At 49.9% G+C, this 280,074-nt stretch overlaps 13 protein-coding genes and 2 long non-coding RNA genes across 29 annotated transcripts; 8 read left to right on the top strand and 7 right to left on the bottom strand.

Annotated features, from left to right (window-relative positions):
• The first annotated feature begins 25,542 nt into the window (after window positions 1-25,542).
• On the top strand, window positions 25,543-35,607 carry CYP2S1 (cytochrome P450 family 2 subfamily S member 1). Of its 4 annotated transcripts, none has more exons than XM_073225580.1 (9): window positions 25,543-25,895; window positions 27,014-27,179; window positions 28,639-28,788; window positions 29,123-29,307; window positions 29,400-29,579; window positions 30,871-31,012; window positions 32,167-32,354; window positions 34,107-34,248; window positions 34,413-35,607. In XM_073225580.1, the coding sequence occupies exons 1-9, from the start codon at window positions 25,719-25,721 to the stop codon at window positions 34,685-34,687; spliced, it is 1,605 nt and encodes a 534-aa protein (XP_073081681.1). In that variant the 5' UTR covers window positions 25,543-25,718; the 3' UTR covers window positions 34,688-35,607. The 4 variants fall into 4 exon arrangements, with proteins under 4 accessions (XP_073081681.1, XP_073081682.1, XP_017495950.3 ...); XM_073225581.1 differs by having other exon boundaries at window positions 25,551-25,895; window positions 34,342-35,607; XM_017640461.3 differs by having other exon boundaries at window positions 25,552-25,895; window positions 29,147-29,307.
• A 4,052-nt stretch (window positions 35,608-39,659) lies between these two features.
• On the bottom strand, window positions 39,660-44,249 carry LOC140847048 (uncharacterized). The gene is made up of 2 exons (XR_012126647.1): window positions 44,189-44,249; window positions 39,660-40,848 (listed from the first exon to the last, which is right to left on the bottom strand). It is a non-coding gene; the product is annotated as an uncharacterized lncRNA (long non-coding RNA).
• AXL (AXL receptor tyrosine kinase) lies at window positions 42,229-68,855 on the top strand. 3 transcript variants are annotated; one of them, XM_073225866.1, is made up of 20 exons: window positions 42,229-42,487; window positions 43,684-43,906; window positions 44,197-44,297; window positions 44,864-45,040; window positions 49,707-49,787; window positions 49,918-50,033; window positions 53,287-53,497; window positions 53,801-53,940; window positions 54,578-54,728; window positions 54,941-54,967; window positions 56,611-56,743; window positions 57,028-57,119; window positions 58,967-59,062; window positions 59,192-59,269; window positions 60,698-60,790; window positions 61,168-61,289; window positions 61,880-61,989; window positions 64,469-64,628; window positions 65,168-65,304; window positions 66,987-68,855. In XM_073225866.1, exons 1-20 carry the CDS (start codon window positions 42,424-42,426, stop codon window positions 67,336-67,338), a joined length of 2,664 nt encoding a protein of 887 aa, XP_073081967.1. In that variant the 5' UTR covers window positions 42,229-42,423; the 3' UTR covers window positions 67,339-68,855. The 3 variants fall into 3 exon arrangements, with proteins under 3 accessions (XP_073081967.1, XP_073081968.1, XP_017495921.3); XM_073225867.1 differs by lacking the exons at window positions 42,229-42,487; window positions 43,684-43,906; window positions 44,197-44,297; window positions 44,864-45,040 and adding an exon at window positions 48,257-48,401; XM_017640432.3 differs by lacking the exons at window positions 42,229-42,487; window positions 43,684-43,906; window positions 44,197-44,297; window positions 44,864-45,040 and adding an exon at window positions 49,164-49,593.
• Window positions 68,856-71,058: 2,203 nt separating this feature from the next.
• Window positions 71,059-104,109, top strand: HNRNPUL1 (heterogeneous nuclear ribonucleoprotein U like 1). 4 transcript variants are annotated; one of them, XM_017640388.3, is made up of 15 exons: window positions 71,059-71,504; window positions 74,984-75,109; window positions 77,135-77,288; window positions 79,523-79,596; window positions 81,169-81,308; window positions 82,968-83,067; window positions 84,811-84,923; window positions 89,330-89,596; window positions 90,790-90,912; window positions 91,010-91,138; window positions 98,190-98,358; window positions 98,969-99,253; window positions 100,384-100,670; window positions 102,001-102,192; window positions 102,756-104,109. In XM_017640388.3, exons 1-15 carry the CDS (start codon window positions 71,210-71,212, stop codon window positions 102,870-102,872), a joined length of 2,571 nt encoding a protein of 856 aa, XP_017495877.1. In that variant the 5' UTR covers window positions 71,059-71,209; the 3' UTR covers window positions 102,873-104,109. The 4 variants fall into 4 exon arrangements, with proteins under 4 accessions (XP_017495877.1, XP_073081965.1, XP_017495893.1 ...); XM_073225864.1 differs by having other exon boundaries at window positions 77,132-77,288; XM_017640404.3 differs by having other exon boundaries at window positions 71,209-71,398.
• A 2,110-nt stretch (window positions 104,110-106,219) lies between these two features.
• CCDC97 (coiled-coil domain containing 97) lies at window positions 106,220-115,797 on the top strand. The gene is made up of 5 exons (XM_017640366.3): window positions 106,220-106,429; window positions 109,071-109,526; window positions 111,053-111,331; window positions 111,731-111,860; window positions 113,617-115,797. Exons 1-5 carry the CDS (start codon window positions 106,222-106,224, stop codon window positions 113,735-113,737), a joined length of 1,194 nt encoding a protein of 397 aa, XP_017495855.1. The 5' UTR covers window positions 106,220-106,221; the 3' UTR covers window positions 113,738-115,797.
• A 4,685-nt stretch (window positions 115,798-120,482) lies between these two features.
• Window positions 120,483-132,318, bottom strand: TGFB1 (transforming growth factor beta 1). Of its 2 annotated transcripts, none has more exons than XM_017640330.3 (7): window positions 131,964-132,318; window positions 129,026-129,186; window positions 127,765-127,882; window positions 126,122-126,199; window positions 125,742-125,892; window positions 121,254-121,407; window positions 120,483-120,773 (listed from the first exon to the last, which is right to left on the bottom strand). In XM_017640330.3, the coding sequence occupies exons 1-7, from the start codon at window positions 132,316-132,318 to the stop codon at window positions 120,615-120,617; spliced, it is 1,176 nt and encodes a 391-aa protein (XP_017495819.1). In that variant the 3' UTR covers window positions 120,483-120,614. The 2 variants fall into 2 exon arrangements, with proteins under 2 accessions (XP_017495819.1, XP_017495828.1); XM_017640339.3 differs by having other exon boundaries at window positions 125,742-125,889.
• A 1,432-nt stretch (window positions 132,319-133,750) lies between these two features.
• On the bottom strand, window positions 133,751-146,738 carry B9D2 (B9 domain containing 2). The gene is made up of 5 exons (XM_073225252.1): window positions 146,358-146,738; window positions 146,043-146,148; window positions 139,365-139,456; window positions 136,597-136,722; window positions 133,751-134,328 (listed from the first exon to the last, which is right to left on the bottom strand). The coding sequence occupies exons 2-5, from the start codon at window positions 146,045-146,047 to the stop codon at window positions 134,015-134,017; spliced, it is 537 nt and encodes a 178-aa protein (XP_073081353.1). The 5' UTR covers window positions 146,048-146,148; window positions 146,358-146,738; the 3' UTR covers window positions 133,751-134,014.
• Window positions 146,739-153,661: 6,923 nt separating this feature from the next.
• Window positions 153,662-162,609, bottom strand: EXOSC5 (exosome component 5). Of its 4 annotated transcripts, XM_037013983.2 has the most exons (7): window positions 162,388-162,605; window positions 157,667-157,780; window positions 157,043-157,164; window positions 155,623-155,763; window positions 154,910-154,997; window positions 154,453-154,542; window positions 153,662-153,838 (listed from the first exon to the last, which is right to left on the bottom strand). In XM_037013983.2, exons 1-6 carry the CDS (start codon window positions 162,521-162,523, stop codon window positions 154,460-154,462), a joined length of 684 nt encoding a protein of 227 aa, XP_036869878.2. In that variant the 5' UTR covers window positions 162,524-162,605; the 3' UTR covers window positions 153,662-153,838; window positions 154,453-154,459. The 4 variants fall into 4 exon arrangements, with proteins under 4 accessions (XP_036869878.2, XP_036869879.2, XP_073081733.1 ...); XM_037013984.2 differs by lacking the exon at window positions 154,910-154,997 and having other exon boundaries at window positions 157,667-157,759; window positions 162,388-162,609; XM_073225632.1 differs by lacking the exon at window positions 154,910-154,997 and having other exon boundaries at window positions 162,388-162,604.
• A 384-nt stretch (window positions 162,610-162,993) lies between these two features.
• On the top strand, window positions 162,994-181,138 carry BCKDHA (branched chain keto acid dehydrogenase E1 subunit alpha). 2 transcript variants are annotated; one of them, XM_017640292.3, is made up of 9 exons: window positions 162,994-163,151; window positions 170,169-170,348; window positions 170,449-170,535; window positions 174,263-174,371; window positions 177,588-177,749; window positions 179,247-179,453; window positions 179,582-179,723; window positions 179,885-180,056; window positions 180,635-181,138. In XM_017640292.3, exons 1-9 carry the CDS (start codon window positions 163,044-163,046, stop codon window positions 180,803-180,805), a joined length of 1,338 nt encoding a protein of 445 aa, XP_017495781.2. In that variant the 5' UTR covers window positions 162,994-163,043; the 3' UTR covers window positions 180,806-181,138. The 2 variants fall into 2 exon arrangements, with proteins under 2 accessions (XP_017495781.2, XP_073082562.1); XM_073226461.1 differs by lacking the exon at window positions 162,994-163,151 and adding an exon at window positions 163,833-163,923.
• Window positions 181,139-181,490: 352 nt separating this feature from the next.
• Window positions 181,491-182,908, bottom strand: B3GNT8 (UDP-GlcNAc:betaGal beta-1,3-N-acetylglucosaminyltransferase 8). The gene has a single exon (XM_017640228.3). The coding sequence runs from the start codon at window positions 182,906-182,908 to the stop codon at window positions 181,715-181,717; it is 1,194 nt and encodes a 397-aa protein (XP_017495717.1). The 3' UTR covers window positions 181,491-181,714.
• Window positions 182,909-183,524: 616 nt separating this feature from the next.
• Window positions 183,525-197,654, top strand: ERICH4 (glutamate rich 4). Of its 2 annotated transcripts, XR_005060154.2 has the most exons (3): window positions 183,525-183,598; window positions 185,771-186,106; window positions 194,676-194,812. XR_005060154.2 is itself a non-coding variant. In XM_017640283.3 (2 exons), the coding sequence occupies exons 1-2, from the start codon at window positions 193,369-193,371 to the stop codon at window positions 194,895-194,897; spliced, it is 546 nt and encodes a 181-aa protein (XP_017495772.3). In that variant the 5' UTR covers window positions 193,259-193,368; the 3' UTR covers window positions 194,898-197,654. The 2 variants fall into 2 exon arrangements, 1 of the variants encoding a protein (XP_017495772.3); XM_017640283.3 differs by lacking the exons at window positions 183,525-183,598; window positions 185,771-186,106 and adding an exon at window positions 193,259-193,692 and having other exon boundaries at window positions 194,676-197,654.
• On the bottom strand, window positions 186,182-191,165 carry DMAC2 (distal membrane arm assembly component 2). Its single transcript, XM_017640274.3, has 6 exons — window positions 191,070-191,165; window positions 189,835-190,031; window positions 188,607-188,687; window positions 187,796-187,932; window positions 187,534-187,696; window positions 186,182-187,184 (listed from the first exon to the last, which is right to left on the bottom strand). Exons 1-6 carry the CDS (start codon window positions 191,085-191,087, stop codon window positions 187,001-187,003), a joined length of 780 nt encoding a protein of 259 aa, XP_017495763.2. The 5' UTR covers window positions 191,088-191,165; the 3' UTR covers window positions 186,182-187,000.
• LOC140847163 (uncharacterized) lies at window positions 195,198-274,945 on the bottom strand. Its single transcript, XR_012126849.1, has 3 exons — window positions 272,448-274,945; window positions 259,950-260,066; window positions 195,198-195,290 (listed from the first exon to the last, which is right to left on the bottom strand). It is a non-coding gene; the product is annotated as an uncharacterized lncRNA (long non-coding RNA).
• Window positions 206,278-215,011, top strand: LOC108383623 (cell adhesion molecule CEACAM7-like). The gene is given in 6 exon segments (XM_073226462.1): window positions 206,278-208,388; window positions 209,233-209,376; window positions 209,379-209,480; window positions 209,483-209,575; window positions 210,992-211,291; window positions 214,301-215,011. Coding segments are annotated over 6 exon segments (939 nt in total). The 5' UTR covers window positions 206,278-208,114; the 3' UTR covers window positions 214,327-215,011.
• On the top strand, window positions 236,473-250,923 carry LOC108408830 (CEA cell adhesion molecule 1; the record flags this gene model as incomplete). Its single annotated transcript, XM_037013906.2, has 9 exons — window positions 236,473-236,599; window positions 237,465-237,821; window positions 241,411-241,689; window positions 242,072-242,326; window positions 243,514-243,792; window positions 246,116-246,242; window positions 246,959-247,011; window positions 247,680-247,711; window positions 248,987-250,923. Coding segments are annotated over 9 exons (1,650 nt in total), but the record flags the coding sequence as incomplete, so codon positions are not given.
• Window positions 274,946-280,074: the final 5,129 nt, after the last annotated feature.

Genomic DNA, 280,074 nt, shown 5'->3' with positions numbered 1-280,074 from the left:
ATTAACAGAAGGCAGTGATGAGTCGCATCAAGGCAGCTAGGGAGGGGATGTGCTGAGGATAAGGCCGCAGTGGGGTTCTGGCTGGGACGCAAGCTGGCTGGGAAGTTCCTGAGCACGCAAAGGCTGGAGTTGCCCTGGGCTTGCTACTGCTCTAGATGAGCAGATTGGGGCCTGAGCACCCTTGTTGGGGAAAAGGGGAGGCCCTCCAGGGCAGGTGCCCCACCTGGCAGGGCAGGGGCTGTTGGAGGTGTCCCCCCTTGCAGACTGAATCTTGGAATGAATTTTTTTATCTTAAAATTACAGTCTCTTACTGGTAAGATTCCTCAAGGGAGGAACAACCTAAGACAGGCACAGTCACAGGGGGGCCATCAGGTGAGAAATTGGGAATCAACAGAGGTGAGGCTTAGAACCTCACCCCCCCCTGTTTTGAGAGAAATCTTCTGCATCCATGGATGTTTTGTTGCCCTTGTCTAGCTTGGATTAATACTTAGTCTATAGGTACACACCTGATCATCTACATTTGCCCTCTAACAGCACTAAACTATGTTTTCTACCTTTATCTTGCATCTACCTACCACTTCAGCATTTTATTAAAAATAATAATAATAATAATAATAATAATAAGGGAGAAATGTGGGATCCACATATAAATCAAGTATAAAAATCAAATGAATATTCATATTTAACCTGATCGTTTATAGTTCATAATGCATGAGCAAAACCGAAAGTTTCTGTGATGACTGCCCTTGCACTGTTCACCATGTAAGAACTTATTCACTATGTAAGAATTCGTTCACCATGTAAGAACTTGTTCATTATGCTTCAGAAGATTGGAGACTGTTGAGAATTAGGTTTGGGGTTGATTAATGATTGTGCATTGAGTCCCCTATACAGAATTTTATTGTTGTTAACAACCATTTGATCAATAAATATGAGAGATGCCCTCTCAAAAAAAAAAAATTACAGTCTCTTAGAACTCCAGGATCTTAGAATCATAGGCTAATAAGAACTGATGTTGACAGAGCCCTTAGTCTGAGCATTGCACTGAGCAATTTACACTCATGACCACGGTGACCTCTCCCGTTGGTGTCTGAATCAGCTGGGGTGGTCTCTGGCCAGGGTTGGAATGTGGCAGAGACAGATTTGATTCCAGGTTGGCCGGACTCCAAGACCCTTAAACAATAAGCTTTCCTCACACTACTGCCAATGTTAACTTAACCAGATGGTCATGACAACAAGAATGTTCTCCTTACAGCGCCTGCTGTGAGTCAGCACTTCCTGGTTGCTTAACAGACCTGTATTATTTAACCCCCACTCCTCATGGAGGGAGAAACCAAGGCTCAGAGATGCTAAGGTCACCTGTGAGCAGGTGGCAGAGGTGTGCTTGGACCCAGGCTGTGTCTGCCTCCAAAGGCCACCTTAGAACCATGGAGGGGAACCCCTCCCCCACCCTGAACTTGAAAATGAAGGGACAGAGGGCCAGGGAAGAAAGGATCCTGTGTAAGTTCCCCCAGCAAGCTGCAGCCCTGGGGAGGACCACACTGGCAGAGAGGAGGCACAAGTCTTGGATCAGAACCCAGTGTTTGTAGACATCCTGTGCATTTTTCTTTCATGCCCTTCTTGAGGACACCATGAACACTGTGGACAAAGCGGGCATTGGCCCTTAATCCCTTTTTCTGGAACTGTGTTCTGATGTCTCGCCCACTCTATGTACTCTTCCTGCTGAGAAGTGCCTCCACCCGGTTGGCCCCAGAATCCAGCAGGTACTTCTTTGTGCCTTTGAAAGAGGAATACACTAGCCCTTCCCGTATGATCCTGATGAAGCCCATTCCCCTCACTGTGCCTCAGTTTCCTGGCTGCAAAATGGGGAGTGTATGGGGGTGCAGACCTGAAGTAACTGGTCTAAATTTGAAATCTGGACCAGCCACTTTCTAGCTGTGTGAGCTTGGAAAATGTCTTGACTTCTCTGTGCTTCAGTTTCCTTACCTATAAATGAGGGTAAAATTGTACTCCTCTCATAGGGTTATTTGAAGACTCATTGAGGACGTGAGTGTACTAAGCTTAGCAGATACCGTGCTTAAAAAACTTTACCTCTCACTCATTCTAATAAACCAAATGCATTCATGGGGGGATCTGAGCCCCTGGCCTAGTGGGACAAGGAGGGGGCTCTGGGGCTCCAGGGACAGGCTGGGGGCCAATGTGCTCTACTCTGATACAGAGTCCCACAACCCCAGCTGTTGAACTTTCTTTGGCACCTGATGGGCCAGGGCTCAGATATCTCAAAGTATCAGCTGACAACAGATCTGTAAATATTCTGAGAAAATTAAAAATTAGCAATCTGAAGCCCAAACCCTGCATCACCCAGGACACTGATCTGGCTCCTGGTCACTCAGTGAATGCTGACCCTGGTCATCCATCAGGACCTGTCCAAACTGCTTACTCCACACGATCCTGAACATAGCCTGGCTCGTGATGGGCACTGCAAGGAGAAGGGCTGGCAGGAGCAGGGACCAGGAGCCATGAGACTGTGTGTTGTGTTTGCTTAGAGGTAAGAAGGGAAGTGCTTAGGCCAGAGGGCCCATGAAGGAAGGTTTTTGGAAACAGGATCCAGAGAGTTCCCTTGAACTGTTAGAAAAATCTTTGAATGTCCCTCTGAGGAATTTTGACTTTTTCTTAGGGCCTTGGAGAATCATGAAGGATTTGAAGCAAAGGTCACAGATTTGTGCTTTAGAAAATGCACTCTGGTTTGGAGACTGGATCTAAGGGGGTGAGACAGACTGTGGGGGTGGGAGAGGGAGGAGGTTAGTATGACTCTGAGGTGTAATAGTCAGGAGAAGTTAACTGTTGTAACAAAGAACCCCCAAATCTCAGTGGCTTAACACAAGTGTATTTCTCATTCGCACCTCATTTGGGTGATGGTTTGGTGGATCGCCCCCCTAGTGGTGACTTGAGGAGACTGGTGGGGTTCACCCATTTTGTGGCTCTTCTATCTTGCCGACCGGAGGTAAGAGTAGAGAGGATAGCACCCAGATGCACGGTCTCATTAACGTAACACTCACTACACAGCCACTTCCCAGCAACAACTCTGGAAGGCCAGGCACAAATTTGGGAGGTCAGCTCATTAGGGCCGCACAAAAGGGTTCTGGTCATGGAAACAGAATAGTCAGAACTGGTTGATTAACCCAACGAATATTTATTGAGCTCCTATTTTGCACCAGGCACTGTTCTAAGAACTTGGAATTCAGCCAGAAACCAAAGTTTCTGCCCTCGTGGAACATGGATGTTTGTGGAAAAGACTGATAATCAATACATAAACGGCGTTTCTCTTCCAGCTGCAGAAACTGCTCAAACCAGTTTCTGAAAAGCAAAAAGGAACAGAGGGGCAGTGTTCATTAGCTCCTATCATTGGTTAATTGGGATTGTGTAACTGTACTGGCTTCAGTAACACCTCCTCTCTCCACGCCCAACCTCCTTTGCCCCTGCCCTCCCCCGCCTGGTGTTAAGGCTTCATTCTGCTGTCACCCTCACATCTTTTGGTAAGAATGGTCACTGACAGCCCCAGTTTCCCATTAACTCAGGAGAGACTCTGATTGGCTCTGCCTGGGTCACATGCCCATCCTTGGGCCAATCACCAAGAATTTATGATGGTAGCCACTGGGGCACCCTTGAGGATGGTCGGGGTGGGAGGGGCAGGAAAAGTGAATGACAGCTGCCTAGGGCCAGGTGTTGCAGAGGAAGTTCCCCAAATCAAGGGGTTACCAGGCCAGGCAGGAATTGAGGGTATGCTTGGGTGACAGTAAACAGTACATCCCTCAGTCCTAGTCCACGTTTTAGAGACCAGCATTGAGACACACCCACCTGCTCATACATGCAGCTCAAAAATGCCGTACCCCACACAAAAGCAACTCTCCCACACATGACCGAAAATTCATCTACCTTCCTCCCCAACAGAAAGTCTAATTGCTGTGCCAATGTCTAATCAAGGAACTCTGAGTGAGGTGTGAAGTGTCAGTCAGATGTCCAAAATCTACAACCAAGTGACGATTGAAACCATGCTCTGTCTCCCTGCAGTGGAGCCTGTGGGTTACCTACACCACAGCCACTCCCATCCTCTTTCTTCAAATTGCAAAGGTCCGTGTCCCACAGAAGAGTTTGGAAATACTCATTTTACCAGCATTCCTTGTGGCTAGGAGTATCCATGTGACAAAGAGTGGTCTATGAGCTATTAGGGGGATTCCTGGGACAGTGTTTCCAGAAAAAGATTATTCCCCTTTAATAAAAAGAGAGCAGAATGTGAGGCAAGCCCTCTTGAAGTTCAGGCTGCCCTTTGCTTGCTTGTTTTGGAGAAGGTCACACAAGGCCTAAAAGTCAACAAACAAGATTATGGAGCAAAAGAACAGAGTAAACAGTGTGTTTTATTCCCTCGTTGAGTTATTGCTTCAGCTCTGGCACTGCTTACTCCTTCAGACTCCTTGCTTTGTGAGATAAATTAAGCATCTTTGTTGTGAAATCCGCTGTTGATTCAAGATTCTTGTTTCACCAGTTCACTGGGTGATCAGGCTGTGGGGCCAAGGATAAAAGGCAAATAAATGCAACCCAGAGCAGTGAACAGTGCATGACTCGAGGTGGCGGGACACAGACCACATGCCCATCAGGCAAAAGTGGCACAGCCTTTACATGTAGCAGGAGAGAGATGGAGGGCACCAGACCCTGCCCCTTGCAAGGCGTCAGTCCGCCGGCCAGTGGATCCACTCCACAGCCAGCACCGACGATGCGACCACACACCCCTAACTTGGTGCTGCAGTGAAGTTCCTGTCCAACCCCGCCCCATGTAGTCTGAAATTCAGAAAGCTGGGGGTGTGTCTGAGAGCCACTGACACATGCGCTTAAGCAGAACAAGACTATATGCCTGGAGTCTGAGACAGGGAAAGATATTTCTTCAAGAGGTTATAAGACTGAACAGGCTATGTGGGCTCCTTATGTCTTGGTAAAGAAGTGTTCCAGGACCAAGGCCTGCTCTTATGCAGCTGAGCTGGGGTCAAAAGACAGTACACATGAGACTGCCTTTCTCAACAATTCGGCCACATGGCACTAAAAACATTCTGACTGCCAACAGCTTGGCAGTGGGGTGACTCCCGTTGACAACCGACATACCTCTAGTCCTCTTCTCTGAAGTTCTCCACTTTGTCCTCCCAGTCCAGCCTGGAGGGGGTTTCAAGGAGGATTTTCCTTCCAGGGTTCTTCCTGTTCCAGGGTCTTACCATGGCCTTGATCAACCACAGGCCCCTAATTGCCAGATTTGGTCTATTTGGACAATTCCCTCAAACCAGTATCAGGGAGATGCTTCAGTTCTGGGGGATGCCTGGAACTTGCCTATAACACCAGAAATCTTGACAACTCTTGATTCTTGAATCTGAACTAAGAGCCAGCTGGGTGTCTTTGTGTTAATTAGAAAAAGATATCCTTCTAGGTGGATAATTTTTAAAAAAGGATCTCATCTGGACAGCTCCATTCCTCAAAGTTTGATGAATGTCACTTTCTTAAGTAAAAAGTATTTTCCTGTGTACCAAGGTGCATGATTTGGCAGGTGAAATGTGAGTAGGATGTGTGCTCATTCCTTGTGCAGTGAACAACCTGTACCACTGTACAGCCACTCACTGTTTGGTCACCCTTGAGAGCTGGCCTCTCAGCCACAGTCACTAGGCCCCTGAGGGGAGTCAGCTGAACTTGCTGGCAGATGTTGGCCAAGTTACTGATGACTGGTGGGACCAAGGCTTTCCATTAGGGCATTTCCAAGAAAAAAAGGCCTGGAGAATGTCTGTGTTAATTAATGTAAAGGCCAAGTTGCTGTAACCAATAGATCCCAAAATATAGTGGCTTAAATAAAATAGGAGGTTCTTTCTCTTGTTTGTGGCCCTCTCAAGGTAGGCAGGTTATCCACGATGGCAAGTGCTCTCCTCCACGTGGCCAATCAGGGTCTACATCTTCATCTTGGTGCTCTGCCATAATTCAGTGGCTCTCAAAGTGAAGCCTGCAGGCCAGCAGCATCACCTCGAACTTGTTAAAAATGCAAATTCTCAGGCCCCAGCCCAGATCTACCAAATCAGAAACACTGGGGGTAGGCCCAGCAATCTCTTTTTCAGCAAGGACTCTAGGTGATCATGATGGATGCTCACGATAGGGGAACACAGCCTCATGGTGTGGTCAACGGGCAGAAAGGGCTTTGTATTTCTTGAATCATCCCTTCCTGTTCAGGAGGGGGCCAGGATAGAAGTTCAAAGATCTCAGGCCCGGAAGAAACTTGAATTCTGGGCATGTAACTTGATTTAAGAGGGTGAAGGAGTCTAGTCTAGAATAACAGCTTGCAGTACAGATTCTGGAGACAGGCTGCTTGAGTTTAAATCCCCAAGTTGCCATGTACCAGCTGTGTGACTTTCGACAGGTAACCCCTCCTCCCTGAGCCTCAGTTCCCTCTCCTGTATGGTGATCAATATCTAGATCATTACTATGAGAATTCACAATGTTATATGCCCCACACATAATACGCCCACAAAATACTAGCTTATTCGTCCTAATATTTTAATGTTGCTAGGAGCAGCTCTTTGTTCCAAGCCTGTATTAAATGCTTTCCCTTATAATGTCATGTTGAACCTCATGCTGCAGGTGTGATTGGTGTATTTTATATATAGAAATGCATCTATAAATAAGGAGACTGAGGGGCATCTTAGTCACTTAAGGAAACTGGGCTTCTCCAACTTCTTGTCTTCTAGGAAGACTGCGCCATCTAGTGGCTGGAGGGCTGGCCTGTGGTAGGAATGGATGAGGCTGAGCTAGGGGAGAAAGCTTACCCACTGTGTTAGCCTCTCTCAGAATTCACAATCTCTTGGGCAGTTGAGGAATCCCCAAAAGAAAGACGGAGGAACTCTGGGTCCCCAGGCAGATCCAGCCCCAGAGGCAGGTGCCCGAAAAGGTATGCACTAGATCCTTTACGTCATTGTCTCTCAACCATCCTAACCACTTGGAAGTCGATATTCTTATTGCCCCCATTTTTTACATGATTAAATTAAAGTTCAGAGATAGTAAACGTCCCAAGTTTCAGGTAGGAAGCTGCAGAGCAGGATTCAAACTCGGGGCTGAGCATGAACCCGGATTCCGGTGGAGTTAGGAGACAGCGCCACCTGGTGGTAATTTATCTGACTGCTTCTGAGCCCAAAGGAGGAACAAGATCAATACAGCTAACACTGACAGCACTTGCCGAGTGCCAGGCACTGTGCTAAATGTTTTACTTAGATTTAATTTAGATTAATTTGTTTAATACCTCCTTATAAAAATCCTCTAAGGCATGTAATTAATAACTAATATCCACCCTCCCCACTTTTATTTTTCTTTCTTTAAAAAGAACAGTTTTATTATGGAAGGTTTCAAGCATATACAAAAGTAGATACAATGATATATCCATCATCCATTTCAACATTAAGCTATTTCATGGCCAACATAGTTTCATTTGTACTCTCAAAAAGCCCCTCGCCCTGCACCTAAAAAAAATTAGAATTATTTTAAAACAAAGCCCAGACAGTGTATCAATTCATTGTAAATATTTTCAATTAGATGTCTCTAAAGTATCCCCTTTTTACTTTTGGAGAAACTGAGGCATGAAGAGGTTGCCATAACCTGATCCATGTCACTTTGCTGATGGGGCACAAGGGCTGGATCACACACACCCCAGTGGTCTGCCTCCAGGACCTTGGCCTCTAAATTACCGTAATGCCTCCAGAGTGTGGTGTCACTCATACAGTAACACTCAGCCATTTCTTTACAAAGCTGTCAAACTGTTTCTCAAACTGACAAAACTGGGACACAAACAGTAGAGATGGAAGTGCCGTGTCATTGTTAACTTTACTGAAGTTGGTAACTGTACTGCAGCTCTATCGGAGAACATGTTTGTTCCTGGGAAATGCGCACTGAAGTATTTAGGGGTAAAGGACCATGGTGTATGTTATTTACCCTAAATGATTCAGAGAAAGTATTAGATAGATAGATGAAAGGGGTAGGGGGCAAATGATATTGGAAATGGTTAAAATGTTAACCCAATGCAAATCTTGGTAGAGTATAATGCATGTTATTTCTACCATATTTATCCTTGAAATTTCTTTGTACATTTGAAATTACCTTCCCTCCAAAGCTTTAAAATTTAGAAATAGAGTATATACTATATACTATATATAGCATATGATTCCATTTATGTGACATTTTAAAATAGGCAAAGGTGCTCTAGATAAGAAAGGTCACAATAGTGGTTCCAGTTGGGGGGGTATCAACTGGAGAAGGAGCAGGACAGAGCCATCCAGGGTACAAAAAAAATTCTGTATCTATTATTAATATGTCTCATTAAGCTGTCTGCTTAAAAGCTTTGCACTTTACTGTACATAGGCTGTATTTACATAAAAAGGAACAGGACAGATAAACTATCATATATTCATAAAACAGATTACTACTATGAAGTGAGGAAAAGAATGAACTACAGTTCTATGCAATAAACAAGATGAATCTCAGAAAAAGGATTTTGAGTAAAGGAGCCAAACACAAACCAATAGCTATTTCATGTGCCATATATGCAAAGTCCACAAAGTCAGACATTTAAGGATGCAGACTTAGGAGGTAAAATGCACACACAAGCATAAACACTAAAATGCTAAGAAAGTCAGGAAAATGTTTTCCTTTGGGAGGAGAGAGGTAGTGGTCACGGGGAGAGGAAACCTCCTGTCTCTTCACCTGGGTTTCGATTTGTAACACTTCACTGAGTGATACTCACGTGTTGTATGTACTTTTCATATGTACTGAAATAAAATATACATAATTTTCCATCACTTCTAAATTGTGAGCCCCTAAGGGATAAATTTAATAAAATATGTGTAAGACCCATACACCACAAAACATTATTGAGGAAGATTGAATAAGACAGAGAAAACAGAGAGATACACTATGTTCTAGAATTGGATGAATTAATATTGTTAAGATGTCAATTTCTTCCATTGACCTATAGACTAAATGAATCCTAAACAAAAATCAAAATCCCAGCAAGCTTTATTTCTTAAAGAATTTTTGTTTTTTTGTCAAGCAAAGACTAAAATTTATATTCAAATGTTGAGTCAGTTATAGCCAGACAATTTTGAAAAAAAAAGTTGAAGGATTTATGGTACTTGATGTCAAGATTTACTATAAAACTCTAATAATAAAGACAAAGTTTATTGGTATACAGATAGAAATACCCATGAAAGAAATGTGAAGTATCAATATGTGATCAATTAATTTTTGACAAAGGTAACTCAATGGGGAAAGGACAGTTTTCAACAAATAATGGTACACAATAACTGACTATCCATGGAAACAAAATGAATCCTACCTTTTACTTCACACCATACACAAAAATTAACTTGAACAGGATCAAAGACCTGAGAGTACAAGCTAAAACTGTAAAACTTCTAGAAAAACATCTTCATAACCTTGGGGTAGACACATTCTTTAATTCAGGACATACCAATCACTAACTATATTGATAAACTGGACTGAGTCCAAAATAGTGCTTCCGCTCATACAAAAACGCCCTTAAGAAAATAAATAGGCAAGACACAGGCTGGGGAAAAAACATTCATAACACGTATCTCATAAAAGACTTGAACCTTGAATAAGAACAATAAGAAAACAACCCAACCAAATTGACCAATAGGCATATGAAAAAGTCATTATATCATTTCTATCATCAGTCATCAGGAAAATAAAAACACACTGAGATACCAGTACACGCCCACTAGAATGGCTACACTGAAAGAGGCAGGCAGCACCAGATGCTGCAAGGATCCCAGACCCTCATGCATCTCTGGCAGGTCTATAAACTAATACAACTGTTCATAAAATTTTTTTGGTCAATTTTAAACAATGTGTAACTACGTGGATGCATTTCAAAATCATATGCTGAGTAACACAAGTCTTAAAAAAAAGAATACATGAAGTATGATTCCACTTGTTCTAAGTTCTAGAACAAACAAAACTAATTTATGTGGAGAGACACACAGAACCATCACTTCTGAGATTAACCAGGAAGGGACCTGAGACAACTTTTTGGGGAGATAGTAGTGTTCTATATAATGCATTTTATTCTATGTCAATTTTATCTCAAAAATGTAAACAGAGCTTCAGGTTTAGATAATGTGTGACACCGCAATGTACCAGGCACAGGTCTTAATCCCTCATTTCATTCTCACCTCAAACCTGTGACATAACAACTGCTATAATCATCCCATTTTGCAGGTGAGAAAACTAACACATTGAGAATTTGAGTGACTTATCCAGGGTCACACAAGTAGTTCAGTGTCAAAGCTGGAGCTGGACCCTCTTAACCATCTACTAGACGAAGCCCCAGCAAATGGAGCTACTGTAGGTGGCGCCACTATTGTTACTGTAACCAGTAAATGGGGCCGCTGTTGTTTTGTGACAGTGAGGCTGAGGATGGTACTTCTAAAATAAAGCAAATTCAATCAATAAGCATTTTGGATAAATCAGTTTGGGCTAACTAGGTTTTTAGATTATTTGATTCAGAGACAAACAGAAAGAAGTTTGATGAGTTAGTCACTTAGGATTTAGTGGCTTCAAAAAAAACTGTGAAGTGTCAAAATGGCCATCCTGCCTAAAACAACCTACTGATTCAATGCAATCCCTATCAAAACACCAACAGCATTCTTCAATGAACTAGAACAAATAGTTCTAAAACTCAAATGGAATCACAAAAGACACCCAATAGTCAAAGCAATCCTGAGAAGGAAGAACAAAATTGAGGGTATCACACTCCCTAAGTTCAAACTCTACCACAAAGCCAGAGTAATCAAAACAAGTTGGTACTGGCACCAGAGCAGACACATAGATCAATGGAACAGAGCAGAGATCCCAGATATAAACCCACACATATATGGCCAATTAATATACGACAAAAGAGCCATGTATATACAATAGGGAAAAACAGCCTCTTCAACCACTGGTGCTGGCATAACCGGAAAGCTACATATAAGAGAATGAAACTGGATTATTATCTAACTCCATACATAAAAGTAAACTCAAAATGGATCAAAGACCTGAATGTAAGATATGAATCCATAAAACTCATAGAAGAAAACATAGGCAAAAATCTCCTGAATATAAGCATGAGCAACTTCTTAATGAACACATCTCCTTGACCAAGGGAAACAAAAGCAAAAATGCACTCATGGGACTACATCAAACTAAAAAGCTTCTGTACGGCAAAGGACACCATTAACAGAACAAAAAGGCATCCTACAGTATGGGAGAATGTATTTGTAAATGACATATCTGACAAGGGGTTAACATCCAAAATATATAAAGAACTCATACGCCCCAACACCTAAAAAGCAAATAACCTGATCAAACAATGAGCAGAGGATATGAAGACACAGTTCTCCAAAGAAGAAATCAGATGGCCAACAGGCACATGAAAAGATGCTCCACATCACTAATTATCAGGGAAATGCAAATTAAAACCACAATGAGGTATCATCTTACACCAGTTAGGATGGTCAGCATCAAAAAGACTAAGAACAACAAATGCTGGCGAGGATGTGGAGAAAGGGGAACCCTCCTACATTGCTGGAGGGAATGTAAGCTAGTTCAACCATTGTGGAAAGCAATATGGAGGTTCCTCAAAAAACTAAAAATAGAAATACCATTTGACCCAGGAATCCTACTCCTTGGAATTTACCCAAAGAATACAACTTCTCAGATTCAAAAAGACATATGCACCCCTATGTTTATAGCAGCATTTTTTACAATAGCCAAGAAATGGAAGCAACCTAAGTGTCCATCAGTAGATGAATGGATAAAGAAGATGTGGTACATATACACAATGGAATACTATTCAGCCATAAAAAGAAAACAAATCCTACCATTTGCAACAACATGGATGGAGCTAGAGGGTATTATGCTCAGTGAAATAAGCCAGGAGGAGAAAGACAAGTATCAAAGGATTTCACTCATCTGTGGAGTATAAGAACAAAGAAAAAACTGAAGGAACAAAACAGCAGAAGAATCACAGAACCCAAGAATGGACTAACAGTTACCAAAGGGAAAGGGACTGGGGAGGATGGGTGGGAAGGGAGGGATAAGGGGGAAAATGGGACATTACAATTAGCACACATAATGAGGCGGTACAGCACAGAGAAGACAAGTAGTGACTCTATAGCATCTTACTATGCTGATGGACAGCGACTGTAATGGGGTTTGTTGGGGGGACTTGATAATGGGGGGAGTCTAGTAAACATAATGTTCCTCATGTAATTGTATATTAATGATACCAAAATAAAAAGTAAAAAATAAACTGTAAAGTACTATGACCTCGAAAATGGAAAGGGAGGTGAAAATATGAAGCACAGTCATTTTTACTGTACTTTGTACAGAAATTCAGTCAGGGTAATACACACTGACACACTCAGACACATGCAATAACCAGTCAGTTTGCCATGCTGACAGTGTGGTAACTGCATATGTATTTCATTTCACACTCAGAAGTGCACACACACATATTTTGTCTTAGTCCAATCAGTCTAAGATGACCAGGGATGGACCTGTAGCCTGTGCACACTAACCCACAGGCACATATTGTCACACACAGAGCTCGAGAAAGAGGGCTTCACTGCCAGAACATGTAGGTTCAAACCTGGCTCGGTTGCTTCTGAGCTGTGTGAACTTAAGCAGTTGCATCACCTCTCTGAGCCTCAGTTTTCTTATCTGTAAAGTGAGAATCATAAGCGTATCTCCCTCAAGATTTTTTGAGAATTAAATGGGACCATCTTACTATTACTATACTCTCTCCCTCCGCCTCTTGCCATCTCCTGCCCTAACCTTTTCTGACCTCCTCACCCCACTTTCCCCCTGACCGCTTCAGCTAAACCAGTCATTTGGGGCTCACAGCACCACCTGTGGTCTGGACAGTCAGACCCCTGGAGGGAACATGACACAAGAGCTGATTAAGAGGAGGTTCTGGGCTGGAGAGCATTACAGAGCCTTGGACATTTCCTGCCCTCTCTGGGAAAGACTACAGTCTGCGTGTGGGACAGAGAGTGCCCCTGTGCATGTTGTGCCGAGTGTCCGTGTCCGTGGATCTGGGCTCCATGAATGCGTGGGTTTGGCAGTGAAAAGCAGTACATGAAGGGCAGTTGAAAGTCTGAGACAGTTGGAACCAGCCTAACCTGAAGGTTCTGAGTGTATGTATGTGCATAAGTCCCTCCCAGCAGGTGTGTCAAGGGTGTGTCTGCACCCCAGCTAGGTACCTGCGCTGTTGGGACACTGTGTGAGTGTTATTATGTGAATGTGCTATTTGGACCCAGTAGCTTGACTGTACCTCCCTAAAAACAAAAAGGACCAGAAAAACATCTTAAATAGCTTTCAGTAATTATATAGTAATAATGCTGATGCTGTTATTATGAAACCATTGGACATAGCCTATGAATATGGATATATATTAGCATAGATGTATAGATACAGCTGATATTCATAGAGATGGTATAGACATAGCTATGTATAAAATAAAGATGACACAGACATATAATATAAATAAAAAGACAGGCTATATAGATGTAGATAATGTATAGGTAGATATTTGAATATAGGCGATATAAATATGGCATGAACATACAATATGGATGCATAAATACATACAGATGATAAAGCAGGTAATTATGTTAATATTTATGTAGAACCAAGACCCTACAAAGTATTATTTATATTGTGAATGTTTAATATAAGAACCAAGATCTTCAGCTTAAGAGAAAGGGGTCCTGAAATACAGTTTGTGTAGAAAAAGCAAAAGAAATGCTTGATTCTTTTCTTTTTTTTTTCATCAGTTTCAGAAAAGTGTGTTGGTCCTTAGCATCCTTCAGCAGTGACCCGGATGTTCTGTTGAGTATCAGGTTGATTCACTGATATGCTTGATCATAGTGAGAGTTTTATACTTATGTCTGTATCTCTGGATGAAATACAGACAAGTGCTTAGGAAAGTAAGCAAATAAAAAACAAGGCAGTTACTAACTTTAGGAAAAACAAAGAAATGCAATCATGGGTGTGCTGGATGGCTCAGCTGTGAACTCTACATGGTCATAATAATGTGAACATTTGGTACTGATTTAACTAGAAATGGTAATAAACTCAAGGGAAGGACCATGGGGAAGGAGGGGAGAGGATGGGCGTTGATGGGAATGCTCACCAAAGGCACTCAAGGATTCGGCTCCTGAAGGGTTTTGTCAGAGACTGAGGTCACTGGATCTGCTCTGTGCCCAGGTGGGCGGCTGACTGATATGCCCCCCTCCCACAAAGATGCCCGTGCCCTAAGCCCAGCATGTGCTCCCATACACAGTAGAGCAGGCTTTGCAGATGTGATTAAATTGAAGGATTTTAGATGCGGGGACTATCCTGGATTATCCTGGTGGCCCGATGTAATCCAAGAGACCTTATAAGAGGGGGCAGGGGGTCAGAGTCAGAGAAGCAGATGGGACAGTGGATGCAGAAGTTGGAGTGACGCAGCAGGAGCCTCTAGGTAATCAAGAGGCAGGGGATGGAGTCTCCCCCGGAGTCTCTAGAAGGAACCTGCCCTGCTGACACCTTAATTTCAGCCCCCTAAGACTCATTTCAGATGTCTGACCTCCAGAAGTGTAGGAAAATAACCTTGTGGTAAGTGATGAAGTTTGAGGCCATTTGTTACAGCGGCCATAAGCAACTAATACACCTGGATGCCAAGTTGCTCTGAAGTGGGATGAAAGGGAGACCCCATACCTGGGTGGTTCCTGGCCTCGACCTCCTCCCTTCCATACCTCTGCAGTGGCTTTTGTGGGCACAAAGATTTGGGGAGTCCCTCTGGCTTACACAGCCCAGTGCCCCCAGCAGACCACATGCATCTCACCTCCTGGTCTTTGCCAGGCTCTGCCCCTCCCTGGATCTTCTTCTGCGGTAGGATTTAGGCTTCAGAATAGATCCAGATTTAAGGTCTGATCATTAGTCACTTTGTACCTGGGGTCAGGACTCTGCTAACTTACTCTCGTGGGATGTCCACTGACAGCGTGAAATGGACCAGCCGTGCCTATTCGGGCCCTGGTAGTGAATCTGTTGGAGCATCTGGTTTGGGCTTCCCTAAAGCCATTGCAGCCATGCCCCTACCTGGAGAAATTTCTCAGAAAATTAAGCAACTCATTCCACTGGTGCCCCCAGGTGTTTATCTTCAAAAGGAACTGTGCCAAAGTCCTGGTATCTGAATGTCAACAGTGAGAGGCTCAAACCCATGCTGCCAGCACCCTCTTCACCCTTTGCACCTGTTACACCCTGGCAGGACCTTATGCAAGCAGCTCCCTGACTCTGGACCCAGCCCCTCCTTTGCAAAACAGAGGTAATAGGTGAGAGAATCTCTAAGGGGTCCCAGGTTGAAATTCCACTGTGCCGAGAGCCTAGAGGCCCCAGGCAGTATGACACAGGCTTTAGATTCAGGCAGATCTGAGTTCAAGCCCTAAGCCTGCCAGTTATTGGTTTGGGGGGGGTCTTTGGAAAATGACTGAACACTCCTGAGCCTCAGTGGCCTCACCTGTAAAATGGCGATCAAATAAGGCACTGCCTCTGAGGAACACAGCAAAATACCTAGTGCCACACATTCCACATGTCATTGCTGTTGAGTTTACAACAGCTTTTCATAACAGCCTGGGCTGGCAATGCCCAGCCACTTAGGGCTAAGCATTATTTTGTAGAATTTGCTAAGCTCATTCTAAAATGTATATGGATAGTGCACATGTACATGGAAATGCAACACATCAATCAAAGCTGAGACACTCCTGAATACCAGGTGGGAAGATTTACTCTCTCTGATATCAAAGTTATTATGAAGCTATACTAGGATGGTGTGGAGTTGCCACAAGTAGGAACAATGGAAAAAACTAGGGACCCACATTTGGTTGATGTCAGAGATGGCACTTCAGAACAATTGGGGAAAGGATGGCCTTTTCAATACTGGGATTGAGACACTTGAGTATATGGAGAAAAAGGAAATCTGACAGCTACCTGCCATTATACCAAATATCAATTCCAGATAGACTGTAGATCTAAATGGGAAAGGCAAAACAATAAGGGCTGTAGGAGATAACATAGGAGTGTATCAAGGAAGAGAACAGGTTCCTAAGTGAAGACACAGAAGAGCACTAACAATAATGGGAAAGGTCGGTAAATGGGGTTACATTCAAAGACCGTTCATCAGAAGACACCATGCAGAGTAAAGCCAAGCCACAGGGTGGAGAAGATATTTGCAATAAGTAACCGGCAAAGAGCTTATATCCAGAACAGATAAAGAATTCCTAAACAACAATTATAAAAAGAAGGCAACACAAAATAAACATGAACAAAAGTTACAAGCATTTACAAAAGAGGAAGTTTAAGGGGCCAACAATTATATTGAAAGATGCTCAACCGAATGAGCTGTCAGGACAGTCTGACTAAAACCGCGGTGCAACAGGCTCACAGATTTGCTAAAAGCACAAGGTCTGGAGCAAATGTTGGCAAAGATGGGTTACAGAAAATTTGCTGTTCGTCCAAATGGTAATTACTATGATTGTATTATCACTTCTGAAATTTGGTGGTAACTACCAAGAGGAAAGCAATGCACATCCAATGACGCATCCAAATTTTCCTCCTCAGTATTTACTCAACAGAAATGCGTTAACATATATCGAGAGACAAGTATTTTAAATGCTCATGGTACCGTCATTCACACCGGGCAGAATTCTGTTGGTAAAATTAGTAGTTTTTATTCACAGATACAATAGATAACAGAGAAAAAGCCCATAAGAAATAAGTATCAAATATAATTTTGCTTTTTATGTTTAATAATTGCAAATCAAATTATGTAATAAGTTATGTTTTGATCACTTGTATACAAATAATAGGCATAATAAAAACCCAATTCAAAAGGAAAAATGTTCATCTTTTAGAGCCTAATGGTCACAAGAAACAAATTTTGTTTGGTTTTTGTTTATTTACATATATTTTGTTGGACAAGAAGGTATAAATGATCACTGAAGGTTATTTAAGAATGAAATACACACACATGATCATCTACAATTGCTCTCTTACAACACTAAACTATGTTTTCTACCTTTATCTTGCATCTACCTACCACTTCAGTACCTTATTAAAAATAAAAAATAATAATAATAATAAAGGGAGAAATGTGGGATCCACATATATATCAAGTATAAAAATCAAACGAATATTCATATTTGACCTGATTGTTTATAGTTCATAATGCGTGATCAAAACCGAAAGTTTCTGTGATGACTGCCCTTGTACTGTTCACCATGTAAGAACTTATTCACTATGTAAGAATTCGTTGGAGACTGACGAGAATTAGGCTTGAGATGGATTAATGATTGTGCATTGAGCATTGACCCCCCCTATACAGAATTTTATTGTTGTTAACAACCATTTGATCAATAAATATGAGAGATGCCCTCTCAAAAAAAAAAAAAAAGACCGTAATTGTAGCCATATAAAAAAAAAAAGAATGAAATAACCTATTAGGATAAAATTCTGTGGTGGAAGTGAACTGAAATACAAGTTCAAAAAGCAAAAGGAAAATGTAAAATTAAAGAAAAAGGTGCATATGTCTTTCTTAAAAGAGTAATAGTCAGTTGATCTCAGGTCTCAAAGATTCCACAGGATATGTTTAAGAGAGTGGCATATCTTTCATTTTTTTAATCTCAGTATTTGCAATACACCAAAAATTGTAACAATTTAAACTTATGAACAAAGTTTACCAACCATTTAAAAATATGTGAAAATACAAAAATTTTCAAAAAATGTTTGTGTGCTACCAAAGTAAAATAGTTAGACTACTGCTCTTCAGGCAACTGAAAAGGAATTCGATCAAAATTCTGGCACTGAATTCAGGGTTCACAGAGCAGGATACCAAGCTATGATTTAAAAAAAATATTCAACTCTGGTTATGAAATTTGCAGTGCTGATGAAAACTTTCTTAGAAACATCGCCAGGGATCCGCAAGACTGGCACAAAGTCTTAAGAAGCTAAATTGTAATGCAAAATAAATATTAGTCCCACACGTCATTCTAGAATACAAATTCTGTTGGCTTAGAACCTCTACTCCTCCTGACCGGTGGGAACAGTCCTCCTGTACCCCGGGCACCCTCCCCTCAGTCATCTGGGCTCGCGGCCTCCTCAGCCCCACCTCCAAAAGCTAGGATTCCTTGCAGCTAGGACCCAGGTTCTTGCTCTCTCTCCTCGGTAAGTTCATCAATTCTCAGGCTTCAAATGCCATTTCTGTCTGCTAAGGACCCCCAGACCTATTTCCAGTGCCCAGATCTGGCATCATGTAGCCTCTGCCTGCCCCCTTCCCACTCCGGTCACAAGGACCTTGCTGATTCTCCAAGCTACCTCTCAGTTTCTCCACCTGGAATGTCTACTCCTATCTTTCCTCCCAAGCCCTGCCCCTCCTTGAGGTAAGAACCAATTCCCTACCTGCCCCCCCCACCCCCAACAACAACACTCTGTGCTGGAATCATTGTCAATAACCCTGAGCTCCTTCAATCCCGTGTGCTACCTCCAATCCTCCCAGCATGCCATTCCCTCAGCAGGGAACACTGTTCCCATGATCTTCCTCTATTCATTCTTCAGATTAGCATATGTTCTCCTAGGAAGCCCTCCTTAACACCCCACCACATCCAGGCTGGGACAGGCACTAACTCTGGGCTCCCACAGTCCCCTGTGCCTCCCCCATCCTGGCCCTGAACCCTCCATCCAGGCCTCCATTCCAACCCCAGCCCTTCTGCCTGTGCCTCCCCAAGCCCAGCCCAAGCCCTACTGGGCAGCCAGTGGTGACCGATCTGTCTCCCCCACTGGGCCATGAGCCCTAAGAGGGCAGGGCTGCCTGTCTTCACTGCAACCCCAGCATTGCCTAGCCAGGCCTGGGCACACAGCTGGCTGGCATCAGCTCTGAATGTAAGGCACTACGGCCCAGTGTCCCTGGAGCCTCCAGCACCACCAGGCACAGAGGCCTTCTGCATCCTCTCCCTCTCAGTCTCCTCCAGCCACTCCTTACTCTGGAAACTGGGGCATGTTGAAATAAAACATGAATTAAATGCAGATGGAATTTACTTTGATTTGAAGACAAGGGTGTATGACGGACAATGTGACTTCCCCCAAAGTAATACCAGGGGCCCGTGACCTCTGGATCCTGGGTGTGGCCTTTTGTCACCTCTCCAAGGGTGGGTCTCATTTGTAGAAAGGTAGAAAATAAGGGAACCAGTCCAGGCTGGTTCTGGCCATTGAACTGAGAATACCGGTGACTTTAGCAGTTCCTCAACATTGACAGGGAGAGAAGGAGTTCTTTTTGTGTAGTCTTTGAAATTTGTAACGAGCCCACAATCATATACTACTTGTGTAATTGAGTTTCTATGAAAAGCTATAATGGCAGTAAATTCCTGTGCCTTGGGGCTGTTGTGAGGTTCCCGTGTCACACCTGGCACCTGACCAGTGACCTGGGGCGGCAGGCTGACTGTCTGCTAGGATTGACCATTGATCCTGTGATGCCCATGAATCCTCCTAGGGAGGTACTAATATATCATCCCCACCTCACTGAGCAGAAACTGGAATAGACGAGGTCGCCTGCCCAGGGTCACACAGCTCATCGAGGCCAGTGCAGGATCTGAACCCAGGTAGCTCCTGGCTGCCCCTGGCAGGTGGAAGAGGAGGGGGAGGGTTATGTTCTGCCCCCATCAGCTTTTCCTCACCCCCTTGTCTAGGGTTTTCTCCTCATCCGGGAGCCTTCTCCTCATCCCCTACCCCCACTCCCAGCTAAAGCCCAAAGAGGTGACCTGTGAGGTGGGGTGACCCCCAGCACCCTCCCATGGAAGCTAGAGGGTTGGAAGGTGGGAGCAGAGACGGGTGGGCTGAGCTGGAGGCAAGGACTCCTCATTCATTCCTTCCCCATGGCCCAGAGCCAGCGGTGGGTAGGGATGGGGCAGAACAGTCCTCCCAAAATGAGAGGAGAGGGAGGTGGTGTGAGGGGCAGAAGCATGAGGGAGCAACCCAGAACAAGGGCTATTTAGACGTGCGACCTGGAGCTGAGCACAGCTTTCTTCCAGCGCATTTACTCTGCTGGAGATGGAGGTGATATAGCACGACCTTCCAAGCGTCTCTGAGCAAAAGCATGATTCACATTTACAGCTTTCGTAGGGAGGGGACCAAATGCGATTCTTTAACCCAACCTGGTGGGTGAGCGGTCAAGGCTTGCTATTTAACTGAGCCTTCCAAGCCTGGGGATTCAGAGATGCACAAAAACCCTTCACTTTTGCCGGCTTGCCAAAAGATTACGAGAGTACAGCATTGTGGCATTTCATTGCTGCTGCATCCCCAAGAGTTAGGTGCAGTTAGGAGCCCCACTGACAGAGAGGAAAACAGGTTGAATTTTTTGGCCGATGTCACAAAAGAGAATTCAGGTAACTCCTGTTCCCAAAAGTTCCTTCCAAAGCTCAAACTTGGGCCACTCCACTCCTCCCTGGGCTGCCTCCCTGAACATTTCCTGTTCCTTTTGAACACAAAACCATTCAGCTCCTTTGAGGCTCTCCACCCTTCTTTCACTCCTGCCGCCTCCACCAACCGGCTGAGCCACATATTTTCATCAACCAAGACAGCTCCTGTCCTGGGAGAATTCCAAAGCCAGCTGCTGAGACTGGTACATTTTCCTCCCACTTAATGTGTCTTCCCAGCCAGGTGCTCTAGGGGCACCCGGGGGTGAGGAAGCCCTGTCCCCACCCTTGTCCAGCTCTGGATGTGGAGGCACCAAGAGCATCAGACAAATGATCGCAGCTGTGCAGTTTAAAGACACCCCCACTCCTCGCTACAATGGAGAGTGGATGAGAAGGTGAGCCTGCAGGCCTGGAGGTCAGCAGCAGCTTGGGGAGAGACTGGCAGGGGCCAGATGCTAGGCTGGACCCAAGAGGAGAGGGTGGAAGGGGCAGAGAAGCCAAAGGTTGCAGGCCCAAGGAATCAGACCCCATGCCTCAGGCATTTGAAACAAGGAAATTCTCAACTAAGAGAGATGGAGTGCTGTCCATAAGACAAAAAAACAAAGCAACCTAGAGATGGGGCCACAGCAAAGTGGATGGAAAGATGTTGCATCAAAGCCGTTCCACAAAATACCTCCCAGGAGTTAAAACAAAGGAACCAGGGCTGTGTGTATTCATATGAACAAATCTCAGAAACTGAAGAACAAAGGCCAGTTGCAGAAAGGTGTGTAGGCTGGGTGCTGCCCAGGGTACAGTCTTTCAACCTACGAATACTTCCCCAAATATTGTGTGTGGATGCACAAATATGTAGTAAAATTTTTTAAATAAGGATCTCAGGATATTAACTCTAAGAGAGTGGTTCTCTGGAGGAGGGATATGACATCTGGGAGGGGGCAGAGGAAACCCCAACCCAGTCAGGTATATTTTATTTCTCTAAATAAACAAACGGCAAAATGTCAAGATGTACTAAAGATAGGTGTGTGTACACAATTGTGACAATTCCCCCAAACACGTCCTGTCTCTGTGTTTGCAATAATTATTTTTAAAGCAAAAGAAAGGAGGGGTGGAACCAGATGATAATTATGCAGACAGAGGTGGCGGGGAAGGAGCAAGGGCCACGGGAGAAGCTTTGCAACTGTATTTTCCGAGCCCTTGGTGGCCTTCCTGGTGGGAAATGGTGGGAGCTGTGCCAGTTTCTTTGCGCCTCCTCCCACTACAGCATGTGGCACGGAGAAGGTGGCAGGAAAGCAGAAGATGAGGTAGGGCATGTGACAGAGCTGGGGATGAGGGGGCAGTGGTATTAGACCAAAGAGCATTGCTGCTCCAGGGTCTGTGACACAGACAGTTCCCTGATGTCACTCAGCAGCTGTGGAGGCTCTTAGAATCCGGGGAAGCCCCAGGCCCACCCACGGTGGCCAGAAGGAAGCAAGACTCATCTTTGACTTCCCCTTTGCCCAGTTCCCCACCTTGGGTGGGGTGGCTCTGAAAGAGGGAAGGGAGAGGGACTGAGATAAGCAAGGCTGAGCGGAGAAAGTCAGGGGGATGGCCTGGGCCAGAGCCATTAGGCTTGGAGGATCTCAAGCAAAATAAACCCCCCAGCAATTTCCAGAATCCACCCGCCACTCAACCTGCTGGAAGCCTGGGGTTAGCAGCCTCCAGTGTGATTTTCCTATGGTAATCCAGGGTAGGAGGCTAAATTTAAAGAGGTCATTCCAGCCCCAACCAGCCCAGACCAGTGCCAGGTGATGAGAAGTAGATGGTGGGGATAGCAGGGGTCAGATGTCAGCTGCTGAACAGGATGGGTAAGCATTGGATTGAGGGGAGGTTAGTATCCACCAAAGATGACTTAGTACTATGAAATCTATGCAGAAACCTCTGAATCTTTGCTCTTTCGACTAAAGAATTTGGAAATCTTGATTGCTCTTTAGATGAATTTGAGAGACTAGCAAATTGTACTGTTCTTTCATTCAACAAAATATTTTATTGAGCACCTACTGCATGCCAGACCCTGGGAGTACATCAGTGAACCAAACAGGCAGACGTCCCTGTCCGGTGGAGAGAACATTCTGGTGGGGGATGTCAGAATAAAAATGGAAATCAACATATAAGATGCTCTCAGATGATGATAAGAGACTGTGAAGAGAAATTTGTATGCATTTAACAAACACATTCAAAATGTACTATATGTCAGGTACCATTATAAGTGCTTTGAAAATATTAACTCATTTAATATTTTTGAAATATCTTATTTAATAAATTAAAGCAGAGCCTAGAATGGGGGAGCGAGCTGCTTCAGCTTGTATGATCTGGGAAAGTCTCTCCTGGAGCAGAGTGGCCGTTGAGCTGGGAACAGAAAATGAGCCAACCCCAATCTCCAGGCCAAGCATCTCAGGCAGGGAGCTAGTATACAGGCCCTGAGGCTGGCTCGGTGCATCAGGAAACTGAAGGGCAGCCCCATGAGTGGAGTGACGTGAGCAGAGAACAGAGTGGGGCAAGATGACGTCAGACTCAGCAGCCAGCAGACAGATCTAAAGGGCCCTTATAGGCCACCAACAGGGGCTTGACTTTTGTTATCAGGGTAGGGGGAAATCTTGTCTCAGAATCTTTTAGACTCTTGGGAACTTTTTGGTTTTCTTAACTTACAGCATCTTGCAACGAAGGTCATCTTACAACATTAGACGCTTAGAACCTTTGAAATCTTCTAACTTCATTCTAGCCAGAGCCACTTCCCTCAAAACCTGACCAGACTGCTCCATTCAGTCTCTTCTGGTCTTAATTCTAGCCTCTGATATTAGAGGGGTGTGCCCTGCAACTGGGGAGGGAGAGGTGGGGAGGCTGGCCTACCTTTGCTGCCGGGAAGTAGGTGCCAGTTCTTGGTTCCTCCTTTGCCTTGTTCTGGAAATTCAGCCTCTAACCTGTCTGCCTGCAGTGGCTAATAGGCCCCTTAACCTTCATGGGCCCAGAAGAGAATTCCTGGTTCCCCTCCCTCCTGCAACACCTGTTCCCCCAGCTTCCCACCCCCACGATCCCCATACCTTCCCTTGTCTCCTTCACTTCTGTGAAAGGCATCACCGTCTTTCCATTTGCTGAGGACAAAAAATCTAGGAGTAGGGGAAAATGTATGTTTCACTAGACCATACCTCCTTCTGGGTTCTCAGATTCTGGTCTCTTCACTGTCTCTGCAAGAGTCACTTTCCTTCTATTGCAAGTCTTTGGGTAGAAAGTCTCCTTACCTAAGACCAGAATTGTTTATACTTGAGAGTGAACCTTAATTCCTTCCCTTGCTGGCAAATGCAATTAGTCAGCAAGTCTTGCTGGCTTTCCCTCCAAATACATCCCAAATGTATCTATTTCTTTCTCTCTCCACTGTGGTCACTCTACTCTAAGCTACTGTCATCCCTTGCCTGGAGCTTGCTTACACTAAGTTCCCTGTGTCTTCTTCCCCTGCTACCAGTCCTCCACAAATCATTCACCAAAGGGCAGCCAGAAAGGTCTTTTTAAAAGCAAAGAGAAAATTAATCTCTGGGGGAAAGGGCAGTGATCAGTACAGAAGTGGGAGGGGTCGTGAGATTGGCTGGGAAGGGACACAAGGAAAGTTTCTGGGTCCTAATAGGAGTTTGGGTCATGCAGATGTATTTGTTGAAATTCATCTAAAATAAACTTAAGATTTGTGCATTTTACTATAATTTACCTGGGGAAATGGCCTGTCCACAAATACTGAATTCTAGCAAATATACCTGCTGATATGTTTAGGAAGTATGCTGGTGTATGAAACTGTCCTTGAAATGAATCAAAAAATTCAGGTGTATTGATGGTGCATGAATAGGTAAGTAGCAAAGCAAGGAGAGTAAAATGCTATTGGTGGAATCTAGGTAGTGAATATACAGATATCTACATTTGAAAGTTTTCGTGATAAAATATTAAATGAAAATGCAAAGCAAACCAACTGCACCGCCAGTAACTAAAAATAAAATGCAAAGCTTTTCCAAGCCCTGCAGGAGGTCCCTGCTGACCTCCCTGACCTCAAGTCCCACATTTAATCTTTAATGCAACAAATATTTACTGAGCACGTACTATGTGCCAGGCATTGCTCTAGATGCTGGGGTTACAGCTTGGAACCAAACATTGTGGATGTGACATGATCCACCAACCATCTTCTTCCTCAGCAAGCCCATTCATTCTCTTGGCAGGCCTTCATACCACCTGAAATTATCTTAATTTATGACTTCATTTGCATGTAGATAGAGCTCAGGAGGGAAGGGCCCTTTTGCCTTTTACCTGGGTCTAGAACAAAGCCTTGTTTATGGTTAGACCTCAGTAACAATTAATTGAAAAAATATTAGCTGACGTTTATACATCCCTTGTTATCGATGTGCCAGGCCCTGTTTTCAGTTGTGCACACACGCATACCTATTTAATTCTGACAATGATCCTCATTTTTCAAAAGAGTTAGTAGAGGCCCAGAGAAGCTAGGCTGTGAATTCAAGTAGTCTAGCTTCGGACATCACTATAAACCACTGTGACTGTACTGCTAAGTGAATAAATGATTCAATCAATCTTTCAGAGTGACCTGAATTCAAATCCCAGCCCTGCCACGTGTTAGCTGTGTGGCCTAGGACCAACCGATTTACTTCTTTGAACCTCAGATTCTTTATTGCTAAAGGTGGAGTCCCTCCTCCTGGTCCGTGGTGAAGATGTTAGGATTCTGGAGACCACGCACGCCCGCACGCCCAGAGGTTACAGTGAGGCCCGGGCTAAGGGCTGGGGAAGGCGGCGCGGGGTCACCGCCAAGCACCGGGTGTGGCCTCCTGGAGGCCCCCGAAGTCTCTGGCTTCCAGGTTCGTTATGTTCGCCCACGCCCTACCTGGGGCCCAAAGCGCTGTCTCCGCCTCCCGAAAAGGGGTGACCTGGGAGACCCGAGAGCGCGTCCCCAACAGCAGGTGCTGGCGGCGGGCCGGGGAGACGCCAGACGGCGGGCGAGAGTCCTGCCTGTAGGCGGGGAGGGCCTGGCTGCCCCACCCCCTCCGCCTGATTTCGAGGGCGAGGGAGCCGCCCCCTGGACCTGGCGCGCGGAGCCGCTGGCACCGGGAGGCGCCCGCCGAGATGGAGGCGGCCGTCACCTGGGCGCTGCTGCTGGTTCTCCTCCTGGTGCTGACGCTGGCGCTGCCCAGGACCCGGACCCGGACCTCCGGCCACCTGCCTCCCGGGCCTGCACCGCTGCCGCTGCTGGGAAACCTCCTGCAGCTCCGCCCCGGGGCGCTGTACTTGGGGCTCCTGCGGGTAAGGGGCCGCGGGGACGCCCTGGCTAGGGCCAAGAGAGAGGGACCCCAAAGAAAGACACCAGAGTGCTAGGGCAGAAAGGCCTGGAGGTATCCTAGACGGGGTGGGCCAGGGTCCCAGGACAAGGGGCTCTAGCCATTCGCGGTGGGGTGGAAGTCGGGGTGCAGGGCTAAGAAGGGTGAGGGCGTGTCTGGGGTGTGGAGCCAGGACTGGGAGAGGCAGAGACCTCTGCCCACAGAAATCTGGAGAGGGTGTGAGCAGGGAAGCGGGATCCTGTGGCAGGGTCCACAGGCAGAGGGGCCCACAGAATCCTGGGAAGCTGAGAGAGACAAGCCCTCAGGTAGAAGCGAAGCTGGTCCTTGTCCCAGGGGAAGAGATTGCTTGGGAGACACAAGCAATCCCCACCGCTCCCAGGAGGCAGAGAAGCAAAGGGGGAGAGGTCCCTGGGGGACAGCAGAGACAGGGGCTGGAGGGTTCCAAGAATCTGTCTGCAGAGAACTGGGTGTGGAAGCATAGGAGGAGCTCAGCTAGGAGGGGCCTGAAGCAGAGAAGGGAAGGAGGGCAAGAAAGAAAGCAGAAGCGGCCCTAACCTTTGGTGGGGGTGGGCGTGGGGGTGGGCAGTGGGAAGAGGCCAGAGGTTCCCCATTCAAAAGGAGTCTGGCGACTTCCAAGGCATGGCAAGGGGGGTGGGGGCCTGCGGGAGAGATGTGGCAGGGGCTTGGCAGTATCTACCCCATAATCGGAGGGTTGCAGTGATAGAAAAGTATGGCTAGTTTGGAGGTAGAGGGAAGCTGAGGAATTAGGAGAGGCCAGAGCAGCAGCTGCCAGCTTTTGCTGCCATATGTCTGAGTTGAGGGGGTTAGGGATGGTTTGTGGGTTCTCCTGGGGCCAGAAGTTAGGGCTCCATGGGAGTCAGAGGATGGGGACTAAAGAGCGTGTTGAGGGAGGGGGTTTCTCAGGATAAAGCACCTGGTACAAAGGAGAGCTGAGCCTTCCAACTTGGGGAGGGGTGTCCTTGGTGGCCCATCCAGGGACAGGGCCATGATGGTGACACCTAGACTGGGAGAGGCAGCATTCTGCCCCCCAGCACCAGCCCATTTCTGCCCCTCTGCCTCCAGCTGAGTGAGAAGTATGGACCAGTATTCACCGTGTACCTGGGACCCTGGCGGCGTGTGGTGGTCCTGGTTGGACACAAGGCGGTGCAGGAGGCCCTGGGAGGTCACGCCGAGGAGTTCAGTGGGCGGGGGATGTTGGCAACACTGGACAGGACCTTTGATGGACATGGTGAGTCATGAGGCAAGCTGGAGGCTCCCTGCTCCTTCCCTCAGAGCCTGCTGCCACTTACTGGTAGATGACCTTTGTGCCCGGCTTACTGTCCTTGGGCTTCCGTGTCATTTACAAAGTGGGATGATAATAGTGCCTATTAACATCAGGTTGTACTGAGGATTGACTGAGGACTGGGTGTTGCACAAAGTGTGCGTGCCCTGGGATTACAGGCATCCGAGCAGGCACCTGATCCAGCCTGTTTGGTGGGGGATGCCTGGGAAGGCTTCCTGAAAGACAGGGTGGCTAAGCTCAGATTCAGAAGATGAGTGGGAAGGGTGTTCCAGGCAGAGAGACTGGCCATGCACAGGCATGGAGGTGACAGAAGTTTTCATTTGTCCTTTGAACACATTTTCATTATGCCTGGCTGCAAACTAGGGACTGGGAACACAGAGGTAACCAAGACAGATGTGGTGTCCTGTCATATTGCAGGAGAGATGGGCCTGTAATAAGACAGTGGGTAGGAAGAAAAGAAGTTTAAAAAGAGGTACAGCTTTGAGAGCAGGACACAAAGACCTATACTGGCCCAAGGTTGGGGAGGAGCAGGAGAATCGGAGGAATCAGGGAAGGCTTCTCAGAGGAGGTGACGTTTGAGCTGAGACCTGGAGGATGACTGAAGAGGTAAGTGATCCAGGCAGAGAGAACAGCAGGGCAAAGGCCTAGAGGAGGGATCCTAACACCTTTGAGGAAATGAGAGAAGGCCAGTGCAATTACAGTGGGCCGAGAAACAAAGCTGGAGATGTCCACAGAGCCTGGCCATACAGGCCTGAGTCCCGTCAGTGTTTGGACTTCTGGTTTTCCTGGGTGCTGCCGATTATTAGCAGTGAAGGAGTATGGTCAGAGTCAGAAAGATCCTCTGGTTGCTGTGTAGGAGCACCGGGAGGGGCCTGGGCTGGTTCAGGGCTGGGGACGTGGGGTATGGGAGGGGGTAGTTGGGAGAGGTAACCAGGGTACAGGGGCTGGAGGGCTGGGACACTCAAAGGAGGAGTCCCCCGGGGGCCCCTGGGGTGGGCATTCTACAGGTGAGAACACTGAGCTCAGAGAAGCAAAGGGTCTGTCCAGGCCCTTGGGTAAAGGCGGAAAGCAGTGCAGTTCTACTTTCCTGTTCTACTTTCCCTCCCTGTTCAGCCTCCAGACTGGGGCCTGGGCCCCAATAGTACTCTGTAATGTCGGGATGGATGGGTGGGTGGGTGGGAGAGGAGAAGGAGGCTGGATAATCCCAGGTATCAACTTCTCAGGCGACTGTCACCCTCGGACCCATGACCAGGCAGTTATTTAGCACCTACCGAGTGCTCCTCCCAGGCTGGTCAGGACCCAGGACAGGACCCAGAGAATCCCACTTGCAGCACCTCACTGGGAGGAAGGGAGCAGCTTTGGCGATGGAGAGCCGGTCCCTCCTTGAGTCTAGCCTTCTCCACAGGGGTTTTCTTCTCCAACGGGGAGCGGTGGAGGCAGCTCAGGAAGTTCACCTTGCACACTCTGCGGGACCTGGGCATGGGGAAGCGTGAAGGCGAGGAGCTGGTCCGGGAGGAGGCCCGGTGCCTGGTGGAGGCACTCCGGGGGACAGAAGGTCAGCAGGGCGGGGTCAGCCCGGCGTCCCCGGGGTCCTGCCTGAGTGGGGAAGGACCTCCCCACTATGCTTCGGGATGAGCGGGAGGGGAGGTCGCGGACTCTGGGGCCTGGCTGAGGGCTCTGCCCAGCACCCCCACCATCTCCTCCTCAACCTTGTACTGCCTGGTACTGTCACATCACTCTTACTGCCTCTCTTCTTTCTCCGTTTTTCTATTTTTCTCTCCTGTAAGTCTGCCTCCCTTTTCCTCTCTCTTTCTCTGTCTCTCTGTCTGTCTGTCTCTATGCCTATCTCCTGTGCCATGTCTGCCCCGACTCCGTCCCCATGGGACCAGCTCCCCTCTGCCCCCCCCCCTCAGGGCAGCCATTTGACCCCTCCCTGCTGCTGGCCCAGGCCACCTCCAACATCATCTGCTCCCTCACCTTCGGCCTCCGCTTTCCCTATGAGGATGAGGAATTCCAGGCAGTGGTGCAGGCGGCTGGCAGCACCCTACTGGGGATCAGCTCCCCATGGGGCCAGGTAAATGCGTGAGACGCCTCTCCAGCCGCTTCCTGCTGCTTCTTCCAAGTAAACCCCAGAGCACCCCACCCACCTGTCCCTCCTCCCCGCAGACCTATGAGATGTTCTCCTGGCTCCTGCAGCCGCTGCCGGGTCCCCACACGCAGCTCCTCGGCCACTTGGGCACCCTGGCTGCCTTCGCCATCCAGCAGGTGCAGAGGCACCAGGGGAGCCTAGACGCCTCGGGCCCGGCACGCGACATCGTGGATGCCTTCCGGCTGAAGATGGCAAAGGTGGGGGAAGGTTAGGCTGCGGGCACCCCCTGAATCGGACTGGTGGCCTGGCTGGCCCTACCCAGGTGTAGCTGGGAATCTCTGTCTCTCTCTCTCTGCATGTCCCTCGGTGCATGTGTTTCTCTGCATGTGTGTGTATCTCTTCTTTCGCCTCCCTCCAACACACCCGCCACTGCCACCCACACACGCACAGTGAAGCATAATCATTTAATTATGAAACTTTACAATATTAATTATGCTAATAAAGTCCACTCCATTAATTACATAAGAACAACTGTTTTGAATTGTACAGACTTTGGAATTATGGGAGATATTCAGAGACACATGGAGAGAGAGAAAATGTTTCTTAACCTTGTTACATTTTTTTATATTAAAAAATTGTCATTTTTTTATATTAAAATTTTTAATTGTGGTAAAATACACAACATAAAATTTGCCTCTTAACCATTTTTAAGTGGAGAGCTCAGTAGTGTTAATTATTTATACGGTTGTACAGATCTCCAAAACTCTTTCATCTTGTCAAACTGAAACTGCGCCCATTAAACACTAACTCCCCATTCCCTCCTCCCCCAGCCCCTGGCAACATCCCATTTCATGTTCTGTGTTTATGAATTTGCCTACTCTAGGGACCTCATTATAAGTGGAATTATATAGTATTTGTTCCTTCGTGACCGGCTTGTTTCACATAGCATAGTGTCCTTTAGGTTCATCCCTGTCGTAGCAGGTGGCAGGATTTCCTTCCTTCCTTTTTAAGGCCGAATTGTATTCCACTGTATGTATCCCCCACATCTGGCTCATCCATTCATCCATCAGCGGCACTTAGGTTGCTTCCACCTTTTGGCTATTGTGAGTAACCCTGCTGTGTACGTGGGTGTACAAATATCTCTTCAAGACCCTGCTTTCAGTTCCTTTGTGTATATGCCCAGGAGTGGAACTGCTAGATCATTCAGCAATTCTATTTTCATTTCTTGAGGACCCACCATACCATTTCTACAGCAGCTGCACCATTTTACATTCCCACCAGTAGTGATAAGGGTTCCAGTTCCTCCACGTCCCCACCAACACTTGACGTTTTCTGTTTGTTTTTCATAGAGGCCATTCTCTTTCATTTTAAAAAACATTTCAATCCGAGAGAACTAATATCAAGAGCCCACTCCCTAACTTTCCCAAACACTTATCTAAACTCCCTGACAAAGGTTTAACTTGCTGTGCAGCAACCCCAAGCCTGGCTATGCTCGGCCTCTGTCTCACAGCCCGTGTTCTCTGAGCCCCTCTACCTGTTTTCTCCCAGGAGGAACAAGACCCAAACACAGAATTCACTGACAAGAACCTGCTGATGACTGTCATTAATCTGCTGTTTGCTGGGACAGTGACAGTCAGCGCTACAGTCCGCTACACCCTCCTGCTCCTGCTCAAACACCCTCAGGTCCAAGGTAGGAGCCTTTTCCACCAGCCAGGCCCTGGGAACAGAGTGAGGGCCCGAGGGGAAGAGTTCAGGAGAGCAGCCAGCCAGAGCCTGGAGGCAAGAATGAGTCTGGCCACTGGGTGTCTGAGGAGTGAGAAGTTGGGGGACTGCCATTGCAGCATGAGGCAGAATGAAACAAGAAATGAGGCAGGAGATGGATGTTTCAGGTCCTTGCAGCCCTGGTGGTACACTGTATGCCTGATCCTGAGCAATAGGGAGCCACGGAGGGATGTTGAGGGGAGCGTGGGGTCAAATTCGCATTTTAGAAAAATCTATGGAGCTGCCATGGAAAGGTAGATTGTAAGGTGTGAAAAAGGTTGCCAGGAGCCCAGGAAGGATGACAGGGCTGGGCCAAGCTGTGGGGAGGGGAGGAGGGGCCAAGGGGGCAGGGGTAGAGAATGGCAGGGCCCAGGGCTCTGGCCAGGAGATTGGGGGACCATGGGGCCATGCTGAGATGGGCACAGAAGGGATGAGCAGCTGTTCCAGGGGAGATGCTGAGGCTAACTTGGAATAATCTCAATATGAGGGGCCTGGGGCCACCTGGTGGGAGGCATCCAGGGGGCCACAGACACCCAGGTCAGAACTAGAGATAAAAAACACATCAGGGGCTCCTCCCAAAAGATGGTGGCATGAGGGATTGCATATCAAGGATACCTTAAAAAAAATAAAAAATAAAAAGACACATCAGGGTCGTGAGAGCACAGGCCAGAGCTGAAGCTGCAGTGGTGAGCAAGAGTATATAGGAAAGAGCAGTGCTGGAATGAGCCCCAAGGGGCCCCCACACTGGGGGATTGGGCAGTGCAGTGGGCTGGCCTGGAAGCTGGGACCTTGGTAATTGGAGTCAGCTATGGCTTCAGCTTTCTGGGCTTCAGTTTCCTTATCTGGGAAATGGGGACTGATCATTGTACCTACCTCACAGGATTGCTGTGGGAATTAGGAGAGTTGAGCTGTAATGACCAGCACACAGGATGTGCAGGACCCAGGCTTGGCTCGGGGGACTTCTCCTGACCTGCCAGCCTCAACCTGTCCACAGCTGCTCAAGGCCATGGGGCTCCCAAGGGGAGGATCACAGGCCCCCACCTCCCCTCTGACCCCCCAGCCCTGTCCTCTTCTTGGGTGCAGAGCGCGTGCAGGAGGAGCTGACTCGGGAGCTGGGGCCAGGCCGGGCACCAGGCCTGGGGGACCAAGCCCGTCTCCCATACACGGATGCAGTTCTGCATGAGGCCCAGCGGCTGCTGGCGCTGGTGCCCATGGGAATGCCCCACACCCTCACGAAAACCACCTGCTTCCGAGGGTACACCCTGCCCCAGGTGGGTATGCGGTCCCTGCTGCCCAGCGGGTGTCCTGCCTCTGCAGAGTCTGTCGCTGTCTGTGTCTCTCTGACTTTCTGGATCTTGGTCTCTCTGTCTCTCTCAGCTCTGCATCCTCCTCCTCTTCACTCACTCTCCTCTTGATGGGTTTTCCCTATCTTCTCTTCCACTCTCTGCATCTCTCTCTGTTTCTTCTGGTATCATTTCTCCAGCCCTTTGAATCTGTCCCTGAGTCTCCCTTTCCCCTCTACACAGTGGTTATCCTAATTTTACCTACTCCCAAGGTGGCTGGGACAATTAGATGAGGTGACAGAGAAGCCATGAGACCTGAGGGCTAGAAGAGATCCCCACTTCTGCAGATGCCCGCAGTCCGCCTCTCCCCTGCCCTCTCTCTCTTTCCACCCCATTAGTGCCTGCCGCTCGGTTAGAGAGCAACTCCGAGACAGCACCACCAGGGGGCGATGTCTTCCCAGGAGCCCAAGGCACCGTCCTGCCCGCTGTTCCCTCTTTGAGCTGTAGAATCCAGTCCTGCTGTTTCCTATCTGGGACTGTGGGCAAATCACTCCATCCTCTGAACTGCATCTACCCCTCTTCTAAACTGGGAACGATAAGAGTATCACTTGGGATTGTAAGGAATCTAGGAGATAAGGCTTGTGAAACAGCAGCTCAGCCCTTGGTGTGGGGCGATGGGATGAGGTGGGGGGGCGATGGGAGTAGTCCAATGTACGTGGCAGGGGCAACTGTTGCTAAATCAGTGACTTGCAACTCCAAGGACTACTGATAATGACACTAACTGGCTTCAGTAATGGAGGGCACGCTCTGTGGCATCATTTTAAGTGCTTTACATATATATTACCTTATTTAATTTTCAGAGCAGCTCTACACCATTATCACGCCCAGTTTGCATAAGGGGAAGCTAAGGCCTTGTAAGGCTGGAAGACTTGCTGAGGTCACCCAGCCATCTATGGGGTCCAGGCAAGATTTGTACCCAGAGCCTGTGCTTTGACCACTGCTATCTGCCTTTCTCTTATTTTAATAGCAATAACATGACCCTATCTTTTCCTAGAGTCCCTCAGCTTCCCAACTCAGACCCCTGGTAGCTATAGTCCCTAGCAAAGGACATCCCTCTCCCTGTTCTTACACTCCCCAACTTCCTTCACCCTCCGCCACACAGCCCTGGGAACATTACAGCTGGTCTCAGCTGGAGGGGCTGCCACCCTCCAGGAACAGGGGGAGCCTTTGAGGACAGCCCTCACCTACCCACCTGTGCCTTCACCTCTGCAGGACTATGGTGGTAAAAAGCCAGACTTGATCCAAGTGGTTAGGACAGCCACAGATGAATCACAACATACCCTCAAAGTTTAAAAACAAAATGTAAAAGCGTAAGCTCTTCCGTATCCAGATGTTACCTTAGCCAAATTGCTTACATTCTCTGGGCCTCAGTTTTCTCATCATTAACATAGGGATCCTTTTAGTTACTGCTGCCTAGGCTTGTTAAAAAGCGTTAGTTTGTGTGTATGTTTGTTGTGTGTGTGCGCCATACACAGACTTACTGCATATGAGATAATACATATAAAATGCTCAATCCAGTGCCTGGGCTGCAATAACCACTGACACCATTGATATCGTTGTGTTTTATGAACTGGTGTCCCCAGCATTCCAGTCTCTTATGCTGTGCTCTTGGGCCTGGGAGGCAATTTTAAAAAATTAAAAAATTAAAATTTTTGTAATTTTACTATTATTCCCCCTCAGGGCACTGAGGTCTTCCCCCTGCTTGGCTCTGTCCTGCATGACCCCAAGATCTTTGAGCAGCCAGAGGAGTTCAATCCAGGCCGATTCCTGGCTGCGGACGGAAGGTTCCAGAAGCAGGAGGCATTCTTGCCCTTCTCCCTAGGTATCTGCTGGGCCCATTCCTGCCCACTCCTGGGTCCTCCCTGGGGCTGGACATGAGGGGGGCTGGCTCAGCGCATCTCCCTCTTGCCTCCAGGTAAGCGCGTCTGCCTCGGAGAGGGCCTGGCACGAGCGGAGCTTTTCCTCCTCTTCACCACCATCCTGCAGGCCTTCTCCCTAGAGAGCCCGTGCCCACCAGCTGCCCTGAGCCTCCAGCCAGCTGTCAGTGGCCTCTTCAACATCCCCCCAGCCTTCCAGCTGCAAGTACGGCCCCGCTGATCTCCGTCACACTGTGTGGACCAGATGGAGGAGGGAGCCTTGGGAGATGGTGGCCTGGACAGGGGGACACGGACGTGGCTCTGTCTCCCGAGCCACAATCTGTACCACAGGCAGCCACACATACACCTATAGCTATTTCCTGGAGTCAGTCACACAGATATTGAGCCTACATGTCCACAGGGCCACACTCACTCAGCCCACACAGCTGTCAAGATAGGTATACACGCTCATACACGAGCATGAGGGTCACGAGGCACCTTGGCCACCCCAGCTTTCTACAGATTTAAATTTTGTCTGTCTGGAATCATGACCACATGCCCAGGTAACCCACCAACAACTACACAACACAGCTCCCCTGGATCCACAGCCCACACATAGGTGTGAGGCTGCCACCTTCACAAGCCACAGAAACAGCCACAGTGCTCATGGCCACACAGCCCCTTCACCCATCAATCTTACCAGTGCCACCATTTCTGGGAGTCTGCCCCCTCCTGGGTCATGTCGTCACACAGGCCCTGTCCCTGTCCTCAGCCCCTCATGCCCTCTCACATGGCCACAGCACTATCCAGGCACAGGACCATCGCTGTCTACATACCCCCGACCTCTGAACCACACAGCCAGCCCACGCATGACACCCTCCCCTTTCCTGAATATCTCCCCACTGAGACACACCAGCCCCGGCCTCCACACCTTCAACCCTCAAGGACACCCCCTCCTTCCCAAGCACCCTGATCTCTCAGTTCTCCCAAATACAAACACACCCCCAGTGTGCAGTTGTGCACACTTGCCTGGGAACCAAGTAAACTTGGGCATACGAGAACCCTCAGACCAGAGGAACACTCCCTAGCCTCTTCCTGCTTATGTAACCATGTTGAAAGTGTCCCCTACTCCCTGTCCCACCCCCCACGCACACCTCCTCTGCCTCGGAGTCCCAGTTAGACCCAGTAGAAGGGGCTGGAGACCAAGCAGGGCCAGGTTCCAGCTCCGTGTTGAGGAAGAGGCCAGCTCTGACGTCCTTAGGACTTGAAGGTCCCCATTTTGCAATAAAAGTTCGTTTCTGGCCCGTGACAGGGCCTGGTGCATCCGTGACAGTGTCCATCAATGTGAGGAAGGGGTGGGGATGGCGGGGTCCACCCCTCCCTTGGGGCCGGGTGGAAGCTGAAAAACATGGGCCCCGCCCACACTGGCTGTTGACATCAGTACCAGATGTGGAGGTGGGGGAGGGGGCCTGTCCCAGGCCTCACTTCCGGTGAGGCTGAAAAGTGAGGGGTGGACCAGGACACGGTAAGGCAGGGACGCAAGCCTGGGGGGGGGGCGGGCGCGGGCGCGGCTGAGGGTGCCCTTCGGCCCTGGGAACTCTCCCAGTCTGAAAAAGCAAATGCAGAAACCCTACCCCCAGTCAGCCTCGTCCAGCACCCTTTGCCCGCTGCCTACTCTTCCCAAGGAGACCAGAAGCATCTTTTTCTTTGTTAATTAACTGGTAAGGAAATTTTCAGTCACACAAAAGTGGAACCGAACAAGGAATCCTGGTGCCCATCACCCATCTCATCTGATAACCATCCACTTTCTGCTAGTTTTATTTCATCTATCCCCTTTTTGCTAGTTTTTATTCTATCACTCCTACAATTATTTTAAAAGCAAAACCCAGAAAATAATTAAATATGCATTTGTAATGGTAAAGGGCATTCCCCTTCACACACATTTTATGGCATTTTGAAACAGGCAGCAGAGCTGCGGGGATTCTGTGAGAAGGCCCATGGCCTGCCGCCTCGATGCTCCCACCAGCAATTTGTCAAGTTGTTTTGGCACATTCTAGCTACCTGTCCAACAAGCTCACTTTTTTTAAAGGCATTTCGAAGTAAATGACAGACATCAGTTTATCTCGTTCTGAATGCCTCACAGCATTCCGTACGTTCTACAGAAGTAGCACAGAATGGTGATATAAAGAATTGAAAAAGAGGACATTGGATTTAGATCCTAAATTTGCCACTTTCTAGCCAGTCACACCTTGACCAGGAATTTAGCTTCTAATAGATTGACTAAATTTTAAAGGAGAAATGGGAAAAATGGAACTTGATAGGAATGAAATAACATGCTAAGCTCTTGGATTCACCTTTACTATGTTTTATACGTCAGTGTGCTATAGGAAGGAAGGAACGAGGCTGAAGGTTTTCTCCTTTTAAATTAAGGCACTGACTGCTTTTGTTTGTATTCAAAATTCACACTCAGGGAAATTTGGAATCAGAAATACCAGCAAACTCATTTAAAGAGAGACAGACCTTGCACAATTTGAAAATTGGTGTGAATTAGGATGATTTTAGCAGCAAGAGAATATATAAACTCAGAATGTCTTAAGAAGTAAAGAATGAATTGGGCCCAAAGTAAAAGTATTTAGAGTTAGGCTGATCTTCAGTTTTTTGTGTAAAATGGTATGGTAACACATAACATTTGTCATTTTAACCATTTGTAAGAGTACAATTCAGTGGCATTAAATACATTCATGCTGCGTAGCCATCCCCATTATCTATACCCCAAACTCTTCATTATCCCCAATGTACTCTATTTACTGAACAATAACTCCCCCTTTAAATTTTACTTTTTAAAAGTCACAACCAAAATACCCATTTTCATCCCTATCACAGCAGGTTGGCTGTATCAATGTCACGTTTCCCTGTCTCATATGTGGTAAAGTTTGTTCAAAAGAGGAGCTAAAAGCTCACCATGCAGTGCCTTCCTTTGAACCATCTTAAGCCTTCTGTAACCATTCCTCCGCCCTTGGTATTTCTTAAGAAACTAAGTCATTTGCCCTCCATGACTTTTCACATCCCAGATTAGGCTGCTGGAATCTTTGTGGTGCCACTCCAGGTGTCTTTCCATTCCCAGGAATTACTTGGAAACTGGGAAGTAGTAGATCAGATTGGGCTCATTCTGCGAAGAGCTCCTCCCTGGAGGTGCTGGGCCCCTGGGTGCATCACGCTGCCGCTGCCGTATCAGAGGCTCCATGTAGTGCGTCCAGGTGCCTGTGCCTTTGCTAGAAAGTTTTCCCTCAACCTTTCACTTACCAGCCTTAGCAGAGGGATCCTTTAAAACCAGATCAAATCAGATCTCTCCCCTGCTCAAAGTCCCCAGGGGGGACCCCTCGTGCATATAAATTGGTGCAGCCGTTATTGAAAACAGCACAGAGATTTCCAAAAAAATTAAAAATAGAGCTACCATATGATCCAGCAATCCCACTTCTGTATATATATTCAAAGGAAACAAAACCTATCTCGAGGTGTTACCTGCACCTCTATGTTCACAGCAGCATTAGTCACAATAGCCAAGACACAGAAACAACATAAGTGTCTCCAGCAGATGAATGGAAAAAGAAAATGTGAGATACACACACACATATATGTATGTATATAATACATATAGATGTGTGTGCGCGTGCATGTGTGTGTATATAGTGGAGTATTATTCAGCCATAACAAAGTAGGAGATCCTGCCATTTGTGACAACATGGAAGGACATTGAGGCCACTACTTTAAGTGAAATAAACCAGGAAAAGACAAATACTATATAATCTCACTTATGTATGGAATAAAAAGGCCAAACTCAGAAACAAGGAATGCAGTGTACAGCATGGTGGCTATAGTTAATAATACTACCCTGTATATTTGAAAGTTACTAAGAGAGTAGATCTTAAAAGTCCTCATTGCAAGAAAAAAAATTATTTTGTAATTATGCCTGGGGACAGATGTAAACAGACTTATTATGGTGATCATTTTACAATACATACAAAGATTGAAATATACATGTGATGTGTAGTAACAGATGTTAACTAGACTTATTGTGGCAATCATTTGGCAGTATATATAAATTTCATATTTTATGTTGTATACCTGAAGCTAATATAATGTTCTATATGTCAGTTATAGCTCAATAAAAATTAATTAACTAATTAATTAAAAAGAGAGTAAAATCGTGGTTACCAGGGGCCAGGAGCTGAGGGATAAGGGAGTCGTTGGTTAGAGGGTACAAACTTTCAGTAATAAGTTGCATCAGTCCTGGGAATCTAATGTACAGTATAATGACTATAGCTAACAATGCTGTATTGTATACTTGAAATTTACTAAGAGAGTAGATCTTAAATGTTCTCACCAGACACACAAAATAGTAGTAATTACGTGAGATGATGGATGTGTTAACTAACTTTACTGTGGTAATCATTTCACAATATATGCATGTATTAAATCACTATGTTATACACCTTAAATTTATATGGTTTTCTTTGTCAATTATATCTCAATAAAGCTGGGGGAAAGTAGCCCCTCCCCCACCCGTGGGTTCTGTCATCTTTAGAATAAAAGCCAAGTAAGTCCTCCTCCCCAGGCTGAGGCCCTCCCTGACCCCACCTCCTCTCCAATCCCCATTCCATCCACAGAAATCTCCTTGAATTCTTCACATGCCTACCTCTAGGCCTTTGCACTGGCTGTTCCCTCTGCCTGGAATGCCCTTCCCTACATGACTCTCTTGCTAATACACTTTAGATCTTGATCAAAACCTCAGAGAGGCGCTCTCTGACCACCCCTTCCAAAATGGCATTCTCCCCATTTGACATCCCCTCCCCTGCTTCATTTTTCTTCACTGTCCATGTTACCTCCTGATAAATATCTGGTTGTTGTCTCTCTTCCCCTTGGAATATGAGCTCCATGAGGGCAGAGATCTGTCTTGCCCACTGTGGAATCCCCAGGCCTGGTACAGGAAACATTTCTATCTACATGTTCATCACCGTACAATCCAATAATTCCACTTCTGGGTATTTACCCAAAGAACACAAAAACACTAATTTCGAAAGATGTGTGCACCCCTGTGTTCAGTGAGCATTATTTAAAGTAGCCAAGAAATGGAAGCAACTTAAGTATTCAATAGCTGAATGGATAAAGAAGATATGGTACATATATACATAGGAATATGACTCAGCCATAAAAAAGAATGACATGTTGCCATTTGTGACAGCACGATGGAACTAGAGGGTATCACACCAAGTGAAATAAGCCAGAGAAAGACAGATACCATGTGATTTCACTTATATGTGAAATCTAAAAAACAGAACAAATGAACAAACGAACAAAACAGAAACAGACTCATAAATAGAGAAACTGGTGTTGCCATAACGGAGGAGGGGAGTACAGGGACGGGTGAAATAGGTGAAGGGGATAAAGAGGTACAAACTTCTAATTTAAAATAGGTCATGGGGGTGAAAAGTAAAGCATAGGGAATATAGTCAATGATATTGTAATAACTTTGTATGGTGACAGATGGTAACAACACTTACCATGGTGAGCATTTCATAATGTATGTAATTGCCTGATCACTATATTGCAACCCTGAGACTAATATAATATTGTATGTTAACCATACTTCAACTTTAAAATTTTTTAATTAAAAAATAAATGCATTCAAAAGCAAATTACAAGCATATAGTAGATGATCGGCAAACAGTTCTTGAGTGAACCATCACAGGTTTAAGAGGTCATGGACAGAGCCAGGTCCACAGAGACCTAGGCGTGTTGGGCCTCCCAGTGTATTCAAACAAGTGGGCAGAAATTTGCACATATTTTCATCCAAAATAAGGCCACAATAATTAACTGACCTCTTTATGACAGACCTCTTACAGGGTGGTAGGGCTGCAGCAGCGACCAAGACATACCCAATCCCTGTCCTCCCAGAGACCACAGAGCAGCAGGAGGAGACAGGAAACATAGTCATGCTGATAAACATATCATGACAACCCAGGAAGTGGTGCAAGAAAAGGACAGAATATTGGAAGGGAACAACAGAGGGACCTAGATTAGACTGGGAAAGGCCAGGCAGTGATGTGACGGGGGCGGGGGTGTGACTGAGATGGGGCTGAGGGGTGTGTAGGAGTTGGGGACAAAGGGCTGCAGGAGGAGGCCCCCAAGCTTATGAACAAGAGAAAGAAGCCTGGGAAGGGGAGGAGACGGTCAAGGGCACCAGCGGGGACACGATGCAGTTTTATCTTGAAAGTTTTTGGGCAGGAGAAAGGTTTTGATTTAGAATGGAGAAACATTCCTCTCACTGTTCACACGTCAGGGGCAGGGAGAGTGGAGGCTGGGGAACCAGGCCAGAGCAGGGGTCCAGGTAGAAAAGGATGGGGCCGGATCAGGGTGAGGTCATGGGGAGGAGAGCAGGGTCAGGAGGGAAAGGAGTTTGTGAAACCGAATCTTCCATGGGACTTGATATCTTACTGCAGGGTAGGGGGTGTCCAAGAGCACCCTTGGGTCAGGCTTGGATGGCAGGATGGATGCTGAGGCCATGACTGAAACAGAACACAAACGGGACAGTTCAGGGAGGGAGTTGATGACCAAGAGCCCCCAGTGCCAGGCCGAGGAGCTGGGAGCTCGCCCTGAAGGCAGTGGGGAGTCAAAGTTTTAAGCAGCCAAGGGACAAGGTCAGATTTGAGTTTCAGAAACATCCCTCTGGTTGCTGAATGGGAGATGAGTTGGAGGGAGCCAGAGGGAAGGGGAGGAGGCCAGGGAGAAGGCAGGAGGGGGCTGGACTATATGGGACAGGGAGAGACACTGAGGGACTGAACAGACAGGACTTTGTGATCAGCTGTAGGGATGCCGATACACCAACAGAAGGAAGATGGACACCAGCGGCCTCCTGCATAGACACCCAGGCTTGCAGAGACTTCCATGTGCAAAGCACACAAGGGCGTGGAAATCCATGAGCAGCAGAACCAACACACAGGCAGCAGATCTGCAAGGATGAGGATGCACAGTCCCAGCAGAGGGAGTCAGCAATGGCACAGACAGACAGACAGATGAGATGCAAAGAAACAAGGGCCCCTTGTCATCTGTCACCGCCATGTGCAAAGAACCATACGTGTGCTGACCTAGGACATCCTCTCTCTAGCCTGCTAAGTGGGTTCTATTCTTATTCCCATTCTTCCAGATGGACAAACCAAGGCTCAGGGAGGCCAGTCACTTGTAAGGTCACATGATTGGTGGTAGATTCCAGCCCAGGTCTGGAGGCACCCCTGTGAGTGCCCACACACTGGGGTCCTGTTTCTGTGCCCATGTGGGTCTCCTTTGCATGAGGACCCATGTCACCCAGGGGATGCCCACCCAGCAGCATCCTCCTGTTCCTGATTTCTGAGGTTTCTCCAGGAATGGCGCTCCTGACCCAGCTTGTCTGAGTGTGCCTGTGGGCCGGCAGCGTGCCCCTGCGTGTCTCCTCCTGTCCCAGCCTCTGAGTGTCGATGACATCTGAGTGTGTGTGTGTGTGTGAGACTGTGTGTGCCCTTGTACAAGGAGCTGTGTGAGGGGGAGTGCCTGGCTGGGGCTGGGGCTGGGGCTGGGCTGGGGGTGGAGGCAGGGCAGGGGGCTGTCACGTCTGAGTGGGGAGCAGAGCTCTGCGGAATGTTTACCAGACTCTGAGACAGCCCAGAAGGACAGTGCCTGGAGCCAGGACAGAGAGACACAGAGCCTCCCCAGGATTAGGGGCGCAGCCACCAGGGGCCCCTTCGCCCTCCTCAGCCTGCCTCCAGGGCCCCTTTAAGGCAGGGCTGGCCCTCTCCTCTCTAGGTTAACCCCTGGCAGCCCAGGTGGCCCCCTGGGCTCCGGGCCGGTGGGCGGGGCAGGGGGGGTTGGCCAGGGGCGGGGAAAAGGGCTGCCCAAGGCGGGAGGGAAAGTAGGAGACAGGGGAGCAGGGAAGGCAGCCGCGGAGCAGATCTGGCAAGGGGTCCCCGCCGTGCCAGGCGGGCAGTGCCAAATCCGGGGATCCCGGAGCTGGGGGGAGGGCCGGGGACAGCCCGGCCCTGCCCCCTCCCCCGCGGGGTGCCCAGCGACTTGTGAAGAAAGTTTGGCTTCGATTGAGAGGTGCCCCGAGGATGGGCAGGGTCCCGCTGGCCTGGGGCTTGGCATTGTGCTGCTGGGGGTGCGTGGCCCCCAAGGGTAAGTGATGCTGCCGGTGGGCAAGACCACCCGGGGGGGCTGGGGTGGGAGGAGCGGGGGCGCATGGGTGGCAGGTGTCGGGAGTGAATCCTGGGCTGTCTCAGGGAGTTTCCCTGGGACAGCAGAGAGAGACAGGGAGACACAGAGAGGCCCGGGGCGAGACAGGGACTCAGAGAAACAGAAAGACGAGAAACAGAAACTGGGAGGGTCAGAGAAGGGAAGAGATGGACACAGAGAGACAGCCAGGCAGAAGCCGAAGGCAGAGTGGGGACCGGACTGGAGTTGGGGTCCTTGGGAAGAGGGGCTGAGCTGGGGGCTGCCCGGGAAGGAATCTTCTAGAAAGGAGCACCAAGTCAGGCAGCAGCATGAGGAGGGCCGCAGAGCCCTGGGGAAGCCCCCACCCAGGCCACCCCCGCCCTGGTCGCTGCTCCCCCACCTTGCACTGCCCTCCTGTCCCTCCATCTCCTCCATCTCTGGGGTGGAGGCCCCTGGCTCTGGCTCCAGTCCACCAGCTCTGTGGGTCTCCCGTTTCTAACTTTGTCTCTTGTCTTTCTCCCTATTCTCCAGGTGTCTCTATCAATGTCTCTCTGTCTGTTTCTCTCGTGTGTCTCTCCCCCAGCCTTTTCCCCTCTGGGGGTGTCTCTTCTCATCTCTCCTGCTCTCTCTCTCCAGGTCTCTGTTCCTCTCTGACTCCAACTCCCCATGCCTGATTTCTCTGGCTTCTCTCTCTGGCTCGCCTCTCTCTCTCTTTCTCTCTTTCTCTCTCTCTCTCTCTCTCTCTCTCTCTCTCTCTCTCTCTCTCTCTCTCTCTTCTCTCTCTCAATCTCTCCGTCTCCTTCCCCACCGCCTTTTCTTCCCCACCATCCACCAACCAGATCTGTCAAGTCTCTAGAGACCCTAAGGGAGGGCAATGGGGCAGGCGCTGGCCCTGCCCTGCAGTGCAGGGAGTGGGAGGCAGCCAGATACTGCTTGCCTACTTTCCAGCAGATGAGAAAACGGAGGCCGGACCCCAGCTCCCTGGGAAGGCTCCCCTCCTCCCCTCAAAGCCTCCTCCCTCCACCCCCCGCTGAGGTCACTTTACAACTATGTGGGCCTAAGGGCCTGGCAGGGTCCTGGCAGCCCTGGGCAGACCAAGGTGGGACTGAGGGGTTGGGGAAGACTGGGTGCCTAAGCTAATCTTCCCCATCTCCCTGCAGGCACACAGGCTGAGGCAGACCCCTTTGTGGGGAGCCCGGGGAACGTCACTGGTGCCCGGGGCCTCACAGGAGCCCTTCGGTGTGAGCTCCAGGTTCAGGGAGAGCCCCCCGAGGTGACCTGGCTTCGGGATGGCCAGATCCTGGAGCTGGCAGACAGCACCCAGACCCAGGTGCCCCTAGGCGAAGATGGGCAGGATGACTGGAAAGTGGTCAGCCAACTCAGGTGCCCAGCCTGCCCCTACATCCCTCCTGGTCCCTCCCCCCCAACCTCCATCACAAGGTGAAGTCATGGGCAGGAGCCCCACCTGGGTCGGAACCCCAGAGCGGCCACTCGCTAGCTGTGTGGCTTTGAGCATGTGACCTGACTGTGGGTTTCACTTTCCTCTTTTGTAAAATGAGTTAATAATAGTACCCACATAGCTTCTATGACTCCAGAACCCCCTTTCAGTTCTGATGACCCCCTCCCAGTGTCCAGCCTGACCTGAACCTCCCCAACCCCTCTTACCTTGTCAGAATCTCATCCCTGCAGCTGTCAGATGCAGGCTGGTACCAATGCGCCACAGTCCTGGGAGGAAAGACCTTCGTGTCCCAGCCCGGCTATGTCGGGCTGGAGGGTAAGCCCTGGGCTCAGAGGTCATGGGAGGGCAAGAATCCTGAGGGGTCAGAGGGTACTGGAAGATTCTGGGCGTCCCCAGGGACATGCAGCTAAGAATGTGGGAGATACTGATGATACAGGGTGTGGAAGATGGGATGGTCTATAAATTATTGGGGGCAGGCCTGGGAGGGATTATATGTTCTGAGGGAAAAGACATTTGGGGGTTGTCAGACGTCTTGGAGTCAGACATGGTTGGGGTAGGACATTCTGGGGACCAGATAAGGGGTCAAAGGCATGACTTACCCTTCTCCCCTACTCCTGGAGGCCTCACTTTCCTCGTTGGTGAAATGGGATGAGGAGTCAGACATTCTGGAAAAGAGACACAAGAGGCTCAGATGTCCTGGGGTCAGACATTGGTAGGGGAATCAGATATTGGGATCATGTGTCCTGGGGGTAGAGGCTGAAGAAAGTTCAAGTGTCCTGAGGGATCAGACAGAGGGGTCAGAGACCCTGCAGCCTGCAATAGCCCTGCTGTGAGTCAGACACCTGGGCTCGCAGGGACCCCAGCCTCTCCCCCCACCCCAGGCCTGCCTTACTTCCTGGAGGAGCCTGAGGACAGGGCTGTGACCGCCAACACCCCCTTCAACCTGAGCTGCCAGGCCCAGGGACCCCCGGAGCCTGTGGACCTACTCTGGCTCCAGGATGCGGTGCCCCTGGCTCCAGCCACGAGCCGCGGCCCCCAGCACATGCTGCGTGTTCCAGGTGAGTCTGGGAATGCGGCCAGATGGGATGGAAGTGGAGAGCAAGGGAGCCCGTCATGCCTCTGGGCACATGTCTCCTGTCCCTTTGGTCTCTGTCTCTGTCCCTGTCTCTCTCTGCTTTTTCCCTTTGTCTCTGACTCTCTGTCTCTGAATCTCTGTCCTTGTTGCCTCATTTCTCCCTGTATGTTTTCTCTATCTCTGTTTCTCTCTGTGTCTGTGTGTCTGTGTCTGTCTCCCTGCTCCTTCTCCCTCCATTCACCCCAGCCTTTCTGAATGAATTCTTTGTCCTGGGTTTCCTCTGAGATGTGCCATGGCCCAAGTGTGTGTGGGCCTGGTGCCCCTTTGTCAGCCCTTGACCCCAAGCAGGGCACTGGAATCAAAGGTGCCCTCCTCTCCTCCACCTCCCCCTTACCTGCCCACCTCTGTGCCTGATGAGCCCCAGGGTGGGGACAGAGCTGAAAGCAGAAGGGGAGGTGGAAGAGACAAGAAAGACAGCTACAGAGAGGGAGAGAGCAAGAGACAGACTGCAGCGGTAACCCATGGCGGAAAGAGAAGGGACAGGGACTGCTGAGTGGCAGGAGAAACTTCAGCACCACACTCAGGTGGGACAGGACCTAGCTTGGGGTCACACAGCAGTCTGAGGCAGGGCTGGGGTTCCCTGGGCACCAGGGGTTCCACCTCACTGAAGAAGGAGAGACAGAGGACACAGATGGGGGAGGCTCAGTGAGTCAGTCTGCACCCTGGAGGGCATCAGCGTCCCGCACCCCAGACCTGCTGCCTCCATCTGCTGGGATGGGGAGGGGACTCTGGACTGAGGGTCGTGGGGTAGAGGGAGGTGCCCACATTCCCAGCATTCCGGGGGCCCTGAGTGTGCAAGGAAGCGTGGTGAGCATGCCAGCCCCCAGAGGGGTGAGTCAGGCCCAAGTCTCTGAGGCCTGAGTCAGTCTGGCGGGACCCAGGAGAGGGGGAGGAGGGAACAGCTCCCCCACCCCATGCCAGGAGCCAGGTGGAATGGGGGGCCGAAGGTGTGAGGGGGTCTCTGTGTGCCCAGTGTGTCGCGGTACTCTCAGGGGGCGCTGTGTGTGTGTCCCGGTGTGTGCGTGTGGAGGGGTCTGGGTGTGCGGCCATGTCCCTCTCGATCTGAGTCTCAGTATGTCTGTCAGCATCATCCCCCTTGCATGAGGATGTGCCTCAGCAAGGGTCAGCCTCGGCGTGAATCTCGTGCGTGTGTGCGTCTCACTGGGTATGTTCCTGTCAGCCTTGGTGTCTGTGCCACTGTGGGTTTGGATTTTGGTTGTATGTCTCTGTAAGTCTGTCCAGGGCCACCAGTGTGTGTGTGACTGAGTATACCAGTGTCAGCCTAGTGTCTGTCCTCCTTTGTGTTTGTGGGTTCACAGCTGTGACCCACTGTGTGAAGGTAAAGTGTGTGTGTGTGTGTGTGTGTGCACGCATGCAAGTGTAGGGGTGCAGATGGCAGAGTGAGGAACAGTAGTGTGCTCTGTGGGTATTTGTCTTGTTCCCTGTATAGAGGTGACAATATCAGCTCACAGGTGTGCACCTATGGGTGTGAGGGTGTCTTAGTGTGAACTTCTGTTTCCTTGCGGAGTCAGGATGTGTCAGCAGACAACTTGGTGTGTTTCCACTAACTGGCTGTGTCCACAGATGTCTCTCTGGTGTCTATACATGTGACTGGGGAGAGTGTTTGTATGTCGCATGGCCCTGTATCTGTGTGTGAATGCCTGTTCGTGTGTGTGAGTCCCTGCAACACCACCACCTTCTGCTTCTGTCTGGTCTCCCGCTGTATCAGCCCTGCTCCAACTGCCTTTCAGTAAATAAAACTGGGTGCTTCCTAGCCCGTGTGTATATGTGTGTGTGCCCGAAGCTGCCTGTGTGCACACGGCAACGTCTCCCCGCTTATATGTCTGCTGCAGCTCTGTGCGTCTGTACAAGTGTGTGCTTTTCTATCAGTCTGCATCTCGATGAATGTCTCTGAAGTAACTTGAGTGTGTCTAGCTGTGTTGGAAGCTTGACTCTGCTTTTTCACGCTCTGGTGTGTACCTGCTGGCCCACTGCAGCCTCAATGTTATATTTGTTGCTTGGTGTGTGCATCTCAACCTACAGGGAGGTTTGTGTGTTTGTCGGTTTCAGCCTATGTGTATAATGGGTTGCAGGGTGATATGTGCACGTTTGATTCTGTTTATGTTTATGTGTGTGTCTGTGTATACGCAGCAATGTCAACCCATGTGTATACAACCCATGTGAGTCACTGAATGTATACTGTGTCACTGCACGTTTGCAACAGCACCAGCCCAGTGTGTAAGTTCGCGAGTGTCCAGTTTTCCGTTTTTGGGCCAGTAACGGCTCCTGTGTCTTCAGTGTGATTCATTGTGTGTGTGTGTGTGTGTGTGTGTGTGTGTGTGTGTGTGTGTGTGTGTGTGTGTGTGTGTGTGTGTGTGTGTGTGTGTGTGTGTGTGTGTGTGTGTGTGTGTGTGTGTTGGGGGAGGGCTGTGTAAGGAACTTCGTCAGTCTGTGAGTCTGTCCCTTGATCTCCTCCTCAGGACATGCCCCCTCTCTCCTTCCATCCCTCATTCCCTGGGGGCGGAGCGAGGGGGGAGGAGAAGAGGGTGGGGTGGAGGTGGGGTGCTGGGCGTGTGCGCAGAGGGGGCTGGGCAGTGCATCTGGAAGGCACATCTGGAGCCGGCCTGCTCCCTGCGCGGAGGGGGCGCCCGCTGGAGAGGAGGGGGCTCCAGGCCCCTGGGTCCCTGTTCTCCCCTCCCTCGGGGTCCGCAGCGGGCTGGGGAAGGGGGCTCCTCGGCCGCGCCGGGCCGGGCCGGAAGTGCGGGCGGGGGCGGGGGGCGCCCGGTGACTCACGCCCGGGCAGGAATGCTGCGGTTGGAGCACGGCCGGCTCCAGAGCCCCGTCCCGCCCGGCTGCCCTCGTGGGCAGCGCCAGCTCCGGCGCGGTGACCCCGGCGGGCCCCCACGTGCCAGGTGGCTGGGCGGCCCCCAGACTCCCCGCCCCTCCGGCAGCAGGCCCGGGGCCGTCCGTCCAGGCCCTCCCGGGCCGCGCGCAGCGGGCAGTGGGGCTGCGGCGGGCACCTGACCTTAGCCGGGAGCGCCGCCCCCCCGGGCTGGGGAGCTTCCCTGCCCGCCCGCTTCCGGCCGCGGCGGCCTTCCCTCCTTCCACTCCCTCTGCTGACGGAGGAAAGGAAACTTGTGTCTGCGCGGAGATGGTGGGAACGCAGGCACACACACGCGGAACGAACACGGGAGACACACACAGACATACAGCCTCCGCAGGCACACACACACCTGCGGGCACACGCGCAGACTTCAGACCTTACATCCTGTCACCCAGACATCGTGAGCATGTCTTTGTGTGTGTGAATCTGTGGGTGTTGTATAGCTGTGTGTGTTGTGTATCTCTGTGTTTGTGTCTGTGTCTCTGTACTGGTATGTGAGTTTGTGTGTGTGTGTGTGTGTGTGTGCCTGCCTGCGTTCCCACCACCATCACACTGGGGACGGGAGGAAATTCACTCATAGACACTCAAAAGCAGTCATTCAAGACGCTACCTTAACTCACCACAGAATCGCACATGCTCACGTTTCTACACACACACAGAAATGTTAAGTACTCAAAAGCACACACATAAATTCATTGGCACATTCAACAGACATTAATGGAGCACCTATTCTGTGCCAAGCCATTTGGTTAAGGGGGTGGATACACAGGGGACAAAACACAGGAACTCCAGCCTCCTGGAGCTGCCCTGCTAGTGGAGTTGTGAGACAGTGAGCACGACATATAGTAACATGTGAAGTATGAAAAGACCCAAAGAGAAAAAGTCAAGCAAGGAAGGGGGTGGGCATGGAGGGGAGGCTCCAGCTTGCAACACGGTGGTCAGGGACTGAGTGACTTAGAAGGAGGGGTCTGAGTAGCTAATGAGAAGGACGTGAGAGAGGGCCTCGTAGACATGTCCAGGAACACTGCTCCACGCAGAGGGGACAGAAGGGCAGAGTTGGGAGCGTTCCAGAAGTTCTGGAGGCCAGTGAGTGAGCGAGGGGGAGAGGGGTTAGTAGGGGCTAAGCTTATGAATGAACAAGCACCTCTATATTTACCCATACTCATGAGGGCCTGTTTCTTCAGTGTGTGACTATTTAGGTATACATGGCTCTGTGTGTGTCTCTGTGGTTCAGTGTGATTGTGACTGTTTGTGCCTGGATGTGAGTGTGTGTGTTTGGGGATGATTATATATGCTTCTGAGTGTGAGAGTGTGTGTACAACTGTGTGTGTCTGGTGTGTCTATGTATGAGTATGTGTATTTCTGTGTGTCTATGTGTCTGTGTATGAGTATGCGTCTCTTGGTGTGTGTGTTTCTGAGTATGCATATGCATGTTATCTGTGCATAAGCGTATGTGTGTGCCTCTGTGTGTGTGTGTGTGGTGGGGCTTTAGGGCTGAGGCCATAGGCCTGTCCTTATGTTTGGGGAAGGAGGCCTATGTTCCCCATGCATTGCCTCCCCTTCCCATACTCTGCCTTCCAGCAGGTGCCCAGGTGAGCTGGACTGACCCTGTCAGGTGGGACATGGTAGGGGGTGGCCCAGCAAGGTCCAGGAACCCCTCCTTCCCTTCTCTGACCCTGGACCCCTCCCTCATATGACTCCCCAGGTCTAAACAAGACATCTTCTTTCTCCTGTGAAGCCCTCAATGCCAAAGGGGTCACCACATCTCGCACGGCCACCATCACAGGTAACAGGAAAGGGAACTGGGTGTCAGAGGGTTGGGGGCTTGGGTCTAAGGTCAGAGCTGGGATAAAAGACAGGGTGGGGAGCTTTGGGCCACAGCCTCCTAGTCAGTCCATCCCCTCATCTGTCCACAGTGCTACCCCAGCGGCCCTGCGACCTCCACCTGGTCTCCAGCCAGCCCACAGAGCTGGAGGTGGCTTGGACTCCAGGCCTGAGTGGCATCTACCCCCTCACCCACTGCACCCTGCAGGTGAGACTTCAGTCTTTGCTCGCCTCAGTCTCTGCCCTCCTTCCATCCACACCCACAAGCTCCCAACCTTTCCCCAGGGAAACTAGCTCTTCCCAGCCGTCTGTGTGTTGAGGGGCAGTAGAGCCAGACGCTCTTAATTCAAATCCTGGCTCCACCAACTGCTGGCTCCACGAGCTTGGGCAAGTGCCTTAACCTCTCTGGGCCTCAGTTTTCTCATCTATAAAATGGGCATAATGGTAACTGACCTGATAGGCTTATTGTGAGAGTTCAATGAGTGAACAAAAGGAACAAACTTAAAATAGTATCCAGGACAAAGGAAATGCTTAATAAACTACCTGTTATTTTAATTTTTTTAGTGTTAGTAATATTGACTCTCGCTGAAATGGGGACTCTGAGACAGCAGGGCCCAGAGCCATCTCTGTCACCCCTGGGCTTCTCCCATCCCAGCCCTGCCCACTCTGGGCTATCACTGTCTGAGGGTGAGTCTGTCTGGGGAGGGCAGGACCCGGCAGCCCCAAGCACGACAGGGTGTCCATCATCGCCCAGCCCAGGCCCGGACCTAGAGTAGGGAATTGTTCGGTAGTACAACACATGACAAGTGAAATGTGCCGGATCCAGCCTTCAGCACCAAAGCTGCTGCTCTAGAGTAAGAAAACAAACAAACAGATCTCTGAATGCGATGCCCGGTTCTGGCCTGACGTTCTCTGAGTTTTGGAGTTGGAGGGAGAGTGGGACAGTGCACCTGGGACAGCCTCTGACAATTTTTGTCGAGTGTCAACTGTGTACTGAGTCTTGTGACCAAGGAGGTGTACAGCTTTACACCTCTGTACGTTTCTGAAGTAGGGCCTCTGGATACACCCGTTTTCCAGATGAAGAAACTAAGGCTCAGAGAAGGTCAGCAAGTCACCCGAGGTCACAGCCAGGAAGTGGTAGAGGTGGAATTCGAACCCTTGTCTCAAAGAACCAAACGGTGCTCCTTATCTCCTTAGAAACAAGTTAGAACCAGTGCTTGATTAAACAGAGCTGTCTTGTTATAATTATGAGCCCGGACACAACCTCATTCACTTGTCATTTTAACCCTCAAAAGCAGCGGCTGTTAATCTTCCCATTTTTAGGGTAAGGAACTGAAATTCAGAGAGGGGAACTGACCTGCCCTCCTCAATGGCTGAAAAGGATAAAACAAATTCAATCCCAGAGGCTGGGCTGATTTGGGACACCTCAAAGGCCAGATCAGGCATCAGCTGTACCCCTCAACCTACATCTATCCAGTGCCCACAGGAAAGCAGAAGGGTGTCCTCTTCCGTCTTCAGGTCTCACTTCCTGCTGTGCCCGGCCTGGGGCTGGAGGGTTCGAATGGGAGGGTCACCACTGTCCCAGGGAAAAGAGAAGTGGGAGCAGGCCTGGGGAGGCTGGCTGTCTGCACCCATGTCCCCTTTGTCCCAGCAGAGGTTCCCCTTCTCATCTGTCACTGTGGGTCAGAGAGCAGCCTTGGGGACAGCCTTTCCCCATCTGCTACCCACCATCCACCCACCTCCTCCCCAGGCCTTGTAGTGGTACCATCTGCCCATATCGGGGCTCTGTGACTTTGCACAAGCTGCCGAACCTCTTAGGGCCTCTGTTTCCTCATCCGTGAAATGGGAATCAAAAGGAATTGACCCCCATAGGGAGGCGGTAAGAAGTCAACGAGTTCATGCCAGATTGTATTTGACAGGGTGCTTGGTACATAGTTGGTACTCAAGAAATGTTAGCTGTTGATATAATGTGCAAACCAGTTTACATCATGTCATTGAACCTCGCACCCTGCCAGGTAGGGACTCTTGGATGCCTGTGTTCCAGAGACAGGAACTGAGACTCTGAAGTTAAGACACTCACTCTAGGTCACACAGCAAATAATATCCAAGCCAGGACTTGGACCCAAGCACTCTGGCTTCGGAGCCCACACCCTTAAGCAATAAACTCCTTCCCCACAGACTGTGTGGTGACGTGGTTGGGTCTCCTGGTTGCTCCCCAAGGTGAAGGCAGCACTTCTGAGGTGCGTTTGTGATTCTGTGTGGCAGGGCTGTGCAGATACATTTTCCAGCTGTGGCTGCTGCCATCCTGAGGGCGCCATTCCTGAGGACCAGGGGGTTGTGCCAGCCTGTGCCACTTTGCAGGATATGCGGGGTTTGACATTTGTTGCCAGGCAACCTCACACCCGCCAGAAATAATGACAAACACTTAATATGCAAAGGTGCACTTCTAAGTGCTTGCAAGCGCCCATTCAGAGACCCTGTGAAGGCAGGAGCATTGTTGCCATCCCATTGGACAGATGAGGGACTGAGGCGCAGAGCTGGGGAAGGGTAAAGGCTAGATTTGCACCCTGGCCCAGCATCTGTGCTCTCCAGCTGTGCTGCCTTTCTGGACAGAAAAGAAGTACTGTTACTATTATGAAAGTTCTTAAGTGGACATTCTTACTAGAAGTAGGGCAAAGGTTTGGGGGTTCAGGTCCCAGCTTCATCAGTGACAAGCTGGCAACCTTGTGCAAGTGATTCCATCTCTCTGAGCCTCAGTGTCCTCATCTGTAAATGGGGATAAACACGGTGTCCACAAGGCAGGGCAGAGGTGAGGGTCAGTGAGTTCTGATTTGTAAAGGGCTTTTCTTTTCTTATTAAGATGCAACATACATAACGTGCATCATCTTTGGTGTGCACCTAGATTGTTTAACCCACACATCCACCCATATGCCTATCTCCAAATCAAGACACACACCCTTCCCAGCCCCTAGCAGCCTCCCTCAGTCCCCAAAGATGCCTGCTCTCTGACTTGTATTGTTCTACTACTTCTATTTCTGAAAGTAGGATGTTGCTTTTGCCTGTGGTTGACCATTACTGTTATTATTGTCATTAATGTTCATGTTGATCACCTGCCATGCACTGTGCAGCTGTCCTATATTCATCTTTAAGCAGCCCTGTAAGGCATTTTTGCTCCTTTGAGCCCCCATTTTCCAGATAAGCAAACTGAGGCTCAGAGAGTCTTGAGCCAGAGGTGGCTTTTACAAGTGGTGATGGAGTCACATCATGCAGCTGGGTGATCTTCTCACTTTGCAAATGCAGGTGCCTGTGTTGCACTAGCATGGAGCTGTGACACACACACCCATGCATCTTTGCAAAGTTGTGTTGTCACACTAGGATCACTACCATTGGGAGCAGTGTGGCTGCCTTGCGTGACTGCATGGCCCTCCTGTCCTCATGCTCGCTCCCTCCCCTCTCCCTAGGCTGTGCTGTCAGACGATGGGGTGGGTATCTGGCTGAGAGAGCCAGACCCCCCAGAGGAGCCCCTCATCTTGCAAGCATCTGTTCCCCCTCACCGACTTCGGCTGGGCAGCCTACATCCTCACACCCCTTATCACATCCGGGTGGCTTGTACCAGTAGCCAAGGCCCCTCACCCTGGACCCACTGGCTTCCCGTGGAGACACCAGAGGGAGGTAAGTAGGGGCTGGCTAGGGGCTCGCTGCCCTGCTGGACCTTGTTCACATCAGTGCCAGCTTAGCTTGTCCTCCAACCCACTTACCCCATGTGGCCTCGCTGTCCCTCCGATCCAGTCCCCAACTCCTCAGCACTGCCCACTGGCATCTCGCCCAGACCTCTTCCCTGTGCTTCCGCTCACTGGAGGCCTGCACAAGTCGCCCTTGCGCATGCCCTTTGCACCGTGCCCCCACTTCCTGGGAACAGGGGAGGGGGTCAGGAAGGCATGGGGATGTCAGCTTTCTCTCTTCCCTGTCCTCCAGTGCCCCTGGGTCCCCCTGAGAATGTTAGTGCTGTGCGGAATGGGAGCCAAGCCCTCGTGCGTTGGCAGGAGCCAAGAGCACCCCTGCAGGGCACCCTGTTAGGGTACCGGCTGGCCTATCGAGGCCAGGACACCCCCGAGGTGGGTGCTGCTGGCTGGGCTGAGGCAGAGCAGCTGGGGATAAGGGAGATGGAGAGGAGAAGATGACAGGGCAGACATGGACCTTCGTGCAGGCTGGGGGGTAGGCAATGGCGTTCAGCTAGGAGAGCAGATTCTGGGAAGGTTAAAGGACCCCAGGGGAGGGTAAGAGAATGGCTCTTTATGAATCACTGTAAAAGAGTTTCGGTAGACTTTGTGTACATACTTTCACAGTTTTACAGCAGAGAACTGTATAGCATCCTGAGCAAGGAGTGCCTTTTCTAATTTGCACAAAGGTGCCATCTGAGCCAGCAGCGGTCCTGGAGTGGAGAGATGGGTGGGAAAGAGGGTGGGGAGTCAGAAGCAGGTGGAAAGTTGAGGGTGAATGATGAGAATTCAGCTCTAAGACAAAGTTACTGTGTGCGCTGTGTCAAAGGCCCAGTCCTGATGGAACTGACATTTTGGTGGAAGGACAGAGATGACAGAATGGGGGGTGAGAGGTGAGGGGTAGGAAGAGGTAGGGGTGAGAGGCTGGAGATGAACAGAGGGCTTTGGGAAAGGTGGGGAATTGAGGCCAAGGGTGTAAGCTTAGGAGTGAGGGGCCTGGGGCTCTACCCTGCTGCCACATCCGGCGTCCTAGGTGCTCATGGACGTAGGGCTCAAGCGAGAGGTGACCCTGGAGCTGCGGGGCGATGGGACTGTGTCCAACCTGACTGTATGCGTGGCAGCCTACACCGCCACCGGGGATGGACCCTGGAGCCTCCCTGTGCCCCTGGAGCCCTGGCACCCAGGTAACTCCAAAGCCACACTCAGCCCCCTCAACCTCCCCACAAGGACTTCATCTCTCCCAGGGGCCCCCGACCTGCTCCCTGAACCCTTCAGAGTCACCCCATGCCAGGCTCTGTTCCTGCCTGGAGCCTTTCTGAGAGCCTCCCTGCCTCACCCAGCCACAGCATCCCTGCCCTTTCTGAGTATGTCCTCCCTCTGTCCTTTCTCCTCACAGGACAAAGACAGCCAATCCACAAGCTGGGTAAGGGCTCTCACCCCCCCTCCCCTCCTTCCCTTCCCTCAACCCCGAGGGAAGACCCCATCACCACATAACCACATGCTCTTTGCACATCCCTTTTGTGTTTCTCAAACTCATCATTCTGTCCTTGAGTGTGGCCCTTGATGGAGGTGCCTGGAATAGCCCCATACATTGTAGGTACTCAGTGAATAGTACATGGGTAGGTGGGTGGATGGATGGGTGTGTGGATGAATGGATGGGTAGATCGGGGGATGAATGAATGGATGAGGAAGTGGGTAGATGAATGAATAAGTGGGTGGGTGGGTGGATGGATGGATGAATGGACGGACAGATGGATAGATAAATTTTCCCTCTCAAATCTATCCCCCTCAAATAATTCTCCAACAACTCTCCTACATCCACTGTACCCTCCTAGCACTATTACAGCCCACCTCTTGTAACACAACCCACTATCCTAGCTATTCTTCACATGCCTTCCTACATTTCTTTGCAAACCCTTTGCACACTGATCCCACCTTCCTTTATGGTCATCCCATTATAATCCTTCATTCCTCATACATGCCTCCCAAACCCAGCACACGCCGACACTTCTCATTCATAAACTGCACACTTTTTGCACATTCACTATACATCCATATTACAAACACTGAAAAACCTTCTGTCCACACTATCCCACACCTTACAACTTTACTTGCACACTCATCCAGTACTCCTTACACATTATCCCCTCCCCCCTAGCCAATCCCAACCCATTCTCACTGTGTGTACACACCCACACCAAACACCTGGTGCTCTTAGCACATACCCGTTCCTTTCCCCATTCCTCACACAACCACTCCCACCCTTTTTGCACACCCTTTCCATTCATTCCACGCCACTCATTTACCCTTCCCATGTGATTTACATGCTCATTGCACACTCCTCTCCCACTGAAGTTACATCTTTACAAGTCACTGCTCACTTCTTATATCTAAAACTCCTTGAATACACCTCACTCACATAGTGCAAACTCCTCCAACACCCATCCAAAATTCTTCTTTGTACACACTTCTTTGCACACCATGGCCCTTTGCACATTTATTTCACTCACATCCCTCACTTTATGAAACCATTCCAGAGTCAGTGCACACTCCTCAAAACTTCCTCTGCCCTTTGTCCCATAAGCCTGACACTCCTTGCATGTGCATTACACATACCTCGTGCACCAGTCCCACCCTGCATGCCTTCTGTCCCCACTCCCCTGCTTTTCCGTGCTCAAGTCTCTCCTCCTTGCACAGTCAGCACACATCATACATGCCCATACAACTTGAGATTTACTCACACCCACCCAGTGTGCATCCAGCCCTCCCCACACTCACACCCATTCTGCACAAGTCCTGCACTCTCCTTCCACACTCGAGTGTTCATCCCATTCCAACTCACCTCACCCACCCCACAAGTCTTGTGCTTCTACTGTAATGCACACTCCTATCTCATCCATTGTATGCAGTGCCCAGCCCAGTCTCCTCCGATACGTGAATGCACTTAATAACATGCCTCATCAAATATGTCCACATCTGTCTCCCTCCAACATCTGCCTTGGATCCGAGGGAGCTGGATCCGGGGCCTCAGCCATAACCTATCCCCATACCCCATACTCCCGACAGTGAGTGAACCCCCTGCCCCTGCCTTCTCATGGCCCTGGTGGTACGTACTGCTGGGAGCAGTTGTGGCCGCTGCCTGTGTCCTCATCTTGGCCCTGTTCCTTGTCCATCGGCGGAAGAAGGAGACCCGCTATGGGTGAGTTGGAACCACGAGGGCTAACGTGGACTGGGATGGAGAGGAGGCTGGAGACAGGGAGACTATGAGGAGGCTGGTGCAGGAGGAGAGTTTACCAAGAATTGGAATGAGGGCAAGGGTCCGGGGAATGAATGGAAGGCGGAAGGCCTGGGATATGCTCAGCGAACACGGGAGGAGTGGGCAGGCAGGGCTTGGGGTTGGGATGGTGCTCACTTTCACTGATGGTGGAAAGAGCGTTTCCACATGGTTCAGCCCTGCCCTCACCTCCTCCCCACTTCCCCCAGAGAGGTGTTTGAACCAGCCGTGGAGAGGGGTGAGCTGGTGGTCAGGTACCGCGTTCGAAAGTCCTACAGTCGCCGGACCACTGAAGCCACCTGTAAGTGAGCCCCATGCCTCCCTGCCCTGGGGTAGGGACAACAAGTGTAGAGATTTGGATCTGCTGGGCTTCTGTAGTTGCAAGAACTAGAAGTTTCTGAAGGTTTTGGAATTCTAGGAGGATAGAACCACAAGCCCTAAGAACAACAGAAATGTGGAACCACACAGAACCTTAGAATAATAGAATCTTAGACACAGTAAATCTTAGAGAGGCCAAACCTCAGAGCCATAGGATCTTAGAACAGTGATATGATGATGGTAATAAAGATGATAATGATGCTGAAAAAGATGGAGGAGATGATCAGGAAGCTAATGATGAAAGTCAATCCTAGCATGTCCTACGTGACAGGTGTACAAGTGTCACTTAATTTGGTCCTCATAACAACCCAATAAGGTAGGTATATTATCCCCACACTTGACAGATGAGGAAGCTGTCGCCTGGAGTGACTACATAACTGGCCCACAACCACACAGCTTGTATGTGGAGAGCTGGGACTTAAATGCTGGCAGTTTTACTCTGAAGTCCATCCTCTAAACTGCTTCTTGGAATTATAGAATGCTAGAGAGAGAGAGCTGATCTTGGCCTAGGAAATTATAAGCTCAGTAGAATAGACCCTTGGGATCATGAAAAATCATGGGATCTTAGAACTATAGGTTCTTGTTAGTAGACTGTAGAGTTATGGAGGGTCCCAGCTAAGGAGGGACCTCAGAGGCCACCCAGTCAAAACTTCATCTTTCCAGTTGGGAAAACTTCAATCCATAAAGAGAAGGGATAGAGTTAGGTTTCTTCCTAGCTACAGTGAGAAGGCTGCCAGGGCCCCAGGGAGACATCAGACGGGGCTGAGAAAGACATTTATTTAAGAGGAGGAAGAAGAGGAAGTTAGGAGGTCATGGAGACCTAATATAATAACATGCAGCAGCGGTTCTCAGTGTGACCCCAGTCCCCGGGGTACTCAACACCTTTGCAGGGGGTTCATGAGGTCAGAACTATTTTCATAATAATACCAAGATATTAATTGCCCTTTTGCACCCTCATTCTCTCACAAGGGTTCTATGGAGTTTTCCAGAGGCTTCCCAATGTGTGATGATGTCATCACTTTGTTGGTTGATAGAACCTGTGCTTGAGTATTCTTGCACTTCACAAATCCATCAGTTTTAATTTTTAATACAGTGAATATCGATATCTATCACTCCCATGAAAGAAAGCTCTTTTTAGCCCTCAATAATTTTAAGAATGTAAGTTTGAGAACTGTTGCTATATGGCAATGAAAAGAGGTAAATTACAGCTACACTCAGCAGCTACATTACAATTACTTCATAGCCACCACGATGAGTGAAAGAAACCAGACACAAAAGAGAGCATGTTACGTGATTCCATGTTAACAACATCCCCAAACAGAAAACTAATCTGAGGAAAAAGAAGTCAGGAAAGTGGCCACTCCTGAGAGGGCAGCTCATGGTCTGTTCTTGACCTGGGTGCTAGTTATACTGTTGTGCTTGGTTTGTGAAAATCCACTGAGCTGCTCACTTATGATTCATACAGATTACAGTTCAATAAGAAGTTAAGTAACGTTTTTAACAACCAGCTCGGCAGGTTACTGGCCAATCAGGGTAGCCACTGTTGCAAGATTATGTGCCAAGCTCTAACCCTTTAGTTGCTGCTCTGGGGGAAGATTGAGCGGGTCTAGAGGAGGAGCGAGGGCGGGCAGGGGGTCTTCAGGGCAGCGTCGATTTTTGAATACATGCAGAAGTATTTCAGTATGTTACCAATGAGTATATCCCTATTGGTGAGTGTCACCTGAATGTCAGCGCTGTTTCATGGCTCTGTCTACACCCACCCCCATGCAGTGAACAGCCTGGGCATCAGCGAGGAGCTGAAGGAGAAGCTGCGGGATGTGATGGTGGACAGGCACAAGGTGGCCCTGGGGAAGACCCTGGGAGAAGGTGAGTGCCCCCCCCACACACATCCCCCTGAAAGAGGAAGTCCTCCACTTTCCCACCTCCACACAACCACAGGAAGTGCAGTCCCCACAGGCCCCCGTGAAGTCAATGTCTCCCTCCAATCCCCCACAGGAGAGTTTGGAGCTGTAATGGAGGGCCAGCTCAACCAGGATGACTCCATCCTCAAGGTGGCTGTGAAGACAATGAAGAGTGAGTCTGTGCATACATGTGCACACATGTGGGATCCTGTCCCCTAACCTTGACCCCAGCCCCCTTCCCTATATCCCTGAGGAGGCAGAAGAGCAGAAGAGTTAGCAGATTAGGCCTACCACAGAACCTCAGTGTTTCCAGATGGGGGAGTCCATGCCAGGTACTTCAAAAGGAGGAATTTAACACGGGGAGATGACCACAAAGGTGTAGAAAGAATTAAAGGAACCTCTGGGAGCAGCGAGGCCTCCTGGAGATTAGCAGCAGCAATGTCACTTCTACCCCTAGGATGCAGGGCAGAGTGGGAAGTGGTGTTACCAGAGCCCACAGCCAGGAAGCCAGGTGGGATTTGGGAATCATAAAGTTAGAGGCCACCCTGTGGGAGTTTGAAACACAAAGGAGACATAGCCACCACACACAGCCATACTGGATGCTGGATGAAATACCCTGGCTTCTCCCGTTGTCCCGCCTACCTGCCAATCTCCCATCAGTGCTTCCCATTGGCAAACTCCAACAGGAAACTACTTGGAATGGGAGCCTGGGAAATGTAGTTTTCAGGGGCCAGCCCCTGTGGTTCATATTCATAGCAGAACAGGGAGGGTCCAGAATGAGGCACACCTGGCTTCATCATTCACCAGCTGTGTGATCTGAGGCAAGTGACTCTCTCTCTGAGTCTCCCATTCCTCAGAAAAATATCATAATATACCTACTTCCTAGGGTGTTGTGAGGCAAAACACTGAATGCTAGTATGTACAATTAATGTGGACTGTGACTATATTATTTACATCACCAGAGAGAGTGGGAGCCAGTCCAGGGTCACACAGCACAGGAAGTCCAGGGCCAAGTCTTTTCCACAAAGGGATGAAGGGAGGGTCAGCTGGAGGTGGAGGTGAGAAATAGTCCTTTCTGAATCACAGGGGCTAAAAGCTTGGGTTGTAGAGTCATCACTCACTCTCACTCATTTATTCATTAATGAGCACCTCCTATGTACCAGGTTATGTTCTCAACCTAGCTTTGAATCCCAGCTGTGTGACTGTGGACAAGCACTTTGCCTCTGTGAGCCAGCATCCTGAGTTATAAAATAAGGATAACATATGGATTCCCAGGGCTGTTGGAAATATGCTGGGAAGACGCCTAGCATGATGTACACACATAGACCTGGGTTTGAACTATCCTATTCCATTGTCAAGCTGTGTGTGCCCTTGGACAGGTTCCTTAACCATTCTATGCCTTGGTTTCCCCATCTTTCAAACTGGGAAAATAATAGTAGCACCTTAGAGGATTAAGTGACTTTAATAAATGTAGTTGGGTGAATACAGCACCTGGTACTTACTAACCATGTTTGATGAAGAAAAAGATGATGATGATGGAGAAGAGGAAGGAGCCCTCTCCTGCCTCCCCCTCCTCACCCACCTTCCTCTCTCTCCCAAGTTGCCATCTGCACCAGGTCGGAGCTGGAGGATTTCCTGAGCGAAGCTGTCTGCATGAAGGAATTCGACCACCCCAATGTCATGAGGCTCATCGGTGAGGGAGGGGCGAGTTTAGAGGATCTGCGGACCCTGTGGGGGCCACACCAGAGGGAAGACCCCTCCTTTGGCACTGAGAAGATTGAACCTCCAGGCTCCCTGCCCCTCCCTCCCTCAGAGTCAGCGAGCTCTCCCTCCTTCTCTCCCTCCCATTGGAATGGGACCTCTGACCTCTCCCAGAAATAGCTGAGGTCCCCAGGAGGGCTCGGGAAACATTGCTGGGAACAGTGCTGGAAATGGCTTCTCTGAAGCTTGGTCCTTGCGCCCCAACAACTATTTCCAGGCCAGATTTGAGGGGGAGGGAGAGCCAGGGCTGAGAGAAGGGATGGCTTCCTCTCTTGCCCAGTGGAGTGACATGGCTGCCTGGGGGCTCAGGCGTCTGTTTTCAGGGTTCTGAACGAGAAGGCTTCCCAGCACCTGTGGTCATCTTACCTTTCATGAAACACGGAGACCTCCACAGTTTTCTTCTGTATTCCCGGCTTGGGGACCAGCCAGTGGTGAGGGGCATTTCATTATCTGGTCCACAAGTATTAATTGAGCACCTACACACACCCCTGCTGTTCAGACACTGGAAGACCATGGTGACCAAGAGCATGCTCTCAGGAGCCATTCACCAGTGGGGGGGCCAGGCAACAAACAAGTTAGCAAGTAAATAAGATAATTTATGCCCTAAGAAGGAGGAATAATAGGGAGGCCGGCCAGCCAATCAGTTTGGGCCAACAGGGAAGGTCACACTGAGGAGGTGACCCTGAGGGAGGAGCCAGCTGGTGAAAGACAGGAAGGTCTGGGAGGAAGCAATCGTAGTAGAGGGCACAACGTGGGCAAAGGCTGAGAGGTGGGAACAAAAGGCCAGAAAGGAGCATATGTCAAAGGCAATAATAGGAGGTCAAATTGGAGTGGAAGGCAGGGTGTGTTATATAGGGCCTTGTTGAAAAGGTGTTGGATTTAATTCTCAGAGCCATGGGAAAACATTACAGGGCAGAGCTAGGCAGACACAGGAAGGGAAGGAGGAAGGGGAGAGGGATGGCTCTCTGGGACTCTGCTGACCTCTGCTCCCTCCTGTCCTGTCCCCACCCCTTGCCCCAAGTTCCTGCCCACTCAGATGCTGGTGAAGTTCATGGCAGACATTGCCAGTGGCATGGAGTATCTGAGTACCAAGAGATTCATACACCGGGACCTGGCTGCCAGGAACTGCATGTGAGTGTCAAGGTTTCCAGGGACCCCTGCCTCCTTTGGAGGCTCCTTCCCTCCTTCTCAGGATGGAAGAGGAGGCCAGACACACACACACCCCTCAGGCAGGTCAGAACTCAGGACTGGGATAGAGAGGTCAGCAAGATGGTTGAGGAAGGTTTCCTGGGTGAGGTGGGGCCCTAAATTGAAATCCTAGAGTACTGGATATGAAGAGAGAAGAGACAAGAGGGTGAGCTTACTGGACAGCATGAAGGGAGCAGAGGTGACTAATGAGGATGGTGGCATTAAACCGCATCTCTGTCCCCGTCCGTGCTGAGTGTCTGGCCTGAGTTGCCCTTGGGGAGGGGCCACATTGAATAAGGAGACAAGAACCCCTATCAATGGATAAGCAGAAAGTAGGTCAGAATAAGGTCCACGGTGAAGATGCTGTGTGTGTGTGAGTGCATATGTAAACACAGGCTTAGACTGTTAGCCTCATCACAGTGTTAGATCCATAGAAATTGGAGCAAAAGGATCAGAGAATCTTCTACAAGATGTGTAAATGTTCACAACTCTTGGGAATACTGATGAAAATTTCTTTATTCCCCCCAACTTTCCATTTTGAACAATTCCAATCCTACAGAAAAGTTGAAAGATTTGTACAGTGATCACCCATAGTCTCTCCCTGTTGAGATTTTGCCACATTTCTCCTCTCTCCTCTTTCTCCTCCTTCAACCATTTGAAAGTAAGTTGCCAAGATGGTGACGCTTCACCCCTAAGCCTTCAGCAGGTATCTCCTAAGAATAAGGACTTACACCTAAATAATCACAACTCTGTTACCCGTCTATGAAGATTAAGAGGAATTCCATAACATAACCTAATATCCAATCCATATTCAAAATGTCTTTCAGGGGCTCTATTCCCCTGAGCCAGGAGCCACATCACATTTGATTCTTAGGCTTCTTTGGTCTCTTTGAGTCTAGAACAGCCTCCCACCACCACCTTTTTATATTTTTATGGCATATTCTTTCTGAAGAAACCAGGTCCGTTGTCTCGTAGGATGTCCTGCATATAAGATGTGTCTGTTTCCTTGTGACGGCATTTGCTCTGTTCCTCTGTTCCCTGTATTTCCTGTGAACTAGAAAGTAGACCCAAAGGCTTGAATAGACTCAGTCAAAATGGAAAATCTTTTATTTCCATATAACTTGGGCTGATCCTAGTCAAGCCCCCGAGATAACAACGATTCTGAAAATCAGAATGGACAAGCAATTGTTATGCACCTGATGCATTTTTGTTAAGTTAAAACATTGAAATACTTCCTTACCAAGTTGGAAGCATTCCATTTACCCCAAGCCTCCCACGTGCTCCACAGACACTAGCCTAGATGTGCAGACATCCCTCCTCCTTCCTGCCCCCCTTGCCATTATCTTCTGGACCTCCCCTGGACCCAGCAGTTAAAGGTTAACTCCTGGTATATCAGGGGCTTCTCAGGTCTGCTCTGATTGGTCATTGCCCAAGCCCATCCATCACCCTGGCTGGAAATCATCAATTCTTAAAAAATTAAATCCCAGAAACTCAGATACAAGAGTCAGGGAATCGCCTATTTCTATAAAGCCCAAAAACAAGCAAAAATTATCCACACTATCAGAAGTGAAGATCATGGTTACCCTTGGAGGGCTAGTTACAGGAAGTGGGGAATGGTAATGTTTCTCTTTTATCCTCAAAAAAATTGGTGTATAGTTTACACACACTAAAATATGCACATCTGATCTGCGCAGCTCAAAGAATGTTTACATGTCTGTAGACCCGTGTAAACAACCACTGTGAGATCAAGAGACAGACCATGTTTAGGCCCTGGCAGGCTCCCTAATGCCCAACACAGTGACTGCTCCCAAGGGGTAACCACTGTTCTGGGTCTCTGTCACCACCAACTTCTGTCATCTGTTCTTAAATATCTGTAAAGGGTGTCATGCAGTTTGTACCCCTTTGTGTCAGGCTTCTTTGGCTCAGCATGATGTTTTTGAGGTTCGTCCATGTGATTCGTTCTTTTTCTTTGCTGTGTGGTATTCCTTGTAAGGATGCCCTGCGATGTTCTGTTTCTTCTTTCTTATTCTTAGTCTGGGTGCTAGTTACATGGGTGTGTTTATGAAAATTCAGTGACCTGTTCACTTTAGATTTGTGCATGTTTGTGTGTATGTAGTATACTTCAAGAACTTTTTTAAAAAAAAACAAAGAATTGAACCCAAGGAGCCTAGGAAAGACCCTAGAATCCAACAAAAAGCCAGAGCTGGGAAGGCCCTCAGCAGCCCTTTGCCCCTCCCTCAATTCATGCAAAGAACAGGAAGTAACACAGTTCCCTCTGGGTCTGGAGCAATGGGGGAGGCAGATCCCCATCCCCAAGCAGGACAGCCAGAACAGGAGATGGAGATGTGTCTGAGAGGGAGCACAGGCTTCCTGGTGGAGGGGGCTGATAGCACGACCCTGTTCCTCTTCCCAATCTGGGCAGGCTGAACGAGAACATGTCCGTGTGTGTGGCAGACTTTGGGCTCTCCAAGAAGATCTACAATGGGGACTACTACCGCCAGGGTCGCATTGCCAAGATGCCAGTCAAGTGGATCGCCATCGAAAGCCTGGCAGATCGCGTTTATACTAGCAAAAGTGATGTGGTATGTGCACCCCACCATGGGAGAGGGGGCGAGGGGCATGGCCTGATCATCTCACATTGTCTGATCATCTCACATTGTACGGGGTCGCTAGGGTTCCCTGCGCAAGACCTGTCCACATGAGCTGGGTATGTCTGGGAGTGTGGTGGGTGTCTGTGAGTGGGGGCTTTCTGGGGTCTACGCAGGCCCATGTGTGCATGGTGGCTGGTTCATATGTGGGACATGTGGATAGTTGGGATTAGGAGTGGCAGCAGTAAATATGTATACATGTGAGTAGCCAGGGTGTGGAGGGGAACACGTGAGACCATGTGTCTGTGAAGTATGTACGTGTACGCATGGGTTAGCATGTCTATGCACAGAAGTTTGCTCTATGCATGTGTACATGTGCCAAGTGTCTCGGAATAGTGGTGGTGCCCCACAAAGATAGCTGTGGATACTGTGCACATAAGTGTGGGTGCACCCATGAACCTGTGTGTTGGGGGAATGTCTCTGTGCAGGACATCCTCTAATTCCCTCTAATTCTCTCCCCTCTGCTCCCACAGTGGTCCTTCGGGGTGACAATGTGGGAGATTGCCACACGGGGCCAAACCCCATATCCAGGAGTGGAGAACAGTGAGATTTACGATTACCTGTGCCAGGGACACCGCCTGAAGCAGCCTGTGGACTGTCTGGATGGACTGTGAGGACCCTTAGGGCCCCTCCCCTGCCCTGCACAATGCCAGATTTCATTCCAAAACCTTGAGCACCCCACATGGCCGGCATATCCAGGACCCTCTAAAACCTGTACAGAATTCCTCAGACCGTGAGGAATGAGAGTGTCCCCCGACCAATGCTCTGCAGGACCCCTTCCAGCAGACAGGGTGCAAGTTAACAAAGGGTGCCTTTTCCTCCTTTGCCTTGTACGTGGAATGCAGGCTAGACCAGCCCTCTTGGCTAGGTGTCTATGTGCAGGGAATAACTGTACGACTTCCCTGGGGGGCCCTGTCTCTGAGACCCCCACTCCCAAGGAATTCTAGTTCATCCCAGACTCCTGGGTACCTGTGCTTCCCCCAGAAGCTCTTCAACACCCAGAATCCTCGGCAAAGCCCACCAGTGTGTTACACTGACTTCTCCAAACTCTCAGGTCTCCTCTGAAATGTTCTGAGGATCTTTTAGGACAGTGCTTTTCAAACTTTGCCATCTCACAGCACAAAGAGAACAGAACATTTATCCAGCACTTTGAGGGTAAAGAGAAGATGTTACTTGGGTCAGGAGGGGACAGCCTGGGGCTTCAGACTCCCCAGGTCCTCCTTGGGTGCTGCAAGGGCTGAGGGACTAAGAATAATAGCTACCATTTCTATAGAACTTACTAGAAAGCACTGTTTTAGGTGTATGGCATGTATTAACTCCTTCGGTTCTTCCCACAGCCATATGAGGTGGCTAGGTAGCATTATTATTCCCATTTGCTGATGAGGAAACTGACGTCTACATAGAGGATAAATCACTTGCCACAGTCTGCATAACTGCCGTATAAGTTATCTATATACCAAAATCCAGTAGCTTAAAACAAGCATTTATTACCTCCCATAGGATAAATTAGAGGGATAGTTTCCAATGGTCAGGAGTCTGAGAATAGCTTAGCAGGGTGATTCAGGATCAGGGTTTCTAATGAGGTTATAGTCAAGATGTCAGCTGGGGCTGCAGCCACCTGAAAGTTGGGACTGGAAGATCATTTTAAAGGCAGTTCATTCACACGACTGAGGCAGGAGGCCTCAGCTCCCTGCCATGCAGACCCCTCCACAGTGCTGCTTGAGCTTCCTCATGGCATGGTGGCTGGCCTTCCCCAGTGGGCATTCCAAGAGAAAGAGCAAGGAGGAAGCCGCACTGCCTTTTATAACCTAGTCCCAGAAGTCACACTTACCTCCCTGCTGTCAAGTCAGAAATGAATCACTAAGTCCAGCCCACGCTCAAGGGGAAGGAAATCAAGCTCCAACATTTGAAGGGAGGAATGTCAAAGAAATTGAGCACCTATTTTAAACCAACACAGCTTGCAAGGCTTTGATGCCAGAGTCTGTTCTGGGGAGCCACACTGGGAAGCTCTGCTCTCGCCAGCCCTCACTAGAATACCACCAAATATACAGAGATTTTCCCAAGGCCCTTTCCAACTCCAGGAACCCCCTTCAGAAACTCTTGAGAATTCCCAAATCCCTATAGATGCCCACAAACTGTGATGGTTCCCTCTGGTTCCATGGAATGCTACAGTCCTCTCTGAGTGTCCTAAAATGCCTCTAGACTCCCAGAATTCCCCCCCACCTTTTTTTTCAGAATAGCCCCCCTTCTGAGCTCCTGCTCAGTCTCCCATCCCTCACTTTGCTGTCCTAGGTATGCCCTGATGTCCCGGTGCTGGGAGCTAAACCCCCGGGACCGGCCAAGTTTTGCAGAGCTGCGGGAGGATCTGGAGAACACACTGAAGGCCCTGCCCCCTGCCCAGGAGCCCGATGAAATCCTCTACGTCAACATGGATGAGGGTGGGGGTCATCCGGAACCACTTGGAGCTGCTGGAGGAGCTGACCCCTCAACCCAGCCTGACCCTAAGGATTCCTGCAGCTGCCTCACCGCAGCTGAGGTATATCCTGCTGGACGCTATGTCCTCTGCCCTTCTACAGCCCCTGGCCCCATCCTGCCTGCTGACAGGAGCTCCCCAGCAGCCCCAGGACAGGAGGACGGAGCCTGAAACACCCCTACACCTGGGACTCCCTCTCAGGACCCAAGCTAGGCACTGCCACTGGGGGGACCCTCCCTCCCCCTGGATACTTTCCCACTCCGGGTCTTACCCTCAGCTGCAGCCCTCTCTTCCTATCTATTCCACTTCTATCCCAGACAGATCTTCTCCCTTTTCCATGCCTTAGTGTTCCTGTGCATAAAGGGAAAGGGTTGAACTGCAATCCCTAAGGGTCCTCCCAGGTCTAACAGTCAAAGATTCTAGATTCTAAGGTTTAAAGAGTCTAGATTCAAAGGTTCTAGGCTTCAAAGATGCTATGAGTCTTGGTTCTAAGGACCTGAAATTCCAAAGTCTCCATTCTAAAGTGCTAAGGTTCTGGACATGGAAGTTCCAAGGCCTCTATGCCAAGGCTCTGAGATTCTATGGCTCTAGATTTTTCTGATTCTAAGATTCTTGATAAAGCCCACAAAATTTTAGGTTCTAAAGCTCTAAGATTCTAGTTCTAGGATTTAAGGCTCTATGATTCAAATTATATTTTTCTAGGATTCTGAGTCCTTAGGGTATAAGAATCTAGATTCTATGGTTCTAAAAATTCTACAGTTCTAAACATGGAGGTTCTAAGACATAATGTTCTAAGCATCTTACAGCATAAGGCCTCTGGCCTTAAGGCTCTAGATCATAAGGCTTCAAGATTTCATCTTTTTAATTTCTAAGATTCTAATGATGGTCAATTATAGGTTCTAAGGTTTTATGATCCTTGAAACTCTTATTATGAGATCATGGACAGTTATGGTCTAAGATTCTAGAATCTGCAATTCATAAGTTCTAAGAGTATGAAGATGGAGATTCTAAGGTCTAATGTCCTAAGATGTGATGTTCTAAGACTTAGTCAAAGAACCTAGATCCTCTATGTCTAAAATTCTAGATCATATGCTTCAAGATTCTAGATTATTAAACTCTAAGATTCTAATGCTCTGTTCTTCGTTCCATGGCACACTAGTTCTATTGGTCCAAGATTTGGAACCTCAGCATCTAAAGTATAAGACTCTAGTTAGTTGTGACTAACTAGATACCAAAGTTCTAATCATTTCTAACGTTGGACACCTTAGGTTCTGTGTTGCATTCCACCTTTCTAGGATTTTAGTTAAGGGTCCAAGAATCCACAGTTCTAAATCTTAGGATTCTAGGCACTGTAGTTCTAATTCTAGACACTGTAATTCAAATGTTGTGAGATTCTTAAAGATCTACAGGGTCTAGAAATCCAAGATACGGTTCCAAGGTTCTAACCTTGTAGCATTCTTCTGTGTGACCTTCCCCTTCTTAGCACCTCTGCTTTCTCTCCCTCTGTTGGAGTGTGCCCCCCACCTCAAGCCTGTGCAATGCATTAGGGATACCTCCTTTCCCCAGGGGACAATCCCCTCCTTGTGGGCCATGCTGTCCCCCTGAGCCAGTCTCTCATGCCCCCTATACAGAGTGTGGACTCTGGTGCCTCCAGAGGGGCTCATATCACATAAAATTTTGTAATCCCACTTCCATCCTCTCTTGTCTTTGTAATCCCACTCAGCTGTCATGTATGTGGTTCCTCTCTCTGTCAACTCAGTTTCCCCATCAGTAAACAAAGGGGTTTGGTGGAAGTTCTCCTCTCACAAAGAGGGTAGGAATGAACATACAAATAGACAAAAAGAAATGCAAGAAAATAAATGCAGACTCTCCCAAACCCCTACTGAGGAATAGGCACATAGATCCTCACAGGGTCACACAGAGACCCCCTCCCCAACGCACACACCAAAATAACAGACACTTTAATTAATGTACACACTCAGGCACACCTGGTCACAAATACTGAGCCACTGAAATTCAGATGCATAAGAGTAACAGAGACACACAAAATTACCTAGATATAAACTTACGCACAGGCCGATACCAGAAATAGAAGAAACTAGAGTGACACAGATACAGATACAAAGAGTAAAGAAAGTGACACAAATACTCAGAGTACAATGGGTAGTCACAGATGCAAAGGTTCAGATTCACATAGAAACAGAGCACCTCCGATAATCACAGGTCCACAAAGGGACTCCTGCCAAGGCAAGCCCACTGTGTTTTGCTCGCATCGCCGGCACACGGTCCTGGGTGTGTCCCGCACCAGATGGAGGAACCCTAGGCAGCGCCCGGACGCCCTCCGGTGGAGGCTTCTGAGAACCGCAACAGTTCAATCAGGGCCACAAACTTTCTTGGAACAAATCATTGAGGGAAGCTGGGAGGAGAGAGGAAGTCGGACGTGGGCGAGGGGCGGGGTGTCTGGACTGGAACCTCCGAGTCCACGTGAGTGTCTGTCCCGCTTCTGAGTGGGTGCTGTGTGTCTAGGTTGCCGTAGTGTAAACTTGTGGGTAACTGTCCTGTGTCGTTATCATTTGATGACGCCTACCTTGCGGACCTTACTGGGCACATGTACACTGCACTACTGGCCGACTCAAGACCACTTGTTTATCTGTGTTGTGCGTACCTTTGTTTAAGTAGAAGTTTTGTGTGGCTTTTGTATGCGTAAACTATGGCTCAGAGGGCAGCGGGCATTTGCCTTGTGTATCTATTGCGTTATCACATAAGGTTCTTGTCCTTTGGTCAGATATTGTGAAACTCGCTGCGTTTGTGTTTAGTAGCACGAGACCCAACTACGGACCTGTGTGTTTGAGTTTGTCCGTATAGACGCCACATACCTAGCGAACAGCAGTTCAGAGGATTTGGGGTAGAGCCCGCGAACTCGGAGGTCTTCCGGGAGGGAACTGCTCTATGGTCGCGTTGCAGAGCGCCCATTCCACGTAAGATAATAACCATAGAAAAAGTCTGGCGAAGCTACCACCGTGGAAAGAGGCGCCCTGTGAGATGTACTATCAAAAAGGGAGGGTGCGGTTTCCTTTACACCTTTTCTCGTTTAACCTAGCCAATATTTTCAAATTCTCAGGTCTCTGGAAGTAAACCGTTGCTTTTCATAAAGGCAACTGAGTTTCTTCTAGATTAAGAATAGTTTATCCGCCTAATTCCTATTTCGTATACTCCCTCTACAGTGAAATTTGTGAGGCAGTCCGCTGAAGAATGGCCAATCTGGTTAGCTTTTCCTAAAGCAATCCAACTGTACTAGCTTCAGTGAAATAAGACAATAACTGCGATTGGTCGACAGATTGTTTTGAAACCGCCCTAACGGCAAGGGGCGGGTCCTTCGTGAATTCATCTTTCCCGTTTATTAAAGGCAATAGCGAAAGGGTGGGGGCTGGGTGTTAGCCGACCTTCCATTTGATTGGTTTTAGTAGCTTTACCCGCTTGCACTCCTCAGGGGCGGGAGATCTAGACCAATTGGAGTATATGTTACAGAGACACTAGTTTGATGAAAAGACCGCGCAGGAAAGGCGGGGCGCGGGGGGAGGGTTCATTCTGAGATCTCATCGCTGATTGGCTTGAGCCCTTACTCCCTTTCCCTCATTTGACTTTACGGGAGCGGGAGCGCGGGCGGTACCAATCACCACACACTCTGCCTCTCGTCTTTTCCCGCCCTCCGTTCGCTGCTGCAGCGACGTAGGCCAATACTTCCTCCCCGGCGGCTCCAGAGCTCTTTCGGTGACGTGCTTTTGAAAGCTGCGTTCTGATTGGCTGAGTCCCCAGGCCCGCGCCCGTTGTCCCCACGCGGTGGCCAATTGGTACCCGTGTTGCATCGCACTGGGCCACGGAAGAGGGGGAGGTGGCGGCGGCGGCGGCCATTTTGAGCCGCCGCCGCCATTGGAGTGTCCCCCCCTCCTTTCCCGTTTCGCCTCCTGACAGGAAAGGTTTAAGGGGGACAGAGCCGTGGGAGGCCGGGGCGGGCTCGGGGGCCGCCCCGGGGGCCCGGGCCATGGATGTGCGCCGTCTGAAGGTGAACGAACTTCGCGAGGAGCTGCAGCGCCGCGGCCTGGATACTCGCGGCCTCAAGGCGGAGCTTGCTGAGCGGCTGCAGGCTGCGCTGGAGGCCGAGGAGCCCGACGACGAGCGGGAGCTCGAGGCCGACGACGAACCGAGGCTACCCGGGCACAACAACGAGGAGGTCGAGACAGAGGGGGGCTCCGAGCTGGAGGGGACCGCGCAGCCACCGCCGCCCGGGCTGCAGCCGCACCCGGAGCCCGGCGGCTACTCGGGGCCGGACGGACATTGTGAGAGTGCGCGGGGCGGGGGCCGGGGGGCCCGGAGTCCGGGCCGAGGAAGGGCTGTGGGACGCGGGAGTCCGGCACTTGAGGTCGGGGAGACGCTGTGAGGACTGGGGGAATTCCGCCACCCGCCACTGGAAAGAATCTGGGGAGAAGGGCCTCGGGACGACCGGAGGGTGGATCTCGGCATTCGGTGCAGGGAGATCCTGGAGTGGGGGCTCTCGATGTCGGAGATGAGAAAGGTCGAGGGGGTGTAGAGAATTCCGAAGCCTAGGGTTCGGAGACCGGAAGCCGTGGTTTCTGGAGCCAAAGATAGTCAGAAGAACAAGAGGTTTTCTAGTCAGGATTAAGGAGGATCTTGGAAATGGTCATCTTAAGGTTTGGAGCTGGGTGGGCTTGAGGCTGTGGTAGTCCAGCGTGTGGGCTGGGCGTTAGGAGAGATGTTTTCAGTGCTAGGGAAGAAATGAGGTGGTGTCCAGGGCTGGGAGAGTTCTGCGGATGGAGGATCCTGAGTTTGCTGCTGATGGAGTACTGGGAGGGATTGCTGAGATGCAAGTGTTGGTGTCTGGCCAGAGAAGTCTGGTGGACTGGGTACTCTAGGGTCCGGCTGGCGAGCGTTTAGGGTTTGTCGGAGTCCGCCATGTGAGTGGGCTGGGGAGTCCCCCATCAATCTGAGGGTAGCCTGGGAGACTCTGAGATCCAGGGCTGGAAGGCTCAGGGGCAACCCGGGTATTTGGTGCTGGGAAATCTGGGGACCTTCTGGTTGGCTTCTAGAGGAGGTGGTATAAGGTACTTTGGTTTCTGGAGGCTGGTGGGGAGGGAAGGATGCTTTACTGGCCAAGGGACCTAGAGGTCCAGAGCTGGGGGGATTCTGAGAACGGGTAAACTCAGTGGCTACTGCTGAACGGTTTTGAATTAACAGTATGGATTGTTTGGAGAATAGAGGTAGCTGGCGGTGGGGTGTGGCAGATAACAAGTTGGTGGAGTTTGGAGTTGATGGAGTACCTGGGGCAACAGATCCTTGTGTTCAGCACAAGAGTGTGTAGCTGGTCTGGCAAATGAGGGGAGAGTGTAGAAGTGGAAGGAGGAAGAAAACCTGTTAACTACCTGGGAGGGGATGGAGAGTGTCTGGGGGAGGTGTTTCTGAGACTGTCTCCACAGGAGAGCTCGTTGGTCCCCCAGAAGCAATTGTTTGTGTGCCAGGGACTGGGGGAGTGTCTCAGGGGGTAGCAGCCAAATGATGAACCTCTGCATCAGCCAAAAGGTATGGCTCAGAATGAGAGGAGATAGGGTCGATCTGTGATTGTCTGGAGAGAGGAGACCTTGGTGTGGGAGGCAGTAAAGGGTGGCATTCTAGCAGGACTGGGGAATGAGGATTGAAGAAGTTAAGGAGTAAGTAGAAAGGACTTTGGCATCCAGGCCTTGTGGTATTTCTCCGAAAAGGGGGCATGAGCCATAGGACTAAGGGAATGAGGAGAGCAAGCCAGGGAAGAGACAGGACCAGACTTACTTGTTCATGAGAGATGGGATTTCATGGAGTGCAGGTAACCTAAGTTTAGATTTGGCGTGGAGGAGCCTGGTGATTGTCCAGGACCCATGTGCTAGGAAGAGTGCTTACCATTGCACAGACCTGTGAAAGAAGAGAGTGGCCCAATCTGAAGGTCTAGGGCAGGAGACACCCTGGCTGGAATGCTGAGGAGGAAGGGCCAATGCCGGAGGTGTATCAGAGGAAAGTGAACTGAGTGCTTGAAACTCTAGAATCAGGCATTATTTCAAATGTGGCTTCATGACTTGGGCAAGTCCCTTCACCTCTGAACCCTAGTTTCCTTTTGTGTAAAGTAGGGAAAATAATAGTGTTTCCCACCCCCAGATTGTTAAGAATGAGATCATGTGTGTACGGAGCTTAGCACTGGGCCTGCCTTACTGTTAGAAGGTAGATATTTTAGGGAGTGGAGAAAGACCCCAGAATCATAGCTTCTCTGGGCAAGACTGCTGTGGGCAAAGGAGAGAGTCTTGGGAAGACAGATGTGAGGCTTTGTGGGAAGAACCCTTTGCTTGGAGCCTGAAAGAGACAGAATGGTTTGAAAGGGCCCTGGTGTTCCCATTAAGGACATAGTCTGTTTCTTCCTCTCTCCCATACTCCCTACAACAGAATTCTTTAAGCCCCTTTCATGCCCGCCTCCAACCCTGCCTGCCGCCCTGGTAAACAGACCTGTAGCAAACCACGTGATCGATTACTTTCTTCCCTTTGGGCTCCACCTGGTTTGTGCCCAGATGTATTTGTCCTCTGAGAAAGGATCCAATCAGTTAGCCAGTGCAAGAACAGTTTCTCCTTCCCTGTGGTTCTGCCCCACTGGTCCTGGCACAGTCACTAGTAGGGCCCTAGAGGCACCTTGCAGAACTTGCCCCTGGCCTGGGGTAGAGTGCCTGTATGCTGCTCAGCCTGGGTTTCCGGACTTCTGTCTGGTTTTGGCTGCAAGGTTGTTGAGGGGAGCTTCAGGTTTGGTTAGTCCTGTTTTAGTCCCAGTCCCGGGAATGTTTTCTCCTTTCTTGTCACTAACTTAGTACCCATGCATCCTTTGCGTCAAGGCTTCTCTGTTACTTTCTGATTCCCTGTCTTAGCTCCTGGTACTTCATAGCCCTTAACACAATTATAATTAGTTTTCTGTGTTTAAGTATTTGCTTAATGTGTGTCTGTCTCACTGAACTGAAGGTTTCAATGGGGCAACCTTATTCTCAGCCCTTTCCCAGGTTCAGGAGTGTAGTATGCACTCCATGAAGTTAGTCTTGTTATTCTTAAACTGAGCAACTCCTGGACCCACAAGGACACCTTCCCAAAAACCTTCCCACTTAACTCCAAATATTTCAGGATTTATCCCTAATGAATCTGAAGGCCATTATTATTATCATGACTCCTGTTTTCTTACCAGTTCCTTTCCTTTCCCTCTCCATTTATCCTTCAACAGATATGGTTGCTACTTATCTTGGCAGCAGTTGCAGGGTGGGAGAGATTTTTAAAGAGGATTGGTTGTGCAGGTGGGAACAGTAAATTGGACTGGCAGAAGACTGGCTTGTGCCCCCAAAATTTTAAGGTTGTGCCCTGAAGGCAACTCCCTAAGCATTATACCATGTCAGCAGACGGCCAGGGCTGGTAATTTTTTAACTGGGCTCCGTGGAGTCCAAGGTGTCTGTAGAGTTGCTCCCTGCCCAAAAGTGGGGACTTAGAGGGCAAGGGCAAGCCAGACCTCTTCTCTGACCCTCCCATCTCCTCAATTCAACCAGAGCAGTTCTGCTTCAGTTGGTTTCATATATTGGGATTCTGTAGAGCCCAGTCACAGATCTCCAACCTTTTGAGGGGTAAGAGGGCATGTCCTCAAGCAGTTAGGGCTATTGACTATCCCCAGTGGAAATGACATTGTGAAGCATAAAAAAGCCACTTGTAGTCCCAAGAAGCACCCATTTGACTGGCCTTTTTTTGTTTTAAGATGTCATGGACAATATTACCAGGCAGAACCAATTCTATGAGACCCAGGTCATCAAGCAAGAGAATGAGTTAGGCTACGAGAGGCGACCGCTGGAAATGGAGCCACAGCAGCAGGCCTATCGCCCAGGTAGGAGAGCATGTGGTCTGTCTCCGGAAGGAAATAGAACTTCTGTGTGGCCCTAACCCTCCACCTAGAGCCTGTCCTCCCAGAGAAACTTTGCATTTTCCTTTTGGGCAGTCCACTGGGGCTTTGTCACTAAAGTAAAGAACTTTGTTCTCCTCTCAGGTGTTAGGAGAGGGGGTCTCCTTGGTGTGTGTTTCGAGGTGTTAGTATCAGCTCCCTGGAGAAGTTAGCCTAGAGGCCAGTATTTGAATCTTTCTTAGTATCTTTGAACATGGAAGCCAGAAAGGGCCTTCTAAGTTTAGTCCAGTATTTCCCATGTTCTGAAAAATACTGTTCCAAGATACGTTGTTAGGGACTCCTCAGAAAAGGGTTCTTTGGTCAAACACATCTGGAGAATGCAGCATCTACTCTGCCAGCTCTGCAGGAGTCATTGTGCTCATTAGAGCATTAAAGGCTCTGAGAAGTCCTGGATTTAAAAAAAGCCTCTGTCACATTATTTAAACCCAGGATTTTCCAACCTGTAAATATGTCTTTGAAGAACAGAGTTCCCTGTAATGCCAGTTTGGGAAAGATGTAACCCGGCTGTCTACTCCCTGTTTTACAGAGGATTGGGGAGGTGACTTGTCTGATGGCAGAACTGGGGTTAGAACCTGGGAAACTGGCTGCAGGCCACTGCTCTTGGTTAATAAGCAGCACTGCACATCGTTTGTGTCCTGTTGTTTGGAAAGCAGGGTCCCACTGTTGAGTGATGACAGACCAGGACTCACTCTCTGTCTTGTGTTCTCTTCACTGTGCTGTGGCTCCAGTGCCTTTTTCTAGTGAGTCTACTTGATTCTATCTAATTCTGGTTCATCCACAGAGTGAAATCCCCAGACATTTCTTATGGGTGGTTTAGGATTTTAATGAATGTAGGTTAAACTGCAGATGTATGTCAGGCTCTGTGAGACTTGTGGGATCATTTGGCCCAAGGAGAGTATTTTCTGTGCCATTATCAACAGTTGATATTTATCAGAACCTCCTGTGAGCCCAAAATTGTGCTGGGAACTGTTGGGTCTCAGCAGGGTGGGCAACAGCCCTGCCCTGGAGAATGGGAGCCTTCTGCATGTGATTTGGTCTGTATGCCAGAGCTGGGGAGTGGTCCATGGTGGGCTTGGGTGAGTGCTGAAATGAGAAGATAGGCGTGACCCACAGCGTCAGGCATAGATGGTGTGGGAGGAGTAAGGTTAGGTTGAGTCTACGGTTTGCTCTTGGTTAGGTACTGATTCTTGGAGTCTTCCTGGGACCGGGACTTTGTGCAGTCCACAGCATATTATCCCATGCTGACTTCCTGTTTGTGGTGTGACTTAATGAGGCCGTCACACCTTTGAGTTGGCTTAAGTGCTGAATCTCCCTTTGGAGAGATTCTGGGCTCTGTGGTAGAGTGATTAAAGTCAGGAGAGTTAGCTGCAGGACTCTAATACCCTGTTGAATTGACCTTTCCCCAGTCCTTACCAGATTGAAGAAGCTTTGTAAGAACTAAGGTGGAGAGATTGTTTGGGAGGAGAAATTAGGGGATGTAGGTGCATGGAATCTCAGGGACCTTAGAATTCCTGTAGGGCTCCCTCCCACTTAGTGCAGGCCAAGGTAGCTGCCAACTATCATGGGGCCTCTGGCAAAGTAGCCAAAGGCAGCCGTTCTACCTTTGGGTGGGCCCTTGGAGAGTCTGGCCTTATTTAATGCCAAAGTCTCCACTCCCACCCGAGAAAGCCTGCAAGTTGTCTGACTGGCATCGGTCACCCAGTGGCCTGCCAGTGCTGATGTACCTGTCCGGCCCTCCCAGGCCTTCCTTTATCTTAGCCCTCTGTTCTCCAGTACAGCCTTCTTGGCTCCCCCAGCAGGCTTCCGTTGAATCCAGCAAGCTGTCTGTGCCCAGCACTTCATCACTGTCATCGTGATCCTGCCAGGATCTCCTGAGGTAAAGGGGACCAGGAAAGTGATAGCTGAGGAGTTTCTGAGTGCCTTGACCATCTGCGTTTGTCCCAATAGTAGAAGTGAAGACAGAGATGAAGCAAGAAGCACCCACAAGCTTCCTTCCGCCCGAAGCATCTCAACTCAAGCCAGACAGACAGCAATTCCAGAGTCGCAAGAGGCCTTATGAAGAAAACCGAGGACGGGGGTACTTCGAGCACAGAGAGGATAGGAGGTGGGTGTGTGAGGTGATAGTCACCCTTTCTCCAGTAGGTCTCTAAGTCCGTAGCCTGATGCCCACTGGGACCTTTGTCCTAACCAAGGGGCAGAGCAGAGTGCCCTGCCCCCTCACTCTACAGTCCTTCCTGCGCTCACGTCCAGATTCAGTTTGCTCAGCTTTTGCTCCTTCCCTCATGCCTCCCTTCCCATTCATTACCTGCAGGGTAAAGTCCAAGTAGCTTTCCTTTATGTGTGAGATGCCAGCCTGCCTTTTCAGTCCTCCCCACCCTCTGCCCTGCAGTCCTGCACAGTGTTCTATTTCTAATGGCTGTTCCATGTTGCTCAACTGAAAGGTCAGTTTCCTGATCCTTCTTACAAGGTGCCCACCCTCGGGCTGGACACTGAGGACACAGACGATTTGAACAGTGGGTCTTGGCCTTCTGTTGTTCCCAATATAGGGACTGAGACAGACACATAAGTAAGCCACAACATACTGGGATGAGTAGTCAGGGTATGTGAGTGTCAGGAGCTCACAGGAAGGAGTGGCCTCTCTGCCCTGTTCATTCCCTTTTTCCTTTTCGTGCAAGCCATCTCCCTCCCCTCCCCCTCCAGGCCCAGTCCCATCTTTCTCCCTTTCCTTCTTCAAGTCCTGCGTGAAGCCTTTTCAGAACACAGAAACTAGGAATAACCACTCCTCTAACTTATCTGCACTGGTCATTTTACACATTTTATTTCCTACCTGGTGGAATTCATCCTCTTCTAGCTTGTGACTCTTTTTAAGACACGGTCTCATGGCTGTGACTAAAGTTAGGACATGGACCCCCACTTCTTAGGAGTTTCTGCCCCTGCCTCCCACACAGCAGAGGACCTAGAGCTGCTTGCTGATGGAAAACAGAAGGAACACTTGTTCTGATCCCAGGCTGGCAAAGAAAGCTTCCTAGAATGGACTTACCGTGTGGTGAGCTTCATACCAGGCTCTGTGCTAACCCTAGACTGGCAGGGCCAGAAAGGCATTCCACCAGAGGGAAGCCTGCCAGATGGGCATGGGATACCCGATCTGGGTACATGGTGGACTGGGGTCATCCAGACTGTCCTGGGCAGGACCCTGGGCATTAGACCCCACCCTTTGATCCCTCTCCCTTATTTCTAATTTCTATACATTGGAAACCAGTGATACTTTAGCATAGTCTCTTTTTAGTGTTTTGGTAGGAAGAGGAATCCCATTCATAATTGAGGATACTTTTGAAAGTGAGAAAGACTGAGAAAATGGGTCATCTCAAATTCTTCCACATGTAGGGTTTAAGAAGCCTGGTGTGTGGACAGATTGTAATTATTGGGGTTTAAGCTCTTGCACACTCCCCTTCCTGGCTCAGTACCCTTTGAGATACCACAACTTCCATTTGGAGTTCAGTTAGGAGGCAGTTCTCAATATGCAGAGGGCATGGATCAGAATCTTGGGGTGTGAGTGAAGTGTCCTCTTTGACAAGCTGTCTAAATGATTCTGATGGCCCTCTCTTGCAGAGCTTGCCCTCTCTAGTGCCCATCCCTACCCTAAGAGTTAACAGTTATTGCTCTCATTGCAAGGATGTAGGGTTGCAAAGTTTTTTGTTTGTTTGTTTTTCAAGTATAGTTTGATACATAGTATTGGTTTCAAGTATACAGTTACAGTGGTTCAACAGTTAATACACACTGTTAAATCCTTGCCCCAACTAGTACAGTTACTTTGTCAACACAGAAAGATGTTACAGAACCATAGGCTATATTCTCCATGCTGTATTACCATCCCGAGATCAGCTTATATTATGACGAATTTTTGTGACCCTTTATCTCCCTCACCCCTGACCCACCGCAACCCCTCCCCCGTGGTAACCACCAGTCACTTCTCGGTGTCTTTGAGTCTACTGTTGTTTGTTTTGTTTTGTTTTTAGATTCCACAAGTAAGTGAAGTCATATGGTATTTCTCTTCCTGGCTTATTTCACTTAGCACAATTCTCTCTAGGTCCATCCATGTTGTCGCTAATGGCAGAATTTCTTGTGGCTGAATAATGTTCCTTTGTGTGTATGTATCACATCTTCTTAATCCATTCATCTGTTGATGGACACTTTGGTTGTTCCAGTATTCTTTTGCTAACTTCTGTGGAAAGAAATTGAAATACAGTAAGAACTTGTAAAGCCCAGCAGAACCTTCATTTCCTTCTTCTGTGTTTGCCTGACCGATGTCATGTGACTTGACCCCTCTTTCTGATGCAGGGGCCGCTCTCCTCAGCCTCCTGCTGAAGAAGATGAAGATGACTTTGATGACACCCTTGTTGCCATCGACACATGTGAGTCCTTGGAGTACCTATCTGATTCTGCCTTCCAATCAGTATTGGGAAACTGTGGCTCGACCTTCACAAATCCCTGCCTGGCACCATCCAAAGCCAGTGTTAGTCCAGGTGTGAGAAAGCAGAGCTGTGGAGTGAGGCTGCTGGTTTGGAGACAGATCTGCCCCCAGCTTTAGTTGGGATCCTGGGCAAGTCATTCTACTTCTCTGAGCTCTTCAGGGAGGAGTAAACCTGCCCTAAAACCTCAGAGGCCTCTCAGTGACACTCATCAGAGAACAAATGGGAGAGCCATGTCAGAAACCTTGAATGCCACCCTGTATACACAGGGGTTGTCACTAATCACAGAGAGAACCTGAGTGCTGCTGGGGAAACTTAACTCTTTGGTGACCAGTTCCCCAGTTTCCATCATCTGCTCGTGTTCCTGGTGAAACCAATGCTACTTTGTTCTTTGCAGCATTAACCTGGGCTGCCCTCCTGTCTGTCCTCCAGTTCAGTTTTCTTTGCACTGAATAAGTGGCTTTCCCCTTGATTACACATCTAAACACGTGAGGGAATGATTATAGAAGTCCTGTCCTTCCTCAGACCTCCTAAGATAGAGTCTTAAGTGGTAGAACTTGTGAATTTGAATTTTAAAAATACCAGAAGCCCAGTCAGATCCAAGAACACTGTACTTTTCAACAGAGCAGAATGTTAACAGCAGTTCATTCACATGTTTCTTTATGTAACTCATGATTAAAGAGCAGTGGCTACATGCTTTGGAAGAGAGAAAGATATCTTGCGCACACTTCCTTCTATCACAAGATCTCAAAGACAGTACACCCAAAGTAAAGTCAGGCGTTTTTAAAATGTTGGATGGCAGGGGTCCATGAAGCAACATCTGATCAAATGCCAAATGTACAGATCATAGCACTCAGTCTTTAGAGAAAGGAGCCTCCTGGACAGGATGGTCAGGAAAGACTTTCTTGGAGGCGTGACTGGTTATTTGATGAGTGGGAAAAGTCTGAACTACAGCAGAGGAGTCCTGGGCCCACAAGAGGAAGTGGGAGGGAGCCTGTGGTACACCTGACAGTGGTGCCTGGGCAGCAGGTGTGGGTCAGGGTCAGATGTTTGTGCAGCTTTTGGTAGCAGGAATCTGGGTCCCAAACTGATAGTGTGGGGACATGGTTGAGGCTTACGGCAGTGGGGATTAGCCTCTTTTTTTCTCTCTCTAAAAACCCTTGAAACTGGTGAACATATGTACCTTCTCCCTAGCAAGTGTACATCCCAGTAAAAAGCATTTGTGTACCAGTTTCCAGAGGTCCCCTTGATGGCTCTTTGGACCCCAGCCAGATAAACCCCAATTCCTTTGTGGAATGGCTGCTTTGAACCAGTGCAGGCCAGTTTGCAAAAGTCCAGAGCCTTTGTACTGAAAGAAAAAACAGTTAGACGTTGTAGCTGGTTTCTTGTGACCCTGTCCCTACAGTGTGTCAGCTTGTTGTGCTCCTGGTTAACACTCTTGGGGAATTTTAATTTTGCCCGTCCCTCTCTTGGGACCTTTTAAAACATCAGCCATCCACACACTTTCCTCCACAGATAATTGCGACCTCCATTTCAAGGTGGCCCGAGACCGGAGTAGTGGCTACCCACTCACAATTGAGGGCTTTGCATACCTGTGGTCAGGAGCCCGTGCCAGCTACGGGGTCAGAAGGGGCCGTGTGTGCTTCGAGATGAAGGTGAGCGCGAGCAACATAGGGAATAAGGACAGAAAGTAGGTCTGTCTTTGGAATAGCCTGACATCAGCCACTGTGGTCAGGCCCACAACTGCAAGAGATTTGATTGAACATAGGCTTTGTCCAGTCAAAAAAAAAGAAGTAGGATGAACTGAAGAGAACTAAACCATTGCTCAGTGCTGTATCAGAAAAGCAAGTTAACCATATATTGCTTCATCAAGCACATTTTTCCTTGGTACGATTTGACTCGGATATTACGTAGCCAACAATTGTAGAGTGTGATGTGTTTGTAATACTGGGAAAAGGAGTTGTTTGAAAGAAGTGAGATAGAAAGAATGGGCTCTAGAATCACCAATTAGAGGGAAGCCAAAGGGAAGAGCAGGGCAAAGAAAGGTTCTGCCTCAGGCCATCCTCTACCATCATCTTGTCACAGTTTTGTGCCAAGTTACATTTATGAAATAATGCTTGGCCATGTTTAACAAAAGTTCAGGGAGCACAGAGGAGTATAGGACAGACAAAACAAAAGTTACATTGGTGTCCTCTCAGTCCCCATCCTACCCACCAGAGGTAACTTACGTGTTAACAATTTCTTGTGTATCTTTTATATATCCAAAATTATTTATGGTAGCTTATACTTATAGGTCCCTTTACATACACTAGATTTGGTGCCAGGCTCTTCACAGGGACATCTCCATTAATCCTCACAGTACTGTCATGAAATAGGTACTGTTATCCCCTCTTTTAGAGGGGAAGCTGAGGCTCAGGGCTGTCATATTTGATGGATTAAGCCACCATTCCTTGCTAACATGTGCACTGTTTTGTGTGCTACTCACAGAAACACTGCTAATTAAACTGACAGTGCTTCTTTACCACACCAATTGGAAAATACTTCCTGATTTTGGAGATGTTAAAAACTGAAAAATGTGTATCAGCAAGTCAGTGAAATAGAGTAACTTACCAAAAGCCACAGACTAATACAGTTAGATATGGTTATTAGGCAGCCTAACCCCTGATAAATCAGAAGGTGCTTTTTATTCTTTCCACTTATTTTTATTCTTTCTGCTTTTTACTTAATACCATATCTTAGACATTTTTCGATACCGGGTATGTTAGCCCTGCCTTAAGCTTTTTAACTGTGATAGTCTGTGGTGAGGATGTGCCATAATGTGACTGGTGCCTTATTGTTTTCTGGTTTTGTTTTGGGTTTGTTTTCCATAGAAACCATGCCACACTAGATGTTTGTGTGAGTTCTCACACACACACACATGACCATATCAGTAGGATAAACGGGTTGCTGAGCTCTAAAGCACTTAACATTCGCAGTTCTTACAGAGACTGCTAAATCGCCCTCCGAAGACATTGTACCTGTTTACCTTCCACAGCCAATAATGTGAGAGTCCCTGTCTTCCCTGCAACAAGTGTTAAATTGAAATAAAAAAATAATTGCATTTTAAAATACCTATTTCTATAGCCCTGCGCTCTCCTGAGCCCTTTGGAGGCCCTGACTTCAGTGCACAGAGCCTTCAGAACAGCTTAAATGTCTTTTCCCCAGCAGCAAAAGCCATAACTTTTTTAATGCCTATGCACACTCCTCCTGTATTGCCTTGTAACCCACCAGCCTCCAGAGAATCAATTCTGAGCTCTCTTCTTCTCCGTCCCCAGATCAATGAGGAAATCTCTGTGAAGCACCTTCCATCCACAGAGCCTGACCCGCACGTTGTCCGTATTGGCTGGTCCCTGGACTCCTGCAGCACCCAGCTAGGTAAGGCGTGGTCAGCCAAGCAAACCCAAGGATAGAGTGATAGCCTCTATCCCTGGATTCTCAAGCCTTCTAAGCTTCTCTTCCCAGCATTGCACTCAGAACAGAACTAGTCTGGGGTGGAACAGACATAAATTAGGTTTATGCCACTGTCTCTCTTCAGGCATACGGAATTCAACTGGAAAGACCATAGTCATATTAAGCCTTGTATGAAAATTTTCTCTTTCATCTTTTAGGAAAGGGTCCAGATTTCTCTTTAGGAAATCTTAAGAAAGATTTTTCTTAAAAAAAAGATCAGTTGTCTCCTATCCTCCAACCATGCTGAAAGTAAGTTCCTTAAGCACCATTAAGTTATGTCTGGGATTTTCTGTCTAGAGCCTGACCCAGAGTGAAAGGGGAACCAGAGCTAGTGGAGCTGGGGTGTTTTGGCACATAGAGATGGAGTGCCCATTGAGAGGTTTTGAGTGTTCACAGGATCTTGGTCTCAATGACCTTCTTAACCCCAAGGGACTGATTTCAGTGACCTATACTGAGACCTTCTGCCCATCATACAGACATTCTGACTATGAAAATAATATGTATACCTTGTAAAAATTCAGGCCATACTAGAGGGAAAAGATGAAAATCCTAAACCAAAAGACCACAACCACTGTTAACATTTTCATCTACAGTTCATTTATTCTTTGTATACCTCAAAATGGGTCACACTATGCATACTATTTTATAGCCTGATTTATTTTTCCTACTTAATATAAGATGGGCATATTTTTATAAAAAAGCATAGCTTTTTGCTGCATAATTTTCCATTTTAATAGTTGTATCACTTACTTATAAATGTTTGGTAAGTTAAGTTGGTTGCAATATCTTGCTGTTAAACACTTGAACTATCCTGTGTGTCACTGGTCTGGCTATTCACTTAAGACTGAACCTTAAAAGTAGAAATACTAAGTCAGAAGGAGTGTACAGTTTTCCTTTTGAGACCTATGAGTGCTTTTAAGACTCTCTCATCTCATGTTATCTTTGTCTCAGTTTTGAAATGTAAGTGATGGGTAGTTGGTATAGATGAAGTTAGAAAATCCAGAACAGTCAAGCAGATGTCCAGGGTCACACAACTGGCCCATAGAAGAACTGGACCTGACATTTCTGCTTGTTGGCTCCTGCTTTTCTAGCAAGATGCTCTTTGGGTTCCTGACCAAGGATCTCCATATAACCTGGGTACCAGCCAGGGCCTTAGGATCTCAGTCAGACCACTTCAGCCCCCAGCCCTATAGCCTAAGGAAATCAGTACCTTTCCTAAGGGTTAGACCTCCTGGTCTTCAGAAGCAAAACCCAGCCCCTTTACTGATTTCTGCCAAAAAACCCACTGGCACCAAAAATTGATGCCATTAGTGGACTTGACTGAACATTTAGTATCACAGGGAAGGGTTGCATCTCAGTGGATAACCTGCCTCCATCCCAGGTCCTCTCTTCCCCTCTTCCCTTTCTTTCCAAATTCTCTGTTTCTTTACAGAGCAATTCCTTTCAGCCCCTGCTCCCAGCCTTATCGCCTAAACCCATCAAGCCCTCAGGAGTTCTGCATAACGAATGGTTTCCTTTCCTCAGAACCTTCCTCATCTTTCCCCCGAAAACATCTGATTAGTAAAACTAGTATAGAAAATGATTTTTTTTCCTTACAAGTATGTGACAGCCATAAACGCTGTTGTGATCATCGCAGGTTAACCTGCCTTTGCCTATTTTTTCCGTCAGGCGAAGAGCCTTTCTCCTATGGCTATGGAGGCACTGGGAAGAAGTCCACCAGTAGCCGGTTTGAGAACTACGGAGACAAGTTTGCTGAGAATGATGTGATTGGCTGCTTTGCGGTGAGTTCTGGCAGCCTGTGGGAGTTAGCAGACCAGGTGTCAGTCCTGTCAGGTGGACCTGCAGACCTTTTTTTCAGACTGTCTCTGCCCATTGTCTGCCCCATGTCCAGCCATTCTTGCCATGCCTCTTGTCTCTCTTCAACAGATGGGAACGTTTGCTGTCATTCTGTGCAAAATTCTGTCATTATACCCCTCTGGTCTTCTGTGCAAAGCTGTCTGATGGCACCCTGAAGAGGTGTGGGGATGTTGGGTGTGCACAGCCTTCCTCCGTTCCTAGATTCTAGATGACGTCTTCTAAACCCAAGACTTTCTTATCTCTCTTTGCTACAGAATAGCCTATCTTGCTCTCAAAGGCCATGCTGTTGGCTCTTGCCCCACTTTGGCATCATCTCATCCCAAACTTCACCTTTCCTTCACCTCACACTTGTTGAGCCAGGCTTCCTACAGTGTACTGCCTTCTAGGATAGTTGGGATAGGTACAAAACAAGAAATAAAGGGCGTGTGAGCAGCTGCCCAGTTTCAGTCCCTGAGAGTAGTGACTGATGCTCACAGTGCTGTGGAGGGTGGAGCTCAGCTCTGGGGCCAAACTCCTAGATCCAGTCCCTGCTCTTCCACTCACAGCCCCAGGCAAGTTACCTTCACTATATGTCAGTCTCCTCTAAATTTGGAGAACCTTTGCACCTACTTCAGAATTTCATGTGGGGCTATTAAGTAAATCCATTAGAAGTGCTTACAACAAAGCCTGGCACATAGTAAGTAGGCAGTTATTACTAATTTATGTTTATCATTAGGAGTCACAGATGTTCGTAGAGTGTGAGGCAGTGGCTACCCAGGTGGGTACTTGGTCTTGGTCTTGTTCTCTTTCCCTCCCTCATATTTGTACACACGTATATTTTCCCCCTTCTTTTTCATTCTTACTTTGAATAATTTCAGACTTAAAGAAAAGCCCTACGAATTCTTGTTAGAGCCTTGTCCAGATTCTAACATTTGTCACATTGGCATTATCTTTCTCTCAGATACATATATGATTTTTATCTGACCTATTTGAGAATAGGTTGTGTACTCATGTCTTTATTCCTTAATACTTGAGCGTGTATTTCTTAAGAATAAAGCTATTATCTTAACCACAGTACAGTTATCAAATTTAACATTAATATAATGCTTTTATCTACTCCACAGTCCATACTAAAATTTTGTCAGTTCTCTCAACAATATCCTTTAGAACAGTTTTGTTTCTGGCCCAGGACCTAGTCCAGGATCATGTACTGCATACTCTTGTCATATCTTTTTAGCCTGAAACAGTTCCTGTCTTCCTTTGTCTTTTATGACCTCATTGTCTTTTTAATGAAAAAAATGTTTTCTTACAAATTAACCATGTTTATGCTCTACAGACTATTCTAAACCTTGCATTTTTTCCATTTAACAGTAAATTTAGGTTATCTTTCCTTGTCTGCACAGATAATAGAGATCTAGCTCAATTAAAAACACTTTTGAATAGTTAACAAATCCACATGGTTTCCAGAAATAGCAAAAATATAAAAAGGTATATACAGTGTAAAGTCTTCCTCAGACCCTTCCCCTCTCCCCATTGTTCATTTATCCCCTCCTCCACATGTGGACCCAGTGGTGCTCAGCATTTCTTCATCCAAATACAAGAAAGATGTTTGCTATTTTTCTTCTTTTACATATTAAGTATATTGTAGGTAGCATATTATACATGTTATTCTATATCTTTATTTGCTTAACTATACCTTAGAGCTCTTTTTATGTCACTATCTAGAGGGCACTTCTTTGTTCTTTTATAGTCTGTCACCATCATGTGGATCTATCGTATTTACATGCTCAGTCCTCTAGAAGTGGACATTTGGGTAGTTTCTTTGTTTATTTAGTGGCTGCCTAGTATTCTGCTGCAGGCATCACTTTACCCTGATTTCATTTAGCCAGGCTTCTGTTGGTGGACCTCAAAGTTATTTTGCTGGGATAGTTATAGCTGCAGTGACAGCTTATCTTTTCCCACTTACCAGAGGATATCATTAGAGATGTTTTTGTGTCTCCACACGTGGATCTCCTGTGTGATTAGTCTTTCTAACTTCCCCATTGGAGCACATTTAAGCAGTGCTGGGGTGAGTACTTCGCACATACATCTCTGCATTTTGTGGGGAATATACTTGTAATATTTACTCCTAAATGCATAACTTTTGGGTCAAAGGTATGTTTTTTAAGTTTTGATAGCTACCACCAAGACTGTACTCCAAAGAGGTTGTAGCAATTTAACATGTCATTAGTGTGTGACAGTGTTCCACACACTCTCCTATCTGACGTGGGGTTCTGTGAATGTGGCAGCTGCTTCAACCAGGTCATCTCTACTTCTGTTTTTAACATTCTCTGTGCAGTTTTCTTTATTCAAAGGATCCCATAAAAAGCTCAAGATGAGGGGTTGGAGGTGTGAAAAACAGTGAACCAAGGGAACCTGCAGCAGGGCGGGGAGGTGGAGCACATTTGCATCAGCTCTTGAGTTTTTGACATTCACAAAATAAAGGACAAAAATGGCCTTCCAGGTAGAGAAGAGTATATAACCCATTTCAGCAAACCATGGGAGTGTTATCCTTGGGAGTCTTGAGGACAACACAAGATGTGAGAGATGAGGCTACAAAAGTGGCATGCTCTGGAAAATGCCAGGCTTGAAGGACTTTGTAGGGTCCGGACTGATACCACAAGTTCTTTAGCAGGAGTGACATGACTACACTTGCTTCTTGGACAGATGGCCTGTCAGTAGGGTATTGGTCAGTTGAGGGTGCTGGTTTATGCACAATACGGCAAGTTCAGTAGGGAAGGGAATCTTGTGGCCATGAAGAAGGTTAACCCCATGACATTCATTTCCATGTTAGAGCAAAGGTGATCTGGGCCACTCTCGCTCAGGTGAGAAGACATGCAAGGACCAAGCTGCAGGACTGGGCAGCATTTAGTCTGGCAAATGTTTTATGTGTCTCCTCTGCAAAGCCTGGACATGTGTGGGCACTTAGACATGAACAGATAAGAAAGGACTCCATAGAGCTGCTCCGTGTGAGCATCGAGGAGGATGGTGAGGAAGCTCCTTGGGTAAGCAAGCCTTCACTGCTTCCTAAAGGGCAGTTCCCAAGCTGGTATCCCCATTTCAGAGGGAAAGAGTACCCATAAAATCTTAAACTTTTATCAGGAACCTGATCTTGTACTTTGCTTCAGCCTGTGGTCTGATCCCAAGTTCTTGGTCTCCCTTAATTGTAAACCTTTACCCTACAGCCAAAATGCTCTTTCTGAAACAAGTTTTGACCAGGCCACCCCATATTCAGAACAAGTGAGGGACTCTGCTCTGTCATCATCTGAGGTGATAGAGAGCCCCTTACACTAAGGGTGGAGACCATGTTTCTTTCCCACCTAGCACAGTGCCAGGCATCTTGGAATGATAGCTCCCATTCATTCTGTGCTTGCTGTGTAGTAAAGGTCCACTTAACAGAACAACCATATACCATATAGAATCTTTCCTGGCCTCCCTCTTTAATAAGGAAACTGAGTATGAAATAACCATTTAGCTTTGGGCAACTCCAGCTGCCCTGGGCCCCACAGTTAGTAAATGCTGGAGCTGAAAAACAGGATCTTAACTGATACAACCATTTAGTGGGAACTCAATAAACAGTAGTTTTTTAGTGAATGAATATGGTCTTGGTCCTTGCTGGGCCTCCAGCTGTACCCGAAATTACTTGCCCCTCATCCTTTATGCTTCAGCCAGTCTATGTTCTCTCACTGCCAGGTTTTTTAGGACTCTCCTCCCACCCCAAATGTGTCTCATTTCCATTTATTGTTCAGGACTTGGCTTATCAGTCCTCACCTCAGAGAATCTTCTGAAGTGTGCTTACTGAAGTAGGGTAGTATCTCTGTCTAATTCCCCACCAGGCCCTGAGCCCTGTCAGGCGCATATCACCACAGATACATGTATTAGGAAGAGCAGAAACTCAGGGAACATGTATTGAACAAACAGATGATTGCATTTGTAGAGCTGGGCTTGGCTTAGAAGGCCTTGCTCTTGTCTTTCCATCTGTCTTCCCAGACAGCCCTTGCTGGGGTTGAGAAGACTGGAGAGATGCTTTTTCCTTCATCTTTGTCTCAGGCTGGACACAATATGCAAAATACTTGGGGCTTCCTAAAATGACATCTACTAGCTTTTGGATCTTGGGCAAGGAGGGCTTTGGGCTGCATGTTCTCTGAGTTGTTCCCTGGTGCTGCTTGATGTATCTGTGTGTTGGGGAGGGGTGCACTTTTATCTGGGAGGCCAGCTGTATTTCCACTCCCTGCATCTGCTCTCCAGCTTGTGGTCCCTAGTGCCTGAGGCTGAGCATTAGCAGTTATCTTCCTTTGGCTTTTTCTCCCAGGACTTTGAATGTGGAAATGATGTGGAACTTTCCTTCACCAAGAACGGGAAGTGGATGGGCATTGCCTTCAGAATCCAGAAGGAAGCCTTGGGGGGTCAGGCCCTCTATCCTCATGTCCTGGTGAAGAATTGTGCAGTGGAGTTCAACTTTGGGCAGAGGGCAGAGCCCTACTGTTCTGTCCTCCCAGGCTTCACCTTCATCCAGCACCTTCCCTTGAGTGAGCGGATCCGGGGCACTGTCGGACCAAAGAGCAAGGCAGAGTGTGAGGTGAGTGGGACTGGAAGACTGACGTGGTGCCTGCCTCTTCAGAGCCATGTTGCTGCCGAGGCAGGGCAGCAGACGGGACACACCTGGCAGCTGGGTGTGATGAAGGCAGCACAGCCTCACTGCGTGAGTAACCTTGGGGCAAGGGGACCTCTTCCTCCCCGCTCCTCAGTGCTCCACTCCCAAGTTGAAAGCTGCTGTTGGTGTGGCGTAGGCCGAAGAGGGTGGGGCTGAGGTAAGAGACCTAATTCTTGGAAAGAGTCCAAAAGGAAGTTGCCACGTTGCTCCCTCCACACCACGCTCCTTTGATGAGGTCAGACCTTGGAAAAGGAGGCTTTCTACCCTGCAGAAAAGGATATGAAGGCACTTCCTGGTAAGTGCATTCTTGAAGGAGTTTTGTAGTTTCACACTCCTATCCAAAGCTGTCCTAAAATGATAACTAGCTTTGGGGATGATTTAGCTGCAGAAGCCATGCTGGTGGGCTTTGTTCTCAAAATAATATTTTCTTAGATCTATAAATGATTTTATGTTTGTTCTAGGAAATTAAGAAATAGTTTCCCATAATTCTACCATCCACAAATAAGTTTACTTTTAAAGTTTAATTAAGATCCTAAGAGTATAAGCATTTTGATATCTTGCCCCCTTCACTTAACATTATTTTGTGGCCTTTATCCTACCATATGAACACCTCTTTTTAAACCCATTTTTAATTGACCTCACAAATTAACCATTCCCCTTTTTGGACATGTGGGATGCATCTGGTACTTGGCCAAATTTTAAATAAACTGAACAGATAGGATGGTTGTCCTTGTGCATACAGTCTATCCCCATCTCACACTCCAGGAAACTTGTACCACTTCTCATGTGCACTCCATGTGGGCTGGTCCCTGTGCACAGCTCTCCCTGGGCCTTTCCCTGTCAGAGGTTATTTGATCATGTGTGAACAAAAAATGTAAACAGCCATAGAATAGCATTGATTTTGTGCTTGCCCCATGCCAGACCCTCTGCAAGTCTCATCTCTTTGGTTTCCAACAGCATCAGTGTTAGGTAGCTGCTCTTAACTGCTTCCATTTCCCAGAAGTGTCCATGAGTTTTAGAGCCACCCTCGGGTTCACCAGTGAGTCAAGGTGGAACCAGGCTGCTGTGCCACACACTGCTGCTGCTTCACTGTGCTCCTCCCTGTCTCATTCTTGTAGATTCTGATGATGGTAGGCCTGCCCGCTGCTGGTAAGACCACGTGGGCCATCAAACATGCAGCCTCCAACCCTTCCAAGAAGTACAACATCCTAGGTACCAATGCCATCATGGATAAGATGCGGGTAAGGATGGCCCCTGGTCTCTCCATGTCCACCTCACACCCTTCAACTGCTGCCTTGCATCCAGAACCACCCTCCCCTCACCATCCCCTGCCTACAGGTGATGGGCCTACGCCGGCAGCGGAACTACGCTGGCCGCTGGGATGTCCTGATCCAGCAGGCCACCCAGTGTCTGAACCGCCTCATCCAGATCGCTGCCCGCAAGAAACGCAACTATATCCTAGATCAGGTACTTACTGGTGACCATGATGCCCCGGGAGGGGGAAGGGGCCTGCCTGTTGGGTGCCTGGGAATTCCCCTCCAGTCTTTTTATTTCCCCACATCGCTCTTCTATGGCACTGGTGGTCAGCTACACATGGTGGTGCAGTCGCAGACTGATCACAGCCCTCTGAGCCCAGTCTGGGGCCATGATACACCTAGATCAGACTCTCAGTAGCCCAAAGAACATCACCAGGTGAGAGACCTGTAGTGACATGGAGAGGACATGGATTTCCAAGCTGAATGATCCTGGGCTTGAATCTCAGCTCTGCCACACCCCTGGCTGTGTGCCTGTGGACAGCTGACTTCATCCTCCCAATCTGTCTCTTGTCTGTAAAACAGAACTCAAGATAGACCCACATACCTAGCACAAGGCTGGCACAGACTAGCCAGAGACTGTTGTTAAGTACTCTACAGAATAGGTACATCCCAGCTTCTACGGTCAGGTACATAACTGAGCCAAATATTTTCTACTTGCATTTTAATTTAGGAGCAGGGTTCCATCAGGCAATCTGGGAGTCTTTCAAATCAAACACAGAATTTTATATGGAGGTTCAGATACGTCATCTTTTTGAAGACAGTTTTGAATTAAGATAGGAAGATTGTCCATAGCTTTCAACATTCTCAAAAGTGTGAGTGACCCAAATGTTTGGGATTCCTGTCTCAAAATAATGAGTTCCTAGTGTTTACTACCTGTGGGACATCATTCTTGACATTGTCCTGAAGGCCTGTTCACGTAGAAGACCCTGTATTTGGGGATCTGTAAATAAGTCTCTGTTCCCATCACTTTCATTTGTGCTTCCAGAAAAACCTCTGAGTGTGTAAATATGTAAGCTGAGTGTAGCACCCCTGCCCTGGCAGCCTTACTGGGGTACCATCCCTCTGTGTAGCCCTGGGTACTTGGTCACCAGGAGTTCAGAAGGCTAACTAGTGAACTAGTGAACTAGTGATGGTGACTGGTTTGTCAGAAAGGTGGTTGGAAACTGCAGGACCAAGCTGCCTTTGCAGAGGAGTGAGTATCTTAACACAGAACTGAGCAGGAGCTTCCCGCTTGGTGTACACAGAGATTTAGGGAGAATGGTATCTTGGAGAGCATGGGGGTTCCACACCCCTCGCACATACCTTGCCCAATGCATCTCTTCCGTCTGGCCATTCCTTTTATAATAAACCAATGATCTAGTATTTACGGTTGAAATTATGCCTTATATCCAGCATTTGAAAGGAGCACATAATGAGAACTTAGTTTCTAAAGACAAAAAGAGAAAAGGCTGTTGGCTTGTGGTAGTTCTTCATGATAGGACAGTTTAAATGATCTTGCCAAGTAGTTAGGTGGTGTGAGGGGAAATCTGTGGTTTGCTCATGAAAGAGCCATGCTGGAAAAACTGAAAGTTGGCTGAGGCTGTGCCACACCCTTGGCACTCTTCCATTACAGTGGAAATGTTAGATTTACTCTGAGTTCTACTTTTCTGGAAGGTGGATATGGAAACATGTACTTTTCATCCAGTGACTAGTGCCACAACTATGGGACCGAACCCTGAAGACTCACATTTGAAACGAAGACAGGACATGATCCCATAATACTGAATTCTGATAAAAACACTAATTGGGCTAATGTCTAGAAGACATCTATTTCTGGAGAGGAAAAGCAACAACAAAGCAGTTAAGCATAGGGCAGTCCAAGACAATTTTGTTGGTTTTCTGTTTTTTAACCCTGACCTCACTTGGCCCCATTCTTCTCATCAGGGCATTTTGGAATCATACTCCGGCTTGGCCCCTTGGGGAACTCAGTGTCCTGAAAAAGCAATGGTGGCGTGTTAACACACCAATGATTCTTTTTTGGGGGGTACCCCAGCAAGTATTGCCTGCCTTTTTCTCAGTTTGCTGGTTATATCTGCTGTGAAACCCATTTCACATACATGGCCCAGTGGAGAAGGATTATAGTCCTAGGGTAGATGGGGCCTTCTCTGGAAATCAGGCCTCTAGCACCCCAGCCAGGCACAAACAGCTGAGCTCTGTAAAGACTGTTGGCCTTCTCGGCTTGTGCTGGCTTGCGTATGGGTCCAGGGCTGTACCAGGTGCATCTGTGGTCTTCAAGGCTATTGGTGGAGGGACATGCAGGTTGGGCCAAATGGTCTAGGCCAAAAGTGAGGCAAAACAACCTAAACTGCAGGTCAGGGAGGAGTGCTCTCTGGTTAACCACAGATTGGAGGATGGACTTGGGCCTGAAGCTGTAGGTTATTCAGGCTTGGGAAGAGGTCTAAAACCAGTCGTTTCATTGTTTTGGCCTAAACCCCAAAAGGGAGTTCCAGAAAACTGTGTGTGTCAGTAAGTTGATGACATAACTGTGTCCTGCTCTAGATGAAACTCCTGGAGCGGATCCAGTACTACAGACATAGTCCCTGCAAGTCTCTTGATCTCAGCTCAGAGTTGTCTTTATCCTTTTCCCTCTCATTTTTGCCAAGTGGTCAGGCCTCCCACATTGGTTCTTCTGGGTCTACTAGTAATGTAGGTTGGCTGCAGAGCTGCTCGTCTTGAGCTTAAGAACATGCCTACAAAAGCCAAGTAAGCTGTGGGAGACAGGATTCTACCTTTGGCCTGGACTCCTGCCCCCACCCCTGGATGTGTCTCACTAGATACAAGCTCTCAGGTGTGTTGGGGATTTTACCCAACATTCCTTGATGACCTGAGTATCCTCTTCAGATCATGTGGGCGTTAGAGCTGTGGAATGTTGGAGGAGAAAAAGAGACCAGTGGGAAAACGGGCCCAATAGAGGAAAGGAACCTGTCTGAAATTATGCCATCAGTTTACTAGTAGACTGTGGGTCTGCTGACTTCACAGATGGCTACGGCCCAGAACACTTGGGGCCATGGTGGAAACTGGGAGCACTTCTTGAGGGTGCGATGTTGGAGTCAGGACATGAAAGATAATAAAAAAGTTGAGGCTTTGCCCTAAGGGCAGTGGGGAGCCATGGATGTGTTTTAATCAGGGAGGGATATGGCTAAATTTGCCTGGCTAGTGAAAGGCTGAAGAGCAAGGAGAAAAGAAAAGTAGGAGGCCACTTTGCTTCCAGTGACTCGTAAGGGTCCACTGTTGCTCGTGGAAAGCCTCCAGAATGAGATGCTGCCTGTTCTGTCCCTAGCCTACCAAGGAGCCCCAAGACTGGGTGTAGAGCAGGAGCTGGCCTCTGTGAGGCAGCAAGTTGCCCTCCTGGAGGCTCATGAGAGGGCCTCTGCAGAGCCATGTGTGAGGGTCCCAAATTACCCCAACTTGAGGACTGCAGTCTTGGAGTTCCTTAGGGCTTTACAGCCCAGAGCAAGGCTAGGCAGTGATTAGAGGCAGGGCTGAATATGACATCATCACCAACACCATCAGAACGTGCGGTTCTAGTCCTGCTTTGCATCCCTGTTGACAGGTGCCACGCCTTTGCCTGAAACAGAATCCTAGGGCTAGAGCAGAGGCCCAGAGTAGAGTAAACTGCCTCATGTTGGCAGGTGTTGCCAAAGGGGATGTACCTTTCCACAACCTTTCCCATCCCCAGAGCCTCAGCCCATTCTCCTTGTCTTCAGCTTGAAGTTTGCTCCTCTGGGATCCAGCCAGGTTTCTCCCTCTGCTGCCTGACCCTGTTGAGCTGTGGACAGGGTACAGTAGGACTCTCACAGAACTCAAGCTGTGAGCAGCATGCTGTATTCCTCCCTTGCTCCCGCAGATTGTCACACACTAAAACTGCCCACAGAGCTTCTGTGAAACACCCAGCTGCTGGCCTTTGTTCTGCATTACTGGGGATTGGAGGCAGCTAGGGGTCCAGGGGACACAGATAGCCCAAGACCTTCAAAGAGTCTGCATCTTCAAGCAGGGTGAAACTAGGAGAAGCAGCAGCTAGGCAGAGGGAGCCCACACAGCTGGAAAAGCTGGCGTAGCTGTTGTGCTGGTTTCCTAGCAACAGCCACCAGCAGCCCCTAGTGACCACAGCAGTGCGGGGCCAGCCGGGGGCTCTGACCTCACTGTGTTTGCTGTGGCAACAGCCACCAGCAGCGAGGTCCCTTTCCTCCAGGAAAGCCAAGTATTTGCATTTTTGCTGGCATGGTTCAGAACTCTTCTTCCCTTTCCTGGGCCAAAGACTTAAGGGGAGGGAGGGACAGTCTTAAAAACTGCTGGGTTCTCAGTACCTCAGTTCCAAAGTCTGAGGAGCCATCCCTCAAGAGTCTAGCCACTTCCCAGAACAGAGGCCAGCTATGTATGAGTCCAGTCTGCTCCGCCCCAGGTTCTCTCATCCCTTGGAGCTGCAGACTGGGCCTCTTGGCAATTGCTTCTCTTCTCTGTTCCCTCATCAGAGCATAAGACAGGGCAGGTCTCCCCCCAGAAAACCCAGGAGGTATTTATCCATGGCCTTGGAATTCAAAGGAGTGAAATGGGATTGTTTCTTATGGGCAAACAAACGAGTGGGTTGTCCAGGGAATGGTCTGAGGCCACATTCACCCTGGCACCTCCCCACTAGGACTTGTAAGCCAGGGGGGAACCTTGTTACTCAGCTGGAAGAAGCCAACTTATATCTTCCTTGACTAGCTACCTCTGTATTTTTAAGGGACAGAGTCCAGAAGGAGAAGGAGCAGTGGGGAGAGGGACTTGATTTTTCCTCTGTAACCTGTGGGCTTTTTAACCAGTTGTGACCCAAAGCCTCTCCTTGGGCCAGTGCTCAAGGCCCAGATCACAGCATATATATGCCCAGCACACACACTGGGTGAAGGCTGGGGCATTTTCCCAGGGGAACTGGGAAGAACTTCTTGGTATGTGTGTTGGGGCCAGAGGGTCAGGTCAGCTTAGAGAAGAGCTGCATTCACAGCCCAGATCTCCCAGCAGGTATGCACTGGGGGCCCTGGCCTCTGGCTGACCTACAAGCCCGCTTCCTATTCTTGTGTCTTGGAAGAGGCTCTCTTGTGCCTCATCTTTTTCTCAAACTTAACTTTCCTTGGTCCTTTCCAGTGTGAAGCCTCCCCTAGGACAGTGTCAGTCCTCTTGGCCATACTTCTAATCTACCCTGTGTATGTTGACTGATTTTCTTGCCCCTCCCTGCCACATGCCAGACATTTTCACGTCTCCAAATCCCCACCAGATCCAGGAGGAGGTGATACAATACCTGTCTTTGAGATGAAGAAATTTGAGACTCAGACTAATTAGGTGACTTGCCTACAATCTCACAAAAAGAAGGGACATGGCTGGGATTTCAACTCCGAGCTTCTTCCCCAAAGCCTGTGGTCTTCACACCTGGCCTCACTGTCCCTGCCTTGCTGATGGGAAGTCACTGTAGCCAGAACTTCCCTTAGTTTGGGTTGCTTCAAGGCACTGTCACAGAACTTCCCTGGCACCCCGCCCAGTGACGGCCACATCGACAGCAGCTCCATTTGTTGAGTGTTGGCTTTGAGCCAGGCCCAGGGCTAACCAGGGCTTTTACTCACATGAATTCCTTCCGTTTTAACAGCAACCATATGACATTCCTACTGTTTTCCTCTTTCAAAGCTTGAGACTCTGTTGTAAACATGCAGTAAGTGGACTTCACAGATGATCAGGCTGAGGCTCTGAGTAGAAGTACTGTTAGAGCTGGGCTGTGCCAAGCCACACTGCCTGCCTCAGTCAGGCAGCTCCCATGCTGGAGGCCACCTCCTGGCCCCCACTTAGGAGTCCTCACGCATGCTCAGTTGCTTTGTGGCTGTCTTCCCAGTCAATATTCACCAGCCCTGGGAGGGGAGGCTTCCTTCCCCATTTTACAGATGAAGCAACCATAAGGACTGGCCAGAGTTAGTGGCTGTACCAGGACTTGAACCTGGGCTCTTTCCACCCTACTACCCACATCTTCAAAATACAGCATTTTTTATCCATCTGTGCATGTCCCTTTACAGATTGTTCTTTTCCTCTACAGCTTCTCCCTTAAGTCCCTGTCAGAGCCCCTAAAAGTGGTTTAAATGCAGCTATTCCTGATTACTCCAGCTCTTTTGGGTGTCTGAGTTTGGATAGGGTAGATAGAGTCCTACCTCCAGAGTTTGGAGTTCAGGAGGTCTCAGGTGAGCTTTGGGCTGCTATCTCAGTAGTTTCCAAGTGATTCAGACATACAAGCTGAGTCTCTGGAGCCCAGGGGTCCAACAAATCTGAGCTCAAATCACCAAGGGCCTGGCATGTAGGAGGTATTCAGTAGATGGAATCTCTTGTCATTACTGCTCTCGATCAGATGTGTCCTAGGGCACAACTCTGTGCCGGTACCAGCCTAGGATGCCCCTGCCTGTCACCTGGAGAAAGGGAAGAAAACATCTGCAGGAAGACTACACTTGTGAAAAGCACAGGCTGTTGCCTTGGGAAGCCCCCTGGTTGGGAGCTTGTGGGTAAAGCTGATGTTTCAGAGAAGCACTGAGGGAATAAAAGAACCAATTTGATAAAAACAATATTTATAACTGTCAATGGGCCTGGTTAATTATGACATCAATTCTGTAAATATTAAGCAGCCATTAAAAGAACACTGGCACAGAAAAATGTTACAGAAACATTAGGTGACAAAAGCCTTCAGAAGAGTATGTATGGTATGATTCGATTAGTGTTAGAAATCACAAATGTTCTAGAAGTACTTGAGAAATAGAGAACAGCTCATCTCTGAGAATTAAGTCTGACCGTAGGCAGATGTAGGGATTCTTACTCTAAACTTTACACCTTGCGCTCTGAAGTTTTTACTGTAAACAGTATTACTTTTAGAGCAGGTGCAGGTGGAGTGAAGCCACATACCAAGAACAAATAGGATGAAAAGGCAAAGCCCAGCCATTAGGAATCCCTTGTCCTGTGACTGTCAGCAGCCACTTCCCCATGTCAGTTTTTACTGAGGAGTGGATTCAAGAATCTTAAAAGTGAAGGAAAGCAGTTTCCAGAATTTCTTTGCTTAGGAGAACTAGTATCCTTTTCTCAGTACCTGGCCTACATAATGCCCCACAGAGGGAAAAGCTTTTAATGTACTATCTTTTGTCTCTTCTGTTACCTTCCTCTAGACAAATGTTTATGGGTCAGCCCAGAGACGAAAAATGAGACCATTTGAAGGCTTCCAGCGCAAAGCTATTGTAATTTGTCCCACTGATGAGGACCTAAAAGACCGAACAATAAAGCGAACTGACGAGGAAGGGAAGGATGTGCCAGATCACGCGGTCTTAGAAATGAAAGGTAGGAGCTGAGTGGTTCTCAGAGGGACACCACAGCAGGGTCCTTAAAGGAAAAGCTCCTTAGGCAGCTTCTCCCCAGCTCCTTGATTATTCCTTCTTTGAGCTTGTTCTCTCTGTGTTTCTGCTTTGTTCCTTCCCTGTCTAGTGCGGTTGTGATTGCAAAAGCTGCCCCTGTCTCTAGTGGCAGGGTTTTCAGCCCAGATGGGGCCAGGGCAGGATTGGGAAGATGATGCGTTGGGGCAGACACTGAGACTGCACGGTCATGGTCATGCCTGCTGGGCAGGATGACTGAGCAAGCCTCATTTTGCTTCTCTTTAAAAATAAGGGTGGGGTTTCCACCTTCCTGGCCCACTCCCTGGGATGAGGCCAGAGGGAGTGTTTACAAACACCAGTGTGGTGGGGCCCAGCCACCTCTTCAAGAAAGAAGAGGGCCTTTGTTGGCCCCTGGCTATTGTCAGGCTGAGTCTGGGACCCTGCCTCACCTCTGTTGCTCATTACTCCAGTGCCTCCTCCCCTCTCACCTGCTGTGCCCTGGGGATAGAGGGGCGCAGACAGCAGAAGATACTGACCTGCCTCGCCTTGTTCCCTCTGGGGTCGTCCCGTCTTCCTAGCCAACTTCACGTTGCCAGACGTTGGGGACTTCCTGGACGAGGTGCTGTTCGTTGAGCTGCAGCGAGATGAAGCAGACAAGCTGGTGAGGCAATACAACGAAGAAGGCCGCAAGGCCGGCCCACCCCCTGAAAAGCGCTTTGACAACCGAGCTGGAGGCGGCTTCCGGGGCCGCGGGGGTGGCGGTGGTTTCCAGCGCTACGACAACCGAGGCCCCCCTGGGGGCAACCGAGGAGGTTTCCAGAGCCGAGGGGGAGGCAGTGGTGGAGGAGGCAACTACCGAGGAGGTGAGCCATCTCAAAACAGCGCTCTCTCCACTTTGGGTTCTGGATCAGGGTTGGGCCTTGTGACTGCTTATTCTCAGTAGATGAAGCTTCCCTAGCACCAGCTGTGGGCTCAATTCTGGCAGAGAACCGAGATCAGTCAGACTCTGGGACCTCAGGGAAACTCCCACTGCCCTGCACCCTTGGGTGTTGCTCCTGAAGCCCTCGCTCGTTTGTAGTCCCCTTGCCATTGTTTTTGTGAATCTCCATATGACCATGAGCTCTTTTAGGAGAGGGGCCAGACCGAGTTTATTACCAATCCTGGTTCCCAGCTCAGGACCTGGGCTAAAGCAAATGTTAGGACTTGTTTTTGGTTTTAAAAAATGGAGAAGCTAGCTTAGAGAGGTTAATTTGCCCAAGATTCACTAAGCTAAATCCAGAGCTGGGATCAGGTGGTCCAAAGCCCAAGTTCTTTGACACTGGGTTCCGCTCTCTCTGAAGTAAAATTTAACTAGCATGCTGTACTCTCTGTTTTAGTCTTTTTTGTGCTGGATAGTTCTGGGGACACAGCCATGACCCATACATATCACTCTGTAGCGACAGCCCAGAAGGATGGGAAAGTGCAGGGGGTACTGTGAGCTCAGGTAACACCTGGTCCAGCCTGTGGGGGAACAGGGCTCAGGAAAGGCCTCCTCAAGCACTGATGTCTAAGTTAAGGCCCAGAGGCCAGTAGGAGTTAGCTGGGGGATTCTGGGCCCAATAAACAGGTGCACAAGGGCTCAGGAGAGGCAAGCCTGTTGGCCAAGCCTGAAGAGGACTGTCCCCAGTGCTTAGCATCTCTCTTTCTGAATATCTCTTCAGGTTTGTTCAATAGCTATTAAGATGCTGGGGACATGGTAGAAAGCAAGGCAGCCCTTGTCACAGGCTTGTAGTCAGAGAGCAGAACAAACCTGTCCATGGCAGACAGTGCTGACTGTTACTAGGGAAGCACAGCCAGGGCCTAGGGAAGCCCAGAGCAGGGCTTTATTTTTCACATGAACTGAGCTTTTGCTTTGTGCCTGGTCATGCTGGGACCATAGTCACCAAGACAGTCCAGCTCCTGAGGGTCCCAAGTTGAGAATGACAGGGCCTTTCATCTGGTTTCTTTAACACAGGTTTCAACCGTAGCGGAGGTGGTGGCTATAACCAGAACCGCTGGGGTAACAACAACCGGGATAACAACAACTCCAACAACCGAGGCAGCTACAACCGGCCTCCCCAGCAACAGCCACCTCCACAGCAGCCACCACCACCACAGCCACCACCGCAGCAGCCACCGCCACCACCCAGCTACAGCCCTGCTCGGAACCCACCAGGGGCCCCCAGCTACAAGAACAGCAACATCCCTGGCTCAAGCGCCAATACCAGCACCCCCACTGTCAGCAGCTACAGCCCCCCACAGGTGAGAGAAATTGTGTGTGTGCACGCATGCACACATACGTGCAGGTGAAAGGAGGTGGGACCTGGGCGTATGCCAACACGTGCTCCAGTCACAGGTCTACACTCTCACCCTGAACCCTGCCCTTCCCTGGCAGTGCTTTTGACTAGTATAGACCCTAGACATCCCAGATTACTACTAAGTCCAGCATAAATCAGGAACCTACCTGTTCTCTCACTTTGCAAAAAGGGGGACAAGCTACAAGCATTTGTCTCTCTAACAAGTACATTTCTCTCAGCTGTGTTGCTGGACTCATTGAATCCCCAAGAAAGTGCTTAATTAGAGTTACCCCTTGCCCAGGCTGGAAGGAGCTGACCCTTCAGGATGTGGAAACAGGCCCTGAGGCTGGGAGGATTCACCCTCTGCCCCAGAGCAGCTCCTGGCTCACTTCCAATTCTCTGAAAGCCAGTGCTCAGGCTCTGGTGCCCACAGGCCCCTTTTAACCAGAATAGTCTCCAAATTTACTGCACAGTACCTGAGCACCTTCCACATGCCAAGCCTAAGAACAGCTGCCGGAAGGTAGAGATCAATAGTTCCTAGTACTGGTCTAACCAGAATATTTCTGGACAGGAAGTGGGCAAGCACATACTCAGACCACAGCCCTGCAACATCCTGGTTTTGTGACCTTGGACAGCTTCACCTCTGTGGACCTTATTTGCCTCATGAAGGGCCAGAGTTGTTAGTAGAACTCACTTCCAGGCTTTGTTGAGGGATGAGTGGTGTGGCACTGTAGCTTGAAGGGTAATGCTGGGGACTGAGCAGATGGGGGGTCACATTCCAGCTCTGCCACTTTTAGATGTGTGACTTGGGCCCAGTGGTTTCACCCCTGGGCCTTGGACTATCTGTAAGATGACGCTAGTGGAGTCTCACCTCCCAGAGTTGATGGGGACTCAATGAGTGAATGACACAGCTGGGTGCGGGCAGCACCTAGGAAAGCCCCCCTGCTCCTTCTCAGGCCTTCCCATAACAGCTCCCACCTTTACGGAGTGCCCCGTACTTTGGGCACACATTCAGCTTACTGAATGTGCAAGGCAATCATCTGAAGGTGTAGTTCTCTCTCTTTTCTACAGGAAAAAACCCTGGGATTTTAAGAGAGAGCGTGTGCTGTGCTCCCTCAGGGTCTCAGAGCTGATTAGACTCCAGCCTTACCATGCCTTTCTGTAGGGCTGACCCACCTCCTCAGCCCTCACACAACCTCCACTCTTTCGTCAGCTCAGTGCTTATGAAGGGTCTCCTGCCATCCCAGCTGAGCTGGCTATTTCATAAGGTCCTGGTTTTTCCCCCTGCTTTGCAGCCGAGTTACAGCCAGCCACCCTACAGCCAGGGAGGTTACAACCAGGGCTATACAGCCCCACCTCCTCCACCTCCACCACCACCCGCCTACAACTACGGGAGCTACGGTGGCTACAACCCAGCCCCCTACACCCCACCACCGCCCCCTACCGCACAGACCTACCCTCAACCCAGCTATAACCAGTATCAGCAGGTAGGTGCCAGTTGGTTGGGGGTCTGTGGTGGGCACAGTGGGCAGAGGAATGGGGAGACATCCAGGGGCACCATGTAGACTTGAGTCCCTGCTGATCCCTAAGAAGATGGTCAGGCTACTGGCCTCAGGCTGGTGGTGGTCATCTAGTGTAGACATTCTGTTTGGAGAACACTTCTGCACTGACCGCTAAATAACTGGTATCCAGCCCCCCTCCCCAGTGCAGCAAGGGCAGACTGGGAGCTTCCAAAGCCTGCTTCAGCACCATGGCCAGTGTCCATTCTGCTGGGTTGGTTCTAGGCCGCCACACCTGTCATTAAGTAAATTGAATTTGGTGTCTGTCTGTACCTGAAAGGGCATTGGGTTGGCAGGCCAGGAAACCTGGGCTTCAGTCCCTAACTCCACACATTGGGCAGCAGGTCAGTCACTTGTTCTTCCAAGTTGCCTTGATTTTTGCTGGGACCCATGTCACTACCTTGGCAAGAGCGGGACCAGGGGAGGATCCCAATATGGGTCTGGATGATGGACAACCTGGTGTTCTTGGTTTCTCTGCCCCCCACCCCCAGTATGCCCAGCAGTGGAACCAGTACTATCAGAACCAGAGCCAGTGGCCGCCGTACTACGGGAACTATGACTACGGAAGCTACTCCGGGAACACACAGGGGGGCACCAGCACGCAGTAGCCAGTGTGCTCTGGAGGCCCTGCCGGCTTCCTCCACCAGCGCCCACCTCGGCCCCCTCCGCTACCCAACTGGGTCCGTGGTGCTGGGGGATAGGTCATCCCAGGGCTGCCGCCTCCAGCCCACTGCCTCCCCTTGTGAGGGGCTTCTTCCCCACACGGGGCCAGGCATTTTTCTCTGGATTCAAACAGGCAACAATGACCTTTTATTTTCTGTTTGTACCCCCTCCTTCCTCTGCCGCCGCCTCCTCCTCCTCTTCCTGCCTTCCTCCTTTTTGGCTAAAGACCCCACCTCCCTTGGTCGTACAGTGAGGCTACAATGGCTGAGGGGCAGACCCTTCCTGTCCCCTCATCCCAGCCCTGCTGCAGCCCCTCAGCTTCCCAGACCCTGATGCAGTTGTAAATTCTTCCAGGAGCTGTTTTACTGTCTACTTTTCAGAATTAAAAAAGAAATCAAAAACTTAAAAACAAAAAAACCCACAAGTTTAAAAAACAATGTGGAGGAGGGAGGAAGCAGTGACAGATTTTTTTTTTTTTTGTAATTATGCCTCTCTTTTTTTGTAATTTTTAGAATTTGTCCGTTTTTACTGTGGCTGTTGATACTTACCAGGATAACCATTTCTTTGCTGAGTTCAGGTGACAGAGGAAGAGCCACACCCTCAACACAAAACATATAACAGACAAAACCACAGAATCATCTTTAACGTAACTTTTATACAATGTCTCAGTTTCCCATAACTTTGCACACAAGCTTCTGTGTTGAGTTGAATTGTAACTGCTTTTTGTATTTGGAGAGAGTGTGACTATTGAACTTGAATCCTTTTATTCCAGGCGTCTTGGTAGTTTCTGGTGGGCTTAAGAGGGTGAGAGGGAAGAAGGGGAGGTGGGGGGAGGGGGCATCCTTCCTTTTAGAACAAGGATTTCTCCCACTACCTCTCCTCCAGAGGTCTCCCAGGTGTCATACCTAAAGGTCTGTCCTGCAGTGATCCTCTGATTATTTTTACTTCCCTTTGACCCATATGTTTTAACAGGATTTTAACAAACTGCACTTATTAAGAAATGTGTTTGCCCTGTTTTGTTTTATTTTGTTTTGTTTTCTTTCAATAAATGACATGGCACCTCCTAGCAGGAAGGAAGCAGGGTTGATACCCTGAAGTGTTAACTGCAGTTGGCCTCTAATTGGGGTGGGACTTTTCCAAGGGGACATTATTTACTAATTCATTAAACTCATTCATACATTATTGAGGGATTTGTGTGCCTAGCCCCATTTTTGGTGCTGGCGGTGTCTCCTTAAGCCTGGGGCCCTCAGTTTAAAATATACTAGTTCAGTTTAAAGTGGTTTTCTGGTCCAGTGGCCTTTTCCAGTCAGTTCACAGTCCCAAATGCCTCTGGGAATTTGTAAGTAGAAAGCGTGGAACAGGTCCCTTGGTGGAAGGCAAGGTAGGATCACAGGAGTAAAGACCACGGCTGGGCTCTTGGGGGTTGTCATGGGGTGTGACAGCCCATCCACATCAGGCCTGGCCTGTGTGCTGGACTTAGGACAGTTCTGCCTACACTCTTGGATCCAGGCTGGTTGGGATTCCAGGGGCTACTCTAGCCGGTATGTTTTGGGCACATGCTCTGTTCCTCATCTGTCTGAACAGTGCTGGGGGTACAGCATAGCCAAGGCAGGCCTGGACCTGCCTTCTCGGGGCTCTCAGTCTAGAAACAACAGACCTGTTGTCAGGCAGTGATAGCACCAAGTGGCCCAGCTGTGAAATCCTGGGGTGGGCTGTATTGAGGTGAGGGGGTTTCCTAAAGAAGGGAACATTTTAAATAGACTCTGACTGCCTCCCCACAGCCTATCATCCCCTTCCCCAGCAGCTTCAGTCATATCTTCATCTCTCTGGATATGTGTTCCTGGCCACTTGTGAGGGACAATGCTGGCACAGGAGTGGCCATGGCCAGCTCAGCTCCATCCCTACCCTCATAGGAAGTATCTAAGAACGGTTGTAAAGGGGAAACAGGCTGCAAAAAAGGGGGGGAGGAAGGCAACTCATTTTGAGGTTAGGGGTGGGGCATCTGAACTTTGAGATGGAGCTAAGGTTGGCTAGTTTGCCCCCCACCTCTCTGGCTCTGGGAGAGCAACCAACAGGGCCTCAAAGTCCCTGCTATCTGGGAAGTCCCCTTCTCTATAGGTCCATGTGCTGGGCAGCAGCGCCCCCTGCTGGCCCCTCCTGGATATTGTCTAGTCTAGTCCCCACCTATCCAGTGCGGCAGATGAGCCACTCAGATCTCCTAACCTGGAATGCAAGTGGGAAGTTGCATCTCTGCTCCTGGCCACAGCGTCTCGATTATGCCTGCCTCCTCACAGATCTGCCTGATATCCAGTCCCTTACCCTGATACCCCATGCCTGCTCACCTAAGATAAAGGAGCTCAAGCTACTTAATACAATTTATGAGGCCCCATGTGCCTGACCCCTTGCTGACCTCACTGGGTTCATCTTTGCCATTCCCCCGTTGAACGTTAAATCAGTGGTTCGTTCTTTGGAGATTCACAAATCCCTTTTAGAATCTAGAAATGTGAATTTGCCTTGCAAAATGCAAATGTATGTGGGATTGTGTATAAAGATTTATGAGGTTCTCAAATTTTCTGCAGCCCAGTCAGGGAATCCAAGCTTGTTCCCTATTCCCCTGACCATACAACAACCAGAACTGGCCTCCCCTCTGGGTCCAACCTCCTGCCTTAGACCCTCCTCTTCTAATTCCTGTTCACCGGGTCTTAGCTTGAGCATTCCCTCCTCCCAGAAAGAAGCCTTCCTTGACCCTCCAAGCTGGGGTGGGCAGCTCCCCTAACCCCGTGGATCCACCAGAGCCCTGGCCACTCAGGATGATCACTGGTGACATGTCTCTACTCCTGTTAGTAGCACACCTGACTATGAGTATTCATAACCTAGGGTAAATCAGGACCACAAGCTCTACCTCTCCACATCTGTAGATTCCCCAGGTCCTGGGAATACAAAGTGGGAAGTTCTATCGCACGACACCCATCTGTTAGCCAGGGAGTGGGTATGATGACAGACACAAGATAAGGCTCAGTAAATACTACTTTTTAGTAGTTAAGGGAATAGACGCTTCTAAAAGCACAAATCAGAGGCCAGGGAAGGTAGTCATTCAACCATCAGTACCCAAATTAAGCATCCCAGGCTTTGGACTCAACAGCAGCTAACAGGTTGAACAATGGTTCAGATCCTTACACATACTTAAATTTCACAGCAGTTCAGGTGGCTTGGTGGGGTGGGGGCGGAAGGATCTCTGCTCTAGACGTTCATTTCCTTCCTGGCTGCGGAGGACGGTACCCGGGAAAGGCACGCATGCGCGTAGGACAGCCGTCTTTGGTCCCGGAACTTAGGTTCCAGGTTCCGCGGAGCCCCGGACCACGAGCTTGTTCTCCGCCGGAAGTGACCGGTGAGGGCGTGGGACCTGGGTGGGCGTGCGGAGCTGCGGCGGCGGTTAGCAAGTCGTACAGAATCGGGATGGAGGCCGTGGCGACCGGGGCGGCTGCGAGGAAACCCGATGAAGGTGAGGTTTTGTCCACGCGGAGGCGACCGGAATGTGTGGCTGGGTTGTTACTGGGAAATTATTCCCCGTTAACGCGAAAGGAAGACTCTTTATAGGGGAACACCTCCCCTGGGCCTTACCTGTCTCCACTACTTTGTCCGGATTAACTACTCTGGTTGCAAGCCGACTTCCTTCATCTCCTCCCCCCACCGAAATTAATCTCTTCCAAGTTCCAGGCCAGCCTTTTCGGGGACAGGCTAACCCACTTCTTACCAGTCTAACTTTCAGGTTAACATAAACCTCCCCTCTGCCCTGGACCTCCCCTCTGCCCTAGGCCCAAGGTCCCAGCCAACCGTGCTTCTCAAGTTAACCTTCCCTGTGTCACAGTGACTCTTCGTTGCCCCAGGCTAACTCCTTTACTGTTCCAGGCTAGCCCTTCTCCTGGCCCATGCACACTCTGCTCAGAGTAATGCCCTGTCCCCAGAGGTGTGATTAGGAGGTTGGCCAAGAATTGGTTAATCCGGAAGCTGGATGATAGGTATGTGGGGGAGGGGGTGGTCATTGGTCATTGTACTCACTACTTTTGTGCATGTTTGAAGTTTTCCATAATTAAAAAGAAAAAAAATAAATAAAACTAAACACCTAAAAAAAAATCTACCCCCTGAACCCATGCTGCCTTCCAGATAGATACCATCTGCCTTCTCAAAAATCAGCTCCACTTGTCTTCTTTTTCCAACCTCCCACTCACTGCAGTCTGGCTTTGACCTTCAGAAACTGCTCTGATAAGGGTCACCAGTGACCTCCGCCATGTGGTTAAACCCAATTACCCTATTCGGGTTTTTTTCTTACTAGGCTTCTTGGAGATTCTGGTGCCCCTTCATTCCTCTTGAAAGTTTTCCCTTCGTCGCAGTGGCACCACCACTCTTTCTGATTTCCTTCCTCACTCTTGGGTTTCTCCTGCTCAGCCTCTACTAGCTGGGGCTGCTATAGCAAATGACCAGAGCTGGGCAGCTTAAAATAACACAAGTTTATTCTGTCACAGTTCTGGGGGCCAGAAGTCTAAGATCACCAGGCTGAAAAATCAGGGCATCAGGAGGAATGTGGAGGACTCCCTCAGAGGCTTAAGGGGAGAACTCCGTCCTTGCCTCTTCCAGCTTCTGTGGCTCCTGGCATTCCTTGACTTGTGGCCACATCACTGCAATTTTTGCTCCCATCTGTCTTTTCATTGCTTTCTCTTCTGTGTGTGTCAAATCTCCCTTGGGCTCTCTCTTATAGGACACCTAAGATGGCATTTAGGGCCCACCCAGATAATCCAAAATAAGCTCCCTCTTTGAGATCCTTAACTTTATCCAGTCTGCAAAGTCCCTTTTTTTTCTTTATTTTGGCCATGTAGAGTAACACTCCCGAGTTCTAGGAATTAAGATGTGGTGGTGATGGTGGTTCGGGGCCACCTCTTATTCTCTTGCACAGGCACATCTCCTCATCCAGTCAAAGCTCTCTCCTAGCCCCCTCTTCTCATCCCTCACACACTCCCTGACCCTCCCTGCCACCTCTCATTTCCTTTGGCTTTAGTTCTTGTCTGGGCTCTGATGACTCCCACCACTCTGTCCCCAGCCCAGCCCCCTCTCCTAAGAAGTCTCCAGCGATCTTAGGTGCCTCCCTGGGGATGTCCCAGGCCCATCCTACCCTCCACATCCCAAACAGCCCTCAACATCTTTCCCAAAATTTGCTCATCATCCATGACTCTGTCTCGGCAGTTTGACCAGTCCCTGGGTAGAGCCTGGGCCCTAACTGGCTGCCTCCTTCACCTCTCAGCCCTTCCACCCCATTGTCTGCCAGCCACCTGAACAGCTTTCTAACTACCACCCCCTCTTGTTTTCCTGCTGCACTTAAGTCCTGCTTGCTGCAGCCTTGCTTCATTTTCCACTTTTGAGAAACAGCTCTCACCAATGATTGTCTAGTGCTCAGTAATTGTCTCTGAGCTTGCCTGTCTTCCACATCAGACTGGGTGCTCCCCGAGGGCAGGGGCTAGATTGCATACCTCCCATGGACCCTTAGCATTGCCCAGCTTGGGGCCTTGCATAGACTTAGAGTGGTTGGATAAATGTGCAATGAGCTGGAGAGAGTGAGTGGGTGTGGGGGACAATAAGTGGAAAGGCAAAGAATTGAGTAGGTCAATAAAGGTGGTAAAGGACTGAGTAAACACATCAAGCACAGTCCTGCCTCAGGGCCTTTGCACTGGCTGTTCCCTCTGCCTGGAACTCTTCCCCCAGAAATCTCATGGCTCAGTCCCTCATTACCCCAGGTTTCTAGTGAAGTGTCACTTTTTGGGCAAGGTCTTGTCTGACTGACCCATTTAAAATTACAGCTTTCCCCCATGGTTCCCCCCTCCTTCCCTCTGTTTTTTTTTAGCATAACTCTTGAAACCACCTAACACACTATGTATTTCCTAATACACTGTGTTCTCAGTAATTATGTTTTTAATTGCCTGTGTTCCACAGTAAAATGCCAACTTCTTGCTAGAGCCTAGAATAGTGCCCACAATATAGTAGGCGCTCAGTAAACGTGAACTGAGTGGACCATTGAACACCTAGTCCTCTCCACCCACTCTCCCTTCCCCGACTCCCATCCCTGGGCTAACAAATTTCCCCTCACCCCATAGGCTGTACAGAGACCTGTCCTGCACACTGGGGGGAGCCGAGCTGGATGCTGGGCCCATCCAGACCCCAGGACAAGGTGGAAGCAGCAGAAGGAGCCCCAGGGGCCCTGGACAGTGACCCTGCTGAGGCTGAGGATGCAGCGGTGAGTGCCATGCTGCGTGCTGTGGCTGCCAGCCACCTGCCTGTGTGCAGCCAGCAGCAGGGTGAGCCTGACCTGACTGAGCGGGAGAAGGTGGCCATCCTGGGCCGGCTGTACCACGAGAAGCCGCTGGTGTTCCTGGAGCGCTTCCGCACGGGCCTTCGCGAGGAGCACCTGGCCTGCTTTGGCCACCTGCGTGGTGACTACCGCGCAGACTTCTACTGTGCTGAGGTGGCCCGGCAGGACACTGCCCGACCACGCACCCTGCGCACCTGCCTGCGTAACCGGCGTTATGCGGCCCTGCGGGAGCTCATCCAAGGTGTGGGGATGGGGCTGGTGGGAGGGAGTCTGGGGCTCAGAGGGCCTGGTTGTGAGAGTGGGACATGGGGAGAGGCTGAGACACACTGAGGTGCTGGGGAGAGACAGCTGGAGACACACTGTCCCAGGGAAGAGAATGGGACAAGCGGTGGGAAGGGTCAGAATTTAGGATGACAGGAGGCCGTTTCAGGTCAGTGGGCCAAAGACCCAGTACCCAGCACTGCGATAACTGGTTATCCCTTAGGAAAATTAGTTCTGTACCTCACACCATACACAAAGGCACTGCAGGACACCGAGGAGAATGTGTTTATGACCCTAGGGACACAAAGACCCTCTGGAACAAGACACATGTGACAAGCATGGAGGAAAACATTCATACCTTTTTGACTTTGACATAATTACAAGCATCTTTGTGACCAAAGACACCTGACCTAAAGTTAAGAAATGAGAACAAATGAAGCAGAGAGAAAGTGAAGTTTCTAGTTAGGGACAAGGCCCGGGATATAGGGAGAGGAGACAAAGTGAGGCACGGCAACAGGCGGGGAGCTGAGGTGAAGACAGGATGGGCAGGAGGACGGTGAGGGGAGCCCAGGTGACAAGCTAAGAAAGCAAGAGAGACAGGAATGGTGGAGAGGGAGAAACTGAGACCCAGAGAGAGGGGTGACAGGCAGGGTGAAGGAGCGAGAGAAACTAGGTGGTGGGAAATGCCAGACCCAGGGAGGTGGAGGTAAGAGGGCAGGGCTAAGCAGCCAGACCCCGGGGCTGCAGAGGCCAGGATTCCTGGCAGGTTCTCATCCTTGATTGGGTGAAAGGGCCCAGGGCAGGTCACGCTGTTTTCTGAGGGACAGAGCTTCCTCTGCAAGAGCAAGCAGCCAGGGGAGTGGAAGGACCTGGGCTTGGGAGGGGTGGGGAAGCCAGGCCCACCCAAGGGGTGGCTGCAGAGAGGGGCGCTCTGGGGAAAGGTGAGATCTGGCATCTGGAAGACCACCAGGGACACCCACAGCTGGGCAGGTGCCCTGCCTACCAAATCCTGTGCACACACATGCCAGCTCCCTGCATGTGCATGCTTATATGCCCCACAGTGCATCCGTGTCCAGGCGATTCTCCCTCAGCTGGAAGGGGGCTCAGTAAACAGGTGCCCATAGTCTACAGTACACCTGCCTACAATACCATGCATGCCAGCTGCCTGGCACTTGGGTGGCCATTGGTGCTGACACTAACAGAATGTGTGGACATGTGTAACCATGCACATACACGGATGGGCAGGAGCTTGGGAATCCTGTCCAGGCACATGTAGAGGCCTGACACACACAAGCTCAGATGCACACGGGAGTGCCTGTGGCTGCCGACCTCCTGTATCTACCTATTTACCTACATGCCTGAGTGTGCACATGCACGCCTGCGCTTGTATGTTCGTGCCTGCCACCAGCACAATCACACATGACCTGCTCAGACACGTACTCTAGACCCAGGCCTCTCCTTGCCTGCAGACCCCTGGCCCCCGCCCACCCTGTCTCCTCTGTGTAGGGGGCGAGTACTTCAGCGACGAGCAGATGCGGTTCCGGGCCCCGCTGCTGTACGAGCAGTACATTGGCCAGTACCTAACCCAGGAGGAGCTCAGCACGCGCACCCCAACCCACCAGCCGCCCAGGCCCGGCTCCCCAAGCATGCCTGCCTGCCCACTCACAGATCTGCTACTCCAGTCCTACCAAGAACGGGAGCTGCAGCAGCGGTTGCTCCAGCAGCAGGAGGAGGAAGAGGCCTGTGTAGAGGAGGAGGAAGAAGAGGAGGACAGTGATGAGGAAGGTTAGGGCCAGTAGCAGGGCAGCCCCAACCTGCAAGAGCCGACATCGCGTCCTCCCCTGCCCAGCCTGGGTGCCCTGGCCCTTCCCTGCCCCTCCATCGTCTCCGTCCCCTGCTTCTCAAAGCACCCAGCAATCCCTCATCTCCTGGCCTTTGCTCATGCTGTGCCCTCCTCCAGGAATGCCCCCACCTCAGCACCTTTCGGGGATCAGGTCCCAACCTCGTGCAGTGTCCAGCGCACTGCCTTGTCTCCATGTGTGAAGTGTGCCCTGGGGGGCTGAGACTGGGCTGTCCTGGTCATTACTGTTTCCAGTCCTTCCCAGCACAAAGGAAGCAGCCCTCTGTGAACGTGGGTTCGGCACACCCCTCACATCCCCCCCACTGTGGATGTCCCCACTGCAGACCAGAGGCCCAGCAAAGACTCGGAGGCCTGGGTCCCCGACTCAGAAGAGAGGCTGATCCTGCGGGAAGAGTTCACCAGCCGGATGCACCGGCACTTCCTGGATGGCAAGGACGGGGACTTCGACTACAGGTGCTCCCGTGCCCCGTTCCCCCACCCCAGCTGGCACCCCACAGCCCTCGGCTGCATGCCAGATCCCAGGCGCCTCCTCCGAGGGCCTCAGTTGTTGGTGTTAGAAGGCCCCGGAAGGTCAGTGTCAGCAGGTGACCACGGACTAGCTTTGCCCGTCTGTTGAGTCTCAGTCCCCTCACCTGAAGGAGGGGAATGAACAGGGCTGGCATGCAGCTTAAAGTTGATAAAACACTGAAACATTTCCATTCGGGTACGTGGTGGTGGCCTAGTAGGATGCCGCTACCCCAAGTCACCTCAGTGTTCCCCAGGGACCCCAGCTTCTCTAGGAGCCTGGCCCGCCTCATGCTATAGGCAGGGGCCCCTGGCAGAGTTAATGCCCCATGGAGAAGGGCATGTGGTGGACAGCCTCAGCGCTGGTTGTAGTCTCCCAGTGCAACTCCAGCGGCAGGACACATGGCTGCTACACTGGGAAGGATGGGAAAAGGACACAGGAGAGTGAAGTGTCAGAGTCAAGGATAATAGTCTCGTCACCTGAGACAGTCTCACCTTGTCCCAAACACTGGGAGTGACAACAGGGCCCTGGTTTCAAACGCAGCTCCAATGAGCAAGTGGGCCCTCAGGGCCTCATCAGTAGAGTGGAGATCGCGGGTGCCACGGCCACAGGCAGCCCTAGGACCGAGCATCACCAGCCCAGTCTGGGAATCCTGGCTCTGCAGGCACACCTGGCTGATCCACTCAGCTGCCTTGGAGCCTTGCAGCCTGAATCCCCACACCGGGCAGTGGGCAGAGAACCTGGGTCATGGGGAACCCTTGGTAGGGGCACCACTGCCGCCATAAACCCCAGTGCCCACAAGGAAGTGGTCCTTGAGTGAGGAATGGGAGGGGTGGGAGCTGAGCCTTCCCTGCCCTGAACAGCATCCTGCTCCAGTGAGGAAGCCAAGGCACCCTCGGGCATCTAGTGGAGATGGGCCCACGAAGAAAGGCACAGCGGGGTCAGCAAGGGAGAGTGCCAAGGGGCTAGGGAAGGCTGGCTGGGCAGGTGACATTTGAGCAGAGACCTGCAGGAAGTGAAAGGTAAGTGAAATAAATCCTGGGGGAGAGAGAGTTCCTGTGGGTGGGGGATAGCCAGTGCAAGAGCCCCAAGGTGTCCCGGAGGAACAGCAAGGCTGCTGGAGCGGTGGCAAGGGGTGAGGACTGAAGAGGAGGTCTTGTCCCAGGTGGCAGGGCTGGGTCAGATAGAGCTTGTGCACTGAGTCAGTGTGGTGGGAGCCGTGGGAGGGCGTGGAGTGGAGTGGGGGCCCTCACAGTTTGGGGTCACCCATTGCCTTAGGGTGGGATAATTCTCTGTGCAGGGAACAGTCTTCTGCAGCAGGGTGTTGAGTGACATATCCCTGGTACCCCCAGTTGTGGCAGCCAGACTGTTTCCAGTCATCAGCAGATGTCCCCTGGGGGGCAAAATCTTACTGGTTGAGAACCCCTGTCTCAGGAATACAGGCCCCTGTGTCACCACATCTTCCAGCTTTGTGAAGTTTTTATGTAACATCTCCAATTTGGGAAATGGCGCCTTTTGTTTGAGGCCCTGAGACCAACTCCCCCTCCGGAAGTTAGCTCCTTCTCTCAGCTGCCAGTGTGCAGCCTTTGGCCTTCCGGGGAGGTCGGGGGACAGGCCCCAGCTCCTCCAAAGGGTGAGAAGCAGAAAAATGGGGAGGCTGGGATCCCCAGCAGAGTGAGCCCCTGACAGCCCCTCCCCCTGCAGCACCGTGGACGACAACCCCGACTTTGACAACCTGGACATCGTGGCTCGTGATGAGGAGGAGAGGTACTTTGATGAGGAGGAGCCCGACGATGCACCCAGCCCAGAGCTGGATGGGAACTGATGGTCCCCAGCTGCCCACCCTGCCCACTCCCCCACTTGACAGCCGATCACAGGCCGGCTTCCTGACGGGAGGGCATTGCCCCTCAGCCTCAGCTTCGCTGGGTCCAGTCCCGTCCCAGACACCCAGGTCCGTGTCCTGGGTTCCCTGCATTCCCCTCACTGCTTTCCTCCCCACCCTGCGTCTCTGGTATCTCAGTTTCTTCTCTCTCTCTCTGCTGCCTTTCTGTCATCTGCTTCTCGTGTGTCTCCCTCTTTCCACCCCTCACTGTCTTTTCTACCTTTCTCTTTCTTTCTCTCTGTGCCTTGGCCTCTGTCCCCAGGATGAACACCTTCCCTTTGTCCAAGGCCAATGGGGCCCTTGGTAGCTGGAGCAGCCAGGTTGGTGCCAGGGCCCAGCTGGGGCTGACCCAGCCTGGCGCAGCTCTCCCTTGCCCCCCTGGTCTCTACCTGGTTTCTCCTGTGTCTCAGGCTCCAGTTCGTCCCTCCTTGCCTCTTGTCATGTTCCCATCTCTCCTTCAGCCTCACTCTGGGCCTGTGGGTCTTCCGAGTATATTTCCATCTCTAGGCCTCTGTGCTCTGTCCCCCTCTGTCTACAGCCTTTTATCTCAGGGTTTCAGTGCCCCCTGCAGCTGGGCTGCCCAGTGATACAGCCTCATTGCAGGCAGCGGGGAGACTGCAGGGTGTTCATTGGCTCTCATCTCTCCCTCTGCACCCAGGCTTGGGAGGGATGAGCAGGGGCAGCACTGGGCATCATGGGCCTGCCAGCTTGGGGTATAGGGAGGGGGGCTTTCCCCTCCCAGCCCCCCGCTTCTAGCCCCACTGGCCCTCTTTTGCCTGGCCACAATTTCCCTTCACTTCCTCTGCCTCCCTCTCGCTCTCCTGTTTATACTCCCCGAATACGCACAGGCTGTTATCATGGGCCCTGAGTCATCCCACACACAGCCTGCTCCGGCATCCCTGCCCCCGCCGGCCACAGGGCCCGCCCCACAGAGCCCCCTGCCGCCCTGGGCTAATGGGAGCCAGATGGCCGCCGGGTGACTCAGCCACTGGCCTGTGGGAACCCAGGCGTCCTGCCTTCCCATGCCCCCACACCCAGCTCATGCTCCCCCAGTAGACACACAGAAGGGGCCGGCTGCAGGGGGCAGGATGGGAGCGCAGGCCAAGAATCAGGTGGGGCCTAGGGACCCCTCACTCCTGTGAGCCAGAATGGTGGCATCTTGCCACAACCAAGTCTGGAGAACCCTCAAAAACACCTCCCCAGGCATGTGGCCCAGAGCTAGGGGAAGACCCCGAGGCCGCCTGGGGCCACGGCTCTTGACCCCCAGGCCTCAGCTCTGCCCTTTGGGTCAACCAGAATTACAGCCAGACATAGAAAGAGAGCTGGACAGAGGCCAAGGGATGTTCAGATGGAAAGACTATTAAGGAAACTTCCGGTTACTGAGCAGTTCTGTGCCAGGCCCGAGTGGTTTTGAATTGACTTGAACTTGCCACACTGAATCCTCCAAACAGCCCCATAAATGTGGGCCAAGAGAGGTCCAGAAAGGAGCTGTGACCTGCTCAAGGCCACAAGGCCATCAGAGGTGGAGACCCAGGCCTAGAACCACACAAGCCGTGAGACCACTGCTAGCCTGCGTGTCAGCTGTCAGGGCCAGCCAGCGGACAGACTTCCTCGCTTGGAAAGACTGAAGCAGAGTTAGCTGTTGAGGATGACAGCAGGGACGCCTTGGGGGTTCTGCCCTCGCATTTGGCGCTGTCCTGCACCCAGGTGTGGGCTGAATCTTCCCGGTGTAGACAAGGACTTGAGTCGCCGATGCATCCAATGGTGCTCATAGTTCATACCGTCAGTACTGATGGTCCGTCTCCAGAGGAGGTCCGAGGTAAGCCAGCCAGCTAGACTCACACCGAAGAGAGAAATGTTTGTATCTTGGGTCCTTGGTTCATGCCTTCAGTTTGCGAAAGCCATTTCATAAGAGGGCTGAGCCCTGGGCAGTGTGTACATTTTTCACCAGTCTTATCATTTGATGATTAAAGTTGTTTGTGATATACTTTGCCATACATAAATTTGTTGTATAATTTTTTTTGGAGTGATGAGAGAGCAATTGAGTCAATTAGGGTTAGTCAGATGGTGGAGATGGGAGCGTCTGTAGCCGAGAGACACACCCCCGGCACAGCCTCAGACGCAGAGGGGCCTGGGGAGCACTGTCTGCCCACCCTGGGGTTGGGGTTGGGGTTGGGGTGGGCGGAGAGGCTGAGTCAGGGAGGGCGGGCCCAGCTGAGGGAGCCCCCCATGGGCATCCGGCCCCCGCCCTCGTGTCTCCTGTCTGTCCTGGCTGGCTCATTTGGCGCAGTCCTTACCCCCACCGCCCATGTCTGACACCTCGGTGTCCTGCAGAAGCTGCCCGCGCTCCCTGCCCCTCCTGCAGGTCTTTCTCCCCGCTCCTGTCTCCTGTCCTCTGCCTCCCCCCTCGGCTTTCCACTCTGCGCCTCTGGCTCTCCGTGCCTCCCTATCACTCTACTCCCCCTCCCGTGGCCTCCTCTCCCTTCTCTCCTTGTCAGTCCCTCAATCCCTGTCTGAGCACCGCTGTCACTGTCTCCCCGTGCCTGTTGGCAGTGTCCCTCCCACTCTGCTCCTGCTAGTCTTCACCCTCATTTTCTCCCCGCTGCCCTCTCCCGGTTGTCTCTCTTGGCCTGCTCCCCTCACCCCATCTCGGTCTCTTAGGCCCTGGGAAACCCAGCAGGGATGTCCAGGTCAAACGTTCCCTGGTGGCCCCTGGAAGCCTAGCCTGAGGGGTTGCTGCCTTGCCCCCACCCAGAGGGACAGGCGGGGGACTGGGAGGCTGTGGCCTGTCTGGCCAGAAGGAAGTGTCTGTGCTGTGGCCTGGTCATCCCCGCCCCCAGGACCTGCCGGGCTGCTGCCGCCCCCGGACTGGGGCCGAGTAAACACAGCCGAAGGCAGCCTGGGATATTTATACCGAGGTCCGGGCGTGGGTCCAGTGCCCACCACAGCCCCTGCCCTGCCCTGCCTGCCGCAGCCAGCCCTGAGCCAGCGTGGCACCAGCCAGCACGGGGACATGCCGCAGGCGCAGCCTCCTCTCAGCACAGAGGCCCCAGGAGCTTCACTGGGGCGCAGGATGCCTGCCTGCCCTGGAAACACCACAGAAACGCAGTCCCACAGACGCAGATGCTGTGAACAGGAGTACACACCCACCCCACCGAGAACTCCAGACGCCCCGGAAGGTGGTGCAGAATGACGACCTTTGCAGCTGCCCACACACAGGGACACACAGTGCAAACCCACCTGCTCACAGATCTGAGAATGCCAGCCTCTGGGGCGGACATGCACTCTCACAAACGTGCTCTGTCTACAAGCGACGCACAACACTGACCACAAAACATAACCCAGAAGCCACTCACCCACAGGCATACAAACACTGGGAACTGTCACCCGCACTGAAAACACAGCTCGTGCAGGAAACACAAAACACAACACCTGGAAACACACCTTTCTCACAGACCCATAAACATACAGCGAAAACACCCACATTGCAAGACAGACTTAGGCTAGGACGGCGCACGTTTTACACCCCAAGAACAGCAAACATTGAGAAAAAATGCAGACACACATGCCCCAGGGATAGAATCCACTAGTATGCACAGGCTTGCCAAGTCACACGGAGTTGGCCACGTGCTGGGGACACACACTGAAAACACCATCCCTTCCCAGCACAGCCCACAGGCACCGGCTGGTGTGAGACCCTGGTACTAGACACACGACTCACACCACCAAGCTTGTGGATTCACACACACACCCCGCACCAGAGGTGTACATCCACACACACCCCACACCAGAGGTCCAGAGATTTAAGGACAAGGGGTTTTCTCCTCCCCCCACCATTCCCTCCCTGTGTCTCCCTCTCATGCTGACCCCAGTCCTAGGCCTGTCTCGGGGAAGGAGCAGGAAGGCCTGAGCTGACCTCCCCTGGCCCGGCTTCCTGCCCTGTGGGGGCCGGACGGGAAGCTGGGGCTCCAGCCGGAACCCGAGCTCCCCCCACAACTTCCCTCCACGCCCAGGCTGCCTGCAGAGGTGGGGGAGGGGAGCAGGGCACCCCAAACCCCGGTCCTGCCCTGTGGGTGCTGAGGGCCAGGTCTGCCTAGTGCCAAGGGGGCCTGGCCACCTTGAGGGGCCAGGGGTGGTTGCCGGGGTGGCCGGACAGGGGCAGCGTGCAGGCAGCCCAGGGAAGGTGCTGAGCCCGCACGTTTCCCTTGGAGGGCAGCTATGCCTGCCAGCTCACCCGGCAGCCTGTGGGCACGTGGGTGGGGTGTGTCACAGAAGGTGTGGCGAGGGTCTGGGCCCACCTTGGGAGTGTTGGCCAGGACTTGTCCTCGGCAGAGGCATGGGCTGGGTGTGTGAGGGCCACGACCCTGGGGGTGTGTCTGGGTGTGTGGGACTGCTCCGTCTGGGACCTGGGGTGTGACAGTGTGTCTGGGTATGAGGGGTCAGCTTCTGTCTCTAGGTCCCTGTGGGACTCCTCAGGCCTGCGTGTGTGGGGCCATGAGACGTCAGACCGAGTGGGCACGACCAGCTTACAGTCTGTGATCGTGACGTGTTAAGAGCTCCGTGTGTGGTGTGTGTCTGGGTGGGACTGTAATGTGTCAGGTCATGTGCATGCACACTGTGCCTCTTTGTGACCGTGACCCCAGGGAGGATGTTTGTGTAACTGTTGGTTGGTCCCAGCCGGAGTCTCTGTTTCATTTCCTGACGGGGCTGATGCTGTGAGGTGTGGGTTTGTGTGTGACGCTCTGTCTGAAACTGTGTCTGCTGTGTGTTGGTCATGACTGTGAACCTATAGAATGTGTGATTTTGGTTCACCTTGTCCCTATTGAAGTCTCTACTTGTGTCGTGTCCCAGTGAAGCTCCAGCTCTGGGTTGTGTGTATGAAATGGGGTGGCATGTGTGGGCTGTGACTGCTACCAGGTGTCACAATCCATGTGTCATGAGTCCTGAAGGAGTTTTGTGTGTCTACTGTGGCTCTCAGAGTAAATTAGCCACACTGTTAGTGTGGCTGTGGAACATTGTCCATGTTTGAACCTCTGTGTGCTGCATCCTCACAGGGCTATAGGGACTACATTCCATGTGGCTGTGTCTCCACAGGTGAGGGTGGTGACAGCAGCAACAGGTCCTTGCACAGGGCACTGCTCTCACCCCCGCCCAGCCCTCTGTGCCAGACATGTGGCCTGGGTTGGTCTGGGTGGGCCCCAGGGCCCCCTCACCCAGATAAAGGAGGCTCAGCACTCACACTGTCCTCCCCCAGGACAGTCCTCCCCTGGGACAACTGCCTGGCAAAGGAGCAGGTCAGGGCCCAAGCCTAGGAAGGGCAGGGAAGAGATGGGGGAACCGAAACCTGGGAGGAAGAGGGGAAACTGGGAGGTGGGAGAAGGAGGAAGCAGGAGAGAGCTCACAAGACCACAGCAGCTGGGAAGAAACCCGCAGTGGAAAGCCGCCCTGGCTCGGGGCACTGGCACTCCTCGCCCGGATGACTGGTCTTCCCGTAGTCCCCCTGGCTGTGTTCAGTCTACTCTCAGCCATCAGCCAGAGGGACCCTCAGCACATGTCAGATCACACCCCTCCTCTGCTCAGAAACCTAGTGTGGCTCCCGTCTCCCTCCGAGTACAAGTTCAGACAGGTTCCCTGCAAGCCTGGTGCAGCCTAGACAGCAGTACTAGTACAGCCCTCAACTCCACCCGTCTGGGTGAGTCCCAGCCCTGTCCTGTTAGCTGGGTGACCTTAACAAGTAACTGAGCCTCTCTCTGCTCAGTAGTCCCATCTGTAAAGTGCGGAGCAAGCAGTCTCTTTAGCAAGAGTTAGCAAACTTTTCTGTAAAGGGCTAGGGAGTAAATATTTTTGGTGCTGAATACAGTTCCTACTCAACTCTGCCCTGGTGGTACTGAAACAGCCACAGATGATACATAAACGAACATGGCTGTGCTCCAATAAAACTTTTATGTACAGCAACCAGCAGTGGGTTGACATGGCCTGCAGGCCATAGTGTGCCAACCCCTGCTCCGCTGGGCTGTGGAGAGCATGCAGTGAGTAGACCCTGGGGTGGAGACTTGTTACTACTCTCTGGCCTGGAATGTGACAGTCTGACTCGGCTCCCGTCACCCTCCCCTTTGCCCCTCCCTCCCAACCACCCTGGCCTCTTTCCTCCCTGTGAAGCTCACCCCCTGTTCGTCCTCACTTCCAGGCCTCTGTTTTGTCTTCCTACGTAGAACACTCTGCCCCAAGGCCCCATGCTGCTTTCTTGGCTTCCTTCAAGTCCCAAATGCCACCTCCTCTGAGAAGCCCTCTCTCCTCCCCTAAGCCACCTCTCGCCCCATCCTGCTTTCCTCTCTTCACACCACTTATCCTGTGTAGGGCACACTGAAAGTATGTTCCCGGTGGGCAGGAACTAGTCCCTTAACCTCTCTGGGCTGTTTTCTCCCGTTGATAGTGAGTGGGTCTTATTACAGTCTGTATCTCAGAGCTTTGTTATGGTGATCAAGTGACTTAATATAAGGCCCTTAAGAGTCCAAGGTGCCCAATAAATAAATCTGACTGGTGTTCATCGGGAGCACTTGGAGCAGAAATGCTCAGCATTTGTGCAGGGAGGGCAAATGAATGGTGGAGAGAGATGGGGGGCGCAGAAGGAGTGGAGTCCTGAACCTGGGCAGGAAGACCCCCGTCAGGCGCCCAACCACACAGAGACCCCAGTCCTCTCTCCAGCTTTAATGGACCCCCAGGTGGCCTTGGGGCATGTGTCCTTAAATACAGCCCGGCATGCGGGCGGGGGGCGGGGCCGGGCCTGCCGGGGGCGGGGCCTGCGGGGCGGGGCCGGGCCTCAGCTGCATTTGCAGGAGCGCACGATCATGTTGGACAGCTGCTCCACTTTGGCCTTGCGGCCCACGTAGTACACGATGGGCAGCGGCTCCAGGGCCTGCGGCACGCAGCACGGCGCCGCCGACGCGCCCGGGTTGTGCTGGTTGTATAGCGCCAGGACCTGCGGGCGGGCGGGTCAGGGTCAGGGTCGGGGTTCCTGGGGAGGCTGCCCGCACCCCACCAGCCTCTCCCCATCTCCCTGTCTTACCGCAGTCCATTCATTCTCAAACTCCGCCTCTCCCCATTTTCCACAATTGGCTTGTGTCTCAGTCTTTCTCCTAACATATTCCTAACTGCCTCTCGGTACTGATCTGCGTCCCCTGCCTTTTCCTCTCATTCTGTTTTCGCCTTTCTCCTTCCATCTCCCTGCCTCTCCCTCGACCTGCAAGTTGCTCCATCTCTGTGGGTCTCCCCGTATCTCCATGTGGCTCTGCGTGGTGTCTCTGACCGTTCAGCCGGTCTCTAGCTTCTCTCCCATCTCTTTGCCATCTCCCTCCCATCTCCCTGTCTGTTTCTCTCCATCTCTGAGTTCTCTTTCTCCCACCCGTCCCTCAGTCCCTGCTTCCCCCCAGCCCACACCCAGCCCATGGACCAGACGCACCCTGCTGTACTGTGTGTCCAGGCTCCAAATGTAGGGGCAGGGCCCCAGGCAGAAGTTGGCGTGGTAGCCTTTGGGCTCGTGGATCCACTTCCAGCCCAGGTCCTTGCGGAAGTCAATGTAGAGCTGCCGCACACAGCAGTTCTTCTCTGTGGAACTGAGGCAGGAGGCGCCGGGTCAGGAGGCAGAGGTCTGCCAAGGGCAGGCCCTGCCCCTCCGCACCAGGTGTGGTGCGTGTGTGTTTCGCCCTGGTTGCCCCCCAGTACAGTCTACATCTTGGTCTCCCTTGCATCCCCTGTGATAATAACAGCAATGCAGTAATAGCAGTGATAGTAGTGGTAATAACCGACACTGATAAAGCACTTCCTCTAGTCAAGCACTGTGCTAAGGGCATCCTTTACCATTATCTCATGCAGTGCTCAAAACAAGCCTGTAAGAAGCCAGATGACCGTACATAGGGCACAGCTAAATAAATCACAGTACATCCACAAACTGGAAAATAAAAAACATAGTGCAGCTCCATGTTCATGCTAGGGACTCAGTTTAAATGAAACACAGAAATCCCTGCCTTCTAGGGCCACATGCTAGAGATGATCATGATGTTCCCCGGCTCCGAGCACAGCTCCATTTCACTCAAGACAAATGCTCATGTCCCCATGTACCCCCAGATGCTACTGGGTCTGGCTGATCTCAGGTCCCTCTTCACTCTCATTTCTCCTGTACTCCAGCCACACTAGCATCCTCTCTGCTCCTCACAGTCCTGCCCCAGGGCCTTGGCACTTCCTCTTCCCTCCACCTGGCTTGCTATTCCCACAGATACCCACTCTGGTTCATTTCTTCACTTAATTTAAATGCATGCTCAGAAGTCCCTCACTCTGGGACATAGTTTACAATATCTATTTCTTGCTTTCCCCTTCCTCTGACTTATTTTCTTTCTTATAACTTACTGACACCTGCTCTTTTATTAGAGATTGGTTTATCTGTTCGTCCTTCCTCTGTGGAAAGGACTTTTGATCTGTTTTGTCTCTTAATGTATCCCCAGTGCCTACGCCAATGCCTGGCACACAGTTGATGCTCAGCAAATATTGGCTATATGTATAAATTAACGAATCAATATGTTATGTGTTTTCAAAAGCACTTTGGAAAATAGTGGTGTATAAGAGTCCACTGCTCTGGAGCCATGATCTCTGTCCCATGCTTGTACGCAAAAGCCAGTTCTCCTCAGCCTGGAGCCCAGGCTTCTGTTTGCCTGGAAGGAACTGGGGCATTTTACATTCTGGACTCTGGGGCCATGGCTGAGGTGGGCAATGAGCTTGGCTAAAAAGCTTGATTCATGGACAGCCAAGAATGATTAATATTACATGTGAAAGAAACACTATGCAAAACTATGGGTACACTATGACCCAAATTCTGCTTTGCACTAAACTAGAAGGAAATATATTAAAATGATGGCTTTTTAAATGTGATAGTGGGATAGGTGTTATCCTTCTGTATTTTCCAAATTCTTGACAGTGGGTACGTGCTATTTTTAGAATCGGGGGGAAAAAATTAACAACAAAAATTCATCTTCTTCCCCACCCCACCCCCCAAAAGACACAGTACATCCCCCCCCCCCAAAAGACCCTACTATTTGGACAAAAATCATATCTCTATGAATGTGTATAAGTGTTTCATACAGAGACTATCTCTGAAAGAATACACAAAGATAATCAAGTGGCTGCCTCTTCAGAGCTGGAGGGTCTCTGTGTATCCTTTCTAGGTTTGGTCCATTTGCAGATATTCGCGACTTCAAAAAGTGATCAACAGAGAATTAAGTAATGTCAAAATGCTGAGAGGCAGGCCTTATGATTATTCCTACTTAAAGGTGAAGAAACAGCCTAAGAGAAGGGGGCAAGTGGCCTGCTCTCAGGCAGCATGTGAGTGGTGGAGCTCGGGGGCCATGGCAGCTCAAGCAGAGGGGGAGAAGTGATGGCACAGGCTCTCCCGGGCCAAGACAGCCTTTCCAAAGCCAAAGAGCCCTGGAAAGGAAGGCAGGAAACTGAGCTCCCCATGAGCTCCACCTGGTCCTCCCCTAACCTCAGCTTTCCCCATCCATCCAAAGATCCAGGGGATGTTGGACCAAGTGAGGTGTTGTGAAGGGCCAAGGAGGCATCAGGAAGTCCATGCACGGGCTCGGGGAAGGTCCTGGGGACTGGAAGCCTTGTGTACAGTGGGTGTACCTATGGGCATATTTCTGGGAGAAAAGGTTCCTGGCTTTCAGATCCTCAAGGAGGTCGTGGACTCACAAAAGGGAAAGAATCACTGTCCAGAATAACCTTTCATTTCTTGTCCAAATGTGGCTGGGGTTCTGAGGTCCTAAGCTTTGAGTAGTTGGTGATTCAGCTACCCAAATCAGCTGTTCTCCCTGTGGGGTCCCTGAAGCAGCAGCAGCATGGCCTGGGAACTTGTGGGAAATGCAAATTCCTGGGCCCCATCCCAGACCCACTGAATCAGAAATTGGGGGTTGGGGTACAGATGAGGGACAGCAGGCCTCCAGGTGACCCTGAGGCCCTCTATAACCCATCTGTTCCAGGCAGGTCCCAGCCTTCTGCATCCTGGTCCCGTGATACACACGGTCCAGACCATTATGGAAGCTCTTGTATCTTCTGTCCAATCAGGGCCTGATGAGTAAAAGAAACTCACTTGGGCCCCCAGGGCAGGCGGAGGGGCTCCATCTACCTGGATGTAGGGAAGTCAGAGAGGATTCCCAGTGGAGACAGCGTTTGAGCTAAAAATAACTTGATTATGGAAAGCCTCAACCACACACACAAAAGCTGAGAATATTCTATTGAGCCCTCCTCATGTCTCCATCACCCAGTGTCAACCAGTCATGGCCAACTTCTCTGTACCTCTGCCCCTACCCACTTCTTCTCCCCAGCTGAATGATCTTAAAGCACATGCCATTTCATCTCATCCACAAATATTTCAGTATATATCTCTAAGAAAATTGGGACTCTTTAAAAACATAACCAGAATACCACATAAGAACAATTAACAATAATTCCTTGATATCTTTAAGTATCAGGTCAGAGTCACATTTCCCCACCTGTCTCAAAAACATCTTTTTTCTTAATAGCCTGTATAAATGAAGGTCCGAATAAGGTTCTACCAATTATAATTGGTTGATATATCTATCTTTTAATATTCTTTTTAAAATCTATAGAACTATCTCTATTTCCCCCTTTTGCAATGTTATTTGTTGAAGAAACTAGGTCAGGCTTCCCACAGTCTAATTGTTGTTGATTACACCTATGCTTGCATTGTTATTTAACATATCCCTCTGTTCCTGTATTTCTAGAAAATTGGTAGTTGGATCTACTATCTTGATGAGCTTCAGGTTCAGTTTTTTGGCAAGACTCCACAGGTGACACTATGTCCCTCCCTACAGAGGATCACATGGCTTGTCTGCTTCTCCTTATAATGTCATTAGGGGTTGTCACTCAAACCTATGAATGAACCATTCACTCATTCATAGGGTTGCTGAGCTGAGGATACCGTCTGGTAGGGAAGGAGCTGACAGCAGAGCTGACTTTCTAGCAGAGGAATAGCTTGTGATAAGGCCCAGAGGCACCATCAAAATACGAAGCACAGGAGGGATGAGGTCAGACTCTCAGATCACATTATTGTTCTAAATTCACATCATTCCAGCTGAATTTCAACATCCTGGGACTCCAACTCTACACTTCCTGACATTGCAGCCTCCAGTACCTCAGAGTCCTACCACTACAAGAGCCTTCCCAATGTAGGATTCACACATTCCAGCTCTTAAAGTTCTTGGCTTCCCTGAACTCCAGTATTTCACAATTCTGAGCCCATTACTTGAGAGGTATAAACCGCCACTCTCTAAGATTCCAGCCTTCCAAGATTTTAACATCCTAACAGTAAGTGTCAACTTTCTAGGATATCATGATAACCCTAACAGTTATGGATGCTGATATTCTAACACAGTACTCCACAATTCTGAGCCCAATATTCAAAGACTCTAACCTGCCAACACTGGAGACTCCAATTTAGGAATGGCATTGGCAATCGTCCAATTTGGAATTCCCAAATTCTAGGATCCCAACATTCCTTGAGTCAAACATTCTCAGATTTCAGTAACACTGAATTCTAGCATCCTAGAATCCCAACATTCTAGAACCCCACCCTGCCAACAGTAGAGGACTCTAACATGGCACACTGAATTCCTGAATTCCCACATTCTTGTTGTCAACATTCTAACAGTCTCTAATTCCAACATGCCAGCGAGCAAGCAACCTGATCTCATCTAGGGACTCCCCGCTCACACATCCCAGCATTCTAGGACTCGGGCCTTATCCCCTGAGCCCTCCAGGCTGAAGGAGATGCCAGCCAAGCAGAGCACCAGCTGGGCACCCAACCTGCAGTGCCTGGCCAGCCAATGGCAATCAGCCCCCAGCCTGGAAGGCCTCGGTCCCAGGACGCAAGGCTCACCTGAAGCAGTAGTTGGTGTCCAGGTCTCGGCGGTGTCTGGAGCTGTGCAGGTGCTGTGCCCTCTCCAGCGGGGTGGCCATGAGGAGCAGAAAGGGCCGGTTCATGCCTTGAATGGTAGCCAGGTCACCCCGGCGGCTGGAACCGAACCCTGCTTTGGTTTGGGAGTCAGGTGGGAGGTTGAGGGGGATACACATACTTTCTCTCAAGATGGATGGATGGGGGTGGGCGGGAGGCGGGATGCACGCGCACACACACACACAGTACCCCCATGTGCACCTGCCCTACACTCACACCCAGGATCCCTCACACCCCTCCACCCCCCCATACACACACACACGCACGCACATGGTATGGGACCGGGCCAGGAAGGAGGGCCTCACCGTTAATGTCCACTTGGAGTGTGTTATCAGTGCTGTCACAGGAGCAGTGGGCACTGAGGCGAAAGCCCTCTATCTTCCCTGTGGGAGTGGGCAGAGGGAAGCCAGGGTGAGGGGCGGCTCACCAGCTCCTGGGGAAGGAAGGAGGGAGCAAAGCCGGGGGTCTCCTTCCTGCCCCTTCCCCTGCCTGCCATCTCACTTGCACCCTCTTGCTCTAGTTCTCTGCCTTACTGCCTCCTTCTCCTCCTTCAGATCACAGCTCAAATGCCACCTCCACTGAGAAGCCCTCCAGGACACAGCCACCCCTGGCCCCAGACACCACTGTATTTTCTCCAAAACACTTGCCCTCTTGGACGTTGCATTTGGTTACTGATTTCCCTCATTGTTCTCAATAAAAAGCAGGATGCTTGGGGGCAGGGATCCTGTTTTCTTGTTCCCTGCAGGGCCTAGCCCGCAGTCACGAACAAACATCTACCAAGTGTGCGCTGGGTGCCAGGCCCTGTTCCAAACTCTCCATGTGTATTACTCCTTTAATCCTCACCAAAGCTCGCCAGGAGGAGGTGGCTGCCCAGAGTGGGGAAAGGCAGGGCTGGGAAGCACACCCACACCTGGGCTCCTGCCCACAGGCGGCTGCAGGAAAAAGGCTTCTCGAATGAATGAGTGGATGATTTTCTAAACTAGGTGCTCTGGGTTCAGCAGTGACCGGCAAAGGCCTTTGTCCCATGACCCAGCCACTCCTCCCAGTGCCCACCTCCAGCCCTACCTCGTCATCTGGCCAAACCACCGCTCGTCCCATAAGTCTCGACACATTCATGCCTCCCTAGGAAGCCCTCCTGATGCCCCTGCTCTGGGCTTCCACAGCGCTTAGGGCCTCCCCCATCCTGACCCTGATCATTCTGGCCATTATTACTCCGTTACGGCTTCAGCAAGTTTTCCTAGGTGTCCAGCTGTAACTGTGGGCCCCGTGAGGGCAGGGCCTAGAAGTCGTCTTGGTTACCACTGTGTCTCCTGCACCACGCAGCACAGGGCTAGGCACAGAGCAGGAATTTACTGGCAATGATTGAATGGAGGCATGAACAAGAGGGACACCAAGAAGGGAGACATGGGTGTGGTGGACTCAGATGGGACAGGATAGATACAGTTCTCTTCCAGACAGATCAGACCTTTGCACAGCCTGCTTCTCTGCCTTGAACACTCTTGCTGCCACTTCTTTCTCGGGCTGGTTCCCACTCTTTCCTCAGACTTTAGCTCTGATGTCCCCTCCTCCAGGAAGCACTCTTGGACTGGAGGCTGGGTCAGGCCCCTTCTCTGGGCTCCCCACCCCAGCCTGCCCACTCTGGGTCATTACTATCCAATTTTCTGGTCTTTCTCCCCCTTCCTTCCACCCCAGCGATGGGCCAGGAGCTCCGTGAGGGCAAGGATGGCTGTTTTGGTCACTGCTGCGTCCTCACACCACCCAGCACAGGGCAGGTGCTCAGGAAATGGATTAACCATTAATCATTCAGGTTTGAGTGTCTGGGAGGAAGGCCAGGTCTGGGCTCTTTGGCACCAACAGAGAGTGGGGGGTGCTAGGCAGGGTGACCCCAGGACAAACAATGGGGTCAACTCCCTTATGAAATAGGGTAGGGCAGATAAGCAGTCCTCACCTCCATGTTTCAGCCACTGCTGCACAACTCCAGTGACATCAAAGGACAGCCACTCTGGCGTGTCGCTGGGACCCAGCAGCCGGTTACTGAGGTAGCGCCAGGAATTGTTGCTGTATAACTGGGGGATGATGAGTTGGCAGGGAGAGACAGTGAGGAGATGCTGCCACACCCCCCATTCCATCTCCACCAGCAGTCCCCTCCCAGACATCCACACTGTGGGGCCCACAGGGACCACCTACCCCCACAGAGGCCCTGAGAGAAGAAGAGCCCCAGGCTGGGATCAAGACACCTGGGCAACTCAGCCTCTACCCTGACCCACCATGGAGCCATGGGAAATTCCTTTCCCTCTCTAGGCCTCAGTTTCCCCACCGGTGAAATGCCAGGCCCCTTTGAGCTTGTGCAACCCATGATGCTAAGGTCATCCTGCAGATATTCTGGGGTTCTGCAGAACTGAGCATACAGTTATGCAAATATGACACCCCAAATCCTGGGAGTCTATTAACTTTCTAGGGACTTACTTTAGAAGTCATCCCTTCACTCCAGTGTTTATTAGAACCCCAAGAACTACACATTCAATGAGCCTGAGAAGTTCTAGACCAGTGTTCTACACAGCCGGGAGGCTGACAGACATGCCCCCAAACTAGATGTTACCCATGCCTGACATCTGCATGGGATGAACCTCTGGGGCTGGCGGCATAAAGCTGAATGCCCTAAACTCCAAGAAGTTAACGCTCCCTTGTAAGAGTTCAACATCAATCATTAAACTTAATGTTCCATTTGACATGGATTCTAGGTCAGATAACTTTCTAGAGACTTCAGCCCTTCCGGAGGCCCCAGTCTTCCTGGAGACTCTAAACCTTCTAGAACAGAGTTTTCCAAGAGAGCTTTCGGTGACAATGGAAATGTTCTTTATCTGAAGTGTCCAAAATAGCAGCCGCTAACCACATGTGACTACAGGGCACTTGAAATATGGCCACTGAGACTGAAGAATTGTATTTTTTATTATATTTGATGTTAGGCAACTTTCAATGGCCATCTGTCGTGGCTACCATATTGGACAGAGCAGTTTGAGGCCCCTACCTTCTCAGAGATTCCAACTTTCAAGAGTCCAACTCCCAAGACTCCAGCCTTCAAAGTGTTGAATATCCTAGGACGCTAAGAGTCTGAAAGTTTCAAGGCGCCACATGTCTGTGCTCCTCTATCCCTCAGGGTCCTGCCCCCGCACTGCCCAAGCCTGGCCTACCTCTGTGCCCACGCCCACCTGGTACAGCTCCACGTGCTGCTCTACTTTTAACTTGAGTTTCAGCAGGCGCAGCTCTGCCCGGGAGAGCAACACAGGCTCGGGCACAGCCTCTCGGAGCTCCGATGTGTTGAAGAGCATATATATGCTGTGTGGGGTTTGCTTGACTTTATTGTAGACTTCTAGGCAGGAGGTACAGAGAGGACAGCTGTCAGGGGCTTGGCAGGGCCGCTGGGCATCCCAAGTCCAAGAGCGTGGGTGCCAAGGCTGACAACCCAGGGTTGGGATGTGACTCTGACGTTTTTGAACTGTGTGGCATTGGGTCAGTGACTGTCCCTCGCTGGATTTGTTTCCTCCTCTGTAAAACAGGGCCTAACCACCCTTCTCTCCCACCATCCGTAAACTGTCCATTCAGTACGATGCTGGTACTAAGGGGTGCTGCTCTGCTTGCTCAGGCGTCCCCAGTGCTTGGAATCTTGGATCCAAGTTCAATTGCAGCACAGGATCCAAGGGCACTTGGAGAACGTGCCTTTGCTGCTTTTAGCTCTGCAACTGTAGGCAAGCCGTACTCCCTCTTGGGGCCTCCGTTTCCTGCTATTCTTTGGGAACCGGCAACCACATCAAGCTCCCCTAACTTTTAATACCAGCTCTCCTCAATGAAATACTGGGTAACTTCGGGCAAGGGAATTCTCGAGTCTGCATACACCTGTCACTTTAATCTGTTAAAAAGTGCTCACGCTTTGCCAGGTGCTATTCAAAGCATTTAACAAGGGTTGAAATATTTAAACCTCACACAATCCCATGAGGAAAATATTTTTATACCCATTTTATAGATAGAATACCGAGGCACAAAGAGACTTAAGTAATTTGCCCCAGGGTCACATTGCTAGGAAGCTGTAGAATAGGGATTCAAGCTCAGGCAGTCTGGTTCTGAAGACTGCTCTTAACCCTCAGGCTACGCTGCCTCCCTGCTGTTGAGACATTATCATCATTATTATTAATTGCTGTCTCCCAGAGAGAAAATTAGGAAAAACATTTTCCAGTCTAGGAAAAGTCTGGGGTTGGGGATAAAGGGAGGCTATGAACACTTAGATCAACTGGGGCAAATGCTTCAGGCCTCTGCAGACGCGTGCAGATACGGTGGGGACAGGATTTGATGAGAAAGGACAGAGGAAATTCTTGTGGGCCCCCTGCCCCTCCCCACTCTACCCAGGCCAGCCCTTGCCCCCCTGTGGGCTCTATCGTGGCCCAGGGGTTCCTCAGCAAACCCCAAAGGAAGGGTAGAGCCCAGGCAAGGGAGACAGATAGGGAGGAAGAGAGAAAGGAGGGGTGCGCGTGGTCAGAGGGAGAGATGGGAAGAGGCTGAGAGGAGAGAGGGTGGAGGAGAAAGAGGGGAGGGCCGGCGAAGAGGAGAGACGGCTGCTGGGAGAGCCAGGAACGGGCAGAGGAATGGGATGCCAGAAGGATGGAAGGACAGAGGTGGCACGACCCACACGGGAGAGGCACAGGGCTTGGGGGTGAGACGCAGCCAGTCTGGGAGCAAAGAGGACAGAAGGTACCAGCGTTAAAGAAGTCTCTGCAGCGAGGGTGAAGGGACCACAGAAAACGTGAGACCGAGATATGGGAGGCGAGGGGCTATCATTTTGCTGGCGCCGAAACTAGGTGCACGAATGGCCTGGGGATGCACAAGTCCATCACCCAAGAGAGAAAGTGAAAGCAGGGGCACCGCCCCCAAACCTCCCGGCCGCCCAGGACACCTGGGTCCCCGCGTGGGCGCCGACGGGGCGGACCCAGCAGCAGCCCCGCCCGGAGCTAGGGTGCAGAGGGCGGGAGGCGCTGCCGCGGCGAGGGCGGGGACCGACCTGCCTCGTCTCGCCCCAGGCTCCGCGCGCGATCCCCGCCCCCCGGGCACGGGAAGGAAAGGGAGGGAGGGCTAGGCCGCCGGACGCTGGGGTTTCCCCAGCCTCCCGGAGAGGAACTGGGCCTTTGGGGTCCACGCTGTCAGCTTTCAGCTCTGCGGGGTCCTCTTCCCCCCTCCGGGAGGCGCAGGCTCCTCCCTCCGCGCGTGGTACCCACGTGGGGCTTCCTACCGGTTAGCAGCTCGGTTCTCTCACCCGGTCCCGCAGAGTCGCACCCACCCCCTCTCCTCTTGCACCCCACTCCCTATCATCCTGCGGCGCGGGGGAGCTCCTGCCCCCGCCCGCCTCGGGGCCCAGCTTTCCCACGCCGGTCTCCCCTCTCTGTACACTCCTTCCCACGCCGCAGTATTCTAAGTTTCCCGGCGGCTCGCTTCCTCGGTTGGGCTTCCTCCTCTCACGTCCATACTCGGGACACACGGGCGCCTCCTCGCGCATCCCCGGCCCCCCGCGGAGGCTCCGCTTCGGTCCCGCTACCTTACCTTCCCGCTCCTGGGACCTCGGTCCCTTCCTTCCCCGCAGCTCCCCGCGTCCTCCCCCTGTCCCGAGTGTTCTCGCCCCCTCCACTTTCTCGCTCACATAGCTTTCCTGTCCTTGAATCCCCCTGTCCACTACTCTCCGGCCTCTCCCCGCGACCCTCGAGCTCTGGGTCGGCTTTCCACACTGCCTGTCCCTTCCTGGGGTCTCCGCTTCTCCCCAAGCGGGTTCCCTCTCTGTAGCCCCATTCCACGACCCCCATATTCTGGTGCACCCCGTAGGTGGAAGTCTTTGTATCCCCGCCCTCCAATTGCTGCTTTTCCTCCAGGGGACTCTGCCCCGCGATCCCGCACGTTCCTGCTGCCCTCTGGAAGCTCTCCACTTCGTTCACTATCTCCTGCTCTCCAAGACCAGATACCTGGGCGGGGTGGGGAAGCTCAGCCCTATACATTTTGGGACGCCCCCCTTCCCGTGTTCCCGGAGCCGCCGGGGGTCCTCTTCCTCCAGCCAGTGATTTCCTCTCCGTGAACCTGCCCCTCCAGGGTCCCCTGCCCCTCCGACCGTACCGTCGTTGTTTTCCACCATGAGCACGCGGGTGACCTCCTTCGCGTAGTAGTCCGTCTCAGGCTCGGGCTCCTGCCTGGCGCTCTCCCCGGCCACCTGGTGGCGGGTGCTGTTGTAAAGGGCCAGCACGGCCTCGGGCAGCGGGCCGGGCGGCACTTCTCCGTGGCTCGGGGGGCTGGAGAGCCGCAGCTTGGACAGGATCTGGCCGCGGATGGCCTCGATGCGCTTCCGCTTCACCAGTTCCATGTCGATGGTCTTGCAGGTGGATAGTCCGGCGGCCGGCCTGCCGGGCGTCAGCACTAGTAGCCACAGCAGCGGCAGGAGCAGCGGCAGGAGCCGCAGTCCCGAGGGCGGCATGGGGGAGGCGGCGCCCTTGGCACTGCGGGGAGCGCGAACAGGCTGCGGTAAAAAGAGGGAGGCCCCGCCCCTACAGGGGCCGGGGAGTCTCCCGAGGCAAGGCAGGAGGGTCGGGGTGGGGGTGAGGGGGAGCTGAGGCCCTCAGGGCGAACGGAGCGGAGGTGGATCGAAGGTGGAGGGGTCTCTTATCGGTGGTTTCTCCGTATCCCGCGAAAAAAACCGAGATGGGCGAGATCTGGTCCCAGAGGTGGGTGGTCTTAAATAGGGAAGCTGAGGCAGGTCTGAGAAAGATCCCGTCTCTCGGCTCCCGGAGAAGAGGGTCCTGGATGCGCAGGGGCTCAGGAGAGAGGCTGGCGGCCGAGGGTGGCGGGCAGGGGGTGCGCCCGAGGTCTGGGTGCTCTGCTGGAGTCCGCGTCCGCGGCTCCGCAAGGCTGGTCCGGAGGAGGGCCGCCTGAAGGACGCCGCGCAGGGGGCAGGCAGGGAGCAGGCGTCCGAGGCGGTGGGGGGGCCGTCCGGGGTCCCCAAGTCCTGCCTCCTCGAGGGGCGGCGTCGCGCCAAGCGGTCCCCGCGCCTCCGGCTCCCAGCAGCAGCGGAAAAGTCTCAAAACTTCTTTTCCTCTTCTCCCGACCAGCCCGTCCCTCCTCCCGCCCCTCCTCCCCTCCCCGCAGTGGCGGCGGCGGCGGCGGGGGCGGCGGCGACTCGTCTCGGACTCCGGGGCCTCGGGCTGCTCCTGCGAGACTTCTTCCTCGCTCCCGGCCGCGGCCGGCCCAGCGGGCGGCTCGGTGCCGGGGGCGGGGTGCCCCGGAGGGGGCGTCCCCCCTGCCCCCGGCCGGGGGCCTCGCCGCCTGGCGGATCCGCAGCGGAGGAGGGGGCGGGACAGCCCGGGGCGCGGAGGGCGGCGGCGGCGGGGACCGGCCGGGGTGGCGGGGGTTTTGAAGCCGCCCCGGCCCCACCCAGGAAGCGCGTGGGGCGAGGGCGGCCCCCAGGGAGAAGACACAGGGGGGCCGGGCCACCCTCCTCATCTCGCGTGGGCGGGCTCCGAGGGGGTCCCTTAAGTCCTGGCGGGAGGGGGCGGGCACCCCGGCTCCGCCCCACGAACGGGGTGCTGCCTCCTGGCGGCCGAGCGCTACCAAAGTGGGCGACCGGGATGTGTGTGGTTTTGAGGGCTGTGCCCGGGTCACCAAGAAAATGAAGACCTGGGCTCAGAGGGTTCAATCAGAGCATAGGGACGCAGGAGCAGAGAAGGGGCACAGAAGAGAGGGACCCCCAAGGCGTGGGGGTTGTGTCACTGAGGGGCACCCGGGGTTGGGAGGGGGTCAGAGATTGAGGTTGAGGCAGAAGATGGGGGAAGCCTGAGGATGGAAGGTGTCAGTGGGAGGGTGGGGCAGGGACGTCTGACAGATGATGGCAGGCAGAAAGGCACCCACACCTGTAAGACTGGCTCTCCTTTATTGAGCACTTACATGGGCAAGCAGCCTCTGTGACCCTGCACACTTACTGCCCCCATTTTACAGCGGGGAAACTGGACCTAGGAGGACAGCCACTGGGCTGGAGGTACAAGCCGGGACATAATTGGCATCATGCCTAGACTGGGGTCAGGTCTGAGTCTCTAGAGCCCATGGTGCTGATCTCTGTGCCATCCTGCCCCTCATGGGTATCCAGGGATGTGGGTGGGGTCCAGTGGTGGGAGGCAGGGTCAGCACTCCACACCGTAGCGATCAAAGTGGCGCAGCAGCAGGCCCAGTTCAAGGTGCACGGTGCCACCAGCAGCCGTGTGCAGCCGATAGCGATCGGCCCCACTGTAGATGGCGTCACCATGCAGCAGCTGAGGCCCACCACCCACAAAGGCCCGCGCCAGCTGCTCCTGCCAGCTGCCCAGTGGCCGCCAAGTGGGGCAGTCCAGCTGGTGGGTACCTGGACTGCTGGGCACATGGCAAAAGCCATAGCCTTCAAGCTGGCAGCGGCCAAAGCTATCCTGGGACCACACCTGGAGATGGAGCCGGGGCCAGCCTGCAGGACAAGAGGGAGGCAGAAAGGCAGGGATGGGTGCAGCTCTCCCACTCCTAGATCCCCACTTCCCTGATCCCTACTAGAGACTCCAGGCCCAATCCCTTCCCCCATGGTTTCTGCCCCAGCCTTGTCTCTGTACTCCCATCCCCATGCAACAACCAAAGGGACCTTTCTGAATTCATGTTCCTCCCCTGCTCAAAATCGTTCCATGGCTCCCCAGTGCCTTCAGTGTAAGTCCAACATCAACATTCAAAAGCCCTTGGATCTGTCCTCTGCTGAATTCCCTCTCTATGGCCTCCTCCTCCGGTTCCCATCTCAGGACAACCAGTCCCCAGGTGAGCACCTTGGGCCTTGTCCTGGACACCTCCCTCCTCCCCTCCCCATGGTCCATCCTGTCTTCTCTGGGCTCAGAGCCTTCTTTCTTGCCCTCTCCAATACACCTTCTACCTGCAGCTGAAGCATCTTTCTCCCCCTTCCATAGGTTTTCCAGTGTCCTCAGAATACAGCTCAGCAACTCAATCTAGTAGGCAAAGCCCTTGGAGATCCAGCCCCATTTCACCCTCCTTCCTGAGCCCCTCTGTGCTAGGCCCTATTCTAGAAGTGGTGAACAGAACAGATAAAAATTCCTGCCCTTGTGTAGCTGACATCCTAGACAACGAATGTATTAAGTAAGCAAATTATAGGGTCTGACAGATGGTGATAACTGCTCTGGAGAAAAATAAAGCCAGGCAGGGTGGGTGTAGGGATGCAGTTTTAGAGAGGGGGTGATCAAGAAAAGCTTCACTGAGAAGGTGACATTTCTGTGAATACTTAAAGGAGGGAAGGGTGTGGGCCATTACCTCTAGGAAGAGCATGCCCACAGAGGGCACAGGTGCAAAGGCCCTGAGGTGGGAGCTGCCAGGCTGCACCAGTGTGGTTAGAGCTGACTGGGAGAGGGAGAGAGGAGAGGAGGTGACATAACCAGACGGCACAGGGCCTTGTGATCCACAGCAAGGCTTTTATCCTGAGACAGGACAATGGAGGGTTCTGAGCACAGAAGGAATGTGACCTAAGTGTTCACAGGGAGACAGACTATGGGGATGGGACAGAATACCTGTGACGAGGCTACTGCACTGGCCCAGGTGACAGGTGGACAAACCAGGGTGCTAGGGGAGCAGGAGGAGAAGTGGTGGGATTTAGGATGCATTTCAAAGGCCAAGCCCACCACACTTCCTGATGGACGGAGTTGGGAGTTGATAAAAGAGGAGGCAAGGATGATGCTCACATTATGAGGCTTAGGGTCTGAAGAGCTGAGAAGACAATTGCCTGCCTCACCCTCCAATGCATCACCCAAGGCAGCCAGGAGGATTTAAAAGGGAAATGACTTGTCAGGCACCTGCTGTGGCTCCCCAGTGTCTTCAGGGTGTGGCCTCTGCTATGTGGTCTGGCATTCAAGGCCCTGCACGGCCTGTCCCCTGTCCCCTGCCACCTCACCTTCTACAGTCATCTCAGTCCTCCAAATGCTGATTCACCTTCCACTTTGAGCCTCCCACACACAGCTCTTTGCCTGGAACCCTCTTCCGTCCCACTGCCTCATTAGCTGCTGGTGGCCCTTTGCAGTAAAGCTCAAACATCCCCTTCTCCAGGAAGCCCTCTCTGAGCTCCCTGTCAGAGTCATATACCTCTTCTGGGCTCCCATTGCCCTCTAAGATCTCTGGGCTGCCACTGTCTGGGGACAGCTCTGTCTCCCCCAAGGGATGGCAAGCCCTCTGAGGACAGGGCAGGGGGCTGTCTCAATTACCTACATCTCCCCGACATCACACAACACAGGCCAACACAGGGCAGTCACTCAGTAAATATTATTTGTATTGTTGAAATATATGGAATATTTACCTAGGCCATTTCCTGGAATCCACTCTTCTCCAGTGATACAAATTTTCCACCAGAAAAAGTTTTCTGATACCCTTCCTCCCCCGCATACTCATTTCCCCTCTGAGCAGCCAGAAGAGCCCTGCCTGCCAGCAGCCACCAGCCGCCCTCTCTCTCATAACCCCCACCCAGCTTCCTTCTGGAAGGAAGATTCTCTGGATTTGTCTCTTTGAAAACCACCTCGCCTCTCCCCCTGGTCCCTCCCTTCACCCCGCCCCGTCCCCCGGGCTGTTGCCCTCATCCAGCGCACTAGAGCCAGCCTAAGGAGACCTCAGATTCAGCCCCTCCAGGGCCAGGGCCCCAAAGGGCATGGAGAGCCGGGACAGGACTTAGTCTCCTAGTTCCTGGGCAGAAACCCACCTTGGAGGCCTTTGGTGGCGAAGTGCAGGTCGATGGGGTGGGACCAGTAAGCCATGTCCCCTACCTGGGGGGTGTCCACCTGTGTCTGGCCCTCCCGCACACCAGATAAGAGCTTCCATGCTGCTCCTGCAAGGAAGGGTGGAAGCCATCAGGAAGGAGACACCAGCGTGGCTAGGGGACCCTATTACTCCCTGGCACTGGGGGCAGGGGGTTAAAAAGCGTGGGCTCTGGAGCCAAAAGTCTGGATTAAACCCTGGCACTACTTCTGCCTGTGAGACCATGGGTAAGTTACCTTTCTCTGCCTCGGTCTCCCCATCTGTAAAGTGGGTGTAATAATAATGCATTCCTCATAGTTTTGTGGGAAGATTAAATGAGCTAATGTATGCAAAGCACTCAGAACAGTGCCTGGGCACAGTGAGTGCTAGAGAAGCACTGGCTATCATTTTATTACTCTTCTCACCCCATGTTTAGAGGCCCAGTGCAAGGACTAAGAAGGGGCCAAGGGTGTCCTTCTTGAGCATAAGCACATCACAAAAGGTGCATGATAAGAGCAATCCTACTGAAGGTGGTAATAATAGCAAACATGCACTGAGTGCTCACTAAATGCCAGATGCTGGCTAAGCGCTTTAGTAATTCATTTAATCCGCCTCTAGGACTCTTAATCCCCCCAGTTTACAGACTCTCCTCTGTAGCCCACAAGGCCCTGAAGGGCCTGGCCTGCAGCCCCCTTCCTGACCTCAGCTCCCAACACTCTCCCCATGCCTCACCACCCTCGAGCCTCACTGCTCTGACTTTTGCTTTCTTCCTCAGGGCCTTTGCACTGACTGTTCCCTCTGCCTAGAAAGCTCTGCTCCTAGATGTCCCTATGCCAGGCTTGTTTTTATGCTTCAGGGATCAGCTCAAGAGCCACTTTCACAGAGGGTGCTCCCTCACCCTCCTACCCCAGACTAGTCCCTATCACATCATTGCATCTCACTTTGTTCTAGTACCCTACCCCAAAACTAGTCCCTATCACATCATCCCATCTCACTTTGTTCTAGTACCTACCACTACTGGTAATCACGGTCTCTCTCAGTTCTTTACTTGCTTATTTATTGTCTGTCTCCCGTGTGAGCCCCAGGAGACCAGAGATTTTGTGCAGTGCTGGATCCCCAGGACCTCAAACCCACATCTTGGTACACAGAAGGTGCTCAATAAGTATTTGTTGGACAAATAAGTGATCCTAGGAGATGGATGTTAATATAATTCCCATCTTACAGGTGAAGAAACAGACTCTGAGAAGGAAAGTCACTTAACCATTCATTGCACAAACATTTATTGAATACCTACTGTGTGCCTAGCACTGTTCTCTATGCTAGGGGTACAGCAGGACTACACAGGCCAAGGTTCATGGAGGAGCGGGATTCAAACAGCTCTGACTGCAGGGCCCAAGCCCCTTATCTAACTCCCCCTGAGCTCTCTGCTGGATTAACTGCCCCCACCCCATGCCCCCTGAAATAATAAAAATTAGGTCAGTTATTGCTCCCTTCTGGGCCAGGTAACGAAAGCACCAAGCTTGAGTCAGGCTCTTCACATATAAGATTTCCCAACACCCAGATGAAGAACAAATATTCCCACTTCCTGGATGAGGAAACTGAGGATCCTAAGAGGGGACAGCACCTGTCCAGGGTCACACAGCAGGTAAGTGGTGAGGTCCAGACTGGGAACCAACTCTGACTCCAGAGCCTCCGCTCAGCTGGAGGGTCCCCATTTCCCAGGGAATCTCAACAGGCAGTGCAATTGCAAAGGAGGCGGAGCCTGAAGACATGATGATCACATCAACAGCCACACTCATTTATCTGTGCTAGGTAACACCCCCAGGGCTTTACAAACAAGACCCCATCCAGTTTTTATAAGAACTAGGAAAATACTCCCTGAGTACTTGGCTAGGCCAGGCCGCCTTCTAAGTGCTGCTATTATTTAGTGCTCAGAACAACCCCATGAGGCAAGTATTGTCATTATTCCCATTGTACAGACAGGGAAATCGCGGCAAAGACAAAGGCCTACAGTCACATACTTAATAAGCACCACCTGGTTTTGAACCCAGGTGGTTTGTGCTCTTAAGCTCAACACTGCCACCTCTTAGTTGCTATTAATTTCACTTCAAACAAGGAGACCAAGCCTCAGAGAGGTCAAGTCTGAAGGCTCCCAAACAATAGGCCAGGGAGTTAGCATTTAAGCTCAGATCTGGTGGCCAATGGCCCCAACCATTATACTACCTCTGATGCCAACGCATGGAAACTGGGGCCTCCAAGGTCTCTCCTGGGTCTGTGTGGATGGATTCGGACAACTGCCAGAACGGGGTGCCTACATTCTCACAGGTAAGTATGAATACAGAAGGGTGGCCTCTCCTCAGTAAGAACTCAATAAATGGACACTGTTATACAAAGAATTAAGATGAAGGAGGGACCCAGGGCACCCTTATGACAGTGAATGAAGTTCCGTGGGGTCAGGCTGCCTAGTGTTTTGAGGATTGGGAGTGTGTCGAGGGGGCCAGCCCTGTATCTTTAGGGGCTGTGTGTTCAGAGGGTGGGAGCAGCAGCCTCCAGGGATGGTATGGGAAGGGATAAGAAGGGAGCCTGAGACTCACATGGACAGAGTGGTCAGGGAGAGGGATCCTGAGAGCCGATGGAAGATGGGGATCAGGCACTGGGCCAGGGGCTCAAGCAAGGCGGCTGGAGCCCTATGCTGGGGGTCTGGGTGAAGAAATGAGCCAGGTCCGGGAATACCTGTGTGGATGCCCCACTTGCAGAAGAGACTACTTTCCGAGAAACCGGTGGCCCCCCTGATCTGCCCGATCACGTGCACCTCAGCCATGGCCCTGAGAGGGGGAAAATGTAATCACAATCTTGTTTCCTAAGAGTACTATTATCCCCGCCTGACCGATGGGGAAACTGAGGCCCACAGGTAGTATGCGGCAGTGGCACGATGCCAAGCTAGTTTCGTGAACACACAGGCTACGATCTTATCCAAGATCTTAACTGCCTCTTTAGGAGAGCCCCGGAAAAATTAGGGAGAAGGAGGGTTGAGCAGAGTTGCTGGCGTCTAACTTCCCGCCCCTAAAATAACCTCTTCCTCCCGCTTGGAGCAGCAGAAAGTACCGCTCTGGGAGCCTAAGGCTCTTTCCACAGACACAAAAGCTTCGCCTCCCGCGTCTGATTCCCCCCAACTTCAAGCTCCCTGATGCGCATGCGTGTTAAGTGCAGGGCCGCCTCAGCCCCGCCTCCAGGCCCACGCATGCGTTATTCCTACCTCAGAGCCCCTAAAGATTAAGAGGGCGAAAGCGGCCGTGGGACTGGAGTTCATGGGACTGACCTGTCCCCTCACCGCGGACGCTGACTTCCCAGGCCTGGCTCTCGCCTCTCCCAGGACCTTCCTGGCCGCGAAAGATCTGAGGTGCCGATCCCTCAGAGGCCGCGCCTGCCTGGAGCCCGAGCTCCCTGGCTGTTGCTGGGGCAACAGCTGCCTCCTCCTAAGGCTTTGCACCCGCCCTGCGGATCGCTAATTGGCCCTGGCGACCCTCGGGGGGCGGGGATAAGCTGTGATGGACGTTTCATCTCCCCCTCTCTCCATTTTTAAGGAAAGCGTCGCTGCAGCCGCAGCCCACGGTTGCGCCATCTGGGCGTGGCCGGGCAGCGCTCTGTTGAGTCGAGCCTGAGGAAGTCCGAGCGCTGTTTCTCCTAGATACCCTCCTCAAAACGAATCCGTCGGTGCTCCACGCCCCACAAAACTCTCCCAACCAGCACTGCAAATCAGCTGAACTAGGGCCAAGGGGAAACCTTCTTCAAGGCATTATGTGCATTCCCCTGCCTCATAATGAAAATAAAAGCCTTCCTCATTCAACAGAGTCGAGAAGTTGGGGAGGGGGTTTTCCTTCCCTTTTTAGAGTTTCCCAGTCTCCTCAACAACTGATAAATCAACTTCCTTCTCAGAAATAATGCCCAGTTCTAAACTGTTATGCTGATTCTGAGCAAGGGCGGGGCTGTGGAGGAAGGGGTATGAGAAATGAGGAACTGAAGCCCCTGCAGAAAACGAGGCTTTTGAAGACGGGACTCTGCCTGTGCTATCTTATGACCATGCACGGCTCGAAGTCTCAGTTTTCCCATCCGTTTAATGGGCTCAAGGAGACTGAGTCAGAGGTTTCTCAACCTCTAAAGCCATTTGAATCTTAATTCCCAATTTCTCTAGCCCAGATCAGGAGTTCAAAGGGAACTTATTACCTTACTTTTTAGCAAAACAAGTCTGCAGAAGTTACAGTCATCAACTCTAAGTTAGAGGGTGGGGACAACATTTCAAAAGGATAATATTTACATAAAATAATTCAATAGGCTAATATTCCACTAATGGATATATTTGAAATCTACCATTTATTGAGTGCTTTCTCATTATCAATCCCTATATGCTAATCATTTTGCATGCATGGTCTCCTTCAATTCTTCCAGACATCCCACAGGGTAGGTGGTATTATTAATAATAATTTATTTAAAATGAAGAAAGTCATGAAAAGATGCTCCACATTGCTAATTATCAGGGAAATGCAAATTAAGACCACAATGAGATATCACCTCATGCCAGTTAGGATGGCCAACATAGAAAAGAATAGGAACAACAAATGCTGGTGAGGATGTGGAGAAAGGGGAACCCTCCTACACTGCGGGTGGGAATGTAAATTAGTTCAACCATTGTGGAAAGCAGTATGGAGGTTCCTCAAAAAAACTAAAAATAGAAATACCATTTGATCCAGGAATTCCACTCCTAGGAATTTACCCTAGGAATGCAAGAACCCAGATTGAAAAGACAGATGCACCCCTATGTTTATCACAGCACTACTTACAATAGCCAAGAAATGGAAGCAACCTAAGTGTCCATCAGTAGATGAATAGGTAAAGAAGATGTGGTACCATATACACAATGGAATTTATTCAGCCATAAGAAGAAAACATATCCTACCATTTGTAACAACATGGATGGAGCTAGAGGGTATTATGCTCAGTGAAATAAGCCAGGCGGAGAAAGACAAGTACCAAATGATTTCAGTCATCTGTGAAGCATAAGAACAAAGCAAAAACTGAAGGAACAAGACAGCAGCAGAATCACAGAACCCAAGAATGGACTAACAGTTACCAAAGGGAAAGGGACTGGGGGGGGATGGGTGAGAAGGGAGGGAGAAGGGAAATAAGGGGCATTATGATTAGCACACATAATGTAGTGGGGGTGGGAGTGGGGCACGGGAAAGGCAGTATAGCACAGAGAAGACAAGTAGTGATTCTATAGCATCTTACTATGCTGATGGACAGTGACTGTAATGGGGTATGTGGGGGGGACTTGATAATGAGGGAAATCTAGTAATCATAATGTTGCTCATGTAATTGTATATTAGTGATACCAAAAAAAAGCTGCTGACATCAATAAAGGCAAAAAGCAGGAAAAAAAAGTCAAAATGAAAAAAAAAAGAAGAGGAAAGTCAGACAAATTTGGCCTTAATTGATCTGAGTTCTGACTCTGTCCCTAAGCCTTATGCTCTCCACGTCTCTGCTCTCCTGCCTCTCTTGAATACATGTCTCCCGGTATCAAAAGAACGTGGAGGCTGTGTGTGGGTGTCACCCTAGATTCCATCACTTCCCACACATCCCATCAGCCAGCAAGTCCTGCTAATGCACCTTCTTAAATGTTTTTTTCTTCACTTGGTTGCTTACCCACTGGTTGATAATAGCGATTAAGAAAATGGTTCCCAGGTCAACTGCCTGGATTTAAGTCTTGGCTCTGCAAGATTTCTTTGTGACCTTTAGCCTCTCTGTGCCTCAGTTGCTTCCTCTGTAATGTGAGAATGAATCATAGGATTGTCAGGATATGACGAATTAATGTGTGAAGCTATTTTAAAATACGTCCACAGATTCTCTGACACTCCTTCTTTCCATAGGTGGAGGCTAATTCCTCTCCCCTCGAGTATGGACTGCACTTACTTGATTTTAACCAACAGAATAAGGCAGAAGTGTTGCTGTGTCACTCCTGAGACTAGGTTATAAAAGGCATTGGGGCTTCCTCCTTGCTGTTGTCTTGGGTCGATGTCTCTGGGGGGTGGGGGGTGGTCAGCCACCCTGCTGTGGTGGCAGTGAGGCAGTCAGTGGAGAGACCCAACTGGGGAAGAACTGGGACCTCCTGCCAACAACCAGCACCATGTGAGTGGCGCATCTTGGAAGCAGATCTTCCAATGCTGGTCAAATCTACAGATGATTATAGTTCTGCCAGCATGCTGACTGTAACTTCATGAGACACCCTGGGCCAGAACCACCAAGCTAAGCCATTGCCAGCTTCCTTACCAACAGAAACTATGCCAGATGGCACATCTGTTGTTTTAAGCCACAAGTTTTGGGGACTAATTTGTTACACAACAATAAATAACTAGTACAAATACATAATGAATTTAGGACAGGGCCTGACACATAGGACGCACTACAAATGTTTACTATTATTGATGGGCTTTATTGTTAATGCTGCTGTTCTTGTTACTGAAAGGCATATTTTACATATTCTACAACTCCCCTTCTCCCTTCCCCCCAGCAACCACCATTCTTTCTGTCTCTATTAATTTGACTGCCTTGGTATCTCATATAAGTAGAATCATTCAGAAGTTGTCCTTTTGTGACTGGCTTATTTCATTCAGCTTAACATCCTTAAGCTTCATCCATATCATAGCACATTTCAGATTTTTCTTACTGAATAACAGTCACCCCATTTTCTTTATCCATTTATCTGTTGATGGACACTTAGGTTGCTTCCAACTTTGGCTGTTGTGAATAATGCTGCTGGGAACATGGGTGTACAAATACCCCCTTTAAGACCCTGCTCTCAGTTCTTTGGATCATATGCCCTGGAGTATAATTGCTGGGTCTTACGGTAATTCTATTTTTAATTTTTGGAGGAACCGCTAGAGTGTTTTGCATCATGACTGTACATGTTGTTTTACATTTTGCTTTTTTCACTCAGTGACATATCTTGGAAATGTATCCGTCAGTATGTGAAGGTCTCACTTTCTTTAAAAAAAGCTGTTTGAGGTATAATATATGCACAGAAATATACAGGAATCATAAATGAACAGCTGGATTAAATTTCATAAACTGAACACACCTGGTAACCAGAACCCAGCTCCAGAACAGCACATGACCAGCCCCCCCAGGATGCCCTTCACGCCTCTTCCGGGATGCCCCTACTGTAACCACTAACCAGACTTCTAACAACATGAATTAATTTAATTTGTTTTTGTACTTGTTGGAAATGAAATCACACAGTATACATTGTTTTGTGTCTGCTGTCTTTTGATCAGTGTTTTTGCTTGTGAAATCCACCCATACTGTTGCATGTTGCTGCACATCTTTCCTTCCAGTTGCTGTATAGTTCCCTCTGTGTGAAAATGCTACCGTTTATTTATCCACCCAGTAACAAGAATGTGTCATTTGGTGGACATATGCTGGCATCTGGTTGGAGTGGAACTGCTGGGTCATAGGATATATTCAGCCATAACAGAAACTGCCAGATGGTTTTCCTGGTGTTTGGACCGATGTGCTCTCCCACCAGCGGTATATGAGCTGTCCATCCTCTGCATCCTCACCAGAATTTGGTGGTAGGTAGTCTTTTTCCTTTAGCCATTCTGTTGGGTGTGTATCAGTATTGCATTGTGATTTTAATTAGCATTTCTTTGACGACTAGTTGAGTAGCTTTTTAAATGTTCATTGTTCCCTTGGATTTTCTCTTTCGTGAAATTTTTGTTCAATTTTTTTGCCTGCTTTTCTGCATACAAACACACACACACACACACAGGTATACTATATTCATAACTCATTATTTTTAACAGAACAAGGGGATTCTCCTGTGTAACCCTAATACTAATTTAACATTTCCTCAGTATCAATTTAACATTGATACAAAACTATAGTCTAATTTGTAGTTTATACTTAAATTACCCCCATTGTCTCAATATCATATGTTAACACGGTCTGCTGTCTATCCCGGGTCACACTTTGAATTTAGCTGTCATCTTCTTTAGTCACCTTTACTCTAGAACAGGTGCCAGCTTTTTAATTTTCTTGTTATTGTTTTGGTTTTCATTACACCAACATTTTTGAAGAATACATGCCAACTATTTTATGGAGTGTCCCTCAATTTGGCTTCATCTCATGTTTTCTGATGATTAGACTCAGATGAAACATTTTAGGCAGTAAACCCTCAGAATTTATGTTGTGTCCTTCTCAGTGCATGTTGGGTCGGGAAGCACATGATGTCGACTTGTCCCAATACTGGTGATGTTAATTTCTATCACCTGGTTAAGGCTATGTCTGCCAATACTGTCCACTTGTACTATTTTTTCCGTTTGTAACAAATAAGTAACCTGTAGGAAGATCTTTGAGACTAAATAAATATCCTACTCCTCATCAAACTTCCAATCAACAGTTTAAGCTCCCGTTTATGGTCCTGACTGTCATCTCATGTTTAATATTCCAGGACCATCATAAATCCTAAGAGGCCTGGGTTTCCTGTGACCGCTTGCAATGGGTAGGGTTGGGGGGACTGCACCAAGCTAATGCTGGCCAGAGGAATTAATCTCTGTGGTGGCCTAGGGGGATGAAGGGACTCAAACAGCTCAGAGATTCCCTGAAAATCTGAGGCTGGTAGGCATTCATGCCCCTATCCCATGAATACGTAATGGAAGTCTACTTTGTGCCAGGCACTGTTCTAGGCCCTGACGCACATCAGTGAGCAAAAGAGATTGAATCGCGGCCCTCCTGGAGCTGACAGGAATGTGGGAGCATTGAAGTAACAAACAGACATACATATTTCATAGTGGCAAGCTGTATGGAAAAGCAAGCGGACGGGAGAGAGAGTAACAGGGTATCTGTCCCTGATAAGGCGATCCTGCTCCCTCTCCATCTCATCTACCTTCCTGGGGGTCTCCCCGCCTGTCGTCTGCCAGAAACTCTGGCTCAGCCAAGTGCACTTGCAGGCGCCATCTGCTCTCCATGGGAATGGGACCTGTGCCAGCCCCAGCGTCTGGACCCTTGGCACAGAGCCCCAGCACCCTGCAGCGAGGGAACTCTGGCTGGCCCCACCTCAGGACGGGAATCCTCTAGTTTGGCAGCCTGGGACTGGTGAGATGGAGGGCTTCTAAGAAGGGGAAGCCAGTGCAAGCTGGGTGGGCTCCCTGAAGGAGGTAGAGGCCTGCAGTGAGGAAAGTCCCTTAAGCAGACTGATGGTTGACGGGAGATGGATAGATAATGGTACTCATAAACACCATCAAACACATTCAGAGCATCTACTTTGCCAGGCTTTGGGTAAATAGTGGGCATTTGTTATCCCGCGGAATCTAAGTGCGTTTTATATGTCATCACATCCAAGAGGCAGGTGATATTTACCTCATTTTCAGATGAAAAGATTGGGGTTCAGAGAGGTGATGCCACAGTACAGAGGTCACACAGCAGGTGCCTTGAAGGGCCTGAAAAGGAACTCTTCAAGAAAGATCTGCGTGGGTCCAAACACTGACTCAGAACCATCACGTGTTAACCTGAAAATCAGCACAGCATCCCACCCCCTGCTCCTTCCCACTTCTTTCCCAGGAAGCCTTCACCCCACCTTCTGCCCCACCTCCGCCCCAGATTTCCCCCCTCCCTTTGGGTCAGCAAGAAACAGCTCTGGGTCACAATCTGCTGCTCTTAGCTCCAGTTGCTTACCTTGGCCAAGTAAGCGCACAGCTCTGAGCCTCAGTTTCTTCATCTGCAAAATAGGGCTAGAAATAGAGCTACTAAAAGGAACCAGCGCGAGGATGACGTAAAGCCTCTAGCCCTGGGGCTGGGCCCTCTGAGCTCAGGGAACTGGAAGCGAGCCCTTAGGCAAGCAGCTAAACTCTCTGCGCCTGTTTCCTCCGGGGAGCAGGACAGAAAGCGATAACGCCTCTCCGATCCTTGAGGAATAAATGTGTACGCGCACGTGCAGAGCACTGAGCCGGGCGCACAGCTAGCCGCTGTTGCTGTTATTGTTGGACAAACAGGGTGGTGGCGTGGAGGCGGGGCCAAGCCGGCAAAGCCCTGGAGAATCGGGGCGCCACCTCCTACACCCTGCCGCTCAGGAGCCTGGGCTCGGGGGAGTCAGGGCCCGCTGTGATCCGAGACCCCGGCCAGCTCCTGCACACGCGGGGTGGCTGGGTCCCGCTTGGGGCGGTGACTTCGGCCTTCAAGGCCCACTCCCCGGCCGCCGGGGGCGGAGCCCGGAGCCCGCCCCCTTCCCCGCCCCCGCTCGCTGCGGGCCCGGAGAGCGGAGAGCAGAGCCCTCGGAGCGCGCAGACCCAGCTCCAGTGGAAGCGCGGGGCTCAGAGGTCCCGGCATACGAGAGTGGGTACTGAGTGAGGGGCGCAGGTGAGGGCACTGACCCTTCCCCGGGTTCTGGTGTTGGGATGGGGAGGCAAACCCTTGGAGGGGAAATCGGCTCCAGCCAGGTATGGAGTGAGGGCTGGAGGCTTGGGGGCTCCCCAGGGTGATCGTGTGGCAAGAATATACCTGTGGTTGAGTGGGTAGGTGTGTGGTGGGTTAGGGATGTTACAGGGAGTTGTGCAAAGGTGGGTCCTGTTAAAAACAGAGGTGTCGGGGAGCTGGTGGGTGTGCAGGGAGTTGTGTGGGTCATAGGTGTACGTGGAGTAGGGGAGGGTGCGTGCGTGGACCGCGTGTTTGGGGCAGGTGTGCCAAGGAAGTGACGGGAGCAAGGGAGAGCGTCCCCAGGTGCGTGTGAAGGAAGCCTGTGCATATGTGTGTGCGTGGGGGAACCTGATGTTGGGGCATTAGGAGTGTGCAAGGAGTCACTTGGCATGAATATATAAGAAGGTTGGGTGCTCCAGAGGGGTGTTTCTGGAAGCTGATGCTGTTTGGGGCAAGTATGCAAGGAGATGAATGCGCAGAGGGGGAGGCAGGTGTTGGGCCCTGCCCTGGTGTGTGGCAGGGAACTTGGGTATTCAGAGAGTGCAGGCTTGGGGGACACAGAAGTGTGTCGGCTACAGTGAAGTGCAGAGCATCACTGAGGATGAGTGAGGGAACAGGTATGTGAACTCAGGATAGGTGTGTAGCTCACGGGGCAAGTGTGTAAGAGGCTATGGAATAAGTGTGCAACACTTGTGTGGTTTTTTTTGTATCATTAATGTACAATAACATGAGCAACATTATAGTTACTAGACTCCCCCCATCAAGTCCCCACCACATACCCCATTACAATCACTGTCCATCACTTGTCTTCTCTGTTATATTGCCTTCCCCATGCCCCACCCCACATTATGTGTGCGGATCGTAATGCTCCGTTTTCCCCCTTATCCCTCCCTTCCCACCCAACCTCCCCAGTCCCTTTCCCTTTGGTAACCATTAGTCCATTCTTGGGTTCTGTGATTCTGCCGCTGTTTTGTTCCTTCAGTTTTTTTTCTTTGTTCTTATACTCCACATATTAGTGAAATCATTTGGTACTTGTCTTTCTCTGCCTGGCTTATTTCACTGAGCATAACACCCTCTAGCTCCATCCATGTTGTTGCAAATGGTAGGATTTGTTTTCTTCTTATGACTGAATAATATTCCATTGTGTATATGTACCACATCTTCTTTATCCATTCATCTACTGATGGACACTTAGGTTGCTTCCATTTCTTGGCTATTGTAAATAGTGCTGTGGTAAACATAGGGGTGCATATGTCTTTTTCAAACTGGGCTCCTGCATTCTTAGGGTAAATTCCTAGGAGTGGAATTCCTGGGTCAAATGGTATTTCTATTTTTAGTTTTTTGAGGAACCTCCACATTCCTTTCCACAATGGTTGAACTAATTTACATTCCCACCAGCAGTGTGGGAGGGTTCCCCTTTCTCCACATCCTCACCAACACTTGTTGTCTTTTGGATGGTGGCCATCCTAAGTGATGTGAGGTGATGTCTCAGTATAGTTTTAATTTTCATTTCTCTGATGATTAGCGATGTGGAGCATCTTTTCATGTGCCTGTTGGCCATCTGAATGTCTGGTATGTGGCTTTTGTCTGAGGAGAGAGAAGCCCAGAACTGAATGTCCAGACCCCTGAGTTCTCTTCACAATTTGGGCCAGCCTCTTTTACTCTCTAGGCCTCCATTTTACTATCTGTAGAGTGGGTCTGAGCATCTTTGAATTAACTAGTCTCTGCCTGGAGTCTCTCCAGAATCAGGTGTCAGGGGAAGGAGGAAGGTGAGACTTAACAACTGGTCTTTCTTTCCCTTACATCCAGTAAACCACTCCGGAGCTTCTCCCCAGCCATGGACAGCCCCAGTCTTCAAGCGCTCCAACAGCCTCTGCTGGCAGGTGTGGGCTGCGAGGCCCCAGACCAGAAGCCTGGCGAGCCTGAATGAGGGTCCCCCTTTTGAGGGACAATGTTTGCCGAATCCTTGAGGGGTTGGCATTTCCTACCACCACCTCTTCCCTCTGTGAGAGCTGGTCTGAGGGAGCCAGGACCCCCTGATCTTGAAGTAGGAGCAGCAGACCTCAGTTGGAGTCGGGGGTAGGGGGGCTGGAGGTGAATCCTGCTGGGAGGGCCATCTGGTGGGCTGGTCGCCGGGGCATCTGCCTTTGGCCCGGAGTGTCACTTCCCAACTGGATGTGTGGGCTTCCTTAATTTCCACTTGCAATTTTTCCTCTTTACATTTCGGCTGGTTTCTTGACCTCTGTATCTCCAGATTTGTCTCATTTTTGTTTTCTTGCCTTTGGCTGTCTTCCCTTTGATTTTGGACTCCCCTGGTCTCTGTCTGTCCATCTCCCTCTAGGGCCAATGCACCTCTGGCCTTTGTTGGCCCTGGTCTCTTTTTTTTTCCAATTGTCACTTTTTGTAATTTCTCATTCCTCATACACATTGTCAAGCTTGCCTTTTATTTTTTTAAACATGGCTTTCTGATTACAATTGCTGTATACAAAATCATCCTGAAACTTAGTAGCTTAAAACAACAATTGTTATTATCACATGTGGTTTCCATGGGCCAGGCATCTGGGAATTGGGAAGGACGCAGCTGGGTGGTTCTGCCCTCTGGGTCTTTCATGAGGTTGCTATCAGCCAGTGGCTAGAGCTGAAACAGGGGCTGAAGCAGCCGGGGGCTGGCTGGGTCTCTCTCTTCGTGTAGTCTCTGGGCTTCTTCTTGGGTTACCCCACGCGGGCTGGTTTGGGCCTTCTCACGGCACGGCAGCTTCAGGACAGACTCCTTCGAGGCCTCAGCCTCCAGGATGTGTTGCTGCGAAGCAGAACCTGCCTCACCTTTTCTGACTTATGCTCGGAAATCATGTGGCATTACTTCCACTAGTCTATCAATTATGAGTCATGGCCTGCCCTGACTCAAGGAGAGGGGACACAGACCTCACCCCTAGATGGGAAAAGTATCAGTCACACTGTCAGAAGGGCATGTGGGGTGGGAGAGAGTGTTGTGGTTATTTTTGGAAACAGCTTGCCACTGTGTGCCAGTAAGCCTGCTTCCACATTGTGTGTGTGAGAGAATTCCACTGTTTGAGGACTTCGAGAACCTGATTTCTACTAGTTCTTATTCACGGTTCCTTGTATGCCTGGTTATCTTTAGCTGTATGCTGGTCATTGTATTAAGAAAGTTATTTTTAGGGAAAATTATTTTGAGGCCTAGAGTGGGTAGCTTTCTCCAGATAGGATCTGGCTTACATCTGTCAGCTGCACGCGGCACTACCAGTTTGAGATCATCTTGGATCGAATCCGAGATTTAAGAGAGGCCTTCCCTGTTCTTTTGACCGCTCTTGTTAATTTGGGATTTTCTTTTCGGCTTTACATTAGTTCCTTAAAATATTGTAAGTTATGTGATGAGGATTTAAAAAATTAGTTATCTAGAAGGCAGATTTGTCCTGGTAATTTAGGCCACCACAGCTCTCTCTCCTAATCTCCCATTTTTTTTACTGTTTTCTGTCCATGTTGGTGTGTATCTCCACTTTAGAGGCTTTTAACTGAGATTGTAAGCATTGTAGTACCCAAGATTGGACCCGGGAATTCCTTGAAATTGAACTCAAAATTTTGGGTATGGGTGGGGGCTCTTCTTTGGAAACAAGGCCTACAGCTTCCACAAAAAGGAATCCAGGATGTAGAAAAAAAGTGTCTCCTGTAATATTTTTCTCTCTTGGTGTCTCTGGGGGCTGTGGGGAACAGGACAGTGGGCACAGATGCCCACCCAGGCCTTCTCCCACCCACAGGACATGTCGTCCAGTGACAGCGAGCGACTCAGGCTGGGATGGGGGCAGCCTTCTCTCCCCGCCGACCACCTGGGCTTGGCTATCTTCTCCATGCTGTGCTGTGTCTGGCCTGTGGGCATCGCTGCCTCCTGCCTGGCTCACGTCAGTCTGTGGGCGGGGCTGGGAGGGGACCGATATGAGCAAAACGTATTCAGAACAAAAGGAAAATCATAAAAGCCATGCTGGGCAGGGGTGGGGGAAAGACGGAGGGGATTTGCTGGAAACGTTCAGGGGTAAAATGAAGTGTCACCCAGAGCAGCGCTGAAGGACCTGAACTCAAATCCTAGGTCCGCCACTGGAGATTTTTGCGCAAGCCACTTAATCTCCCTGTGCTTCATTTTCCATCTGTAAAATGGGGGTAATTCCTACCTCAGGGTCACTGTGAGGATCAAATGAGGACAGTGTCATGTAGTGTGCACTTACGTTTATTCGTCCCCCAGTATCCCCTCTGCCTGACCCACAGTAGCAGCTCGCCATTTGTTTTTGGAATATATGAATGCGAGGGTGTGCCGGCTCTGGGAGGTAACAGAAGGGTCTGGGGCTGTGGGAAGCAGGGTGGGATGAGGGGACGCCTGAGTCACTGCTGCCCACCGCCTCCACAGACGAACAAGGCATGGGCCAAGGGGGACGTCTGGGGGGCAGGGGCCACCTCCCGCTGCGCCTTCCTGCTGGGGTCATGGCCATCAGGCTGGGCTGGTGCACTTATGTGGCTGCCCTGGTGACCCTGGCCACCTGCCTTGCCTCTCAGGACCCGCCCTAGCTGCCCCCGCCCCTCAGTGTGAACCCAGAGGCAGCAGCACATCCAGGGGTAGAGGGGAGAATCCGGCAGGTGCAGGAGGCAGCAGGGGTGGCATGGCATCCAGAATCAGGAGTGACACGGCAATCCCTTCCCTCCACCCGGCTGCTGCAACATGAGATTAAACACCACACACTCCTGCAGCCCTGTCTGCATGTGGGGGGAAAGATAGAGGGCGCTGGGGTTGCCTGAGACCAGGAAGGAACAAGCCAGGGCGATAGGCTGTCCCCAAGAAGCTCCCAGACACCTCAAAGCTGGAGATGGGGGATTCAGAGCGGAGGACGAATTCCAAATTGCAGAATGTTCTCTGCATAGTGTGGGGCGTCGGTGGAGAATGAAAGGTGGGTTCCAAGTCCTGGGTGTCAGCTGCATACCAGCGGCCCAAGTAAGTTCTCTTGGAGCCTCACTTTTTCTCATCTGCGAAGTGGGGCTGCTTTTCTCTGAGATGTGGTGAGGGCCCAGTGGGTCACACATGAAAAGGCAGCCTCCCTCTGAGCTCTGGAGCTCAACTCTGACGGCTCTATGCAACCAAAGGGGGGCAGACTTGGGACCACGGGCTCAAATGACAGGAAAGCTCTAGTCTCCATGCTGTGGCCCCCTTTCCTCTGCTGGCTCCGTCCTGTGCAGGTTCCCACTCCTGACGGAGGACAATGGTGCAGGCACCCAAGAACCTGTCTCAGGAGCCCCAGTGGGAGGCAGCCCTTTGGGAACCAGATGGGCCGAGCCTGAGAGGGCAGAACAGGAGCAGCTCACTAAGTGGGACCTGAGGCCACCAAGCAATGCAGTGACAGGCGGTTTGGCTCACTCAGCTTAGGGCCCTTCTGGCGCACCTTCCTGGAAAAAAGCGCTCCTCCCATGTGGCCTCCTAAGCGTCTCATGGAGCATCACTTCCTATCCATATTTATGCCTTTCCTTCTTGGCTACTGGGGATGAAAATGACACCTGCCCAAAGGGGCGTCTGTGGGAACTGGGTGAGCTGGTTCAGGACGTGAAGCATGCAGCAGGCCTATCAGGCGTGTCGTTTTCATCATAAACCCCCAAACATCAGCAGCCCACAAGAGATGGGGACCATGTGGCTCTGCTGTGGGACAGTCACTCCTTGTGGGATGCTTGCATGTTCTGGGCTCCTGGCCAAGAGGTGGGGGGTGGAGGGAGTCAAATGGCAACTAAAAGTGCATCCACCTGGTATTTCCATAGGCCCCTCAAGGCGTGCTGACACCCTGGGCTGAGAACCAACACGCCTTGGCCATCTCCACTTACAGGTGGCGGGTCACGAGTGTGCTGGCATCTCCTCAGGTTGAGCAGCGAGGGCCCTGGGACTGGACTGAGCAGGACCCTGGCTCCACCAACTGGCTGGTGGCCTCCTGCACCAACTGGCTTCCAAGTCGGTTTCTTCATCTTAAAAAAGGGACCATAACCACCTCACCTCGAGGGGTTGTGGGCCGGCTGTGGCAGCACTGAGCCAGGCTCCTCGCCAAGGCTCCGTGTGCTGTGCCCACTTCCTCCCATACCCCTCGTCCCTCACGTGCTTTGCTAGTCGCACTGGCCTCCTGGCTGATCCTTGACGCTCTGCAGCTCAACCCCTGGCTGCCTCCTGGGCTTCCCACGGATGCACCCCTCTCCGTGAGCACATCCCTGACTGATGCGTCAGGTGTGCCCTTCCCAAGCCCCTCTTCCTGCTGTTTGTTTGTAATATTTATCACTACCGGGCAAACACCAATTTTTGGTTCATTGCCCACTGCTCCTCAGCCCTGAGCTCTGGGTCCCAGCCACCGCCAAGTCCTCAGCACCCCACAAGGCCTGCACACAGGGGGCTCAGTAGATATTTCTCAGGCTGAATGGATTCATTCAGTGCATGCGCAATCCTTGTAGTGCCTCCCTGGGGCAGCCGGGGTCTGTGACCCCAGGCTCAGGGGCCCCTGCAGCTGCAGGACCACAAGCTCACCAGGCCACACAAGGAGAGTGAGGCAGGGCAGGGCCGCCGGTTTATTTTCCACAGGAGGTAGCGGGTGGTGGCAGCAGAGGCACCTGCCCCAGCCGCCTCAGCTCTTGGAGTAACGCCTCTGCAGTGATTCTCGGTAGAAGCGGAAGACATGTTGTGAGGCAGCCTGGGCTGCAGCCAGGCACTGCTGGAGCTGGGAGGGAGAGGGGCTGGTCAGTGCTGAGGGCCAGCCCCACGCCACACTCAGCGGGGCTGCCCCCGGCCCCATTTGATTCTCAGGCCCACACTCCGTGAAGCCGGTGGGGAGGGGATTATTCCAAGTGCATTTGCTTCTTTCCCATTTCATGGGCTTTCTTAGAGGGGATAAGAGCCACAAGCGCTGTGACTCTAAATAATCTTGAAAGCCATGGCATCTGAGACCCCAAATCTTTACAGCCACACATTCCTAGATTCATGGAGGTCCAGGTTGGAAATGCTTTTGGAGACCATCTGACCCAAGAGTTTCCAAATTCTGTTGTAAGACCTGGAATTCAGGGAGTTGCATGGCTTTGCACTGAAAGCTGGGGGGCCTTGAGGTGCTCCCACCTCCTGATTTTAACGTGAGCTCTTTTCCTGACTCATAAACTGGGCTTCCCTTTAAAATTCCTAAAAGGTTTCTGTGCTACAAAGTCTGAAAATGCCTGCTCTTTACAGAAGAGATGTAAGGGGCTCTCCTTAAATATCTGAGCCCAGGGCAGAACTGAGACAAGACCTTGTGCCAGGGGGGAGGGAAGACCCTGGGGGCCACCCCCAGCTCCATGCTGGTACCTCAGCATCAGAGTAGAGACCCTTGGTGGTGGACATCAGCAGCTTCTGTTCCACACTGTCGAGTGCAAAGGTCAGGACTGCCCGGGCCTCCTAACGACAAGGGATAGAAGACCCTGGACTTAAGATATGACCTTGGCTGGTCCCAAAGAGGGGACTTTTTCACAGCTAGCACTTGCATATGAAGTGTAGCTGACGTAGGACCCCCTAATGCTCTCTTCCTCTCATAGAACTGTTCCCCACTTCATTCTGAGGGGGGCTTCCAAGTAGTTTTCCTGCCCTGTGGGGAAAGCCAGATTGCTGGTCATTACCCATCAACCTCTCAGCCCTCACCTTGTCCTGCCAGGGCTGGAAGCTGGCAAACTCTTTCCCAGACTCCCCTGCCACCTAAGTTCCACCGGTAGGAGACTGGGAGAAGGGAAAGCTGCATCCGGGTCTGTGCTCAACAGAAGCCAGGTACCTTTGCTGCACTCCGTACAGTAGCCATGGAGTTGGGGTGGGTTCTGGACTCCAGCAGCCAGGACAAAGCCAGGACATCTTCTGTGCATCTAGAACTGCGACAGCATCTCCACCAGCACAGAGCAGGAGCTGGCTAGAGGCTTCTAAGTCTTTGGGTAGCACCCCTTTTTCCTTTCTGCTCTTTCAGTTCTTCCAACACGGTTATAGCCAGTTCCTTGCATTAAATGCCTTCTGAAATACTCTGAGTGGTGTCTTTCCTGCCTGGCCATGACTGTTACAGTACTGAGCAAGTAACTCCGCATAACCAGGACCCTAGGACACTGAACTTGAGCCAGGGAGGAAAACCCTCTCCTCTTCTCTGCTTTTTTGATCCTCTTAAGAGGGAAGCATGGAGCTTTAGGGGCCAGTCACAGCCTCAGGGAAGATGCTGGCCAGAGAAGGGAGCTCATGTGCAAAGGGCAGGGACTGAGAGGCAAAGCAGCACACCCTGATGGTGTCTGAGGCCCTCGCTCCAGCTACACCTCTGTTCTGAGTTTGGTGCTCAAGGTCAGTACATTCCCTTTCTGCTTAAGTAGGTCTGAGTTGGGTTTCTAGCATTTGCCCTGAGAAGCAGAGCAGAGCTTGCCAACTGAGGCTGACATGGTTCCAGCCTGTCCTGGAGAAGTGAGGCAGTGTTTGTGGGTGACCTTCCATGGCCCTGGCCTTCAGACCTACCTTTTCTTGCTTGACTGTGGGGTCCAGCATGAGGGTCCCATCAGAGTCCAGGGCACAGGTGACCCCACAGAACAGGGCCCGCATAGGCAATCCTGCGTCCACCAGTGCCATGCAGGTGGCGTTCAGGCAACAGGCCAGGAGCTGGGTGCCACAGGGGGGGTTAAGAAGCATTTCTACTGTAGGGCTGGCCAGCAAGGCCTGCCCATGCCTCCATCCACCCTGCCAGCGCTCGCGGTGGATTTCACTAATCAGTCACAAGCAGGCAGTGTCGCAGTGGTTCTGAGTGGCTCTGGGATCCACCTCTCAGTTGTGTGACCTCAAGCAAGGGACTTCCTTCCTCTGAGCCTCAACTGGCTCATAATACATATATGAACTGAAGCAGGTGCCAAGTGCCCTCAAGGACAACGGAGGGCAGAGGGCAGAAACCTTCCACGATCACGTGGGGAGGCAGCGACAGAGGCAGAGCAAGGCCCAGGGTCTGGAATCTAGCAGGTTGCCACTACCCAGTGACAGACTGAGGAGCTATCGCCCTCAGGGAGCGCACGGTCCAGGGAGAAGGGTGCCTGTGGCAAGGTCCAAGGGGAGCACAGGCCTGGAGTCAGACAGCAGGCCCTGCCTCAGTTTCCTCATCTTTCCTTCCCAGGCCTAGCAGAGCAGGTAAGGGCCCAGCTTTACAGCCAGTCAGTACCCCCTCTGCCACTGCCCCTCCATATATCCCATGTGAAACGGGGTCACAACAGCCCTTCCCTCTTGCTGTCTGTGAAGTGCCTGCCCAACGCGGGGCCATGTACCAGCGAGGCCCTCTAGAAATGCCAGTCTCTGGTCCTCAGCCCCAGCCTCTCTCGCCCAACCACAGGGCTCTTTCTAGTTCAAGCTGCTGATCAACTGCTCTGCTGGCTCAGGGTTCCCCTGGCATTGAGCCTTAAATCCAAGTTCAGGGTCAGAGTGGTCAGTCGATGGTACAGGCTCTGCGGTCAGACAGGCCTGGGCTTATGTTCTGCCTCTGTTGCCTTCCACTTGTGTGACCCTGGGCAAGTGACTTCCCCTCTCTGAGCCTGTTCTCTTACCTGAAACATGCGGACACAAGAACACCCACCTGCCAGGGGCCTTGGGATCAAGTCCTGGCTCTGCTAATTACTTGCTGTGCCTTAGTTTCCTCATTTGGAACCCAGGGATTATAATGGCACCTGCTTCTTATGCTGTGAGGATTAAATGAGTTATTATGTGTAAGGTGCTCAAAACAGTGCCTGGCACAGAGCACGCACTCAAGCTGCGCTGGCTATTCTTCAACAAGTGGGTGCCTGTCGAGTGTGTGAAGGTCTTCTGGCTAGGATAGGATGTACACGTGGCCACCAGCAAGGGAGGCAATCAGGGACATTCTGGAGGACTTCCTGAGGAGACGGCCTGTGGGAAAGGATACCGAGCCAGCATCACTGATGACCTGCAGCACCACGGTGATGGAGGTGCGGGGGTGCAGTGCCCCCAGCACCACGGCTTCACACGTGTTCCGGATCAGCCGCTCCCGGCTCTTCTCAGCTACGCCTGGGGAAATCGGGGTGGGGTGGGGCTATCAGGCTCTTCCCCTCCATCGGCTCACCTTCCTCCATATGCCCACCCAGGCCCTCTGGAAAGGGCCTGCATTCTTAGCCCAGGCTGGTGCAGGACCCCGTATAGATGACAGAGGATCCCTGGTGGGGGGAGGCAGGGCCTGACCACCACCCACCACCCCTGCCCCCTCCATCATCTCTCCTGGGAGAGGAAAATTGGGGGAGGCCATGCTGCTGCCCATTCCCACCCACGGTGACCCCAGGGGTGAGGCGGACAGAGGGGAAAAGGGCCAAAAAACAGGCCAGAGGAAAGAAGAGGAGATGGAGCCAGGCATGAAGAGGGAGGACAGGAAGACTGAGAGACTCAGAGGCAGAGAGTTGGAGAAAGAGCTAGAAATCGCTGAGGGGAGAATGGAGACTGGGATGGAGGTGAGGGAGAAGTAGGGCAAGAGGCCCCAGGGAGCAGGACATCTGGAGAGCCAGCTGGGCCCAATTACCAGGCAGCCCGATCTTCGGCCTCAGCATCACTTCCAGGGTGGCCTTGTTGAAGATCTCTTTGCTGACCTTCACCTCGGCTGGCCCGTACACGCCTGCCAGGACGGAAGTATCCCCTGGGGAGACAGTGTGTGAGGCCTCACCCGCATCTTCCCTGCCTCTGGGGCCCGATGCATGGCACCTACTAGTGTGGGCACTGAGGCGATGGCCAGGGCTCCCCATGAAATCCCCACCCCGCCCAGTGTTTGCTGGCAGTGGTTCTCCAAGCATTTGCTTCCCACTGCTGCCTCTGCTTCCCCATCAATAAAAGGGGGATAACAGTACCTCCTCCGTAGCATCATAAGGATTAAGTAAGTTGTTCCATGTAAAACACTGAGACTGTGCTGAATGCACAACAGACTTTAGCTAATATTATTAACTTTAACAGGAAGTTCTTCTTGAGAGCTAACCTTCCTCCCTATTACTGTAGCTGGTCTCAACCTCTCCTTCCAAAGCCTCCCTCAGTCCAGCTCTCCTTCCTCAGGTTCTGCAGCAACGAGACCACCTGAGCAATGGATACATATCTGGGGCTGGGTCCTGACTCTTGCCTTCCCCTGAGTGGCTAGGAACGGGGACAGGGTGGGGTGAGGAGGTAAGACCTGGCAAATAAAAGCCTGGCTGCTAGTCCTGTCCACCGCCTCCTGCTCTGGAACCTTGGCTGACTTTGCTCACTTCTCTGGGTCTCAGTTTTCCCATCTACAAAATGAAGTGACTGGATGACCCAGCAGCTTCCAAATTTTTCTGATCATAACTCCCAATAAGAAGTGTATCTTACGATGGGATACAACAGTCATGCACATCTGTGTGTGTGTAAATGCAACAGACCTCACAGAACAGCTCTCAACATTACTGCTTTGACGAACTCTGGTATTTTTTACTTATTCCAGTTAAAAAGAACCACTATGGGTATCTAGTATATGAGAACTTACTGAAATTATTGGAAAAGGAGTATTATATTAAAATGAAGAATGATCTTTATTTAAAACTAAACTGCATTTAGTTCAATGCAACAGGTATCTGATCAGTCTTCTCCTTATTAATCTGCAAAGAGTAAGAGTTTAGGTAAGGGCGACTGTGAAACTCCAAGCAATGGTGTGGCTCTGTGTCTTATAGTTTCCTCTCTTGCTTTTTATCATATTATCCTGTCGTCCACTTCAGAGAATGAAGTGCATCTGTGACTCAAGTCTCTGCTTCCCTCCCTCCCACCCTGAGCCTCCTTTCATAATAACACCAAACTTACTGTAAACGTTTGATCTCACCGACTCCCACCTGATCTAGGACTTTGCATCTCCAGATACGCCCTACATTTCATAAATATATTCAAAGAGTTTCTTTCTTGCCTCCTTGTCCTTAACCCACAAATACTGTCAAGTCTCCCCACCACTTGCCTTTCCCCTCAAGCAACCGTCCGCTCAAGATGTTTCCCTCCGAACAGCTTGAAATGCTCGTGGATTTTCCCATTCTCTCTTCAGCCTTGCCTCATTCTCCCTTCGCCCAGAACTCCCCCTTAGCAAAGTTCTTAGTAAGAGAGAACCAATAGCGTAAACATCCAACAATATAAACTTAACCCTCAGGCCACCTGATCTCTGAAGATTCTCCATCACTCCCTTCTTGACTCTGTTCCTTCACTATTGCCCTGTGGTTTTCTTCACTATCTTTGAAGAGGTTTTCTTCTGCTTTTCTCCATGGGTTACTCTGTCCTTCTAGAATCATGTCCAGCCCCATGTCTCTCACAGTGATCTCTACAATGTTTATCACCAAATCCATGTCTCCAAATCCAGCCTATCCCCTGAGCATCAAAACTGTATTTCCAGCTTATGCTGGGTATATCCATCTGAATGGTATCTTAAAAATATATCCCAAACTGAATTTGTTTCCAACCCCCTCTCATCTTTGAAGCCACTCCTCCATCCTCAATTCTGTATCTCAGCAGTGGCACCCCCACAGCACAAAATTAAACAATCTTCTCTATTAAAAAAAAAAAAAAAAAAAAAAGAACCACTAATGAAAAGCAGTGGTTGTCAACCACGGCTATATGCTGGAATCACCGGGGAGATTTAAAAGATATGGATGCCCAGGCCCCACCCGCAGGGAGCCTAACTTCACCGCTGGGGAGGGGCTCAGGCGCTGGGAGTGTCACAGCCCCAGTAGGCCTTTCTAGTGTGCAGCTGTGCATGAAGAAATGGCGCTGGAGTCAGCTTCAAAACGTTGGCTGGCCATCAGATCACCGCGGCGGTCACAAATGCAGAGGGACCAGCCTTCGTAGGTGTGCGGTGGAATCTGGGGCTCTGATTTCTTAAAAAACTCACCAGAGATTCTGAGGACACACTTATGAGGGCTCCCCTTGCTTTGGGATCTTGGGGCTCTGGGATTTTAGAACACGGGCGGGGCTAACTTTCTCAATACTTCCTAAGTCTAAGAAATGCCAGGCATCTGGATTTAGCAAGAGAGCTAAGCCTGGGGGAGGGTGGGGTAAGGTAACCAGGTTGGCACGTTTTACCTGGAGTTAGGGGGTGGGGAGGAGCTGCCCTGAAGGGGGAAATTACCCCCCAGAGTAAGTTCACACTAGGCTCTTCATTCCTGTTTCTTGGATGAGCTGCCTGTGGTCAGCTGGGCAGAGACCCTCCTTCCCTCCCTCCCCCTCCAGACCCGACTCCAGCTCCTCTCTGCAGCATTTCTCTCCTCTCTGCAACCACTTCACCTTCAACTCCCCACTTATCTGCTCCTCTCATCGCCACACCCGAAGAGCTTTCTCCATTCACTGCCTCTTCTCCCCACTGACCCCACCACTCCACCGGAGCAGCTCTTGACAGTGTCCCCGATAGCATTAGTCCGGACTGCCAACACACAGGTCTATTCCGTCCTCTCAGCAGCACCGGCGCAGTGGGTTGGCCCTCACAGCTCAGACACGTGCACCTCTGGACCCTGGGTCACTGCCCTCTCTTGGTTTCCCCCTGCCTCACTGGCTGTTTGTTCTCAGTGTCTTCTGCTAACTCCTCACCAGTGAGAAGACCCAAGGCTTACTTAGTTCCTGGAATCTCTTCTCTTTTCCATCTACACTTACTTTCTGGCGTATTTCATTCACTCAGTAGCTTGAAAGACCATCTACAGCCAGAGGATTCCAAATTTAATGTCCACACTGGGTCTCTCTTCTGAATTCCAGACTTGTATGTCCCACTGCCCAGTCCACACCGCTTCTGCAATGTCTACCAGGCACGGCAAGCTTCACGGCCCAGACTTTCCTCCTCATCTCCTCCCAGCACAGCTGATAGGAAAAACCTTGCGTTACCCGAGCCTGTCTCACACCCCCAAAACAAAGCGTCCGCAAATTTTGTTGGCTTTACCTTCAAAACACACCCGGAATCTCACCACCTTCACTGCTTCCACTCTGGTCTCAGCCACCTTTCCCTCATACCCTCCACAGTCAATACTGGAGCCAGAGATTTTCTGTTAAAATATATTCAGATCCTGTCCTCCCTCTGAGCAAAGCTTCCAGTGATTGCCTCCCCTTCAATGCTGTGCAGCCCTCCTCACCTTTCTAACCTCTTCCTTGCTCCAATCACTCATCTTCCAACTGTTCCCTAAACACACCACACAAGTTCTTCCTTCCGGGCCTCTGTCCCGCTGTTCCCAGGCTTGCTTTGCTTTTCCTCCTGATACCTTCGGAGTTTGCTTCCCTACTTTTAGGTCTTTATCTAACTACCACCATCACTGAGGTCTTTCCTGATCATCCTACTAAGACTAAGACGGCATCCCTCCAGGGCACACTCTCTTCCCCTTTCCTACTACATTTTTTTCCCAGAGCATTTTAGGCTGTATTTCACGGAGTTATCTTCTGTCTCCCTGACTAGAATGTAAACTGTTAGGGCAGGGACTTGAAAAAAAAAAGCTTAATTTATGTATTCTTAGTGCCCGGAAGAAATACACATGTTCAGTGAAGGAATGAGTGAAAGGTTTTGTACCCAAGTGAGCATTTATCGGGGTGAGTCTTAGGCCTATCTCCAGAAGAATATTTACCTGGGTCAGGGAGTTGAGTCTCATTTGAAAGGTATTTAACTAAGGGAAGGAGATTTTTTTTTTTTTACCCAATAGGTAAGACCTGCCCAAATCTTAGGAACATTTACTCATATAGAGAGATGTGTATCCCAGTCAAAAGGGTATTTACCCAATTGGTGGGGTGGGGATGGAACATCACCCTCAATCTGAAAAGTATTTACATGGATAGAAGATTTGCCGTAGTGTAGGGAATATTAAGCCAGGGGCGGTAATTTTCCAGTGTACGAAGTACTTATGCAAAAGTACAGGTTGTTGCCTAAGCCACGGTGTGTGTGTGGGAGGCGGAGGTGGGGGGGAGAGGGGTACCTAGTCAAGGTAGATATTTTACCCTAGTGTGGAATCTTCTCCTATTCTAGATACTCCTTCTTATGGTGTCTGTCCCGCTCCTATTCTGAAGAACATTTACCAGGGTGGAGATACCTTCTTCCTTCCAGTCGGAAGGGAGAGAGAAGCTGTCCCCTGGCGCATCCATCTAGGCAAGAACTCCATCAGCCCAGCAGGGCCATTTACCAGCTAGTATCAGGGGAGGTGGCACGCCTTATAACGGTACAGTGTAACCGCTCCTTAATACAAATACGACCTAGGTGAACGAGGCCCGGGGTAGTATTTACCTGGGTCGACTACCTACCTTGAAGGAAAGAGGCAGAGCCATCTGGCCGAGACAGCAAGTTCTGCTCGCAGGCAAAGTGCCGGAGACTGCAGCCGGGGGTCCGAGGGTCGGATTCTGTTCCAGACTCATTGCGGATCTTGGCGTCAGCCTGCATGGTCCCCCCGCACCGCACCAGAGCCCACGTGCAGCCAGGACTGCCGCTTCCGAGAAGAGGCGCGCGCCTGCGTACAGGCTGTGTATACAGTGCGCACGCGCCTAGAGCGAGGGTTGTGGGGACTCCGGGTTCAGCGCCCGCACGTGTCCCTCCGTTTACTAACAATCTGCCCCCCACCCCTCCCGCTTCGCAAGTGCAAGAAAGCCATTGGAGAGTAGAGATGAGGGGGCGGGCCTTGGCCTGGGCTCGTGCTACCCGAGGCCCCCGGACCGTAAAATCCTGAGGCGCTGGCCAGGTTGCCTTATTCTTTGCCTGTTATAGAGATCACGATGAGGCGATCCGAATAATTTTGGGGAAGCTAGACTACTTTATCCACTCACCTATGTGTCCTAGAGACCGCAGGACTAGTAGCCGGTGGTTTCTTGAGAGGGTGGTGCTGGCATTTGAGTCAGGCACATGAAGGGGCAGCCCTCAGTCAACCCGCGGAGAGGGGCGGATCGCCGAGGGGTTGTTGGCCAAGATGGCGCTGGCGGCTGCGGCGGCCAAAATTTGGGGGCCGAGTCGGGGCTTGCGCCAGGCTGGCCTCCTGCTGCTGCGGTGGTCTGGGGCTCGGGGGCTGGCTAGATCTGTGAGTATCTGGAGACACCGCGGAGTTTTCCTCAAGGGGAAATAGCGATGTCAGCGCATCCTCAGAGTGCTGGGACTCCGCAGGGAGAGGAGGGGTGTCCCAGAAGGGGCCGTGGCTGGCAGAGCCACTCGGAGAGGACACTCAGGGGGAGAAGTTCCACGTCCTGGGAGAGGAAAAGCGAGCATCTCCTTTGTGGGCCCTGAGGGAGGGAGACAACTTACTGGGGAGGGGAGGGGTGCTCGTGAGTTGCCACCCATCCCCAGGGGAGGCCTTTTCCCTCAGGGGTTGGAGAGTGAAACTGCCTTGGTTAGGGGGTAGTTTCTTCTCGGTAAAGACCCCCATCCATCATCCAGGAGAAAAGAGAGAAAAGTTCCCCGTTCCGGGGTTTTTATACTTTTCTGTGTATCTTTGGTCCTTTGCTACAATTCTGATTTTAAAATAAGTTGTTTAAAAAAGTCATTTGATCCCGTGTCCTCTGATCGAATGCCAGGCCAGGGAACTTCTCTATTTGGTCACTGTACAGAGGAGATGAACCGAAAATACTTGTTGAATTAATGAGGGGAGATGAGGGAGAGGGGTCTGGATAGGGCACTTTATACACATTTCTTGGAAACACTTGAGAAATGATCCGCTTGTCAAAAGGGTCAAAATCTCTTTAGGTTGATGCTGTTAACAGTGAGTAAGCTCACGCTGCAGAAATCTAGCTGGAAGCCTCTGTTTCGAGGGAGAGAAGAGGCTGGCTGCAGAATAGCTATGAATTAAAATTTCACAGGTAAGAGTAGTGGTTTGGGAATTGAGGTCTCAAGCTAGATCACGTGGGTTCACATCCTTAACCCGCTTCTTTCCAGCCGTGTACCCTTGGGCAAGGGGCTGCTTCTCTGGACCTCTCTGTACAGAGGAGCCCATGTTCTCCTCTGTAAAATGCTAATGGTGGCCTAATAGGGTTATGAAGAAACAAATATGTAAAGTGCTAAGAAGTGGACCTGGTGTTTGATAAGGGCAATAGGAATGCCGGCTGCTGTTGAAAGTGAGGGTGGAGGGCAGGGACAGAAAGTGACCGTGGAGATGGGGAGAGGAAAGGAGGTGACTTTGGGAGGGCCTGCCTTGCTGAGGGCCTTGAAGGAAAATCTGTCAAGGTCTAGTGGGGCTGAGTCTGACCCTCTGGTCCTAATCCATTAGCAAGGGAAAATAGAATCTGAGGGAGGAAGCTTCTGAGCAGGGCAGAGACAGAGGGTGAGGAGGATGGGCCTAAGAAGGGAGTCACCTGAGGCAGGTAATTGCAGAAGGGTTGTTAGATTAGAATGGGGATGGGGCAATCTCCTGCCATTAGGCTGTTTTGGGTACCTTTATTGGATCAGTAAGATCCTGCACAGCTGATCTCAGTCCCAAGAGTCCATTGGCTGGGCCTGTGAGGTGGGAGGTGGGCAGGACTGGGGCAAAAGTAGAGAAAAGTCATTTATGGCTGATTAGATCTGTTTTCTTCCTGGCCCGGTCTCCCTATTCCCCCTCCCTCTGGACTCCCCCCGTCTTCATTTTTTTTGGTGGGGGGGCAGGGAATGGGAAGGAGGAGGATGTCTTTCAGAGTCCCTATTATTTTAGTTATATGTGCTTAGAGTCCCTGTTTTTTCTTCTCCACTTTTATTTCTGCCACTTGTTCTTTCTAAGATTGAAAGAGAGACTTTGAGTGGAGGTAAGGGTAGTGGCATTTAGTCAAAGATTTTAGACCAGGGACCGTCTACTAGAATATTTAGTGATGCTGGAAGTGGGCTATCTCTGCGCTGTCCCGCGCAGAAGCTGCTAACTACACGTGACTGTTGAGCACTGGCAAAGTGGTTAGTGTGACTGAAGGACTGAAGCTTTCGTTTTATTTCATTCTAATGAGTTCAGCCCCAAGTGGCTGGTGGCCATGATATTGGATGGAGCAGTTTTAGCTGGTCAAGGGGAGACTAGAGATAGTGCCTTGGGGGAAGGATGGGAGGCTGTGCCCCGGCAGGCAGCTGGGTCCCTGTCTGCTGGCCCCTTTTGTCATGTGCCCTTGACCGAACATCCTCTTGCCCTGGGGGCGTTTGCCTGACTCCACCTCCCTTTCTCCCCCTGCTGCTCGCTGATGTTGTCAGGGAGGAGAGGAAGGAAACTCATTGTCAAGGAGTTCGGAGTTATTTTCTCAGCCACCACCCCAAGAAGCAAGTGGGACTTCGGCCAAGTCACTGCACTTCTCTGAGCTTAGCAAGGGGGAGTGACGAGAGGCCCTACCCCGTGGGAGTCGGGAGCATCTAGAGCTGGGCCTGCATGAATTACCAGTGATGTTATTCTCCGACCCCAGGCCAGTGCGGGGGTGGTGGGGGTGAGGTGCTCTTGAGGCCTGTGCAGTGCCTCCTTGGATGAGCCCCTCCCACCTGGAGGCCTTTGTAGGGATGTGGTCTTTTAGGCTTGGCTGACAGGCCACTTCCTCAGAGAAACTTTCTGGACCCCCATTGCCAGACTCCCTCTTCAAAACGGGGTTACTAGTAGTACTTCAGTCAAACAGATGTGGTGAGGATTAAAGAAAATGGTTCTTAATGATGTGCTTACTTCACCTTCCATGCGCTCAGTAAGGCCTCAAGAAATGAGGGCTGCTGGGACAGTAAGATCTGCTGTGGCCATGACAGATGCAGGGGAAGGATGTCCTCCCTCGGGGCTTTCCGCCTTCAGTCCTGGGAGAGCACAGCGCTGCTCAAGTCCCCTGGCCTTCGAGGCCCAAGAAAGCCTGATTCAACTCTGCACTTCCCAGGTCTCCTGGAAAGGGAAGGGGCGGCCACCGATGAGGCCGCTGGCCATCCTGAGCTGGAAGCAGGGCCGGGACTCAGCTCTTTGCGCTGTGAGAGCAGAATGCCTCAAACCCCAGGAGAAAGTGGGTTTTGGCGGCCTTTCCTGTCTAGGGACAGGGGACTCAGTGGGTGAAGTGGAACCATTCACGAAGCCTTCCATGGCCGGAACCCACCTTTCTCTTCAGCGTCCCCAGGTAGGACTGGTCAGGCTTCATATGCCGACATCACCACTCATCAGCTTTGCGGCCTTGGACAAATCATGTAACCCCTGTGAATCTTGGGGCCACCTCTGTGTCACGAAAGTGTGACAGTCATGCCCACCTCACCTGGGCACTTTGTGGGTTTGGTGAGCACTGAGGCCCGGAGCTAGCTGTTGATGTTAATGGGCTGCAGCCTCATCTGGTGGCAGATAGACTATACTGGGCCCTACCCATGTCAGAGGGGTATCAATGTGCCATGACTGGTGTGGACACAGCTCCTGGACTTCTGGTTGCTTTTCCTGTGTGTTGCGCAGACCAGCAAACAACCAAAAGAGACCTTGAATGTCTGTGTGGCCTAGGACTAACTGTAGGTAATTGGGAGTGATCAAGGCACCCACTTTACTGGACACACACTACAAGAATGGGTGCAGCAGTTAGGGATGAAGTGGAAGGTGTGGTTTCCAGGGTGCCAGGCCCCTCTTTTGCCCCAGAGCCTTTTGCATTTGACGACCGACACGTCCTTCCCTCTGGCCTTTGCCTGGCTCATCCCTGTTTGTCCAGCACCTCAGCTTAACTCCTCTAGGGAGCTCTTCCTTTTCCTCCATCTGCTGCTGGTAGTGAAAGGTTCCTCTTAGAGGCAGCAGGGGCTTTATGCCCACCTCACCACCAGCCTGTGAAGTAGAAATTCTTACTGTTTCCACAACGGGACACAGGCTCAGGGAGACAGTCTCTGCGCAAGGTGACAGAGCTGGAAAGGGACAGAGCCTGGATTCAAACACAGGCAGTTTAGCTCTAGAGTCCACATCCCGCCCTGCCCTGTGGTTAACCACTACTTCCTGCCTCTGAGTTTGCCCCTCGTGGTCATTACCTAGTGTATTTGGTGTCTATCACCAATCTCTTCCTGTCATCTCCAGCCCTCTGTTCAGGGCCTGACGTGGACTAACTACCTGTTTGACAACATGTGTCAAATCCACTGGTGCGTCTGTTAGGTGCCAGGCACTGGGCCTAGTACTATCCATATATCACCTTGTTTAACTCTCCTGACAACCTGCAGGTGGGTACTCAGCCACTTAGTCACACAAGAAACTGAGGCTCAGGCACTTCAACTTACACAGCCAGGAGGCAGTGCTGCCCCGTTCTGTGCCCTTCCACCTTGGCATCGTGGAGAGTGATTCTGCAAGGGGCCACCCCAGTACCCTCTGGGTAGACCAGCCCCCCGAGTGGGCCCCTGTTTCCTGTGTGGTGGGAGAGGACATGGCTTCAGGGCTCTTTGTTAATCTGGATTGCCGCTGTCTTTACAAGTCACTGGCTACCAGGACAACATCCCCCACCACCAACAAAAAAAAAGTGGGTGGAGTCGCATCCTTTCTCTGCAGGCATTTTACACCACCTCTATAATGGAGCATTTTCTTAACATCAGTCACTGTGCTGAGCCCTTTGCAGGGCCCACTCCCAGAGCCAGCACATTGGAAATTACTGCAGCCTCTGGGCCCAGGAAAGACAGGGCAGGGCTGGGGCCCAACCCGAGTACAGGGAGTGCCAAGCTGTCCTGATAGCAGCTCTCCAGCCTCGGAGCCAATGGATCCCTGTGACCCTGTCCTCCTGACCGTAGCCTGCAGCCTGTGCACATCTCTGTGGGGTGTGCTGGGGCTGCCACCTTCTGGCACAGTCCCGCCTGGTGCAGTCAACCCCTTCCCCGCCTCCTTTCCCCAACCCTCTTCCTAAGTGCCAGTTGCTTCCCTTTCCCCATTTCCTCACTTGCCTAGATTTTGTTTTTTTCCCTTCTACTAATTTTGAGCACCTAATACATCCCATGCCTGCACTGAGCCCTGTGTGTGTCTTAGGAACTTTTCATAATAGCCTTATGCATCCTTTCGACAGACAAGGAAATTCACAGACAAGATGTTTTGCAGAGGGCTGCTCAGTGAGCTGAGAGATTGACGCTCAGGTCACTTGGACTCCAAAGCTGGAGAATTTTAACTGCTCATTCATCCGTCCACTCAGTATTGCCTATTGTGTGCCTGCTGTGTAAACTGACCTGGATGTGCTGTTTGCCTTCCTGGAGCCTGTGATGTGTGTGGGAGTCAGACACGCGGCCACAGACTCCTCTGGGTGGACAGAAAGTTTTGGCCACGTGAGCACTCAGAAGGGGAGGTGCGACTGCAAGTTTGGCTACTTCCTTGCAAGCTGAGGGGGAGTTTCCCGTGATGTTGTCAGGCCTGGACCTGCCATTGGGAGGGTGATTTCCTTCATTTTCCCATAACCACAAACGCAGATAAACACAGATTTTCATGCTCTCCTGCTAGCACCTTGGATGGCTTCTTTGTGGCAATTAAAGGGGCGTGCACTTGAGCACGTGTGAGCTCCAGCTCATGGCAAACCCGGTCATTCTTTAGCTCCTATTGGAAGGGAAGCCACAGGTGCTGAGCTCAGAGGAACCTGGTGGCCAGTAGGAAGTAAGGGTGTAGAGGTATGGAAACCAGGCCAGCAGTGGCAGTGGGGGTCAAGAGCATGGGTCGGGGGTATGAGTATCAGCCCAGCCTGCTTTGGAGGCCCAGTTCTGGCTGACTGGTGTTTGACTCTGTGGCCTGGTTGCGCACTGTTTTGCCTCCCCGAACGTCAGTTTCCTCATCTGTGCAAGGGCAACAGTAAGCAATCTCTGCCTCACAGACGTGCTGTGACGGCTCAGTGGGATTGTGCGTAAAGAGCTCCCCTGGCACCCAGCAAGCTTTTAATAAAGTGTCACAAGTGTTGCAACACTGAGCCCAGGTCAAACCTACTTGCTGAAGAACTGAGACATGGAAATGGCCCATGTGCTGTCGTGCCTGTAGGTTTCTCAAGGGCTTTCCCAGCCCAGCCTCCCCCAACCTAGGGCTCTGTGGTGCTGTCTGCAGGGGTCCTCTAGCCCCTCTGAGTTCCTTCGGGGTTCGGCAAGGGACCTGCCGTTCCTCACTTCGTGCCTTTCACAGGTTCTGTGGCCCCGGCCTCGGAGGCTCCCTCCCTGACTCGGCTCTCCAGTCCTCAGGGAAGCCTGGTTCACTATCTGCTCTGCCCTAGCCCCAGGGCTTCTCATGTGGGACTGTGTTCAGCAGCTGTCTTCCCTGGGCAGCAGGAACAGGTGTCTTGCCTCTCTCAGGTCTCTAGCACAGGGCTGGGAACAAAGCAGGTGCTCAAATATTTGTTGACTGCGCCAGTCTGGGCTTGCCACAGGGGGTTAGGGCTGGAGTGGAGAGGGCGTGGAAGCATAGGGGGCAGTTTGCCCAGTGATAGGGGAGAAGCATTCTGGTAAAGGAATGAGAGCAGAGAGATGGCGGTAGAAATGATCATCAGTTTTTGAGTTTTTATTATACAACTTAGGAGTACTCTGCTAACCATTATATACACATGATCTCGTGAGGTGCTGTCCATCTTACAGATGAGAAAGGAGAGGCTGGTGGGGGGAAGTCACTTTCCCATGGTTACCCAGTAAGGGGGTTGAACCCTGGCAAGCTGACTCTTAAAAGCGCATGACTTCCACTGTTCTGGGTGGCCTCTCTGTGGGAACGTGGTCACTAAAGAGCCCATCTGGCTGGCTCCAGGGCCCCATGCCAGGGTCAGTGTGCCTGTGGTATCAGTGGAAAGTTGAGAAGGCCTGTCTGTGGCCAGATCGGGAGGCCTTGAAGGCTTTGAATGCCACAGGGAGAGGCTTGGGCCTCTCACAGTAATAGTGGCCACCAGTTCTTAAGCTGCCTGACACTATTGAGTCCTGTAATCTGTACAGCAACCCTCTGGGATCGGTGTCACTATTTTCACTGCAGTTTTGCAGATGAGCATCCGAGACACAAAGATGTTCTAATAACTTGCCTGAGGTCACATGTTGAGCAAGTGGCAAAGCTGGGGTTCAGACCCTGTGCACCAGGCCCTGGAGTTCACCGGAGCCCCAGTGGCTTAACTACCAGGCCATAGTGCCACCATGGGGTTGGGCTGGCGGAACCTCCACTGCTCCTGACCTGGTTCGTCCCCTCCACCAGCACCCCCAGAGGCAAGAGCAGCACTTTTCATCCCTGGATGACAAGCCCCAGTTCCCGGGGGCCTCAGCAGAGTTTATAGACAAGCTAGAATTCATCCAGCCCAATGTCATCTCTGGAATCCCCATCTACCGTGTCATGGACCGGCAGGGCCAGATCGTCAACCCCAGCGAGGATCCGCACGTAAGAGGCTGCCCTCGCCCCGGTGCCGCCCCTGCCCAGACCCCTTGCCCGTCTCCTCTCTGGTCCCAGCTGCCCCACATCTGTCTGTCTCCATCTGCAGCTGCCCCAGGAGAAGGTTCTCAAGTTGTACAAGACCATGACACTGCTCAACACCATGGACCGCATCCTGTATGAGTCCCAGCGCCAGGTGCGTGGGGCAGGCTGGGTGGGGGGGCAGGCTGGGATTATTTGAGGCTTCCCTACTTGTGTTTGGTAGGCAGTTCCCCAAAAGACAGTTCCCCAGGAGGGGAGGGTGGAATGGGGATCCTTTGCTTGGAGGTCCTCAGAGTTCCTGAGGTTTGCGTGGGGCTCTGTACAGGAAGGGTCCTGCTCAAGGGTGGAAGGATGTACCAGGTCACTACAAATAGCTCTTGTGTCTGGGGGCTTGGCTGTGCTGGGAGAGGGCAGGCAGGAGAGGACCTGGCATTCCTTCCTTGGGAGCTCACAGTCCTGGCACACAGGGACCCTCACTGCCTCTTGGAGTGCCCGTGTCACTTGGGCTGGGATCTGGGTTAGTATCAGCAGGCAGAAACCCAGTCAAATCAGTGTCAACAAAAGGGATTTATTGACTCAAATAACTTAAAGTCCAGAAGGTTCTGTTTCAGGAACAGCTGGATCCAGGGGTCTCCGAAGAGGTTATCAGACCTGTTTCTCTGTGTCTTTCTACTCTCCTTTGCCGTGGCTTCTTTGTTCTCAAGCAGTGGTGGTCTCTGGCAGCTGCAGGCTCATGGAGAGGTGGCAGGGGAGGGGCTCAGAGTGGGGCTCTGGGGCAGGACAGTACATTTGAGGTCCTCGTTCTGTTGCTTCCTAGCTTTGCGGCCCTGGGAAAGTGGCTGTGCTCTCAGGGCCTCAGTTTTCTCATCTGTACCTACTGTGTGGGGCTCTCTTGAGGACTGAGGGCGGCATATATAATGGTCTTAGGAACAGCAAAACTGGCCTTCAGCCAGCACACAGTGTTAGCTACTGATCGTGACCCTGCCAGCCTCGAGATTATTTTCCTTCTTACTTAGCAGTGGAAAGAGGATGTGTGCTGCATAATGTTCCAGCCAAAGGCTCAAGACTGGTGTTCATTGGCTGGGCCCCTCAGCTGCCTTGAGCCACCCCTGTGACTGACTGGCCAGGCGGGAGCCGCATGCTCAGCCCCAGGACCAAGGGAAAAGGGGAGTGGGGTCCGTCTCAGGGGGTGTGGACTGGGAGCGGGGCACAGGGGTTCCTGCTAGGAAAGGGGAGAATGTTGGGCGGGTGGGCCTCCGATGTCCACGGCACCTGCTGAGCAGGAGTGGGGTTTGGCTCAGGAGTCTGCATTTGTGTCAAGACCCTGGGTAGTCCGCTGTGGGCTATAGTGTGAGGCCCGCCGGCTTGCAGGACAGGACTGAGCTGACTCCCATCCACCGGAACACACGCATGAGTTTGGCAAGATAGGGCAGTGTCTCCACCCTGACCAGATCCAGTCGGGCCTTTCCGATTCCCCCTGCCTCCCACTCCCCCATAGCCTTGGCTCCCTCCCTGCCGCACCTCAGCACCAGGCCAGGCCAGGCCACTCCTCCCTCACTCCTCCACACGTGCCCGGGCTCCTTCCTGCCCTTGTGTTGGCTGGGCACACAGGGGCTGTGGAATCTGACAGACGGTCCCATCACAGCTGTGACTTTGGGCAGGTAATTTTTCTTGTCTTTGCCTGTTTCTTCAGTTTGTTAAAAAAACGGGTTAAAAAGACAATCTGCCCTGTAGAGTTGGGGTAGGAATTCTCCATTACCCAGCACTTAAAGCCAGTTGCCTTTGGCTGACACAGAGCAAGCTCTCAATAAGATCAGCTCATCTGCCAAAGTTTAGCCCGTGTCAGCTAGGATTATGTTCAGTTGTAAGTAGAAGGCCTTCCCCAACCCTCCCCCCTCCCACCCCAACACCAGTCCTAACAAAAATAAAAGCAGTAGTTGAAACAGATTAATAGTTTTTTCTCTTGCATGAGAGAAACCTGGAAACAGGTGATCTGGGGCTGCTATGGGGGCTCCACAGTGGCACTGGGTACCCAGCATTGGCTTCTAGCCTCAAGGGCTACTTGTAAACCAAATAGCTGCTGGAGCTCCCTCTATCACATCTCATTCCAGGCAGGAAGTAGAACGAAGGTGGAAGGTCAGACGTGGCATATCCCAGTGTTCTCTCCACACCTGCCTTTATGGAACTTTCTCGTAGTCCCATCCAGTAACACCTCACTCTGTTGGTCGCTCCTAGCTACAGGGGACACACAAATGTAGTCTTTAGTGTGGGTAGTTGCTGCCTGCAGCAGCATGGGATCTCTGTTAGCAAAGAGGACATGGGATAGGATACTGGGGAGGCAACCGGGAGCCTCTGCTGCCAGCTCAGCTCCTGTTTCTTCAGGGACCCATCTCAGGCTCCTCCCCATGCACCCTTGATAGCTCTGCCAGGCCCTTAGCACCCATCATCGGCCCACTCAGCACTGGGAAGTCAATTAACTTCTAATTGGCTCCCCGCTTAGAAGAAAGTTCATCTGGTTTCCCCACTGGGAGAGAAAGCTAGGCCTGCAGAACATGGGATGGGGCAGAGGGGGGCCTGCAGGTGTTGGCCCAGGCTGTCTCACTGCATGTGGTCCTGGGAGCTCAGTTTTGTCTCTATGCCAGCAGTTTCCAATTATCTTCAGCCAAACTTCACCTCTTAGCCCCAGATCTACTTGGCTTCTTGCCCTGGATGTCCCACACCAAAGACAGCCTGTCCAAACCTGAGCTGGGCATCCTCCTCCCAGACTTCTTCCTTCCTGCCTTAGGCCATTTCTCAGTGAAGGGTGTGACCATCCACACATGTGCCCAAACTGGAAACCTGCCTCTCGCTATCACTCTCTCCCCTCTTACTCACTCTGTCCCTAGGTATTTAGTTAGAAATCTGACCTGCCCTGTGCCACGGTCAGGAGCCCAGACCTCCTATCTTTCTGCTTCACCATGTGGGTGAGTTGGCTTTCATCCTCTGCTTGCTGCCTCATGTTCACAAGGTGGCTGCCACAGGCCCAGGCTTACGGCATGTGCAAGGCAGAAAGAAGGCTGGCACCAGCTACAGTAGTTTTTTTATCAAGAAAGCAAAAGCAGACTTCCACCTAGGTCCCTGGCTAGAACTGTGTTCTGTGGTCCCTCTGGCTGTAAGGGAGGCTGGGAACCTGAATATTTGGCTATTCCAGGCTCTGGGATTAGGGGACTTGGAAGAAGGGAGTCAGCCTGGAACCCAGAGTAGCCAGGCAGCACAGTCTGCTGCTCCCTGGCACCTCCCTGGCACCGCTGACTCTCCTACTCAAGACCCTCCCACCTCCACTCCTCTCTCTGCCTCCCGCCACCACCAGGCCAGGCCACCGCCCCATCCCAACTGGCTCACTGCGTCTGCTCCCTCCATTTCCTACACAGCAGCCTGAGAGACGTTTCTAAAACACTGCTCCCCTGAGGAAGACTGTCAGTGGGCTCCCGCCATTCTCAGGGTACCGTCCAGCTATACCGTTGCCTGCCTTCTGGGCAGTGCCTAGCCTGCCTCATGTCTCTCCAGCCCTCCCCATCCCCCTCTGGCCTCATGGCTTTTATTGTTCTCTCCGCCTGGAAACCGCCACCTGCCCCCACCTCTGCTCAGCCCAGGCACTCGCCCTGCTGCCCTCCGTGCTGGGGCGGGCGCCTCCTTCGGCTTGCCACCACACACCCTGGCTGTAGCCAGTCTGGCAGCTCCTCTGTGTAGGCAAGAGCCGCAGTGTGGCCTGGTCCAGAGCTGGCCTGCAAGAAGCATCCATCGATAAATGGAGTCATTAGAGGTTGGTCAGTATTTGGATGGTCCTCTGCTGTTGCCCAGCATAACTGAGCCTGGGTTTCTGGACCCTCCTCCACCCCCAGGGCCGGATCTCCTTCTACATGACCAACTACGGCGAGGAGGGGACACACGTGGGCAGCGCGGCAGCCCTGGACAGCACAGACCTGGTGTTTGGCCAGTACCGGGAGGCAGGTATGTCTGCCCGTGGCCAGGCCTGGCAGAGCGGATGCCAGAGCCCTGGGTCTCTGGTCCCCAGCCAGGCGGGTCAGGCCCAATCCTTCCTGGTGTGAAGGGGAGGCCGGCTTTAGTTACCCCGTGTACTCTTCTAGGAGAGGCCTGGCGCCAAGGAGGCCCTTAGAGTTGGAGGAAGAACTTTCTGAGCAAGAAAGAGCCAAGCCAGGCGGTGCTGTGGTCAGGAGCCTCTGCTCCTGACTGCTTCATGCTCTGCTTGTTACCAGCTGTCAGATCTGGGGCAAGTCACTCCCCTCCTCTAGCCTCGGTTTCCTCACCCCCAGTGTAGAGAGCACGGTGGTATTGTCCCCCAACACTGAGGGCTGCTGGGAGCACGCGGTGAGGGCCAGCCTCTGGCTGCGCATGTACTGCTGGGCTCCTGCCCATACAGTGCAGGCCCTCCGGGCCTCTCTCCTGGTGCCGGACCCTTCAGGGGGCAGCAGCAGGTGGGGGTCCTGCCTAGTGTCTGAGTGAGTGAGTGGGAGGTTGGAGCTGGCCCAGGAGCTGTGTGTGAGGGTTCCAGAGTGGCTGTGGGAAGGGAACCACGCTGGGGAAGCAGGGCGAATCATGACCCTCCCTCTCCGGTGCTGCAGTGCAGGATCTTAGGCAGGTTGTTTAAGTGCTCCTTGCCTCAGTTTCCTCATCTGTAACGGAAGACAGTGAACCTCCCACGAAGGTTGTTGAGAGGATTCACTGGGCAGGTGACACACAGCCCTCAGCACAGGGCCTGGCATGGGGTCAGCTCTTGAGAGTTGGCTCTGTGACAGGGCCTTTCACAGGAGGCAGCAGCTCTTGGCCAGGCTGGCTGTCCAGAGCCCTCCCTGGCCAGCACGGTCTCCCAGGCTGCTCTTGTCCCATCCACTCCCCTCTTGCTGCATCAGATGCCCCACCCCCACGCACTTAGGAGGCAAGTGGCCTGTGATAGTCTGTGGTTGCGCAGCATTAGATGTCCCCGGACACTAGGTCATGAGCCAGGCCCCTGCTGGGTCAGCCTCCCACCTGTCCCAGTAAGGGGCCTCTGCTGAGGGCTCCAGGCAGGGCCAGTGAGAGCCCTGGTATCTCAGGCGTAGCTGGGTGCTCCACACGGGCTGCTCGGCTCCCTGCCACCTCTGCAGAGGCGAGGCCTCGCGCACCAGGGTCGCGGTTCTACCTGCTTCACCAGGGCAGCTGCAGAAGGGGGTCTGGCCCTGATGCGCAGCCCCTTGCCTTGCTCCCTCAGTCCCCCATGGAGTGGGGGCAGAACAAGGGTATGTGGAGCAAGACTAGCGCTTGCTGAGCTCTTGAATGCCAGGCTGCTGCCGTCAGTGCTGGAAGCTCAGAGGCTCTGCCTCATTTCCGCTCGCAGCACAGCTGGGGCACCACTGGAGCAAAAGCAGGTTGGGACTCAGCTGCCTCCGGGAATGTCCCAGCAGCCGTGAGGCAGGCTCCCGGTCCCTGTCAGAGCCGGCTGGTAGGCAGCTGGGGTCAGAGAGGCACTGTCTTGGGACCCAGGCCTTGTGTCCCCGAGGGTGGGGTAGGAGTCCTCCCTGGAGTCAGCCCTGGCCCCTTACCACCTGGGGCTGTTTGGTATAAACCAAGGGATGTGTGTGGAGTGCTCACTGGCACTGGACAGGAAGTGATACTCAGAAATAGGAGTTTGAGAGGCAGCAAGTGTCCATCTAGAGCTGTAGCTCGCACTGGACCTGCGTTTCCTGGTGCAAGTCAGAGCCACCTGGGCGTGGGGCCTGTGCTTCTGTGTTTGTAGCATCCCCTGTGCCCCTGCCCAGTAACTCTTGTGGGTGGACCTCACACTCCACTGTGAGGAAGCCCGGGGCCAAGGTTTTGGGGCAGTAGCTCAGGCCCTCCACAAGGCCCCCTTTCCTGCTTCAGCCCGAGCGCCTCCTCTTTTATCTTTTATGTACAGCCTGGCCATATTGTATGTGAATTCGTATTATGTCCATTGAAGGGCGTGACAGAAGATTCCTAATAAAGTTGTAGTAAACATGAATGTTGAAGTAGGTAAATAAAAGGTGAAGCCAGATGCCCTTCAACCCTAACTTAGATTTCCAGTGCGTAAGTCAAAGCTAATTGTCCCAGAGATACTAAACTGTGCTTTTGATAATGTCCCAATGAAGACACTCCTTTAGCTGATACACAGAAGTGCTGCCACCTCACTTTCTCAGCATCAGCCTTGAATGGTGAGTTTTACATCGTGCCAGCTCTCTACTCTGCCTCTGAATGGTTGTGTGCAGTGGAGCCAGTCAGGGTAGATCCCCTCCCTTGGTTTTATCATCTGTAAATGGGAGAACAATCCTCAGAGGGTTGTTGTAAGGCTCAATCAAGTTAATGTCTGAAAAGTGCTCAGAATAAAGGCGCCTTCCTGGCATGTAATATTATATTCAGATTTGTAGTTACTCAGGGAAGATGACTGTCCTGTGCACAAAATGTGACTGCCATAGAGTGTGACTCCCACTGCATTTGCACTTAAGGGAAGGGTTCTGCGGCAGAAGGATTTGGCATTGCCCCGCCCTCACCCCACCAGCGCCGCTCATTACTGCTCAGGCTCTCGGAGCTGCCCAGGACATCTCTGACCCCAGGCTTGCCCCTAAGGTGTGGGTGTGACCACTGTCCCCCTCTTCAGGTGGGACAGGGGGGGTTGTAGCTCACCCCAGGACCATCTCAACCCCCTCCTGCCCTCCAGCCTAGCAGGCAAGGCCCCTCCACCCAGTGCGGTTCCCTGCGATGGTGATTTGGGCGGCCACCGGAGATTTTACTTGAGGAAAGGGTTTTCCTGCCATGAACAGGTTTGAGTATTGCTTGTCTGGTGAGCTTGTGGCTCATACTTTCATTTGGTTCATATGATTATATTTTTTGAGTAATGAAATTTGTTAAAATGGAAATCAGGTAGTTTCTTAAAACAAAAAAAAGATTTTGCCCTCTTCTGAAAACCTGGGACCATCCGGCTTCCCTGGGGAGCAGTCAGTCGGTCTGAACAGAGGCCTCCCTGTTGGGACAGGCCTGTGCTTTCTGCCCTGCCCACCTGGTTCCTGGACCCTCCTGGGCCCCGGGAGCATCCAAGATCGCCCCCCCCCTGCTCTAACCTAGCTCCTGTACCATTCAGAAAGGGACGTGGAAGCCCCTGATGGGCTGGCCTGCCTCTGGCCCCCACCAGGCCGACTGCTGCCCCCTCCCCACCAGGTGTGCTGATGTATCGGGACTACCCGCTGGAGCTGTTCATGGCCCAGTGCTACAGCAACGCGAGCGACCTGGGCAAGGGGCGCCAGATGCCCGTCCACTATGGCTGCAGGGAGCGCCACTTTGTCACCATCTCCTCTCCGCTGGCCACGCAGATCCCGCAGGGTGAGAACGCATGCCCTGGCCCTGTGCACGTGGACCTGCTTCACACCCCTGTGCAGGCCCCAGCCCTCCTCATCCCTTCTGGGGCTGCCTGGTTGGTGCCAGGGCCGGAGTGCTGGTCTGGGCTTCAGACTCTCAAGATGCCCCGTGCGGGAGCCCCTTCAGAGGCGGGCTCTGGTGGTGCCCTCGCTCAGGCAGGCTTGAGCCTCTGACCACATTCTTGACTCCCACACTTGTGCTCACCCTGTTTGTCTGCTTGCAAACATAGCCCACTGTGCGTGGCTGAGATGATACTGGATTCTTTGCCAAAGCCCACCTGCTAGGTAGTGAGAAGAACGTGGACTCAGATTGCGGATCCTGTGGCTCCAGAGCCCAGATTCTCAGCGCTGGTGCTGCTCAGCCTCAGTCCTCAGAGTCCAGCTCCCCTAAAGCTTCCTCTGGAAGCCCACTCGCTCCAAGCGGTTGGTGTGGCTTCTGTGAAGGTGACTGCCCAGCCAGCAGACCCACCAGAGGCCAGGCCTGCACCCACACAGCGTGGGGACCACGGGACCAGGCCTTCCTCTGGAGCCTGCAGCCCGGTTGAGGGTCAGTTGGGGCTACAGCTCTCTCTGCTCCCAGGCAGCCGAGATACAGGAGTTGATGTCGGGGGCTTAGCAGAGCACCCGGCTCTTCAGAGGGCCCCCGTCATGTCGGCGCCTAGCGCTCTGGGGATGTGGAGCAATTCTGCCTCCAATGTGGGAGGCAGGCAGGGCAGCTTTCTGGGAGGAGGTGGCATTTGTGCTCAAGGTAGGTAGGATTTACATAAGGCCAGCCCCTGGCCCTTACCTTGCATTCGGGTGACCAGACAAACCCCAGCTCTCTTGGTGCTGCTGCTGTCAGTGGGGAAGATGATCAGTAAACAAGGTGAAGGAGCAATGCCCGGAGCAGGTTGGGTCCCTGTGAGAGGGAGGGGGACTGAGGGGGCAGGTGGGGGCAGGCTTTGTGAAGGGACGTTTCACTACCGACCTTGAGATGGGGGAGGGACTCATGGGGATCCGGAGGCAGGTGTCTTGATGTGTGTGAGATGCAGGAAGCAGACCTGGGGGGCAGGTGTGAAGTGTGGGGGTGTTGGAGAGAAGGCGGAGGCAGGGAGAGTGGGGTGCAGACTGGGGCTTGGCCTCTGTCGGGGGTGGGAGGTAGTGGCTGTGGTGGAATGCCTCACCTGGCTCACATTTTAACAGAGGTTCTGGCTGCCCGGAGGGCACCAGGTAGAGGGTGACCAGGCTGAGGTGAACGGCCTGTGGAGAAGGGGTCAGTTCTGGCTCAGTTTTGATGGTGTGGGTGTGGGGCATGACGGGATTAGGGGTCAGAGCCAGGCCTGAGCAATGAGTTGGAAGGACGGCGCTGCCACGAGCCGGAGGGAGGAGGTAGGGTGAGGCCGGGAGGGCAGGCCTGACCTTCGGCGGGGCGAGTGAGTGGAGAGCTGCCTGCCCACGCCCGCTCACGCCCTCACTCCGGCAGCGGTGGGGGCAGCCTATGCGGCCAAGCGGGCCGATGCCAACAGGGTGGTCATCTGTTACTTCGGTGAGGGGGCAGCCAGCGAGGGGGACGCCCACGCCGGCTTCAACTTCGCCGCCACCCTTGAGTGCCCCATCATCTTCTTCTGCCGGAACAATGGCTACGCCATCTCCACGCCCACCTCGGAGCAGTACCGCGGGGATGGCATCGGTAACCCCGTCCCCCGCAGCCCACCCTCCTCTGGTCTTTGCCTGGGGGCTGCTGGTTTGCTGTCCTCTCCTCCCCGCGCGCTCGTCGTCCTCGTCTGAGCCCTGGGCCTGCCCTCTCTGCCCCCACAGCGGCTCGAGGCCCTGGGTACGGCATCATGTCAATCCGAGTGGACGGCAACGATGTGTTTGCCGTGTACAACGCCACCAAGGAGGCCCGGCGGCGGGCCGTTGCAGAGAACCAGCCCTTCCTCATTGAGGCCATGACCTACAGGTGCTGCGTGCCCATCCGCCTGCAGCCCTCACAGCCACCAGCTTTCGCGTCTTCCCCCACGGATCACTGCCTCCAGAGTGTGGCCCTGCCACCCCGTCCTGCACCCCTTCCTTGCCTATTCCATCCCCGCCCCGCCCTCAGTCCCGCCCCTCCCCCGGCAGGATTGGGCACCACAGCACCAGCGACGACAGCTCGGCCTACCGCTCGGTGGACGAGGTCAGCTACTGGGACAGGCAGGACCACCCCATCTCCCGGCTGAGGCACTATCTGCAGGGCCGCGGCTGGTGGGACGACGAGCGGGAGAAGGCTTGGAGGAAGCAGTCCCGCAGGAAGGTGGGAGCCGACGCCCCGTGGGGGGTCCTGCTCTGGGGGCTGCCTCAGGGAGAGCCTGGCAGGATGGAGAGGCTGGGATCTGCGGGACAACCCGAGTGACATTGTTGAGCGTGGCCGTGCATGTGTGGCAGTCCCAGCCCGTCTTCCTGGCTCAGTGTTTGCCCCCTGCTCCCTCATATTTGCAGGGGGAGGCAGGGGACCACTTCAGAAGGTGGTCTGAAGGTTAGATGGCGTAATCTGCATGCAGGGTGGGTGTCCTGCTCGACCCTGGTGTCAGGCAGCATGGAGCATCCTGGCTCTGCCCCTAGTGGCCCATCTTGAGCACGTCCCTTCTTTGTGCTTCTGGCTTCCTCATCTCTGCTGCTTACCTGCCTGACAGGCTGAAACAGCTTCTCCCCTGAGGCCGGTGCCTGGTCCTAAAGGTGGATGTGCGGGGCTTGGGACGTGGGATGTCAGTCATCACCACTGTTAGGATGATCATGCCCACTGTCCAGGGGCACTGTCTGGGTGTCCACCTGGGTAGGAGTCAGGGTGCTGGGTGGGAGGCCAGCGCCCGCCCATCATCCCACGTCCACCAGGTGATGGAGGCCTTTGAGCAGGCGGAGCGGAAGCCAAAGCCCAGCCCCAGCCTGCTCTTCTCAGACGTGTATCAGGAGATGCCTGCCCAGCTCCGCAAGCAGCAGGAGTCCCTGGCCCGTCACCTCCAGACCTACGGCGAGCACTACCCCCTGGACCACTTTGAGAAGTGAGGCCTGCTCACCCCACGCTGCTCAGACAGGCAGCCCCACTCTGGGGGCTGGAGGGAGCTGGCAGACACCACGCCCCTCCGCACCCAGCTCCTGCCAGCACCCTCAGGCCAGGCTATCCTCCCCATCCTTTTTCTCTAGGCTGTTATATCGGGCGCTCTGGGGGCCCCCTCTTCACCTGTTGTCACAACGCCTTCCCCCAGGGCTGGGCAAGGGCTCCTGTGGGACTAGAGACCCCTCTGGGCTGGGGGTGGACAGGCAGTCAGCGTGTGGAACCTACTCCCAGGGAGAGGTGCTCAGCAGGTAGTGAATAAACTGTCTCTGCCTTTAGCTCAACCCCTTGTCTGTTAACTGCACTTCTGGATGTGGAAGGAGAGTCGCACGTGACTGGTTTGAGGCCCGTTCCCTGCTTCTCCACTTGAGTGAAGAAGGCCAAGGCCGTTCAGATATCTGCTTCCCCCGGAAGTTTGAGCAAGCTGGAAGGGCAGTGTCAGCGACAGGAAGTGGGGGCGCTCCAGAGATGGTCTCCTGCTCTCCCGTAGAACAGGACAAAGCTGATGTCCAGCAAGGTGACCAGGAGGCCATCGGAGCTGGCTCTGTCCAGTAAGGGTCAGGAGTGTGAAGGTCAGGGTGTGGCTAAACTCTGTAAGCTACTCGGGCCCCACAGGCACAAAGACAACTCCAGGCCTCAAAGTGGGGAATGCATATTTTTCAAAAACAAGAAGTAGAGAAGAATAGTCTGCTGCCTCCTGCTGCCCAGTCCCTTGGCCTGGGAGGGCGCAGGAGGGGCGCAGGCAGCCACAACTCTAGGACCTCCTCCCTCACACCAAGGCCTAGAAGGAGAGGCTGGTGAGGGGCAGGCACTGAGGCCCAGACTAGGCCTGCTCTCCCCCCGACATTCTGCACTGAGGCTCAGCACTGGGGCTGAGGGTCCCGCAAGTGTTTCCAGAGCCGAATGCTGTCCTGGGGGCTGAGGGGCCGCACCAGCAGCAGGTCCTGGAGGGTGCAGGGGTCAGCGGTGTGGTCTGCTGGCCAGGATGTGAAGAAGCCTTTGTGGGCTCTGGGCTCCAGGCCCAGGGCACGGACACACAGACCGGTGTAGACATCATCAAAGGGGAAGGGTGCCACACGGGCTGCTGCCCGCAGCAGCCAGGGTGCTAGAGGCCCTGCAATGATGTAGCCACCCCCGCTTGCATAGGCTGGGTAGCCACCTTCATAGAAGGACCCAGGCACGTAGAAAGGTCCTCCATGCTTCCGGAGGGGCTTGGCTTCAGTAAAGACCTCACCCAGGTAGAGGCCTCGGGCCCAGCTGGGTGGCAGGGCCTGAAGGTGGTCCAACAGGGCATGGGTGCGCACGAAGGCATCATCCTGAGCCAGCAGGACAAAGTTCACACCCGGGCAGTGGCGGCCCAGCCAGGCCAGCAGCTGCAGGTCCTTGAGCGTCCGGTTGAAGGGGACGTCGAAGAAGTCCCAGAGCAGCAGGTCGTTGTGGCGGCGGCTCTCCCAGGCCACCAGGGAGCTTAGGTCAGGTCCTCCTTCCCCCACTGGGGACCCCAATAGGAAGAGCAGCCGGATTCCTGGAGCCGGACCGCCCCATGTCTCCCTCACGGCCTGTCGTTCCGCAAAGCGCCCTGGTTCTGACTTGACAGCCAACAGCAGGTAGGGGGCGTCGGTATCTGTGCAGCTGGCCACTTGGCCACTGCCACTTCCAGGCAGCCACTGTGGGAAGCTCCGGCAGGCTGCCGACAGCACGAAGCGGCGGAGGTCCTCAGGGTAGGTGGCGAAGTCCGGGATTTCAGTGGCGGCAGCATTCCCCCAAGCCCGGCAGTCCCCTGCCTCAGAGCTGTCCCCACTGGGCAGGGCCCCCAGCCGCCACTGCTGCTGGTTCCAGTAAGCAGAGGGCAGTGGGACAGTCTGGCCCAGGCGGGCTGAGAGGTTAGCTGGCAGGGTGGGCTCAGGGCTGGCTGGTGTGGGGCCTGGCAGGGTGCCTGGGGGCCCTGGGTAGGCCTTGCCAAGCCAAGCCTCGGATGTCCACTCGATGTACACTTTGAGGCCCAGGAGTGTGAGCAGCGCTGACAGGCAGAGAAGGCACTTGGGGCAGTGCATGACCCGGCCCAGGGGAGGGATGCTGCGGGAGCTGCAAAGGAGCCACAGAGGCCTTTGGGGTGAAGGGACAGGCCCCCACAGTTCCTTCCAGCCCCTGTAATGGCTTCTCCAAGTCCCAGACTGTAAACCCGCCCCAGCCAAAAGCACTGCTCTTCCCTACTGCTGGACTTCAGAACCGTTTTAGTTCTGTTCCAACACCCTGCCTGTCCACTGAGCCCAACCCTTCCACCTTCCTATTGCCCATCCCCCACCCCAGGGATTGGGGACTCTGCCATTCTGGCACCCCCTCCATTCATCCCGTCACCCAAAGCCAAGATCACAGGGGTCAGCTCCTTCCACCTTCACAGAAAGCCAGCCTTACTGGCCTTGCCAGCCCCACCCTAGGGGCCAGGGAACCAGGGACCTGCTGCCTCCTCTGTACCTGCACGTCCAGCTCCCGCCAGCTCCGCCTGGGCCTCCGGTGGGGCCTCCCTGACTCCCTTCTGTCCCGGTCCTGCGGTGATTGTCCTGCACTGGTTGTCGTTGTTCTGCAGCCCAGCCTAACCAGTCCGGAGGGGCGGGGAGCGGGAGGCTGGGAGGACCCCAGGGGCCGGGAGGGGTCGGGGCGGGGCTGAGGAAGGCGGGAGGACGAGACGGGGGAGGCCTGGAGGGCTCCGGCGGCGGCGGCGGCGTGTTGGGGCTGGTTTTCTGGTGAGACGTGGAAGGTGCCAACGGGACCCGGCCAGGCCCTGGAAGGAGAGAACCAGGGGCCTGGGAGAGTCCAGGGGAGGGGGAGGCTGAGGGCCAGGCCCGAGCTTGGGCCGGGTAGTGTTGGAGTGACCCAGGGACAGGCAGAGCCCCGAAGTGGCGAAGCTGGGAGGCCAGGGGCTGGCGCCTGGCCGCGCGGGGGCGGCGGTGACCGTGCGGAGGGAGTGGGTCTGCCCGGTCAGAGGTGGGAAGTGCGGTCGCTGCCCAGCGTCCTGGTGAGGGTGGGGAAGGGGGCTGGAGGGGGCGAGGCAGGCGGAGACAGACACTGTGGAGGAGCGAGAGCCTGGGAGACCTCGGGGGCAGGCAGGAGAGACCTGCGAGAGAGAGATAGTGGACGGGAAGTTGGAGGGAAGTGGAGACAGTGAGCCAGAGATAAGGGGTGGCCGGAAGCCCCTGTCGGGAGGGTAGAGCGAGGGTAAAGAGCAGGTGGTGGAGCGGGTGGGGGCAGAGAGGAGGGAGGCTGCGAACAGAGCCAGACCCAGGGAGCAGGGAGGAGTGCAGGGGACCAGAAGGAAGGGAATGTGGGTGAAGGGGGCCAAGCTAGGGGCAGTGGGGTGGGGGGCGGGCACCAGGAGCCCTCGGGCTGGGCTGACGCCCGCACCTCCACCATCCTCTTTGGTGCCTGGGCCGCCGGGGTGGGAATCCGTCCGCCCTGGGGTCCTGGCCCCGCCCGCAGCTGCACGGCGACTCCGGGAACACTCACATCCGCCCCCTAGGGACACGGGAGGGAGCCTGCTTGTGTTTACTTCCCGGTCCTCCAGAGACCTGCTGCTGGGGCTGCATCAGCTCTCTACGGAGGCTGGCAGGTGGGGCTTCCTCCTCCCAGACCTTCTCGAACCTGGGGTGGACCTAAGGGCCTCCCACTGAGCCTGGCCTGAACCCCACCACCACACCCCCTGTCGGATCATCTCAGGAACCCAGGGTGTCAATAGCACAGTTTTCTATCCAGCACTGATCTCCTCCCCTCAAAGTCTGAATAATGGAGCCTGTGGGACCAGCTTGAGGAAGAGAATACAGAGAGGTAGGGAACATTAATGGAATAAAAGCTAGAGTGGGAAACGACAGCCAGGGAAAATGACAGATCCCTCGAGGAGGTCTCCAAGCCCAGCCACCCCCACCCCCACCGGAGCTGGAAGAGGATGGGGTGTGTCAGGGCCCCTGAGCTCTCCTGGCTCATCCCAGGGCTACAGAGGTTCTTGGACCACGGGTGACACTGCCTGTCCTGGGGGCAGCTGGGAATGTCAGGGCACAGTTTTGGTTGCTGTGTGCATCAGGCAGGGTCCAGGCAGGAGAGAGAAACCACATGGCAACTGGAACAGGGAAAGTAAAATATGGAGAATAATTGAAGCACAAGAGGTGCCTCCTTGGGGACCATGGCTGGTGGTGGCTGTGCAGCTCAAATAGGACCAACTTTGTCCAACGTTCCTGCCCCCCTAAGCCCTGGACCCTCCTCTCAGATTGTGCCAGGGTAGTTATGGCTTCTCACCTCAGTAACCGTAGGCCGTTGTTGAGGCCGAGTTCCAGTTAGCCAACCAAGAAGGCTGCGAGACACCACCCCGTCCTCACCCTTGGCCACACTGGGTCATCTCCAGAATCTAGTTAAGTGCCCTCCACACAGTGGACTTGGCCAGGTGGTGTTATGTCCATCCTCGCTGCTCTAACCCAAGAACCCACTCCTGCACCCATGCCCTGGTGTCTGTCTACACACGTATTCGCAGGTGTTGTAGTTCTTTTAATGCGGGGGCTGATGGGCCACAGTGAGCACCTATGCCCTGGAGCATGCTCAGATTTGACCCTTGGTATTTACAGGTCTTGTGAGAGCAGAGGGCGCTGGGGTGAATCTTAAGAGCAGATACACCCTTCCAAGGCATTTGCCCAGGTGACTCACCACAGGGGTTGCAAGCACAGGAAGGCTGCTGGTCTGAGATACTGGAAAGGGAGTCACAAGTGACTTGGGGGCTCCAGATTTCCTCTGGGTTCAGCTGGATGACCCCATTCCAGATTTCAGGGGCCCCACCCAGCCAGCGTCCTTTCACATGAGAAACCTGTCAAGACTGGGAATTCATCCTTTGTCACTTGGCAACCATGCAAACCTGTATTGTGCTGTATTTTCAGCGCTTTCAGCCCTGTGGCTGCAAGGAGTACAAACTTCAGGACTCTCAAGGAAGCTCTCCAGTTCTGAGGTGGTGACTCGACCTGTGTGAACAGACCCGAGCTTGTCACCATCTATTTGTAAGCATTTGAGGCCATGCCAAAGAATCTGTCCAGCCCCTACCCTTAGAGATGTCATTACTGCCACAGCCTTAAGTGCAGCAGCCACAGGGGAGCCCACAACCCACAGTGAGAGGTCAACAGATGTCAGCACATGCCATGGACTTCTAACATCCTGTTTCCCTTCATACTGTGCTCACGCCACAGGCAGGACCAAGCCAACCCCCAGATCCTGTCTTTGTGAGTATCCCCACAACACTTCAGGGGCCAATACTGTATCCATTTGGATCCAACCAGGAAGAGAAAACCACCGAGTAACTTCAACAGGTAGTTTAATATAAGAGTTAGCGACTTTAACTGCAAATTGAAATAATCAGAGGATTCACTGGGAAGGTTCCTCGGAATTTATGGGAAATCCACCTTTTGGGGCCCGGCAGAATCGCTCACAAGGAGGTGTCCCCCGGGAAGCGCTCCTCCTCTAGCTGCCCGCAGGGCAGGGGGGCACCGGGGCAGGAGCCTGCTGAGCGCGAGCACCTGTGGAGTGGGAAGCAGAGGCTTTCCTCCTCAGATGTCTCGCACGCCCTCTACTGGCAGCCCCATCATGCCAGTTAGCAAAGGAAACTGATTTCAAAGGCCCATGGCAATTTTCACAGAGCAAACAAAAATGTTGAATTTGGAGCAGAGCTAGTACACCTCTACGCGGGAACACCTTGGGACTTGGATGCTACTGGCATTTAGTGAGTGTGGGCCGAGGCCCCCACAGGGCAGAGCCCCTGTGTCAGTCTGGGTCCCAGTGGGAAATAGCACACTCAAGTGTCAAAGAGTCCATTGTCACAGCAGTGGGCAAGGTGTAGGGAAACCACGAGGGGGCTCCTCCGGCGGCCCGTGCCTCCCCAGGCCTGAAGAGGCAGGAAGAAGTTACTGGCACTGGGAAGAGAGATACTGAGTGGAAGGGGCTGCCAGGAGTAGTGCCCCCCTGAGGTAGGCCGACGTCATGCTCCCCTTCCCTCGGACCTGCTGGTGGCACACCTCATCCAGCCCCACCCTCACCCTGCGTGAACCAACTGGAAGCCAGACTGCAGACACTGCACATAGCCCCACTGAGATCCAGCTTGATGGGGAACAGGCTGAAGGCTAGCTGGGGGTGGGGACGGGGCTGGCTGTGTTCCGAGACTGCTCCTCTGGCCCCAACTTGAGGCCCCGAGCCCAGTCAGCCCCCAGAACCTCACAGTTGGGCAGCATCTCCTCCACCAAGATCTGCATGAAGTCCAAGTTGGACACGGCAGGGAGGTCTGAGATGTCTAGCCTGTGCAGGTTCCTGGGAGAGGAAAAAGGGGAGGCTCACATAAGGGGGGGGAGGGTGGAGACAGAGAGAGTGTGTGTGTGTGTATGTAACCATCTTCAGCTGTCCAACTACATAAAATTCACTGCTGATTACAGGTACCTCCGGCTCCTATTGCTCTGCAACAGTGTAAACATCATAGCATTTTCATTAAAACACACGGAAGAACTAGGAGACCTTTCATACTCCCAGAGTCCCTGTGGCTGCTCATCTGTGTGCACGCACATGCACAATCTGGGTCTGTCCTGCAGGCAGAGCTATGGGCGAGCCCACTGTGCCCCTCCCAGCTTCCCATGTCCATGCCTGTGGGGCCCTGAGGTCTCACCGGAGGTGGTGGAGGCAAGCGAGGCCCCGCTCGGAGATTCGGGGGCAGCCAGCCAGTGAGAGCTCCTGCAGTGAGTCAGCCAGCTGGTGGAGGCGGCTGAGACACCAGTCGTCTACATGGGGACAGCGCTGCAGCCACAGGGACCGGAGCCCCTTCAGGACCACTGTGGGCGCAAAGGCGGGTGGCGCTGAGGGCCCCTCTGGAGCCCACCTCAGGAGGGAAGGCACAGAGCCCTGCCCATCTCCAGCCCCCATCCACTCACAGATGTTGTCCAGGCCTTGGTAATTGATGACACATCTACTGGCATCAACGGCCTCCACAGGCACTGCCCGGAACTCCAGGAACTCGGGGGAGATGTGGCCTCGCCTGTCCGGCCGGGTCCACTCCTTACCCTGAAACCTGAAAGGGGAGCGAGGGCAAGTGGGCAGGGTGCCCTGCCCCACCCAGGCCTCCCACCTCCTGAGAATGCTCCCGGTCCCCAGAAAATAAAATGCTTGGACTGTCTGGGGCACTTACTCTACATCAGGCCCGAAACTAAGGGCCCCCTGACAATCCCATCAAAGATAGAATGTTCAGCCAATTTTATGAACCTGGAAGCTGAGGGCTGGAGGGATTACAATGAGAAAAGAAACTATAATACAAGAACCCTCAGACATGGGCAAAAGTTGAGACATCTGTACATGTGTACTATTTTCTATGGAAGGTGCTAGGAGATATGCTCAAACCAAATGTAAATTTCAATTAGAACCAAGATGAAGTCTACATGAACCATGTTTTCCCATAAAAAGGGGAAAAGAGGAGGAGGAACAAGGAAAGAAAACACGAACAGGGCCTGAGCTATGCCACTGTGTAGATTTTGCAAAATGTGTTTGAATCTGTCCAGCAAACCCTGTAGGTTAGATATAACTACCATCCCATTTTACAGATGACAGAACAAGCTCAGGAATAAGTCCCAAGCCCCCAAGCCTGAAGAGGGCAGAGAGGGGGCTCATACGGAAGCCTGTCTGATGGATGAGCCCAGGGCTTAGATGCTCTGATCCCCCAGCCCTGTTCTGACGCTGCTGGTATCATACTTGACTGCACCTCCCTGCTTCAGGATGAAATAGGCGCTGGCGATGTAGGGGCCGTAGCGCTCCTTGATGTAGGTGAAGGATCTGCCAAGAGAACAGGGACCACAGGTGAGGCCTGGGAGCTGCTGAGGAGGTCAGAGTTCACTGCACCCAGACTGAGTCAGGCTGCAAATATTTACTGAGTGTCTACTAGGTGCTGGCCACTGTGGGACAGTGGTAGCTAAGCTAGCTGACCGGCCCTGTTCTTGTGAGGCTATTGTACAGCAAACCCAGGTAACAAACCAGGAAATGAAAGCAAAGAGCAGAGACTATCAACTCTGTGGTGGCAATCACAGGAGAACTGACTAGGAGTGGGTCGGGTAGGAATGGAAGAGACTAGTTTGGTTTGGGTGATAAGAAATGCTTCTTGGAGAAGGTGACACTTGGGCAGAGATCTGAATGGTGGGAAGAAACTTTAAAGTCATGGCAAGAGCCTACCAGGCTGAGGGGACAGCTAGTGCACAGGCTGGGGGGCTTGAATCAGGACGGCTGTACCAACAGTGATTAGGACGCCATGTTGGTGGGGAGAGGGGAGTCCCTGAGAGGGTCTCAAAGCTCGTAGGGGCCAGGTTTTAGGCCCAGGAATTTGGTTTTTATTCTAGTTGCAATCAGAAACCATCTGAGGATTTTAAACAAAGTGGTAATGTTCTCTATTTAATTTCAAGAATCTTATGTTCTCTATTAATTTCGAGTCCTTTGGCTCCTTTGTAGACTGTTCGAGACTGGAGGGGTTAAGGGTACCAGGTAGGAGATCACTGCACAAGATGGAGGAGTGTAGCCAGGCTACAAACAGTGGAGGAGGTGATAGTCTTAGTATTTTGTTGATGGACTGGATGTGGAGGGCAGAGAAGAATCAGGGATGACACCTTAGAATTGGGCCTTAACAACTGAGTGGGCAATGGTGTTATTCACTGGGATGGGGAAGGCTTGTGGGTGAACAGGCTGTTTTAGGAGGAAATCAAGGGTTTGCTGTTAGCCATCTTAGGTTTGAGGTACCAGCTGGACCTCTAAGAGGAGATGGTGGGGAGCAGGTTGCCCGTATGAGCTAGAGTCCTTGGGAAGGTGCAGGCTGGAGATGAAGATACAAGTTGGCATTGGAGGCCACCAGGCTGCCGGGGAGCAGTGGGGGCCAGACCTGAGCTCTGACTGGTGAAGCCTGAGCAGCGGGGTCTTGAGGGCCAGGGGTTCTCACCGGTTTTTCTGGTGCACCTTCAATGTCTGCCTTTGGAGCAGGTACTCCCTCAGAGCCTGTATGTCATAAAAGTGGTCAGCCAGGAACTGGAGCAGTGTTCTCCCCTTCTGCTGATTGCCTTCTGGGGCCACAGCTCTGCTCAGGCGGCGGCTGCCCTGGATACCCTTGTACCATATCGGGGTCACCACGTGCAGGAACTGGGGAGGAAGAGAGAAGAGGGGCTCACCCTGGATTCTCCTGAGAAAGGCAGATCCCCCTGTTCTTGCTGCTGCACAAATCTCCACTCTCTCATTGCTTCCTGGCTCATGAAATGCTCCTTGCAGAACTTCCACATTCTGCCTTTGGGATCCTCCCAGTTTCCCCATGTTCTTCCCCTTAATCGTATCTAATTTTTCCCAAATTCTCACCCTTATTTTTCTCCAAAACACAATTTTTCTCTCAACATCTCTATTATATGACCTCTTAATTTCCCACAACCCCCACCCCCGCCTAATTTTATCCAATTCTCCAGGGAGTCTTCCTGAATAACTATGTCGTTCCTTAAAGTGTAATTTTCTTAATTTCTCTCCATACCATCCTTACCTTCTTAATGCTCCCAAACCCTTCCTTCAATTTCTCCCCAAAATTCATTCCTCGATTTTACACAATTCTTCCCAAATTCTCTCCACGAACATTGCAAACTCTCCCCTTAATTTCCCCCACCTCCTTCCCTTGGAACTCCCAAATTCACCTCTTGATTCCTGTCCCCAACCCCCATCACCCCTTTGGTCGTCCATCAAAATTCCAAACTCTCCCATGTTTTCCTCCCCGGTAGCCTGTATTTTTGGGTCTCCTACACTTTGTTCTCAAATACCAGTTTTCTGGCCAATCTCTTCCCAATCCTCTTCCCTTTCTGGTCCCATTCCCGCGGGCCCACCAACTCCCTCTGCACGCAGTCGGCTCCTTCCTTGTGATTGGCTGAATGTGCCATCTTCGGGACGCCCTCCTGCTTCCTCATTGGTTTCTATCCGCTAACTCCTCGCCCTGCTTCCTCTCCAGAGTTCCTCTGCTCTCTGTGACCCGCACCGACCCTTCTCGTTCCCCAGGAGCAGCTCTGCGCTCCGAGCCTGGGGCTGGGCGGGAGAGGCCTCCTGCTCCCTCTCTCTCTTTGCTCCATGAGCGCCGACACAGGCGCTGAAGGTGGAGGCAGCAGAGTCGACTTCAATTTTGGGGCCCTAGGCGGTCGAGCCACCTACCGCCTTGGGCGCCGCCATCTTGCAACAGTTACATAACCGGAAGGGGCCGGCCTTTTCTTGTCCCACCCCTTTGGTTCAGTCTAAGACTTTTATGGCCACGCCCCTTCGTTTTCCAGTCCTCCTCTTAAAGGTGCACGCACTGGGGGCTGCAGCCCTCCCACGGACCTTCAAATGAGACTAGCCACTTCCTAGGAGAGGGCGGGCGGTCCTTCCTGTTAGAGTACCTTCCCTTCCCTCTGAACTCAGTCGCTCTGAATTTCCCTGTTCCTCCAGCTGTCTCTCGCTACCTCCTTAAAAGAGGGAATGATGTGACCGAGAAACACTTCGTTTTTTAAACCAGGGCCAGGGAAGGGAAAAGTCGAATGGATGGTGAGGTTAGACTTCAGGGTAGGAGACAGGTGAGATCTCAGCACTGGTTTTGTGATATGTTTGCGATTTCACATTGGAGTTCAAGGCTAGAGCTCAGTGGGAAGATTCAGTGTGAAGATTGAGCGTGACGTCTGGTGGTATTCATTCGTTGGATAAATATTTACTGAGCACCTACCACATGGAGGCACTGTTCTGGATGCTGAGTTTACCACAGTGACCAGGACAGTCCAAGCTCCCCTCAGAAAGTCAACACTCCAGTCAGGGAGAGGATGGATAAGAAACAAATGACTAAGCAAGACAACTTCTGACAGTATTCGATGAGGCAAGTAACAACAGCAATATAATAGGGAGTGACTGGGGCACAGGGCCTTCAGCAAAGGCCTTTCTGAAGAGGTGGCATTTAAGTGGAGGTGAAGGATAAGAAGGAAACGGCCAGTACAGAGATTTGGAGGAAAAATGTTCCAGGCAGAGGTAAAGGCCAGTGCAAAGGCCCAGGGGTGGGAAGCAGCTAGCAGAGAGGTAGGAGACAGAGAGGTGGGCAGGAAGCTATTTATTCCATTCCCAGGGGTGTGCCATGATCTGACTTAGATTTGGTCTGTCGTCATTTCTGCCAGGTGGGGAGCAGACCTTAGAGAGTAAGGGCAGAAGCAGGGGGGGCCACTGCAATTAGTCCAGACAAGAGATGAATGGGGACGGCAGCAGGGGTGGGGCAATGGAAATGGTGAGAAGTGCTCAGATTATGCGTCTGTTTTGAAGGTCAATCCAATAGTTTGAGAAGCTAAAACAATAGTGATGCGGTTTGTGGAGATGAAGACACTGGAAAGGAGCAGGTTTGGAAGGGGAGACATGGTGGGCTGAATAGCACCTGCTCCCAAAGAGCCACATCCTGATCCCTGGAACCTGTGAATGTTACTGTATATGGCAAACGGAGGATGTGAGGAAGTTAGGGATCTTGGAATGGGGAAATTATCCTTGATAATTATGGTGGGCCCATTTAATCACAAGGGTCCTATTAGATGGAGGTGGGAGGGTCAGTCAGCAAGAGGGTCATAGGCGCAAGAGGTCGCAGTGATGAGCCAAGGAGTGCAGAAGTCTTTGGAAGCTGGGAAAGGCTAGGAAACAGATTCACCTGTAGAGCCTCCAGAAGGACCCAGCCCTGTGGACCCACTTTAGACTTCTGACCTCTAGAATTCTAAGAGAATATCTTTGTGTTGTTTTAAGCCACTACACTTGTCATTTGTTACAGCAGCAACAGGAAGCTAAAGCAGTGGGGTTAGTCCTGAGAACTCCGTAGTGGACATACTCCCCTGGAGATGCCTGTGATACCGGGCTGGAGATGCTGACTAGGCGTCTGGAGCACAGGAGAGAGGTCAGGAGTAGAGTCTCTGGAGGTGGATATTTGAATATATGATCTATAGACGGAGTTTGAACACCCTGGACTCTAGTGGAGGGAAGCCTGCATTGGCCCCAGCCCTGGATTCAGGGCAGAATCCAGGCTGATAAGTGGTAATATCTGTGGACAAGTCAAACATCAGCAGAATTGGCTGGCTGCTCAGCTGTGGGCCGGCAGCCTGGACATGTGGCACTCCAGTTGAGGGACTGTCCCTTGGAAGCCACCCCTGGCTCCTCAGGCACACTGGCTGGGAAGCCCAGGGTGGCCTGAGTGGAGAAGACAGGCAAGAGCCAAGCTGGGGCAAACCAGAGGTCAAATAGGGAGGGCAGTGGAGGAGGCCAAGGAGCGGCGGTGGGAGGGGCCCAGGAGAGGGCAGGAGGAGGTGGGGCCAGGCACCAGCAGACACCGAGCGCCCACCCGTGAGTGGTCAGGCTTGAGAAGAGGCCAGGGGACCCCGATGTGACCTCCCGCAGGGGAGCTGTGGCTGGGCCCTTGTAGGGGGAGGGGAGGGGAGGCTTTAGAAGGAAGAAAACGCACATGAGGTTGCTGATTCTCACTGGAGAATGGACTTTGGGAGGCTGTCCAGGCCCCCCCACCGGCCTTTACTCCCCCACCCCCTGCTCCGGGGGGACTGGGTCACTCTGGACCTTGCTACTTCCTGCTCCTGGCCGCCACTGCTGGGAGACGATGGAGCAGTGGAGGCAGCTGAGGCAGGCGGGACTGGTGCCCCCGGGACTGGGCCCACTGCCACGTGCCCTGAGGGGGGTCCCCCCAGTGGGAAGGGCTGGCCAGGCCCTCATGTCCTTGGGGGCAGACACTGGAGGTGCCAGGGGGAGTCTGCTGTGGATCTGGGAGGAGCTGGTGAGTGAGGCATTTGGCGGGACAGGAGCTGGGGGTGGGGATGTGAAGGAGTAAATGGAATAGAAAGAGCCAGAGATCTAAAGATAGAAATTGAGAGGCAGGAATAGAGAAATAAAAACATAAACAGAGAGAGAGAGACAAAAAGAGAAAGACAGGAATGAAAGAGACAGAGACAGAGAGACCCAGAAAGGGAGAGAGAGATGGAAAGAAGAGACTGGATGCAACAGAGACAGACTCCGGCTGAATCTGACACAGAGAGATGGAGACAAAGGCAGAGACAGAAAGACTGGGACATGGAAAGACAGAGACAGACAGACAAGGAAAGAGATAAAATAAGAAAGGGACTGAGAAACAGAGAGGTAGAGTCTGGGAGGGACAATGAAGTGGAGAGATAGAGACAGAGAGACAGAGATCAAGGGATGCTGGGAGAAGCAGGATGGCATTCAGGGTCCAGGGACACAGTGGGGGCCTCGCCCACGTGCTTCAAGCCAGGGCTGTTAAAAAAAAGATTATGGTACAATTAAAGATGGCAAGGTGGTAGGTGTAGGGACCACTGCGATAGGATTTTGTACTAGATGGGAGAGATTGGGTTCAAATATGTCACAAGCAAGTGGAATTTATAGCCAACGAGCAGGGGGTGGGGGGTCAGTGGATGGAAAATCACTAAGAGGAAACCTCAGGGGTGGATGGGGGTCTGGCTAAACCGACCTAACAGGGTTCTTGCTGGAAGGAGGCCAGGGATGAGGAACCCACTGGATATGAGAGTGATTGGATACAGAGGAGGGGGATTGGGGCTGAAACTGGATTTTTCTAGGTGGTAAATGGGCCTAGGACATGGTTCAGGAGCCTAACTAAAGTTTGGTCAAGCAAAGAATCATTGTCAGGACTCGAGCTGGGACCTGCTGCCACCCAGGTTCGGGAGGGGGCACGCCGACCCCTTGCCTTCTGGTGGGGTGCCTATGACTCCCCTTTCCCACCGGCAGGGGAACCTCCGCCAAGTGGACATCCAGCTGCTGGGCCAGCTGTGCCGCCTGGGGCTGGAGATGGGGACCCTGAGGGAGGAACTGGTCGCCTTCCTGGAAGAGGAGGAGGAGAGCCTGGAGGAAGAGGAGGAGAAGCCTGAGAGGAAGCAGGAGGAAGGACACCAGGCCGCCTCCTGCCCAGCCCCATACCGCCACCTCCCCGACTTTGAAATGACGATCTGAGTGCCTGCCCTGATGCTTCCGAATGAGATGCAAATTTACACAAAGAGGAGGGGGCATTTGCAGGTGAAATCAACCTGTTAACAGTCGATTTGGAATTGCCCCGTATTCCCTGAGCAAGTGCTTTCTCTTTAGATGTCTGAGATGAGACTGAGGCGCTGGCCTGCGGGCTGTTGGCTGGTTTGCAGAGAAGCTGTAGGTATGTGTGCACACGAGCCGCAGTGAGGATGCAGGGGGATGCGGGTCTCTGCAAATAGGACGGGATGCTTGCAGATAAGGTTTTAGGTCAAGGCTGTCCATTATGGTCGCCGCTGGCCGCACATGGCTACTGAGTACATGTGAATCTTCTGAACTGAAGTGTGCCGTCAGTGTAACATACATGCCGAAGTTCCACGGCTTAGTTGATAAAAAGAATATAAAACATTTCAATAATCTTAAAAAGAATTATATGTTGAAATGAAAATATTTTGAGTATATTAGGATAATTAAACTATTACTAAAACTAATCTCATCTGTTCATTTAAAAAAATTTTGTGCTGATAAAATGTACCATTTTAATCATTCTTAAGTGTACCATCCAGGAGTGTTAAGCTCATTTGCATTGTTGTGAAAACATTACCACCACCCATCTCCAGAACTCATTTCATTTTACAAAACTTGAAGCTGTACCTATTAAACAACCCCGTATTCCCTCCTCCGCAGCCCCTGGCAGCCCCAGTTTGCTTTGCATCTCGATGAATTTGCCTACTCAAGGGACCTCACATAAGGGGGATCGTACAGTACAAGTCTTGTGTGGCTTAGTTCACTGAGCATAATGTGTTCAGGTTTCATTCATGGTGCAGCATGTGTCAGTCTTTCCTTCCCTTTGGGGCTGAATAATATTCCATTGCATGTGCCTACCACGTTTTGTTTACTTATTCATCTGTTGATGGACACGTGGGTTGTTTCCACCTTTTGGTTACTGTGAAGAACATTGCTATGAACAAGGTTGTACAAATACCTGTGTAAGTCCTGGCTCCGAGGCTTTGGGGCATATACACAGAAATGGAACTGCTGGATCTTATGGTAATTCTATGTGTAGCTTTTTGAGGAACCTCTGAACTCTTTCCCAAGCAACTGGTACCATTTGACATTCCCACCAGCAATGCACAGGGGGTTCAATTTCTCCACTCTCTGCCAACACTTTTTTTCTGTTTTGTTTTCTTCCTTTTTTTCTCATCCTAATGGTGTGACGTCATGTCTCATTGTGGTTTGATTTGCATTTCCCTAATGATTCATGATGTTGAGTATCTTTTCATGTGCTTATTCATCTGTTTGTTTTTACATTTTTAAACACGACTGCTAGAAAATGTAAAATGACACGTGTATTTTCCATAGTATTTCAATTGCACAGCACTATCTGAGACCTTTGAGAATGGAATGTGGGTTGAGCAGATGAGCAGTGAGGGTTTACAGCTGTTCTGGATGGGTAGCGACCGTGTCATAGCCCCCCTGCAGGAGATGGGCAGGTGTGTGCAGGTGGCGGCTCAGGAGAAGCAGGGTGGCCAGGGTAGCTTGCCCGGGTCCACATCCGCAGAAGAGATGCCCGCATCACCAGGTGGAGGGCCCCAGCCTGAGGAGGGCCACCTTCAGGGGGGTGGGGATCATTTGGACATTCTTAAAAGCCTTGCTCGCAGTGAGGACACACAGGCTTGCATTTTTGGAATTCTTCATGAAAACCCTTTCTAGGTGGGAGTGAGGATGTTGCTGCGGATGAAATGAGATGTTGGTGGAAGAGGTGCCGAAAGACTGTCTGTGGGGATTTCCGCCTTACAACCTGCTATTGCTTTTTGTCCAGGGGGTCCCCCAGCCTGGGGGTTTCGCAGCAGTGTGGGGGGTTCAGGCTCCATCCCCAAACTGGTCCTCTTTTGCCAGCCTTAGCCAGGTTTGCAGCCCCTGGGCACTCAGCTGTGGGGGCTGGCGAAATGTTGAATGTGAGACCCAGCACCCAGGAAAGAGCAGATACCCCAAGACATGCAAATGACAGAGTCTGTCCCCCTTCCCTTTCTTAGAAAGTGACTGGTGGCTGTCCCGGGTCTCTTGGCAACTACATTCAGGCTGCAGGAATCATGAGGGCTGAGGACTTGGGGCTCTTGGGGGAAAGTGGGGGCAGGTAGGCCCTGGGGGGGTGCTGGAAGGGTGACTTGGGAGGGGATGCTCACTGGGTGGGTGGCTCCCAATTTCTGGTGGGAGTTGCTCTGGGCCAAGGAGGTGACACTATGACACTATGGGGGAGACATCAAGGAGTTTGTGTGGATGTGGCCAGTGCCACTGCTACTGTCCTCGGCGCCACATTTACTGAGCTACTTCCAGCAGTGACCATGTCAGCACCAGGCCTGCCCTCCTGGAGCTCTCAGCCCAACAGAAGCAGGAGACCTCTTGCAAGATGGTCAGGGCCGGGATGGGAGCAGCCTGGGCAGAGGGGTCAGGGCCCATGTAAGGCAACAGACCCAGAAAGAGAATGGGAAGAGTATAACAAATGGAAAGACTACCTATGCAAAAGCCAGGTGATCATCTAGTGATCTAGCTCCTGCTACTCAAAGTGTGGTCCATGGACCAGCAGTATCAGCATTGCTACAGCTACTCACTACTGCATAACAAATAATTCCAAAACTCAAAATAAAACCCCCCAAACAACACCCATTTTGCTTATGAATTTGCAGGGACAGTTCATGTCCGCTTCTCAAAGAGCATCAGCTAGAATCATCTGAAGGCATATTCACTCACACGGCTGGCAGTTGACACTGGCTGTTGGCTGGGGCCTCTGCTCCCCTTCATGAGGTCTCTCCGTGTGGGCTAGACTGGGCCTTCACACAGCATGGGGGGTGCATTCCAAGGAGGGAGCCAAGCAGAAGCCATCTCCTCTTGTGTGGCCTACCCTCAGAAGCCATGTGGTCACTCTCGCCACATTCCATTTGCTGAGGCAATTGCAAAGTCCTGCCCACGTTCAAGGGAAGGGGAAATGGGCTCCACCTCTTTAGGAGGCAGTGCAGGGTTCTGGAAGCCTGTGGGACAGGAAAAATTGCTCTGCTCATTTATGCAAAATGCAAACTTTCACAGCATCACCTGGAAGCTGGCAGGCCTGCTGAAGCTCAGATCCCTGCTGACCCAGAATCTGCATTTCAGAAGGTTCTCAGGGGCTTTCTTTCATAGTTGTTTTGAGAAGCTCTGTTCTGACTCATGATACAGCATTGTCTGGAGCAGGAGAGGACATGAGTTACATGTAGAAAGCTCCCTCCAGGTGCTGTGAGGAGGATGCAGTAGAGGTTTCTAACGCGGTGGTTGGGTACAAGCAGCTGAAGAAAAATAGAAATGAACTGGAATTCATCAAAACTTAACACTTTTGTGCATCAAACATACAGAAAGTGAAAAGATGATACACAGAATGAGATAAAATATTTACAAAAGTATATTTAATAAGGGTCTAGGGTCCAGAATATATGAACTCTTACAACTTAGCAATAAAAAGACAAATAGCCAAAAGGAACAACAAATGCTGGTGAGGATGTGGAAAAAGGGGAACCCTCCTACACTGTTGGTAGGAATATAAATTAATTCAGCCATTGTGGAAAGCAATATGGAGGTTCCCAAAAAAACTAAAAATAGAAAAACCATTTGACCCAGGAATTCCACTCCTAGGAATTCACCCAAAGAAAACAAGATCACAGATTCAAAAAGATATATGCACCTCTATGTTTACCACAGCACTATTTATAATAGCCAAGATATGGAAGCAACCTAAGTGTCCATCAGTAGATGAATGGATAAAGAAGATGTGGTACATATACACAATGGAATATTATTCAGCCATAAGAAGAAAAGAAATCCTACTATTTGCAACAACATGGATGGAGCTAGAGGGTATTATGCTCAGTGAAATAAACCAGGTGAAGAAAGACAAGTACCAAATGATTTCCCTCATTTGTGGAGTATAACAACAAAGAAAAACTGAAGGAACAAAACAGCAGCAGACTCACAGACCCCCCAGAAAGGGACTAGCGGTTACCAAAGGGAAGGGGTGGGGGAGGGCAGATGGGGAGGGAGGGAGAAGGGGATTAAAGGGCATTATGATGAACACACATAATGTACGGGGGTGCATGGGGAAGGCAGTATAGCACAGAGAAGACAAGTAGTGACTCTGTGGCATCTTACTACACTGACGGACAGTGACTGCAATGGAGTATGTGGGGGGGACTTGATAATAGGGGTGAATGGAGTAACCACAGTGTTGCTCATGTGAAACCTTCATAAGATCGTATATAAATTATACCTTAACAAAAAAAGACAAATAGCCCATTAATAAATGGCTGAAGAATTTGAGTAGAAATTTTTGCAAAGAAGATAAGCATGTGGCCAATAAGCACATGCAAAGAAGCTCAACAGTCATTAGGGAAATGCACACTAAAGCCACAGTGAAATACACTGCACACCCCCTAGGATGGTTAATATCCAAAAAGGGAAAATGACAAGTGATGGTGAGGATGTGGACATTCTGGAACCCTGGTTTGTTGCTGGTGGGAATGTGAAACAGTGCAGCCACTTTTGGAAACGGTCTGTCAGTTTTTCAAAGACTTAAACATACTGTTTACTACAGGCCCCAGCAATTCCACTCTGAGGTACACGCCCAAGAGAAGTGAAAAGATACGAGCACACAGAATCTTGTACATGAATGTTCACAGCAGCATTGTTCACAATAGCCAAATAAGGGAAACAGCCCAAACATCTACGATTGATGAATAAACAAAATGCCATGTGTCCATGCAAGGTCATACAATATTATTCAGGCCCAAAAGGGAATGAAATATTGATGCCCATGATATTACAGATGAACCTGTAAGACATTATGCTACATGGAAGAAGCCAGACACAAAAAGACACATCTTTTACGGTTTTATGTATACAAAATATCCAGAATAGTTAAATAGAGAATGGAGATTAGAGGTTGCTGGGGGCTGGAGGAGGTGGGAAAGGGAAATGATGGTTTCATGGGAAAGATGTTTAATTTTGGGGGTGATGAAAATGTTCTGGAATTAGAATGTGATATTTACACAACGTTGTGAATATACTAGAAACCACTGAATGATACACTTTAAAAGTTGAATCCTATCTAAAAAATAAACTGTTGGTTGCGGGACCCAGGTGGGGCAGGGTGGGGCTCTAGGGAGGGGAGGGCCCTGAGGGAGGGGGGCTCAGAAAGCCCAGAGTCAGGCGGTGGGGGCCAATGGGCAGGGCTGCGGTGGGGAGGGGCACCGGCCTGGCCACTGGGGGACAGGGACACGGGCAAGGAGCAGCTTTGGGGGAAACCTCATGTGTGGTTCTGTGGCAACTTGACTTATTATGGAAGGAAGAATATAAAAGAACCCATTATTTTTCTTGTGGATTACATGTTGAAATTCAAATGTTTTGGACACGTTGAGCTAAATAAAATATACTATTGATATGATTTTCACATTTTTCTCAATATGGCTATTAGAAAAATTCTAAATTACATACTTGGCTAAGACTGTATTTCTGCGGGATGCACACCCGCTGTGGCGGAGTCCTTCCACCAGGTGGCGACAACACCAGCTGCTGCCGCTCCGCCCCCTGGAGAGGAGACTGGACCGCGCAAGGGTGGGACCCACCTTCCAGGCCCTTTGAAGAAGTTGGGTCCTATAGAACTTCACATGTACAGGGGTGCGTACACGTTCAGTTTGATAGATACTTCCAGAGGGTTTACAAAGCCCTGTACCAATTTACACCCACCGACTGTGTGACATTTCTAATTGCCATACATCTGGAGGCTTTTGTGCTTAGAGTAAATTTTAACATAAAAAAGTAAGTGTGTGTCTGTCTTTTCCCCGCCTGCATTTGTCTCCTTTGGCTGCTACAGAAAATCACCACAAACTTAGGACTGTAAACAGCACTGACTGCTCTTAACGGTTTTGGAAGTTGGAAGTCTAAGGTCAAGGGATTGGCAAGGCTGTGTTCTGGAGGCTTCAGGGGAGAAATGATTTCCTTACCTTTCCAACATCTAGAGCCACCCCAGTTCCCTGGCACGTGGCCCTGGGTCACAGCACTCATGCCTCTTGCTTCTGTGGCCACATCTCCCTCTGTCTCTCCCTCATAGGGACACTCGTGGTTCCACTTGGGGCCCACCCGCGTCTCCCATCATCATCTCTCTGCCTCGAGATCTTTTGTTTCATCACATCTGTGAAGTCCCATTTGTGTAAAAGGGACATTCACAGGTTCTGGGGGTGCCACCGAGACAGGGACCATGGATGTAGTCAGAGTAGGGTGAGAGCCTCTGAAAAAGACCCCTACCAAAATTCCATATTAAACAATTAAGCAAAGACAGAGTCACATTAATTCTCTAAAATAAAATATCAAACTAGGAATATAAGCATTCTTCAGTGAAGATTAGTTAAAACTAAAAAGCCAGGAATAACCTGGCCTGGAATGTTTGAACATCTCCCAGATAAGAAAATACCTCAGCAGAGCCCATGTCTTGTTTGTGTCAATTAAATGAGGGTATTGTAAAATTTACTTTAGCCTGCTAAAAGGCCCAGTTTATCTTTCATTTTACCCAGATGCTGCTTTTCCTCCTCCAGCCCTAATCAAGTCAATAACTCAGCTCACCTTGAAGGCAAAACAAGCAGCCTTGATTCTGAGAAAGAATCAAAGCAGTAAATTTCTTACGTTAACTCTGCAAAATAGTCTGGAAAACTGATAAGAAACTTAGTGTCTCTTCAAAAAAAACATTTAAAGACCATTTGGTGGGTCTGCATCCCTAGCTCTTTGTCTCTCAACTGCCTATAAATCCCCTAGACAAAGCACCCCTGTGGGCTGTCTTGTCCCTCCTGGCTCATGCCAGGAACTCTGTCTGTCCTCTCATTGTATCTCTCAATAAAAGTCTCCCTGGCTCTCCTACCTTGACTGTTTGCTAAGTTCATTCTTCGACTCCGCAAACAAGAACCCTGGCACCAACACCACGCATACTTTGGGTCTTTATCTGGTGTCTTTATTCTGTCCACCACGGGGACCTCTCTCTTCCAACAGTGGGCAGTTGGCCCTCTTCAGCCCAGAGGAACTGGGAATGTGGGGTCAAGGTGTCCAGGCACATGTCCAGAAGCCAGTCAGTCCCCCTGCCTCGTCTCAGGGTCCTCCTCCTCCCCTGCTTCAGCCTGAGCAGGTGGGGAGGCCAACAGCTCCACTGGTGTCTTGCTGTTCACTCTGATGTCCCTGGCCTGGTGTTCAGCTCTGCCTGGCCTCTGGCTTCAAGAGATGGAGGTTTCTTCACCTCGCACACTTGGCTTTCAATAGCTGAGCAATAGGGCTGAGCCTGCCCTATGTCTTTTCAAATGCGCGGGGGCGCTTGTGAACTGCTCCCTGATTCACACTCATCCCTACCTCACGTTCCTCAACCAGAGATAGTGTGTGAGTTGAGCACTGCCCGGGACCCAGCTCACAGCAAATGAGAGGCCCACAATCCGAGCAGGCACCTGGCAGGGGCTGTCAGCACCCCTAGTCAGCTGCAGTGAGTAATCCAACCCAAACTACACCTGGAGCTGGCTTTCTAGGATCACCGCTGGTGTAGACTGTCTCAGGTCCTGTTATCTAGAAGCAGGGCACGTGACAGGATTCAAGAGATTCCCAAAGGGAGTGCTGGGGCCGTCGGAGCAGCACAGGCTGAGGAAGTTATCAGGGGCAGGTCTGGCTGAGGCCTGCTGCAGCCTGACCACAGGGCCCTGGCGTGCACACTGCTGCCCAGGGCCGGCCTCACTTTGGGCTCCAGAGCCCTGTGCCTGGCCGTCAGGATGCCTGGGGAATACGCAGCTCAGAGAAAGGGTCTGAGATGGGCACCAACAACACCTCCTACAGAGATGAAAGTCTTTTAAAGAAAAACATCAGATGCTTTGGCTCTTGGGGAGTTTACCTTTCATAAGGCAGGAGATTCGGAGTTTATAGCACCTGGTGACATCCCCACAGTTTCTTTAAATTGAAAATTTCCATCCAATCTATTTTCATCCCTGAACAGTATCCAGCACACACCTTTTCCATGATTTTGACCTTTATAAAAGTAGAGGAAATACCTTTAATTCTTATGAAAAATTTGAAACATACAAGCAGAAAGAATGATGGTCATGTGTCCACCTCAGAGAGGAAGCTGCCATCATCTTTGGTCTTTTTGTCACCTGTCTGTCTGCCTCTATCATCTGTCACCTCTCTGTATTTTCCTATTCGTTTTTTTCTGGAACATTTACAAGTTAATTCTGTAAGAGGCATGACACACACCGCCCTGATGCTCCCACCCGCCTCCCTTCAGAAGATGAGCACCCCTCTGCACAGCCACAATTCCATCAGCTCAACCAACAGAATTCTGATCCCCTCATGTTGTCAGGTCCTGTCAGCTCAAAGTTCCCCACCAGCTTGTGGAGATTTGTGACAGCAGCAACAGGAGGCTGCCTCTGCTTTGCTGAAAGACTATGTAAAAATACGTATCCTAACAGCTTTACTGGGATAGCAGGCTCGGAATCTGCACGCCATGGCCCACTCATATACAGTGTCCAACCCCGTCCCTCGGGACGCTCACAGAGCTGTGGCACAACCGCTGCCATCTAGGTTAGAACTTCCTCACAGTCCCCAGAGACCCCCTAGAGCAGTCACGAGTCACATCCAACCCTCCCACCAACCCCTGCGAGCCACAGTCCACTCTGTCTTCTGGATGTGCCTATTCTGGCCTCTTCATAGAAATGAAATCACAGATATGTGGCCTTATGTGTCTGGCTTCTTGCACTAAGCGTAGCGTCTTGAAGCGTCCCCCACACTGCATGTCCCATGTACAGCTTCCACTCCTTGGTATACCGAATGCTGTTCACTCTGCACTCTGGGCATACCATGCTTTGTTTACCCACTCATTAGCCACCCATATTTGGGTTGCTCCCACTGGTTGGCTATGATGAGCCATGTGCCATGTACTCGTTGTGGGGCACATACGTATTCCTTTCCCTTAGGCACATGCCTACAGTGGAATCGCTGGATCATATGGAACCTCTATGTTTCACAGTTGAGGAACTGCCAGAGTATTTTCCAAAGCAGCTCCTACAAGCAGTGAGGGAGGATTTCATATCATCTGCCTGTGATTCTAGCCATGCTGTTGGGTGTGCAGTGGTACTTCACTGTGGATTTTATTTGCATTTCATTTATGGCCAATAAGCAACCTTCCATGTGCTTACTGGAAATTTGTGTATATTCTTCAGACATCTATCTACTCATACCTTGTGCAGATTTATAAATTGAGATATTCAGATCCTTCTGCACATGTGGGGGCCAGAAAGACTCTGGGCCAAATGTTAGCACAGTCCTGAGCCCACCTAATCTCTGGGTGGGCTTTTTGGAATGTGACAGTCATCTGATTCCTCAAATGGATTTGGATAAAGTGGGTTCCTCCCCCGGCCTCTGTACCTCTAGTTCTCAAGTAAACTTTCTTCTACCAGAAAGTCACCTGAGGTCAGAGACCATTTCTCTCCTTGTCCCAGAGGTAAGATGTTTTCTCCAGAACATCCCAAGCCCCTAATTATCTACCTTGGGGGATGGGGAGGGCAGAGTGAGCCCAACAGCTCTTGCCAACAGGGAAGCTGTAATACTAAAGAAGTGTGGGCCACCCGGGGGGTCTCAGAAGGCCCTGCGCCCTGTGGGATGCTGGGGAACCAGAAAGCACCCAGAGCCTGTCCTTGGCCTTTCAGCTGGGGGTCTGAGCACAGCATGTGAGGCCATGTCAGAACCAGAAACAGCTGAGCAATACTGAGAGAACTTCTGTCCGTCAACAGATGAACGGTTAAAACAGCTGTGGCCTGTACATACAGTGGGGTGTTAATCAGTCATAAAAGGGAGTGAATCTCTGACACAGGCTACAACGTGGATGAAATTTGGAAATGGTATTCTAAGTGAAAGGAATCAGAAACAAAATGACAGCTGAGGTATAATATCACTTACATAAAGTATCTACAAAAGGCAAAATCATAGAGACAGAAGGTGGGTCAGAGGTTATCAGGGGCTGGGGCAGAGAGAAATGAGTGATCACTTAATGGGCAGAGTTCTGTTGGAAGTGATGAAAATGCTGGGGGAAAAATCATGGTGAATATTGCACAACATTCTGAACATAACTAAGCCATTCATTGTATAGTTAAAGTGGTTAAAATGGGACATTTTATGTTCCATCTCTTTTACCACAATTTAAAAAGTTTAGCCAAAGAAAAACTACCATGTAAAACATACCCACCCAGGCCAGAATATTCTCATTGTACTGTGGGCAGACAGACCCAAGGATACGAGGACATGAGCCTGACCAGCCAATTGCAGATGCACAATATAAACGTATTTGCACAGACTCCAGGAGTCCCCGAGAGCACAGAGCGCAGCACTCCCAGGACACATTTCCATGAATTCTGCCTCTGCCTGATCCGGCCATTCTACAGATCCTGTTGTGGGGATGGGAAGGGGAGGTAACGAAGCCGGACCCCTCTCACTCTGTGCAAGGACCCAGGACCTGCTGTTACCGCGTCCAAGCTCCTGCCACTCCCTGCATGACGAGCCAGTAAATAGAGAGACAAGGTGTTGGGGCAGGAGAGCAACTGTATGTGGGAGTCAGCAGGCCGAGAAGATGACTAGTGTCCTAAAGCACCACCGAACTTAGGGTGGATTTTAAGCTACTGTTACATTAGGGAAGGGGGAACAGGAGGGGGCTGAGGCCAGAAGGTAAGGATGGACCTCCCACATCTGGGCATCAGCAAGGGTCTGAGGAGGGTTGGAAACTCCCTGTCTCTGAGTAGTTGACTCCAGTCATTTCCCATGGGTCTGGTTACATTGTTCCTGTAAGTCCTTGACAGTCCAGTCGTCATTTCTGTACATACTTATTTATCTCCTCCAGGGAGGCGAGTTTGGGTGAGGGGCTGGTTGCATCAATCCTCAGTCATGAGGAAAATTCCTTGTGATGATTATCAAGCCTACCTGCAGGGCTCCAGGGCTGAGCAGAAGCCTTTGACCCCGAGATTAAGCCAGCAGGGATGCAGGTACAAGAAGGAAGAGATGCCAGCTTTTTGACCCTGTTACACTCCCCTGGGAGCCCATGCCCTCTGGGACCGCCTGTGCGTTCTCGGGAGGACTCCAGCTGGGCTCAGGGCTACAGCCAGAGAAAGAGCTACTGAGAGGACTGTGCGCAGGAGCTGGAAGCCTGCATTCCTGGGTCCGTCCTACCCTAGAGTGGGGTCTCCCTGTGACCCGGCACCCATGAGTCCAGATCCTTCCTGGGGCCTCCTTCAGGGTCCCTCACAGTTAGGCTCTCCAGCATGTGTGCACCTGGGAGAGGCCGATCTGGGCTCCACTGCTCTTGCCTCTTGGGGGCTGGGTCAGAACAAAGGTCACAGCTGGGCAGCCCACACATTGTGAGGGGGCAGTGACCACAGGGCAGCTGCCTGGCACAGGAGCAGGTGGGCCCACTGGCCGAGGCTGTCCACAGACAACCAGGGAGAAGATGGGGCAGGAAAGAAACCCAGGGAAGGGAAGGGAGAGAGAAGAAAAACGGGCACTGTTGGGGTCCCTCTAGGCACTGGGTGGGGCTGTGAGTGTGCAGCCATCTCAGCCCTGAGGCCCAGGTCCTGATGAACAGGAGGGGAGCAGCTCCCACCTCACCTGGCCCAGGGACATGGAGGGGTCTGTGGCGCTCTGTCCCCAGAGTCAGGGACCCTGTTCTATCTAGACACCAGGCCCTGGGCGTGAGTCACATCGTCCATCCCCCTGCCTCTGCTCCCCAGACACAGACCGTCCCCTCCTCACATGCCCGATTCACTGCACCTCCTTCACTTTCCCACAGACCCACCACCTACCACTCCAGCCACACCCCAAGGCCATAAGGACACACACAGTACAATTTATTTGAGACAAAAACCAACTGATACATATTCCTGGAAATCTGAGTTTGGTAACATCTCCTTGAGGGAACAGGTGGAGTTCTCAGAGCAAAAGAAACTTGCAGAGCTGCAGCATGATGGAGCATTAATATATGTGTCCTGTGGAAAATGTCTACAGATGTTGAATAAACATGCAGGTGCCTGCCCACTGGAAGACGGGTCCCTCTGCAGGCAAGTCTTCCTTCCTCTGCCTCTATCTTTAACAGGGCCAAGGTCCACTCACATCCACTCACACTTGAGGTTCCAGAAAAGCACACTTTCCCCATTAGATGCTGTGACCACTTCCCTTCTTCCCCCTCTTAACTTCATACTTCTGCAATCACCTCCTGAAGGCCTGGCTCCCTGCTCCAAGTGCACGGACCACATAGGCCTGTTGTCTGTGGTATCTGAAGGCCAAGCCCAGTGCTGACCCAGGAAAAATGCTCAGAGGACTCATAATGACATGGAAGTCAATCAAGTGGAAATACTGGACCAGTGCCACTGGACATTGGAGGTTCAGTGCAGTGTGTGAAGACCCCTGGGGCCCTGTGTGTGGGGCTGACAGTAATGTATGGCACAGCAGAGGTCACACAGGGCTGGGTGGGTGGGCTGTCCTCTCAGGGGAAGGGGTCCCCATCAGCCTTGCTATTGACAGGGTGGTTATCAGTGTGACCAGCAACCTCTGGGGGCTGTTCTGTTAATACGCAGGCTCTCAGGTTCATCCTACACCTGCTGAGCCAGAATCTTCATTGGAACAGGATGTGCACAGCCTCCCTGAGCACAATAGAGGGGAACAGGCTGACACACCCCACGGATCATGTGGTCTCAGCCTGGCTCAGTATCCACGTCACCTGCGCAGCTCCTAAAGCAGCATTTCTAAGGTGTCGCCTAAGCATCCGACAGTGATTATCAAGTGGCACGGATGATTCCGATGTACAGCAGGGTGACAGCCTGTGACAAAAGGTCCTGATGTAGCCCCCAAGCTCCTCCTCTGAAAGGAAAAGACTGATGTGGAGGTGCGAGGCCTGAGGGGAGGCTGACTACAACGAAATTGGAGCTGTGGGGAAGCTGCAGACGCCAACGTATAGGCTTGGATTTATTCATCAAGGCCGCGCACGTGTGTGTGTGTGTGTGTGTGTGTGTGTTTTGGGGTCTTATGAAACCTGGTCTCACTAGGAGACGTCTCCTAGTCTCACTCTTAGTCACAGATGAAGAGTGAGACATCTCAACAGTCCCCCAGAAGGGGAAGAAAGGATGTGGGAGGCAGGGCTGAGGGGCGGGGAGAGGAAGGGTCCCGGGATAGACCCCTCCCCTCCCCACGTGACCCAGCGAAGCGCTCTCATCAGAGGAGGAGGTTTAGCCCAGAGAGACGGAGGCAGAGCCGGCACTTGGCGACGGCAGTGGTCCGAGCGGCTCCGGAGCAGCTCTTCTCACAGAGGCAGGGACAGACCTGCAGCGGACACCCTGGCGCCCCCCGCAGCCCCTGCCCCCCGAGGGCCGGTCCCCTGGCAGGGGCTCCTGCTGGCAGGTGAGAGGGGACGATTCCCCGGGAGAGGGCGGCGGGATGGGAGACAGAGAGCGGCTGGGGCCTCCGGGGGAGGACAGGGCTCCGAGAGGGGCCGCGGCTTCCCTCTGCGCCTGAGCGGAGGGGACAGGGGCCCAGGGGCGGGCGGGTTCGTGGTCTGGAAGTGGTGAGGGGCAGGGAAATCTCAACTGCTGTGAGGTTTACAGGTTATTCATCTCTGAGTATTGAATTATGAAAACTGAGAAGAAAAATAACAATGTGAGGTGACGCTAAAATAAAAATAAAACCATAACCAAAGGCTAATAAATATCGCCCTTTCTCACCAACCTCAGATTTTGTCATATAAACCCCAGGAGGGACACGGAGGGCCTGGGAACATTGATTCATTGCTGCCAGGGTACTTGCAGCCTGTTCCACCGCTGGGTGCAGCCAGATCAGGCGGGCCCTGCCTCCTGGGGCTCACGTTCTACCGGGAGGGAGGCAGACACGCAGGGAGATCCAGGATGTGCTGTCAGGGGCAGACAAGGCCGTGGAGGGAACAGAGCAGGGGCCGGTCAGAAAGTGGAGACGGAGGGTCTTCGGAGGAGGTGGTCAGGGCAGGTGTCTCCCAAGGATGCCCTCAGTGTGTGTGGGCCCGAACCGGACAGACACTGGGAAGAGCATTGCAAACACAGGGGCCGAGGGGCTGAAGTCATGGTGGTCGTGCTCCTGACCTTGACCAGTAGGAGACACACACACACATACCCAAGACTGAGGGATGAAGAGCCCTGCTCAGGACCCAGGGCCCCATCTTTCTATCCCAATAATAGGTCCCCGTATTGATGGATCTCTCCCTCTTCCCTCCTAGTCTCACTCTTAACCAGGACCCTGCCCACAACTGCCCAGCTCACTGTGGAGTCGGTGCCGCCCAGTGCTGTCCAAGGGCAGGACGTTCTTCTGCTTGCTCGAAATCTGCCTGAGAAACTTAAAGGCTTTGCCTGGTACAAAGGGGAATGGATCTCAACCATCTGATTTTATCATATGTAACAGACACACGTGAAATTGCCCCTGGGCTTGCAAACAGTGGCCAAGAGACAATATATCCCAATGGATCCCTGAGGTCACTGAGGAGGACACAGGATACTACACCCTACAAATAATCAGGAAACATATTCAAGTTGGGAAAGAAACCGTACAGCTCCGAGTCTACTGTGAGTAATTCCTTTCTTACCTCTGGGTGTTCAGCGGGGTGGAATCTACTTCACACACAGAGAACTGACAGACCGGGCTGTGCCTGCATCCCCCTCTGCAGTGTGGCCCCCCTTGATCTGGAGCATTCAGTGCAGGACACCCACAGTGGGGAAAAAACTTCTTAAGATCAGATTTGTTACCTGAATCCAGACTCTACCACATTCCCAACCAAGAAGAGGACCCGCTGATGGGAGGGACTCAGCATGGGGACATGAGCCTCAGTCCAGACCCCTGGCCCCTCCCTGTGACCATGACCTCAAAAAGATCCTCTGGGGCCTGGCCTGAGAGGCACCCTTGGTGTCAGCCTGTTCCGCCTCTGCCTGAGGGTTCTGGGACTGCTGACAGGGACCCCCCTTCTCTAAATTTATAACTACCAGGGTCACTGTACTGCCTCAGGGTCACTCCCCCTTATAGAGCTGAGGCACTAGACTCCCCCCGATCACTTCTGCCTTCCCACTTGGACTCACACGTCTCCCTCCCGGGAAGTCTGGGATTTCAGACACACTTTAGCATATTCCTTTGATCATGATGGATCCTGAAAGGACAGCAGAACTTGGCCTGTGACCTTTAGTGCTCTCTCTAGAAAGAATCCTCCAGAATCTGGTCTTAGACCTTTGGGGCATTAATAACTATCTTTACATATGTGAACAATTTAACTTCTACTCAAATTTTTATCGCATAGCTGCTGAACAGGAATGGTCCATGAAGGCCTGCCTACCCCTTCCTACCAGTCACCCCTTCTGCATTTGAAAACTTCCATAGGCATTTCAGGAAAGACCAACGTGGTCCTCAATGCCCTCTGCAGTGGGAAAGGAGATTTTAAAGACCAAGGCAGAGCACACCGCTCTGCTCCCAGTGCCATCTCCTGCCCGTGCCCCTCACTCTTCTCTGCATTTCTAGTCTTGACTCTGATTTATTCTTTATGGGGTTGCTGTCTCCTGTCAGTCACAGTAACCAGACAGAACTGCCCCACCTGGAAGCCTTTCAGTCTGACTCCTGAACTAACCTCAGTTGCTCCTGGTCCCCCCATGTGTCATTTCTGTTCAAATCCCTAGTCCTCAAGCCAGGATGGTCAGTGAAGAACCAGGAGGGGCACCAGTAGTGCGCTGTCTCCTGTCCTGTGTCTTTTCATGACCAAACCCTGGTGCTTATTTGACTTGAGAAAGTCTTTACTCTCTCCCAACATAGAGCAGGGAGATATGTTGTCTGAGCTCTCAGATCCTCAGGAATTTGTCTTGAGATACACAGATGCACTATATTCATCTTTTAAGGACTCAGATTGGCTGAGAGGTAAGAGATACCACCTCTGACTGCATATGCCTTTGGAGGAATTAAAGGTACCACACAGGGCAATGTTCTCTCTGTTCTCTGCACAGTGGAGTTACCCAAACCCTTCATCACAAGCAACGAGTCCAACCCTGTGGAGAACAAGGACCCTGTAGTGTTAACATGTGAACCTCAGAATCAGAACACAACTTACATGTGGTTAATAGACATCGAGAGCCTCATGGACAACACCAGGCTGGAGCTGTCCCAGGACCACAGGACTCTCATTTTATTTGGTGTCACAAGGAATGACACAGGACCCTATGAATGTGAAGCCTGGAACCCAGTGAGCACCCGTTGCAACCCAGTGAGCACCCGTTGCAGTGACCCGCTCACCCTGAATGTGCTCTGTGAGTACCGTCTGTCCCCACTTGCCCCAGGCTGCAGCCCAAATCCACGCTGCCTCAGGCCAGGCCACACCAGTCCCTCTCAGGTCCAAGGATATGGCCCTGACCCCTGGACACTCAGGCTGGCCATGTCTTCTCTGGCCTTGACCCAAGACTAGGAGGTGAGGGGCTGCTTCTGTCCTGAGAGGCTCGGGGTCAACAACCTGTGCCTGGAGAGACAGGGTAATGTCTCAGACTCAGGCTCAGTGAACACAGGGGGTTATGGTTGGGACTTTCTAAACAAGGCTGTGACCCAGCTCAGAGGGACACCGTGGCCCCTATACAGACTAGGCCCCTTCCCTCTGATTACATCACATGTGCCTTTATTCTGTTTGCTCCAGATGGCCCGGAGCAATCCCATTCCCCTTCACCATTTCCCCTTCACAATCCCATTACCATACAGGGGAAAACCTCAGTCTCTCTTGCCACGCAGTCTCTAACTCGCCTGCACAGTACTCTTGGCTTATCAATGGGAGGCCCAAGCAATCCACACAGGAGCTCTTTATTTCCAACATCACTGCGAATGATAGTGGATCCTATACCTGCATTGCCCATAACTCTGGCACTTCCCTCATTAAGATCACAGTCAAGACTATCATGGTCTCTGGTAAGTAGATCCCCGAAGCCTCTGCAGTGCCCACTGTGGTGAAGTCTTTTCATTTTCAGAAAAGATCCTGGAAGTATTTATTTCTTAGCACAGGTCCCACAGAAAATCCCAAATTCTCTCACTGAAATATTCCACCACACCCTTGGATTCTATTTCACCTTGCTCTCCTGATTTTTCATGGCAGACCTTGGGTCCAGCCTGGAATGGGGTTCGTGGTCTCTCAGCTTTGGGAAGCACCACATATGGAAGGAAAATATGCTGACGGAAGAGTAAAGATTCCTCAAAGTAAACTGTTGAACTGCGGAAGGTTTTTATATATTCTAGATATTAATCCCTGTTCTGTTAATGATTTGTAAAGGTTTTTCTCCCATTCTGTGATATACCTTTTCTCTCTCTTGATTGAATCCCCTGATGCACATTTTTAATTTTGATATAGTCCAATTTATCTATTTTTTCTTCTGTTGTCTACATTTTTGGTGTCATATCCAAGTAATCATTGCAGACCAATGTCATGAAGATTTTGCCCTATGCTTCTTCTAGGATCTTAATAGTTTTAGGTCCCACGTTTAGGTCTTTGACCCATTTTGACTTAATTTTTGTACATGATATAAAGTATGGTCCAACCTCATTCTTTTACATGTGGATATCACCATTCGTTGAAGAGATTGTCCTTTCCTCTGGAGTGATCTTGGCAACCTTGTTGAAAATCATTTGACCATACATACAAGGATTTGTTTCAAGGATCTCTATTCTATTCCATTGCCCTATATGTTTGCCTTTGCCAATACCACACTATCTTGATTACTGAAGCTTTGTAATAGGTGTTAAAATTCAGAAAGTAAAGGTCCTCCAATTTTGTTTTTTTTTTTCCAGTTATTTTGGCTATTTAGGGCCCCTGAGATTCCATATATGAATTTTGAGTTTTTCTGTTTCTGAAAAATATGTCACTGGGATTATGATACTGGTTGCATTGAATCTGTGAGTATCTTGGGCAGTCATCTTAACAATTTTAAGTTTCCAATCCATGAACATGCAATGTCTTTCCATTTATTTGTGTCTTTAATTTCTTTCAGCAGCATGTAGATATAGGTTTGTAAACAAATTTGCATCCTTGGTTAAGCATATTCCTAAGTGTTTTACTGTTTTTGATGTTATTGTAAATTAAATTGTTTTCTTAATTTCTCAGATAGTTCAGTATTAGTGTATAAAAGCACAGCTGATTTTATGTGCTGGTTGTATTCTGCAAATTTTTGTACTTGTTTATCAATTCAAATTCTTTTTATGTGGAACCTTTAAGGTATTCTACATATAAATACATACCTTCTGCAAACAGAGCACATTTTATTTTTTTATTTCCAATTTGTATATATTCTATTTATTTTACTTGCCTAATTGCTTTGGCCAGGACTCCATCCTGTACCTTGCTGATTAGAAATGTGACAGCAACATCTTCCTCTTCTTCATGATACAATTTTGAGTCTTTCACCATTGAGTATGGGGTTAGCTTCATGCCTTTCACATGAGGCCTTTATTATGTTGCAGTAGTTTCCTTCTGTTCTTAAGAATGCCAGTGTTTGGGGCTCTCTAGTCCCTTCTGGCTCACACCAGGAGCTCTGTCTGTCCTCTTACTGTATCTCTTGATAAAAGTCTCCCTGGCTCTCCTACCTTGAAGAAAAAAAAAAGAATGCCAGTGTTTATTTAAAACAGTAACCATGTCTCTCTAATCTCTCTAATTTCCCTCACTATGATATTCAATCCACAGACCTGGACATCAAACTCCTCTTCAGATTGGGAAATCCTTTAGATTGCAACTTCTCTGGGTCCTAAGATCACAAAGACTGGGCAGGGCCATCCTCATTCCCTAAGAAATTCTTGAACAGATGTAAATGGCTTCCCTAATTTATGTAAAGCTTTCCTGGCCACAGTGATGGACAAGGCTGTCAAGGTGCCATCCCCAACGTATGAAGAAGTGTACATGAGGAGAAAGCCCTGATCTTTTTTGAAGTAAAAGAAAGTTCTAGGAAAAGGTAAAAAAAAATTCATGGGAGAGAAGTTTCACCTTGATGAGGTTGCTGGACACATAAGTTGAGAAGAGGTTCCTGGTGCTGATACTACAGAGACGTCCAATGGGACTGCTCAGGGGTCACCCTGGGGAGGTCTGGGATCAAGGGGAGGTACAGCCCTCTCCTTCCATACCATCATGGGAGCAAAGACACTCATCCTTCTTCAGAGGTCAGGGCCATCCTCATGGGACACCTTTACATAGCTTACTGTAGGATCTGAGAGCTGGCTGGTATTCTGAGGAAGGAGCATGGCCACAGACCCCAGATCACTCACAGACAGTCACCTCCTTTGTTTCTCCACAGATGCAGCCCTTCATCCGGGCCAGTGATACCACAGTCACAGAACATAAGGACACTGTGATCCTGACCTGCTTCACCAATAATTCTGGAATCTCCATCCAGTGATTATTCAATGACCAGACATTCCCACTCACGGAAAGGATGAAGCTGTCCCAGGACAACAGGACCCTCACCATAGACCCTGTCAGGAGGGAGGATATTGGGAGTTGTAAGGTCTTCAACTCTGTCAGTTCCAGCAAGAGTGACTCCCTCTGGCTGGATGTGAAATATGGGTGATCATCTTCCCTTCCTGTATATTTTAAAACTCTGAGTAGAATTCTTTTCTTCTTTGTAAAATGATGTGATGCTACACTTTATTTATTGAGTTACTGTGATTATGCAGTGGAATGAGGTGGAAGGTCCTTGGAAGACTTGCACTGGGTTCAAAACATCCAAACATGAGACTTGACCTGTGTTAGTTTTACTGTGTGTCATTGTTGGCTTATTCCACTCCAGATATCACTTCTTTCTGGCCTCAGCTGCACCATCTCCATAATGTGGCGGACACCAAGTGCCTCCAAGGATGGCACATGAGAAGCTCTCAGGAATAACAGCTCTAGTCCTCCTCCAGTGGGGTAGGGTGGGTGGTACCCAGACTCTGATGTGCACATGGGAGTAAACAGGAGAATGCCCATAATAATCCCAGGGTGCAGGCACTTTACAAAATTTGGGCAGTGCCCAAATCCAGTGAAAGGTGAGAGGAGAATGTTTAGAGAGCCTGGGTTATGAGCTGAGACCTGGGACAAGGCTCAGCCACTGAATGAAGGGAAGTCTCTGGAGAGGTTCCACACACATCTACACATTCCACCCCACCTCAACCCTCCTGGGTGGCATCTCCCTGAAGAAGTGTGCGAACAGGAAAGCGGTGTTCTACAGGGAGAGAGACTCCTGGACTGAGACACAATGATAGAGGGGAACATGCAGGACAAGATCGCTTTCCACGTGAGGTTTCACTATCACCCCCAGAAAGATGCACTCAGACACCACCTGGCTCATGGGGGACACAGGCCCAGCTGCATCATGCCAGAGGGGAACCCCAAATCCCCGAGACATCTCATACTCTCCATTCCTGTACCAGCTCCTGCAGGCCTCACTCTCCTGGGCCAGCAACCCCCAATCCCCAGTTTCAAGGAATGGCCTCTATTCCCCTTAGCCACAGGAAATCCTGGAAACATGGACATGTGTGCAGAAGGTCCCATTGTTGTCCTTGCTGGTCCTTGCTTTGTTCATGCCCTTAAGTTCCCCAAGGCCCAGGGGCTCTCTCTCTGGGATATCCCTCCTCCCCAGGGGCCATGGTGACCTTGCATCCCTGAACTCCAATTGGATAGGAACTGCCCCTACACTCCTCCTGACTCTATGTGTACAGCTGGACACAGGCAGGCACAGAATGAGTAAATCCAGGGGCCTCGCTCATCTAGACTACAAAGACCTGTGCCTACAGGATGGTCAACAGGGTGGACCTGGTATGTTGTGTGGACTTCCCCCAGGCCCCAGCTTCTCCTCTGACTCAATTATCCTGATGGGCTCCACTCTCTCCACAACTGTCTCTGGGAAGCATGTGGCCCACCTCTGCTTCCCTGACACAGACCTTCCCCTCCTGACATGCCCAGTTCCCTGCTCCTCCTCCCCGTTCCCACAGACCCACCACCCAGCACTCCAACCACACACAATAGCAGCCGGGGACACACACAGTGTAACTTGACACAAACAAGCTGATACACATTACTGGAAATCTAAGTTTGGTAACATCCCATTGAGGTAGGGGCCGGAGTTCTGTGAACAACAGAGACTTGCAGAGCTGCAGCATGATGGAGCGTTAACATACGTGCCCACGGAAAACGTTTACAGATGTTGAATAAACATGAGAGCTGTCTGGTAACTGATGCAATTCCCTCCTTTACCACCAGAGGGAGGCAGAGTTACCGAAGGCTGGAGCCACCCCAGTGGCTGCTGGCCTCCCTCAGCAGCACCCACAGGCAGCAGGCCTGACCTGTGCCAGCCTCGCTGAGCCCACAGTCCTCTCGCTCTCCAAGCTCCCACACTGGACGCCGTCATCCCCTCCAACCAGCCAGGCATCTGCCCACCAGAAGACAGGTCCCTCTGCAGGCAGTTCCTCCCTCCACAGCTTCCCTCCTTCAAGGGGCAAATGTCCACTCAAACTCCTGGTCTCACCAGAAGGTCCCTTTCTCAGGGGTGCTCCATGCACCTCCAGATCAGGTGAGACTCCATTCCATGCTCTGGATGCTCCAGACACTTTCTGTCCATGACCCTTCTCCCCATTATAATTAACTCCTCAGTTCTGTGACTCACTCTGAGGGCTTGTCTCCCTGCTACAAGGTAAACTCCATGAGTGCAGGGCCCGGGTGTGTCCTGTTCTCTGGAGTTCCCAGGGCCTGACACATCACAGATGCTCAGTAAATAACCATTAAACGGATGAGAGAAACCATATACTGGAAGCATGTCACCACCTGTGTGACACCCAGGCAGAGACCATGTTCCCTGAGACCCAGGGGCCCTGACCCCAGCCTGGGAGGAGGCCAGCAGGTGCCTCATACTTGTGAAATCATACAGTACAAGTCTTTTGTGTGGCTTAGTTCACTGAGCATAATGTGTTCAGGTTTCATTCATGGTGCAGCATGTGTCAGCCTTTCCTTCCCTTTGGGGCTGAATAATATTCCATTGCATGTGCCTACCACTCATCTGTTGTTTACCCATTCATCTGTTGATGGACATGTGGGTTGTTTCCACCTTTTGGCTACTGTGAAGAACATTGCTATGAACAAGGTTGTACAAATACCTGTTTAAGTCCTGGCTCCGAGGCTTTGGGGCATATACCTGTGGATAAAGTGAAGGTTCCTGTAGCTAGGATTCTTACCTGGCCCTGGTTGGCTAGCTCTCTACACACGTGTGGGCAATGTGTCATTGACTCTACATAAAGAGCCCTGCCCACTGTTCTGGGCGACACGGTGGCACAGCTGCAAGGCTACAGGAGAGCAGAGCAGAGGCTGGAGTGGTGCCAGCACTGAGGACAGAGACTGAGATGGCTGTGGGGACAGAGAGGCCCAGAGGCAGAGATGGGCTTGCTGCATGCAGACTCGCTCTGAATGGATGGGATTCTAGTGATTAACCTGCCACCGTGGAAATAAAGTTGGGTATAACCCTTTCACCACAAGAATGTTCTACTGTCATTTCTTTGGTCACATTGAATCCATAGTGAACTTGCCCAGGCTGAAATTCATTGGCAAGACATACCCAGAAATGGAACTGCTGGATCTTATGGTAATTCTATGTGTAGCTTTTTGAGGAACCTCTGAACTCTTTCCCAAGCAACTGGTACCATTTGACATTCCCACCAGCAATGCACAGGGGGTTCAATTTCTCCACTCTCTGCCAACATTTTTTTTCTGTTTTGTTTTCTTCCTTTTTTTCTCATCCTAATGATGTGACGTCATGTCTCACTGTGGTTTGATTTGCATTTCCCTAATGATTCATGATGTTGAGTATCTTTTCATGTGCTTATTCATCTGTTTGTTTTTACATTTTTAAACACGACTGCTAGAAAATGTAAAATGACACGTGTATTTTCCATAGTATTTCAATTGCACAGCACTATCTGAGACCTTTGAGAATGGAATGTGGGTTGAGCAGATGAGCAGTGAGGGTTTACAGCTGTTTTGGATGGGTAGCGACCGTGTCATAGCCTCCCTGCAGGAGATGGGCAGGTGTGTGCAGGTGGCGGCTCAGGAGAAGCAGGGTGGCCAGGGTAGCTTGCCCGGGTCCACATCCGCAGAAGAGATGCCTGCGTCACCAGGTGGAGGGCCCCAGCCTGAGGAGGGCCACCTTCAGGGGGGTGGGGATCATTTGGACATTCTTAAAAGCCTTGCTCGCAGTGAGGACACACAGGCTTGCATTTTTGGAATTCTTTATGAAAATCCTTTCTAGGTGGGAGTGAGGATGTTGCTGCAGATGAAATGAGATGTTGGTGGAAGAGGTGCTGCCCTTGGACAAAGGGCACACTCAGGTTCACCAGGACTGGAGGTGAGCATGCTAGCAAAGGGGGCTGGGTGTACAGGAGGGTCGGGAGAGATGGGAAAGAGAAGGGCGAGGGGAAGCCTCCGGAGAACTCTGGGGGCAGCCATACTGCAGGGTTGTCATGTCACTGCTGACTGGCCAGGTAACGTCATGTGGGGGCTGTTTGTGCATGATAGGGTGTTCAGCACCATCTGGGGGCTCTGCCTATAAATGCCACTAGGACTCTCTGTCCCCAGTTGTGACAACCAACAATGCCTACAGACATAGCCATATTTCCCTGGAAGACAAAATCACCCATGACTGAGATCCACTGACCTGCACTAATCTCTAACCAAAGGGCCCCTTGGTTGAGGAATCCTTGTGAAGAGCAGTAGAAACTGACATCTTCAATATCTTTGAAAAATGGTTTTAAATTAATCAATAACTTGATTTCCCAGGAAAAGGCATGCTTAGAGGGATGACCTATGACTGCCTATACTTCAGAGCAGGAAGGGTGTGGGTTCCCCGAGACTCTGTAGCCACAAACCAGAATGACATCCACTGGGTTACAGTCCAAGTAGGATGTGGGGAATTCTTCAGAATTTAGGAAAAAAAAATACATGTGATGAATCTGTCTCCATGGCATTATACGGTCTACTCTAAAGTTCTTACCAACCTACAAGGCATCTTAGTGATGAATAGAGAGTCATTTCTATCATTAGAAAGAAATGTCTTAAAAGAAAATTATACCACAGTAATTATCTATTTTTAATATCATTTTCCTTGGGGTTATTCATTAAATAAGAATCTACCCCAAAATTAGACTTAGTGACTGCCCAGTGTCGGGGTCTCATCCCAGCACATGTGGGCTGACAGCACCCTGCCAGCAGCCCTGGGCCTCTCTCTGAACCCCAGGTGTCTTTGATGCTCCCTCCTTAAGGAGGATGGTGGCCTTTTCAGTGTCCCCAGTATTCACCCATCCCCCTCTCAGACTCTGGGCAGAATGTGTTGTCCACTCTTGGATGTGATACTTAAGTTCCCGCCCTCTATTTCTGTCCTTCATCCATCCTGACATGTGACAGACCCAGGAGGTACTTATCTTCGCTGGTGATTTTGAGGGAAAAGTTCTCAAGAACAGTTGCCTTCACCCATGTTCAGCAGACCCCACCCAGAGTGCCAGCATCACCACCACCAGCATTGGAACACTTTTTGTAGTCACATGCTTTTCAACTCTTCTAGGAAAGTGTAACTATGTGCAGGCAGGGGTGACCATTAGAAATGGACAAAGAAAGTTGCATTCATGGCCACTTAGAAGACGGTCTATATGAATTCAGGAAGGCTTCAAAGTACGAGGGGCCTCTTAAAATCCACATTGCTAGCTAAACCATAAATCACAGATCACTTTCACCATTTCCTTAAGGGTTAAATTGCAGAGAAAGTGCCGTCAACATTCATGCTGTAAAGGAAACCTTGCATAACACTTACTGATAAAACTGAGTTATTTTTTTTCTCTTAGAAGACTACTGAAGTTCATTATGTTCATTTTCCTTGTAAGGAAAGGGGATGCCCTTCCCTAGCATGTTCGCCATGGTATTCACGACCTGGTAGCACTGTCATCCTTTCTTCCTTTAAATCTCACATACAAGACTGGAGACAGCTTCTGACCCCTCTCCCAGAGCCATCTGGCCCCGCCCTGGGAAGAGCTGAGGCCTGAGCTGCCTGGTTCTGCAGACAGCCGGGGCCATTCTTCTAGCTGTTCCTGAGCAAGACCTGCATGTCCGTGTCCATGTCCGTGTCTGTAAGGCGCCACCATGGGGTCCCAAGGACCATCCCATAGCCTCCATGCCAACCCTCCCCACAGCCCTGTGAGCCTCACTCTGCCTGCATCCGAGAACGTGGGAACTTTTGGAAGCCTGAGCCCTTCTTGAAGGCACCCACCCTGCCGCCTGCTCCCCCAGGGTAGCTGCCTGTGCTGGGGCTGCACCGTGGCCCGTGCACCTTCCTTGAGCACAGGTCCTACCCAGACCTTGCAATGACCCACCTGTCCACCCACTTGCTGGTCATCTAGGCTTGGCGAGGATTTCCCACACAGGAGTCTGGATTTCAATACCCGGCCTGTTTTGTCCAACACCTGAGAGTTACATGAGGCACAGGTTTGGTCTGCCTGGCACTGGAGTGCAGTGTGGGGCCTGTGGACCTCAGATTGCTCTCCCGAGCACAGAGGGGCCCCTCCATATCCACAGGACAGAGATCCAGCTCTGCATGGCCTCCAGCATCAGAGAGTGTCCAGACCTGGGTGCCAGGGAGATGGCACTGAGGCCTTTGGCACTGAGAAAAGGAGACAGAGATTTGACAAAAAAACCTCTCTGAGAGCCCAGGGAGTGAGAGCAGGAGGTGGAGACAGGGCACATTTAAGCATTTAAGCCCCTCATGGGAAATGGGATGTCCTTGGACCAGGCAGGAGCTCTGAATTGAAGCCTCCACTCCAGCCTAGGAGGATGAGATAGAGCCTGATATCCAGCTGATCCTGTCTGCCGACTGCCTGCTGCAGGGGAGGCACCAGCCAGGACCCAAATCCTCAGCTGGGTAAGTACTCCAACTCCAGGGCCTCAGGCCTTACCTGCCTTACCTCTCAGTCTACAGCAGAAGCCACCTGTGGCCCCTTGCACCCTGAGGACACCCACCTGCCGCACATCCCGTCCAGGAGTCAAGGCCCTCCAGGCATTTCTGGAGATGCACGTCCCAGCTGCTCTCACTCGGCTTCACCTTGCATCTCACTGACTTGGGTCACTCACCCCACCAGGCTACCTCCAACCCTCCCACTTACAGGGCTGCCAAGCTCACAGACCCCTGTCCTCTTCCTGTGGAGCCCACCAAGCAAAGGGTTTTGTTTGGAATGATGAGATCCCAACTCCCCACCATCCTGCTCTGCAGCAACTCCATTCCCCCTATACTGAACACACTTTGGGGCTCTGCCAACAGAAGACAGGGGCCCAGTCTTCTGTATCCCAGTTCTGTCATAGCTATAGCACCTCCCAGCCCCTCTCAACACTTCAACTCTGACAAACCTAAGGGCATCACACCCACAAGAAGTAGCCTGTATCCCTGTCACCTCCACTGCAATTCAGATCTCAGCTGCCTCAGCTTCTTCCACTGTGTGGGACATTCTCTCCTAGGGGTTCCATGGGCAGGACACCTCAAGGCCTTCTCAGGAAATACTTCCAAGTTCTCCCACACTCAGCTCAGCAGGTCACTGTGAAGTTCACATCTATGTCTGTTGATCCTGACAGAACCTTGAGGTCTCTGCATCAGAGAATAGACCATCTATTTGGAGAGGAAGGAATCCAAAGGCTTAGGGAGACTGGAATATGGTGAGGATTTATCATTGAAGACCTGCTCATCCACCCTGGCAGAGTGCCGAGGATACACTCTCATCATGACCGTGACACATGAGCTCATAACGGAGCCCAGCATCCTTGAAGAGCTCTGCAATTGCCCTTCTTCGTAAGTCAGAAATTACAGTGGGAACTGATGCCAATGGATTGGGAAACCCAAACGCAAATGAGATCATTGGATCCCAAGGTAGCAGGGCCAAGAGGTGGCACTTACTAACCAACAGCAGGCTGGGCTAAAGTATAGCAGAGTCAAAGCAGCAATCAGAACAGTCTGACTCACAGAGACGAATGGCACTGGCTACCTGATCATGGTGTCCTAGAAATGAAATACAGGGGAGGCCTACTAAATTCTTACTTGATCTTCATAAGCAGAGGAATTCTAGGTCAAGTGAACAAAGTCTAACTTGAGTCACAGAATGCTGTGGCCCCTCAATCCATTCCCACATTTGAGGCAGTTTAAAGACCCAGAATACCTGGAGTTAAGGAGGGGCCAGGTCCCCTTGAGGAAGGACCCAAGTACAGTACCAAAAATGTATACTACTCACCTTTTTCCCAACCTTTCTCAGGGGGAACCCGTGGCCTTTTTCCAGGGTGACTGTGTACTGGGGAAAGGGAATAATCAGAGCTTTGGGGGAATTGCTGGACACGGGCTCTGAACTGACACCAATTGCAGGAGACACAAAATGTCACAGTGGCCCACCAATCAGAGTAGGGGCTTATGGAGGTCAGGTGCTCAATGAAGTTTTACCTCAGGTCCATCTCCCAGTGGGCCCAGGAGGTCCCTGAACTCAACCTGTGGTTATTTCCTAGGCTCTACACGATTGGAATGGATGGACTCAACAGCTGGCTACATTCCACAGCTTCCTGACCTGTGGAATGAGGGCTATTATGGTGGGAAAGGCCAAGTGGAGACCACTAGGACTGCCTCTACCCAGGAAGACAGGAAACCAAAAGCAATAGCATATTCCTGGAGGGACTGCAGAGATTAGTGCCACATTGGAGGACTTGAAGATACAGGGGTGGTGACTGCCACCACCTCTCCATTCAGTTATCCTGTTTCGCCTGTGCAGAAGACATGGGTCTTGGAGGGTAACAATGGATTATTATAAACTTAACCAGGTGGCAATTCCAATTGTAGCTGCTGTACAAGATGTGGTTTCAGTGCTTGAGCAAATTAACACATCCCCTGGTACGTAGTAGGCAGCTATCAATATGGCAAATCCATTTTTCTCCATATGGGTCAGCAATGACAACCAGGTGGCAAGGCCAGCAACGCACCTTCACTGTCCTGTCTCAGGGAGCACCAGTGCTCCCTCCCTGTGTCATGATTCAGTTTGGAGGGATTGTGATCTCCTTTCCCTTTCACAAAACATCACACTGGTTCCATACATTGTTAACATTATGCTCGCTGAACCTAGTAGCAAGAGGTGGCAACTACTCTAGATTTACTGATAATACATTTCCATGTCAAAACATGGGAAAGAAATCCAACAAAAATTTAGCGGCTTTCTACCTCAGGGAAATTTCTAGGGTTCCAGTGGTGAGGGCACACCAGTACCTCTTCTAAGGTGAGGGATAAGTTGTTGCATCTGATCCCTCTTATAACCAAAGAGAAGCAAAACACCTCATGGGCCTCTCTGGATTCTGAGGCAACATACTCCCAGTCTGGGTGTGCTAACCTGGCGCTTTAAGTAGTGACCCAAAAAGCTGCTAATTTTGAGTGGTACTCAGAGTGAGAGAAAGCTGTTCAACAGCTCCACAGTCTGTGCAAACTGCTCTGCCACTTGGGCCATAAATCCAGCAGATGCAATGGCGCTTGAGGTGTCAGTGCCAGGTAAGGTGGATGTTTGGAGCCTTTGGGAGACCCATGTAGGTGAATCACAGGGCAGGCCTTGGGATTTTGGAATAACCTTGCTGAGGATAACTACTGTCATTTTGAGGATCAGCTTTTGGCTGGCTACTGGGCCTTAGTAGAGACCAAATGCTCAGCAATAGGCCTCCCAATCACCTTGCAACCTGAGCTGTCTGTGCACTGGAGATTAGGAAATAACTGTAACTTTTGGGGGTTACTGGACAGGCTCTGAACTGACACTAAACATCATGAACTGGGTGTTGTTTGACACACTAAGCCATAAAGCTAGGCATACATACCAGCACTCCATCATCAAACAGAAGTGGTATATTATGTGATCACGACTGACTAGGCCCTGAAGGCACAAGTAACTTATATGAAGAAGTGGCCCAAATGCCCATGGTCCCCACCCCTGCTATACTGTCTCCTCTCTCCCAGCCACACCTATGGCATCATGGGGATCACCTGAGGGAAGAAGAGAAACTCCAGCCTGGCTTACAGGTGGTTCTGCGTGCTACATAGGCACCACCCAGAAGTGCACAGCTGCACAGTGCAACCTTTTCTGGGACATCCCTAAGGGCACAGTGAAGGATATCCTCTCAGTGGGCAGAGCTTTGGTGGTACACCTGGCTATTCATTTTGCTTGGAAGGAGAAATGACCAGATGTGTGGCTCCACACTGATTCATGTGGCCAATAATTTGGCTAGGTGATCAGGGACTTGCAAAGAACATGATTGGAAAATTAATGACAAGAAGATCTGGGAAAGAAGTATGCCATTAAACCTCTCTGAATGTTCACCAGGCCCTTCAGCAGAGGATGGTTTTATTTATTTATTTATTTTTATTTTGGTATCACTAACCTACAATTACATGAAGAACATTATGTTTACTAGGCTCCCCCCTTCACCAAGTCCCCCCACATACCCCTTCACAGTCACTGTCCATCAGCGTAGTAAGATGCTGTAAAATCACTACTTGTCTGCTCTGTGTTGCTCAGCCCTCCCTTTGCCCCCCACGCACTATACATGCTAATTGTAATGCCCCCTTTCTTTTTCCCCGCCCTTATCCCTCCCTTCCCACCCTTCCTCCCCAGTCCCTTTCCCTTTGGTAACTGTTAGTCCATTCTTGGGTTCTGTGATTCTGCTGCTGTCTTGTTCCTTCAGTGTTTGCTTTGTTCTTACACTCCACAGATGAGTGAAATCATTCGGTACTTGCCTTTCTCCACCTGGCTTATTTCACTGAGCGTAATTACCCTCTAGCTCCATCCATGTTGTTGCAAATGGTAGGATTTGTTTTCTTCTTATGACTGAATAATATTCCATGGTGTATGTGTACCACATCTTCTTTATCCATTCATCTACTGATGGACGCTTAGGTTGCTTCCATTTCTTGGCTATTGTAAATAGTGCTGCAATAAAAATAGGGGTGCACCTGTCTTTTTCAAACTGGAGTGCTGCATTCTTAGGGTAAATTCCTAGAAGTGGAATTCTGGGGTCAAATGGTATTTCTATTTTGAGCATTCTGAGGAACCTCCATACTGCTTTCCACGATAGTTGAACTAATTTACATTCCCACCAGCATTGTAGGAGGGTTCCCCTTTGTCCACACCCTTGCCAACATTTGTTGTTGTTTGTCTTTTCAATGATGGCGATCCTTACTAGTGTGAGGTGATATCTCATTGTGGTTTTAATTTTCATTTTTCTGATGATTAGCGATGTGGAGCATCTTTTCATGTGTCTGTTGCCCATCTGGATTTCTTCTTTGGAGAACTGTCTATTCAGCTCCTTGGCCCATTTTTTAATTGGATTATTTGCTTTTTGTTTGTTGAAGTTTGATTTCACTCATATGTGGAGTATAAGAACAAAGGAAAACTGAAGGAAGAAATTAGTAGCAGAATCACAGAACCCAAGAATGGACTAACAGTTACCAAAGGGAAAGGGACTGGGGAGGATGAGTGGGAAGGGAGGGATAAGGGCGGGGGAAAAAAAGAGGGCATTACGATTAGCATTTTTATATATTTTGGATGTTAACCCTTTATCGGATCTGTCATTTATGAATATATTCTCCCATACTGTAGGATACCTTTTTGTTCTATTGATGGTGTCCTTCGCTGTACAGAAGCTTTTTAGCTTGATATAGTCCCACTTGTTCATTTTTGCCTTTGTTTCCCTTGCCCGGGGAGATATGTTCATGAAGAACTCGCTCATGTTTATGTCCATGAGGTTTTTGCCTATGTTTTTTTCTAAGAGTTTTATGGTTTCATGACTTACATTCAGGTCTTTGATCCATTTGGAGTTTACTTTTGTGTATGGGGTTAGACAGTGATCCAGTTTCATTCTCTTACATGTAGCTGTCCAGTTTTGCCAGCACTATCTGTTGAAGAGACTGTCATTTCCCCATTGTATGTCCATGGCTCCTTTATCAAATATTAATTGGCCATATATGTTTGGGTTAATGTCTGGCATCTCTATTCTGTTCCACTGGTCTGTGGCTCTGTTCTTGTGCCAGTACCAAATTGTCTTGATTACTGTGGCTTTGTAGTAGAGCTTGAAGTTGGGGAGCGAGATCCTCCCTACTTTATTCTTCCTTCTCAGGATTGCTTTAGCTATTCGGGGTCTTTGGTGTTTCCATATGAATTTTTGAACTATTTGTTCCAGTTCATTGAAGAATGCTGTTGGTAATTTGATAGGGATTGCATTGAATCTGTACATTGCTGTGGGCAGGATGGCCATTTTGATGATATTAATTCTTCCTAGCCAGGAGCATGGGATGAGTTTCCATTTGTTAGTGTCCTCTTTAATTTCTCTTAAGAGTGTCTTGTAGTTTTCAGGGTATAGGTCTTTCACTTCCTTGGTTAGGTTTATTCCTAGGTATTTTACTCTTTCTGATGCTATTGTGAATGGAATTGTTTTCCTGATTTCTCTTTCTATTAGTTCATTGTTAGTGTATAGGAAAGCCACAGATTTTTGTGTGTTAATTTTGTATCCTACAACTTTGCTGAATTCCGATATTAGTTCTAGTAGTTTTGCAGTGGAGTCTTTAGGGTTTTTTATGTACAATATCATGTCATCTGCAAATAGTGACAGTTTGACTTCTTTTTTACCAATCTGGATTCCTTGTATTTCTTTGTTTTGTCTGATTGCTGTGGCTAGGACCTCCAGTACCATGTTGAATAACAGTGGGGAGAGTGGGCATCCCTGTCTTGTTCCCAATCTCAGAGGAAAAGCTTTCAGCCTCTCGCTGTTCAGTATGATGTTAGCTGTGCGTTTATCATATATGGCCTTTATTATGTTGAGGTACTTACTCTCTATGCCCATTTTGTTAAGAGTTTTTATCATGAATGGATGTTGAATTTTCTCAAATCCTTTTTCAGCATCTATGGAGATGATCATGTGGTCTTTGTCCTTCTTTTTGTTGATGTGGTGGATGATGTTGATGGATTTTCGAATGTTGTATCATCCTTGCATCCCTGGGATGAATCCCACTTGGTCATGGTGTATGATCCTTTTGATGTATTTTTAAATTCGGTTTGCTAATATTTTTTGAGTATTTTTGCATCTACGTTCATCAGGGATATTGGTCTGACATTTTCTTTTTTGGTGGGGTCTTTGCCTGGTTTTGGTATTAGGGTGATGTTGGCTTCATAGAATGAGTTTGGGAGTATTCCCTCCTCTTCTATTTTTGGGAAAACTTTAAGGAGAATGGGTATTATGTCTTCTCTGTATGTCTGATAAAATTCTGAGGTAAATCCATCTGGCCTGGGGGTTTTGTTCTTTGGTAGTTTTTTGATTACCGCTTCAATTTCATTGCTGGTAATTGGTCTATTTAGATTTTCTGTTTCTTTCTGGGTCAGTCTTGGAAGGTTGTATTTTTCTAGGTAGTTGTCCATTTCTCCTAGGTTTCCCAGCTTGTTAGCATATAGGTTTTCATAGTATTTTCTAATAATTATTTGTATTTCTGTGGGGTCCGTTGTGATTTTTCCTTTCTTGTTTCTGATTCTGTTGATGTGTGTTGACTCTCTTTTCCTCTTAATAAGTCTAGCTAGAGGCTTATATATTTTGTTTATTTTCTCAAAGAACCAGCTCTTGGTTTCATTGATTTTTGCTATTGTTTTATTCTTCTCAAGTTTTATTTATTTCTTCTCTGATCTTTATTATGTCCCTCCTTCTGCTGACCTTAGGTCTCATTTGTTCTTCTTTTTCCAATTTCGATAATTGTGACATTAGACTATTCATTTGGGATTGTTCTTCCTTCTTTAAATATGCCTGGATTGCTATATACTTTCCTCTTAAGAATGCTTTTGCTGCGTCCCACAGAAGTTGGAGTTTTGTGTTGTTGTTGTCATTTGTTTCCATATATTGCTAGATCTCCATTTTAATTTGGTCATTGATCCATTGATTATTTAGGAGCATGTTGTTAAGCCTCCATGTGTTTGTGAGCCTTTTTGCTTTCTTTGTACAATTTATTTCTAATTTTATACCTTTGTGGTCTGAGAAGATGGTTGGTAGGATTTCAATCTTTTGGAATTTACTGAGGCTCTTTTTGTGGCGTAGTATGTGGTCTATTCTGGAGAATGTTCCATGTGCACTTGAGAAGAATGTGTATCCTGTTGCTTTTGGATGTAGAGTTCTATAGATGTCTATTAGGTCCGTCTGTTCTAGTGTGTTGTTCAGTGCCTCTGTGTCCTTACTTATTTTCTATATGGTAGATCTGTCCTTTGGAGTGAGTAGTGTGTTAAAGTCTCCTAAAATGAATGCATTGCATTTTATTTACTCCTTTAATTCTGTTAATATTTGTTTCACATATATTGGTGCTCCTGTATTGGCTGCATATATGTTTATAATGGTTATATCCTCTTGTTGGACTGAGCCTTTTATCATTATGTAATGTCCTTCTTTATCTCTTGTTACTTTCTTTATTTTGAAGTCTATTTTGTCTGATACTAGTATTGCAACACCTGCTTTTTTCTCTCTGTTGTTTGCATGAAATATCTTTTTCCATCCCTTGACTTTTAATCTGTGCATGACTTTGGGTTTGAGGTGAGTCTCTTGTAAGCAGCATATAGATGGGTCTTGCCTTTTTATCCATTCTATTACTCTGTGTCTTTTGATTGGTGCATTCAGTCCATTTACATTTAGGGTGATTATTGAAAGATATGTACCTATTGCCATTGCAGGCTTTAGATTCGTGGTTACCAAAGGTTCAAGGCTGGCTTGTTTACTACCTTACTGTCTAACTTAACTCACTTATTGAGCTATTATAAACACAGTCTGATGATTATTTCTCTCCCTTCTTTTCCTCCTCCTCCAGTCTTCATATATTGGGTGTTTTGTTCTCTGCTCTTTTTAGGACTGCTCCCATCTAGAGCAGTCCCCTCTAAGATACCCTGTAGAGGTGGTTTGTGGGAGGCAAATTCCCTCAACTTTTGCTTGTCTGGGAATTGTTTAATCACTCCTTCATATTTAAATGATAATCGTGCTGGATACAGTAACCTTGGTTCAAGGCCCTTCTGTTTCATTGCATTAAATATATCATGCCATTCTCTTCTGGCCTGTAAGGTTTCTGTTGAGAAGTCTGATGATAGCCTGATGGATTTTCCTTTGTAGGTGACCTTTTCTCTCTCTCTGGCTGCCTTTAATACTCTGTTCTTGTCCTTGATCTTCGCCATTTTAATTATTATGTGTCTTGGTGTTGTCCTCTTTGGGTCCTGTCTCTCGGGAGTTCTGTGTGCCTCCGTAGTCTGAGCAACTATTTCCTCCCCCAGTTTGGGGAAGTTCTCAGCAATTATTTCTTCAAAGACACTTTCTATCCCTTTTTCTCTCTCTTCTTCTTCTGGTACCCCTATAATGCAGATATTGTTCCTTTTGGATTGGTCACACAGTTCTCTTAATATTGTTTCATTCCTGGAGATCCTTTTATCTCTCTCTGTGTCAGCTTCTATGCGTTCCTGTTCTCTGGTTTCTATTCCATCAATGGCCTCTTGCATCTCATCCATTCTGCTCATAAATCCTTCCAGAGTTTGTTTCACTTCTGTAATCTCCCTCCAGACGTCTATAATCTCCCTCCGGACTTCATCCCTTAGCTCTTGCATATTTCTCTGCAGCTCTGTCAGCATGTTTATGATTTTTATTTTGAATTCTTTTTCAGGGAGACTGGTTAGGTCTGTCTCTGCAGATCCTCTCTCAGGTGTTGTCTGAACTATCTTGGACTGGATTAAATTTTTTTTGCCTTTTCATGGTGATAGCAGTGGCTGTAGGCAGGTTGCAGGTGTGTCAGCTGGGAGAAGAAAGTCCTTTCCTGCTTGCTGGATGCCTTGCCCTTCTCCGCTGCCTGTGTCGGTTATCTGCACTCCTGGAGCAGCCACAGGGTTAATCCCCTAAGCTGCTTTGGGCGGGGTCTCCGCCAGAGCAGTGCGGAGCCCTGTGGGGAGTGGCAGGCACACCAGGTGCACTCCTCTGTGATAGTGGTGCCCCTGTCGGGCAGCTGTGTACCAGCAGCAGCCTTTGGGTCTGGCCCGGGCAGCTGTGCATTGGGCTGGGATTCCGGTTGGCTGCTGGGAGTGCGCCTGCTCCCTCTGGCTCTGCTGTAGGTGCGTGTGGAGCTCTCCCGTGTGGGCCTCTACCGGGCTCCTCTGGCTCCACTGCCACTGGTGCATTGTGAGCTGCGCCCAGGCTGTTTGGTTGCTGCTGCTGTGGGCTCGCACAAGCTTTTCTGGTACCCTCTGGCGCTGTTGGCACATGCAATCTGCTCTCGGTCCCTTCCGGCACCGCTGCCCCCGGCACGTGCTGCCACTCTCCCACTACTGGGCCGGCGTGTAGGGGTCTGCACTGGTTGGAGGAATGACTGGCAGGCTGCTTAGTGCCACAAGGGGCTTCAGAGCTGCACTGCCTCCCCAGGGTTTAGGGCACCTAAGGTTCCCCGGGATTCCCAGCTGCTGGCTAAGTGTTCCGGGATGACTTCGTCCAGCTATGGGGTCCCTGTTTCTTTAAGACTTGCAGAAAGCACTCGCTTTTCTTTTGTCTCAGGGGCGCTGGTTGCGGGGACCTGCCCACAGGTTTTGCTTTTCCGTTTCTCTAATATCCAGCCCCCCGTGCACCTTGTGTCTGCACTCTGGGTGCGGATTTCTAGAGCTGGTTGTTTAGCAGTCCTGAGCTTTCACTCCCTCCCCATTCCAACTCCTTTCTTCCCACCAGGTTCTGGGGTGGGGGAGCGTTCGGGTCCCGCCTGGCCGTGGCTTGTATCTTACCCCCTTCGTGTGATGTTGAGTTCTCACAGATGTAGATGTATCCTGGCTGTTGTAGTGCATCCACTGGTGTCTCTTTTAGGAATAGTTGTATTTATTGTATTTTCATAAATATATATGTTTTGGGGAGGAGATTTCCTCTGAACTACTCACGCCGCCATCTTCCCGTGATCCCAGAGGATGGTTTTAATACTAAAGTACGTAGGATGACTTCTGTGGATACCAGTCAGCCTCCTTCCCCAGCCATCCGTGTGATCGCCCAGTGGGCTAATGAACAAGGTAGCCATGGCGTGGCAATGTGGATTTCCACTCACAGGCTGAGCATTCACCAAGGCCAATGCTGAGTGCCCCATCTGCTAGCTCAGAGACCAACACTGGGATCCTGATGTGGCACCAGGCCCCAGGGTGATCGGCCAACTACTGGTTGGCAGGTTGATTATATTGGGCCACTTCCATCATGGAAGAGACAATGTTTTGTTCTAATTGGAATAGGCACTTAACCTAGATACAGATTTGCCTTCCCTGTTCACAATGCTTCTGCCAAATACCATCTGTGTATTCAAGGAATGCCTTTTCTGTCCCAGTATTTCAAACAGCATTACTGTGTGATCAAGGAGCTCGCTTGTAGCAATGAAATGCAGCAGTGGGTGCATACTCTTGGAGCTCACTGGAGGTCTTACCTCACAGAGGTTTTACCATCTTGACAGGCTGGCTTGACAGAAAAGTGGAATGGCCTGTTGGACACTCAGTTACTGCAGAAAGGTGGCAATACATTGCAGGTCTAGGGGAATGTACCCACAGAGGCTGCATATCCTTGGAATCTGTGTCCAATTATGGTGCTTTTCTCCCATAGCTAGGATTCTAGGTACAAGAATCAAGGGATGGAAATGGGAGTGACCCCGCTCACTACACCTTTAGTGATCCACTAGTAACATTTCTGCTTCCTGTCCCTGCAACATTATGCACTGGTGGCCTAGAGGTATTACTTCCAAAGGGAGGAATGCTTCCACCAGATGTGGAAGCATGATTCCCCTGACAACCAGTCAGGATATCCAGAATGTAGGTACCTGGAAGAGGCCAATCTTGGCTTCACTCCTCTTCCCTCCTGGGGTCAAGGTCAGAACAAAGGTCACAGCTGGGCTGCCAAGACATTGTGAGGGGGCAGTGACCAAAAGGCAGCTGCCTGGCACGGGAGCAGGTGGGGCCACTGGCTGAGGCTGTCCACAGACAACCAGGGAGAAGGTGGGGCAGGAAAGAAACCCCAGGAAAGGGAAGGGAGAGAGAAGAAAAACGGGCACTGTTGGGGTCCCTCTAGGCACTGGGTGGGGCTGTGAGTGTGCAGCCATCTCAGCCCTGAGGCCCAGGCCCTGATGAACAGGAGGGAAGCAGCTCCTACCTCACCTGGCCCAGGGACATGGAGGGGTCTGTGGTGCTCTGTCCCCAGAGTCAGGGACCCTGTTCTATCTAGACACCAGGCTCTGGGCATGAGTCAAATCGTCCATCCCCCCACCCTGCTTCCCTGACACAGACCGTCCCCTCCTCACATGCCCGGTTCCCTGCTCCTCCTTCATTTTCCCACAGACCCACCACCACCACTCCAGCCACACACCAAGGCCACCGGGACACACACACACTGCAATTTATTTGAGACAAAAACCAACTGATACATATTCCTGGAAATCTGAGTTTGGTAACATCTCCTTGAGGGAACAGGTGGAGTTCTCAGAGCAAAAGAAACTTGCAGAGCTGCAGCATGATGGAGAATTAATATATGTGTCCCGTGGAAAATGTCTACAGATGTTGAATAAACATGCAGGTGCCTGCCCACCAGAAGATGGGTCCCTCTGCAGGCAAATCTTCCTTCCTCTGCCTCTATCTTTAACAGGGCCAAGGTCCACTCACACCCACTCACACTTGAGGTCCCAGAAAAGCACACTTTCCCCAGACAGCTCATTAGATGCTGCGACCATCTAGGCCTTCCCTTCTTCCCCCTCTTAACTTGATCCTTCTGTGATCACCTCCTAAAGGCCTGGCTCCCTGCTCCAAGTGCATGGACCACATAGGCCTTTTCCCCATGGACCCATCACCCAGCACTCCAGCCACACATCAAGGCCACCAGGGAGACACACAGTGTAACCTAAGACAAACAAGCTGATACACATTCCTGGGAATCTAAGTTTGGTAACATCCCACTGAGGGAGGGGGAAGAATTCTTGGAGCTGCAGAGACTTGCAGAGCTGCAGCATGATGGAGCGTTAACATATGCAATGCACAGAAAATGTCTACAGATGATGTTGAATAAACACTCAGAGCTGCCTGGCCTCGTCTGCCAGAGGGCGGCAGAGCTGCCTCAGCCAGGATTCTCCCCAGTGGCTGCTTGCCTCCCTCAGCAGCACCCACAGGCAGCAGGCCTGACCTGTGCCAGCCTCGCTGAGCCCAGTCTTCTCATTCTCCAAGCTCCCACACCGGACACCGTCAGCCCCTCCATCCAGCCAGACATCTGCCCACCAGAAGACGGGTCCCTCTGCGGGCAGCTCCTCCCTCCAGCTTCCCTCCTTCAAGGGGCAAATGTCCACTCAAACTCCTGGTCTCACCAGAAGGTCCCTTTCTCAGGGGTGCTCCATGCACCTCCAGATCAGGTGAGACTCCATACCATGCTCCGGATGCTCCAGACCCTTTCCCTCCATGGCCCTTCTCCCCATTATAATTAACTCCTCAGTTCTGTGACTCACTCTGAGGGCTTGTCTCCCTGCTACAAGGTAAACTCCATGAGTGCAGGGCCCGGGTGTGTCATGTTCTCTGGAGTTCCCAGGGCCTGACACATCACAGATGCTCAGTAAATAACCATTAAATGGATGAGAGAAACCATATACTGGAAGAATGTCACCACTTGTGTGGCAGAGACCATGTTCCCTGAGACCCAGGGGCCCTGACCCCAGCCTGGGAGGAGGCCAGCAGGTGCCTGCGAATGTTCCAGGGAAGGGCCTTTATCTCTTGTAGAGTGCAGAGAGAAGATGGAGGCTTCCTAACAGCCGGGGGTTGATCTCAATTCAGTCCCATAAAACAGACACCTGTGTCCCTCCTCTTTTCTCAGAGACCTGACCTCCCACAAACTCAGGCCCTCCACCCCAGGGGGAATTACCACCATGGGAGGTCAGAGCCCCACCCTGACCACAAAAGAAGACAGGGGGACACTCTCCATCTCTGGGGTCTCTGAAGACACCTTACCAGTCCAAAGATCCTGGGGAATGAGGGGAACGTCCCTTGCAGGACGGGACAGGAGAACCCAGGGTCTGCATTTGCTTCCACCTTGCAAGGGCTGGGGGTACCCTCGGGAACCTCCCTTCCCCTAACAGAGGAGCCCCAGGACCCCATGTCGGAGTCTCCAGGTGGAGCTGCTCTAGCCCTGGGCGAGACCTAGAGCAGGTGACAGGGGCACAGACGACTTGGGGGCAACCTCCCAGGGCTCTGATGAGGGGCCACAATTCTGGGGCCCAGCCCCCAAGGCCAGAGCCCTCCCCTAACGGTCTCAAGGGACTCCCCACCAGGCCCCTCCTTCTAAATCTAGAGACATCCCCTCCTGAGGCAGCATAGCTCCCTGGGGGGCAGGTCGCCCATAACTAGGTCAGGACCTCTCTGGACAAATTCCCTCCTTTCCCTGGACTCAGCTTAACTGGGATTCAGTTGGGCAGCCTGGGGACCCACAGTGACCAGGACCCAGTTCACCAGCAGCCCCTCATCCTAGAGTGTGGCCCACCTCTGCCCAGGACTCAGGGCTGCCTCACACCCCTTGAGCCTGGTCAGCCTCCCTGGTGCAGCCCCGACATTGGTGCAGGTCTCCTCGTGCCCTCCAGGGGGTGGCATTGGACACGCAGATGACTTGGGAAGTTAACACAGGAAGCTGGCTTTAGTGAGGAGGACAAGGAGCCTCGATTCCCTCCATTCCTCTAACAGTCCCCCCAGGGTCCCACCTGGTGCCTGCCTGTCCAGCCTACTCCTTCTATGGGCCCAGGAGCATCCTGTTCTCTCAGAGTCCCTTTGCAGCTCTCCACTCCCTCCCTGGCACCACCTGTGGAGTAGACAAGGTGACTGTCTTGCCAATGGGTTTCGTCCCCGAGCAAGTTCACTATAGATTCAAAGTGACCAAAGAAATGACAGTAAAATGTTCTTGGGAAGGGTTTATACCCAACTTTATTTCTATGGTGGCAGGTCAATCACTAGAATCCCATCTGCTCAGAGCAAGTCTGCATGCAGCAAGCCGGTCTCTGCCTCTGGGTCTCTCTATCCACACAGCCATGCCAGTCTCTGTCCTCGGTGCTGCCACCTCTACAGCCTCTGCTCTGCTCTCCTGCAGCCTTGCAGCCGTGCCACCATGTCATGCAGAGCACTAGGCAGGGCTCTTTATATAGAGTCAATAACAACACATTGCCCACATGTGTGTAGTGAGCTAGCCAACTGGGGTCAGGTGAGAATCCTGGCCACAGGAGCCTTCACTTTATGCACAGTGACCATAGCAAAGTCCACCAGGAAGAGGACACAGGCTGCCCAGGATGATTAGGGAGCACACAACAGGCTCTGGAGCTACGGCTCAGCCAATAGCCACGGAGAGACAGAGTCTCCCTATATTCTCACCCCCAGGAACTGGGAGTGCCCAGCCACCCAACCTCCCACCACCCAGCTTGCCCCTTTCTCACCCTAGATTCCTCTCTGTGACCTTCCTGCTGGGCGTCTCCTCCCTGAGCATTTAAGAACCCAGTGACTAGCTGGGTTTCTGTGTCACAAATGGAAATAATCTTCAGGGTTTGGAAACCCACCTAGGCTGTGAGTGTTGTGCTGATAAACTCACACCCAGGACAAAGCAGAGGTCACACTGGGGTGGGTGAGCAGATTGTCCTCTCAGGGGAAGGGGTCCACATGTCCTCTCAGGGGAAGGGGTCCACATTAGCCTTGCTATTGACAGCCTGGTTATCATTGTTATCAGCAACCTCTGGGGGCAGTTATGTTAATACACAGAATCTCAGGTTCCCCCACACCTGCCGAGTCAGAATCTGCATTGGAACAGGATGTGCACAGCCTCCCTGAGCACAGGAAAGGGGGACAGGCTGCCACACGCTGCACATCACGGGGCCTCAGCCCGGCTCAGCATTCCCGTCACCTGGGCATATCAAATGGTTCTAAAGTTCCATAGGTGATTTGGATGCATGGGGGAGGTGAAATCCTGTGACAAGTGGTCCTGAATTAGCCCCCAGATTCCTGCCCTGAAGGGTAAAACCAGAGAGGAGGAGAGAAGCCTGAGTGGAGGTTGACTGTGCACCCCAAATGGGAAATGTGGGGAAGCAGAGGACCCCAAATAGGCTTGGGCTTATCCATCAAGGGCACGTGTGTGTTTGTGTGGGCGTGTGTGTGTCTGTGTATGTGTTGTGTGGGAGAGTCACAGCAGAAGAAAGAGGCTTCAGCGGTACCTGGGCAGAAGGAAAGAGAACTACAGGGAAGGCCGGTCCGGGGGCGGGGAGAGGGAGGGTCCAGGGCTAAGACCACGCCCTGGCCCACATGACCCGGCAAAGCCCTCTGTGTGCCAGAGGCAGCTCAGTTCATAAGGAAGGAAGGCAGAGCTGACACTTGGGGACGGCAGTGATACGAGCGGTTCCGGAGCAGAAGCTCTTCTCACAGAGGCAGGGACAGACCGGGAGCGGACACCCTGGCGCCCCCCTCAGCCCCTGCCCCCCGAGGGCCGGTCCCCTGGCAGGGGCTCCTGCTGGCAGGTGAGAGGGGACGATTCCCGGGGAGTGGGCGGCAGGATGGGAGACAGAGAGCGGCTGGGGTCTCCGGGGGCGGACAGGGCTCCGAGAGGGGCCGCGGCTTCTCTCTGCACCTGAGCAGAGAGGACAGGGGAACAGGGGCGGGTGGGGCTGCGGCTCAGCAGCAGGAAAGTTCATGGTCTGGAAGTGGTGAGGGGCAGGGAAATCTCAACTGCTGTGAGGTTTACAGGTTATTCATCTCTGAATATTGAATTATGAAAACTGAGAAGAAAAATAACAATGTGAGGTGACACTAAAATAAAAATACAAACATAACCAAGGACTAATAAGTATCACCCTTTTCCACCAACCTCAGATTTTGATAGACAAACCCCAGGAGGGACACGGAGGGCCTGGGAACATTAATTCATTGCTGCCAGGGTACTTGCAGCCTGTTCCACCGCTGGGTGCAGCCAGATCAGGCGGGCCCTGCCTCCTGGGGCTCACGTTCTACAGGGAGGGAGGCAGACACGCAGGGAGATCTAGGATGTGCTGTCAGGAGCAGACAAGGCCGTGGAGGGAACAGAGCAGGGGCCGGTCAGAAAGTGGAGACGGAGGGTCTTCGGAGGAGGTGGTCAGGGCAGGTGTCTCCCAAGGATGCCCTCAGTGTGTGTGGGCCCGAACCGGACAGACACTGGGAAGAGCATTGCAAACAGAGGGGCCGAGGGGCTGAAGTCATGGTGGTCGTGCTCCTGACCTTGACCAGTAGGAGACACACACACATACCCAAGGCTGAGGGATGAAGAGCCCTGCTCAGGAACCAGGGCCTCATCTTTCTATCCCAATAATAGGTCCCCGTATTGATGGATCTCTCCCTCTTCCCTCCTAGTCTCACTCTTAACCTGGAACCTGCCCACAACTGCCCAGCTCACTGTGGAGTCGGTGCCGCCCAGTGCTGTCCAAGGGCAGGATGTTCTTCTGCTTGCTCACAATCCTCCTGAGAGTCTTCTAGGCTATGTCTGGTACAAAGGGGACCGTGTAAATTTCAACTCTACTATTGTATCATATGAAATAAACAAACAAGCAATTACCCCAGGGATCGCATACAGCGGCCGGGAGACAGTATACCCCAATGGATCCCTGTTGTTCCAGAATGTCACCCAGGAGGACACAGGATACTACACTCTACAAGCCTTACAAGGAAGTCTTCTTAGTACAACAGCAACTGTCCGGCTTGGTGTCTACTGTGAGTGATTCCTCTCTGACCTCTGGGTGTTGGGTGGGTGAATTCTACTTCACACACAGAGAACTGACAGACCAGGCCTGTGCCTGCATCCCCCTCTGCAGTGTGGCCCCCCTTGATCTGGAGCATTCAGTGCAGGACACAAACAGTGGAGAGAAACCTCGTAAGATCAGAATACCTTCCCCTGATCCAGTCTCCGCCTCATTCCCAACAGAGAGGAGGTCCAGTGTGATGGGAGGGACTCAGCATGGGGCCATCAGCCTCAGTCAGCCCCTGGCCCCTCCCTGTCACCATGACCCTGGCTCAGAAAGACGCTGCAGGGCCCGGCGTGAGGGCTCCTGGGATCCTCACAGAGCAGGTCAGCCGGGACACCTGTCCCAGGCCTCCCACTCTAGTGACTCTGCAGAGGCTATGCCAGGATCGGGTTGGGCCTCCTGGGCAGGACTGCCCGGGAGAAGGGATTTCCCTGCTGCCCAAGTGCTGAGGCTCCTGAGCTGGTCACCAGGCAGGGCTTAGCCCCAAAGCCTCACCTGGGTGGGGCAGAGCCTGGTCCCTCACCTGGGATGGGCGGACAGCACAGACAGACACGTTGTCCAGGCCATTAGCCACCTGCCCTAGAGGACTCAGGAGACTCCAGAAGGTCAGCGCCCCTAAGGAGGAACAGAGGAGAGAAGGTGTTCCTGGCAGCTCCTGGTCCACCAGGCATCAGGCCCAGGGAGCCCTCTCGTGGCGGTGAAGAAGGCAGATGCCGTTTACTTGCACAGCTCTCCACCAAGCACTAAATCAGCTAATTATGAATGATTTAAGATGAATTCAAGGCATGCCAGAGACCACTTACCACTTATCCTACTTTAGTGGGGAAACTGAGGCACAGGGAAATACAGTTACGGAATCAGGATCATATATAACATGAATGGCAGATCAGGATCATGGGTGGCCTGCAGCCACACCCCATCCTTTCTCCTGGGGGTTTTTTAGGCATCTGTGACCCCAAGACCAGCCATTGGTTCAGGTCCTTCTTCTTAGTGGGCCCCAGCTCAGAGCAAGAGAGACTGGTCTGGGCACTGAGAATAAATGAAAAATTAATATGTTTCATTTAGAATCAAATGACGCACACCAACCATCAGGGTCAGTACCAGGAATGCCCAGGCCTCCGCCTCAGAGGCGGGTCCACACCTCCCTACACTGGACTTGAAATCACTTGTTTTCTGGTGTGATGGGGGCACTGCCACTGGAGTGTAAGGAGGGGCTTTGCCTTCCCCTCCCCACTGTACGCCTGCAACCAGCACAGGGCCCTCGTGGAACAGCTCAGCTGCTCTTTGATGAGAGAGGAAAGAATGAAGGGTGAGTGCAGGTGCATAGTCTGTTCAGAGACTGGGACCTGGATGCAGAGTCCTAGCAGGTTCTGGTCCAACTGTTCCACGTCTCTCTAGGGGCTGAGGCCCCTGTCCCAACCTCTGACCACGTGTCCGGTGGTGGCCCTGGGAGCTGTGTGTCATGATGATGACGGAACGGTTTCCAGGGCTGCACTGGTCCTGCCCTGTGGCAGCCGTGGGCTCTGAGTGTCTGGGATCTTTGAAGTTACTTGTAGCCCCACTGCTTGCTGCCCTGGACACTTCTGGCTCTGTCTGCTCCTTGCATGTCCCTCATCTGCCTCCTCCGTCACCAGAGTCTGCACCGTCCCTGCTCTGCACAGCTTCCTCCCACTGAGGCCTTTGTCAGATGCTCCCACTGATTGCTGACACCATGGCCAGGTGCCCTTCCCAGGTAAAGGACACAGAAATCAGTCAGAGCAGCAGCCCCTCCAAGGCTCCATCACAGGCCAGTTTCCCAGGTCACCAGGAGAATGAGCTTCCACTGTGGCCCCATCCAGGGCTTCCTTCCTCCCTGATGCCAGCAAGGGGACCATGTCATGTGACAGGGACTGACCCAGAGATCTACTCTCCCCACCACTCAACTGGAGAGTCAAACAGGGAGGGGCCAGGCCTCAATCCCCAAAACCTCATGGGCTCATTTCACATCTTTAACCTCTGTCTCGCACCCTCTTCCTGGTGAGGCTCCCGATCCTCCCAGTGGCTCCGAGACCTCCCCCAGCTGGGGCTGGCCAGACCCTGTGCCATCTGGTTACTGCCTGTATCACACACGTGTGTTCTCACAATGGCACCTTTACCATAGGGAGGGATCCTCTCAGACTGAGACGCACCAGCCACTGTCCTTTCGCTCAGGCATTGTCCAGTTTAGACAAATTTGATCAAACTCTACTTGTGATCCCTGAGTCCAAAAGATAAGAAAACAAGCATGCCACAGCCCCGTGCAGGGCCTGCTCCACCTCTGCCTGACTGTCCTGGGACTGCTGACAGGGACCCCTTCTCTAAATTTATAACTACCAGGGTCACTGTACTGCCTCAGGGTCACTCCCCCTTATAGAGCTGAGGCACTAGACTCCCCCCGATCACTTCTGTCTCCCCAACTGGACTCACATGTCTCCCTCCCGGGGAGTCTCAGATTTCAGACACACTTTGGCATATTCCTTTGATCATGATGGATCCAAAATGGAAAGCAGAACTTGGCCTGTGGCCTTTAGTGCTCTTTAGAGAGAGAATCCTCCAGAATCTGGTCTTAGACCTTTGGGGCATTAATAACTATCTTTACATATCTAAACAATTTAACTTCTCCTCAAATTTTTATCGCATAGGTGCTGAACAGGAATGGTCCATGAGGGCCTGCCTGCCCCTTCCTTCCAGTCACCCCTTCTGCATGTGAAAACTTCCACAGGCATTTCAGGAAAGACCAGTGTGGTCCTCAATGCCCTCTGCAGTGGGAAAGAGACTTTAAAGACCAAGGCAGAGCACACCGCTCTGCTCCCAGTGCCATCTCCTGCCTGTCCCCCTCACTCTTCTTGTATCATTTCTCGCCCTGATTGTGCTTCACCGTTTATAGGGTTGCTGTCTCCTGTCAGTCACCATGGAACACCTGGGCAGAACTGCCCCACTTAGTGGCCCTGCAGCCTGAGTCCTGCCTGAACTGACCTCCAGGCTTGCTTCTGTTCTCCATATGTATTATCTCTACTCAAATACCCACTTCAAGCTATGCTGTTCAGTCTTCTCTAGGTTTTAGAATCTTAGGAAGGCCCATCATTACCCATCTCTAGGATAACCCCAGAAAGGAGGGCTTCAGGGAAAACCCATCTAGGCTGGGCAAATGTTGGCCTGTGTAGTTGAAAAGGCCTCAGCACCCACTCTTTCCAGGTGAGGATTCTGAGGTTGGTCAGACAGTCACTGGTCAGTGAGAAACCAGGTGAGGTGGGGAGAGGGTGGTGTCTCTTAACTCTAGTCCTGTGTCTTTTCACTACTGGACTCTGGTGATTATTTGACTTGAGAAAGTCTCTGCTCTCTCCCAGACATGAGCAGGAGACCTTATGTTTTTTGAGAACCAAGATCCTCATGCATTTTTCTCGAGATACACAGACCTGCCTTATTGTTTTAAGGACTCAGGTTGGCTGAAAGGTGAAAGATGCCACCACTGATTGAATATGCCTTTGGAGTTATCAAAGGTACCACACAGGGCAATGTTCTCTCTGTTATCTGCACAGTGGAGTTATCCAAACCCTACATAAAAAGCAACAAGTCCGACCCCGTGGAGAATAAGGACCCTGTAGTGTTAACGTGTGAACCTCAGACTCAGAACACAACCTACTTGTGGTCAATAAACAATCAGGACCTCATGAACAGCAGCAGGCTGGAGCTGTCCCAGGACCACAGGACTCTCACAGTATTCGGTGTCACAAGGAATGACACAGGACCCTATGAGTGTGAAGCCCGGAACCCAGTGAGCGCCCGCCGCAGTGACCCACTCACCCTGAATGTGCTCTGTGAGTACCGTCTGTCCCCACTTGCCCCAGGCTGCAGCCCAAATCCACGCTGCCTCAGGCCAGGCCACACCAGTCCCTCTCAGGTCCAAGGATATGGCCCTGACCCCTGGACACCCAGGCTGGCCATGTCTTCCCCAGCCTTGACCCAAGACTAGGAGGTGAGGGGCTTCTCCTGTCCTGAGAGGCTTGGGGTCAACAACCTGTGCCTGGAGAGACAGGGTAATGTCTCAGACTCAGGCTCAGTGAACACAGGGGGTTATGGTTGGGACTTTCTAAACAAGGCTGTGACCCAGCTCAGAGGGACACCGTGGCCCCTATACAGACTAGGAGCTTCCCCTTCCCTCTGATTACATCACATGTGCCTTTATTCTGTTTGCTCCAGATGGCCCGGACGCCCCCACCATTTCCCCTTCACAATCCGATTACCGTACAGGGGAAAACCTCAGTCTCTCCTGCCATGCAGTCTCTAACCCGCCTGCACAGTACTCTTGGTTTATCAATGGGAGGCCCAAGCAATCCACACAGGAGCTCTTTATTTCCAACATCACTGCGAATGATAGTGGATCCTATACCTGCATCGCCCATAACTCTGGCACTGAAGTTAACAGGACAACAGTCAAGACTATCAAAGTCTATGGTAAGTGGCTCCCTGGAGCATCCGCACTAAGCTCTGCTCTGGAGGTCTGTCTTTCAGAAAAGATCCTGGAAAAAGTTATTTCCCACTTGCTTGCATCATATGCAAATTCCAATCTGTTCCTGAACCCTCCCATGGAATTGCTGCAGACTCTTCCTCCCCTGGGTCTCTTGATTTCTATTGGCAGGCCTTGGGTCCACCCGGAATGGGGAGAGAGTGTTCTCTCAGACCCAGAAAGCCCCATGTAGTAAAGCTGTCTTTACAGAGAGGGAAGGAAGAAGGTCCTTCTCTTCTGGCTTACCCTATGACTGACTACTCTGATGCCATCTGTTGGGGGACAGGTGTGTGTGAAAGAAGGTAGGAAGGTAGCCTATCCTCAATCTGGCCAAATTGTGCCACCAGTTGTGCTGCAGTCCCCCCCAGGTCAGGCTGCAGGGAAATTGGAATAGAGTGAGCCTCAATGCAGACTCCTCTGAGCTGTGTCCTGGCTATGAAGTCACCAGCTCTATACATAGGACACCAGCACATGTGATATACCAAAGGAGAATAGTGCAGACTTGAAAAATAGGTAGACGCATAGGAGACTTCATGGGACAGAAGAAGCAGTGCCAAAAGTATGTATTTATGGAGAGGACTAAGGATACTAGCTTTTTCTAAAATTGACAACTTCTCTAAGATTTCCTGTGATATTCAATCAATAGGCCAGGGAGTGGAAGTCCTCTTCAGAGTGAGAAATACTTTAGATTGGAACACTTCTAGGTCCTAAATTCATGAAGACTGGCTGGGTCATTCTCATTCTCTAACAAAGTACTTAAGAAGAAGGAAATGCCTTCCGTTTCTATGTAAAGGTGCTATATTAGAGAGGGACTGATCTTTCTTAAAGTCACAGAAAACACTAGAAAACGCTCACACAAAAGCCAATGGGTGAAAAATTCCACCTGATGATGAGGATGCTGGCCATGTGGGCTATGAAGAGTTTTTTTTTTTGGTGCTGATACTACAGAGATGTACAGACAGACCAGGGTGAGAGGAGGAGGTCCAGCCCTCTCCTTACAGATCATCACCTGAACAAAGACTCGCCCTCTGCAGCTGTCAGGCCCACTGTGTGCGGCACCTTTGCAAAGCTCACTGGGGCCCTGTGAGTGGCTGAGACCCAATCCTAGTCAGTCACCTCCTCTGTTTCTCCACAGACCAGGTGACAAGGCCCTATATCTGGGTCAGAAACACCACAGTCACAGAACATGAGGACATTGTGAATCTAACCTGCGTCACCAATGACTCTGGAATCTCCATCCGGTGGTTCTTCAATAACCAGAGTCTGCAGCTCACAGAAAGGATGAAGCTGTTCCAGGACAATAGGACCCTCACCATAGACCCTGTCAGGAGGGAGGATGCTGGGAATTATCACTGTGAGGTCTCCAACACTGTCAGTGTCAACAGGAGTGACCCCATCAGGCTGGATGTGAAATGTATGTGACTCCTTGCCCTGTCTTATGTCTTCCTGGGAGGATTACTCTATCAATGGTGTGCAAAACAGGTAGAAGTCATGGTGGGCAGATATCAATCAAGAGACCATTATAGTAAATAGAATGTCAAGATGATTAAGAGTTCATCCTCTGAATCATATATGCTTAGTTCTCATCCTAAATCTGGCATTTACCATGTGGTCATACACAGATTCTTTTTTGTTTTACTGTTACTACTTTCTCAGGTGGTAAAATATACATAAGACTTATCATTTATACAATTTTTAAGTGTACCATTGAGTGGTATTAGTATATTCATATTGTTGTACAAACATCACCACTATTTATCTCCAGAATTTTTTCACCTTACCATACTAAACTCTCTACCCATTAAACAATAACTCTCTATCCGCTACCTTAACCCTTGGTAACCACCATTCTACTTATTTCTCTATGAATTTGACTATTCTAGGTATATCATATAAGTGGAATCATATGTTATTTGTCCTTTTGTGTCTGGCTTAATTCACTTAGCATACTGTCTTCAAGGTACATCCATGTTGTAGCAAAACTGAATTCCATTCTTTTTTTTAAAGCTGAGAAATATTCCTTTGTGTGTATATATCACGTTTTTATCATTCATCTAAACATGAACTTTTGGGTTTTTTCCTCCTTTTAGCCGCTGTGAATAATGCTGTTGTGAACATAAGCATATAAATATATCTGATCAAATCCCTGCTTTCAATTCTTTTGGGTGTATACCTAGAAGTGGATTAAATGGTGATTCTTGGTTCAATTTGTTTGATGAACCGCTATGCCACTTCCTACTGTGGCTGCACCATTTTACAATCCCACCAGCAATGCACAGAAGTTCCAATTTTTCCACATCCTGGCCAACACTTGTTGTTTTCTAGGGGTTTTAAAATATAAAAGCCATCCTTGTGGGTGTGAAGCGGCATCTCACTGTGGTTTGGATTTGCACTTCCCTAACAGTGGGTGAGACTGAGCACCTTTTCATGTGCCTATTCAAGTCCCTCGCCTATTTTGGGTTTTTTATGGTTGAGTTGTAGTTCTCTATTTATTCTGGATATTAATCCCTTATCAGATATATGATTTGCAAGTATTTTCTCCCACTCCGTGAGTTGTATTTTCACTTTGTTGATAGTGTCCTTAATGCTCAAAAGTTTTTAATTTTGGTGAAGTCCAGTTTATATCCATTTTTTCTTTTGTTGCCTGTGCTTTGGTTTCATAGAAAACACTGCCAAATCAAATGTCATGAAGCTTTCATTCTGTTTCTTCTAAGAGTTTTTCTATAATTTTAGCCCTTACATTTACATCTTTGATCCATTCAGACATAATTTATGGTATTAAGTAATACCTAAGAAAAGTTATTATATGTTGGGGGAGGCATTCATTACACAAAAACTCACTGGGACATGGTTACTAACTGAATGTGAGAAAGGGGGAAAAAGGAGTTAAATGCAAAGTTTTAAGCCTAGTATGTTTTCATTTCCTAAAATGACAGGCAAAATGGGATTGTTTATTTATTGGGGAAAATATTCATTCATTCACTCATGTACTCACTCACTCACTCACTCATTCATTAATTCATTCACTTGTTTATTTATTTATTTATTTATTGGGACTAAGCCCTGTGAGGGAAAGTGGGATGGGACTGAGAGGTACCTGGGAGATTCCTCAGACTACAGTGCAGATCCAATCTCTGTGAAGGAGAAAAAGAAGGAAGGAAATTTTGGACTGTGATGCAGTCCTAAGAGAGTGTCTGCAAGGCTGAGGGGGAGTCCTTGAGCTAAAGTCACTCATCAGAGGAAAACTGTTTCTCACAGAATTGAGCTTATTTTAGATCCCTCTGGGAGCCTGTGGGAAGTGTGGTCTCTGTGCAAAGGAGATGGTGAATTCAGAATGCACTATCCCAGGCCTTCTATCAGTTAAATCCCCACAAGAGACCTGAGAAGCACATATTCACAGCTGCCACACCTGGTACACAGAAAAGATGCAACCATGAAAAGGTGGGAAGCTATAACATATAAAAAATAGCAATCAGCCTGTTTCACATTTCCAAAGCCTTCAAAAATGCCCGAATGCAGAAAGGCCAGAATGAAACTGAGAAAAGTCTGATCACCAATCTAGAAATACACTGAGAGGAAACAGTTGCAAGAATATAGTTAGCTAATCACTTCCCAGCAGACCTTCTCAGAGAAAATTTGTTTTTTGAGGGAACAAGTGGAGAGTTGTTTCCCAGGGCACCCCAACTATAAAATAATGTCACCTTCATTCATTCTTCTCTTTTTTTTTTTCATTACAGATGATGCAACACAACAAAGTTCTGGCCTCTCTGCTGGGGCTATTGCCGGCATCGTGATTGGAGTCCTGGCTGGGGTGGCTCTGATAGCAGCCCTGGTGTACTTTCTGTATATCAGAAAGACTGGAGGGTATGATGCCTTTCCTCTTGTTCCGCTTTCTCCAAGGCTAACTACCATGCTTGGGAGAGGGAAGGAGACTTTATCTCTGTCTCTGGGCCTGGATCTGCTCCTCCTCCTTAAACCCCTGCTTCTTGGCACTAAATCCTGTGGATCTCTTCATGCTTCCTGTATCCCACTCTGTCTTGGACATGGTGATTCCCTTCCCCATCTGATTAGAGAGGGCAGATCCAGTTATGCTCCTCTGACTCCTAGTCAGGGAAGCCAAGGTCCAAGAAGGAAAACAAATGAGGAAATGAAAGGAGGAGCAGGAGAAAGCAAGCTGTGTGCTCTATCAACCACAGCAACAGGAGGAGGGAGGGATAGGACAGGAAGAGAACCTAAGAAAAAGCAGAACCAACCAAAGGCTTCTCGGGCAATAAATAAAGTAAGGGAAAAAACCAGCATCTACTTACAAAAGGAGAAAGATGTCAGGGTGGATGTAGGCTCAGTAATTGATAAAGAACGGACGGAAATGTGAACATTCAGCAAACGGGAAAGTGGTGAACACTAGAAGGGATCGTGGGTAGATTGAAGAGGAGGCCCTAAGAGGAAAGGCTGTACCAACCATGGCATAAATGAACAGTGAAGAGCCCCAAGGAATTACCTGCTGTAAGTGTCCTTCCTAACTCAAGGAGCAAAGATCCTATGCTTGGGAACAGCAGTCACAGTGTCTGATATTTATTTAGGACAAGTGACCAGCGTGATCTCACAGAACACAAACCCTCAGCCTCCAACCACAGTAAGTAAAGCTACTCACCCAGCAAGACCTGGTGTGCTCTACTACGTGCCCTGCCCTAGCAGGGAATCCTGGATTCCCAAACTGCTCCCTACCTTCTGAATTTTTAGAGGGGACCTCTATTTCCAAAACTTAAGTTGGCATAGGTCTTCACACTCTTCCTAACCATAGAGATTTCTGAGACACAGCCCCGAGAGAGAAGTTCACTCCACCTAGGCCAGGCAGGACATGTTCCCAGGAGCCATTCCTCGTCCTTACTCCTTCCCCCTCCTGCCTCTGTTATGGACGTGGGCATTCTCCTTTGGTGAGACTTTCCCTATCTTGTGGTGCTCTGGGTGCTGTGGGCCTCAATGCCCCTCCTTGCCACTGGAGCCTCCTCCTGAGAAACACATCTGGGCAAAAATCAAGGCCTTGGGACCTGGACGAAATTTTCAGAAGTGGACTGAGGCTGTACTCCTGCCCATCCTCTGGTACTAATGCCCTGGGGCTGGACCACAGACTCTGAAGGAAGAAATTCCTTAACTGATCATAGGCCACCCCTCTACCCCCAACCCTCCCACCACCTGCCACCTCCTTCAGCTAGAAATCGCAGTTCAGGAACACCACCACGCTAAGGCTCTAAGTCGGCTATTAATTGTCATGGATTAGTGACTCTCCTTTTGCTTCCCCAGGTCAGGGCCACTCTGACAACTTGTGTAGTAAGGTAAGCCCAGCCAGTTTTACTGGCTCATTTTTTCATGGAGATATCTCTATGTAGAATGGGTTATTATTTATTATTATTATTATTAAGGTATCATTGATAAACACTCTTATGAAGGTTTCACATGAAAAACATTGTGGTTACTACATTCACCCATATTATCAAGTCCCCCCCATACCCCATTGAAGTCACTGCCCATCAGTGTATAGTAAGATGCTGCAGAGTCACTACTTGTCTTCTCTGTGCTACACTGTCTTCTCTGTGACCCCTCCACACACCATGTGTACCAATCTTATTACTAGAATGGGTTATTCTTACAGACACAAATGTGAGATCAAGTTTGGGTCAAAGTTCCTCAATGCAACAACAAAGAAGCATTGGTTAGCTACTCCCATGAGTCCACCTCATTGCAAGAATGTGGACTTTGGAATTATCCCCATCCTCTGTTTGAATCCTGGCTATGACTCTTAGTAGCTCTCTGACCTGGGGCAAGTAACTTAACTTGTCTAATCCTCAGCTTTGTCATCTGTAAAATGGCAATGCTGCCTGCTTCAAAGAGCAGTTGGGGAATTAAATGAGATAACAAATGTATAGCATACAGCACAAGGGACTAGATCATCCCCTCCTCTATGTTCAATCTGACCCTCTTACTGTCAAAGGATAATTTCCATTCTAATGGATCTGAAGCCTTAGTGCCTTTACCTTACAATAATTTTACAGAATTCTTCTCACCTTAATTTTTCTATAGAGTACACATATATACTGAAAAGTGCTTAAATCACATTTTAACAATGTATACATTTTCACAAGTTGAACATATCCTTGTAAGCAGCACCCAAATCAAGAAAAAAAAACACACGTCATCCCTACCCCCCCAAAAAAATGCTCCTTAGTTCCTTCCAAAGAGTAACACGATCCTGATTTCCAACGCTCTAGCTTAGTTGTGCCAGTTTATGCTCTTACATATACAAAAATACTTATATGCATCTAGCTTCTTTCAATCAAAATTGTTTTGTGAGATTCATCCATACTGTTGAATGTGTTGTAGTTTGTTCGTTCTCCTTGCTGTATCATCATATTCCACTGTATGAATACCATAATCTATCTCTTCTAATGATCATTCAGCAGGATGTTAGCAAAAGAGCTAATGGGTAATAAAAGTCCTTCTCCAAAGCTAAAAGTTTCAAAGTGGTGACAGCATGTGCTGAATCACACTAGACAAGGGTGAATGCCTGACCTATGACACTGATTTAACTAACCGCTGCTCATGACTTTCAGGTTGATGAAATTGCATATTCTTCCCTGAACTTCAGAGCCCAAGAAGCAAGGAAAGAAACTTCAGCCACCCTATCCCCAAAAGCCACAGAAACGGTTTATTCAGAAGTAAAAAGAAGTAGTGCAACCTATCCTCCTCGTTAGTACTGCTGACTCATTCCAAGCTTCTCACCCCCAGCCCTAGGGGACCCCTCTATTCCCAGGGAAAAGGCAAAGCCTCTTCCCTGGCCCCCTTTCCTCCTTTAGGGGACACCTGCAGGCCACCTAGTCACAGCCTCTCCCTTCAGTGTTGGCTGAGGAAAGGTACCTCCAGGAGTCCTAGGAAACCCAGACTTCCTTGTCATTGAAATTTGGCAAAGCAGACCTTGGGAGAGAGATGTCACTTCCCACCCCTCCCCCTTTCCTGACCTAGACTTGTTTTAAACTTACCTACTTAGAGCACATTCACTCCTTCCCAGCCCAGTCCTGTCCTACTAGAGTCTAACTTGAATGTGCCATAACTTTTCCTATCTCTCCAAAGCCTAGTGTAAACCCATCATACACAGGAAAACGAATGCATAACCAATTCTGAACTGGGAAATTCTATACCTTCGTCCACTGTCAAGGTTGTCTACCCCTAGGACCAGGACCTTAACACCTTGCTGCTTTGCTAGAATACCTCCTAAGCCCTTTGGCAAGCATGTCTTCAGAGAACCCACTAGAATCAATCAGGAAAACTATTTGCCAAGGTCCATAGGCAATTCCTAATGGAAAATGCAAAAAAAATACATGTACGTTTTAATAGCTTTATGGGCTTTATTCAAAGAAATGCCCACAGAGGGAGGGATTACAGCTTTAGGGGGTAGTCAACTCTTAAAAGAGACAATCTGCTGGGATTTGAGAAAGGAATCAGACGGCTCCCCTTCAGAGATTATTCAAATAATTGTTAATGTACAATTTGGGGTGTTGGGTTTTTTCCCCTTTTCTCTGAAACATTCTGCCATTTTAATTTTTGTAATTGCTTGTTTTTGTGGAAGGGGCTATTTTTACTTAGCTTAGCTGTGTAAGCCAATCCAACTTCTTAGGTGAAAGAAGTCACTGCAACCCCTCAAGGCTTCTTGGCCAGGAGCTCCACAAGACTTTTATGTCAGGGGCTCCAACAGAAAGTAAGAAGCAGTTTCTCTCATTCATGGATAGAGATAGATCCAACTCAGTCTCTAGGCATCTCAGGCCGATCGTCAGCCAATATTCCATTCCGAGCTTCTGCCTGTGCAGGCTCTGTCTGCCCCACTCACTCTCTCAGGAAACCTTGGCTTCCGCTAAGGTGTGTTCGGTCCTTGAGCAGCGGGACTGCCCTGAAAGGAGCACTGTCACTCCCCCTGTTGGCACTGCTTACAACCCAGAAAGTTGCATTGGTGCTGATGCTTGTGAAGCAGGGCTGTGCAAGGGTGTCACAACACAGGGGGGGTTAAACTGGGCCCGAGGCTTCTTGGACAGCCTCTGAAATTTGTTTTCTCCCATGGGGTCTATGAGTCCCAATGTGTCAGAATAAAAAGGTGGAAAGGCAAATGTACTTCTCACCCAGCCTTCTTCTACACAGATGGACTCTCTGGGGTTGTTGAGAGAAAAGTTTCTTTTTTTTATTTTGGTATCATTAATCTACAATTACATGAGGAACATTATGTTTACTAGATACCCCCCCATCACCAGAGAGAAAAGTTTTATTCAGTATTGGTTATTTGATCGCATGTTATGTCTAAGAGACCCCCTCAGAGATGGTTAGTTGGGAGTTCTCTGTACTCAGGTACTTCTTTCAGGGTTTTCTAACCCTGACACAGACTGTATATCCGTTCCCTCATCCAGCTATTCTGTATTATTTAATTTTGACTGGCTAAGGCCATTCTGCATTATTTGTAAAATTTGCTCTATATTTATATTAAAAATTATATGTCAGACATCAACATGCTGCCTCATAGTGGATACTGCACTAGACAATGTCTTCTTTCCGGGCAAAAGGAAGATAAATTCTCTAACTGGGAGTCCAAGTAGGCCTATTTCTAAGTCTACAGTTATTTGATCTAATGATCAGAGAATTAGCTAAATTCATTTGCACACCTGCTACCAAAGTGAGTCTATGTAGAAGCAACAGGACACAGCTCCAACCTGCTTGGAAGAAACTGCCTATCTTCCTCTGGGAAAGATGTTTTCCTGAATAAAAGATCTCCTGGCTTAATTATTAGGGACAAAAAACACAGGTGGCTCCAGTGAATCACACAGCAGCACAGCTTTCACTCGTAAGAGTCTCCTCAGGTTCAGTCATTAGAAATCTCTCCAGCGTGTTCTGTCCCTTCCTTGTCCCCAGTTTGTTTTTACTCCCTCAGAGCTTCATGCAGATCTCTGGCCTGAATAACCTTCATTTATTAATTCCATTAAGTATTAGCCTATTATGTCATTTCCTTCACCTCCAAGCAGTTGGAGCATGCATGCTGTCTTTCCCCTTCCTCATCCCCTAACTTCTCCTGGCTGCTCTGCAGCGGCATCTCCGCACCAAAGCCCACAGGAAGCAACATACGATTGGTGTCCATCTCTTGGCCAAATTCAAAAGTATTTTCAAGGTCCTCATGTTGTTCACTTTTACAACATCTCAGACCAGAGACAACTGATCCTTCTGAGACATTGTCCTTCTCATCCACCTGTGCATTGCACTCCCACACCAAATGAGTACTCAGACCCTGCCTATCTCCCTCACACCATCCTCTTCGCACAGCTTCCATGACCTTTCTGCAGACGGCTCCTGTATTTATATCTCTAGTCTTCACTACTTCCCAGAACTCGAGATCTTCATATCCAAATACCTTCTGAAATTACTCCCCATTTAAAATGGCTTTCCCTAATGGCTCACTCATTTCTCTTAGTGACACCACTCGACCCTTGCTCTTGTTTCCCAGATTCACTGTAACATCAAAGCCTGATGATTTTGTTTAACATCTCTCAGTTGTGTTGTTTTCTCCATTCCCATAAACCTAAATGACCCAGGCCACTAACAACTCTGCTAGAAGGACAGCGTGACTTCTTGTCTCTGGTCTTTCTACTGAAATCTTCCCTGCATACTACTGACTCACTAGCTTCCTAAAAACTAATTCACTCTCATACTCAGAAATCTAGAGTGGTCTACCCCAGTCTATCAGATTAAGTTCAAATTTCTTCCTCTGCTAATATTTCTTACTTTCTTTACCACTATTGCCTAGTATTATTCTTCCATTCTCATTAGATCTGTCCTTACCCATCCCTGCCCCTCTGCCCCACATACACATATAATTCTTAGTCCCAATGATATGTCTGAAAACAAATACCAAACAGGACAATGTTCTGTTATTTCATAGAGGAGTTACCCACACCAGTCACCACAAGCAACAGCTCCAAGTCCAGGGAGGGCGAGGACCCAGTAGCACTAATGTATGAACCTAAGACTCAGGACACAATCTACCTGTGAGTGAGGTCTTTTCCTGATGACCAATCCATGTGTTCATGATATCCTTGTTGAAACCTACTCTTCCACAAATTTCAGTGTTAGACTTCATGGAAAAATACAGAAATGAGAAAGGCAAGGTCCCTACCCCAGGGAATATAAAGCCTAAGATGGAGATAAGACATGAAAAATTAATTATATCACAAATATACGAAGTGATACATGCCAAAAGAGAAGACAGACAAATCCAATGGGAATATGGCTACACATCAGAATCACTGGGAAATTTTAAATAACACCTGATACTTAGGCCCACCCACAGATTCCAACTTCACTGGTGTAGGGTGGAACTCAAGCATTGGTCATTTTTTAAAGCTTCCCAGATACTTCTAAAGTGTAGCCAGTTTGGAGAACATCTGCTGTGATAGGTAGGACTTGAGCCTAGAAGTAGTCATTTTTAGACAAGTAAAGATCAGAATTACCTAGGGAACTTTTTCAAATACATATATATTAGTAAGCTTATAAACCATCCCTAAAGAAATTGATACAGTATGCCTGTAGTGAGACTTGGGCTTGTACATTTTTAAAAACTCCCAGGTGATTCTCACATATTACACTGACCTAAAACATAGATAAGATTGAAAAACTGGGGTGTTGTTAGAATATTCCATGTGATAGGCAGGAGATGAAAAGTCTCTTATGCAAGGCACAAAGTAGTCAAAAAGAAATTATTGTCAAATAGCTAAACTTTAAAAGACTGATGATACCAGGTGTTGTGAGGATGGGAAACCACCAGTGTTGTCAATTTTGCTGGTAGAAATATGAAATGGTACAATCACTCTGGAAAAGACTGTAGCATTTTCTTATAGAGTTAAATATATTTATACAGTCCAGCAATCTCACTGTAGGTGTTTACCAAAGAAAAATGAATGTTGATATCCACACAAGAGTTATACACTAATGTTCATAGCAATATTATTCATAATAACCAAAAAGTGGTATCATGATCAACACATGAGGGTATAAACAGATGGTGGTATATCCATACAATGGAATACTAAACAACAATGAAAAGGGCACAAACTACTGCTAAAAAAAAGATGGATGAAGTTCCAATTATGCTGTGCAAAACAAGCCAGATACAACAGAATGCACACTAAATAATGCCATTTAAATGAAGTTCAAGAATAAGAACAGTAATTAATGGTGTGAGAATTCACTATGGGGGTGGAATTAACTGCAAAGATACACAAAGGAGCTATTTGGGCTGATGAAATTTACATCTCAATTCAGGTGGTGATTACATGGGTGTATACATTTCCAAAAAAAGTAAAATTGCACACTTAGGATCTGTATGCATTTCAATGTATCTTAATTTATCTCAATTTTTAAAAATAAAATAAGCAAAGGAACAGCTAATTCAGTCTACCAGGCACAAAGCACTGGTATTCATTTTTATTTTTACCAAATTACCACAAATGTAGTGGCTCAAAGCAACAGCCATTTATTAGCTCACAGAATTCAGTTTTTTGAAGTTATAGGACTGAGATCCCAGTGTCCTGCTAGGGACTGCTCTCAGCTACTAAAGGACACTCTCAGATCCTAGCAATGAGGCCCCTCCATCTCAGCAATAGATAATATCCCTTAAATCAAGTCCCTCTCACACTCCTAATTTCTCAGATTCCCCATTGAAACTAGTTGGAAAAAACTCTCTGCTTTTTTATGGAGTTTCCTCAAAAAACTAAAAATAGAAATACCATTTGACCCAGTAATTCCATTCATAGGAATTTACCTGAAGAAAATGAGATCCCTGATTTGAAAAGATATATGAACCCCTATGTTTATCTTCATACTATTGGCAATAGCCAAGATATGGAAGCAACCTAAGTGTCCATCAACAGATGAATGGATAAAGATAATATCTTACATATACACAATGGAATATTATTCAGCCATAAAAAGAAAAGAAATCCTCCCATTTGCAACAACATGGATGGATCTAGAGGGTATTATGCTCAGTGAAATAAGCCAGGCAGAGAAAGACAAATACCATATGATTTCACTTATTTGTGGAATATAAAAATAAAGCAAAACAGAAGGAAAAAAATAGCAGTAGACTAATAGGCACTGAGAAGTGACTAGTGGTTACCAAGGGGGAGGGGTTGGGGTGAGTGTGCGGGGAAGGTGAGGTGGATAAAGGGGCACAATAATTCACAATCACAATATTAATTGGTCATGGGGATGGTAGTATATAGCATAGAGAATCGTCAATGATTCTGTAACACTTTCTATGTTGATAGATAGTAACTCTACTAGATGGGGTAAGGATTTATAATAATATGGGTAAATGTTGAACCACTGTGTTGTATATTTGGAATCAACATAAGATTGTATATCAACGATACTTCAATTTTAAAAAAATTGTCTGCTTTTAAAGGGCTCATGTGATTAGATTAAGCCCACTCAGATTATCTCTTTTTGTTAAACTCAAAGTCAGCTCATCAGTAACCATAATTACATCTGCAAAGTCCTTTTTTGCCACATAAAATAACATAATCCCAGGCATAATATCTCAACATATTCACAGTCTGGGGCTTAGTGGTAAATCTTGGGGTAGCATCTTAGAATCCTGCCTACCATGGCACCATATGAAAGCTGTTCATGTCCTCAAGAACTCCTTCTGTGTCCCTGTTCTGAAGAAATAGCAAAAAGCCAAACCCAGTCAGTCCAAACTCAAAGTGAGAAAACAAGAGACTAAGGACAAAAAACAGACAAGAAAGAGAGTGCCCATTTCCTTCTAGCCTATAAATGTCTGTCACAGATGCACTCGCTGCCCTCAAACCTTCAGTAATGTTCACAGGCACTGAGAGTAGCTAGCATCTAAGTTAACCCCTAATTAAAGTTATCAGAAACCAAAAGCCTCCCACAAAACCACAGTAAGACTACACTAATTCAACCAGGACATGTTAGACTTCTGATGATTCATTCATTCAATATTTACTGGGGATTTACTGTATGTCAAGCATTAAACTGGATGCTGGGGAGAACATGAGATTAAAAACAAAGCCCTTATATGGATCTTTATTCAAATAACTCTGCTTTAATAAAAAGGCACGGGGGAGACAAAGGGATAAATGAAGGAATAAAGCAGAACAGGAAAAGAAAGGAAAGGAAGGGAATTATGAGATAACCGCAGAAATGTGAACACTGAATATCTTATGATATTGAGGAAGTATTAACTTTCAGTGTGGTAATGGTATGGTGGTTAGGTTTTTTAAAGAACCCTTATATTTTAGTAATACAACTGAAATATTTACAAATGAAATTATTTGACATCTGGGATTTGCTTCAAAATAATCCAGGTTAGGGGAGGGGAGTATAGATGAAACAAGACTGTCCATGAAATAAATGCTGAAGCTGTATGATGAATACATATAGATTCATCATATTGTCAGCTTTATTTTTGCAACTATTTGAATTTTTTTTCCAGAAAAAAAAAGTTCTGGCTCTCCAGAAGCTTATAAAACACAAGGAATCAGATATTCCAACAACGAGAATACTATGTAGTTAAATGAAATATACACAAAGTGCTAATCAAGCTCCAAGGAGAGTAACTACCCCAAAATAGGCAAAAGAGGTCTGAGAATGTCAAAGGAGCATCATCCTCCCTTGACCAGAGTCTTTAAGAAAAGAGTATCACAGGTAAAAGGAAAAGCAAGTGGTACAAGGCATGCAGATGAGACATGGCAGAGCTTCTGCACACTCTAGATGACTTAACCAGAGGCCATATCCCTTAAAAGCACGTGTCCAGAGCCAGATCACCTGCACTGGAGTCCCAACTCCTGAGTGACTACTCTGAGATTCCAGGCAAGCTATTTGTAATGACTTTGTCCTCAGGTAAAACAGGGGATGTAACACACATACTTCACAGGGCTGTGGTCAGGAGTCAATGAGTTAATGCATGTGTGAATGCTTAGAAGACAGTGGGAAAACAATAAAGGTTAGTTATTAGTAATGGGAGCAGTATCCCAGTCCACAATACCACACATTTTGAAGATTTCATCTAGTTTCTATTGTTGCTTATCTTCTTTTTGTCTGACTGTATGCTTGTAAAGTAGGGACGATGTCTTATATATCTGTATACCCCCAGAACCTCACCTCAGGCCATGTCCATAATAGGAGCTGATCAGGCAACTGTTCTTTCAGACTCCAGGGAGGGACCACCAAAAGCCTCTGTCTAGCCCCCTTTCTATCCTCTGTGGTTTATACCCCCAATTCCTACAATCTTTGGCTTCCTCCCGCTTCCTTTCTTGTTTCCATCTCCTCCCTTACTCTGCTCCAGAGACGTTCATTCCCGATGGTGCTTTCTGATCCCTTCCCTGGCGGCTGTTCTAATGCCTCCTTTTTCTCCCTCCCCACAGCTGTATTGTTTGAAAAGCCTCTGCACCACTTATTCTACAATTAATAAAGAGTGAAGGGAGGCTGAATTTCTAGACCATTAGCCTCATACCTATTTTATAGAAGTAGAATCCTCTGGAAAATAGAAAAATAGGTAAAAATAGTAGCCAGAACAAAAAGCCTTCAAAAGGCCAGAATGTAGCCCCATCTTTGAGGAAATCCTATAGACATATTTGTATCATCAGCTAACAGCTAACAGGTGGGGCTTGGGGGCTGTTCAGAAACTGCTAGGGAGAAAATGGAAGCATGATGGGAAGGGAGCCCAGCTTTATGTAAATTTTTGATTTGCAAACTTCAGGGTTTGAACAACCAACTAGTAAACATCCTCATTTTCTCCCCAGAGCAGAGACTCAAAGAAAGGAAGAGAATACAAAGGTCCAGAGCCTGAGAACTGAGAAGATATGAGTCTACACACAGCTGCAGACCCCAAAGGTGAAGTAGGAAGGTCAGATTCAGGTATCTCTTGAATCACAACTCTGTACAAAGTGCACTCTGTCCTGAGCAGTGCTGTGGGGGAAGAACATGATCCTGGCCTCCCCAAGAGTGGGAACTGCTGGTGGAACATTAACCACCCAGGAGCAGAAGGAAACGGTGCCTTCTGAAGTACCTCCATACCTGCTCTCCCCAGATTGCCTCTGTGAAGAAGATAGTTCAAGGCTATGTCCCCAGCCCTATGATTTGACAGATTTTTTTGTAAAAAAAAAATGGTGAGGGAAAGAATCACAAAGCAGAAATGGAACGCTTGAGAGAACACACCATAAAAAGCAGCTTACAGGTCCTACTTTGTTTAAAGGTCAAAGTCTTGTGAAGCATGCCAATTTCCCTTCACTTCCATGACAATGAACCTTGCCCCATACTGGGAGCCCCATCTGAACCCAGAACTCTTCTTGTTTAGGAATTAGAGCAAGAAAGGAAAGCGGGAAATTGGGAACAGGAAGACAAATACAAGCAGAGTGGCAGATTCCCTGAAATACTAAGTGTAATTACAGGCAAGTGAAATTGGTCTTCTTGTCGGACTCAGAGCAACTCTACATGGTAAGTGACAAAGGTATTTTTACTTACGACAGAACTTTTGAAACAAAAATGGACAGCCACCCAGAACAACTACTTTTACGGTGCCCACATTTATCTGGATATGATATTCTTATAAAAGGAATCCCATAACTCACGGAAGCCTCATAATTTTACTTTCTTAACTTGCACAAGACCAAGGAACAGTCTGATACTACCAGGAGGTTGAGAAGAACGGGAAGAGCAGGAAAAAAACAGAAGTGTATATGATGGCAGAGATGTGTGGAGAAGAAAAAAGAAGAGCCAAACAGAGGGGTAATGTAAAAGGAACAATAGATTCCTATCATAAATACACGGTTAGAAGCAGCAATTTAATTATGACTAAAACCAGCTAGTACACCAACTTCCCTGGTTAAAGCTTTCTTGGGTAGCTCCATCAACCAGCCCAGTGTGGTCCAGGTGTGGGTGGAGAGGCAGTGGAAATGGGCAGAAACAGACATTAATTCTCCCACTTCCACTTAAACCCAAGAAGGGCTTTATTACCCTGCACAGGAAAATCAGACTTTGTGCATTTGTTGGCTATGTTACATTAGACAGAGAAATCTGATAGTGACAACTCTTCAAAGAACCAGTTGTGAAACTTGCCTATCACTAAATTAACAAATTAGAAAGCAAGTTATTAGTGCTTCATGTGTCTGTGAGCTTACTCTGTAAAGCAGCCTGTTTTTAAGAATCCTAAGGCTTCCATATGACCCAGCAATTCCGCTCCTAGGTATATACTCAAGAAAAATGAAAACATATGTCCACAAAGAACTTGTACACAAATGTTCACATGCAGCATTAATTGTGGCTGACAAAAAGTGGAAACCATTCAAATATCCATCAACTGATCAATGGATAAACAAGATGGTGTATACAGTGGAACATTATTTGGCAATAAAAAGAAATAAAGTAATGATACATGATACAATATGGATGACTCTTGAAACATTATGCTAAGTGAAAGAAGCCAGTCTCATAGACCACATGCTATATTATTTTATTTATATGAAATATCCAAAACGGACAAATACATAAAGATAAAATGTAGATTAGTGGTTTTCAGGGGATGGAGAGGGGAGAGATTGGGGGGGTGGGATGAGGCATGATTGCTAATGGGTATGGAATTTCTTGTTGGAGTGACGAAAATGTTCTAAAATTGATTGTGGTAATGGTTGCACAAGTCTGTGAATTATTTACATACACTTTAAGTGGATGGATTGTATGGCATATGAATTTATCTCAATGAAGCTGTTATTTAAAAAAAAAAGATTGGCTATTGTCAAACCTGATTCTTAAAACAAAAAAAATTTTTGTGGCTAGTACTGCACAGGGATTTATGCCAAAAACCTTCCGTCATCCTTGACTCCTCTCTTCACCATTCCCTCATCTGATCAGTCACTCAGTGTTGACACAGTCTGTCTCCTAAATATCTTTCTTATCTGTCCACTCTTTTTCCAGTCTTACTCACACTAATTCAGGCCACCAGTCATTTCTTTCTCTAGATCACTGCAACGGCCTTCCCTCAGATCACTTTCTTATCTCCAGTCTAGTTTCACGCCCTCTGTAATTTACAATGAAGCTAGAGTGGTCTTATAAAACAAAGTTCTGATCATATATTTTTCCATTATTAAAGTCTTTTAATTGTTCTCTATTTCCCTCAGGATGCACTTTGACCTCTTCAGCATGGCTCCCAAGTTTTTTGTCATTTTACAAACTTAAAGACCTTAGTCTTTCCCCAGATTCATCTACGCCAGTCCTGCCCTGAACCCCACCCCAGTTCTTGCACTTTGTGCTAGAGCCATGCGAAACTATTTTAATTACTTAAATCGCCTGCTTTCTATTGCTTCTGGGCCTTTGTACTTATTCAGTCTGCCTAGAACACTCCCGTCATGCCTCTTTATTTTCCTATCAGTTTTGTTATTGTCAGGCATTGGTTTAAATATTACTTTTTTGTAATTCTGTGCCACACCAACCCCGGATTATGCTCCTGAAGAACCCAGCACTTACCCCTTTTGTAGCACTTTAGCATGCTCTCTTGTGACCATCTGGTTGAATGTACTGTAAGCATCTTGTAGTCAGGGACTCCACATCTCATTGTTGAATTCCTGGGCCTTAGAAAAGTACCTGTCACATAATTGACGCTCATAAACATTTGTGATGTCAATGAATGATTTCCGTAATTATTTTGGACACATTTCTTATTAAATCAATTGAACAAGTCATACAGAGCTGATAGGGAGAGAGCAGAAATGAAGTACAAGGCCTTGATGTCAGTTTTTTTAAAAAATTAAAGCAAAAGTTCAGATTTTTGCAGTTTTATAAGCTGGCTATGGGTCTTAATGGGCTTAGGGAATAGTATAGCTAAATCTAAACTCCAGCCAGCTGACACAGCCCTTATCCAGACCTTAAGAATCTTTTTAAGATTTAAGTAATTAAAATAGTTTCGCATGGCTCTAGCACAAAGTGCAAGAACTGGGGTGGGGTTCAGGGCAGGACTGGCGTAGATGAATCTGGGGAAAGACTAAGGTCTTTAAGTTTGTAAAATGACAAAAAACTTGGGAGCCATGCTGAAGAGGTCAAAGTGCATCCTGAGGGAAATAGAGAACAATTAAAAGACTTTAATAATGGAAAAATATATGATCAGAACTTTGTTTTATAAGACCACTCTAGCTTCATTGTAAATTACAGAGGGCGTGAAACTAGACTGGAGATAAGAAAGTGATCTGAGGGAAGGCCGTTGCAGTGATCTAGAGAAAGAAATGACTGGTGGCCTGAATTAGTGTGAGTAAGACTGGAAAAAGAGTGGACAGATAAGAAAGATATTTAGGAGACAGACTGTGTCAACACTGAGTGACTGATCAGATGAGGGAATGGTGAAGAGAGGAGTCAAGGATGACGGAAGGTTTTTGGCATAAATCCCTGTGCAGTACTAGCCACAAAAATTTTTTTTGTTTTAAGAATCAGGTTTGACAATAGCCAAGAAATGGAAGCAACCTAAGTGTCCATCCATAGATGAATGAATAAAGAAGATGTGGTACATATACACGATGGAATATTATTCAGCCACAAGAAGAAAACAAATCCTACTATTTGCAACAACATGGATGGAGCTAGAGGGTATTATGTTCAGTGAAATAAGCCAGGTGGAGAAAGACAAGTATCAAATGATTTCACTCATCTGTGGAGTATAAGAACAAAGAAAAAACTGAAGGAACAAAACAGCAGCAGACTCACAGTACCCAAGAATGGACTAACAGTTACCAAAGGGAAAGGGACTGGGGAGGATGGGTGGGAAGGGAGGGATAAGGGGGAAAATGGGGCATTACAATTAGCACACATAATGTAGGGGCGGGACCACAGGAAAGGCAGTATATACAGAGAAGACAAGTAATGATTCTATAGCATCTTACTATGCTGATGGATAGTGACTGTAATGGGGTATGTGGGGGGGACTTGATAATGGGGGGAGTCTAGTAACCATAATGTTGTTCAAGTAATTGTACATTAATGGTATCAAAATTAAAAAATTAAAAAAAAAAGAATCAGGTTTGGAAGTAAGGTAAGTTCGGTTTTGGACATGCTGCACAATCAAAAGCAGATAGCCAAGACATTTGAGATATGTATCTCAAGAGATCGATTATAACTGAAGTCACAGAGGGCCCAGTGAGTATATATAGAAAGAGAAGGGGGCACAGGACAGAGGTCTGGAGACCACTGACATTCTTGAGATGGAAAGCTCAGAGGTAGCAAAGAATACCAAAAAGCAATGCCCAAGCTGATGGGAAGCCAACAGAGCGAGGGCCAGGGGAGCAGCTCCAGAGTGAAGAAGCAGCCACCGTGGTGAGTGCTCTGTGACGTCAAGGTAGAACAAAGGTGGGAAGGGTTTAGGGTATTAGGGGACAACTTCACCATGGCAGACCTTGGTGAGAGGAGTTTCATTTGCACAATGTGGGGGAAAAATCAACTCCACAATGCTGAGGAGATGGGAGATGAGGAAATAGAGATACAGGCTAAAAACAACTCTTCTAAGAAGTTTGTCTGTGAAAAGTTTGTCTGTGATAGAGTGGAAGTCAGCAAGAGAAACAGGGTTCGGAAAACAGATATTTTAATATGCAAGAAAGACCAAAATATATTTAAACATTAAAATAGATGTAGGGCAGTTTTATATTTTAATGATGATATTTCCCCTAAACGCCCCTCCTTCTTTAGGTAACCTGAAAGGGAGTACCTATTTTATAACACACTAAATGCTACGTATTTTAAGCTAGAGCACCTTCCTTGTAGACTTGACCTTCCATCTTCTCAAACAGGGTGCCTCCATTAAAATTTCCTCTCCTACCAGGTGTTTTCTCTATTTGTGGCCACACATAGTACAAAACTACTCATTTTCTCATCATTTTAAAACAATCTGTATTTTTCTAAAACAGACCTTTCAAAACTATAAATATTTACCAGCTTATAAAAATCCAATGAAGACATGCCAATAGTCACCCTCTTTCTCTCCTCTTGGATCAACAGAGTCTCCATTGCTACTTCTTGGGAGTGCTTGTTATTGTTTTAGAGGAGCTGTGGTTCCAGAAATGGAAAAGGAAAGAATCTGTCAATGGAGTGAGTGCACAGGAGGGCTGACCCTAAGACTGACTTTCAGAAAGACAATCCTGCCTACCCATTGAGCAATTACTCAAAGATATCACCCTTACTCTGCCTAAAATTTTCACCCCACTTTACTAAACTACTTGGATTTCATAAAATTCATTTAGCTGATGATTCTAAATAGTTAGCGAGCTTTCAACTATACATGAAGTATTTGAATAGTTAGTTAGATTGCTTTTCCCCACCACCTATCTCTGATCTACCACACTGAGTCAGGAGCTCTGATTTTGATAGAATGAGGTTGGAAAGATGGCTCAAAAGCAAGTAAAATTTGGGCCTTAAGTGAGGAACAGGGAGAGCCTAGGTCAAGTATTACAGTGGAGGGCTAATGGAAGCATCAAAGACCTCTGTGCCTGAAATCTTGGAAAAGGGAGAAGAGTTCAGATGGAAGTTTCAGGAGATAAAAAGGTATCAACGCTAAGCATCACATTTTAAAGTGTGCCTCGGTTCCAGGAAAGGTAGGTTAAACTCTTTGCCTTTTTCTAGAATATTTCTAAATCTAGAACCTAAGTGTGTTTGTCAGGGTTCTCCAGAGAAACAGAACCAGCAGGATGGATATATATTTAGATGGTCCACTCATACTAGGGAAGACAATTTGCTTTACTCAGTCTACAAATTTTAATGTTAATCTCATTCAAAAACACCCAGAATAATGTTTGACCAAATATCTGGGCACCCCATGGCCCAGTCAAATGAGCACATAAAATTAACCATCACATAAGTTAGTAATACAGTTGATTTAACATTTACAGGGCCCTGTACTATGGAATGCACACAGTTAAATTAGAGCCTGCCTCCTAGTGAGAATAAGAATGGAAGCCGTCAGAAGAACAAAGCTGGGGGCGGGTATTATGCTCCCTGACTTCAAGCTATACTGAGGTACAGCAGGGAAATGGGACAAGCATCATGATGAATTTTTCCTGCCTATGATGAAAAATGCAGATATAAATAGTATAGTAAGAACAGGAGGAACTCCATCTTCAGGCTAAGATTCCATTTTAAAAGCCAGGGAATTAAGAAGTAAGATTCCTAACATATTTTATTGTGATCAACCAATAACCTACCCTATCTTAAGGCAGGGCAAGTAATCCTAAAAGATATGTTCCCAGTGCTTGAGGTAACCACTATCTTGGAGAAGAACAGATCAATAGATTCCTCATGTTAAGTTTGTCTTACAGAATATCTAGAGGACTATGCATGATGACGTGTCTCTCACCAAAGATACACATCATGAGACCACATGTCAGGTGTGGTCTATGCCCCCTCTGTGGCCCTCTGCCCCATTCTTGAAATCCTTAAAAGACAGAAGCCTAAGCCTTTAAGGGTGCCTCCTCTCTGAGGCTGCCTGCACTCCCCTTTCTTCAAGTGTGTACTTTGCCTTAAATAAAGACTTTTTGCTGCTCAACTTACTGTGTTTTGTCTCTGCACTCTTCCTAGCCTCTTGGAAGATTAATAAGAAACCCCTTTTCTCACTGGTAAGCATCTTTGTTAATTCACTATTTCAATTTTCTAGAGTTAAGCACAGGCTTTACTCTCTGTCCTACTTCAGACAAGCAGGGAAGGGCTACTAAGATCTCTCATTGGGGCTTCCAAGTTCCCATCACCTAGGTGAACCAGACAGGACTGCAGCTGTATGATCATGCCTGAAAATCTCCTGTCTGAAAATGTCCTTTCTTTGCTCTGGGAAATTCTCAGAACATAATCTCACTCCATCTAATGCTCTGTGGCTCCCCCAAATCCTAGCATGCTAGGGGCTTAGTTTCCATACCACACAGATTCAAGAGGACACTGGATGCTTCAGGGGTTAGAGAGAAACTTGCCTTACACCAAACAGGAGTTCAATGAGCTTCCCTTTCCTCCCTCTGTTCTTCCTTGCTCTATGCTGCCTGCACAGTTGCTGCCATTCACTACTACTCTTGCTTTAACAAATTCCTTCCTTACCTAAACTCATCCAACCTGTTCAAGAATTCTTTCTCCATCAGGTCAAGAACCTCCCCCATCCAGCCTGAGGTTTCACCTAGTGCACAGGGAGAGACCTCCCCAGACACAGCTGCTCAACAACAATACTACAAAGCTACAGTGATGGAAACAGTATGGTACTGGCACAAGAATAGATAATGGATCAATGAAACAGAATAGAGAGCCCAGAAATAAACCCACAAATATATGGTCAATTAATATATGACAAAAGAGGCAAGCAAATACAATGAGAAAAAGACAGTCTCTTCTATGGTCTCAACAGTGGTGTTGGGAAAACTGGACAGCTACATACAAGAGAACAAAACTGGATCACTAACACCATACACAAAAATAAACTCAAAATGGATTAAAGACCTAAATGTAAGACATGAAAACATAAAACCTGTAGAAGAAAACATATGCATGAATATCAGCATGAGTAATTTTTTTTCTGGATATATCTCCCTGGGCAAAAACAAAAGCAAAAATAAACAAGTGGTACTACATCAAACTAAAAAGCTTCTACGCAGCAAAGGAAGCCATCAACAAAGTGAAAAGGCAACCTACTATATGGGAGAATATATTTGCAAATGATATAAGTGATAAGGGGCTAATATCTAAAATATATAAATAACTCATATACCTCAACACCAAAAAACAACCCAATTAAAAAGTGGGCAGAGGACCTGAATAGACATTTTTCCAAAGAAGACATACAGATGGCCAACAGATAAAAAGATGCTCAATATCACTCATCATCAGGGAAATGCAGATCAAAACCACAATAAGATACCACCTCACACCAGTCAGAATGGCCACTATCCAAAAGACAAGAAATTGTCAACAAGTATTGATGAGGATGGGGAAAAGGAACCCTCCTACACTGTTGGTGGGAATGTAAACTGGTGCAGCCACTGTGGAAAGCAGTATGAAGATTCCTCAAAAAAGGAAAAATAGAAATACCATATAACCCAACAATTCCACTTCTGGGAATTTACATGAAAAAACAAAATCACTGATCAAAAAGATATATACACCACTAGGTTTGTTGCACTATTATTACAATAGCCAACATATGGAAGCAACCAAAATGTCCAACAATAGATCAACGGATAAAGAAGATGTGATACACATACACAGTGGAATATTACTCAGACATAAACAAGAATGAAATATTGCCCTTTATGACAATATGGATGGACCTAGAGGGTATTATGCCAAGTGAAATAAGTCAAACAGAGAAGGACAAATACCTTATGATTTCACATATATGTGGAATCTAAAAAAGAAAACAAGCAAACAAACAGAACAGAAATAGACTCATAAACACAGAGAACAGACTGGTGGTTGCCATAGGGGAGGGAGGTGGGTGGATGGATGAAACAGCTGAAAGAGGATGAAGAGGGACAAACTTCCAATTACAAAATAAATTAGTCATGGGGAGGGAAGTAGAGCATGGGGAATAGAGGCAATAATACTGTAATTTCTTTGTATGTTGACAGATGGTAACTACATTTATCATAGTAAACATTTAGTAATGTCTATCATTGTTGAATCACTATGTTGTACATCTGAAACCAACATAATATTGTATACCAACTATATTTCAATTAACAACTTAAAAAAAAAGAAAGAAGCAAAGAACAGGTTGTGAAGAGCCTGGCATGCTGGGTGAAGAAGTTTGGATGTTATCCTCAAGGTGATGGAGAGCTGCATCTAGATTTTAGGCAGGGCATTAACATAGTATTTGTGTTTTAGGGAAATCACTCTGACTATCAAAGTGGAGAATAAACTGAATCAATGAGTTGGGGGAAGACGAGCTAAACAGGAGATATAATGAGGGAAACCCCAGGAACAGGACAGGTTCAGTTAGCTGTGATTGTGGCTTCCTTCTTCTCTAGGATACTCCTTTCCACCTCTAGGGATGTCTCTAGTACCTGCAATAGCACCTGGTAAACAGAAGGCGTTTAAGAAATGCTTCTTAGATACCTCACTCCTCATATCCTCCACACCTAATAGCATGCCTGACCCATGGAGGTGCTTGGTACATGCTAGTTGCTCCACTGCAGTAGCTTGTGCTATCAGCTACCCAGCACTCATTTGAAAGCAAGGTGGGTACCCTTTTTCCTGTGGTCACAAACCAGGCAAAATTACCTTCCAGGTTAGAACTGACCTTGAAGATAAATTCTGCATGGCCCTTCTCAAGATGTCTCCAAAGATGTTCTCCATCTTGTGATGCATCTTTGTTTCAAAGTAGACAGTGGGTTCTTTGGGGGCAGGTAAACGTATTTTTTTATTCACTTTTGTATCCTCATAACTTATTACAGTAGGTCATGGCAGATACTTGTTTCATGAATTTGAAATTCATTGTTTTGGACCTGAAATATGTTTCATGAAATATGTTGTAAATGTTGATTAGGAGCTGAGCCTGCCTCAGAAGCCTTCTAAGTCTATAGCCTAACAGAGGTTAACTGGGCATATCAAAGCCATGAGGAGAAGAACTCCAGGAGATGTGAGAAGTTAGCAGAATGGGAAGTAAGTTACTTCTCAGACATATTTAGCAGTTGAACTGAAACAATTTCAGAAAGGTTTCAAAGGTTTCAGGTTCTCAGGAAGTTCTATTTGGGAGATTGGGAAGCTCTAAAGATCTTTACCACCTATTATTATACCAATGGCTTTTGTTTCTCCTCATCCACTTTAAACTAGTTAAACTAGATGATTTACCAGGTTTTTCTGATTCTTTGTCTTTTTTTGTTTTTGTTAGGATTGCCCTACTGCTTTATGCCATTATCAGCATTCTTTAATTCTGGGCTGAAATGCTACACTCTTTCCATGAAACCAGGTGAAAGAAATAATGTCTTCCTACCCCAAACATCTCAACTTTTAGACCTCCACACACACACACATTGTATTTACTATATACTAAAATTAAATATGGGTTACTATTCTTTTTTTTAATCTGTATTATTAGATGCTCACCCCAGTAAGTGTAGTTACTGTCTGTAACAAAGGAAGATATTACAGTTTTGTTGACTATATTCTCTGTGCTGCACTTTTATCTTTGTTATTAATTTATACTATGATTGAGAGTTTGGGCCTCTTTATGCCCGTGACCCACCCACCCCAAACCCTCTCCCATGGTAACCACCAGTCTCTTTTCTTTGTTTATAAGTCTATTTATGTTTTGTTAGTTTGTTTTGTTTTGTTTTGTTTGATTCCACAGATGACTGAAATCATAAGGTACTTGTCTTCCTCTGCCTGACTTATTTCACTGAGCATAATACCCTCTAGGTCCATCCATGTTGTTGCAAATGGCAAGGCTTTGTTCATTTTTATGGATGAATACTCCATTGTATATATGTACCGTATCTTCTTGTGTTCCCTGCTTATTTCTAACCACCATTCTCTGTACTCTGTGTTATGACACACTCAACTACTTGCAGTTCCCTGAATGTAGGTACTCCCTCACACCACTGACTTTGCACATGTTGTTCTCTCTGCCTGGAAGTCCCTCTCCTCAATTTTTACTCCTCATTTAGAGTTAAGCTCAAAAAGAAAAAAAAGCCTTTTCGGATTGGTCTCAACACCTCCACCCTCACCCCAAGATGAGTTAGAAACACTCCTCTGTGCTCCTATAATACCCAATCTGTCCCTTAGTTACAGTACTTGTCATTCTGTCCTGCAATTGTCTGTCTGACTGTTTCTTTCACAAGACCATGTGCTCCTTATGGACCACTAAAACCCTCAGTTTTTTTTTTCCCATTATACACAGTGCCTAACATAATGCTTAGTATGAAATATGCATTCAGGAAATTATTTATTAAGGGACGAATGAATGAAAAATATCAAGCATTTACCAGAATCCATGTGTCAAAAGTCTTCCACTTAATAAATATTTTTGTTACCTATAAGTAGTATCTTACCAGATACTTTAAAAATCAGAAACAAAGATACAGTTTCTATATTTAAGTTTCTTTCAGAGGAGCAAGAGAAATTAAGTATGTTTTCAGATAAGAAAGGAGGCATAATGAAAATGCAACACTGCTATTAAAGGTGTAAAAAGGGCTACAGAGTGGCCACTTCCATCACCACATGTTTCCTAGAGTTGGTTTTTTAGTAGTAACTAGCAACAAGAACAAGAAAAGAAAAAAAACAAGAGAATTTTTTAAAAGACAGAGATTTTCAGCCAAGGATAACTGAAGCCTAACCAGAGAATTCCAATTGTGCCTAGGTCTGAACTTCCTTAGACAACAGATCCTGCTTCTCTGGCCCCTAACCAGCTCCCCAGAGGTTTAGCCTGACTTAGCTTTCACTGCCCTTTTTCACTAAACCGTGGGAAGTGCTGTGCGTAAGCTTGGCCGGTGCTGGTCACTGGGAGGAGAGCCCTTCTCCTTCTGCCCTTGAAGCGCCTCTCCTGAACTTCAGCCTGACCTGAGCATACACCGCAGCAGCCTCCTCTGCCCTGCCTGGAGATCACTCTTATTTTGAGGCCTTGGAATCAATCTCTTTTGCTCCCTGAAACTCACCATTTTTCTGTCTTTTGTTTTTAACCTCTCTGGATTATATGCCTTAGTCTGATCTTTGTCAAGGATGGTTCCATCCTTTAGGGTATCCAACTGGTTTCTTCTCCATCCCCTGCACTTGTGCTTCTTGGCCTCATTTCAGATGTTTTCCTGGAATGCCCCTCCACCTTCCTCTCCAACCTTCACACATGTACAAAGTTCACCTGTTTAGGAAGCCTTCTCTGACGGGCTTAGACCACAGGGCAGGTCTCCTACATCAGCACTCCCAAAGCTCTCACTGTCCATTACACTGTTGGCCTGGGTTATATTACATGCAGTCCTGATGTTGTGATTTTTATATTTTCCTGTCTACTATCTCTCCCCCTACCCAGACTATAAACTCCTTAAAGGCAAGGGAGTATATTTTATATTTCTCCCTACCCCCCAAATGCACCTACTCATGACTGAGAACCTTTATTGAGCACCTATAGTATGTAAGTTGCTGTTTTAAGTGCATTTGTATGTTATTTCACTTGATCCTCACAATTTTCTCACAAATAAGAAAACTGAGGCTCAGAGAAAATGAATAAATAGCCAAGGTCACACAACTAAAAAGTGGCAGAGCCATGATAGGAACCCAGGTCCCTTGGCTTCCAAAAGCCTTTAGGCATAAACCACACTGCCTCTATGCAGGGCAGGTGTGCCGGAACTGCTCACTGCTGACCAAGGCCCAGGGCCAGGCAGAGGGCCAAGGTACACATGACAAGGAAACAGAGCCAGCTTGATACTCCCCTCCTCTGAAGCCCACATCTGGGTTTCCCTGGGTCCCTACCTGGTCTCCTTATCTTCCTGGAATTAACCCTTCACCCTGTGCCAATTTTAAGCAGCAGCCCCACTCTATTTCACAGGTGGCTTATCTGGGAGCCCTGACCAAATAGGTAAGACATCAGGAAATGAAAAGCCTGAAGCATTCCTCTGAAGCAGAGTTTAAAAAGTAGCTCTTGAGCCCTGGCTCACTGAGAGGGAGCCCCTCCCTGTGGCCACCCAGTTCCAGCTCCTGTGTTTTCCTTTCGGGGCCTGTCAGGCAACTTTGGGATTGCAGGGATAAGACTTTTGCCAAAATAAGCCCTAACAGACCAAGGCTGGAAGAAAGCCTGACACTCTGCAAACCCTAGTGCTGCAGGGGGACCTACGTTTCTCCTGCTTCACCCCAACCCACACCTTCCATCTGCCCACATGGAAGCATGCTTCCCCACTCTGGTGGTAACATCTACCATTTACTGTGCGCCTATGTGTGTCAAGCATTATACCCAGTGCTTTAGGCATTTATCTGAATTCTTGTTAACATTCTGTGAACTAAACAGTCTAGTGCAATAGTTACAGACACAGACTCTGGGGTCACACTGTCCAATTTCAGAAGCCAAGCTCCAGCTTATATTAATTTGGGCCTTTTCCTTAACTTCTCTGTTCCTAAATTTCCTCATCAGAAAAATGACAACTACACTAGCACTTAATTCCTAAAAGTATATGAGGATTAACTGAATTAGTAAGTGTAAAAGTACTCAATATAAGTTAGCTATTATTTTAGTTATTATGTGGACATCATCTCCATTTTACAGATGCAACAACTGAATCTTCGAGAGCTGAAGACATTTGCCCAGGTGACACAGTTAATAAAGGACAAAGCATGGATTTAAATCCAGGTCTGATCTACCTGATTCCAAAGGCACATGGACACCTGACACATACAACGCTTGAAGCCTCATATTCATTCTCTCCCTCCCTCTCTCTCTCCCTTCTTCTCCCTCTCTTTCTATTTCTTTCCCTCTCTCTCTCTCACTGTACTTAGGAAGCAGCTGGGCTAGTAAAGAACTACAACAGAGCCCAGGTTAGAATTAGGTTCCCAGGGTCATCCTGGAGAAATGGAAATGTGCAGGGCCCAGAGCCAACCCTAAGAATGTGGAGTCTGGCAAATTTTTGTTCACCGTACCCCCACAGTAAGGGACATCAGGCTTAAATGAGTATTAAAGGCAGTACTGAGGGGAAAAGGAGTCAACAAAAGGGCATCATGAAGCCTTAGCAAAGTGGGTTTTCAACAGAGGGGAACCCTACAGAGTTGACTTGGCCCCTTAGTATGGGAGAAGGGATTCAAGATTAGTATGGAAGCCTCAGAAAAAAATTTGGCACCAGTTGATCTGAGCATTTTTGTGTATATTTCTCTTTACCCTGCCCTTAGCTACTATCCAGCCTCCTGGTCTAAACAGAGTAATTGTAGTTCTGTTTCCTAGAGACAATTCTGAAAGGCCTCAAATTGCCCTGCCTCCTCACTGCTAATATTCTTAAGAGTAGCTAACAAATCTTGTTTCCAGGCCCCTAAGGAACACCCACTCATTCTCCATCTCTGGAAATGTTTGAGGGCATGCTCTCCTATCTTGAAGAGCTGAGAGAGAGGCTGAGGGAGTTGTCATCCCCACCACATCATCTGTCACAGCCTTTCCTAAGGAGCCCAGTTTCCTACTCCCATGGTCACTGCACTCCTGAAAAAAAGAGTTGGAAAGTGCAAGAGGCTGGACTGCCCCACTGTGTTCCACCAATCGCTCCAGTATCTGATCCTGCCTGTGGTTCTCAGAGTTCCCAAAGGCTCACTAGGGATCCAGGGCTGGGTTCTGAGAGAATTAAGCCCAGAAATCCTTGTTCAATAAAAGACCAACTATTAGCAACTCAGGACAGAGATTGAATTTCATTACCTTTGAAAATTCAGCACCTGGCAGTTGGTAGTTAAGTGACAGTATCAGTGAGATTAAATTGTGTTTAAAGGTTGGAATGCCTAAATATTGGTTAGAAAGAAGCCACAAATTTGGCCTGTTTCCTGCTTGTCACCTTGCCTCTAATCTTCCTAGAATAGGATGATACCTCTGCCATAGAAGCTCTCAAATCCTCTGAGTCCTACTCACAAATCCAAGGGTGGTGATGGCTAAATAATCAACTGTTCAGGAAGATCTGGTGTTTCATCCTCTGCCTCCCACATCCTCACACATTACACAACCAAGAATAAAACATGGTCAATTTCAGACAAGATTAAGGAAATTTCTGACATCTTTTTTAATCAGCCTTCTGACAACACAAGTTACCGGTACATTGCATAAAAGCAGAAACAGTAAGAGAGTAAACCGAGCTCCTGAATCACTTCCTCTTAATATCAACTGTCAATGACCCCACACTCTGACCCCGGGCCACACACCCAGGCACATGTAACACATGTGTGCACATTCACAGCATCCACTCTAAATTCTTAAGTGGCAACAGCATACAAGACATTAGGACACCACGTGGGTTCACATATGTGTTATGCAGGCCCCCAGACAATATTAAGGATATAACCCCACACTACCTTTCACCATAAACGAATGCTGGAAGCTAGAGCACGCATCTCTGCATCTCTCTGTGCCTTGTGTGTTCTGTCAGGTTCTATGAGGAAAGTGGAAACATGAAGCAGAGACCCTGATGGCTATGAAAAGAATTCCTGCTGTTTGTTTACAGGAACCATAGTCAGGAAACAGCCAGGAAAGTTACTGAAACAATCACAGCCCATTCCAGAAACTGAAACCAAATGTGAGGCTCAGGGAAAGGTTGTGAAGGAAGCGGGAGAACAGGAAGGGAAGCCACATCATCCCAAAATGTGAGAAGTCTGTGCAATGGCAGGGAACCTACCAAACAGGCCCTCCAGTTCCCTAGGGCATTGGGGGGCTCCTGGCTCCAAAGACTCTCCTCATTACAGCCACAGTAGACATCACACACTGAAACATAGAGCTGTGCAAGAAAAGGCACAAAGAGAACTCAGCCTGCTCATGTGGGGCAAGGCAGGCACAGAAAAAGAAGCATTCGGCTCTGCCACACCTGCCCCAGCAGAGCCGGGGCTCTATGCTACTAATGATAGAACCAGAACTTGAGAGTAAGAAGGAGCACAGAAGATTATCTCACCCAAATTCAACAATTTTCAGGTAAGAAAACTCAAGCCCAGAGTGGGTGAGAGAATTTCTCAGGGCAACAAAGGAAAGTAGTCGCTTAACTGACACAGAACCTGTGCCTCTGGATCTCCTGAGGATCTGTGTGAACATCCCCAAAAGTGAACTGTATAAAATCCCCAATCATACTCACTCAAGGTAGGGGGTATAATGGATCAGCCCTTCAGACTTGCTAACAAATGAGAGAAGAATTCTGGTTCCTGCTTATTTGTATTGCCTCGCCCAGAGCCTTATGGAAACGGCCCCTGCATTTCAGAAAAGATGCGGATGCCTCAGACCACTGCTAAGGGTGATGGGATTGTCACTTCATGTCTCAGGCTGGATCTCCACTGTCCCCCCCCACTCTCAGCATGTCCCTGCTCTTTCACAGTGAAGCAGCTAAACTTCAGAAAGCTCCAGCTCCACCTCCACTGTAAGTCTTTTGGAAAATAGGAGCTCTGAATTAAGATGGGGTTAGGAGGAAAGAGGAGAAGGATAGGAAGGACTTTCAGAGAAAGATAATAGAGCAGAGCAGGCAATCAAAACACACGCTATGAAACAGTTTAACATTCATTATAAGACATAAAAACACAGTGTACATTTAAAGTTTTGTTGAGAACACTGTCTTCAGGGCAGAGGAGGAGGGGTGAGAGCCTGGCTGGGTCAGAGGAGCCACAGAGCACCTGCTCCTCTCTGTGCGCACTTGCCCCACTGGGCACCAAACCACACCTTCGTTCCCCTGCTCCTCCCCCAGTCTCTGTCCCACCCAGGTGCTGAGGCTCCCCAGGGCACAGGTAGAGAAGTGAAACCCACCCCTTCAGGGAAGTGGGAGGGGAGAGGGCATTAGAGGGGGAGAAGTAAATGATGAGAGAAAGGAAAATGTGAATCAAAGATGCTGCCTCAAAATGTCTCCTTTAGCATAAATGTCGGCATGATTTCACCCTTTCTCGGAACAGAATGCACCCCTCCAATAGCCCCAAGAAAGAAAGCCAACAAAGACTACATTGTCAGTTTCACAGAGGACAAGACCCAACTGCGTGTAAAGACCAGACTTCCAGCCCCAACTCAGTTAAGTCTCAAATATCAGTGTTTGAGAAATGCAGCTTTCAGTTGGTCCAAGGTGAGACCTATAGATCTCTCTTTTTAATGAACATCCCAGGTAATTCTGATATAGATGGTCTGAGGACCACTCTGTGAGAAGCCCCACCTATGGCTTCCCTTTGCCTTCCTAGTCTCACCCCTCCCCCTCTGCCCTGAAGACAGTGTTCTCAACAAAACTAAATGTACACTGTTTTTATGTCTTATAATGAATGTTAAAGTGTTTTACAGTGTGTGTTTTGATTGCCTGTTCTGCTCTATTACCTTTCTCTGAAAGTCCTTCCTTTCCTTCTTCCCTTTCCTCCTTTCCCCAACTTAATTCACAGCTCCCATTTTCCAGAAGACGTACAGACAGTTAGAATGTGACACCCAGCAAAGAACATTTATCTGGCCAAAACCCTACAAAGTCACTGATCAACAGAGAGAAGGCTGGTGAAGAGTAGAACTCAACCCTGTGCCTTGTGATAAGGACACCAGGCTGAGCAGCAGGGCACAGGTACAGAGGTGGGCTCTCTCCTCCCTCTTCCCCATCACTGCTCCCACCAGTCCCTCCCTCCAGCCTCAACCTCCTTCTAGAGCCTCTGCCCAGCGCCCAGACTCTATTTCCACCTTTACAGTACACAGGCATCTCATCTAAACATATCCAAAACTGAGTTTGGCATCTCAGTCTCTAGCCAACCCATCCCTCATCCTTATCTCAGGGCTAATGACATCTGAACCACCCAAGAGCCCAAGCCAGACTCGGCTTGAAGTCGTCTTCAGGCCCCCTCCTCAGTGCATCCTCTCTGGTCAGTTGCTGAAGCCTACCAGTTCTCCTAATGGCTCTCCTGCCCCTGCTCCACGCCCTTGATCTCCAGTTCAGATCTGACTCTCGCGTGGACTCCGCACAGCCAAAGTTCTCCTAACAAACTGTTGGTGGGAGAGGTCGGCACCAAGTATGTTGAGGGGAGCGTTGTGTATTTTCCTCGGTTCTTGTCCCCGACAAAACCAGCTGCCAGATCACACGTCCTGAAATACAAATCTGACCAGGTTACTTCCTACTTAAAGCCTCTGGTAGTTCCCCACATATAAGGAGTCCAAACTCCTTAGGCTGGTTGTCAAGACCTTCACAACTTGATAGGACCCTACCCCTCCTATCAAAGACAGCCCCAAAATGAAACCAGGCCAAAAATATCCACTTACTCCACCCTGGCTGAAAAGGCTCACCAACCAGGTACATTGTACCTGAGAATTGGTCCCACCTTATACAGACATTAGCTAAATTTATTTTATCTGATGATGGATCCTGTTGACGGAAAGAAACTCCTCAAGTGAAACTCCAGTTTCAGTTATTAGTTTTATTTGAGCCAAGGTTTAGGTCAGCTGACCAGGAAACAGTCCTTCAGCAGAAGGAACTTGCTGTGGAGAAAAGCCTTTCTTACAAGGTTATACATTTGTTAACAAAGGATGTAAGTCACATATCAATAGCTATATTCTACAGATCAGTACACACCGAAATTGACGGCATAGGGTGTTTATTTGATCATCACCCAGGCACAAGGTGATTTCGTAAAAGGTGATTTCGTAAAACTATTTAGATATAAAGCAGATGTACAATGTTTGCCCTGCAGACCATAAATCGGGTCTTTGTTTTAGATTACCCAAGCGTTAAGGCCAGGCATTTCTCCGAAGCAGTATTCTTAGCATTTCTTCTTGACAATCCTTGTGCCCTAAAGGGATGATACAGATTTCAGTACAGAGGAGGAGGGAAAATGCATGGTCAGGGCATTCAAGCTATGGAGCTTGAGTTCACCTAGCCAATTCTCACTTTGCAGCAGGCAAAGCTAAAAACAAAGCTACTAATTCAAGGTCAGGGCTTAGTTACCAGTACCAGCCCCAGTACCCACATCCCCTGGCTCACAATTCTGCTGCTTCTGCCAACAGGCCTCCAAGACTACCAAGCACAACCGTCTAGGATTCCCACAACCTTCCCCTTTCCCGGGATGCCACTCAGGGCTCCATACCCAACCCCACAAGCCTGCAGATTCCAAGATGACCCGAAGGAACAGAACAGGAAGGCTCAAGCTTTGGCACCAGTTCAGGGTGAAACTCCTGGGGCCAAACACAAGGGCCTTTGAATATAGAAAAAAATAGTCCCATTGTCTAAGTGGGTGGAACCAAACCATAGCAGGAGCAAGGAAACCAGTTTTGTGCTCAGAGATCAGGACTTGGCGGTCTCATCAGAGATGAGGGTGGAGAGGAGGAGGGGAGAAAGGAACATATACTTTAAGAACATAGAGGCAATTACAACAGTTTTTACTCACACATTTTTTGTTGTTGGGTTTTTTTCCCCCTCACGTAGTACTCTACAGAACCTCTGGGTACCCAAGGATCTAGGAGGGCCAGGAAAAGGTGTGGCTCCTTGGAGGGTGAAGGAATTAAGATGACATGTAGATGGCTCCATTAGTAGAGAAAGTAGCCACTCTATCATTTCCCTAATTGCTGGTGAAAGAAAAAACACACAAAAAAAATCACAGCGACACATCTATCCCAGAACAAGGAAAATAAACACTCCTGCAAAATACAGGCGACCTATTTGGGGATGGGACCCTGCTCACCCCAGCACTGCAAGAAACAGAAAGTGGGAGAAGAGAGCTCAAGATGGCAGTGAGTAGGGTGGCAGAAATCTCCTCCCAAAACCATATATACTTTAGAAAATACAATAAATACAACTATTCCTAAAAGACCAAAGATACAGTACAATAGCCAGGCTACATTTACATCTGTGAGAACTCAGCATCTCATGAAAAGGGTAAGATACAAAGCCGTGACCAGCGGGACCTGAGCACTCCCTCCACCCCAGTTCACTGATGGGAGGAAAAGAATCAGAGTCAGGAGGGAGTGGAAGCACAGGACTACTAAATAATCAGCCCTAGTAATCTGCACCAGGAGCACAGACACACATTGCATGGTGTACTAGATATTAGAGAAATGGAAAAGTAAAATCCAAGATGGAGACTCCAAGCGGGTCACCAGAGCCTGGGACAAAAAAAAAGCAGGCGCTTTTTAAAAGTCTTAAAGGGACAAGGGCTCAACAGCTGGACAAAATCGTGCCAGCACACTCAGCCCAGCAGGCTGGGAATCTTGAGGAACTTCAGATCCCCTAACCCGTTGGTGGGTAAAGCAGCCCCAAAGCCCCTCATGGAGATGAGCAGCCTGCCATTCATTCCCCCCAACTGGCGCTGCAAGCAAACCGGCTGACCCACCATACATGCAGAGCAGCCAGAGGACAGCCCCACCCACAGCAACCATATAGTCTCCTCCCAGGGCTCAGTTAACCGGGACAGACAGAGGAAGCCAGAGCAAGGTACAGAACACACGAAGGAACCGCCGGCAGTGCGCAAGGCTATCCCAAGGGCTGCCCCGCCCACAGCAGCTCAGAAGATTATCCCAGATGTTCCCAGTGTGTGGGGAGACGGCATAGACAGTGGAAAAGGGCAAGGTGACCAACAAGCAGGAAGGGACTTTGTTCTCCCAGCTGACACACGCACCACCTGCCTTGCAACCACTTCTACCATGAAAAGGAATAAGAACCCGGTCCAGTAAAAAATCACTCAGACAACCCCAGAGAGGGGGCCTGGTGAGATAGATATAACCAATCTTCCTGAAAAAGGATTCAAAATAAAAGTCATAACCATGCTGATGGACCTGCGGAGAAATATGCAAGAGCTAAAGGATGAAGTCCAGAGGGAGATAACAGAAATGAAACAACCGATTGAAGGTCTTAAGAGCAGACTGGACGAGGTGCAAGAGACTGTTAATGGAATAGAAATAAGAGAACAGGAATAGAGAGAAGCTGAGGGAGAGAGAGATAAAAGGATCTCTAGGAATGAAAGAATATTAAGAGAACTGTGTGACCAATCCAAATGGAACAATATTCGCCTTACAGGGGTAGCAGAAGAAAAAGAGAGAGAAAAAGAGATAGAAAGTGTCTTTGAATAAATAATTGCTGAAAACTTCCCCAAGCTGGGAAAGGAAATAGTCTCTCAGACCACAGAAGCCCACAGATCTCCCAACACAAGGGACCCAAGGAGAACAACACCAAGACATATAATAATTAGAATGGCAAAGATCAAAGACAAGGACAGAGTATTAAAGGCAGCTAGAGAGAGAAAAAAGGTCACCTACAAAGGAAAATCCATCAGGTTATCATCAGACTTCTCAACAGAAACCTTACAGGCCAGAAGAAAATGGCATGATATATTTAATGCAATGAAACAGAAGGGCCTTGAACCAAGAATACTGTATCCATCAAAATTATCATTTAAATTTGAAGGAGGAATTAAATAATTTCCAGACAAGCAGAAGTTGAGGGATTTGCCTCCTACAAACCACCTCTACAGGATATTTTAAAGGGACTGCTCTAGATGGAAGCACTCCCAAGGCTAAATAGATGTCACCAGAGAAAATAAAATCACAGCAAAGAAAGCAGACCAAATACTAACTAAAGGCAAAAAAAAAAACCAACTATCCACAAAAGCAGTCAAAGAAAACACAAAATAGTACAGAATAAAACACCTAACATACAAAGAATGGAGGAGGAAGAATAAGAAGGGAGAGAAATAAAGAATCATCAGACTGTGTTTATAATAGCTTAATAAGAGAGTTAAGATAGATGGTTAGATAGTAAAGAAGCTAGCCTTGAACCTTTAGTAACCATGAATCCAAAGCCTGCAATGGCAATAAGTATATATAGATAATCACCCTAAATGTAAATGGACAGAATGCACCAATCTAAAGACACAGAATAATAGAATGGATAAAAAAGCAAGACCCATCTACATGCTGCTTACAAGAGACTCATCTCAAACCCAAAGATATACACAAACTAAAAATTAAGGGATGGAAAAAGATATTTCACACAAACAATAAGGAGAAAAAAGCAGGTGTTGCAGTACTTGTATCAGACAAAATAGACTTCAAAACAAAGAAAGTAACAAGAGATAAAGAAGGTCATTACATAATGATGAAGGGGTCAATCCAACAAGAGGATATAACCATTATAAATGTCTATGCACCCAAAACAGGAGCACTGACATATGTGAAACAAATAGTAACAGAATTAAAGGAGGAAATAGAATGGAATTCATTCATTTTAGGAGACTGCAACACACCCGTCACACCAAAGGACAGATCAACCAGACAGAAAATAAGTAAGGACACAGAGGCACTGAACAACACACTAGAACAGATGGACCTAACAAACATCTACAGAACTCTACACCCAAAAGCAGCAGGATACACATTCTTCTCAAGTGGACATGGAACATTTTCCAGAATACACCACATACTAGGCCACAAAAAGAACCTCAGTAAATTCAAAAAGACTGAAATTCTACCAACCAACTTCTCAGATCACAAAGATATAAAACTAGAAATAAATTATGCAAAGAAAACAAAAAGGCTCACAAACACATGGAGGCTTAACAACATGCTCCTAAATAATCAATGGATCAATGACCAAATTAAAACAGAGATCAAGCAATATATGGAGACAAATGACAACAATAGCATGAAGCCCCAACTTCTGTGGGAAGCACCGAAGGCAATTAGTTCTAAGAGGAGAGTATATAGCAAGCCAGGCCTATTTAAAGAAGCAAGAACAATCCCAAATGAATACTGTAAAGTCACAATTATTGAAACTGGAAAAAGAAGAACAAATGAGGCCCAAAGTCAGCAGAAGGAGGGACATAATAAAGATAAGAGAAGAAATAAATAAAATAGAGAAGAATAAAACAATAGCAAAAATCAATGAAACCAAGAGCTGGTTATAAACAAAATAGATAAACCCCTAGGCAGACTTATTAAGAAAAAAGAGAATCTACAAACATAAACAGAATCAGAAATGAGAAAGGAAAAAATCACAATGGACCCCAC

The sequence above is a fragment of the Manis javanica genome, chromosome 17, assembly GCF_040802235.1.
Source record: "Manis javanica isolate MJ-LG chromosome 17, MJ_LKY, whole genome shotgun sequence".
Lineage (NCBI taxonomy): Eukaryota > Metazoa > Chordata > Mammalia > Pholidota > Manidae > Manis > Manis javanica.
The sequence above is the reverse complement of the archived record's forward strand: the minus strand, read 5'-3'. Positions and strand labels throughout refer to the sequence as shown.

What these genes read in the sequence shown, in the direction of transcription:
- CCDC97 (XM_017640366.3), top strand. Translation starts at nt 106,222, where the DNA reads ATGCGCGTAGGACAGCCGTCTTTGGTCCCGGAACTTAGGTTCCAGGTT. An exon ending in GGAGGACAGTGATGAGGAAG is followed by an intron (nt 111,332 to 111,730) that starts GTTAGGGCCAGT and finishes TCCCCACTGCAG; the next exon opens with ACCAGAGGCCCAGCAAAGAC. An exon ending in GACGGGGACTTCGACTACAG is followed by an intron (nt 111,861 to 113,616) that starts GTGCTCCCGTGC and finishes CTCCCCCTGCAG; the next exon opens with CACCGTGGACGACAACCCCG.
- TGFB1 (XM_017640330.3), bottom strand. Translation starts at nt 132,318, where the DNA reads ATGCCGCCCTCGGGACTGCGGCTCCTGCCGCTGCTCCTGCCGCTGCTG. An exon ending in ACTCCAAGTGGACATTAACG is followed by an intron (nt 125,893 to 126,121) that starts GTGAGGCCCTCC and finishes CCCAAACCAAAG; the next exon opens with CAGGGTTCGGTTCCAGCCGC. An exon ending in TGGACACACAGTACAGCAGG is followed by an intron (nt 120,774 to 121,253) that starts GTGCGTCTGGTC and finishes GCCCGCCCGCAG; the next exon opens with GTCCTGGCGCTATACAACCA.
- CYP2S1 (XM_073225580.1), top strand. Translation starts at nt 25,719, where the DNA reads ATGGAGGCGGCCGTCACCTGGGCGCTGCTGCTGGTTCTCCTCCTGGTG. An exon ending in TGTACTTGGGGCTCCTGCGG is followed by an intron (nt 25,896 to 27,013) that starts GTAAGGGGCCGC and finishes CTCTGCCTCCAG; the next exon opens with CTGAGTGAGAAGTATGGACC. An exon ending in TCCGGCTGAAGATGGCAAAG is followed by an intron (nt 29,580 to 30,870) that starts GTGGGGGAAGGT and finishes GTTTTCTCCCAG; the next exon opens with GAGGAACAAGACCCAAACAC.
- EXOSC5 (XM_073225632.1), bottom strand. Translation starts at nt 162,523, where the DNA reads ATGCAGGCTGACGCCAAGATCCGCAATGAGTCTGGAACAGAATCCGAC. An exon ending in CCACAGTCAAGCAAGAAAAG is followed by an intron (nt 154,543 to 155,622) that starts GTAGGTCTGAAG and finishes CCTTGTCGTTAG; the next exon opens with GAGGCCCGGGCAGTCCTGAC. An exon ending in GTCTCTACTCTGATGCTGAG is followed by an intron (nt 153,839 to 154,452) that starts GTACCAGCATGG and finishes TCTCCCTCCCAG; the next exon opens with CTCCAGCAGTGCCTGGCTGC.
- ERICH4 (XM_017640283.3), top strand. Translation starts at nt 193,369, where the DNA reads ATGAGGTTGCTGATTCTCACTGGAGAATGGACTTTGGGAGGCTGTCCA. An exon ending in TGTGGATCTGGGAGGAGCTG is followed by an intron (nt 193,693 to 194,675) that starts GTGAGTGAGGCA and finishes TCCCACCGGCAG; the next exon opens with GGGAACCTCCGCCAAGTGGA.
- B9D2 (XM_073225252.1), bottom strand. An exon ending in CAAGTGGGGCATCCACACAG is followed by an intron (nt 136,723 to 139,364) that starts GTATTCCCGGAC and finishes CCTTCCTTGCAG; the next exon opens with GAGCAGCATGGAAGCTCTTA. An exon ending in CGCCACCAAAGGCCTCCAAG is followed by an intron (nt 134,329 to 136,596) that starts GTGGGTTTCTGC and finishes CTTGTCCTGCAG; the next exon opens with GCTGGCCCCGGCTCCATCTC.
- HNRNPUL1 (XM_073225864.1), top strand. Translation starts at nt 71,210, where the DNA reads ATGGATGTGCGCCGTCTGAAGGTGAACGAACTTCGCGAGGAGCTGCAG. An exon ending in ATGTGATTGGCTGCTTTGCG is followed by an intron (nt 84,924 to 89,329) that starts GTGAGTTCTGGC and finishes TTTTTCTCCCAG; the next exon opens with GACTTTGAATGTGGAAATGA. An exon ending in AGGAGGCAACTACCGAGGAG is followed by an intron (nt 99,254 to 100,383) that starts GTGAGCCATCTC and finishes TCTTTAACACAG; the next exon opens with GTTTCAACCGTAGCGGAGGT.
- DMAC2 (XM_017640274.3), bottom strand. An exon ending in AAGCAGGGAGGTGCAGTCAA is followed by an intron (nt 187,933 to 188,606) that starts GTATGATACCAG and finishes CTCCCCTTTCAG; the next exon opens with GTTTCAGGGTAAGGAGTGGA. An exon ending in CCAAGGCCTGGACAACATCT is followed by an intron (nt 187,697 to 187,795) that starts GTGAGTGGATGG and finishes TTGCGCCCACAG; the next exon opens with TGGTCCTGAAGGGGCTCCGG.
- AXL (XM_073225866.1), top strand. Translation starts at nt 42,424, where the DNA reads ATGGGCAGGGTCCCGCTGGCCTGGGGCTTGGCATTGTGCTGCTGGGGG. An exon ending in CGGCTATGTCGGGCTGGAGG is followed by an intron (nt 44,298 to 44,863) that starts GTAAGCCCTGGG and finishes CCCCCACCCCAG; the next exon opens with GCCTGCCTTACTTCCTGGAG. An exon ending in CCTGGAGCCCTGGCACCCAG is followed by an intron (nt 54,729 to 54,940) that starts GTAACTCCAAAG and finishes TTCTCCTCACAG; the next exon opens with GACAAAGACAGCCAATCCAC.
- BCKDHA (XM_017640292.3), top strand. Translation starts at nt 163,044, where the DNA reads ATGGCGCTGGCGGCTGCGGCGGCCAAAATTTGGGGGCCGAGTCGGGGC. An exon ending in CTCGGGGGCTGGCTAGATCT is followed by an intron (nt 163,152 to 170,168) that starts GTGAGTATCTGG and finishes CCCCTCCACCAG; the next exon opens with CACCCCCAGAGGCAAGAGCA. An exon ending in GTACCGCGGGGATGGCATCG is followed by an intron (nt 179,454 to 179,581) that starts GTAACCCCGTCC and finishes CTGCCCCCACAG; the next exon opens with CGGCTCGAGGCCCTGGGTAC.
- B3GNT8 (XM_017640228.3), bottom strand. Translation starts at nt 182,908, where the DNA reads ATGCACTGCCCCAAGTGCCTTCTCTGCCTGTCAGCGCTGCTCACACTC.